This window comes from Dendrobates tinctorius, unplaced genomic scaffold (assembly GCF_039654945.1).
Source record: "Dendrobates tinctorius isolate UK_male_01 unplaced genomic scaffold, ASM3965494v1 ptg000232l, whole genome shotgun sequence".
NCBI lineage: Eukaryota > Metazoa > Chordata > Amphibia > Anura > Dendrobatidae > Dendrobates > Dendrobates tinctorius.
The window spans coordinates 7,067,755-7,356,112 of NW_027361899.1; the positions used below are offsets into that span (position 1 = coordinate 7,067,755).

The 288,358-nt window shown below is 48.9% G+C and overlaps 2 protein-coding genes across 2 annotated transcripts; both read right to left on the minus strand.

Annotated features, from left to right (window-relative positions):
* Positions 1 to 19,294: 19,294 nt before the first annotated feature.
* Positions 19,295 to 34,120, minus strand: KCNK16 (potassium two pore domain channel subfamily K member 16). Its single transcript, XM_073556293.1, has 5 exons — positions 32,906 to 34,120; positions 27,476 to 27,590; positions 26,709 to 26,875; positions 26,463 to 26,628; positions 19,295 to 21,446 (listed from the first exon to the last, which is right to left on the minus strand). Exons 1-5 carry the CDS (start codon positions 33,116 to 33,118, stop codon positions 21,229 to 21,231), a joined length of 879 nt encoding a protein of 292 aa, XP_073412394.1. The 5' UTR covers positions 33,119 to 34,120; the 3' UTR covers positions 19,295 to 21,228.
* A 3,116-nt stretch (positions 34,121 to 37,236) lies between these two features.
* KIF6 (kinesin family member 6) lies at positions 37,237 to 208,840 on the minus strand. Its single transcript, XM_073556291.1, has 22 exons — positions 208,637 to 208,840; positions 201,878 to 201,987; positions 198,244 to 198,318; positions 187,929 to 188,076; positions 187,742 to 187,851; positions 180,368 to 180,497; positions 163,051 to 163,257; positions 156,500 to 156,643; positions 156,185 to 156,271; positions 155,844 to 155,947; positions 153,925 to 154,030; positions 148,931 to 149,072; positions 140,362 to 140,529; positions 111,129 to 111,231; positions 109,428 to 109,483; positions 61,413 to 61,463; positions 58,187 to 58,271; positions 55,280 to 55,415; positions 52,249 to 52,307; positions 48,923 to 48,994; positions 46,625 to 46,731; positions 37,237 to 37,967 (listed from the first exon to the last, which is right to left on the minus strand). The coding sequence occupies exons 1-22, from the start codon at positions 208,694 to 208,696 to the stop codon at positions 37,951 to 37,953; spliced, it is 2,277 nt and encodes a 758-aa protein (XP_073412392.1). The 5' UTR covers positions 208,697 to 208,840; the 3' UTR covers positions 37,237 to 37,950.
* Between the last annotated feature and the right edge of the window lie 79,518 nt (positions 208,841 to 288,358).

Here is a 288,358-nt window from a genome sequence, read left to right on the forward strand (position 1 = left end):
TGATGAGTCATAGGACTGGAAAGGTTCCATACTCTATTCTTGCACAGGAGCTCCATCTGTCTGTGTCCGCTCCTAATCTGCAATATTCATTAATATTAGTTAGAATTGGTTTTAGAATCATAGAATCGCAGAGTTGGAAGGGACCTCCGGGGTCATCATGTCCAACCCCCTGCTCAATGTAGGAGTCACTAAACCATCTCAGACAGATGTCTGTCCAGCCTCTGTTTGAAGACTTCCATTGCAGGAGAACTCACCACCTCTTGTGGCAGCCTGTTCCACTCATTGATCTCCCTCACTGTCAAATAGTTTTTCCTAAGATCTAATCAGTATCTTCTCCCTTTCGGTTTCATTCCATTACTTCTCGTGTTTCCATGTGCAAATGAGAATGATGATAATCTCTCAACACTGTGACAGCCCTTCACATATTTGTAGACAGCTATTAAGGCTACTTTCACACATCAGGTTTTCGGCGTCAGGCGCGATCCGGCGTCATGCCGGAGCGCCAGATCCGGCAAATATTTCATAAAACCGGATGTGACGGATCTGTTTTTCTGCCGGATCCGTCTTGTTCTTGACAGACAAAACCGGATCCGTCTCATCCGGTTCATCCATTTTTCGATCCGTTTTTCGACGGATTACGCCGGATCCGGTTTTTAAAAACACCCCTTGTGGCCTTCCGAACGGGATTGGCTACTGGAAAACTATATATAGCATGTTCCTACAGCCCTTCTTTGACAGGTTGTAGAGGAGAAAGTGCAGGTTGGAGAGAAGAGCAAGTTACTGGCGAAGATGGATGTTGTGATTGGAAATATTTTGAAGAATTTGGCGGATTTTACAGCGGAGGCGAATCGTTTGAGGGTGATTGTTCTGGAGAAGGAGAGAGCGAGACAGCAGCGCATCAGGCATCGTAGACGACGTTTGTGGATCCACCCCATCACAGCCAAGAGAATGACGCGTGGGGTCTATTCTACACTCTGCATGGACCTTCGACGAAACCCGGATAAATTTTTTGGATATGTTAGGATGAAAATGGAGAATTTTGATTACTTGGTGGAGCGCATTGCACACCTCATAAGAAAAGCGGACACCTATTGCCGCTACTCTGTTTCACCCGCAGAGCGTCTGATGGTGACTTTAAGGTAAGCCACATTTATTGGAGGTGCTCGCATCAGAGCACACTTTCACTGCAATCTTGTTGGTGGTAGTTTGTATCTCCAAGTGTTATAGCTGAGTTTTGGTATGTAATGCTGTGATTTAAAACTAATTTATTGTTTTTTAATTCCCCACAGATTTCTTGCAACTGGAGAATCCCTTTCGTCACTGCATTTCCAGTACAGACTCGGGATTTCCACCATATCTGGAATTGTGAAGTACACATGCCGTGCACTGTGGGACTCCTTAGCTGAAGAGTTTTTACCAGAGCCCACAACAGAGAGGTGGATTGAAATTTCAGAAAAGTTTCTACAGATATGTCAGTTTCCAAACTGCTTGGGCGCTGTGGACGGGAAACATATCCGCATTGTAAAGCCAGCCGGATCGGGATCGGAATATTTCAATTACAAGAAATATTTCTCAATTGTCCTCATGGCCATCGCTGACGCGGAATACAAATTTATTGCGGTTGATATTGGGGCCTATGGCCGCTCCAATGACTCTCAAGTTTTCAAACTGTCTGCCATGGGGCGTAAACTGTATGGAATCACCTTCCAGTTCCCACCCCCTAGACCGCTGCCGCAAACATCTGGTCCACCTATGCCATTTGTCTGTGTAGGGGATGAAGCCTTCCAGCTGTCAGAACACCTTTTGAAACCGTACTCTAGCAGAGGATTGACAAGAACAAAACGCATTTTTAATTACCGCCTCACAAGAGCAAGAAGAATGGTTGAATGTACCTTTGGTATTCTGACAGCCAAATGGTGGGTCCTATTGACTGCGATCAACCTCAAGACAGAAACTGTGGACGAGGTGATCAAAGCGTGCGTGGTACTCCACAATTTTGTTATCTGCAAGGAACCCATTTCCATTGAGGACACCTCTGAAGAAACCACCTTGCAAGATTACCATGACATTACCACTAGAAGTTCTGTGACGGTTTCAGTAATGAGGGACAATTTTCCACTATACTTTATGTCACCTCAAGGCAGAGTACACTGGCAGGATGACAGAGTGTGAAAGATTTGTGCCCAACCAAACTTGTGTACCTTCTGGACCAACAGTATATACCTTTGCCAACCAAAGTTGGCTATCTTGTCATGGTCTCTATTTTTAGCTTTAGGCCACAGGTGTGTACCTGGTTGTGTTTTATGCAAAGTATTTCACCTTTTAACAAAAGTTGTGTACATTGTTAGGAAATCACCAACAATAAACACAACTTTTTAGGTGAAATACTTTGCTTCCAACACAACCAGGAACACAACTGTGGCAAAAAGCTAAAATTTACCCACAGTTATATACCTAGTTTTGAATACCATTTCACCTTTTAAATACCCTGTATTTAACCTTTTTAGCCGCAGAAAGAAATGACAGACAACCAGTGTAAAATAATTTAACTTTTATTGAAAAATGTTTTTTTTAGTAAACTGTTTTTAAATTTTAATAAACTTTTTTAATAAAGCTTTGAAACTATAAAACTGAAACCATAAAACTGGTCATTTTTATTTAAATACACACATTATAAATCTGTGTAGTGTGTGGTGGAAATACTGCTGTAGGGGCTGCGGGACACTTCGACACTGGGAGTGTGGAGAGAGGACTGGGATCGTGGTGGGGAAGGAACAGTTAGAGGTGAAGGTGTGGAAAAAGCTACAGAATGGGTGGACATGTGGGAGGCAGAAGAGGTGATGGGCGGTGGAGTGGAGGGTTGGGCAGGGACTGTAGGAGCAGATGATATTGATGGCAAGTTGTATGGGGAAGGAGTTTGGTACGGGGAAGGAGTTTGGTATGGAGCAGGTTGCTGGAAGTGAGGAGATATCTGGTACGGGGCAGGTTGCTGGTACTGGGGAGGTTGCTGGTACTGGGGAGGTTGCTGGTACTGGGGAGGTTGCTGGTACTGGGGAGGTTGCTGGTGCTGGGGAGGTTGCTGGTGCTGGGGAGGTGGATGGTGCTGGGGAGGTGGATGGTATGTAATAGGAGGGGGAGGATGGAAAGTGGCTGGAGGGGGTGCAGATGTAATAGGAGGGGGAGGATGGAAAGTGGCTGGAGGGGGTGCAGGTGGAGGAACTACTGTGGTGGGAGGAGGAGATTGGGAGGTAACGTGCTGGAGAGCACCGTGGCATGAATGCATTACATGCATCTGCTGGGTAGGAGATAGCGTTTCCATGCGCTCCACAACAGACCTGAAAAAGGTGTGGTTTGGCGAAGATCTTGCTTCTGAATGCATGGTTTGCAGAAGTGTCTTCACCTCCAGAATGCTGGAGTTGATCTGCTGAAAGCCTGCGGAGATTTGCTCTGACAAGACTTTTAGACAGTTCTGGAAAGATGCATTCAGATGCAAGAACTCTGGCGCATAAGTCTTTTCCTGACCCCTCTGCTGCTGCCGCCCAGTACCCGCAGGTGTACTAGAGGTGGCAGGGGCAGAAGGGTGGGGTAAAGGGAAAGCGATCTCCTCACCAGCAGCTTCATGTAATGTAGGCGGCCACGATGCTCCTGTGCTGGTGGATGGGACAGATGGGTCGAATGTGTGGGAAGGTGCAGATGTACCGGGGCGGTCGGAGTGTCCCTCGGTGCCGGTCTCCTCAGGGATCGCCTCAGAAGGGTCCAATCGTGCAGGCTCCCGAGTGCTGCTCACCGTGCTGTGGAATAAAGAGAAAAAAAAACAATTAAAATAGTGACATGGTATGGCCCTGGCTGAAAAAAAAAAGTTACATAGAAACTTTTTTTTGTCACATGTGGTGTGTAATATTTACCTTCTGGTGAGCAATGTTTCCCGGAGGAACGACAGGGCTTGTGCGTACTTGTACTTACTCCTGCGTCCTCCAGATCCACTCGGGGCCCGCATCTCTTTATTGAACTCCTTCTTGAAACGATCCCTCACAGACCGCCACCGATTCACAATTCTGTTCCCTGAAACGAGAAAGGACAAAGTGGTTAGTATACAACATCAGTGTTTCCCAAACTCCAGTCCTCATGGTCCCCAGGGTTCATGTTTTCAGGATTTCCATAGTAAATAGAAATCCTGAACACATGATCCGTGGGGACCACGAGGACTGGAGTTCGGGAAACACTGGTTTACATCAAGCAACCGGTACTGTATATACTTACGCTCTGTAATCTGGGCCCGAACATCGAGGTCCTCCCAGCGGCCCACAAGGAGCGAACAGATTTCCTCCCAGAGTCATCGGGTAACGATCAGGTCAGCATGGCGGCGGTCAGCCATATTCCAGAGCGGCTCCCTTTCTCTGACAAGATCGATGAGGTGGTCCACATCGAGTCCTCCATCCTCACCGTCAGAGTCGGGAGCACGCTGTGAAGGCTGTTAAAGAAAAAGACAAAAATAACATAATTAGCCTCCACAAAAGAAATGAAATAAAAAGTGCAAAAAAACAAAGCAAAAATATTTATACTTACACGCTGGTGACCGCCGCGTTGCTGTCGCCGACGACCCTGGGAGGCACTGCGAGGACCTCTTGGCCGAGCACCAGATTGGGAAGACTAGAGAAGAAAACAAAAAATGTTATGTCTTTGGATGTAGGCATTTGTTTGCTGTGTGTGGTCTGCAGAACATTGTTTTCTATGTGTTGTGTGTAGTGTGATGTTGTGTTTCTGCGTTTGATGCAAAAAACTTACCAATTGTGAGCCCACTCCAAGTGTCTGTCCACCCCTTCCTTCTTCTTCTGGGAGCTCCTCTTCATCTTGTGAATCCTGTTTTGAAATAAAAGGCAATGAATAGACATATATTACAGAGAAGATGGATTTTGGAAATAAAAACTTTCCGTCAAACACTGACGATGCGAGGGAGGGCTCCCAGAAGAAGATGTGCTGTCCTATTGATGGCCACACTCCATGGCTGTGGGTATTGCTGCTGCTGTTGCTGCTGCCAGTGATGCCATTTCTGCTGCTGCTGCTGCATCTCTTGGGCGGCTGTTGAATAAAGAGAAACAAAGGGCCAATGAATATCTTGATATTCCATGGCCCTAGTTTGGAGGAATGGGGGATTTGATAATTACCGCCTCTCATCTGCTGCTGGCCTCCCCTCCTCAGCATGTTCCATTTGCTGCTCCATTTGGGGTGGTGGTGGTGCTGATGGTGCTGCAGATGTCTGCTGCCTTCTCCTGCTCCTGGTTGCTGTCTTGGGTGGCATGTTGGGTGTGGCTGTGGGTCCCACTGTCTTGCTTTTATATATATGTCTTGTGGGCAGAGCTACTGAGCATGCTCAGACCAAAAAAACCGGATCCGGCGCATTGCGGCGCTCATAGGCTTTCATTGTGTGAAAAAGCCGGACGCGCCGGATCCGGCGTGTCCGGCTTTTTCGCCAGAGACAAAAAACGTTACAGTAGCCGTTTTTTCCAGACGCCGGATTGAGACACATTGCCGGATCCGGCGAAAACCGGATGAAACGCATGGCCATCCGGCGCGATCCGGCGCAAATGCAAGTCAATGGGGGGGAAACCGGATCCGGCATTGCATTTCGCCGGATCCGGTTTTTGTCAAAAGCGCCGGATCGCGCCTGACGGCGAAAACCTGATGTGTAAAAGAGGCCTTAGTCTCCTCTTAGCCTTCTTTTTTGCAAGCTAAACATACCCAGATCCTTTAACCGTTCCTCATAGGACATACTTTGCAGTCTGCTCACACTCCTGGTAGCTCTTCTCTGAACTTGCTCCAATTTTTCAATGTCTTTTTTAAAATTCGGTTCCCAGAACTGGACACAGTATTCCAGATGAGGTCTGACCAAAGAGGAGTAGAGGGGGATAATGACTTCACGTGATCTAGACTGTATGCTTCTCTTAATAGATCCTAGAACTGTGTTCACCTTTTTTGCTGCTGCATCACATTGTTGACTCATGTGCAGTCTGTGTTCTATTAGTATACCCAAGTCTTTTCCACACGTGCTGTTGCTTAGTTCTATTCCTCCCATTCTGTAGATTACTTCAATTATTTTAGGCAGGTGTTAAATGTAAAGAAAACTATTCAGTTGCTGCCTGGAAACCATCAACAAAGCCTGAAAGTTCTTGTTGACTGATCTAATTATTTTCATCATGTGTCTCTTATTTGTTCTTACAAGGTATCATGGTGTCCTGATAAAAGTCTGAATAGCTCATCTATCTACCAGCCATGGTCCAGCTCCTAAGGTCAATTATATGTCAGAGTCTGCACTGAGCATAAAAAGTTTTAGAGCTTCAGCACAAGACACTAATGTGTCTGTCCCCTTCGGAAAACATGCAACAATCATAGAATCATAGAATGGTAGAGTTGGAAGGGACCTCCTGCGCCATCTGGTCCAACCCCCTGCTCAAAGCTGGATTCGCTAAATCATCCCAGACAGATGTCTGTCCAGCCTCTGCTTGAAGACTTCCATTGAAGGAGAACTCACCACCTCTCGTGGCAGCCTGTTCCACAAATTAAGAAGCTTTCAAAAATACAAGTGTTAATATTATGTTTTATCAGATAATGAATAAAATGCAAAGTGAATAAATGTAATAGAATATGTATACAATATGCTGTATGTTTTCTCATGCATTTTTTCCTGTGTCTGTAGAATGGTTTATTCTTGAATTGAGATCTAGGTTCCTCTGTAGATTTGTGCTCAGCTGCTCGCTGATGGAGAAGTGGCAGCGTGGGATCTGCAAGTTGTCGGTTTTCAGTTGACTGATATTTAAGTTGTTGCAGCGGAAGTAAAACCACAAGGAACTGACGTGTAACCCAACGACACGTCTCCTCTCCTGTACTCATTGATATAGCCACATGGCACCTTGGAGATGGCTTACAAGGAGGACACTCTTGTCATACATTCGCCTATATGGTTTTTGGAAGATTCCATTAAATTGTATCAACTAGAGATGATTGAAACTTTTGAAGTTCAAATTTACCAGGTGCAACCAGCGTTTACCTAAACTTCAATTTGCCGCAAATCACATTACTGCAAAATCTCGAATTGCTCTGAAAAAACATGTAACACACTCAGGTTCCCTAAGTCTGTATCCAATCCCTAAAATAAACACAAATACAGCCATAGTAATGTCATAGTAATGTCAACGCCTCCACATCACTCACACTCCTCACCCCAGCCACAGACATGGTGGAGGAGTGGTCCTTCTCCTTTCTACTAACTGTACCTTTAACCCAATCTCACCTCTTCCCTCCTTTATCCTCCCCTCCTTTGAAGTTCACTCTGTCTGCATCTATTCTCCCTCCAACTGGCCGTCATATACCAACCTCCAGGCCCCACCACTGCCTTCATTGACCAATTCTCTACCTGGCTTCTTCACTTTCTTTACACTGACACCCCCAATATCATCATGGGTGACTACAATATCCCCATTGTCACCCATCAGTCAGCAGCCTCCAAACTCCTGTCCCTTACTTCATCTTTTGGACTTACTCAGTGGTCCTCCTCAGCCACCCACACAGATGGACACACATTAGACCTGGTCTTCACCGGTCTCTGTTCCCTACCTAACTTCACAACCTCCCCTCTCCCTCTATCTGACCACCACCTACTCACTTTCTCATCCCTGTCCTCCTTTCCTGTCACCAATGTCCAGCAACATGCGCACCCCCGCCGAAACCTTGCACACCTAGATACCCACATGCTCTCTGACTCTATTCTACCACTGGCATCCATATCTTCACTCCATGACACAGACCATGCCACTAGTTTCTACAATGCCACTCTCGCATCAGCTATTGACACGGTCGCCCCTGTCATGCATAACAGAGTGCGACGAATCAACAGACAACCCTGACACAATAACACCACTAAAAAGCTCCGCCAAGTGTCCAGGGCTGCAGAGCGGCGCTGGAAAAAAACAAATTCGCAAGACGACTTCACCGCATTCAAACAGGCAACACTCGCTATCAAATCTGCCCTCACCTCTGCTAAACAGGTCTACTTCACAACCCTCGTATCTTCCCTATCCTACAACCCCAAACAGTTATACAAAACTATTAACTCCCTCCTCCACCCACAACTGCCCCCTCCAACCTCCCTCATCTCTGCCGAGGATTTTGCCACACACTTCAAAAATAAGATCGACCAAACACGGCAAGTCTTCAACACTCAACCACCACAACCACTTGGTATACCAGACCAAAGCCCAAACCCCATAACCTCCCTCTCCAACATCACTGAAGGGGAGCTTAATCGTCTCCTCTGCAAATCGCACCTCACAACTTGTGCACTTGACCTCATCCCACCTCCTCCCCAACCTCACCACACTTATTCCATCCCTAACCCATCTCTTCAACCTATCACTAACGTCCGGTACCTTCCCTTCTGCTTTCAAACATGCCACAATCACGCCTATCCTTAAAAAAACAACCCTCAACCCAACCGCTATGTCCTGCTATCGCCCAATATCGCTGCTCCCATTCGCTTCCAAACTCCCGGAGCAGCACGTCCACGCTGAACTTTCCTCCAACCTATCATCTAACTTGCTCTTTGACAATCTACAATCTGGTTTCCGCCCCCATCACTCCACTGAGACGGCCCTGACCAAAATTACTAACGACCTACTTACACCCAAATCAAATGGACAATACTCTATACTCCTGCTTCTAGACCTGTCCGCTGCCTTCGACACAGTTGTCCACTGCCTCCTACTACAGATCCTCTCCTCCTTTGGCATCAAAGACCTCACCCTACCCTGGATCTCCTCATACCTTTCCAACCGCACATTCAGCGTCTCCCACTCCCACACCACCTCCTCATCCCACCCTCTCTCTGTTGGAGTCCTCCAAGGCTCTGTTCTAGGACCCCTACTCTTCTTAATCTATACACTTGGTCTGGGGCAACTCATAAAGTCCCACGGATTCCAGTACCACCTTTATGCTGATGACACTCAGATCTACCTCTCTGGCCCAGACATCACCTCTCTGCTGTCCAGAATCCCGGAGTGTCTATCAGCCATATCCTCCCGCTTCCTGTGCGGTTTGAAGGACAGGGCAGAGTCAAGGGTTACTCCGAGGCACCGAACTTCGGGTACTGGGGGAAAGCATGATGTCATTTATTGTGATAGGTCAGGTAAGGAAGATCTGTGAGATGGGGGAAAAATGATGAGTTCAGATTTGTCCACATTGAGTTTAATGTAGTTTAATGTCCAGCACCATGGAATCAATGGTGCTATAGAAACAAATAGCAAAAATATTATTAATAATAATAATAATAATGTGAGCCAGAGAAACAGATACAGTCCTGTTCATGGTTATTGGCACCCCTTCAGTTTTTTCATAGACTGTACAATATCTTCAGACAGTGTTGGACTGGGTTGCCGAGGGCCTACCAGTATCATTGACTTTGGGGGCCACTTTTCACCTGCATAAAAATATTACACGACCCTGGTCCACAAGTTTACCTATATCTCTATATAATAATAAGCTGGGTAGTTTGGTTAATGAGTGAGATGCTGCTTTTTTTCTGTACAGAGAGAATCAAGTGAATTATGACAAGTACTGCAGATAAGATTGGGGGCCCAGATCTGCGCAGGGAACCACCAGGGGATTCCCCTGTTACCCTATGGGCCAGGCTGAGCCTGTCTTCAGAAATAAATGCCAATGTACCAACCAAAGTTATATCCTCAGTACACAGCCAAACCAGATCTCACACTTTGCACTGATGAGGGGCAGTACCCTGAAACAGTGTCTGTAAAAGGAGATTCTGGTTTTGGCATTTACCCTAAGTCATTTGACAAGGCTCGTTAAAGGGTAAAAAATCGACTTTTAGAATCGAGTTCTAGTCCTCTTCCTCTCTGAAGAGACAATTTGCATTGTTTTTCAACTTACATGTTCAAATTTCAAAGAAGAAACAGAATAAACTGCAAGTGCGGCAATAAAGGCGCCCCCTAATTAATAGCAGGCTGCACACCCTGTGGCATTGATGACAGCCTCCAAACGTTTCTTGTAGCCACCCGCTTCGATCCGAGTGCCGGGTATTGACGTGCAAGACTCGTCCAAGTTTCTCGCATGTGAGTATGAGCCCTTAGAATAAATCTCTGGCTATAAAAAAAACGGGTAAAATGTGTGGATAACAAAAAATGACAAGCTGCAGTAGTGCAGATGTTATCTGAATCCCTCAGTGGTGCAGCCTCAGGCCTGTAATTGGGAGATTAGATAATAACCTGGAGCATTCTGACGGAATGTGAAGTCTCAGGAATTTGGTGTTTACTGCGGAGGATTCTGGAGAGCTGCATCCTCTTATCTCCACTTTTCCGCAGGCGTCTATGTCACAGTACAAGCTTCTCTTCTGTTCTGTAAACTGTGTATCCCGCTAAAATATACAACAGGTGGTCCGTTATTGGGGGCTAATGTGCAGGAATACACGTAGATGTGCACGGTAATCTGGGACCGGAACTGTGCTGACATCCGCACATGCCTCGCTAACACGCCATGGGGTAAAGGAGAATATACTCACCAGCATCCATCATATCCCTGGTGTCCTGAGGGACAGTAAGATCTACTGGATTATTAATATTAATGTCTAGTGAGATAATAATAATAATAATAATAATAATAATAATAATAATACTGTCACAGATGGATTAATAATACAATATCCCTGGCAATTAGTAGGTTAATTATATCCCTGGTATCTGATGGGTTTATAATATAATTTGTCCAATATGTTACTAGTAATATCCCTGATGTGTAACAGATTAATGATAATATTCCTGGTGTCTAGTGGGTTAATATTAATAATAATACACAGGTGACCAGTGGGCTACTAATAGCGTCTCTATTGTCTAGTAGTTATTAGTAACACCCTGGTGTCTAGTAGGTAAAAGAAGCCCCCCATGAAGTTTCCCCCTGTGTATATGTGCTTGTTGTGGAGACACAGCACTGTGTTTTAATTAACAAGATGACTAATTTTAGCAAACCAAGAAGAATAGACTGTTACCTGTATGTTGACTTTTGAATTTGTGTTGGTCAAGAAAACAGACTTTTGCTTGTGTAAGCCTGTAATATTGATGTTTCATATCATACATTGTGCTCTTATCCTTAACGACTAGTGATGTTTGCTGATATGCTATTTAGGTATTGTCCAGGCCAGCTAGTTTGTTAACGTTGAAAACAGAGGAAAAACTATGCAAATAGATTAAATAATCAAGAAGCGCTACTTGATCTCATCTCCATACATGCCCTTTATGTTAATAATGAATGAAGGACACTTGTTAAGTATAAAAAGAGGTGACATACCTCTATAGAGCGCCTCAGAGACACTGAGAGGCAGACCTCTCAGGCAAGACATCAAAACATCCAAACAACCAGAGACAAGGCAGCAGCCAATACATCATGGCTCTGTCATGAGGGACACAGATCTATCATTCTACAGGAAACAACCTAGGGTTCCTTGGCCCTGGTTGGAGGAATAGAGATCTGCTATATTGACCATCGCTGAACCATGGATGCGTTTGGAGAAAGCCAGGATTGGAACCCACCGGTCGCCTGGCTCCATGGAGATGTTCGGAGAAGCCAGGTTGTGACCCTTGGGTCAACTGGCCTTGTACCTGAATGGGCTGTCTTCTTCCTACGCTTGTCGTTACCTCCTATCTAACGTGCCATAGGTGGGGTAGTCAGCCTTGGAAGCCCTGAAGTAACAGTTGCCAATAACTCGGCGAGTCAGCGGACTCTAATGTGCACCATCTTGGGGTACTGTGCTGGGACTGTTCTATGTGTTATCTGCCCGTTTTGTGGTTCAATAAATTTTTGCCACACTGTGTTACCCTCACCCTGTGTTGTCTGAGTAGCGTTATGCCCACGTTAACGGGAGAGTGGGTGTTCGGCGGCACGATCCCTGGTCTATGAGGTTCTGGCTAGCGGACCTGGGCGCCCGCCGACCCCCCGTGTCTCCACACATGTAATGTAGTGTGATTAATACACTGATTGCCATCTTCTCCGATGTCCAGCACTGTTCTCCTCTTTGTCTCAGTGATGTCACCGCTCAGCAGACGCTCTCGATGCTCCATGTGTGAGCCAGAGGTCTCTTTTATGTAAGCCTATGGAGTCTTGTGCTGATGCTCCACAGACAGACATTGTGAAAGCTGCTTCTGAGTCCTGCAGAGCGCAGTGCTTGGTGGGTAAATAATTATATTCCTGGTATCCTGTACCCCAAGTGCCAGCGTCATTATCCTGTACCCCGAGTGTCAGTGTCATTATCCTGTACCCCAAGTGCCAGCGTCATTATCCTGTACCCCAAGTGTCAGCATCATTATCCTGTACCCCAAGTGTCAGTGTCATTATCCTGTACCCCAAGTGTCAGCATCATTATCCTGTACCCCGAGTGTCAGCGTCATTATCCTGTACCCCAAGTGCCAGCGTCATTATCCTGTACCCCGAGTGTCAGCGTCATTATCCTGTACCCCAAGTGTCAGCATCATTATCCTGTACCCCAAGTGTCAGTGTCATTATCCTGTACCCCAAGTGTCAGTGTCATTATCCTGCACCCCGAGTATCAGTGTCATTATCCTGTACCCCAAGTGCCAGCGTCATTATCCTGTACCCCAAGTGTCAGCATCATTATCCTGTACCCCAAGTGTCAGTGTCATTATCCTGTACCCCAAGTGTCAGTGTCATTATCCTGTACCCCGAGTGTCAGCGTCATTATCCTGTACCCCGAGTGTCAGTATCATTATCCTGTACCCCAGTGTCAGAGTCATTATCCTGTACCCCGAGTGTCAGTGTCATTATCCTGTACCCCAAGTGCCAGCGTCATTATCCTGTACCCCAAGTGTCAGCATCATTATCCTGTACCCCAAGTGTCAGTGTCATTATCCTGTACCCCAAGTGTCAGTGTCATTATCCTGTACCCCAAGTGTCAGCGTCATTATCCTGTACCCCCAGTGTCAGCGTCATTATCCTGTACCCTGAGTGTCAGTGTCATTATCCTGTACCCCGAGTGTCAGTGTCATTATCCTGTACCCCGAGTGTCAGTGTCATTATCCTGTACCCCAAGTGCCAGCGTCATTATCCTGTACCCCGAGTGTCATTGTCATTATCCTGTACCCCAAGTGCCAGCGTCATTATCCTGTACCCCGAGTGTCAGCATCATTATCCTGCACTCTGAGTGTCAGTGTCATTATCCTGCACCCCAAGTATCAGTATCATTATCCTGCACCCCGAGTGCCAGTGTCATTATCCTGCACCCCGAGTGTCAGTGTCATTATCCTGTACCCCGAGTGTCAGTGTCATTATCCTGTACTCTGAGTGTCAGTATCATTATCCTGCACCCCGAGTGCCAGTGTCATTATCCTGCACCCCGAGTGTCAGTGTCATTATCCTGTACCCCGAGTGTCAGTGTCATTATCCTGTACTCTGAGTGTCAGTATCATTATCCTGCACCCCGAGTGTCAGTATCATTATCCTGTACCCCGAGTGTCAGTGTCATTATCCTGTACCCCAAGTGTCAGCATCATTATCCTGCAATCTGAGTGTCAGCATCATTATCCTTTACCCCGAGTGTCAGTGTCATTATCCTGTACCCCGAGTGTCAGTTTCATTATCCTGTACCCCAAGTGCCAGCGTCATTATCCTGTACCCCGAATGTCAGTGTCATTGTCCTGTACCCCAAGTGTCAGCATTATTATCCTCTACCCCGAGTGTCAGTGTCATTATCCTATACCCCGAGTGTCAGTGTCATTATCCTGTACCCCAAGTGTCAGCATCATTATCCTGCACTCTGAGTGTCAGTGTCATTATCCTGTACCCCAAGTGCCAGCGTCATTATCCTGTACCCCGAATGTCAGTGTCATTATCCTGTACCCCGAGTGTCAGTGCCATTATCCTGCACCCCGAGTGTCAGCGTCATTATCCTGTACCCCGAGTGTCAGCGTCATTATCCTGTACCCCGAGTGTCATTGTCATTATCCTGTACCCCAAGTGCCAGCGTCATTATCCTGTACCCCGAGTGTCATTGTCATTATCCTGTACCCCAAGTGCCAGCGTCATTATCCTGTACCCCAATTGTCAGTGTCATTATCCTGTACCCCGAGTGTCAGCATCATTATCCTGCACTCTGAGTGTCAGTGTCATTATCCTGCACCCCGAGTATCAGTATCATTATCCTGCACCCCGAGTGTCAGTGTCATTATCCTGTACCCCAAGTGCCAGCGTCATTATCCTGTACCCCAAGTGCCAGCGTCATTATCCTGTACCCCGAGTGTCAGTATCATTATCCTGCACCCCGAGTGTCAGTATCATTATCCTGCACTCTGAGTGCCAGTGTCATTATCCTGCACCCCGAGTGTCAGTATCATTATCCTGCACTCTGAGTGCCAGTGTCATTATCCTGCACCCCGAGTGTCAGTGTCATTATCCTGTACCCCGAGTGTCAGTGTCATTATCCTGTACCCCAAGTGTCAGCATCATTATCCTGCAATCTGAGTGTCAGCATCATTATCCTTTACCCCGAGTGTCAGTGTCATTATCCTGTACCCCGAGTGTCAGTATCATTATCCTGTACCCCAAGTGCCAGCGTCATTATCCTGTACCCCAAGTGCCAGCGTCATTATCCTGTACCCCGAATGTCAGTGTCATTGTCCTGTACCCCAAGTGTCAGCATTATTATCCTCTACCCCGAGTGTCAGTGTCATTATCCTATACCCCGAGTGTCAGTGTCATTATCCTGTACCCCAAGTGTCAGTGTCATTATCCTGCACTCTGAGTGTCAGTGTCATTATCCTGCACTCTGAGTGTCAGTGTCATTATCCTTTACCCCGAGTGTCAGTGTCATTATCCTGTACCCCAAGTGCCAGCGTCATTATCCTGTACCCCGAATGTCAGTGTCATTATCCTGTACCCCGAGTGTCAGTGCCATTATCCTGTACTCCGAGTGTCACTGTCATTATTCTGTACCCCCAGTGTCAGTGTCATTATCCTGCACCCCGAGTGTCAGTGCCATTATCCTGTACTCCGAGTGTCAGTGTCATTATCCTGTACCCCGAGTGTCAGTGTCATTATCCTGTACCCCGAATGTCAGTGTCATTGTCCTGTACCCCAAGTGTCAGCATCATTATCCTCTACCCCGAGTGTCAGTGTCATTATCCTGCACCCCGAGTGTCAGTGTCATTATCCTGTACCCCAAGTGTCAGCATCATTATCCTGCACTCTGAGTGTCAGCATCATTATCCTGTACCCCAAGTGTCAGCATCATTATCCTGTACCCCGAGTGTCAGCGTCATTATCCTGCACCCCGAGTGTCAGTGTCATTATCCTGTACTCCGAGTGTCAGTGTCATTATCCTGTACCCCGAGTGTCAGTGTCATTATCCTGTACTCCGAGTGTCAGTGTCATTATCCTGTACCCCGAGTGTCAGTGTCAGTATCCTGTACTCCGAGTGTCAGTGTCATTATCCTGCACCCCGAGTGTCAGTGTCATTATCCTGTACCCCGAGTGTCAGTGTCATTATCCTGTACTCCGAGTGTCAGTGTCATTATCCTGTACCCCGAGTGTCAGTGTCATTATCCTGCACCCCGAGTGTCAGTGTCATTATCCTGCACCCCGAGTGTCAGTGTCATTATCCTGTACTCCGAGTGTCAGTGTCATTATCCTGTACCCCGAGTGTCAGTGTCATTATCCTGTACTCCGAGTGTCAGTGTCATTATCCTGCACCCCGAGTGTCAGTGTCATTATCCTGTACCCCAAGTGTCAGCATCATTATCCTGCACTCTGAGTGTCAGCATCATTATCCTGTACCCCAAGTGTCAGCATCATTATCCTGTACCCCGAGTGTCAGTGTCATTATCCTGCACCCCGAGTGTCAGTGTCATTATCCTGTACTCCGAGTGTCAGTGTCATTATCCTGTACCCCGAGTGTCAGTGTCATTATCCTGTACTCCGAGTGTCAGTGTCATTATCCTGTACCCCGAGTGTCAGTGTCATTATCCTGTACCCCGAATGTCAGTGTCATTGTCCTGTACCCCAAGTGTCAGCATCATTATCCTCTACCCCGAGTGTCAGTGTCATTATCCTGCACCCCGAGTGTCAGTGTCATTATCCTGTACCCCAAGTGTCAGCATCATTATCCTGCACTCTGAGTGTCAGCATCATTATCCTGTACCCCAAGTGTCAGCATCATTATCCTGTACCCCGAGTGTCAGTGTCATTATCCTGCACCCCGAGTGTCAGTGTCATTATCCTGTACCCCAAGTGTCAGTGTCATTATCCTCTACCCCGAGTGTCAGTGTCATTATCCTGCACCCCGAGTGTCAGTGTCATTATCCTGCACCCCAAGTGTCAGTGTCATTATCCTTTACCCCAAGTGTCAGTGTCATTATCCTGTACCCCAAGTGCCAGTGTCATTATCATGTACTCCGAGTGTCAGCGTCATTATCCTGAACCCCGAGTGTCACTATTATTAGGTGAGGTGCGGCTGTCTGCTCTTGGGGTACCTGAGTCGTCTGCCTTCACGTCCTTTGGGGGTACCCGAGTCACCTGGTGTCGCCTTTTCTCGGGGTACCTGAGTCGCCTGCCGTCATGTCCTCTCAGAGTACTCGAGTCGCCTTGCTTCGCCTCCTCGCGGGCTACCTGAGTCGTCCGGCTTCACCTCCTCACGGGGTACTTGAATTGCCCGGCGTTGCCTCCTTTTGTGGTACCTGAGTCACCTGATGTTGCCTCCTCTTGGCGTACCTGAGTCGTCCGGCGTCGCATCCTCTCGGGGCACCTGAGTCATCCAGCTTTGCCTCCTCTCGGAGTACCTGAGTCGCCCGGCTTCGCCTCCTCCTGGGAAACCTGAGTTGCCCAGTGTCACCTCCTCTCGTGGTACCTGAGTTGCCTGACGTCGCCTCATCTTGGGGTACATGAATTGCCCAGCGCCGCCTCCTCTTGGGGTACCTAAGTCCCCAGCATCACCTCCTCTCGGGGTACCTGAGTCGCCCAGCTTCACCTCCTCCCGGGGTACCGGAAACGCCCAGTGTTGCCTCCTCTCGGGGTACCTGAGTCGCTCAGTATCACCTCCTCTTGGGGTACCTGAGTCGCCCAGTGTCGCTTCTTCTCGGGGTACCTGAGTTGTCCGGCATTGCCTCCTCTTGGGTTACCTGAGTTGCCCGGCATCACCTCCTCTTGGGTTACCTGAGTAGACCGGCATTGCCTCCTCTTGGTGTACCTGAGTTGCTCAACTTCGCCTCCTCTCGGGTTACCTGAGTCACCTGGTGTCGCCTCCTCTCTGGGTACCTGACTCGCCAGGCTTCGTCTCCTCTCGGGTTACCTGAGTCACCTGGTGTCGCCTCCTCTCTGGGTACCTGAGTCGCCCAGCATTGCCTCTTCTCAGGGTACCTGAGTCGCCCGGCGTTACCTCCTCTCGGGGTACCTCAGTCACCCGGCATTGCCTCCTATCGGGGGGGTAGCTGAGTTGCCCGGCATCACCTCCTCTTGGGTTACCTGAGTAGCCCAGCTTTGCCTCCTCTCGGTGTACCTGAGTCGCCCAGCTTCGCCTACTCTCGGGTTACCTGTGTCATCTGGTGTCACCGCCTCTCTGAGTACCTGAGTCGCCCAGCGTTGCCTCTTCTCAGGGTACCTGAGTCGCCCGGCGTTGCCTCCTCTCGGGGTACCTCAGTCACCCGGTGTTGCCTCCTCTCGGGATACCTGACTTGCCCGGCATCACCTCCTCTCGGGGTACCTGTGTCGCCCGATGTCGCCTCCTCTCGGGGTACCTGACTTGCCCGGCATCACCTCCTCTCAGGGTACCTGTGTTGCCCGATGTCACCTTCTCTCAGGGTACCTGACTTGCCCGGCATCACCTCCTCTCGGGGTACCTGTGTTGCCCTATGTCGCCTCCTCTCGGGGTACCTGAGTCGCCCGGCGTTGCCTCCTTTCCGGGTGCCTGAGTCGCTCGGCGTTGCCTCCTCTCGGGGTACCTGAGTCGCCCGGTGTCGTCTTCTCTCGGGGTACCTGAGTCGCCCCGTGTCATCTTCTCTTGGGGTACCTGAGTCGCCCCGTGTCGTATTCTCTCGGGGTACCTGAGTCGCCCCGTGTCGTCTTCTCTCGGGGTACCTGAGTCTCCCCGTTTCGTCTTCTCTCGGGGTACCTGAGTCTCCCCGTTTCGTCTTCTCTCGGGGTACCTGAGTCTCCCCGTTTAGTCTTCTCTCGGGGTACCTGAGTCGCCCCGTGTCGTCTTCTCCCGGGGTACCTGAGTCGCCCCGTGTCGTCTTCTCTCGGGGTACCTGAGTCGCCCCGTGTCGTCTTCTCTCGGGGTACCTGAGTCGCTCGGTGTTGCCTCCTCTCAGGGTACCTGAGTCGCCCCGTGTCGTCTTCTCTCGGGGTACCTGAGTCACCCCGTGTCGTCTTCTCTCAGGGTACCTGAGTCGCCCCGTGTCGTCTTCACTCGGGGTACCTGAGTCGCCCCATTTCGTCTTCTCTCGGGGTACCTGAGTCGCCCCGTTTCGTCTTCTCTCGGGGTACCTGAGTCGCCCAGTGTCGTCTTCTCTCGGGGTACCTGAGTCGCCTGGCGTCTTCTTCTCTCTGGGTCATCTTATTAATGGTGCGGGGGCGTTGGGTGCAGGAAGTATACTTACAGTGAATATGCTCAGAGACAAATATTGCGCTGCGGACATGATGGATGCAGTAATATTTGCTTCCCTCTTATCTGGCAGCAGATTGCTTTACCTTTCTATTTAGCTGCGGCTGCCTCTGTTTAACCTCTTCCCTCCCGCCCCGCTCAGGTAACAGGTGGCACGAGGTTTATTATAAGAGTTTATTGGTCTCTACAGATCTATAGACAGGGAGCGAGACCCCCGCATCATCACCGCTCTATGGCGGTCTCTTCACAGTCACTCAGATCATATGGTGTTGGTTCTGCGGCTTTCTATGTTGCGTTCGTCACCATTTTCTCTGCTTGTTGTCAGTGAATGGATCTACTCTCCATTCTATGCGAGGGCTGAATGTCTAATACTTCTCACAGCTGAGGGTTTGTTACAGTCCTCTGTGAACTCCTCTGTCCTGAGACCTTGTTACAATGGCTGACAACCCTATGGCATGGGGTCCTGCGCACACAGCAGCGGGGGCGTTACAATGTATCGGTGCAGACGAGCTTGTGCTGCTGATGTTGGGATCACAGAGGATTGTGCATTGATACACTGTAACAAACCCTCAGCTGTGAGTCCCTGAATATAACGAGTGATGGCTTCTCTCGTCTGACAGTAAAGTATCAGCATTTCTGTATCTGTATTATTAGAATTTATTTTTTAGGATTTTATCTAGAATCGGGGGCTTTTATGTCCTCAGCTGGAGCAGCGCCCTCCGGAGGACGGACCTACCCTGAAAGCCGTCATCTGATAAAATCATTGTGGGCTCCGAGGGTCCGCTGATCCCTAATATTGCTGGTTTCTCCCCCTTAGACACATCTCCACCTTCCAGAGCGCCCCATAGGCTCATATTATAGTCACAGATCTACAGGCGCCTCAGGGGCATCATGGGTGGGCGTCACTGTGACCTCTTGTTGAGCGTTCCTCTGATGACGGCGTCCCTTTAAGAGATGATTGCCCAATATCTGGTCTATTAATGTCATTCGGGGCCGCAATCTTTAAGCCCTTAGTCACCATCCACAGCCCAAGAGCGGGAGGCAGAATATGCAGAGGGGTCTTCTGCTCGTCCCATTGGTGTGATGATAGGTGATGTAGTCCGCTGGGGGTGGGCACATGTTCATCCACCATACACAGCGACAAAGACTCCGCATCCATCTGTATGGTGTGATGTCATCGAGTATGGCGCAGTGATGATGTCATCGAGTATGGCGCAGTGATGATGTCATCGAGTATGGCGCAGTGATGATGTCATCGAATATGGCACAGTGATAATGTCATCGAGTATGGCGCAGTGATGATGTCATTGAATATGGTACAGTGATGATGTCATCGAGTATGGCACAGTGATGATGTCATCGAATATGGCACAGTGATGGTGTCATCGAATATGGCGCAGTGATGATGTCATCGAATATGGCACAGTGATGGTGTCATCGAGTATGGCACAGTGATGGTGTCATCAAGTATGGCGCAGTGATGATGTCATCGAATATGGCGCAGTGATGGTGTCATCAAGTATGGCGCAGTGATGATGTCATCGAATATGGCGCAGTGATGGTGTCATCGAGTATGGCGCAGTGATGGTGTCATCGAGTATGGCGCAGTGATGATGTCATTGAATATGGCGCAGTGATGATGTCATCGAGTATGGCGCAGTGATGGTGTCATCGAGTATGGCGCAGTGATGGTGTCATTGAATATGGCGCAGTGATGATGTCATCGAGTATGGCGCAGTGATGGTGTCATCGAGTATGGCGCAGTGATGATGTCATTGAATATGGCGCAGTGATGATGTCATCGAGTATGGCGCAGTGATGGTGTCATCGAGTATGGCGCAGTGATGGTGTCATCGAGTATGGCGCAGTGATGGTGTAGAGTATGGCGCAGTGATGGTGTCATCGAGTATGGCGCAGTGATGGTGTCATCGAGTATGGCGCAGTGATGATGTCATTGAATATGGCGCAGTGATGATGTCATCGAGTATGGCGCAGTGATGGTGTAGACTGTAGAGTATGGCGCAGTGATGGTGTCATCGAGTATGGCGCAGTGATGGTGTCATCGAGTATGGCGCAGTGATGGTGTAGACTGTAGAGTATGGCGCAGTGATGGTGTCATCGAGTATGGCGCAGTGATGGTGTCATCGAGAATGGCGCAGTGATGGTGTCATCGAGTATGGCGCAGTGATGGTGTCATCAAGTATGGCGCAGTGATGGTGTCATCGAGAATGGCGCAGTGATGATGTCATCGAATATGGCGCAGTGATGATGTCATCGAATATGGCGCAGTGATGGTGTCATCGAGTATGGCACAGTGATGATGTCATCGAGTATGGTGCAGTGATGATGTCATCGAGTATGGCGCAGTGACTATGTCTTCAAAAATGGAACAGTGATGAGGTCATCAAATACTGCGCAGTGATGATGTCATTGAAAATGGCGCATTGATGACGTCATGGAATTTGGCGCAGTGATGATGTCATCGCTGGGCAGTCCTTTCCATGCCCCAGGCTGGTTCTGTACGTGGAGATCTGGTCCTGAGCTTCCATATTTGTCCTCAAGAGATCCTAGATCTCGACCCTTCGCTGGGCGCTCCGCTCCTCCGTCTTCTGCACGGCCGCTTCCTCTGCCATGACGTGAGTTTTGTGCATCCTCAGGTGGATCAACTTCTCCACCATCCCCGCTGCCAGATTGAAGACCATGGCGAGCCACGCCAAGCCGAAGATGATCCACAGCGCTGCCAGGCTCCGGTAGATGGAGATGTAGTGCTTGTTGGGATCGGTCCCTGGGAACAGCGGGAAAACGGCATTAATAAAAATATTCATCATCACACAGATTATATCAACACATCGTGCATAAGAAATCATGTCCTGTACTCCAGTCACATCAAAAGCTGCATCTCTAACTGAATAATTTGGGAATAAATACTTATCATGTCCGGTGCTCCAGTCACATCCAAACCTGCATCCATAACACTGATTTGTGGTATAAATCCTTGTTATCATGACTTACACTCCAGTTACATCTAGCAATGATTTGTAGTATGAATACTTTACATTATGTCTTGTTCTCCTCCAGTCACAGCCAAAGCTGCGAGCGGTAACTAGGGACTAGAAAGAACTATAGACAAGCAGGAACTAGGGACGATAGAGAACTAGAGATGAGCGGGAACTTGAACGAGCGGGAACTAGGGACAAGAGAATTAGAGACTAGCTGAAACTAGGAACGGGCGGGAATTAGAGACGAGCGGGAAGTAGGGATGAACGAGAACTAGAGACGAGTGGGAACTACGGACGAACTAGAGACGAGCAGCAACTAGGGATAAGCATCAACTAGGGACGAACAGGAACTAGAGGTGAGCTGGAACTAGGGACAAGGGGAAGGAGGGACGAGCAGGAACTAGGGACGGGCAAGAACTAGGGACGAGAGGGAAGTAGGGACGAATGAGAACTAGAGACAGGTGGGAACTAGGGACAAGCGGGAACTAGAGACGGGTGGGAACTAGGGACAAGCGGGAACTAGGGACGAGCAGGAAATAGGGACGAACGGGAATTGGGGACGAGCGGGAACTAGGGACTAGAGAGAACTGGAGACGAGCGGGAACTAGGGACGATAGAGAGCTAGAGACGAGTGGAAAACTAGGGACGAGTGGGAACTAGGGACAAATTGAAAGTAGAGACAAGTGGGAACTAGGGACGAGAGAGAACTAAAGACAAGAGGGAACAAGGGACAAGGGGGGACTAGGGACGAGTGGGAATTAGGGACAAGTGGGAACTAGGGATGAACGAGAACTAGAGACAAGTGGAAACTAGGGACAAGCGGGAACTAGGGACGAGTTGGAAATAGAGACAAGCGGGAACTAGAGACGAGTGGGAACTAGGGATGAACGGGAAAGAGAGACGAGCGGCAACTAGGGACAAGCGGGAACTAGAGACGAGTGGGAACTAGGGATGAACGGGAAAGAGAGACGAGCGGCAACTAGGGACAAGCGGGAACTAGGGACGAGTGGGAACTAGGGATGAACGGGAAAGAGAGACGAGCGGCAACTAGGGAGAAGCGGGAACTAGGGACGAGAGGGAACGAAACTAGAGGAAACCAGTAACCGGGGACGAGTGTTACCGTGGAAGTTCAGGTTCTTCGGGTTTAGTTCAAAATTCAGTCCAGGTACCAGAACTGTATTCGAACCCCATAAAAATCAACGGGGAGCCGAACTCTGGAGCTGGAAAATCTCTCTCACTCCCTTGATATCTGGTATGAACCCTGATCTTTGCAGTTCATGCAGGGAGCCTCCAAGAAATCAAGACAGTCCACATCAAAGTGAGATATCTGTATTTATGACGGATACAGCACCAAGATACAACTCGTCACAGGGGACAAATCATTTATTCAACTATGGAGAGAATCCTATAGCAATTTAATATCTCCTAATAATTCATCCTTAAAATGAAGCGCAGGCGCAACATGAAAACACGCGCCTGAATCCATGACAGCAATGCTAATATCCAAGAAGTATCATTTCTCCTTGCGGAGAATGACATGCTAAGCATGTCGAGGTGAGGAGACTTAAAGCCGCAATGCTCCTCTGGGAAATATGCTAATAATGCAAATTGTCTCTTCAGAGAGGAAGAGGACTAGAACTCTAGTGCCACCTATTGGAGGTAGCAATCCTAAAAGTCAATATTGACCCTTTAAGGAGCCTAGTTACATGACTTAGGATAAAAGCCTCACCTTGACATGCTTAGCATGTCATTCTCCGCAAGGAGAAATGATACTTCTTGGATATCGGTCAGACGCCTCTCTCACAGCCAAACCAGATCTCCCACTTTGCACTGATGAGGGGCAGTACCCCGAAACACAGTGTCTGCAAATGGAGATTCTGGCTTGGCTTTTATCCTAAGTCATGTAACAAGGCTCGTTAAAGGGTCAACATTGACTTTTAGGATTGCTACCTCCAATAGGTGGCACTAGAGTTCTAGTCCTCTTCCTCTCTGAAGAGATAATTTGCATAATTAGCAATGCTAATAACACAGATGACTCCAGTGAAGTCACAAGTGAACAAAGGCGGAGAGAAGGACATCTCCTGGTATAAATGGTGGAAAATATCCTACAATGTGAGGTCAGTCTCACAGCAGCCGTTAGTTACAAGACTGTAAGTTATAGAAAGAGACAGAATTACATGCAATGGAATACATACAGTGTAAAAGTTTTGGCGCCCCTGGTCAAAATTACTGTTATTGTGAACAGTTAACCAAGCTGAAATTGAAATGATCTCTAAATGGCCTAAAATTAAGGGTGTCTGCTTTCTTTTGGGGCATCTGTTTTTTTTAGGGGTATCTGCTTTTTTAGGGGCATCTGCCTTCTTTCAAGGGTGTCTACTTTCTTTTGGGAATGTTTGTCTTCTTTTGGGGGCACCTGATTCCTTTAAGGGTGTCTGCTTACTTTAGGGGTGTCTGCTTTTTTTAGGGGTGTCTGCTTTCTTTTAGGGGAGTCTGCTTTGTTTAGGGGCGTCTGCTTTCTTTAGGGGTGTCTGATTTCTTTTAGGAGCGTCTCCTTTCTTTAGGGGCGTCTGCTTTCTTTAGGGGTGTCTGCTTTCTTTTAGGGGCGTCTGCTTTCTTTAGGGGTGTCTGCTTTCTTTAGGGGCGTCTGCTTTCTTTTAGGGGCGTCTGCTTTGTTTAGGGGTGTCTGCTTTCTTTATGGTCATCTGCTTTGTTTAGGCGCGTCTGCTTTCTTTAGGGGTGTCTGCTCTCTTTAGGTGTGTCTGCTTTCTTTTAGGAGCATCTTTTTTCTTTTAGGAGTGTCTGCTTTCTTTAGGGGTGTCTGCTTTCTTTTAGGAGTGTCTTTTTTCTTTTAGGGGAGTCTGCTTTGTTTAGGGGCATCTGCTTTCTTTAGGGGTGTCTGCTTTCTTTAGGGGTGTCTGCTCTCTTTAGGTGTGTCTGCTTTCTTTTAGGAGCATCTTTTTTCTTTTAGGAGTGTCTCCTTTCTTTAGGAGCGTCTCCTTTCTTTAGGGGCGTCTGCTTTCTTTAGGGGTGTCTGATTTCTTTTAGGAGCGTCTCCTTTCTTTAGGGGGCGTCTGCTTTCTTTAGGGGTGTCTGCTTTCTTTTAGGGGCGTCTGCTTTCTTTAGGGGTGTCTGCTTTCTTTAGGGGCGTCTGCTTTGTTTAGGGGTGTCTGCTTTCTTTATGGTCATCTGCTTTGTTTAGGCGCGTCTGCTTTCTTTAGGGGTGTCTGCTCTCTTTAGGTGTGTCTGCTTTCTTTTAGGAGCATCTTTTTTCTTTTAGGAGTGTCTGCTTTCTTTAGGGGTGTCTGCTTTCTTTTAGGAGTGTCTTTTTTCTTTTAGGGGAGTCTGCTTTGTTTAGGGGCATCTGCTTTCTTTAGGGGTGTCTGCTTTCTTTAGGGGTGTCTGCTTTCTTTTAGGAGCGTCTCTTTTTTTAGGAGTGTCTGCTTTCTTTAGGGGCGTCTGCTTTGTTTAGGGGTCTCTGCTTTCTTTAGGGGTGTCTGCTTTGTTTAGGCGCGTCTGCTTTCTTTAGGGGTGTCTGCTCTCTTTAGGTATGTCTGCTTTCTTTTAGGAGCGTCTGCTTTCTTTTAGGGGTGCCTGCTTTCTTTAGGTGTGTCTGCTTTCTTTAGGGGTGCCTGCTTTCTTTAGGGGTGCCTGCTTTCTTTAGGGGTGTCTGCTTTCTTTTTGGGGATGCCTGCTCTCTTTATGGGCGTCTGCTTTGTTTAGGAGTGTTTGCTTTCTTTTAGGAGTGTCTTCTTTCTTTAGGGGTGTCTGCTTTCTTTAGGGGTGCCTGCTTTCTTTTGGGGGTGTCTGCTTTCTTTAGGGGTGTCTGCTTTCTTTTGGGGGTGTCTGCTTTTTTTAGGGGTGTCTGCTTTCTTTTAGGAGTGTCTTCTTTCTTTTAGGGGTGTCTGCTTTCTTTAGGGGTGCCTGCTTTCTTTAGGTGTGTCTTCTTTCTTTTAGGGGTGTCTGCTTTCTTTAGGGGTGCATGCTTTCTTTAGGGGTGCCTGCTTTCTTTAGGGGTGTCTCCTTTCTTTAGGTATGTCTGCTTTCTTTAGGGGTGTCTGCTTTCTTTTGGGGGTGTCTACTTTCTTTTAGGAGTGTCTTCTTTCTTTTAGGGGTGTCTGCTTTCTTTAGGGGGTGCCTGCTTTCTTTAGGGGTCTCTGCTTTCTTTAGGGGTCTCTGCTTTCTTTAGGGGTGTCTGCTTTCTTTAGGGGGGCCTGCTTTCTTTATGGTCGCCTGCTTTGTTTAGGGGTGCCTGCTTTCTTTAGGGGTCTCTGCTTTCTTTAGGGGTGCCTGCTTTCTTTTAGGGGTGCCCGCTTCCCTTGATGAAGGGTTTGCTGTATCCGTCCTGCTTTATTCTATTTGCTTTTTTTTTTTTACATCGCCCATAATGGATATCCAGCAGCACACTTATGGAGAGCAGAAGTCTTTTTGTTTGCGGCATATCACACCACGTCACTGCGGTATCGGTAATGTATACGGTACTATCAGTAATGCAGCCTGGATACTTCTCACATAACTATAAATGTGGCTATAAATCAGATACAGAATCATTGAAAAAGAGCGATCCACAACTGATCTATAGAGATGAATGAATTCTCTAAGGATCTTTATTACTTGTATCGAATATCACCAAAAGCTAATCACAAGCGGAGCGCTCCGGAAAAGAAAAGTAAGACGTCCCCTGAAAATAAGCCATCATTGGGAGCAAATAACAATATTAGAGGCCGTGCTATTTTCGGGGAGGCACGGTACTGGCCTTGGTGTAGTTCTCAGTGAATCCGCCCCGGGAACGTTCAGATATTTACCCAACACATAATCTCCGAATCCGATGGTGCTGAGCGTGATGAAGGCGAAGTAGAAGCCCTCGCCGTAGCTCCAGCCCTCCACGTAGCTGAAGATCATGGGGGGGAAGACGAGGAAGAGCAGCGAGCCGGTGGTGAGGAACAGGCCGACGATCATCACCTTCATCACCTGCGGGGCAGAAACATGTGGTCACTATGGCCCCCGGTGGGCTGCGATCCCCATAGAGCGCTGTACACACGGGCAGTTACCCCCGAGCCGTCCGGATCCTGCGTGCACCTGCCCAGGGCGATGACATGGGCGTTCAAGCCTTTACCAATCTGGTTGAGAAACGCCACATTAAGGGGGATACCAAAGAGCGCGTAGAAGACACAGAACACCTGACCGGCCACCGTGCTCGGGTACAAGTTACCGTAACCTGGAGGGAAACAGGGCCAGGTAATTAATGGCTCAATGAGAACAACTTTCCTCTCCTTTATTAATAGGTCTATTAACTTCTCTTATTGTCGCAATTTATCCCAATTATCATAATGCAAATGTTCTCTGGAAACCACCAACAAGCAGGTTGGCTGCTGACAGATCTTATTATTGCTTTGTTTCATTCCTATTATAGCTTGTTGGTTATTTATGGGTTAAATAACCAATCAGGGCCAAGGCTTAATAAAGATCCATGAGAATCTGCCTGCTGATGGTTTCCACCGAGTAATGTCATCGTCAAACAACACCGGCAAGTCCTATAGATCCCTGAGTCACACAAATGGTTAAAAAAAATTACAATTTACCAAAAACACAGTGTGACAACCTTTACGGAGACGGGTGCAGACACCGGACATTTCCAGTCCTCGTGGCGGCAGAATTGATACCCACTTTGGGACTTTTATGTAGTTTTGGAGACATGTTGCCCCCACAGTGACCCCTGTGGTGCATTTTGGGTAAACGGAGCTTATGGCTACATTTATTGTGTTCCTGCCCTTTAAATGACTACCAGGGAGGAACCATCAGTAACCGGCGGAGTTACCTATTGTAGTGATGACAGTCCCAGCAAAGAAGAAGGAATTGCTGAAGTCCCAGTTGCTGGGGTTGGTGGCGTTCCCTTTGGGGTTCAGCCCCTTGTCCCAGGCTTCCATGATGATCTGTAAATGGGAAGAGAGAAGTCACAGCTGGAGAGCCGTCCCTTTAAATAATGCAGGAATCAACTAGATCTGGATGAGCAACTGGATCGCAGTGGGCTTCATAGCCGGGGTGAATGACCTGTGGACGGAAGGCTGCGCAGCCCCCTGAACAGGACCACCACTGCATCATCACATGAGGTTATGTTTGTAGATTAGATGGTCAGCGCTGATGACCCTACGTACATATAATATGGTGGGCTGTACTTGGGGGGCTCCATATCCCACCGTCGCCACTTTACCCTCGTCCGGTGCCATTGCTCCCAGTGCTACTCTCAGCAGGTCGTGTCCTCCATCTCTCCCTCAGGACCATCATTTTTGGACTCTCCACTTTCTCGGCATTTCAGACTTTGGTGGTCTCACCGTGCGCTTACTAGATACATTGTGGCTCAGTATTATCTCTGGTGGTCTTAAGTGACGAAGGGGTTAATAATATCACTACATATCTACCACCCCTGGAGGGCTACGGTTCCCTGCATGGTTCAGCGGGGCGCACCGTGTTGGTCTTGGGCAGCTCGGTGAGTCAATGTGGTCATCCGGCTTTATTTAGAGAGCTGCAGACTTCTAGTAGTCGCAGGTCAGTTTTTCTTCTGGGAAACATCCCTTATAGGTAATAAGTGCAATCGCTCGGTTAACAATTACTTAGGAAGCCTGTCAAACTCATAACAATGGGTCCCTAAATCCCCCCAGGTCGCCCTCTGAGCAGCTCTTGATTTCGGGGTGTTGTGCTCGGGCCCATTGTGTTTATTCCGGTCTGAAATCTTATTTGCCTTTGATGTTTACAGGTTCGTTGCCACCTCAGTCCCTGCTGGCGCCCGGCCGGCCCTGCTGGCACCCATTATTAATGTTATCTCAATGACCTTTGTGAAGATCCTGCAGGGAAAAGTCTCATAAAGGGGCCGAGACGCCGCAAACACGAAGAGGGTTCAATCTATCAGACTCTCTTTTATTATAAAGTATGACAACACGACTGCCACAAAGCATCACAGGCATCAGAAGATGGCGGCCTGTCGAGGGGGAAGAGACAGCGATGGAAGAAGGGTCAGCAGAAGAGGGAACGCATATGACGATACAGCGACGCGAGACGCAACGTGAGACTGTCCGGACGAGAATGTTCCACATGAAATTGTCCATGGCGGGAACATCCGGGAGACAATCAGGGTGCAAGTGTTCATGTGAGAATGTTCTGTGTGAGAATGATGTGTGTGGGAGGTCATAGGGAAAAGATGTATGAGAATGCTCTATGTGAGAATGTCCGAGTAACAATGCTCTGTGTGAGAATGTCCGAGTAACAATGCTCTGTGTGAGAATGTCCGAGTATCAATGCTCTGTGTGAGAATGTCCGAGTAACAATGCTCTGTGTGAGAATGTCCGAGTGACAATGCTCGGTGTGAGAATGTCCGAGTGACAATGCTCGGTGTGAGAATGTCCGAGTAACAATGCTCTGTGTGAGAATGTCCGAGTGACAATGCTCGGTGTGAGAATGTCCGAGTGACAATGCTCTGTGTGATAATGTCCGAGTGACAGTGCCCTGTGTGATAATGTCCGAGTAACAGTGCCCTGTGTGATAATGTCCGAGTAACAGTGCTCTGTGTGATAATGTCCGAGTAACAGTGCTCTGTGTGAGAATGTCCGAGTAACAATGCTCTGTGTGATAATGTACGAGTAACAATGCTCTGTGTGATAATGTCCGAGTATCAATGCTCTGTGTGAGAATGTCCGAGTATCAATGCTCTGTGTGAGAATGTCCGAGTAACAATGCTCTGTGTGAGAATGTCCGAGTAACAATGCTCTGTGTGATAATGTCCGAGTAACAATGCTCTGTGTGATAATGTCCGAGTAACAATGCTGTGTGAGAATGTCCGAGTAACAATGCTCTGTGTGAGAATGTCCGAGTAACAATGCTCTGTGTGAGAATGTCCGAGTAACAATGCTCTCTGTGAGAATGTCCGAGTAACAATGCTCTGTGTGATAATGTCCGAGTAACAATGCTCTGTGTGATAATGTCCGAGTAACAATGCTGTGTGAGAATGTCCGAGTAACAATGCTCTGTGTGAGAATGTCCGAGTAACAATGCTCTGTGTGAGAATGTCCGAGGAAACAATGCTCTGTGTGATAATATCCGAGTAACAATGCCCTGTGTGAGAATGTCCGAGTAACAATGCTCTGTGTGAGAATGTCCGAGTATCAATGCTCTGCGTGAGAATGTCCGAGTAACAATGCTCTGCGTGATAATATCCGAGTAACAATGCTCTGTGTGATAATGTCCGAGTAACAATGCTCTGTGTGAGAATGTCAGAGTAACAATGCTCTGTGTGAGAATGTCAGAGTAACAATGCTCTGTGTGAGAATGTCCGAGTAACAATGCTCTGTGTGAGAATGTCCGAGTAACAATGCTCTGTGTGAGAATGTCCGAGTAACAATGCTCTGTGTGAGAATGTCCGAGTAACAATGCTCTGTGTGAGAATGTCCGAGGAAACAATGCTCTGTGTGATAATATCCGAGTAACAATGCCCTGTGTGAGAATGTCCGAGTAACAATGCTCTGTGTGAGAATGTCCGAGTATCAATGCTCTGCGTGAGAATGTCCGAGTAACAATGCTCTGCGTGATAATATCCGAGTAACAATGCTCTGTGTGATAATGTCCGAGTAACAATGCTCTGTGTGATAATGTCCGAGTAACAATGCTCTGTGTGAGAATGTCAGAGTAACAATGCTCTGTGTGAGAATGTCCGAGTAACAATGCTCTGTGTGAGAATGTCCGAGTAACAATGCTCTGTGTGAGAATGTCCGAGTGACAATGCTCTGTGTGATAATGTCCGAGTGACAATGCTCTGTGTGAGAGTGTCCGAGTAACAATGCTCTGTGTGAGAATGTCCGAGTAACAATGCTCTGTGTGATAATATCCGAGTAACAATGCTCTGTGTGAGAATGTCGGAGTAACAATGCTCTGTGTGAGAATGTCGGAGTAACAATGCTCTGTGTGAGAATGTCCGAGTAACAATGCTCTGTGTGAGAATGTCCGAGTAACAATGCTCTGTGTGAGAATGTCCGAGTAACAATGCTCTGTGTGAGAATGTCCGAGTAACAATGCTCTGTGTGAGAATGTCCGAGTAACCATGCTCTGTGTGAGAATGTCCGAGTAACAATGCTCTGTGTGAGAATGTCCGAGTAACCATGCTCTGTGTGATAATGTCGGAGTAACAATGCTCTGTGTGAGAATGTCGGAGTAACAATGCTCTGTGTGATAATGTCTAGGTAAATGGATATGAGAGCGAACACTGACATCTGAGTGAGAATATGTGAGACTGAGTGGGAATGTTCTGAGAGTGTGCGGGCGAGGATGACGGGGTTAGTGTGTCCAGGTAAGAAGATTCGGTGTGATAATCTGCAGACTGTGAAAGTTTTGCAGGAAACAGAGTTTTGATAAAAATATAACTTATGAAAGGTTCAAGGGGAGCAAGAAATTAAAGGGGGTGGATAATCGCAGCCTACAGGGGGTGATACATATATGATAGATGGGGTCTCATCCATTATGGAAATAGCGGTGTTTTAGTCCCAAGTCTAAACAGAGCGGTGGTCCCGTATGAGCACCACCACGCCACTCATGATCCGTGGGATTGATGGAGATATTACAGTGCAGCGCTCTGCTGTCTCCCTCAGTCCCCAGTGACATTGTTGCTCCTCACCAGTTGTGGAATCAAGGACAGATACATTTGGCCGTGGTAGAATAAGCCTGTTGTATAACAGAATCTTGTCTGTATGGAGCTTGTGCACAAGGCACAGGCATGGGGGGCAGATAAAGTCCTTCCCCAGCTGTTTCCAAGAAGGTTTCACCCATTGGACTGCAGATAGTGAGAGGAGAAGTATCACTTTCATGAAGCTCCAGACTCATCTTCTGCTTCTGTAACTTCTAGATGCAGCTTAGACATTTCACTATATAGTACAGCGCCACCGTGTGTGCAAAAGCACACCAAAGCACCTCCCACATGCCATGTAGAGGACACAGCATGTGAAAGAAGGTACACTGATCACATGAGACCAAAGTAGAACTTTTGGGGCTAATTGAAAAATGCTATGTGTGGCGGAAAACTAACACATCACCTTGAAAACACCATCCCCACTGTCACGCATGGTGGTGGCAGCATCATGCTGTGGGGAGGCTTTTCTTCAGCAGAGGCATGCAGCTTGTAAAAGTTGATGGGAAGATGGATGGAGCTAAATAAGGGGCAATCCTGGAGGAAAACCTGTTAGAGGCTGCAGAAGACTTGAGACTGGGGAGTAGGTTCACCTTCCAGCAGGACAATGACCTTAAACATCCTGCCAAAGCTACAATGGAGGGTTTTGATCAGAGGATATTCATGTGTGTGAGCAACCAGTCACAATCCAAACCTAAACACCATTGAGAATCTGTGACAAGACGTGAAAATTGCTGATCACAGACGTCTCTATCCAATGTGACTGAGATAAAGCTATTTTGCTAAGAAGCTGCAAAAATTTCAGCTTCTAGATGTGCAAAGCTGGAGAGACAGACCCCAAAAGACTGCAGCAGGAATTTCAGCGAAAGGTGGTCCTGCAAAGTATTGGCTCATGGGGGCTGAATACAAATACGCTTCACAATTTTGAGGTTTATATTTTGAAGATATTTAGAAGACCTCGTATTATTTCCTTTACTCTTCACAAATACTTGCTACTTAGTGTTAGTGAATCGCATGAAATCCCAATAAATAGATTTAAGCTTGTGGGTGTAACGTGGAAAAGTTCACAGGGTAAAGTTCACAGGGTATGAATACTAGTTCAAGTCACTGTAGCTGTTCATTGCCTTCTGTGACTTTTTACATGAACTTAATTCATGGCAGGAGGGGGGGGGGGAATCTAATAAATATTTAATATAATGGTGTGCGGAACTATTGGCACCCATTACTAAGACTCGCCCGGATCAAAACAAAGCTTGAAGAAAACCTGCTGCTGTCTGCGAGAGAACAGACACTTGGAAGATTTTGTTTCCAGCAGGACAATTACCTCCAATGTAAAACCAAAACTTAGTCCACCAAAGTTTAAGGTCCTGAAGCAGCCAAATCATTGTCTGGTCCTCAATCCAACCGAGAATTTACGGCTGGAATTTACAATACTGTTCTCCCTGCAACCTGATCCGAGAATGGGAAGAACTTCTGTGCCCTGATGTATAGAGCTGATAAAGGCCTATCTACAAAGAAAGATGGACCGAGCGGTCAGTCGTAGAACATTCACAGACCATGCTGCTGCTGTAGTCATCATACCTGTACGAATTGTTCAATGGCTTCAGCATCTAGGCAGCTGTAGTTCTGGAGGAACCCCAACTTGGCAAGCTGGAACTTGTCTCTGGAGTTGGCCTCGGACGGTTTCTCCAGCTGCTGGAACATCATAGCTCCCATAAACAGGTACATGAAATATCCCAAGGACAAGGCGACCGCCAGCATGGTCTGCCGGCTGCACCAAAAGAGCTGGGCCATGGCTGCAGACTATTCACCACCACCAGTAGAGTAGATCATAAGCTAGAGAACCATCCTTCAAGGGATCTCCTCAGAAATGAAGACAATTCCTCATCTGAGCATGAAGAGAAGTCCTGGAGATTATCCGCTACCTCCTCATCCCAGGGTTCCTCTTTAAAAGTTGTCGTGAAACCCAAAAACCTCCTTCGAGATGTTCTCGAAGGTCTCGCCATGAAAAGTTGGGACCATGTCTAGTGTCGGCTACCCCCGAAGATGCACCAGATGCAGGCCGGTGTCCTCTTCTGTTTGCCTAGATTCACAAGTGTCCTGCTGATAATGGGGAGAATCATCTGCCCAAGGAGATAACAGACCTCCTACAGCACCACTCAGCTGATCGCCAGGAAGGAACCTGGTTAATTTTTAGCTACTAAAAGTCATGGCATATAGATCATCGTAGGTAAGGGTTGTCACTGGGAGTAAGTAATGCACATTCAATAGATAAAGGGGGGAGCATACACGCTCAGGCGACATTTTGGTTTCTGAATATAACTATTTCTGTGTGAGTGTAAGACATGTCTGTTTGGCCAGAATTAAGGAGTAGAGTTGGCACTGAAGATAACAAAAACTTGTATGGAATAAGTATATTTCTTAACAGCACTCCATATGGTCAGGAGGGGAATTGCAAACTTAAATTCATTGTTTTTAACGCAACTATTAATAATTACAATTCAAAGATTTTCAGAGCCAACTCTAAACAAAGCTCCCATTAGAATGATTAAGATTTTGTTATGATTTTTGTTTTGTCCTGGATCTGTCACTGGAGAATGCAAATATATACGTTTTGCACATAGGTATAAGAGTCGGTGAAATCCACAGCTAGAAGGAAGCCATTGTTATCATATTAATTCTGGAAAAGCAAATACCTTGGCAAAATATGAGAGGCTGAACATTAATGCAATGCAGCCTTGGTTTTCCCAGCATAAACTAAAGCCACCACTTTTATCTGGCCTATTACCGCAGTCCATCAGCCTGTATGTAAGTCACCAGCATGGCGCAAAAAATACCTTCTAGAAGTCTCCTGCACCATATGCTAATCAGCACAGTCTGGTCCGATGGGCGTCGGTGGTCTGCGCCTTCTCTATTGGCAGAATTGATGTCCTACATCATCCACAAATCCCTGTGAATCTTGCACATGCGCAGTTGAAGCATTTGCACACTTATTAGGGCAGAGCAAAGTACAATAATGCACATATCTGTGCAGGAACACAGAGTAATGTAGAAGGCAGAAGACATGTCTAGGAGGAGGAGCACAGCGTAATGTAGAAGGCAGAAGACATGTCTAGGAGGAGGAGGAGCACAGAGTAATGTAGAAGGCAGAAGACATGTCTAGGAGGAGGAGCACAGCGTAATGTAGAAGGCAGAAGACATGTCCAGGAGGAGGAGCACAGCGTAATGTAGAAGGCAGAGGCCAGGTCTAGGAGGAGCACAGAGTAATGTAGAAGGCAGAGGCCAGGTCTAGGAGGAGCACAGCGTAATGTAGAAGGCAGAGGCCAGGTCTAGGAGGAGCACAGAGTAATGTAGAAGGCAGAGGCCAGGTCTAGGAGGAGCACAGAGTAATGTAGAAGGCAGAGGCCAGGTCTAGGAGGAGCACAGAGTAATGTAGAAGGCAGAGGACAGGTCTAGGAGGAGCACAGCGTAATGTAGAAGGCAGAGGCCAGGTCTAGGAGGAGGAGGAGCACAGAGTAATGTAGAAGGCAGAGGACAGGTCTAGGAGGAGCACAGAGTAATGTAGAAGGCAGAGGCCAGGTCTAGGAGGAGCACAGCGTAATGTAGAAGGCAGAGGCCAGGTCTAGGAGGAGCACAGAGTAATGTAGAAGGCAGAGGCCAGGTCTAGGAGGAGCACAGAGTAATGTAGAAGGCAGAGGCCAGGTCTAGGAGGAACACAGCGTAATGTAGAAGGCAGAGGCCAGGTCTAGGAGGAGGAGCACAGAGTAATGTAGAAGGCAGAGGCCAGGTCTAGGAGGAGCACAGAGTAATGTAGAAGGCAGAGGCCAGGTCTAGGAGGAGCACAGAGTAATGTAGAAGGCAGAGGCCAGGTCTAGGAGGAGCACAGAGTAATGTAGAAGGCAGAGGCCAGGTCTAGGAGGAGAAACACAGAGTAATGCAGAAGGCAGGTCTAGGAAAAGAAGCACTGAGTAATGTAGAAAGCACAAGACATGTCTAGGAGGAGGACAGAGTAATGTAGAAGGTAGAAGACAGGTCTAGGAGGAGGACAGAGTAATGTAGAAGGTAGAGGACAGGTCTAGGAGGAGGAGCACAGAGTAATGTAGAAAGCAGAGGACAGGTCTAGGAGGAGGATGGCAGAGTAATGTAGAAGGCAGAGGACAGGTCTACAAGGAGGAGCACAGAGTAATGTAGAAGGCAGAGGCCAGGTCTAGGAGGAGCACAGCGTAATGTAGAAGGCAGAGGCCAGGTCTAGGAGGAGCACAGAGTAATGTAGAAGGCAGAGGCCAGGTCTAGGAGGAGCACAGAGTAATGTAGAAGGCAGAGGCCAGGTCTAGGAGGAGGAGCACAGAGTAATGCAGAAGGCAGGTCTAGGAAAAGAAGCACTGAGTAATGTAGAAAGCAGAAGACATGTCTAGGAGGAGGACAGAGTAATGTAGAAGGTAGAAGACAGGTCTAGGAGGAGGACAGAGTAATGTAGAAGGTAGAGGACAGGTCTAGGAGGAGGAGCACAGAGTAATGTAGAAAGCAGAGGACAGGTCTAGGAGGAGGATGGCAGAGTAATGTAGAAGGCAGAGGACAGGTCTACAAGGAGGAGCACAGAGTAATGTAGAAGATAGAGGACAGGCTTGGAGGAGCACAGAGTAATATGGAAGGCAAAATACAGGTCTAGGAGGACAAATGTGGAGGGCAGAGAAAAGGTCTAACAGGAGAAGCATAGAGTAATGGAGAAGGCAGAGGACAGGTCTAGGAGTAGGGGCACATAGTAATGTTGAAGGAAGAGGACAGGACTAGAAGGAGGCGCACCGGGTAATGTGAAGATAAAGGACAGGTCTAGGAGGAGGAGCACAGAGTAATGTAGAAGGCAGAGGACAGGTCCAGGAGGAAGAGCACAGAGTAATGTAGAAGGCAGAGGACCGGCCTGGAGGAGCACAGAGTAATGTGGAAGGCAGAGAACAGGTCTAGGAGGAGCATATAGTAATGCAGAAGGCAGAGGACAGGTCTAGGAGGAGCAAAGATTAATGTAGAAGGTAGAAGACAGGTCCAGGAGGAGGAGCACAAAGTAATGTAGAAGGTAGATGACAGGTCTAGAAGGAGGAGCACAGAGTAATATAGAAGGCAGAGGACAGGTCCAGGAGGAGGAGCACAAAGTAATGTAGAAGGTAGAAGACAGGTCTAGGAGGAGGACAGAGTAATGTAGAAGGCAGAGGACAGGTCTAGGAGGCGAAGCACACAGTAATGTAGAAGGCAGAGGACAGGTCTAGAAGGAGGAGCACAGAGTAATGTAGAAGGCAGAGGACAGGTCTAGAAGGAAGAGCACAGAGTAATATAGAAGGCAGAGGACAGGTCCAGGAGGAGGAGCACAAAATAATGTAGAAGGTAGAAGACAGGTCTAGGAGGAGAACAGAGTAATGTAAAGGTAAAGGACATATGTAGGAGGAGCAGAGAGCAATGTCCTGAGACTGTGGCAGATACCAGATCATTATTTACTTTGGTTGCGGAGGTTTCAGTAGCGTTTAGTGGGCTGGAAGCCGGATCATAGCCAATATAAAAGTGAGCTGGATGAGAGATGGGATTATAGCTGCCATGGAGGCCGGCTATGATGGTTGCAGGTATAAAGTAAGAAGAGATGATGCCAGAGTCTGGCGACACTTGGAAGGAATAAGGTAATGTAAGAGCACATATGTGCACATGTATCCATTATCCAATATGCATTAACGGAGGCCGCAGTTAAGCCAATGCAGCTGGAGACAATCTGCAATCACGAGGCGATGTGAACAGGTTTTTTTAGTTGAAAAAAAATCAATGTGTTCTCCAGATAAAGCCGAGTAGATCTCGCGCTCGGCTTCTTGCACTGCTGGTGAAGTGACGATAAACTGGTGGAGGCCGCACAAGTCACAGCGAAAGCAGACGCAGACGGATCCATAAAGTTTATTACAATCTGCAGTAAAAAAAAAAGGACAAAGTAAAGAAAATACAAGGAGGCAAAATGTGCTGAAAATGGCAGAAAAGACGGCGACACTCGGGACAAGGGGACAGCACCAATTATCTGGAGCGGAAAACCAGCGATGGACGATGAGATGTACGAGCAGATGTCGGGATTACGGGGGCCATCTAGCCACGCTCTCCCCCAGCGATCCGGCGCTGAACCTCCGCCCCGCGCTCGCTCTTACCTAACATGCCGATACTTATCCTGACTGCCAGAATATGACATCAGGATCTAAATCCTCCGGGGATTCTGAGTCTCCAGGTGAACCGCCGAGGTTCGGCAGTAATAAGAATGGCTGAATCTTGTGATTTCGGGAGGGAGCGGCTTCAGGATCTTCTCACCCTCGCAGTTTTCTTTTAGTGCTCTGGACGGTTTCATATAAGTCATTATACCGTCATTTCCAGAACTTGATTCCTTAAGAATAAACCTGGTTCAGTCCTCCACCGGGACCGACCAATCCTCCACCAGCACCACCGGGTCCTCCACCAGCACCGCCAGATCCTCCGCTGGCACCGCCCGATCCTCCACCGGCACCGCCCGATCACTCCTCATCTCACCCCACGGCCCTGCACTGGCTCTTTGCTGGGGGGTGACAACTCGCTGATGGTCTGTCGTATGGTGGAACACAGGTGATGAGAAGTCACTGGTGGCTGGAGCCTATGGATGACAATGACACAAGGGTTAATGGTGGCATAAACCACAATCTTCTCACACCCAGTACGCCAGGTGTCCACGGTTGGTTAAGGAATCCTATTATACCGCCACAGCACTGTTCCCACATCACAGGTCCATGCTGCTTTATACAACTAGTCAAGTAAATAAAGGTCATATGATAAAATGTAGCAGCAGGATTGTGATTGCAGCTCTGGAAGTGATTAATGTATAATATCTCATGTAACAGCAGGATTGTGATTGCAGCTCTGGAAGTGACTAATGTGTAATATCTCATGTAACAGCAGGATTGTGATTGCAGCTCTGGAAGTGACTGATGTGTAATATCTCATGTAACAGCAGGATTGTGATTGCAGCTCTGGAAGTGACTGATGTGTAATATCTCATGTAACAGCAGGTTTGTGATTGCAGCTCTGGAAGTGACTGATGTGTAATTTCTCATGTAACAGCAGGATTATGATTGCAGCTCTGGAAGTGACTGATGTGTAATATGTAATGTAACAGCAGGATTGTGATTGCAGCTCTGGAAGTGACTGATGTGTAATATCTCATGTAACAGCAGGATTGTGAATGCAGCTCTGGAAGTGACTGATGTGACTGGAGTATAACACAAAGTAACCATGTAATTGTAGCTGCAGCACTGGATGTGACTAGAGTCTTAGACCTAGTGCAATGGCCGGATTGTGTGATGTTTTCCTATGGAGCAGTGGAAAAACACTTTGCATGGGTCAGCGGGATGAGCGGAGCCTTCAGAATAATCAGCGGTACAATGATAAATGCGCGGTATTAACGAGGGGGATGACTCGTCATCAGAGTAATGAGCCGGAGAACACAGGTGGCGGCTCTACCCCCGGCCGCTGCCATCTCCTCTCCTGGACATAATGTATCAGCTACACTGTGACCACGAGGCGCCGCAGCAGCCGACCGGCAGGTAGTCAGCGCAATAGTCGGCGCGGTTTTCACGTTGGCACCGTTCATTCACATTATAACGGCACAATATCTGGAGTGGACGCTGGAGCACAGACGAGGGTGTATCATCCTCTTCAATGGATATGAAGCCTTAGATGTTTTTCATTACCGAAACATTAATTCCCTAATGGTTGAATGAAACAGCAGGAGGCGCGGAGTTATCGGCTGTAGGAGGTCTAAGGGGAAACGTCGCTCCCTGTCTACAGGAACCCCGTAGATGAGAGGTCTCAAACACACGGCTCGCAGGCATCGGGGCGCCCTGTGACGATCGCCGCCCAGTAGAGGGGCTGCCGATGCCAGCGCTTCATTTGACCTGAATGTGCCACCTTGGACGGCGGAGCAGAGACCAGCGCTCTGCACCACAATACCAATACCAGTCACCGGCCAATCAGAGGCTGGCAGCCAACGTCGGTGTGCCGGCGTGGGCTGTGCATGACGCCACTGCCATGCGCTGTTGCGGCTGTGCAGGAGGCAGAGGTCACTGTTCGCCATGGAGTCGAGGTCAGGTCAGAAGGATTTTTTTATATGTACGTATGTATGTGAAGAGAAGCAACACTGGGATATTTGCTACATGAAGGTGACCAGGATAGAAGCAATGTTACAAGAAGGGAACCAGGATGGGGACATTACTAGATGAAGGTGACCAGGATATGAACATTGCTACAAGAAAGTGACCAGGATGGGGACATTATTACATGAAGGTGACCAAGATGGGGACATTGTTACATGAAAGTGACCAAGATGGGGACATTGCTACATGAAGGTGACCAAGATGGGGACATTGTTACATGAAAGTGACCAAGATGGGGACATTGCTACAAGAAGGAGACCAGGATAGGAACATTGCTACAAGAAAGTGACCAGGATGGGGACAGTGCTACAAGAAGGAGACCAGGATAGGAACATTGCTACAAGAAAGTGACCAGGATGGGGACATTGTTACATGAAGGTGACCAAGATGGGGACATTGTTACATGAAGGTGACCAGGATGGGGACATTACTACAAGAAGGAGACCAGGATGGGGACATTACTACAAGAAGGGGACCAGGATGAGGACATTGCTTCAAGAAGGTGACCAGGATGGGGACATTCATACAGGGTGATGACCAGGATGGGGACATTGTTACAAGAAGGTGACAAGTAGTGATGAGCGAATTTGTTCGGAAAACGATCGCCAACCATAGTTTGGGCACAAAAATGTCACATTCGCATTCGTGATTGGAAACACGAGTAAAATTTTATAAAATCAGTAAAAATTAGTAACATTCGGTAAAAGTGTGGGAACATATTTGAGTGGGCTGTGTATGACGCCACTGCCATGCGCTGTTCCGGCTGCGCAGGAGGAAGAGGTCACTGTTCGCCGAGGAGGGGAGGTCAGGTGCAAAGGATTTTTTTATGTGTATGTGAAGAGAAGGAACATTGGGATATTTGCTACATGAAGGTGACCAGGATGGGGACATTGCTACAAGAAGGAGAACAGGAGGGGGACATTGCAACAAGAAGGTGACCAGGATGGGGACATTGCTACAAGGGGAACAGGATGGGGACATTGTTACATGAAGGTGACCAAGATGGGGACATTGCTACAAGAAGGGAAACAGGATGGGGACATTGTTACATGAAGGTGACCAAGATGGGGACATTGTTACATGAAGGTGACCAAGATGGGGACATTGCTACAAGAAGGTGACCAGGATGGGGACATTGCTACAAGAAGGTGACCAGGATGGGGACATTGTTACATGAAGGTGACCAGGATGGGGACATTGTTACATGAAGGTGACCAGGATGGGGACATTACTACAAGAAGGGGAACAGGATGGTGACATTGTTACATGAAGGTGACCAAGATGGGGACATTGTTACATGAAGGTGACCAAGATGGGGACATTGCTACAATAAGGGGACCAGGATGGGGACATTGTTACATGAAGGTGACCAAGATGGGGACATTGCTACAAGAAGGGGAACAGGATGGGGACATTGTTACATGAAGGTGACCAAGATGGGGACATTGCTACAAGAAGGTGACCAGGATGGGGACATTGCTACAAGAAGGGGACCAGGATGGGGACATTACTACAAGAAGGGGACCAGGATGGGGACATTGTTACATGAAGGTGACCAGAATGGGGACATTACTACAAGAAGGTGACCAGAATGGGGACATTACTACAAGAAGGTGACCAGGATGGGGACATTATTACAAGAAGGTGACCAGGATGGGGACATTGCTACAAGAAGGGGACCAGGATGGGGACATTACTACAAGAAGGGGACCAGGATGGGGACATTGTTACATGAAGGTGACCAGAATGGGGACATTACTACAAGAAGGTGACCAGAATGGGGACATTACTACAAGAAGGTGACCAGGATGGGGACATTATTTCAAGAAGGGGACCAGGATGGGGACATTACTACAAGAAGGGGACCAGGATGGGGACATTGTTACATGAAGGTGACCAGAATGGGGACATTACTACAAGAAGGTGACCAGGATGGGGACATTATTACAAGAAGGGGACCAGGATGGGGACATTGTTACATGAAGGTGACCAAGATGGGGACATTGTTACATGAAGGGGACCAGGATGGGGACATTACTACAAGAAGGGGACCAGGATGGGGACATTGCTACAAGAAGGGGAACAGGATGGGGACATTCATATAGGGTGATGACCAGGATAGGGGTATGTGAAGGTGACAAGTAGTGATGAGCAAATTTGTTCGGAAAACGATCGCCAAACATAAATTCGGCACAAATATGTCACATTCGCATTCGTAATTGGAAACACAAGTAAAATATTATAAAATCAGTAAAAATCGGTAACATTCGGTAAAAGTGCGGGAACATATTTGTGTTGCCACAAAAATATTTACAGCACTTTAGCAACGATAATGGTGGTGCATGATGAGCGTTTGTCACGTGTCTGATGAGGGGGGGGGTTTGCAGAGCTCAGACGCGCGGCGTTCTTGTAACCACAGCAGACATTTTTTCCCCTAACTTTATGTGCGCACATTGCGGCTAGCCAATCAGGGCGCAGGAAACACCCACAATGTCCTGACACATCGGCTTGTGTCACTGGCTGCTGATGCCACATGTCCCTCTGAATATAAATAGTGGACATCTCGTTGTAGCGCCATTTGTACACAGATACAGCCCAGAGAGGCTGCTCCTGACGCTGCCACTGTTAGCAGCTAGATTTCAGCTAGTTAGCTAGGCGGCTGTATATCAGTCAGATAGTGGAGCTAGCTAGTGTCCAGTGTGGCTGTAAAATTTACCTTCCGGAATTGTTTTTTTTTGGCCATTAGTGAGGTCCACAGTCAGCAGGCACATGTCCTACAAGTGTGCTGTGCGCGGCTTCTATAGTGCTCCCTGCACGAGTATAGCACTCTGAATATCATATCAGTAAATGTGATGCAGCCCGCCGTATCCCACATTGTCATGTTGTGGCGCTGATATGAACCTGTCTGCAGACCTCAAGCACATTAAAATATTTTTTTTTCTGTTGATAAATGTGACACAGCCCGCTATATCGCTATATCCAACCGCTTCATTTTTTTCATTTAGTGGCGTTGAAATTGTTCTGTGTGCAGAGCTGTTCCACATTAAAATTAATTAATTTTATTTTTTTTTTTTACAAACGTGATCCAGCAGCCGAGACCTGAGTGTGAATTGTTTTCAGCCTATCTTCTAGATTATCTGCTTCTTTGGCAGCCTCCAAACTCCTGTCCCTTACTTCATCCTTTGGACTTACTCAGTGGTCCTCCTCAGCCACCCACACAGATGGACACACATTAGACCTGGTCTTCACCCATCTCTGCTCCCTAACTTCACCACCTCCCCTCTCCCTGTATCTGACCACCATCTACTCACTTTCTCATCCCTGTCCTCTCCTGACACCCACGTCCAGCAACACGCGCACCCCCGCAGAAACTTGGCACATCTAGACACTCGCATGCTCTCTGACTCTGTCCTACCACTGTCCTCCATATCTTCACTCCACGATACAGACACTGACACTAGTTTCTACAATACCACTCTTGCATTGGCTATCGACTCGGTCACCCCTGTCATGCATAACAGAGTGCGATGATCCAATAGACAACCCTGACACAATAACACCACTAAAACGCTTCGGCAAGCATCCAGAATTGCTGAACGGCGCTGGAAGAAAACGCATTCCCAAGACGACTTCACTGCACTCAAACAAGCAACACTCACATTCAAATCTGCCCTCACCTCTGCTAAACAGGCCTACTTCACATCCCTTGTATCTTCCCTATCCCACAACCCCAAACAGTTGTTCAATACTGTTAACTCCCTCCTCCGCCCATCACTGCCCCCTCCAACTTCCCTAACCTCCGCTGAGGACTTCGCCACACACTTCAAAAACAAGATATACCAAACACGGCAAGTCTTTATTATTCAACCACCACAACCCCTTTGTATACCAGACCAATGCCCAAACCCCATAACCTCCATATCCAACATCACTTAAGTGGAGCTTGCTCATCTCTTCAAATCACACCTCATTACTAGTGCGCTTGACCCCATCCCATCCCACCTCCTCCCCAACCTCACCACTATTCTTATCCCATCTCTAACCCATCTCTTCAACCTATCACTAACGTCAGGAACCTTCCCTTCTGCTTTCAAACATACCACAATCACACCTATCCTCAAAAAGCCAACCCTCGACCCAACCGCTATGTCCAGCTATCACCCAATATCGCTGCTCCCATTCGCTTCCAAACTCCCGGAGCAGCACGTCCACGCTGAACTTTCCTCCAACCTCTCATCTATCTTGCTCTTTGACAATCTACAATCTGGTTTCCGCCCCCATCACTCCACTGAGACAGCCCTGACCAAAATTACTAACAACCTACTTACAGCCAAAGCAAACGGACAATACTCTATACTCCTGCTTCTAGGCCTGTCCGCCGCCTTCAACTACAGATCCTCTCTTCCTTTGGTGTCAAAGACCTCGCCCTGTCCTGGATCTCCTCATACCTCTCCAACCGCACATTCAGCGTCTCCCACTCCCACACCACCTCCTCATCCCACCCTCTCTCTGTTGGAGTCCCCCAAGGCTCTGTCCTAGGACCCCTTCTCTTCTCAATAGCCTTGGCCTGGGACAACTCAAAGTCCTACGGATTCCAGTACCACCTTTATGCTGATGATACTTTGATCTACCTCTCTGGCCCAGATGTGACCTCTCTGCTGTCCAGAATCCCAGAGTGTCTATCAGCCATATCCTCCTTCTCCTCTCGCTTCCTCAAGCTCAGTGTGGACTAATCTGACCTCATCATCTTTCCTCCATCTCATATACCTTAGCAAAATTAGGATTATTTAGTCTAGAAAAAAGACGACTGAGGGGCGATCTAATAACTATGTAGAAGTATATAAGGGGACAATACAAATATCTCTCCGAGGATCTGTTTATACCAAGGAAGGTGATGGTCACAAGGGGGCATTCTCTGCGTCTGGAGGAGAAAAGGTTTTTCCACCAACATAGAAGAGGATTCTTTACTGTTAGGGCAGTGAGAATCTGGAATTCCTTGTCTGAGGAGGTGGTGATGGCGAACTCAGTCAAGGGGTTCAAGAGAGGCCTGGATGTCTTCCTGGAGCGTCACAATATTGTATCTTACAGTGATTGTTAGGTTATTTAGAAGGACGCAGAGCTGGGGATTTATTCTGACAGAATTTTATAGGCTGAACTGGATGGACTAATGTCTTTTTTCGGCCTTACTAACTATGTTACTATGTTACCTGACCTATCACAATAAATTAAATCACACTTTCCCCTGTCCTGGAAATCCGCTGCTTCAGAGTAACCCTTGACTCTGCCCTGTCCTTCAAACCGCACATCCAAGCTCTTTCTGCCTCCTGTCGCCTCCAGCTCAAAAATATTTCCAGGATCCGTCCTTTCCTCAACCCTCAAACTACTAAAATGCTTGTGCATGCCCTCATCATCTCCCACCTCGACTACTGCAACATCCTCTTCTGTGGCCTACCTTCTAACACTCTCGCATCCCTCCAGTCCGTCCTTAACTCTGCTGCCCGACTATCTCCTTGCTACTCCTCCGCTTCTCCTCTTTTCAAATCCCTTCACTGGCTCCCAATTTCCCAGCGTATCCAGTTTAAACTACTAACACGGACCTACAAAGTCATCCATAACCTGTCTCCTCCGTATATTTCCGAACTAATCTCCCGATATCTTCCCTCACGTAATCTCCGGTCCTCCCAAGACCTCGTTCTCTCCACCACACTTATTCGCTCCTCACCCAATCGCCTCCAAGATTTCTCCCGAATATCCCCATCCTCTGGAATTCTTTGCCCCAACACGTTTGACTATCAACCACCCTCGGAACCTTCAGACGGAACCTGAGAACCCATCACCCAAGCTGCTGCAACCCCCCAACCTACTGTCTCCTTCCCCACCATCCTGTAGCATGTCAGCCCGCAAGGGCAGGGTCCTCTCTCCCCTCTATATCAGTCTGTCATTGTTAGTTTGTTTACTGTAAATTATATCTGTAATTTGTATGTGACCCCTTCTCATGTGCAGCACCATGGAACCAATGGCGCTATATAAATAAATAATAAATTGAGATTCTGGTTTGGATTTTATCCTAAGTTATTTGACATTTGGCATTACTGGGTTGATAGTGACTCTTATGATTGCTACTGCCAAGAGTGGCGCTAGAGTCCCTGTCCTTTTCCTCTCTGAAGTGGCAATTTGCACGGTTGTATGAAGACACCCTGCAATCCCCGACTGCCTCTCGTGGCAAATATGTGACACAACAGAGGCCAGGGTTAACATGAATGTGTATTATAAGACCAGACTCCTGAGATTCATTTCTTACCACGTTTATGGCACAGCGCTGTTTATCTGATACAGAGCTACAAGTCTGTATCTAGACTAAGCGTTCAGTACAACCAAACCACCAGAGGGCGCTGCTGTAATAGCATCTATACTAAGTTTTCAGCATAACCAGGCCACCAGAGGGCGCTGCTGTAATAGCATCTATACTAAGTTTTCAGCATAACCAGGCCACCAGGGGGCGCTGCTTGAATGTAATCCTTTACATACAGACATAGGACACAGGGATGTGCATGTGGAAGATTCATGTCCGTATTGTACAGTAACGTAGAAGTTCGCGCAGGTCACATGACCACGCAGCGCTATTAGCCCATTTCTCACACATGGGAGATCAGCAGGGCCTGGGTGCTCCCTGTGTTTACATGGCAGCCGCTCCTGATAAGCTGTGAGATCATCCGCACTATGGACACCATATGCTGCCCGCGCTCTTGGAAAGATCGGATGAGGCGAGCCTGACATGAAAATAAGGCGACTCCTCGTGTGCTCAGTCCTCCCAAATACAGATCTAGCCAACCATGTCACGACCTACGAGTCTGGGGTGAGGCCAGGAATGGCGCCATGTCATGACTTACTGGTACACAAATGAGCCCTCTGGGATATAGCTAATTTACATGATTTTCCCAGGAAGCATTGCCTGTAAGACCCCACACGAGCTGATCCCCCGCACCAGCCACTTGCTGATGCATCTGCTCTGCAGCGGGAGGATCGCGGCCAGTAGTCCTAAACCCGTCACCTCCATAAACCAGATTAGGAAAACTAGGGGTGACCTGAATATCGCCATCACCTGTTCTGTTCAGCAGGTTCTGCCGCGCTCTGACAAAGGCGAAAATATCAGCATCCACCTGGCTGTCGCCGGTGAGAGGGATGGAAGTGTCTGCGCCCCGGGAAGCTCTGGAATGACAAGCAATGTAATAAGGGTTCATTTACATATGGAAAATGTTACACCTGCATGTATTGCTTTATGGTAATCTCACTATCCGGCTTAATATTATGTCAGAGCAAAAACGATGGACAGAATAAATTAATAATGTAATTATTGTAGCTGAAGTTCAGTGTTTCTGAAGATTAGTGGCTGTATAAATCTGCATGTAGTGAGCTCCCTCTAGTGGTGGCTGTATAATCTGTATGTAGTGAGCTCCCTCTAGCGGTGACTGTATAAATCTGCATGTAGTGAGCTCCCTCTAGAGATGGCTGTATAAATCTGTATGTAGTGAGCTCCCCCTAGTGGTGACTGTATAAATCTGTATGTAGTGCGCTCCCTCTAGTGGTGACTGTATAAATCTGTATGTAGTGAGCTCCCTCTAGTGGTGACTGTATAAATCTGTATGTAGTGAGCTCCCTCTAGAGGTGGCTGTATAAATCTGTATGTAGTGAGCTCCCCCTAGTGGTGACTGTATAAATCTGTATGTAGTGCGCTCCCTCTAGTGGTGGCTGTATACATCTGTATGTAGTGAGCTCCTCCTAGTGGTGGCTGTATAAATCTGTATGTAGTGAGCTCCCTCTAGTGGTGGCTGTATAAATCTGTATGTAGAGAGCTCCCTCTAGTGGTGACTGAGTAAATCTGTATGTAGTGAGCTCCCTCTAGTGGTGGCTGTATAAATCTGTATATAGCAAGCTCCCCCTAGTGGTGGCTGTATAAATCTGTATGTAGAGAGCTCCCTCTAGTGGTGGCTGTATAAATCTGTACGTAGTGAGCTCCCTCTAGTGATGGCTGTATAAATCTGTATGTAGAGAGCTCCCTCTAGTGGTGGCTGTATAAATCTGTATGTAGTGAGCTCCCTCTAGTAGTGACTGTGTAAATCTGTATGTAGTGAGCTCCCTCTAGTGGTGACTGTATAAATCTGTATGTAGTGAGCTCCCTCTAGTGGTGGCTGTATAAATCTGTATGTAGCGAGCTCCCTCTAGTGGTGGCTGTATAAATCTGTATGCATTGAGCTCCCCCTAGTGGTGGCTGTATAAATCTGTATATAGTAAGCTCCCCCTAGTGGTGGCTGTATAAATCTGTATGTAGAGAGCTCCCTCTAGTGGTGGCTGTATAAATCTGTATGTAGTGAGCTCCCTCTAGAGGTGGCTGTATAAATCTGTATGTAGAGAGCTCCCTCTAGTGATGGCTGTATAAATCTGTATGTAGAGAGCTCCCTCTAGTGATGGCTGTATAATTCTGTGTGTAGTGAGCTCCCTCTAGTGGTGGCTGTATAAATCTGTATGTAGTGAGCTCCCTCTAGTGTTGACTGTATAAATCTGTATGTAGTGAGCTCCCTCTAGTGGTAGCTGTATAAATCTGTATGCATTGAGCTCCCCCTAGTGGTGGCTGTATAAATCTGTACATAGTGAGCCCCCCCCATCGGAGGCTGTATAAATTTGTATGTAGTGAGCTCCACCTAGTGGTGGCTGTATAAATCTGTACATAGTGAGCTCCCCCTAGTGGTGGCTGTATAAATCTGTATGTAGTGAGCTCCCTCTAGTGGTGGCTGTATAAATCTGTACATAGTGAGCCCCCCCATCGGAGGCTGTATAAATCTGTATGCAGTGAGCTCCCCTAGCGAAGGCTGTATAAACTTGTATGTAATGAGCTCCCTCTGGTGGTGGCTATATAATCTGTACGTAGTGAGCTCCCTCTAGTGGTGGCTGTATAATCTGTATGTAGTGAGCTCCCTCTAGTGGTGACTGAATAAATCTGTGTGTAGTGAGCTCCCTCTAGTGGTGGCTGTATAAATCTGTATGTAGTGAGCTCCCTCTAGTGATGACTGTATAAATCCGTATGTAGTGAGCGCCCCCTAGTGATGGCTGTATAAATCTGTATGTAGTCAGCTCCCCCTAGTGGTGGCTGTATAAATCTGTATGTAGTGAGCGCCCCCTTGTGGTGGCTGTATAAATCTGTATGTAGTGAGCTCCCTCTAGTGGTGACTGTATAAATCTGTATGTAGTAAGCGCCCCCTAGTGGTGGCTGTATAAATCTGTATGTAGTGAGCGCCCCCTAGTGGTGGCTGTATAAGTCTGTATGTAGTGAGCGCCCCTGAGTGGTGACTGTATAAAGCCGTACACCTGCACAGTGTCAGAGCGGCAGTGCAGTCTGATTTACCTGTGACTGGATGTCGGCCTCTGTAATCCTCTCAGGGGGTTGCTGTCGGCTGGATCAGCGTTATCTGGGATACTGCAGGAGAGAAGTCAGAAGAGCCAGTGATAAAATAATAATGTGTCCCTCTTCACTAGGGATTCCCCCCTAATATACCCCGTGATCACCAATAGACTCCAGTTCAGCAGGACCTGCATTACTGCCATTATCCACAAGGTGGCAGGGGAGATCCATTCTAGTGTATGGCGGGTTACAGGGCCGGTGGAAATTAGCATTATTCTTCATTGTTGTATGTCATCTGTCTGCAGATGTAGATGGGGGCAGAGTTGTGGGTCTGGGGGTCTTTTACTGTCTTTTTTTAGTTAGTCCTGACCTCTAATTTTCCAGCGGCTCCGGCTCATTTAGCGCTTACATCAGTGCACTGCAGTGCTCCTCTGCCAAGCTGTTAGATATAAGTGTCTGCAAATTTCACCAGGCAGAAAGCAGAACTGTGAATGCAGCTCTGGATGTGACTGGAGTATTAGAACTATCAATGCATCTATGAATGTGACTGGAATAAATTATGAATGCAGCACTGGATGTGACTGGAGAATAAAAGAATTATTAATGCAGCTATAATTGTGAGGAAGATACGATGTAACACAGGATCAGTACCAGCGAGGCTCAGATGTACAGCTCTGGATGTGAATGGAGTATAAGAACGCAGCTGGATGTGACTATAGTTAATGATTTATGAATGCAGCTCTGGAGGTGAGGAGCACATGACATGATGTAAGAGAGGATTGGGACGGAATGCAGCTCTGCATCCAGCAGCACAGAGGTCAGACCTGGGAGTCTATGAATGAGGCTGATACATGAGGTCTGCGCACAACAGATCGCCCGCAGCTGGATTATACGGATATGGTGTAAGGACGCTATGAAATGTCAGATAATTAACGCTGCGGCGGGGAGCGAGCAGTAACACTTCCCAGGCTCCGCTGACGGCCTGCTGAGAACGTCCTGCTGCCATAATGGAAGCAGCAGATTAGTGAGACCTGAAACGAGCTGTGTTTGCCCTTTTTTCTGCTGCATCACACTGTTGACTCATGTGCAGCCTGTGATCTACTAGTATACCCAAGTCTTTTTCACACGTGCTGTTACTTGGTTCTATTACTCCCATTCTGTAGATGCAATTTTCATTTTTCTTGCCCAGATGAAGAATATTGTATTTCTCCCTGTTAAATACCTTTCTATTAGTGGCTGCCCATTGTTCAAGCTTATCTAGAGCTTTCTGAATCCTTTCTGTCTTCTCTAGTGTTAACTATCCTTCCAAGCTTTGCGTCCTCTGCAAATTTGATCAGTTTACCTTCAGTTCCCTTATCTAGATCACTTATAAAAACGTTGAACAACACTGGGGCCAGGACAGAGCCTTGTGGTACCCCACTTGTAACAATGGGATCAGGATAGAGCCTTGTGGTCCCCTCTTGAAACACTCTTCTAGTTAGATGTGCAACCATTTATTACCACTCTTTGAGTACGATCACTGAGCCAGTTATGATTCCACCTCACCGTAGCCTTGTCAATCCCATACTTGGTCATTTTTCCAATAAGGATAGTATAAAAACCTTTATGAAAGTCAAGATATACTATATCTACAGCATTTCCCTGATCCACCCAGTCAGTGATTCCATCAAACAAAGAAATGATATGAGTCTGGCATGACTAGTTTGCTACGAGCCCATGCTGGCTCTAGTTAATTACTGTCTTCATATCCAAGTACTTACATACATGCGGTTTAATAATTTGTTCACAGATCTTTCCTGATATAGAAGTAAGGCTCACTGGCCTGTAATTTCCTGGCTCTGTCTTCTTTCCTTTTTTTTGAAGATAGGGACAATATTTGCCCTTCTCTAATCTTCTTGGCAATCTCCTGTTCTCCATGATTTTTCAAAGATTCTGGCTAGTGGTTCTGCAATTTCCTCTGCTAACTTATTCAGTACCCTAGGATGTAATTCATCTGGACCAGGAGATGTAAATTCATGAAAATTAGCTCAGTGTTCCCTCACCATCTCTCTGTTTATGGATAATGTGGATTCTTTTATTACTTCAATGGCATTGTGAAGATCAGTTGATGTTACATTTGCTTTCTTAGAGAACACACATGCAAAATAGGAAATTAGAAGTGTGGCCTTCTCAACATCATTTCTGACCCCTTCACCCTATACATCCTATAGCATCTTTGACTTTTCTTTTGCTTTTGACATTCCGTCAAAATCCTTATTTATTACTTTTGGTCTCCCTTACAAGCCTCACTTCATCACTGGCTTTAGCTCTTCTCACTCTTGCCCTGCATTCCCTGCAGACAGCATTATATTCTTCTCTAGTTATGCCCCTCTTCCATTTGATAAAAGAAAACCCCCCAGTAATAAGCAACTAATGGAGTCAGCGAGACAGTGCTGCTGCCAGGAAATCTCTGCAGCCTTTGTTAGTCGCTTATCCTCCCATGTAATAGAAACAAGAAAAGACCCAAAAACATAATGTTTGTGAATAGTATCGCAATATTCATAAAAAATCAATATAAAAACCACTCCAAAAAGACATTAGAAAAGGAGGACGGTTGGTTTAAATGGTTAAAAAACTTCTGACTCCACACGAAGCAAGGCGGATTGTGACCTTGGGCACAATACTCCTAAGGGTGTAAATGAATACCCTAGTTTTGTGTGCCTTAACAACAGCCACGCTCCCACGCATGCGTGACTTTGACTTGATCACGCCAGGTGCCTTTGGTGTGACACAGGTGGCGTTTCGTGTAGGTGCTGCACCAATCCCATTGGATGGCCGCGGATCACTTTGTACCCTTGTGTCTGTTGCAGGGGAAATATAAAGGTCCTGTTAGATACCATAATTACTCATTTCCCTTGAGAAAGCAAGTGAATTATAAACGAAACGCGCGTCGGGGTGTCTCTGTTACTCCTTGGAAACAGTCCTGGTTTTTCTGACCTGTGGATAAGATGGCGTCTCAGTATTTATTGTGTCGTTTATATTGATGACGTGGATAACATTTTACCATTGTGACATCACTATTGAGGGATTCATGATTTGCCCAAAGCCTATACTTACATACCTTTTGTATATATACACATCTGTTTGTCTTTTTCCACCATGTATTTAAATATGATTGTCATTTTTGTAATAATAAAACATACTTTTTAACCATTTAAACTCTAACCATCCTCCTTTTCTAATAATCCTCCCGTATAATGCGAAATCCAGAAATAACTTCACATGAATTCACCCGACACAATAAGAAGAAAAACGGTGACTGACATTCTGCAAGATATACGGGGATGTACCTGAGCGGCCGCTGCGAGAGCGATGGTGGAGGAACACGCACATCAGACTCCGAGCGATCCTGTAAGATAAAGCAAGGAAACAGACAAGACTTATTGTTAGTGATCACTGAGGATACTGCCTGTCCATCACTAGAGATCAGCGGTGACATCACAGAGAATGCCTCCTATCCATCACTAGAGATCAGCGGTGACATCACTGAGAATGCCTACTATCCATCACCAGAGATCAGCGGTGACATCACTGAGAATGCCTCCTATCCATCACTAGAGATCAGCGGTGACATCACTGAGAATGTCTCCTATCCATCACTAGAGATCAGCGGTGACATCACTGAGAATGTCTCCTGTTATGGATGAGTCACCGAAGGAGGAAAAAACAAAAATAATAGCTAAGTCCAGAAAACCAGAGAAGTTGGCAGCTATCGGATTGCAGACCCCTGAACCTATCCACAACAACTAGCAGTAGCCGTGGGGGGTTCCTACGGTGCCCTAGACCCCTCGAACACAGCCGGAGAACTAAAATAGCCTAAAGACAGAAAGGGGAAATCTACACTGCCCCAGAGCAGACCCCAAAGCAATAGGCAGCCCCCAACATATAATGACTGTGAAGCAAGATGAAAAACACTAACACAGATAGAAAGATAGGTTGAGCAAATGATGGGGCCCAAGCTAACTAAATAGGACAGGATAGAAAAGCTGCTGTCTGCAATCCGCAAAAACCCTATCCAAAAATGTACCAACAGACTGATAGCAGAAACAGGCCCTGAAGTCGCTAGGCTTCAAAAGACTATATCAGCACTCAGGTATATTCTGAAGACAAAGCCAGAGATCAACAGATCAGAGACAAAAATGGAATTCAGCTCACACCCGGCCGGGGATGGCTGAACTCCAAAAAAACAAGGCAAACAAAACCAGAACTAAAGTGTACAAAAGGCAGAGCAAAACTTAGCTTTGAGAAGCAAAAATCAGACTGGTCTCCAAGAATCCAGCAGGAAAATCACCCGCAAGGCAGCAGGGCGTCAGCTGCCTTATATCCAGTCATCAGTTCCTGTGACCCAGTCATCATCTACCTGCTCAGCTGTTTGGTAATCAGCCTCACTACCTTCCTTCGCCAGAAGAGGGAGTTCATCAGACCTCACTGGTGAAGGGAAAAATGAACTCACAACAGTCTCCTATCCATCACTAGAGATCAGCGGTGACATCACTGAGAATGCCTCCTATCCATCACTAGAGATCAGAGGTGACATCACTGAGAATGCCTCCTATCCATCACCAGAGATCAGCGGCGACATCACTGAGAATGTCTCCTATCCATCACTAGAGATCAGAGGTGACATCACTGAGAATGCCTCCTATCCATCACTAGAGATCAGCGGTGACATCACTGAGAATGCCTCCTATCCATCACTAGAGATCAGCGGTGACATCACAGAGAATTCCTCCTATCCATCACTAGAGATCAGCGGTGACATCACTGAGAATGCCTCCTATCCATCACTAGAGATCAGCGGTGACATCACTGAGAATGCCTCCTATCCACCACTAGAGATCAGAGGTGACATCACTGAGAATGTCTCCTATCCATCACCAGAGATCAGCGGTGACATCACTGAGAATGCCTCCTATCTATCACTAGAGATCAGCGGTAACATCACTGAGAATGCCTCCTATCCATCACTAGAGATCAGAGGTGACATCACTGAGAATGTCTCCTATCCATCACTAGAGATCAGAGGTGACATCACTGAGAATGCCTCCTATCCATCACTAGAGATCAGCGGTGACATCACTGAGAATGTCTCAACGATCACTAGAGATCAGCGGTGACATCACTGAGAATGTCTCCTATCCATCACTAGAGATCAGTGGTGACATCACTGAGAATGCCTCAAATCCATCACCAGAGATCAGGGGTGACAACACTGAGAATGTCTCCTATCCATCACCAGAGATCAGAGGTGACATCACTGAGAATGTCTCCTATCCATCACCAGAGATCAGCGGTGACATCACTGAGAATGTCTCCTATCCATCATCTGAGATCAGTGGTGACATCACTGAGAATGCCTCCTATTCATCAGTAGAGATCAGTGGTGACATCACTGAGAATGCCTCCTATCCATCACTAGAGATCAGCGGTGACATCACTGAGAATGCCTCCTATCCATCATCAGAGATCAGTGGTGACATCACTGAGAAGGTCTCCTATCCATCATGAGATCAGTGGTGACATCACTGAGAATGTCTCCTATCCATCATCAGAGATCAGTGGTGACATCACTGAGAATGTCTCCTATCCATCACCAGAGATCAGAGGTGACATCACTGAGAATGTCTCCTATCCATCACCAGAGATCAGAGGTGACATCACTGAGAATGTCTCCTATCCATCACCAGAGATCAGAGGTGACATCACTGAGAATGTCTCCTATCCATCATCAGAGATCAGTGGTGACATCACTGAGAATGTCTCCTATCCATCACTAGAGATCAGCGGTGACATCACTGAGAATGCCTCCTATCCATCACCAGAGGTGACATCACTGAGAATGCCTCCTATCCATCATCAGAGATCAGTGGTGACATCACTGAGAATGCCTCCTATCCAGCATCAGAGATCAGTGGTGACATCACTGAGAATGCCTCCTATCCATCACTAGAGATCAGCGGTGACATCACTGAGAATGCCTCCTATCCATCACCAGAGGTGACATCACTGAGAATGCCTCCTATCCATCACTAGAAATCAGCGGTGACATCACTGAGAATGTCTCCTATCCATCACTAGAGATCAGCAGTGACATCACTGAGAATGTCTCCTATCCATCAACAGAGATCAGAGGTGACATCACTGAGAATGCCTCCTATCCATCACTAGAGATCAGCGGTGACATCACTGAGAATACCTCCTATCCATCACCAGAGATCAGAGGTGACATCACTGAGAATGCCTCCTATCCATCACCAGAGATCAGAGGTGACATCACTGAGAATGCCGCTTATCCCCCTGAGGGAACAGGAGAGGTTATACCTGTAGATCTGCGGTCTCCTGACTCCACCAGTCCTCGAACTCTTTCTGCAGTCGGACTTTCGCTTTCTCCAGTAGAAGCTGCAGATGTTCTATCTCCGTCTTGAGACTTTTGAGCTGATGGAAGAGCGTCTTATACCTGTATATTATGGGGACACTTAGTATCATGGCTTCGTCATATCACTGAGCTGTATACAGTAATGATGGGGGTTGTAGTACTGGGGCAGCAGGTGTACTATCTGTACAGTACGGGGATATGTTTTCCTTGTTTTATTGCAATGTGCACATTGTAGATTCAGACTGAAAGAAGGAAAACCACAAAGGAAAGAAGGACGTGCAAAACAACCCAGAGGATGTGTTACTCCTTAGAATACCCCTGGTGCCCCACTGTTGCTCTTGTGACGGTGTTACACCCCTCATCTTCTCGCTGCAGCTTCACCAGGTGGTCAGCTGGACGTTTCCAGCAGTCGTGAAGGATTTCTCAGCAGTCTGAGCTCGTCGCTGCTATGCCTTCACTCTGTGTCCATCTCATCCCAAATCATCTCCATTGGGTTGAGGTCGGTGATTGCGGTGGGTGGTCCTCGGAGACAGCTTTCATCACCCTTTTTCTTGGTCACATCGTCCTTACATCTTGTAATATAATGTACTGTAAGGCATGATTTTGTTGGAATCTTCTAGATTCCTCCATTCTATGAGAAAATCAGCCTGTCACAAGCTTGCAGCATCCTCCTTGCCCCCTCCTCTTTTTGTCCACAGCTTACACACACACACAGACCAGTGCCCCCCTGCTTGCTGCTCTGTGCTTGCATTTGGTAACAAGACACAGATCGTTTCCTGTGGAGAAAAGAATGTTAATTAAGCTGAGTGGAAAAATGTCTTTGTTTGGAAGCCATGAGGCCAATCTAGCTATGAGTAACATTAAAAGAAGCCTAGCGTGCACTTCGCTCGTGCCAGAGATATAATAATCACATTTCTGTGATATGAGTGGACTCGGCTTCGCTACGGTGGCTCTTGTTAAGTTCTTGGACCTCCAGAAACTGAGATATGGATTGCTCCCAAATGGAGTGTCCTATCTAGTGCATGTCTGATGTTGTTTTACTGGATTCCATAAACTACAACCAATTAGACCCTCGGTGAGTTTATGCGAGCTTTTCTCATCTAGATATAGTTATTATAAGTTTTTAGATAAATTGCAACTTAGAGAGTAGGGGGGTTGGACCTCACCAGACCGCCCATTTCGTGAGGTCACAGACCCAAAGGGATAAGGTATTCCCTCCCTAAATTCATTCAGTTTGAGCTGCACATGCCATGCTAGAAAGATCTGCCGATGTCTTGGGATGTCCGGCTGTGGCCCATACCCCGAGCCACATGGTTTGCCTAATACCAACTAAGCACATGTAAGTGTTACCCTTTGTTTTAATCCTTGTTATTTTTTTATATATTTGCATTGTACATATTTAATGTCTCAATTTATAGCAACTTTTATCTGTGTAATCACTGCCCACATTTTGGGAATAAAGGATAAAATCTATCAGTCTGCCTTCATGCTCTAAGAAACGAACTATGCGCCTTTGTTAGATAATCGCTACTAATTTGGGGGGTTTGCCACGGACCCTCTTAATTAACTCTTTAAGTGAATCGTGGCTGGTGGCAGCGTGGTGTGTGCGGTTGGTTAGGCTAGTTGGCAGTCCGGAAGGGTCTTATATGCTGAATAAGGGGGGCTGCGGCCACAGCATTGATAATTCTCTTACTGCAGTAGTCTAATTGCCCGTGCACAACAAGCAGCCCATCCGGCGACTAATTATCCTAGGTGCAGTTCCCTGACTGACCTGAGGGTAAGGGGGGCGCCGGAGAGCTGCGAGTTCCAAAGTGGAACGGAGAAAGTGGGATATACATAAATCCCCGCAGTTCTCGGAAGGTTGTTAGCAGTGCTGAGGCATCCAAAATACCCCCCTGCGAAAAATTGTTAGAGCAAGATTAGCTTGCTGTATATTTTTGTCACATGGTGCCGGTGGTTGGATAACTAGGATAAGCCCCCACTGTGCCTGTGATAGCCGTGTGCCGGCAGTGCGTCGCGTCCATCCGTCCGCTGACATACCGGTGTCAGTGGTGGGATCGTGACATATTGGTGGCACAGGCTGTCCGTTCGTCACAATTTGGTGGCAGCGGTGGGATCGTCACACATCTCTTGAGGTTTTGGGTCACCGTCCCGTTGTCACACAAATAATGGTCCCACTTATTGCAGACTTGAGCGGTCAATGATGAACAGTGTGGGGCTGTGCTGGATAATGTGCCAGGAATGTAGACTAAATGACCACCAGCAGAGAAACCCCCACCATCACAGCTTCCTCCCATGCTTCACGGAGAGCACCACTCACGGAGAAAACCATCCGCCCACACCTTCTGGAGTCTTGTACCAAAATCAAATGTCTGGTCCTTATGTTCCTCAGTCCATACAAGTTTCTTCTTGTTTACGGTCCTCAGTAGTTCCACTATCCACTCCTGTTGCTTGATGTCTGTGCACCATTTATGAGGGATGTTACCCGAGGTGATGTCAGTTTCTGATTCCTGAGGCTGGTGACTCTGATGAACTTATCCTCTGCAGCAGAGGTCAGTCTTGGTCTTCCTTTTCAGTTTCACCATAGTGATTATCATTAATGCATATCTTCAAAGTTCCAGCAATTTTCTGGATGACTGATGGTTACGTCAGTCTGAATCTACAATGTGCACATTCTAATAAGGAAAATCAGTGCATGATCAGGGGGTCAGAGGATGTGAGCGGTACTGTACATATAGTTGGCTGTGTATGCTACCCCTTCCCACCTCATATATGCCCTTTATCACTCCCTACTTATTCCGCAGCTGGTGTCTTGTTTTGGCCCGTCTTCCCTCTCACCCCCACCGGCGTACCGCTTCTTTTCCGCTTCCATCTGATCCCGGAGCTCTTCCTCTGCTGGATCCATCTTATCTGCTTCATCGTAGCTGCTCGAAACACCTAGGGGACGTTTGGGAGCTAATAAACGTTTGGCGCGAGAATTTTCATCTTGGCAGATGGACATAATCTAGTTATAGAATGCAGTGACTGCAGGGGGCAGCCAGAATAGGAGAGCGGCCGTGGGAGACAGGGGAATGGGCCGTGCGAGAGCAGCAGCACATAACGCAGCGGGGTTCTCCATGGGTAGAAGGGTCGGACGCTTGCTACTTGTGTGTCCTATTATATGGGGGTTATATGACTGTCAGGGGAATCTGTGGAGACAATGAGATTGTCTGCTGTGTGGACACTGTGGCTGTATTCTTAGGGGGCACTGAGCCTTTTCCAGGGGTGGGTATTGTGGTTGTTTCCCTTGAGGGCACTGTGGCCATTCTACTAGTTGGCATGGTTACAGCTTCCTGGGGGAACACTCTGTCCGTTCTATTAGGGGGCACTGTGGCAGCTCTATTAGGGGGCATTCTTGTCATTCTATTAGGGGGCAGTTCTATTAGGGGGCTCTGTGGCCGTTCTATTAGGGGGCACTGTGGCCATTCTATTAGGGGGCACTGTGGCCGGTCTATTAAGGGGCTCTGTAGCCTTTCTATTAGGGGGCATTGTGGCCGGTCTATTAGGGGGCTCAGTGGCCGGTCTATTAGGGGGCTCAGTGGCCGCTCTATTAGAGGGCTCTGTGGCCGATCTATTAGAGGGCTCTGTGGCAGTTCCATTAGGGGGCTCTGTGGCAGTTCCATTAGGGGCTCTGTGGCCGGTCTATTAGGGGGCTCTGTGGCCGGTCTATTAGGGGGCTCTGTGGCCGGTCTATTAGGGGGCTCTGTGGCCGGTCTATTAGGGGGCTCTGTGGCCGGTCTATTAGGGGGCTCTGTGGCCGGTCTATTAGGGGGCTCTGTGGCCGGTCTATTAGGGGGCTCTGTGGCCGGTCTATTAGGGGGCTCTGTGGCCGGTCTATTAGGGGGCTCTGTGGCCGGTCTATTAGGGGGCTCTGTGGCCGGTCTATTAGGGGGCTCTGTGGCCGGTCTATTAGGGGGCTCTGTGGCCGGTCTATTAGGGGGCTCTGTGGCCGGTCTATTAGGGGGCTCTGTGGCCGGTCTATTAGGGGGCTCTGTGGCCGGTCTATTAGGGGGCTCTGTGGCCGGTCTATTAGGGGGCTCTGTGGCCGGTCTATTAGGGGGCTCTGTGGCCGGTCTATTAGGGGGCTCTGTGGCCGGTCTATTAGGGGGCTTTTTGGCCGGTCTATTAGGGGGCTCTGTGGTCGGCCTATTAGGGGGCTCTGTGGCCGGTCTATTAGGGGGCTCTGTGGCAGTTCCCTTAGAGGGCTCTATGGCCGGTCTATTAGGGGGCTCTGTGGCCGGTTTACTAGGGGGCTCTGTGGCAGTTCCATTAGGGGGCTCTGTGGCCGGTCCATTAGGGGGCTCTGTGGCCGGTCCATTAGGGGGCTCTGTGGCCGGTCCATTAGGGGGCTCTGTGGCCGGTCCATTAGGGGGCTCTGTGGCCGGTCCATTAGGGGGCTCTGTGGCCGGTCCATTAGGGGGCTCTGTGGCCGGTCCATTAGGGGGCTCTGTGGCCGGTCCATTAGGGGGCTCTGTGGCCAGTCTATTAGGGGGCTCTGTGGCAGTTCCCTTAGAGGGCTCTATGGCCGGTCTATTAGGGGGCTCTGTGGCCGGTTTACTAGGGGGCTCTGTGGCAGTTCCATTAGGGGGCTCTGTGGCCGGTCCATTAGGGGGCTCTGTGGCCGGTCCATTAGGGGGCTCTGTGGCCGGTCCATTAGGGGGCTCTGTGGCCGGTCCATTAGGGGGCTCTGTGGCCGGTCCATTAGGGGGCTCTGTGGCCGGTCCATTAGGGGGCTCTGTGGCCGGTCCATTAGGGGGCTCTGTGGCCGGTCCATTAGGGGGCTCTGTGGCCGGTCCATTAGGGGGCTCTGTGGCCGGTCCATTAGGGGGCTCTGTGGCCAGTCTATTAGGGGGCTCTGTGGCCAGTCTATTAGGGGGCTCTGTGGCCAGTCTATTAGGGGGCTCTGTGGCCGGTCCATTAGGGGGCTCTGTGGCCAGTCTATTAGGGGGCTCTGTGGCCAGTCTATTAGGGGGCTCTGTGGCCAGTCTATTAGGGGGCTCTGTGGCCGGTCCATTAGGGGGCTCTGTGGCCAGTCTATTAGGGGGCTCTGTGGCCGGTCCATTAGGGGGCTCTGTGGCCAGTCTATTAGGGGGCTCTGTGGCCAGTCTATTAGGGGGCTCTGTGGCCAGTCTATTAGGGGGCTCTGTGGCCAGTCTATTAGGGGGCTCTGTGGCCGGTCTAATAGGGGGCTCTGAGGCCGGTCTATTAGGGGGCTCTGTGGCCGGTCTATTAGGGGGCTCTGTGGCCGGTCCATTAGGGGGCTCTGTGGCCAGTCTATTAGGGGGCTCTGTGGCCAGTCTATTAGGGGGCTCTGTGGCCAGTCTATTAGGGGGCTCTGTGGCCAGTCTATTAGGGGGCTCTGTGGCCGGTCTATTAGGGGGCTCTGTGGCCGGTCTATTAGGGGGCTCTGTGGCCGGTCTATTAGGGGGCTCTGTGGCCGGTCTATTAGGGGGCTCTGTGGCCGGTCTATTAGGGGGCTCTGTGGCCGGTCTATTAGGGGGCTCTGTGGCCGGTCTATTAGGGGGCTCTGTGGCCGGTCTATTAGGGGGCTCTGTGGCCGGTCTATTAGGGGGCTCTGTGGCCGGTCTATTAGGGGGCTCTGTGGCCGGTTTATTAGGGGGCTCTGTGGCTGGTTTATTAAGGGGCTCTGTGGCAGTTCCATTAGAGGGCTCTGGGGCTGGTCTATTAGAGGGCTCTGTGGCAGTTCCATTAGAGGACTCTGTGGCCGGTCTATTAGGGGGCTCTGTGGGGCTCATAACCTACAAGGTGATTTTTGCGCCTCCTGCAGGTGGAGGGAGGTACTGATTATCCTTGCTGGCATATTACGTCTTATTGACAAAGTTTCCTGGGAATAAAAGTATATAACTCTCCTTAAGAAGAAAAACATGCCGTCTCCCAAGTTATATGGGTCGGATATTGTCTTCAGGGTATCTGTCTATAGGGGGCACTAGTGAGGCAGTTTCTTCCTTCAGGATGAGAGATGATTTACATACTGCAGAACAGGTGGCTGCACTTGGTGTCCTGGATGGCGGCGCTTACCTTGTGCCGCCTGCTGCATCCTCCGCTGCTCCACGGCTGCCTTCAGATGATCTGTCCATGGAAACAGGGAAGAAATCAGTTTCGCTGTCAGTGAGACGCCCCCCGATCTCTGCTCCACTGACAAGCTGATATGTCGCATTCAGTCATTTCTTAGTTCTATCTAATGGGAAGTGGATGACAACCAGTAGAGCAGACGCACCGCTGCCCGGGGATGTCATCAACCGCATCATCTATGTATAAACCGACAAGATAAAAAAACAATATATCTTTCTTATAAAAATACCTTTATTCAAATACGGTAACAAATAGTAACACAAAGCACGTGTTCTCTGTGTACAATAATTAAAAAATAATAATAATAAATAATAATAATAACAACGACTAAATATATAATAAAATATCAGAGACACAGCAGGCCAGCAATGATCAATCAGGGATGGATATATATATATATATATATATATATATATATATATATATATATATATATATATATATATATATATAAATAAATAAATTTGGTATATAGCCTATAAAAACTCCTCTCTTAAAAAATGTGTGAACAATTAATGAATAATAATGATAATGAAAAATATTGAATTAATAATAACACCCTAAAAAAGCACAATATAACCTAATCACAAAGTATGCATAATCATAAAATCATCAAATGTGGCCTTAATAAAGAAAAGTGCAAGGTGCAAAAACATTCAATGTGAATAATACATATGTTAACAAAAATAATAATAATGAATAAAGTGCAAGTTGCAATATTGCAATAATATATCAATGTGATGGCAATATATATATATAACTCTAACAGAATATATGACTCTTTAACAGAGAAAAAAGCCCCAAGTGCAATATGCAAAAAAACAACAATAGTGTAACCATAAAAAGTGCCAATGTGCATACAAATTAGGGAGCAATATAAACGAGGAGGAAAATGAGAGGGGTATATACCTAAACACGGCCTGCCGGTCACAGAGAAACACAGCCCCGACGCGCGTTTCGGAGTTAATCCTTCGTCAGGGGGTGGTCTCTGATCTGAACCGGATGCCTTAAATATATATCAGTTAATTATGAACCAAGATCGAGCCTATTGCGGCGCGCGCCGCCATGGTAACCCGGACATAAATCCCGCCCACCACGTCATATGACCGGCAACCAAGAACTAACCGCCATTCCCTAGTCACAGACGCAGGAGCGAGAAGTCCAAGATCCTGGCTGCGCCTGCGCACAGGTCCGCCCGTATCCATACCCATCAGATCCAATGCGAGAGGGAGAGGATTCAGCGGCGCATGCGTTGACGGTCGGACAAGGAGTGCGAATGTACGTGCGCAGTCCACAATGTGTTACCATGGACACGCGACGCAGACACACAACCAATGTCACCAGCAGCGCACGCGCACCCCCTAAACCCAGACACATGAGCAAAACATAAGTGAATCCTATTCCATATAAATTAACATGTGGAGACTATAACAAAAGGAGGGGGATAGATATGAATGGCTTGAGAGTATAATTGCCACAATTACTATATAAATATATATATATATACATACATATAATATGCCCCCATAATACAATGAGTAATAAAGATGCTGACATAATAATGAAGAAATAAGGAGAATACATAAATGATAATTAATAATAAATAATAATAATGAAAAATAAAGAATAATAAATAATAAATATAAAAATAATAAATAAAGAAAATACTATTAAATAATAAAATTAAAATACATAATAAATAATACAAAGTCTCCATCTTTTTCTTTTTTCATTCCAGGTATTTATATAGAAGAATTGTTGACGTGTCAATCCATGAATCCTCACAGTGAAGAATCTCACTCAATCAACTCACAGGATTTAAGGGTACAAGTAGGTCTAAATAGAAATTAAAAATGCAAATGTTAAAAGTATAAAATAAAAATAAAATAATCAAAAAACAGGTTCAGAGAGAAAGCCGTTCACAACACATAATTATAAAAAATAATTATAAAAAAGAGGCAAAACTCAGATTTTCATTGAGTCCTAGGGGCGATACTGTTTTAAGGCTCCAAATCCATTTTGCTTCCAGACGAGCCAATGGAATGCTAATTTTGCCGCCCCTAATATTGGGTTTTATCATATCAATGCCGATTACTCGTAAGAGATCGGCATTGCAATTATGATACATCTTAAAATGTTTCGGTATAGTTTTTAACATGTCCAAGTCCTCTATTTCTTTTGCAGCAATGATCCCCAAAACATGTTCCCGAACTCTCACTTTCAATTGTCGTGTTGTCAATCTGACATGAATCAGGGAGCATGGACAAGTAGCATAATAAACTACCGCTTTTGATGTACATGTTATTGTATGTGTAAACTTGTGTATATTAGACCCATCTGAGTTGGAGAATGTATCTGCCCGATCAATATCAGGACATGCCACGCATCTGCCGCATGGCTTACATCCCCAAGATGATTTAGACATTGATAAATATGTTGACGGGACTGGACCTGAAACATAGTGGCTTTTAACTAATTTATCTCCCAAATTCACTGATCTTCTATATGTCACACTTGGTCTTGCTCCAATATATTTCGATAAGATAGGATCAGTATTTAATATAGGCCAAGATTTCTTTAAACAATTAACCATGGCAACACTGACATCCAAAAAATCAATTACATCTTTATTGGCTTGATAAGTAAGATATATATTTAGAGAATTTGAATTAAGATTGGATACAAATTGTTTAAGTGTTTCCATTGATCCCTGCCAGATCAAAAAAATGTCATCAATGTACCGCGCCCAGTAGAGGACACGGTCAGGTGATCTGACAGGAAAAGGTCCCTCTCCCACAGCCCCAGGAATAAATTAGCATAAGCTGGCGCAAAAGATGCACCCATAGCTGTGCCCTGGAGCTGCAGGTAGAAGGACCCCTTAAAAAGAAAAAAATTGTGTGACAGTGTGAAGGACAGTAATTGTTCTACAAATTGACTCATGCACATAGACATTGTTGAGGAACTCAAATAAAACTTGGTGGCTTTAACACCATCCGAGTGACGTATATTTGTATACAGTGATTCAACGTATCCCCATCATTGTCATGTGATAAATTTTTCCGCCATTTGTATATTCTTCCTGAATTGAAATCCCTTTGATCTCTGCTGAGTTTGTTACTCTGATTTACTTGTATATCCTTTATCCACTTGTCAATGTATTTATCCAATTGTAAGCTCATTGATTGATACCCTAGCAAGAGTAACTTAAACAAGGAAGAAAGGATTGGTCTCCAAAAACTTCAAGAATTGAATGATGTTGTTTTTAAACCAGCGGATAAGGGTGGGAATGTGGTGGTTTGGCCTAAGACCCTATATGAGACGGAAGCATTTCGGGAGTTAAAAAATGGTACGTGTTATAAGAAGTTGACATTTAATCCATTGAGTAAATTTCAAGCAGAACTCCAGATTATTCTTGAAAAAGCTAGAGATAATGGGGTCATATCCAAAGAATTGTTTACAGCCCTCCGAATAGATGAACCATCCATTCCCACCCTTTATTTGCTACCCAAAATCCATAAAAACCAATCTATACCTCCGGGGAGACCAATAATTTCTGGGTGTGGGAATTATATGGAAAATATTAATAAATTCGTTGATTCCAAATTACAGCCATTGGTGGAATCTCTACCATCTTTCATTAAGGATACAAATGATTTTCTAAAACAAGCGGATGGACTACACATTGGAGAAGATACATTGTTTGTGACTTGTGACGTTGAGTCACTGTATACAAATATACGTCACTCGGATGGTGTTAAAGCCACCAAGTTTTATTTGAGTTCCTCAACAATGTCTATGTGCATGAGTCAATTTGTAGAACAATTACTGTCCTTCACACTGTCACACAATTTTTTTCTTTTTATGGGGTTCTTCTACCTGCAGTTCCAGGGCACAGCTATGGGTGCATCTTTTGCGCCAGCTTATGCTAATTTATTCCTGGGGCTGTGGGGGAGGGACCTCTTCCTGTCAGATCACCTGTCATCAATGGACCGTGTCCTCTTCTGGGCGCGGTACATTGATGACTTTTTTTGATCTGGCAGGGATTAATGGAAACACTTAAACAATTTGTATACAATCTTAATTCAAATTCTCTAAATATACATCTTACTTATCAAGCCAATAAAGATGTAATTGATTTTTTGGATGTCAGTGTTCGAAGAGATAGAGAGAATTGTGTACAGACTGACTTATTCCGCAAATCCACTGCAGTAAATTCATATCTTCATGCAACTTCGGCACATCCCCCAGCCCTAATAAGGTCGATTCCTATCGGCCACTTCCTGTGATTACGGAGGATTTGTTCCAGCGAAGAAGACTTTAAGAAACAGGCTGAGGACCTCAAACTCAGATTTTTATAACGTGGTTATAGTAATAGATCTATTAAAAGAGCTTTTAAGGCTGGTTTCACATTTGCGTTTTTTAGCGCTGGAAAAAAACGCATACGTGCGCATGCGATTTTTCCCCTATATTTAACATGGGTGCGCATACCTGCGCACTTGTAAGCGCATGTATGCGATTTTCATGCGCTGCGTTTTTTTGGGGTGTGCGTTGGTATTTTCCAGACGCTGCATGTTGCATTTTTTGGCCCTTGAAAAAATCGCATGCGCACGTATGCGCACGTTTTGCGCTAAAAATGGCCATTATAGCCTATGGATGCGCATACGTGCGCACTGGCATGCGCAGGTATGCGCTTTTTTAGCGCAGCGTTTTTTGGGTGGTGTCCACTTTTTATCCTAGTTAGAATCTTCTAAAGTCCAAAAAAAAAGGCTATATAAAGGAGGTGCCTGCCAAAACTCTGCCACTACTACACTAGACAGATTGAAGAGCAGACATTCAACCAAGAACCCATTATATCAGCGAAGAATGTGAGTATATTACATTATATGCCTGTCCTTTTAAATTATGTATGTACTAATGATTTTTATTATTTTTACATGCAGTATGTCTTCAGAATCGGAGTATTCCCCATCGCGGCAGGAATTGGCGCAAGCAGACCGTGAGGTGATTATTTTCGTGCATCTGGTAAGTATATCTGCTGCTTCTCCAAATCTCTTACGTTTTTTTCAACTTTCAGACATCGTCATCATCATCTGCGGACGGGAATAGTGAGGGCGAACAGCAGGAGCAGCGAAGCCAATTCCCGGTGGTTATACGTAATGTAAGTATCAAATGATTTGTAATGTTTTTTTTTTTTTTTTATCTTCTATTTTTACTCTTTTTTTTGTTTCTTTTTTTGTAACTTTTTAGTCAATTTAAATTTGATTATTCTAATGAATGTGTTTTGTCTAGGTTCCACAACGGGATGAAGACGTCTACCTGGATAATGAGCAGCTCATCAGCCTGGTCCAGGAGCGTTCGCCGTTGTGGGACAGCCGTGACCGGCTGTACAAGGACAATGTGGTGACACGGCGGCTATGGAATGAGGTGGCCGCAGCGTTGATGGATGGCTGGGACAGCGCCACAGCATCCGCCAAAAAGGCGTTTAGTGAGTATTTCCCTGCTCTGTATTGTGCCGCAGTGACTGTTGTCCTTGACGGCACTGTTGGGTTTCGTGCTAGGCGTATTCTAGCAGGAAACCCAACAGTGTCATCGTGGTCTACAGTGACTGCTTTGAGTATTGTATTGCTACATTGTGCCGCAGTGACTGTTGTCCTTGACGGCACTGTTGGGTTTCGTGCTAGGCGTATTCTAGCAGGAAACCCAACAGTGTCATCGTGGTCTACAGTGACTGCTTTGAGTATTGTATTGCTACATTGTGCCGCAGTGACTGTTGTCCTTGACGGCACTGTTGGGTTTCGTGCTAGGCGTATTCTAGCAGGAAACCCAACAGTGTCATCGTGGTCTACAGTGACTGCTTTGAGTATTGTATTGCTACATTGTGCCGCAGTGACTGTTGTCCTTGACGGCACTGTTGGGTTTCGTGCTAGGCGTATTCTAGCAGGAAACCCAACAGTGTCATCGTGGTCTACAGTGACTGCTTTGAGTATTGTATTGCTACATTGTGCCGCAGTGACTGTTGTCCTTGACGGCACTGTTGGGTTTCGTGCTAGGCGTATTCTAGCAGGAAACCCAACAGTGTCATCGGGGTCTACAGTGACTGCTTTGAGTATTGTATTGCTACATTGTGCCGCAGTGACTGTTGTCCTTGACGGCACTGTTGGGTTTCGTGCTAGGTGTATTCTAGCAGGAAACCCAACAGTGTCATCGGGGTGTACAGTGACTGCTTTGAGTATTGTATTGCTAAATTGTGAAGCAGTGACTGTTGTCCTTGACGGCACTGTTGGGTTTCGTGCTAGGCGTATTCTAGCAGGAAACCCAACAGTGTCATCGTGGTCTACAGTGACTGCTTTGAGTATTGTATTGCTACATTGTGCCGCAGTGACTGTTGTCCTTGACGGCACTGTTGGGTTTCGTGCTAGGCGTATTCTAGCAGGAAACCCAACAGTGTCATCGTGGTCTACAGTGACTGCTTTGAGTATTGTATTGCTACATTGTGCCGCAGTGACTGTTGTCCTTGACGGCACTGTTGGGTTTCGTGCTAGGTGTATTCTAGCAGGAAACCCAACAGTGTCATCGGGGTGTACAGTGACTGCTTTGAGTATTGTATTGCTAAATTGTGAAGCAGTGACTGTTGTCCTTGACGGCACTGTTGGGTTTCGTGCTAGGCGTATTCTAGCAGGAAACCCAACAGTGTCATCGTGGTCTACAGTGACTGCTTTGAGTATTGTATTGCTACATTGTGCCGCAGTGACTGTTGTCCTTGACGGCACTGTTGGGTTTCGTGCTAGGCGTATTCTAGCAGGAAACCCAACAGTGTCATCGTGGTCTACAGTGACTGCTTTGAGTATTGTATTGCTACATTGTGCCGCAGTGACTGTTGTCCTTGACGGCACTGTTGGGTTTCGTGCTAGGCGTATTCTAGCAGGAAACCCAACAGTGTCATCGTGGTCTACAGTGACTGCTTTGAGTATTGTATTGCTACATTGTGCCGCAGTGACTGTTGTCCTTGACGGCACTGTTGGGTTTCGTGCTAGGTGTATTCTAGCAGGAAACCCAACAGTGTCATCGGGGTGTACAGTGACTGCTTTGAGTATTGTATTGCTAAATTGTGAAGCAGTGACTGTTGTACTTGACGGCACTGTTTTTTTTTATCAACAGTGGACAAAGTCCGAACACGTTGGCGTTCGATCAAGGACCGCTTCAACAGTGATGTTCGTGCTGAGGGCCAGGTTCGCAGTGGATCTGCGTCAAGGACCAGAACTAGATACCGTCACTATCACGCGTTGCAGTTCCTAAGACCGGTCCTTGCCACAAGATCGTAAGTATTATACATTTTGGGTTTTTATTTTTATTAATCTGTGTTTTTCTAATCCACAGCTGATGCTTCTTGTAAAGGCATGGTAGTAATGATTTTCCTTTCTTCCACAGCACCTGGAGCAGCACCCTGCAACCTGGCCCTGGAGCGGTCCTTCCTCGGACGTCCTCTGACCCGTCCCAGCCATCCGACAGCCAGGAAGCACCTTGCAGGTCCCACACACACACAGCTGGTGACCAGGAAGCTGGGCCATCAGGTGTTCCCCTGTCCCAGGTCTCTGCCACTGGTTATGCGGGCACTACCCGCCAGCGGCAGAGGGCCTTGGACAGGAATGTCTTGCCCGAGTTTATGCATTTGAGCGAGACATTTAATTCCAGCCTCAAGTCACTGTCCGACAGAGTTGAAAGCGGTTTTGCACTGATGGAACGTGGTTTTAACCACTTTGAACACCGCTTCAATTCTGTAGAACAGCGCCTTGACCGTCTGGAGGCCGACCTCAACAGACCAGCACACCATTTTTTTAGCAAGATTGAAAAGGGCATGGCGGAACACCTTAGTCCTGATCAACAGCTGAATGTGCTGCAGGCCTGCAACAATGCTTTCTTGCAGGCTATGCAGCATAATCGGTACGGTCAGCAGTCAGTGGTGTCCTTTCCACCTGTGCCACCATTGACTCGCTTCACCTCACTACCGACTTGTGCTGCATACCACTGCACGGACACCTCTCTTCAAAGGCTGGACACCCACCGTTACACCACCACAAGTCTGAGTGCAGCTGGTCACTTCACCGACACCACCATGGCAAGCGCTGCTCCTGTCTGGAGCACCACCGCCAATCCCATGCATGCGTGGAGCTCAGCCACCACTAGGCAAACATGGAACAGCCCTGCCGCTACAACAACATGTAGTAGCCCTGCCACCACCACTCTGCAAACCTGGGCCATCACTGCCGCCACCAGTCCTCCTGCAAGGACGAGCACTGACCAAGAAGAGCAGCATCAGCCACCTCAGCAGCAGCAGCCAACTCAGCAGCCGCCACCTCAGCAGCAGCAGCCACCTCAGCAGCAGCCGCCACCTCAGCAGCAGCAGCAACCACCTCAGCAGCAGCCGCCACCTCAGCAGCAGCAGCAACCACCTCAGCAGCAGCAACCACCTCAGCAGCAGCTGCCACCTCAGCAGCAGCCGCCACCTCAGCAGCAGCCGCAACCTCTGCAGCAGCAGCCGCCACCTCAGCAGCAGCAGCCATACCAGCAGACGGGGGACCTACATTCCATATTTGCCCCTACTTCAAGGCGAAATCAATCAAGGCGGGCATTGGGCCAAAGTCGGTCCAGGCACACAAGCCTACGGCGACATGCCATTACAACTAATGTAACTGAACAGATTTCCTCTCCTACAAGTGTTCCAAGTTTAATTCCCTTAACTGGACTACCTTCCCCCACAAGTTTTGTTGCCCCTTCCCCTCAAACACCGTCTTCAACTGCAAGTGTTGCATATTCCCTGCACACCCCCAAATTGAAACCATCTGCCCCCAAACGCCGTAAAAAATAATTTTTAAATTTTTTTTTTGTGATAAAAAATAAATTTACATTTGTGGTTCACCATTAATAAGTTTCATTAATGTTGTTTGCGCCGCTCACACACACTGATGGGTAAATACATGTTAAAAACCAACCCAAGGGCTAGTATAGTCATATGTGAAATAACATGGACTAGTATAGTCATTCAAAGGCCTAGTGTAATAACTCTAGTTTTACCAAATAGAATCTGGTTTCATGAAAAACAAATTGTTGAAACTTGTCTAAAAAATAAAGTTTCTTTCTAGTTTCACCACTTTGTTTTTGGTGAAACAAGATGCTAGTTGTTTAAAATGCTAGTTGTTAAAAATCGAGTTATTACAGTAGGCCTTGGTATGACTATACTAGGCCGTGGTATTTCACATATACTACTAGCCCCAAGGCCTAGTATACTCATATTTGAAATACCACGGCCTAGTATAGTCATTCCAAGGCCTAGTGTAATAACTCTAGTTTTACCAAATAGAATCTGGTTTCATGAAAAACAAACTGTTGAAACTTGTCTAAAAAATAAGTTTCTTTCTAGTTTCACCAGTTTGTTTTTGGTGAAACAAGATGCTAGTTGTTAAAAATCGAGTTATTACAGTAGGCCTTGGTATGACTATACTAGGCCGTGGTATTTCACATATACTACTAGCCCCAAGGCCTAGTATACTCATATTTGAAATACCACGGCCTAGTATAGTCATTCCAAGGCCTAGTGTAATAACTCTAGTTTTACAAAATAGAATCTGGTTTCATGAAAAACAAACTGTTGAAACTTGTCTAAAAAATAAGTTTCTTTCTAGTTTCACCAGTTTGTTTTTGGTGAAACAAGATGCTAGTTGTTAAAAATCGAGTTATTACAGTAGGCCTTGGTATGACTATACTAGGCCGTGGTATTTCACATATACTACTAGCCCCAAGGCCTAGTATACTCATATTTGAAATACCACGGCCTAGTATAGTCATTCCAAGGCCTAGTGTAATAACTCTAGTTTTACAAAATAGAATCTGGTTTCATGAAAAACAAACTGTTGAAACTTGTCTAAAAAATAAGTTTCTTTCTAGTTTCACCAGTTTGTTTTTGGTGAAACAAGATGCTAGTTGTTAAAAATCGAGTTATTACAGTAGGCCTTGGTATGACTATACTAGGCCGTGGTATTTCACATATACTACTAGCCCCAAGGCCTAGTATACTCATATTTGAAATACCACGGCCTAGTATAGTCATTCCAAGGCCTAGTGTAATAACTCTAGTTTTACAAAATAGAATCTGGTTTCATGAAAAACAAACTGTTGAAACTTGTCTAAAAAATAAGTTTCTTTCTAGTTTCACCAGTTTGTTTTTGGTGAAATAAGATGCTATTTAAAAATCGAGTTATTACAGTAGGCCTTGGTATGACTATACTAGGCCGTGGTATTTCACATATTACTATACTACTAGCCCCAAGGCCTAGTATACTCATATTTGAAATACCACGGCCTAGTATAGTCATTCAAAGGCCTAGTGTAATAACTTTTAATGGAGCAGATTACATTCATCCACTCAATGCTGACTTGTATTCCCCATGGACTTTCATTGGGGTTGGGTTTTGAGGGTTGTGTTTTGAGAAAATCACATACTTTGTTTTAAACTATTTGCACAATTTTATCTTGAAAAAAAATGGTTTCCTGATTCATGGCCTGCAGCTTTGCTCATTCCAATATATTTAACGCAGACTAGCAATGCTGCATTTTAACTCGTATGTGTATTTACCTGCCCAGGTGTGTGAACATAACAAAATTCAGTTATACATGGGAAGTTTTTTAATTAATCGGAGTTTAAAAAATATAGTGCACTCAGTAATGGTATCAAATAAGGATTTTTATTACCATAAACAACAACATTACACCATTTCATCTTGCCAGTGCACCCGTCCTACATCAGAAATAAAGTAGGCCGCAAATTTGTCCCTCATTTGGCCAACTTCAACGGATGACCTGAGAGTGTGCTGAGTGAATTCAGGCAATGGGTTAGGAGCATCATCGTCCAGTTCAAAGGTCGGGTGCTCTTTAGCCATCACAAAGTTATGTAGAACCACACAGGCCTTCACCACCTCATCGACTGTTTCAAGTTTAAGATTAATGGCCGTGCCCAGAATTCGCCATCTGGAAACAAGAATCCCAAAAGCACACTCGACAGTTCTTCTGGCCCTGGTCAGCCTGTAATTAAAAATTTTTTTGGTGTGGTCCAAGTCCCGGCTGGAGTAGGGTTTCAGTAAGTTTCCGCACATTTGAAAAGCCTCATCGCCAACCATTACAAAGGGCAGTGGCGGAGCTTCGGTGTGAGGAAGAGGCCGTGGCATAGGGAAATTAAATTGGTTGCCATACAACCTCCGGCCCATGTCTGAGTTTTTAAAAGCCTGCGAGTCATTACCACGGCCAAATGCTCCAATGTCCACTGCTACAAACATACATCCGGCATCCGCAATTGCAATGAGTACTATTGAAAAGTACTTTTTGTAATTATAGTACTCAGATCCCGTTCTTTGGGGTTTGATGATCCGTATGTGTTTCCCATCAACAGCTCCCAAACAGTTGGGAAAATTGCATACTGTCCAGAATTTGTCAGCAATTTCCATCCACTTTTCAGCGGTGGGCAGGGGCATAAATTCTGGGCAAAGAACATTCCAGAGAGCCCGGCAGGTGTCAGCAACAATTCCAGACAAGGTAGAGATTCCAATACGGTACTGGAAGTGTAGTGAGGATAGGGTTTCTCCAGTCGCCAGGAATCTGTGAACAGACAAAGAAGTAAAATTAATATTTATGTATATTATTTTTAAAAACTATAAAAAAAATATTAGTACATTCACGAAAACTAATTACCCAAGGTTTTGAATACTAAATTTACAAAAAAAAACATCAGACCACACCCCTTTGTTTTTAAAACATACCGTAATGTCACCAGTAGCCGTTCCTCAGGAGGAATCGCACGACGGAGCTGTGTGTCCTGTCTCCGGATGGATTGTTGGACACGAGCAAGCAAATCCATGAAACTTTCGTGGGACATCCGGATATAATCAGTAAATTTCTCCGGGTTTGCACGTAGCTCGCTGTAGAGGGTGTGGTATGCCCCACGGCTCTCCCGGAGTTCAACAATCGGATGTATCCACATACGCCGCCGTCTTCGCTGCATCTCTCTCTTCCTTTGTTCATGGCAAGCAACTGCATACGCCTGAGCCATCGCGATGTCCAAATCCAAGTTGAAGTGAAAACTCTTCCAGCGCAGATCCATGGTCACGAGAAGAATCAAGCAAATGTGAAGAATACTGTAGACAGGGTGTATATATATTAACATACCACACCCACAATGAAGTCCCATTGGTCTTGTGTGTTGTTGAATGGTTGTTTTTTCTTTTTTGTGGGGTTTTTCCAAAATCTGTAAAAAAACGCAAACGCACAAAAAACGCATACAAACGCGCAAAAACGCTGCGTTTTTTTCCTGCATGCGCATTAAAATGCTGGAAAAAAACGCAGCGTTTGTATGCATTTGTATGCGTTTTTTTAATGCGTTTTTTTGCGGGAAAAACGCGCTGCAAAAAAAAGCAAGTGTGAAACTAGCCTAAGCGGGTGAAAAATACTTCACGGCATGAAGCGCTGTATTCGGTAAAACCACCCGAAACAGAGAAAATAGTGAGGTTTATCACCCAATACCACGGTCAGACGGATGCCATGGTTAATTGTTTAAAGAAATCTTGGCCTATATTAACAATTAGTTAAAAGCCACTATGTTTCAGGTCCAGTCCCGTCAACATTTTTATCAATGTCTAAATCATCTTGGGGATGTAAGCCATGCGGCAGATGCGTGGCATGTCCTAATATTGATCGGGCAGATACATTCTCCAACTCAGATGGGTCTAATATACACAAGATTACACTTACAATAACATGTACATCAAAAGCGGTAGTTTATTTTGCTACTTGTCCGTGCTCCCTGATTTATGTCGGATTGACAACACGACAATTGAAAGTGAGAGTTCGGGAACATGTTTTGGGGATCATTGCTGCAAAAGAAATAGAGGACTTGGACATGTTAAAAACTATACCAAAACATTTTAAGATGTATCATAATTGCAATGCCGATCTCTTACGAGTAATCGGCATTGATATGATAAAACCCAATATTAGGGGCGGCAAAATTAGCATTCCATTGGCTCGTCTGGAAGCAAAATGGATTTGGAGCCTTAAAACAGTATCGCCCCTAGGACTCAATGAAAATCTGAGTTTTGCCTCTTTTTTATAATTATTTTTTATAATTATGTGTTGTGAACGGCTTTCTCTCTGAACCTGCTTTTTGATTATTTTATTTTTATTTTATACTTTTAACATTTGCATTTTTAATTTCTATTTAGACCTACTTGTACCCTTAAATCCTGTGAGTTGATTGAGTGAGATTCTTCACTGTGAGGATTCATGGATTGACACGTCAACAATTCTTCTATATAAATACCTGGAATGAAAAAAGAAAAAGATGGAGACTTTGTATTATTTATTATGTATTTTAATTTTATTATTTATTTAATAGTATTTTCTTTAGTTATTATTTTTTTATTTATTATTTTTTATATATATTATTTATTATTCTTTTTTTTATATATTATTAATTTTTTTTATCATTATTTATTATTAATTATTATTATTTATGTATTTTCCTTATTTCTTCATTATTATGTCAGCATCTTTATTACTCATTGTATTATGGGGGCATATTATATGTATGTATATATATATATATATATATATATATATATATATATTTATATAGTAATTGTGGCAATTATACTCTCAAGCCATTCATATCTATCCCCCTCCTTTTGTTATCGTCTCCACATGTTAATTTATATGGAATAGGATTCACTTATGTTTTGCTCATGTGTCTGGGTTTAGGGGGTGCGCGTGCGCTGCTGGTGACATTGGTTGTGTGTCTGCGTCGCATGTCCATGGTAACACATTGTGGACTGCACACGTACATTCGCACTCCTTGTCCGACCGTCAGCGCATGCGCCGCTGAATCCTCTCCCCCTCACATTGGATCTGATGGGTATGGATACGGGCGGACCCGTGCGCGTGCGCAGCCAGGATCTTGGACTTCTCGCTCCTGCGTCTGTGACTAGGCAACGGCGGTTAGTCCTGGGTTGCCGATCATATGACGTGGTGGGCAGGATTTATGTCTGGGTTACCATGGCGGCGCACGCCGCTATAGGCTCGATCTCGGTTCATAATTAACTGATATATAGTTAAGGCATCCGGTTCAGATCAGAGACCACCCCCTGACGAAGGATTAACTCCGAAACGCGCGTCGGGGCTGTGTTTCTGTGTGACCGGCAGGCCGTGTTTAGGTATATACCCCTCTCATTTTCCTCCTCTGTTATATTGCTCCCTAATTTGTATGCACATTGGCACTTTTTATGGTTACACTATTGTTGTTTTTTTGCATATTGCACTTGGGGCTTTTTTCTCTGTTAAAGAGTTATATATATTGCCATCACATTGATATATTATTGCAATATTGCACCTTGCACTTTATTCATTATTATTATTTTTGTTAAAATATGTATTATTCACATTGAATGTTTTTGCACCTTGCACCTTTCTTTATTAAGGCCACATTTGATGATTTTATGATTATGCATACTTTGTGATTAGGTTATACTGTGCTTTTTTAGGGTGTTATTATTAATTCAATATTTTTCATTATTATTATTATTATTATTCATTAATTGTTCACACATTTTTTAAGAGAGGAGTTTTTATAGGCTATATACCACATTTATTTATTTATATATATCCCTGATTGATCATTGCTGGCCTGCTGTGTCTCTGATATATTATTATATATTTAGTTATTATTATTTTTTAATTATTTTACACAGAGAACACGTGCTTTGTGTTACTATTTGTTACCGTATTTGAATAAAGGTATTTTTATAAGAAAGATATATTGTTTTTTTATTATTTATTTGTATCTTTTATATTTATCATAATCTATGGTACTTCTTATATTGACCACAAATTCGAATTTCCTCTTGTCGGTTTTTTCTAAGTTTTCGAATGGTCTACCATTCCTTTAGCTGCTGAATATATCATATATAATATGGAATATAATTATTAGAATATTTATAGACTATATTTTGGATTTAGTTTTGAGAGATATATACAGATATTGCTAAATTCAGGTTGTTTCGATATTTTTATCATCTATGTATATAGTGACCATCTCAGAGGGAGCGATCTTGGCGATCACAATGGTTGTCACCCATTTGTTCCAGGAACCAACACAATAATGTAATGAAAAAAAATCCCAGCTTAGTCCCATTCACTCCAATGGAGCGGAGCTGCAGTGCCAGACACAGCCATGTAAACAGGTGGCGCTGTCTTTATTATAACTTATACAACCCTATAAATTCCTCCACTATAAAGAGATATTACAATACGGGGCCCAAATGGACATATCCATAAGACTCTGGCAATAATGTGGAGGGACAGGGAAGGGTTAAACACTGACACACCAGCAGGCCCCCAGGTGTCAGCTCCAGGTGACGAGGCTTCTGGACAGCAGTGATTGGGTATCTGGATTAACATCCAGAAAAGCAGAAACGAGGAGCAGCGGCTTCAAGCTGAGGGACTCAAGGTCTGTGACACCGCAAGAAAGGACCTGGAGACTATAGGAAGTGACTTCTAAGACCTGGGAAGGAACTGGGAGCGCAGGTCGTCTTCTCATCCATCCTCCCAGTGGATGGACATGGACCAAGGAGATGGAACCGGATTCTACAGGTTAACAACTGGCTACGTCGATGGTGCCGTGAGGAACATTTTGGGTTTCCTGACCATGTAGTGAATTACCTGTATGATAGACTTCTTGCTAGAAGTGGGTTGCATCTCACAAAAACACATATTTGGTAGATGCCTTGGTACACTCATCAGGAGAGCGTTAAACTAGAGCAATATGGGATGGGAAATATACGGCCAGGAAGAAATATGCAGCTAATGAATTCTTTTGAGAAACTAATATTAGAAGTGGAAAGAAAGAACAAAAACAACAAACTCTGAATGAAAATAGAGGATCAAGAGAAACAGACTACAAACTAAAATATGTCTATGCAAATGCAGAAGAGAGATATGATGTCATAGACATCACTGAAATTTGGTGGGATGATACACATAATTGGAATACAAACCTTGAAGGCTACAACTTATTTACTAAAAACAGAATTAACAAGAAGGGAGGAGGTGTTGCATTGTATGTTAGGAAAATGTATATCTTTTCAGAGATCCAAGCTTCAGAGACTGGTAGCTCTGCAGAAACTGTTTCAAGGAGAAAAGAACAGAAAGGACAGACTTTAAGTTTGGAGTTCAGAAAGGCAGATTTTAATGGACTCGGAAAGAGGGTAGGAAAGATCCAATAGCTGGATGTTCTTAAGGACAGAAATGTCCAAGAAGGATGTGAGATTTTGCTAAATGAAATTCTCACTGCACAATCGGTAACAATCCCAAAAAGAAGGAAGAATTGGAAGCATTTAAAGAGACTAGGATGGATGAACACAGAACTTAATCACTTTTTAAAAAGGAAAAAAGAGATGGGTAACAATGGGTAACAAATAGAAAGAGAGCACATACAGTTAGGTCCATATATCGCTGGGCAGAGACAACATTTTTTAATTTTGGTTCTAGACATTACCACTATGAATTTTAAACAAAACACGTCAGATGCAGTTGAAGTTCAGACTTTCAGCTTTCATTTGACGGTATCCACATTAAAATTGGATGAAGGGTTTAGGAGTTTCAGCTCCTTAACATTTGCCACCCTGTTTTTAAAGGAACAAAAAGTAATTGGACAGATTAAATAATTGTAAATAAAATGTTCATTTCTAGTACTTGGTTGAAAACCCTTTGTTGGTAATGACTGCCTGAAGTCTTGAACTCATGGACATCACCAGACGATGTGTTTCCTCCTTTTTGATGCTCTGCCAGGCCTTCACTGCGGTGGTTTTCAGTTGCTGTTTGTTTGTGGGCGTTTCTGTCTGAAGTTTAGTCTTTAACAAGTGAAATGCATGCTCAATTGGGCTGAGGTCAGGTGACTGACTTGGCCATTCAAGAATATTCCACTTCTTTGCTTTAATAAACTCCTGGGATGCTTTGGCTTTATGTTTTGGGTCATTGTCCATCTGTAGTAGGAAACGAGGACCAATCAGTTTGGCTGCATTTGGCTGGATCTGAGCACACAGTATGGCTCTGAATACCTCAGAATTCATTCGGCTGCTTCTGTCCTGTGTCACATCATCAATAAACACTAGTGACCCAGTGCCACTGGCAGCCATGCATGCCCAAGCCATCACACTGCCTCCGCCGTGCTTTACAGATGATGTGGTATGCTTTGGATCATGAGCTGTACCATGCCTTCGCCATAGTTTTCTCTTTCCATCATTCTGGTAGAGGTTGATCTTGGTTTCATCTGTCCAAAGAATGTTCTTCCAGAACTGTGCTGGCTTTTTTAGATGTTTTTTTTTAGCAAAGTCCAGTCTAGCCTTTTGATTCTTGATGCTTATGAGTGGCTTGCACCGTGCAGTGACCCCTCTGTAGTTACTGTCATGCAGTCTTCTCTTTATGGTAGATTTGGATATTGATACGCCTACCTCCTGGAGAGTGTTGGTCACTTGGTTGGCTGTTGTGAAGAGGTTTCTCTTCACCATGGAGACTATTCTGCGATCATCCACCACTGTTGTCTTCCGTGGGCGCCCAGGTCTTTTTACATTGATGAGTTCACCAGTGTTTTCTTTCTTTCTCAGGATGTACCAAACTGTAGATTTTGCCACTCCTAATGTTGTAGCAATTTCTCGGATGGGTTTTTTCTGTTTTTGCAGCTTAAGGACGGCTTGGAGAGCATAGAGAGCTCCTTTGACCGCATGTTTCCTTCACAGCAAAACCTTCCAAATGCAAGCACCACAACTCAAATCAACTCCAGGCCTTTTATCTGCTTAATTGAGAATGACATAACGAAGGGATTGCCCACACCTGTCCATGAAATAGCCTTGGAGTCAATTGTCCAATTACTTTTGGTCCCTTTAAAAACAGGGTGGCACATGTTAAGGAGCTGAAACTCCTAAACCCTTCACCCAATTTTAATGTGGATACCCTCAAATGAAAGCTGAAAGTCTGAACTTCAACTGCATCTGAACTGTTTTGTTTAAAATTCATTGTGGTAATGTCTAGAACCAAAACGAGAAAAATGTTGTCTCTGTCCAAATATATATGAATCTAACTGTATCTAAAGAAGAATATAATGCTGTCTGCAGGGATTGCAGGGCAAATGATAGAAGAGATAAAGCCAACAATTAAGTAAGGCTTGTAAGGGAGATCAAAAGCAGCAAAAAAAGGACTTGGGGGTATGTCAAAAGCAAAAGAAATGTCAATGATGCTATAGGACTTTTACAGGATGAAAAGGGTGAAGTGGTAAAAAATGATGTTGAGAAGGCCGAACTATTAAAATCCAATTTTGCATCTGTTTTCTCTAAGAAAGCAAATGTAACATCAACTGATTTTCACGTTGCAATCAAAGGAAAAAAAAAAGAATCCACACTATCCATTAACAGAGAGATGGTGAGGGAACACTAAGCTAATTTACATGAATTTACATCTCCTGTTCCAGATGAATTACATCCTAGGGGACTGAAAGAGTTAGAAAAAATTGAAGAACCACTAGCCAGAATCTTTGAAAAATCCTGGAGAACAGGAAAAGTCCCAGAAGATTGGAGGACAAATGTTGTCCCTATCTTCAAAAAAAGGAAACAAGACGGAACGAGGAAATTACAGGCCAGTGAGCCTTACTTCTATACCAGGAAAGATCTGTGAACAAATTATTAAACTGCATGTATGTAAGTACTTGGATAAGAATACAGTAATAAGATAAGCTATAGAAGCTTGAACAATGGGCAGCAACTAATAGAATGATATTTAACAGGAAGAAATGCAAGATTCTACATCTGGGCAAGAAAAAAGAAAATTACATCTACAGAATGGGAGGAATAGAACTAAGTAACAGCACGTGTGAAAAAGACTTGGGTATATTAATAGATCACAGTCTGCACATGAGTCATCAGTGTGATGCAGCAGCAAAAAAGGTAAACAGAGTTCTAAGATGTATTAGGAGAAGCATAGAGTCTTGTTTACATGACGTAATTCTCCCCCTCTACTCCTCCTTGGTCATGTGTTATCTGAATACTAGGTCCAGTTCTGGGCTCCACATTTTAAAAAAGACACTGAAAACCTGGAGCAAGTTCAGAGAAGAGCGACCAGGATGGTGAGCAGACTGCAAAGTTTGTCCTATGAGAAACAGTTAAAGGATCCGGGAATGTTTAGCTGCAAAAAAGAAGGCTAAGAGGAGACTTAATAGCTGTCTATAAATATCTCAAGGGCTGTCACATTGTAGAAGGATCATTAGTATTGTCATTTGCACATGGAAACATGAGAAGCAATGGAATGAAACTGAAAGGGAGAAGATATAGATAAGAAAAAAAGTTCTCCTTCAATGGAAATCTTCAATCAGAGGCTGGACAGACATCTGTCTGTGATGGTTTAGTGACTCCTGTATTGGGCAGGGGGTTGGACACGAGGACCCTGGAGGTCCCTTCCAACTCTAACATTTTAAGATTTTATGACTTACACAGCTGCAATAGTGAGGAGACAGCACGGAGCAATGATGGAGGTGGTAGTGATGTGGTATTTATATAGGATCCTGACCTGAGATGCAGAATCAGTAGTGATCGCACACCCGGAGCACCACAGGACCGGCATCTGCTCATCCAGGGATACTGGTGCACAGGTTACCCCAGAGTAAGTGATATTAATAGAGGCGCTGCCTGGGGCAAGGTCCTTTTAAATTCCTCTGAGTGGTTTGGTGCATAACACTATTATATACAAAGTATTCGCCAATATTGGCCCCACGGCGGCTATTACATAGGGAAGAAAGAAGTAGTAGTGTATGCAAATAGAGCAACCAGACTAACAAGGTAATACAAGCAGGGATAAAGGAAAACGTAAATCAAAGAAATATGCTCTCACAAACAACAGAGGGAAACATCGGGGAGTGAAGGATGGGAAAAATCTAAGTAGGAGAAGGGGAGGATTTGCACACAATCAAAACCTAGCAACAGTTTTTAGATAATTCCACCAAACGCCTTCTGAAACAACAAACAACCAACTCCTGAACCATGCAGCAATGAAGCTAACTCTGGCATTTCCTGATTGTCAGACTCCAGTTCATATAGGAGAGGGGAATGTCCGGCTCTGAACAGCTGAGAGCCTTAATGCAGGAAAGCTTCCAGGAGCGCTCATCTGAGCATATTAACCCCTGCACTGCTAGAAGAAACTTGCACCGCTTAATATGAAGGTGAAGTGCTTCTAATCAGTGCAAGAGTATTAGAAATCAGATAGCGTGGTCTTCTGGCACCTCCCTGTTGCACTGTATTGGCTTTATACGCACAGAATCAGTTTAATACGCACAGTATCAGCTTTATGCTATGTTCACACGTTCAGTATTTGGTCAGTATTTTGCATCAGTATTTCTAAACTAAAACCAGGAGTTGGTGATAAATACAGAAGTGGTGACGTGCTTCTATTATTCTTTTCCTTTGATTGTTTCTCTCATGGTTTTGCCTTACAAATACTAATGTGAAATACTGACCAAATACTGAATGTGTGAACGTGACCTTATACACATAGTATCAGTTTTTGCTTTCTCACCGCTCCTCCCCCTTCTCACTTTTCACCGTCCTCCTACATTATTCGCTTTTCTACTTTCAGTAACTTTCTGACTGTAATTTTATAGTAAGATAATATTTTTCCACGATTCCTTCCTGCAGCCGCAGCGCTGAGCGGATGATTGATGGGAGGATTTGATGGGTGAACCCCGGCCAAGTGCGGAGTGTGCCAGCAGATCCGCCTCACACCCGCCGGCCCCGGAGTGCAGCTTCCACAGTCCTCACTTATCATTTGGATCACATCCAAGGAAAAAAATCTCTCTACATCTTTAGATGATAAAGGAATTTAAATGGCGGATTTAGTGGCGCTGATGTGAATCTGGATTTAGAACTGCTGCGAATCGAGACACTAAACACAGGGTTGTCAAAACTGATAGAAATGTAATAGAGGTAGATTCACGCCGAAAATAAAACAAATGATGAACAAGGAAAGGTAAACACAAAGAAACGGCGGGTTTACTAGCAGTACTCAACAAGACAACTGTACAAACAAGGTCAAATGGTCAATAACGGCATCAGGTATTGCAACTGGAGAGAGAAGCCAGCACTGCTCCATGGGAGTGATTCAGAAACGCTTCAGGTACAGTTTGCATTTAATGTGGTCTTGCTTTTAATACATTTAGGAGGCCGTAATGGCACAGCAAATATAAAAAACGTAGAGTAGGACTGCCCCATATGAGATTGCCTTGGCATGGCAGGGTGGCTCAAAGAATTGATCAATTTTTTGCTAAATGTCTCTCCTATCTCTCCTCCTTCTCCCTCCAGACCCTTCTGTCCTCCTCCTGCATATTATCCTGGCAGCAGATTATTTCCCAGAGAACAAAGTTCTCAGCAAGTGGAATTCCAACATAGCAGATCTTTATCTCCCAAAGCACTTTCCTCCTCCCCAAAATCATGTCTTGCGAGTCAGTATGCAGGTGCGTATACACATTAGACTGTCAGCCAGTTTGGTTGACTTTAGGCTGATGTGCATGTGATCGTAAGTAACGCTCTGATCTTAGGTGGGGGGACGATTCGAGGACTGGACGACCAGTCGCACAATTCCCTTGTTAGCAGCTCACCCATGTCAGGTTGTCAGACATGGAACGTGAGCTCGGCCATGGACCAGCCATTACTGCAAGAAAACACTCGGCCATGGACCGGCCATTACTGTAAGAAACCACTCGGCCATGGACCGGCCATTACTGCAAGAAAACACTCGGCCATGGACCGGCCATTACTGTAAGAAAACACTCGGCCATGGACCGGCCATTACTGCAAGAAAACACTCGGCCATGGACCGGCCATTACTGCAAGAAAACACTCGGCCATGGACCGGCCATTACTGCAAGAAAACACTCGGCCATGGACCGGCCATTACTGTAAGAAAACACTCGGCCATGGACCGGCCATTACTGCAAGAAAACACTCGGCCATGGACCGGCCATTACTGTAAGAAACCACTCGGCCATGGACCGGCCATTACTGCAAGAAAACACTCGGCCGTGGACCGGCCATTACTGCAAGAAAACACTCGGCCACGGACCGGCCATTACTGCAAGAAAACACTCGGCCACGGACCGGCCATTACTGCAGGGAAACACTCGGCCATGGACTGGCCATTACTGCAGGGAAACACTTGGCCACGGACCGGCCATTACTGCAGGGAAACACTCGGCCACGGACCGGCCATTACTGCAGGGAAACACTTGGTCACGGACCGGCCATTACTGCAGGGAAACACTTGGCCACGGACCGGCCATTACTGCAAGAATGGTGGGGGGACGATTAGAGGACTGGACGACCAGTCGCACAATTCCCTTGTTAGCAGCTCACCCATGTCAGGTTGTCAGACATGGAACGTGAGCTCGGCCATGGACCAGCCATTACTGTAAGAAAACACTCGGCCAAGGACCGGCCATTACTGTAAGAAAACACTCGGCCATGGACCGGCCACTATTGCAAGAAAACACTCGGCCGTGGACCTGCCATTGCTGCAAGAAAACACTCGGCCGTGGACCGGCCATTACTGCAGGGATACACTCGGCCACGGACCGGCCATTACTGCAGGGAAACACTTGGCCATGGACCAGTCATTATTGCAGGGAAACACTCGGCCATGGACCGGCCATTACTGCAAGAAAACACTCGGCCGTGGACCGGCCATTACTGCAGGGAAACACTCGGCCGTGGACCGGCCATTACTGCAAGAAATCACTCGGCCGTGGACCGGCCATTACTGCAGGGAAACACTCGGCCGTGGACCGGCCATTACTGCAGGGAAACACTCGGTCGTGGACCGGCCATTACTGCAGGGAAACACTCGGTCGTGGACCGGCCATTACTGCAGGGAAAAACTCGGTCGTGGACCGGCCATTACTGCAGGGAAAAACTCGGTCGTGGACCGGCCATTACTGCAGGGAAACACTCGGCCTCGGACCGGCCATTACTGCAGGGGCAAGGAAACACTCAGGCCAAGGACCAGGCATTACTGCAGGGAAACACTCGGCCATGGACCGGCCATTACTGCAGGGAAACACTCAGCCATGGACCGGCCATTACTGCAGGGAAACACTCGTCCGTGGACCAGTCATTATTGCAGGGAAACACTCGGCCATGGACCGGCCATTACTGCAGGGAAACACTCGGCCATGGACCGGCCATTACTGCAGGGAAACACTTGGCCTCGGACCGGCCATTACTGCAGGGAAACACTCGGCCGTGGACCGGCCATTACTGCAAGAAAACACTCGGCCGTGGACCGGCCATTACTGCAAGAAAACATTCGGCCGTGGACCGGCCATTACTGCAGGGAAACACTCGGCCATGGACCGGCCATTACTGCAAGAAAACACTCGGCCGTGGACCGGCCATTACTGCAGGGAAACACTCGGCCGTGGACCGGCCATTACTGCAGGGAAACACTCGGCCGTGGACCGGCCATTACTGCAGGGAAACACTCGGCCTCGGACAGGCCATTACTGCAGGGAAACACTCGGGCATGGACCGGCCATTACTGCAGGGAAACACTCGGCCGTGGACCGGCCATTACTGCAGGGAAACACTCGGCCATGGACCGGCCATTACTGCAAGAAAACACTCGGCCGTGGACCGGCCATTACTGCAGGGAAACACTCGGCCGTGGACCGGCCATTACTGCAGGGAAACACTCGGCCGTGGACCGGCCATTACTGCAGGGAAACACTCGGCCGTGGACCGGCCATTACTGCAGGGAAACACTCGGCCTCGGACAGGCCATTACTGCAGCGAAACACTCGGCCTCGGACAGGCCATTACTGCAGGGAAATCAACTGGAAATGTTCAGCAGTAAAACTAACGATCTGATATAAAAACACCACAAGCTCGTAAAATGCTTGTGTCCTGGCCAGGGCTTTTCCTGGACTCAATGCAGGAATGCAGAGCTGCCACCGACACTTCCAGTCTTCACATGATCTTAGGAGCAACCAGGCCATGAATCTAGAAGACACCTTAGTCAGAACAAACAGATGTAACAGAGCCGATGCTGCACACGACATCACAGTAACATTTCCTGTGATTAATGGCTCGTCGGCCATTGGGGCTGAATACACCATGTATCCTGGCTCCAGCACCAAACTACTTACGGTTATTGCCCTGACAACACCCGAGCAGCTTCAGTAACTTTCAAGGCCTAGACAAGACCATAAATTCTAGCCTGTAGTGAAAAGGCTGGAGATGCCGTGCAACTAAAGATGAAGACCATATGGTGGCTGGCAAGAAGCAGAGCAGCCATATTAAATCTTATCATGTCTCTCTGTATACTTGGAGCTCCCCCTAGTGGTGACTGCAGACAGGATCTTATCATGTATCTCTGTATACAGGGAGCTCCCCCTAGTGGTGGCTGCAGACAGGATCTTATCATGTATCTCTGTATACAGGAAGCGCCCCCTAGTGGTGACTGCAGACAGGATCTTATCATGTATCTCTGTATACAGGGAGCTCCCCCTAGTGGTGGCTGCAGACAGGATCTTATCATGTATCTCTGTATACAGGGAGCTCCCCCTAGTGGTGGCTCCAGACAGGATCTTATCATGTATCTCTGTATACAGGGAGCTCCCCCTAGTGGTGGCTCCAGACAGAATATTCTCATGTATCTCTGCATACAGGAAGCGCCCCCTAGTGGTGACTGCAGACAGAATCTTATCATGTATCTCTGTATACAGGGAGCTCCCCCTAGTGGTGGCTGCAGACAGGATCTTATCATGTATCTCTGTGCAGGGAGGTCCCCCTAGTGGTGGCTGCAGACAGGATCTTATCATGTATCTCTGTATACAGGGAGCTCCCCCTAGTGGTGGCTGCAGACAGGATCTTATCATGTATCTTTGATTTCCCCTATATAAATCTAAGATACATATTAAAACGGATAATGGTCAGTATAATAACTATGACAGTGCTCTCAATATGCATGTCTAAGGTGTTACATACGACTCCAGGTGACATCTAGGACATCATCAGTGCTGTTACATAGGACTGCGGGTTACATCTCCACTATCCGTACGTTATCTTTGTGTTGGAGGGGTCTAGGGGCCGGGCGAGACATGGCGCATCGCTCCCTCCTGACGGATGGTTCTCATCAATACATAACTATTCCAGGAATGGATCCTCTATGATGAATTGGTTATAGTTTCCATCAGTAAATGAGAACATTCGTGATTGCGATGTGTCTGGGGGGGGGGACGTTGGCCCTCTGATGCGGGCATCGCGTCCAAGAAACTATGCACCTCCGGACAGGACTATTTCCATGTGTGCTACAGAAGATAAATGATGCCAGGTCCCAGGGGAATGAAATCTGGGAGCTGCTAGTTCCTTGCTGAACTTCTAGGAGCTCTGGCCTGTAGAGGAGCGGGGTTCGACAAGCCTCGGCTGCTGCAGAACATCGCTGTATTATGTCGTAGTCAGGTTGTACATTGTTGCCTTTCAGGTAGTGTCTTTTTGTCTTTGTACTTCTGGACTGTTATTAAATAACACCTGATCATCACCTGCTTGTACGCGGCTTTCTGGCTCTTGTAGTGCGCCACTCTCCGCGACCTCCTCACTTTTTGTCTTGTTTTTATGATTTTTTGGTTTCAATAAAATGTAATATTTTATAGATCTTTATGGCGACACAATTGCTTCCATTTTTGGGGATATTTGATTCACTCAGAAGCGTCATAGTAGACCGGTTGGTTCTGGGTACTTATCATTAAAATGGAGATCAACAGAGAAGAGCTGCTTAAAGGGATTGTCCAAGATTAGGAAAACATGGCTACATTCTGAAACAGCAGCACTACGACCACAGGTTGTGCGCGGTACAGCAGCTCCATTCATGTCACCAGCAGCGGTCATGGTGGGAATTACGGCTGAATTATAACAAACATTTGGCTTCATGGAAGTGCAGTGATGTGAGACCCCGGGGCATCAGCGGAGGTGGGAAATAGGGTGAACGAGCCCCACCGTTTAGATACCATGTTCTCTAGGTAACACAGTGTAGGGAAGGTGACCTGACGGACGGACGGACTAGTCAGAGTGAAGAAGGAAAGGTTTGCACAGTTTAGACAGGTGTCAGTTACTACAGTGGGGAAACAGCTAGGAAAGTGTAGTGGACGTGCAGTACCTTGGGTTGACCATTAGATGGCAGGGAGGAGTGTGAGCAAAGGACTTGACAGCAGCTTAGGGCTTTAGAAACCGTTGGTCATGGGGGGCGGAGTTACAGTGACAGGGGACCGGGAGAGCTATAAATACTGAGGGAGGGTTCCAGAAGGTTCCAGTCCCCAGGGGGAGCTCCAGTGACAGGAGGACTGCGACAGTCTGTGCGCTGTGAGGAGAATCTAAACCAGGGGGACTGAGGAGAGAGAACGTCAGGGGGGTGGTCCTGACAGGAAGGACCGCAGAAGGGACGAGGCACTGGGTGTGAGACACCGTATTTGTCACGACGACTGATCAGTGGAAGCGCTGTTGGTTTACGGGCCTTAGGCGGCCACAGTGACGGACCTGTCAGGAGCGTCGAAGAGTGAAGAGGGGACGGTGTGTGCATACACGTCCCCAGTACAGAGTAAGCGGCCCTGGAAACAGAGGGCCGTGAGGTAAAGAAAGTGCGGTGTGCTCTGAGGCCGTCAGACGGACGGCAAGTGAAATAAACTTGGACCTGTTGCACCCAGAATCTGCCTCCATCGTGTCTCTGTACGTCTCTGCGCGGTATAACGAGGGATCACCCCCCCAGCTCGGCCCACACCTCTACATTTGGCGTAGTCGGCAGGATCGCTGCCGCTAATACATCATCTTCTGCGGCAGGCCTGCCTTAAAGGATGGAGAAGGACTTGGACTGTGCTGCTTGGATTATAAATACCTGTGGATTACAACTGGCTTACCTGTGGATTACAAATTGGGAGCGCTGTGGTGACTCAGTGGTGCTGACAGAAGATCCGGGGCGGCATCAGGTGCTGCGCAAGATGGCGGCATTACTACAGCGCAGGGGAGAGGTCCGAGTGTTTGCAGTCATGTTGAATGGACTGGGGCCCCCTCCAACGTACCCCCGTGGACAGCAGTATGTGCCCGGAGGCCGACGCTCCCATGTACTGGACCCTGGCAGATGGGTGGAAAGGCCTGCCGACGCCCCACCCAGCAGGAGGAGTGGCACAGAAGAAAAACTTGGCTGCGGCTGTCTGACGCCATTCGATTGCTGCCCAACGGACGGTATGAGATGCTGCGGGTGTCGGGGCATCGGCCACCTAGAATGGCAATGGCGGCGAGAGATGGAGCTGCACCAGAAGTCATCTTCAGAACCACGGGCGGGCAGTGGGATGCTGAGCCGGGGAGCGGAGCCAGCGAGAACGGCTGCCACCAATACCAGCAGAGGACTTCTCAGCGGAGCCCCCGAGTCCGGAGGGAAGGCCCGCAGGACAGTGGAGCAAGGAACGGAGGCTGCGGGGGAAACCGCGTGATGATGGGACGGAGGCCGCAGCGCCGGGGAAGGTGAGAGTACCCCCGGCCCTACCAGTGCCTCCGCAAGCGGCCCCCACCATTCTGCTGCAGCACGCGGCCCCCTGCGCACCGGAAGGCCTAGTTACCACGGGCCCCGTGGTGTATGCGGAGCTGAGCGAGGCCCCCGCTCATGTCCCCGAACTACCCCGCCCGGAGTCACCAGTGCAGAGCTCACCCAAAGAAGACGCTGCTGCGCTTTCCCTGCTAATAGCCGCTGCATCGTTGAAATCGGCCGTTACTCCGGCTCCGTTGGAAGTAGTGGATGCGGCCTGTCCTGAGGCTGCGGTTATGCCGCTGCTGGAGTCGGCTGCGGCCGACTTAGCGGGCCCTGTGATTCCAGCCCCTGAGGACCCGGTTGTCCCCATTTGCCACCTGACCCCAGCGGCTGCTGGACCACAGAAATCTTCGGCCGTTTCTGTCTTGCGGTCTTTATCAGCGGAGTCCCGCCCACCGGACTCCAGGGCCGTGCTGTTCCTTCCGTGTGGGTAGCGGAGGTGATCAGGAAGAAGAAGGCCCGGGAGCAGGAAGTGTGGAACCTGCTCCACACTCAAGGAGAGGCCGGCATGGAAAAGAAGAGGAATTGAATGGACACCCTCAGGATCCCCGGGGGCTCCACGGCTGTGGGGTCCCTCACTACTAGCCACTGCGTAGTGAAGTAGACTGTCGAGAGTTCGGTGCACTGTAGTGCAGGTTCTGGAGAACAGTTCTAGTTTAAAAAAAAAAATGTTTGATGTGCTGAATTTGTTTTTAGTATGTTCCTCTTACAGGATGTTATTTGCTGATTTGAAACTTGACAGAACGGGGATACGGAGAAGTGGAGGAGTGTTCAGGTCCAAGGAAGGGGGGAGAAAGAAGACATGCAATGTTATGTTGGTTTTAAAATGAGCAAAAGAAAACGAAAAAAAAATATAAAAATGGGTACTTGTGCTATTATAAAGTTGTTTAATGTATAATATGCCAAAGTAAAATGCAACAGGTCCGGGTAAGGGAAGGTCTGCGGGACCAAAGGAAAGTGTGAGATCCGGTAGGGATCTAAGAGCTGAGGAGGTCTGGGAGACCGGGACGCCGACCATGACATGTTATTGAAAGAAAGGAAAATGAGTTGGAAGACGTGAGGAAGACAGCCGTCCTAGGTCAGGTCCCCAACACCACGGACACCCCTGAAGGAGGAAGGCGGGAGCTGGTAATGATCTGGAAGGTAAGAGACCTCGATCATGGCGTAGCGAATAGTGGAAGGTGACAGTAGGGGAGAGTAGGGAAAGGTACACGACATAGAGAGAATATGGGTGTACCTAGCCCAATTTGAAAGACGTTGTCATGTGGCGTGCGCGCTGGTGAGTAGCAGTAGGCTGCTCAGAGCATAGTGCTCCCAGTATGGTTCGGCCCCCGCAGATAGTGGGTATGGCTCAACAGCTGGTCTGACAACAGAATGTAGGTGTAGCTTCAGAACGACGAAGACAGGGATGACGATTGTCGAGGACAACAATGGACAAAGGAAGGGGGAATGTAGGGAAGGTGACCTGACGGACGGACTAGTCAGAGTGAAGAAGGAAAGGTTTGCACAGTGTAGGTAGGTGTCAGTTATTACAGTGGGGAAACAGCTAGGAAAGTGTAGTGGACGTGCAGTACCTTGGGTTGACCATTAGATGGCAGGGAGGAGTGTGAGCAAAGGACTTGACAGCAGCTTAGGGCTTTAGAAACCTTTGGTCATGGGGGCGGGGTTACAGTGACAGGGGACCGGGAGAGCTATAAATACTGAGGGAGGGTTCCAGAAGGTTCCAGTCCCCAGGGGGAGCTCCAGTGACAGGAGGACTGCAACAGTCTGTGCGCTGTGAGGAGAATCTAAACCAGGGGGACTGAGGAGAGAGAACGTCAGGGGGGTGGTCCTGACAGGAAGGACCGCAGAAGGGACGAGACATTGGGTGTGAGACACCATATTTGACACGACGACTGATCAGTGGAAGCGCTGTTGGTTTACGGGCCTAAGGCGGCCACAGTGACGGACCTGTCAGGAGCGTCGACGAGTGAAGAGGGGACGGTGTACGCACACGCGACCCCAGTACAGAGTAAGCGGCCCTGGAAACAGAGGGCCGTGAGGTAAAGAAAGTGCGGTGTGCTCTGAGGCCGTCAGACGGACGGCAAGTGAAATAAACTTGGACCTGTTGCACCCAGAATCTGCCTCCATCTTGTCTCTGTTTCGTCTCTGCGCGGTAAGAAGAGGAACCACCCCCCCAGCTCGGCCCACTGACTCTACATTACCCAGCAGGAGGAGTGGCACAGAAGAAAAGCTTGGCTGTAGCTGTCTGGCGCCATTCGATTGCTGCCCAACGGACGGTATGAGACGCTGCGGGTGTCGGGGCATCGGCCACCTGGAGTGGCAATGGAGGCTGTGCCAGAAGTTGCCCCCAGAGCCACGGGTGAGCAGCGGAATACTGAGCTGGGGAGCGGAGCCTGAGCGGAGTCATCGAGAGCGGCCGCCACCAATACCAGCAGAGGACTTCGCAGTGGAGCCCCCGAGTCCGGAGGAAAGGCCCGCCGGACAGTGGAGCAAGGAACGGAGGCTGCGGGGGCCACCACGTGATGATGGGACGGAGGATGCAGCGCCGGGGAAGGTGAGAGTACCCCCGGCCCTATCAGTGCCTCCGCAGGCGGCCCCCACCATTCTGCTGCAGCAGGCGGCCCCCTGCGCACCGGAAGGCCTAGTTACCACGGGCACCGTGGTGTATGCGGAACTGAGTGAGGCCCCCGCTCAAGTCCCCAGGGGGAGCTCCAGTGACAGGAGGACTGCGACAGTCTGTGCGCTGTGAGGAGAATCTAAACCAGGGGGACTGAAGAGAGAGAACGTCAGGGGGGTGGTCCTGATAGGAAGAACCGCAGAAGGGACGAGGCACTGGGTGTGAGACACCGTATTTGTCACGACGACTGATCAGTGGAAGCGCTGTTGGTTTATGGGCCTAAGGCGGCCACAGTGACGGACCTGTCAGGAGCGTCGACGAGTGAGGAGGGGACGATGTGTGCATACACGTCCCCAGTGTAACGTGCGGTGTGTAAGAAGTGGCCCTGGAAGCAGAGGGCCATGAGGTAAAGGAAATGCGGTGTGCTTCTGAGGCCGTCAGGCGGACGGCAAGTGAGAAATAAACTTGGACTTGTTGCACCCAGAATCTGCCTCCATCGTGTCTGTTTTTATCTCTGCGCGGTAAGAAGAGGGACCACCCCCCCAGCTCGGCCCACCGACCCTACACAGGGTCACACAGACCCTTGGTCACACAGACCCCTCTGTCACACAGACTCCTGGTAGTCCAAGGTGGCTGCAAACTCCTGCGCTTCTTTTTGACGCCAAATCGAGACAAGCCATTTTTAACAAAGCACTTTTCCGCTCCAGATCCGCTGGTTAACAGCCAGCAATCCACAGTCCATTTGTTTTTTTTTTTTTTATAATCCACAAGGGCAAAAAGCAACTTGGGTCCCTTGGCTCTGCTGGCGCAGGCTTGCCGCTGAAGATGTTGTATTGGTGGCAATTGATCCTGCCGACTAAGCCAAATGTAGGGGTGGCGAGGAGGGACAGGACAGGCAGGGCCCAGGCAAAAATTTGGTGGTGGTGCTGCTGATAGGCGGGGAAGGTGTGCTGTGCTTAGGTGGTGCTGATCCAACAGGCTTGGGGGGGTGACCCACTTCTTGACGCAGACAGACTGGAGACTGAGACAGGAAAGCGTATTCAACAAGTCCGTATTTTATTCACCAACTCCTTTATCAACCTCCGCAGACCATGACAGGACTTTTGTGAACTGTTTCTCACACAGACCCGGGTACCTTTACTTGTTCTGTGTGTCACCGTCGTGCAGTCCCCTGTGGTTCTCTTCGCTGTGGCTGCCCTAGGCACCTTCACCACAGCGCTTCACCACCCAGAGTACACCGTTGTTCTCACCCTCAGGGTGTCACTGTCTGCTGCCACCGTCTATTGGGTCACCCCCCGTGACCGTCTTTACTGTCAGGCTCTCTCTGAGGGTCCTCTGCTGCCTCTCTCCTAACAGCAGACCCTCCTTTCTTGTGAGCTCCCCTGGCTGACTGAAGCTTCTAGAAGCTTACCTCAGTCTTTAAACTCACAGCCTAGGTAGCCCCGCCCACTGTCACCTGACAGTCACCTCTGACCAATGAGAGTGACCTTGACCTCTGGCAGTTACATAACTTCTCTCATGGCAGTTATATAACGACCCCTTTCAAGCTCCCCACTGCCCTCTAATGGTCACTCAATATGGCACTCTCTTTCTTGATCTGAGTGCCTCTGTCAGGTCAACCTCCCACAGGCCGCAGCCGGTTCTAACACTGGCATAACCGTGGCCGCAGGGTAGGCCGCATCCAAAACTTCTAACGGAGCCGGAGTAACGGCCGGTTCCAACAAGGCAGCTGCTCTTGGCAAGGGGAGCGCAGCAGCGTCTTCTTCGGATGAACGCCGCACTGGTAGCTCCGGGTAGGGTATCTCAGGGACCTGAGCGGGGGCCTCGCTCAGTTCCGCATACACCACGGGGCCCGTGGTAACTAGGCCTTCCGGTGCGCAGGGGGCCGCGTGCTGCAGCAGAATGGTGGGGGCCGCCGTTTAGATGCTATGTTCTCTAGGTAACACAGCATCTAAGGGGTTAAGCAGGTGTGATCCGAGCGACAGCGGATGCCGGCAGCATGCCACAGTCGGTGCCGCACCGTATGGCACTAGAGACCTGATGTACCAGGCTGGCGGTGTGAATCTTGGCCTCCATGTGGCGCGGCACTGGCGCCCATCCTTCCTTTACATGGCGCGGCTCCGCGTGCGCTCATGCGTGTCATTTCCTGTAATATTCCTTTTTTCCGTGTCTCTGCAGCTATTTCGGGCGCAGAATGCAGATATTCCAAAACAAACACATCTGAAATCTATTTTCGACCTCTGATTGCCAAATTAGCGAGCCAAGGAATTAATGGCAGCGGACGGAAGAATTTCCAGCCATCTTGGAATGATGAGGCCAGAATTCACGGTGTTGGCCCTTTAAAGCCGCTCTGTGTTATTATAGAGTCACCCCAGTGGGTCAGATGGAGACTGGTCGTCCCCCCGGGCCGAGGGCCACAGGGGCCACACAATCACTGCTGCGTGTGATACCAGAGGGCTCGGGGGGAGGACGGACGCAGCAGATCACTGAGAAAGGTGCAGAAAACACCACGTCCGGGCAAATAAGCCCCCAAGCTCCTGCGCTCCCACCACAGACAGCGCCCCCTGCCAAACCATCAGCCTCAGCGCAATCTCTGCCGCCAGAACCCAGACCGGAGTCCTGAACCACTGCAGGGGCGGGAAAGGTACAAAACAGTCACAAAAGGGAAGGCCGTGCAATATCATGTCTCATACTCCAGTCACATCCAAAGCTTCACTCCGACCCTGGAAACAAACTGCAGCTTTATGGCATTCTAAAAAAGTCACCTGCCTTACCAGCAAAGGATTCTGGGAGATACCAGCTCTGAAGCTGAAAAACTGAGCAGAACTCAGGATCAGTAATGTAATGTATGTACATAGTGACTGCACCAGCAGAATAGTGAGTGCAGCTCTGGAGTATAAAACAGGAGGTAACTCAGGATCAGTAATGTATGTACACAGTGACTGCACCAGCAGAATAGTGAGTGCAGCTCTGGAGTATAATACAGGCTGTAACTCAGGATCAGTAATGTATGTACACAGTGACTGCACCAGCAGAATAGTGAGTGCAGCTCTGGAGTATAATACAGGAGGTAACTCAGGATCAGTAATGTAATGTATGTACACAGAGACTGTACCAGCAGAATAGTGAGTGCAGCTCTGGAGTATAATACAGGATGTAACTCAGGATCAGTAATGTAATGTATGTATACATTGACTGCACTAGCAGAATACTGAGTGCAGCTCTGGGGTATAATACAGGATGCAACTCAGGATCAGTAATGTAATGTATGTATACATTGACTGCACCAGCAGAATACTGAGTGGCAGCTCTGGGGTATAATACAGGATGCAACTCAGGATCAGTAATGTAATATATGTACACAGAGACTGCACCAGCAGAATAGTGAGTGCAGCTCTGGAGTATAATACAGGATGTAACTCAGGGTCAGTAATGTAATGTATGTACACAGTGACTGCACCCGCAGAATAGTGAGTGCAGCTCTGAAGTATAATACAGGAGGTAACTCAGAATCAGTAATGTAATGTATGTATACATTGACTGCACCAGAAGAATACTGAGTGCAGCTCTGGGGTATAATACAGGATGTAACTCAGGATCAGTAATGTAATGTATGTACACAGTGACTGCACCAGCAGAATAGTGAGTGCAGCTCTGGAGTATAATACAGGATGTAACTCAGGATCAGTAATGTAATGTATGTACACAGTGACTGTACCAGCAGAATAGTGAGTGCAGCTCTGGGGTATACTACAGGATGTAACTCAGGATCAGTAATGTAATGTATGTACACAGTGACTGCACCAGCAGAATAGTGAGTGCAGCTCTGGGGTATAATACAGGAGGTAACTCAGGATCAGTAATGTAATATATGTACACAGTGACTGCACCACCAGAATAGTGAGTGCAGCTCTGGGGTATAATACAGGAGGTAACTCAGGATCAGTAATGTAATGTATGTACACAGTGACTGCACCAGCAGAATAGTGAGCGCAGCTCTGGGGTATAATGCAGGATGTAACTCAGGATCAGTAATGTAATGTAGGTACACAGTGACTGCACCAGCAGAATAGTGAGTGCAGCTCTGGGGTATAATACAGGAGGTAACTCAGGATCAGTAATGTAATGTATGTACACAGTGACTGCACCAGCAGAATAGTGAGTGCAGCTCTGGAGTATAATACAGGATGCATACTCAGCTCTGCTGTTCTGTGTTTTTTATCTTTTACATTAAGACCTGCATTATTGGATTTGTTTTCAATACTCCACTAACAAAGATTAGCATGATATTCAACCTCCAGGAGGTTCAGGATGAACACTACCACATCACAACAGAGACTGCACCCAGAGTGAATATACTGTATTCCTAACCATCCACTTACAGATGATGGCAGAGCTTCTTGGTTGTGGTTCCCGGGGTGGAGGGAGGACGTCCTGCTTGGTAACCTCCGAACCACCCTCGATCGCTCCCAGGCTCAAATCATCCGTGATTTGACTTTTGGTGCAGCTGTGCACACAGAGAAAACATCACACATCTCTTTCCTAATGTTTCCCAATATCAGGGGTCTCGTATTTTTCTCTGAAATCATCAGACCAAAAAGCGCAGGAATCGTCCCAACAGAAACCGCGTCGGCCCAGACGCTTCACTGTGAAGAGCTACAGAGGGTGCCTCAGAGAACAGAGGCGCGGTGATGGCTCCGCGGGACGCACAACGTTTATGGCCTGTGTCCACACTGCTGACGAGGAAAAGAAAAAAGGAGCGAACGGGAAGCCGGGCATTCCTGAGGAGCGCTCGCCATAACTGGAGGAGCAGCTGTGCAGACCGGAGATATTTAATATTAATCCTATGCAATTTACAGCAAATTGCGGAATTTCACCATCCACAAAGGAGTACGGTCCAGATAAGGGGGAGAGAGGATCTATAACCAACCGCAGACGTAAATCTCTGCTCCTCTGTACATATATGCAGAGGGCACCAGAAATACAAACTAGGACAGAGAATAAGTCACTGCACCATCAAGACTGTCCTCTACATATGAAGAGAAATCCATCCATCCTGTCTGCAGCCACCACTAGGGGGAGCTCCCTGTATACAGAGATACAAGATAAGATCCTGTCTGCAGTCACCACTTGGGGGAGCTCCCTGTATATAGAGATACATGATAAGATCCTGTCTGCAGTCACCACTAGGGGGAGCTCCCTGTATACAGAGATACATGATAAGATTCTGTCTCCAGTCACCACTAGGGGGAGCTCCCTGTATACAGAGATACATGATAAGATCCTGTCTGCAGCCACCACTAGGGGGAGTTCCCTGTATACAGAGATACATGATAAGATCCTGTCTGCAGCCACCACTAGGGGGAGTTCCCTGTACACAGAGATACATGATAAGATCCTGTCTGCAGCCACCAATAGGGGAACTCCCTGTATACAGAGATACAAGATAAGATCCTGTCTGCAGTCACCACTAGGGGGAGCTCCCTGTATACAGAGATACATGATAAGATCCTGTCTGCAGCCACCACTAGGGGGAGTTCCCTGTATACAGAGATACATGATAAGAGTCTGTCTGCAGTCACCACTAGGGGGAGCTCCCTGTATACAGAGATACAAGATAATATCCTGTCTGCAGTCACCACTAGGGGGAGCTCCCTGTATACAGAGATACATGATAAGAGTCTGTCTGCAGTCACCACTAGGGGGAGCTCCCTGTATACAGAGATACATGATAAGAGTCTGTCTGCAGTCACCACAAGGGGGAGCTCCCTGTATACAGAGATACAAGATAATATCCTGTCTGCAGTCACCACTAGGGGGAGCTCCCTGTATACAGAGATACATGATAAGATTCTGTCTGCAGTCACCACTAGGGGGAGCTCCCTGTATACAGAGATACAAGATAATATCCTGTCTGCAGTCACCACTAGGGGGAGCTCCCTGTATACAGAGATACATGATAAGAGTCTGTCTGCAGTTACCACTAGGGGGAGCTCCCTGTATACAGAGATACATGATAAGAGTCTGTCTGCAGTCACCACTAGGGGGAGCTCCCTGTATAAAGAGATACATGATAAGATTCTGTCTGCAGTCAACACTAGGGGGAGCTCCCTGTATACAGAGATACATGATAAGATCCTGTCTGCAGTCAACACTAGGGGGAGCTCCCTGTATACAGAGATACATGATAAGATCCTGTCTGCAGTCAACACTAGGGGGAGCTCCCTGTATACAGAGATACATGATAAGATCCTGTCTGCAGCCACCACTAGGGGGAGTTCCCTGTATACAGAGATACATGATAAGAGTCTGTCTGCAGTCACCACTAGGGGGAGCTCCCTGTATACAGAGATACAAGATAATATCCTGTCTGCAGTCAACACTAGGGGGAGCTCCCTGTATACAGAGATACATGATAAGATCCTGTCTGCAGTCAACACTAGGGGGAGCTCCCTGTATACAGAGATACATGATAAGATCCTGTCTGCAGTCAACACTAGGGGGAGCTCCCTGTATACAGAGATACATGATAAGATCCTGTCTGCAGTCAACACTAGGGGGAGCTCCCTGTATACAGAGATACATGATAAGATCCTGTCTGCAGTCAACACTAGGGGGAGCTCCCTGCAAATGTTTTGATCAGTGAGATGAAGCACAGTCAGGATATTGTAGCAGAATATAAAGCCTCTTGGTTTTGCTGGAAGTCACTGACTCCTTGGGAAACAGATCTTTAATGTATCGGGAATGATTTACAGATAATGTGAGAAGGGAAATATTAAAGCTGCCCTGATGTTATCAGAGATAATGATGGACGTCCTGCGAGGCACATAGCGGGACAGAAGAGTCCATAGGATTGGGGGGGACAGAAGAGCCTGGAGTATGGGGGAGGCAGAAGAATGGGTGTTATCATAGATAAGTCAATACATAGAGGTGATCAGCGCCCCTCCAGCACCACAGGGCGGCGCTGCAGAGCATTCTCCCCCTACATCTGCACTGACTTTGCTTACTCACTGTCTATAAATGATGGTGCCGCACAGACATCAGGGAATGACCTCAGACAAACCCCACGTGTCAGAGTGTGCTGAAGCCCCCTACGAGAGGGGTGGTCCGTCACTACATATAATGAGGACATACCAGGGGTGCACCGTCCCCTGTATCAGAGCACACACAAGGCAGATCTGATGACCGGGACTCTAGGACTGCTGGCTGATTGCCCAACGCTGAGCGATCCCATCTCCAGACGACCGTATTATCAAGTGGAATCAAACACATCAGATCGCACTCGGCCCAGTATTGTTCTATGGGGCGGTGCAGACATCGGCCGGAAGAATCGCTGCACGTCCGAGTCTGATCTGATATTTGTATTGTAGTCGGCCATGGAAGTCAGTGAGTGCGGGGAAAGTGCGGAAGAGCGTGAGCGCAGACTAAGAGCGTGAGCGCAGTCTAAGAGCGTGAGCGCAGACTAAGAGCGTGAGCGCAGACTAAGAGCGTGAGCGCAGACTAAGAGCGTGAGCGCAGTCTAAGAGCGTGAGCGCAGACTAAGAGCGTGAGCGCAGACTAAGAGCGTGAGCGCAGTCTAAGAGCGTGAGCGCAGACTAAGAGCGTGAGCGCAGACTAAGAGCGTGAGCGCAGACTAAGAGCGTGAGCGCAGTCTAAGAGCGTGAGCGCAGACTAAGAGCGTGAGCGCAGTCTAAGAGCGTGAGCGCAGACTAAGAGCGTGAGCGCAGACTAAGAGCGTGAGCGCAGACTAAGAGCGTGAGCGCAGACTAAGAGCGTGAGCGCAGACTAAGAGCGTGAGCGCAGTCTAAGAGCGTGAGCGCAGACTAAGAGCGTGAGCGCAGACTAAGAGCGTGAGCGCAGACTAAGAGCGTGAGCGCAGTCTAAGAGCGTGAGCGCAGACTAAGAGCGTGAGCGCAGACTAAGAGCGTGAGCGCAGACTAAGAGCGTAAGCGCAGTCTAAGAGCGTGAGCGCAGTGTAAGAGCGTGAGCAAAGTGTAAGAGCGTGAGCGCAGTCTAAGAACGTGAGCGCAGACTAAGAGCGTGAGCGCAGACTAAGAGCGTGAGCGCAGACTAAGAGCGTGAGCGCAGACTAAGAGCGTGAGAGCAGTCTAAGAGCGTGAGCGCAGTCTAAGAGCGTGAGCGCAGACTAAGAGCGTGAGCGCAGTCTAAGAGCGTGAGCGCAATCTAAGAGCGTGAGCGCAGACTAAGAGCGTGAGCGCAGTCTAAGAGCGTGAGCGCAGTCTAAGAGCGTGAGCGCAGTCTAAGAGCGTGAGCGCAGACTAAGAGCGTGAGCGCAGACTAAGAGCGTGAGCGCAGACTAAGAGCGTGAGCGCAGTCTAAGAGCGTGAGCGCAATCTAAGAGCGTGAGAAGGCGCAGGCCCGGAGACGGCAGAGGCCTGGAGACGGCGGAGGCCCAGAGACTGTTGAGGTCCAGAGAAGGCGGAGGCCTGGAGACGGTGGAGGCCCAGAGAGAGCGGTGGACCACAGACAGTGGAGGCCCAGAGACTGCAGAGGCCCAGATACGGTGGAGGTCCGGAGAAGGCGCAGGCCCGGAGACGGCGGAGGCCCAGAGACGGCGGAGGCCCAGAGACGGCGGAGGCCCAGAGACGGCGGAGGCCCAGAGACGGTTGAGGCCCAGAGAAGGCGGAGGCCTGGAGACGGTGGAGGCCCAGAGAGAGCGGTGGACCACAGACAGTGGAGGCCCAGAGACGGCAGAGGCCTGGAGACGGAGGAGGCCCAGAGACAGCGGAGGCCAGGAGACGGCGGAGGACTGCAGCCTGCAAGTGAGTGTGATGCACTCCACACCTGACAACACAGAGACTGGGACACCATTTTCCTGTCAAATGCTAGGGTTACAAAGCAGCAGCTCGGCCATTCCACACCGAGGAGAGGATGGAGAACAAAATGTCTTCACCTTCTTCATTCTGTCAGTGCACGAGAAATGGCTGCACTCAGATGTCATCCGAGTGCGGTCCGATGATTTCCACACACTCATCGAGACTTGTGCTCCACGTTACACCGCAGGCTCCTGGTGCACCAGTTGTCAGGTTGTCAGTGGATGAGCGGCTCAGCGACCGCTAATATCCTCTGTCTACACTCACATGACGACGTCTCCTGTTTCCCATTAGCAGACGCTCGCAGCCTCAGACATGGAGCGGACACTGATTATCCCACGTGGCTCCTTGTGGTTTTTCCTTATGCGGCATTTAATGGATAAACTCACCGGATTCTTGTCACTAAGGGGGAGACGTCCCCGGCTCATTATAACATATAATAGTCACATCGCAGAACTGCAAAAGGGGAAAACGGCGGAACCCGAGGAGTGTGTAACAATGGCCGGCCTGCGGCTGTTACCGATGTACGCAGCTCCTGCCGGAGGTCATGGCGGCTCCTGATGGAGGTCACGGTGGCTCCTGAATTAGGTCACGACGGCTGAATACCACACACAGCCTGTGGACAGGAATGGCGCTGTTACAGAAGGCGTCGTGCTCCTCCCCGCTGTGGTGAGGCTATACCCCTGTGAGCCCAGCTGTGGACCGTTCATCCCCTGACCCCCGTGATGAGGCTGCACCCCCGTGTGCCTGACTGCGAACCATTCATCCCCTGACCCCCGTGATGAGGCTGCACCCCCATGGGCCCGGCTGCGGACCATTCATCCCCTGACTGCTGTGATGAGGCTGCACTCCCGTGGGTCCGGCTGCGGACTGTCCATCCCCTGACCGCTGTGATGAGGCTGCACCCCCGTGGGTCCGGCTGCGGACCGTCCATCCCCTGACCGCTGTGATGAGGCTGCACCCCCGTGGGTCCGACTGTGGACCGTCCATCCCCTGACCCCTGTGATGAGGCTGCACCCCCGTGGGTCCGGCTGCGGACCGTCCATCCACTGACTGCTGTGATGGGGCTGCACCCCCCGTGGGTCCGGCTGCGGACTGACCATCCCCTGACCCCTGTGATGAGGCTGCACCCCCGTGGGTCCGGCTGCGGACTGACCATCCCCTGACCCCTGTGATGAGGCTGCACCCCCGTGGGTCCGGCTGCGGACCGTCCATCCCCTGATCCCTGTGATGAGGCTGCACCCCCGTGGGTCCGGCTGTGGACCGTCCATCCCCTGACCCCTGTGATGAGGCTGCACCCCCGTGGGTCCGGCTGCGGACTGACCATCCCCTGACCCCTGTGATGAGGCTGCACCCCCGTGGGTCCGGCTGCGGACTGACCATCCCCTGACCGCTGTGATGAGGCTGCACCCCCGTGGGTCCGGCTGCGGACAGTCCATCCCCTGACCCCTGTGATGAGGCTGCACCCCCGTGGGCCCAGTTATGGACCGTCCATCCCCTGACCCCTGTGATGAGGCTGCACCCCCGTGGGTCCGGCTGCGGACTGACCATCCCGACCGCTGTGATGAGGCTGCACCCCCGTGGGTCCGGCTGTGGACTGTCCATCCCCTGACCCGTGATGAGGATGCACCCCCGAGGGTCCGGCTGCGGACCGTCCATCCCCTGACCCCTGTGATGAGGCTGCACCCCCGTGGGTCCGGCTGCGGACCGTCCATCCCCTGACCCCTGTGATGAGGCTGCACCCCCGTGGGCCCAGTTGTGGACCGTCCATCCCCTGACCCCTGTGATGAGGCTGCACCCCCATGGGTCCGGCTGCGGACTGTCCATCCCCTGACCGCTGTGATGAGGCTGCACCCCTGTGGGTCCGGCTGCGGACCGTCCATCCCCTGACCCCTGTGATGAGGCTGCACCCCCGTGGGCCCAGTTGTGGACCGTCCATCCCCTGACCCCTGTGATGAGGCTGCACCCCCGTGGGTCCGGCTGCGGACTGTCCATCCCCTGACCGCTGTGATGAGGCTGCACCCCCGTGTGCCCGACTGCGGACCGTCCATCCCCTGACCGCTGTGATGAGGCTGCACCCCCGTGGGTCCGGCTGCGGACTGTCCATCCCCTGACCCCTGTGATGAGGCTGCACCCCCGTGGGTGCGGCTGCGGACCGTCCATCCCCTGACCGCTGTGATGAGGCTGCACCCCCGTGGGTGCGGCTGCGGACCGTCCATCCCCTGACCCCTGTGATGAGGCTGCACCCCCGTGGGTCCGGCTGCGGACCGTCCATCCCCTGCCCCCTGTGATGAGGCTGCACCCCCGTGGGCCCAGTTGTGGACCGTCCATCCCGACCCCTGTGATGAGGCTGCACCCACGTGGGTCCGGCTGCGGACCGTCCATCCCCTGACCGCTGTGATGAGGCTGCACCCCCGTGTGCCCGACTGCGGACCGTCCATCCCCTGACCGCTGTGATGAGGCTGCACCCCCGTGGGTCCGGCTGCGGACTGTCCATCCCCTGACCCCTGTGATGAGGCTGCACCCCCGTGGGTCCGGCTGCGGACTGTCCATCCCCTGACCCGTGATGAGGCTGCACCCCCGTGGGTCCGGCTGCAGACTGTCCATCCCCTGACCCCTGTGATGAGGCTGCACCCCCGTGGGTCCAGCTGCGGACCGTCCATCCCCTGACCGCTGTGATGAGGCTGCACCCCCATGGGTCCGGCTGCGGACCGTCCATCCCCTGACCCCTGTGATGAGGCTGCACCCCCGTGAGTCCGGCTGCGGACCGTCCATTCCCTGACCCCTGTGATGAGGCTGCACCCCCGTGGGTCCGGCTGCGGTCCGTCCATCCCGACTGCTGTGATGAGGCTGCACCCCCGTGGGTCCGGCTGCGGACCGTCCATCCCCTGACCCCTGTGATGAGGCTGCACCCCTGTGGGTCCGGCTGCGGACCGTCCATCCCCTGACCCCTGTGATGAGGCTGCACCCCCGTGGGTCCGGCTGCGGACTGTCCATCCCCTGACCCCTGTGATGAGGCTGCACCCCCGTGGGTCCAGCTGCGGACCGTCCATCCCCTGACCCCTGTGATGAGGCTGCACCCCCGTGGGTCCGGCTGCGGACCGTCCATCCCCTGACCCCTGTGATGAGGCTGCACCCCCGTGGGTCCGGCTGTGGACCGTCCATCCCCTGACCCCTGTGATGAGGCTGCACCCCCGTGGGTCCGGCTGTGGACCGTCTATCCCCTGACCGCTGTGATGGGGCTGCACCCCCATGGGTCCGGCTGCGGACCGTCCATCCCCTGACCGCTGTGATGAGGCTGCACCCCCGTGGGTCCGGCTGCGGACCGTCCATCCCCTGACCGCTGTGATGAGGCTGCACCCCCGTGGGTCCGGCTGCGGACCGTCCATCCCCTGACCCCTGTGATGAGGCTGCACCCCCGTGGGTCCGCCTGCGGTCCGTCCATCCCGACTGCTGTGATGAGGCTGCACCCCCGTGGGTCCGGCTGCGGACCGTCCATCCCCTGACCCCTGTGATGAGGCTGCACCCCTGTGGGTCCGGCTGCGGACCGTCCATCCCCTGCCCCCTGTGATGAGGCTGCACCCCCGTGGGCCCAGTTGTGGACCGTCCATCCCCTGACCCCTGTGATGAGGCTGCACCCCCGTGGGTCCAGCTGCGGACCGTCCATCCCCTGACCCCTGTGATGAGGCTGCACCCCCGTGGGTCCGGCTGCGGACCGTCCATCCCCTGACCGCTGTGATGAGGCTGCACCCCCGTGGGTCCGGCTGCGGACTGTCCATCCCCTGACCCCTGTGATGAGGCTGCACCCCCGTGAGTCCGGCTGCGGACTGTCCATCCCCTGACCCGTGATGAGGCTGCACCCCCGTGTGTCCGGCTGCAGACTGTCCATCCCCTGACCCCTGTGATGAGGCTGCACCCCCGTGGGTCCAGCTGCGGACCGTCCATCCCCTGACCGCTGTGATGAGGCTGCACCCCCATGGGTCCGGCTGCGGACCGTCCATCCCCTGACCCCTGTGATGAGGCTGCACCCCCGTGAGTCCGGCTGCGGACCGTCCATCCCCTGACCCCTGTGATGAGGCTGCACCCCCGTGGGTCCAGCTGCGGACCGTCCATCCCCTGACCCCTGTGATGAGGCTGCACCCCCGTGGGTCCGGCTGCGGACCGTCCATCCCCTGACCCCTGTGATGAGGCTGCACCCCCGTGGGTCCGGCTGTGGACCGTCCATCCCCTGACCCCTGTGATGAGGCTGCACCCCCGTGGGTCCGGCTGTGGACCGTCCATCCCCTGACCGCTGTGATGGGGCTGCACCCCCGTGGGTCCAGCTGCGGACCGTCCATCCCCTGACCGCTGTGATGGGGCTGCACCCCCGTGGGTCCGGCTATGGACGTCTATCCCCTGACCCCTGTGATGGGGCTGCACCCCCGTGGGTCCGGCTGCGGACCGTTCATCCCCTGACCGCTGTGATGGGGCTGCACCCCCGTGGGTCCGGCTGTGGACCGTTCATCCCCTGACCCCTGTGATGGGGCTGCACCCCCGTGGGTCCGGCTGCGGACCGTTCATCCCCTGACCCCTGTGATGGGGCTGCACCCCCGTGGGTCCGGCTGCGGACCGTCCATCCCCTGACCGCTGTGATGGGGCTGCACCCCCGTGGGTCCGGCTGTGGACCGTCCATCCCCTGACCGCTGTGATGGGGCTGCACCCCCGTGGGTCCAGCTGCGGACCGTCCATCCCCTGACCGCTGTGATGGGGCTGCACCCCCGTGGGTCCGGCTGCGGACCGTTCATCCCCTGAATGGCAGAAAAAACGTCTGGACTGAATTTACACTGAATCAATCAGCAAAAATGTTAACGAGGAGAAGAATGCGCTGCACATAATGCCGCCACAACCGTCCTGCTGATTTTCCCAGAATAGATACAGAATTCTCTGCTCGTGTGTAAAGACGTCTGACGGCGCTGACACAAACCGCGGTTACAGCGGACGCCGTGAATCACCCGCTCAGATTATGGAGGTATGCCCTGAGGTGAAGCGGACGCTCGCGGGGGTCATGCATAACTCGGGGTCCTGTACAAGAAGAAAGGAGATCACGTTTCCATCAAATCTCTCCCAATACAAGAACCTGCGTAATCCTTAAAGGAGACCTGTCATTTTAGGCCACTGCTGACTCCACAGAGGAGGCCGACGATCACTGTCCGATGAGCCGCTCTATCGCGAGGTCTTACATCTTCACTGCTCAGGATTTTACTGATTTTATGCAAAATCTTACGTGATCACTTGAGAAACAAGGAAGGGTCAGCACGGTGGCTCAGTGGTTAGCACAGCAGCGCTGGGGTCCTGGGTTCAAATCCCACCAAGGACAACATCTGCAAGGAGTTTGTATGTTCTCCCCGTGTTTGCGTGGGTTTCCTCTGGGTTCTCTGGTTTCCTCCCACATTTCAAAGACGTATACTGATAGGGAATGTAGATTGTGAGCCCCATTGGGGACAGTGATGATAATGTGTGCAAACTGTAAAGCGCTGCGGAATATGTTAGGCTATATAACAATAGAGATTATTATTATGGGTTGTCCTGCACTGGTCAGTAGAGGGCGCTGCTCATATGGAGGCCATCAGCCACTTGCTAGATCTTGGGATCTGTCCCATTAATTCGGCTAAGTAGCATGCTCAAGCCTGCTGATGCCAAACATGCATAGACAGGGTCCAGGACTGCTGATGAGAATACGCACCAAAACCCGGACAGTCAAATGCCAGTGTTATTGGCTTATAGTCACCGCCAGGAGGCGCCCAGGAGCTACACACACCACAGTGTGCACGGAGCTCCCTCTAGTGGAGGCTACAGGCATCCACAATATTATCACACAACTACATGCAAACAGGAGATCTGGGCACAGACACTGAGCTCCAAACCCTAAAAAAAAAAAGTCAAACAAATTAATCAGCCGAGAGTTTATAGTTTATAAGGAATAAATGGTGTTCAGGAATAAACATTCACCCCGTGGCTCCAATCCACACGATAAACAAATGAATAAAATCAACAAATGTGACCCTGAAGCCGACAGCTCACACCACAAACAGCAGAGCAAACATGGGCTTATATGGGGACGCAGAGTGAGCCGCTGCCAGACCACTCTGTCACCTCTCTAATCAGACTTCTCTGCCCTCCTCCTCCTCCACACTCCCCTGTCCATCTTCTGCCTCCTCCACACTCCCCTGTCCGTCCTCCTCCTCCACACTCCCTTGTCCCTTCTCCACCTCCTCCAGACTCCTCTGTCTCGCTTCCCCATCACACCCGCTCCATACTTATTTGTCGCTCCTCCTCCTCCAGACCCCTGTCAGTCCTCCTCAACAGTCCTGTTGCTCGTCCTCCTCCAGACTTCTCTGCCCCCCTCCTCCATGCTCCTCTGTCCCGTCATCCTCCTCCAGACTCCTCTGTCCTCCGCCATCCCTCTCCTCCAGACTCCTGTCCTCCTCTGTCGCTCCTCCTCCTCCAGACTCCTGTCGCTCCTCCTCCTCCGGACCCCTCTGTCGCTCATCTTCTTCCACATTCATCTGTCCTCCGTCATCCCCCTCCTGACTCCTATCCTCCTCTGCCCCCCTCCTCAAGACTCCTCTGTCCCTCCTCCAGACTCCTGTCCTCCTCCGTCCCCCTCCTCCGGCTCCTGTGTCCCCTGTCCCCCTCCTCCAGACTCCTCTGTCCCCCACCATCCCCCTCCTCCAGACTCCTGTCCTCCTCCAGGTTCCTGTGTCCCCTGTCCCCCTTCTCCAGACTCATCTGACCCCCGCCATCCCCCTCCTCCAGACTCCTATCCTCCTCTGTCCCCCACCATCCCCCTCCTCCTGACTCCTGTCCTCCTCCAGGTTCCTGTGTCCCCTGTCCCCCTCCTCCTGACTCCTGTCCTCCTCCAGGTTCCGGTGTCCCCTGTCCCCCTTCTCCAGACTCCTCTGACCCCCGCCATCCCCCCTCCTCCAGACTCCTGTCCTCCTCTGTCCCCCTCCTCCAGGATGGACAATGAGGCGGTTACACCGGCCTGTCCGTTCACCGTGGCCTGAGCACTGCTGTGTCCCGGCTGCAGTTCTTCGGGGGAGAAGTTGGCTACTTCCTGCCTCTTTGATGGCACACTGGACTACACTTCCCATCATCCCATGTTTATAAGACTAAAGCCCAGTAACTTAACAGGCAATATATGAAGGTGAGGACTGAGTGGAGGGGAAGGGCTGAGTGGAGGTGAAGGGCGGTTCTACATCTGTGGAGCTTCTGTGTTACCGGATGACGCTGAAATCTGCCCCATGAGAGCCAATATGGCCGCACATATGTGACAGCACTAGGCCCCTCATACCACAAGCCCTTTAATTATGGCTCACATTTATTTCACACTGGTGTCATGAAGCTCCAGACGTAGCACTTAATCCGCGCAATATGGGAAGTGATCCCGGGCCGAGCGCTGCACCCAGGCCCCTGAAGATGGCGCTCCTGGACGGAGATCTGTCACTGCTCAGTCTGCACGCGGTGATCACACAGGGTCCATATATCACGGCGTATCAGACGGGGCGAGCGCCGAGCGGCCATCTCCGAACACAAAGTCTAATTTATTGGGATGTAATTGGATAAACAAGGCTCGCACACAATCGCTGGCACCGGGCGTGGTGACTAATGCACAGGGACGCCAGCTGGCCGCACCAAGGAACATTCTTCCTTTCATCACATGAGAACTCCCAGATTCAGCACAATCGTCTCCATTTTTATATGGAAGGAGGAAAATGTTGCACTTTAAATACGTTTTTTCCCTTTCAGAGCTAAATTAATTAATCCATCTGCACGTCTATAGAAAGAAGGATAACTCCCGGCAGACACCACAAACACAGCCCAGAAGCCAGCCATGAACGCCACAGGACAATGGTCCGTGACATCATGAGAGAGGATCTGCAGGGCCGGTCTCTGTGCTACGTGCATCATCAGAACACCAAAGCCTACGGGGCAACAAGAGCCGCTCATCTCCCTCCCTGGCAGCCGCTCTTCTCCCCTCCCCCCTGGCAGCCGCTCTTCTCCCCTCCCCTCTGGCAGCCGCTCTTCTCCCCTCCCCTCTGGCAGCCGCTCTTCTCCCCTCCCCTCTGGCAGCCGCTCTACTCCCCTCCCCTCTGGCAGCCGCTCTACTCCCCTCCCCTCTGGCAGCCGCTCTACTCCCCTCCCCTCTGGCAGCCGCTCTACTCCCCTCCCCTCTGGCAGCCGCTCTTTTCCCCTCCCCTCTGGCAGCCGCTCTTCTCTCCTCACCTCTGGCAGCCGCTCTTCTCTCCTCCCCTCTGGCAGCCGCTCTTCTCCTTCTCTCTGACAGACGCTCTTCTCCACCCTCTAGCAGCTACTCTTCTCCCCTCCCCTCTGACAGATGGTCTTCTCCACCCTCTGGCAGCCACTCTTCTCCCCTCCGGCAGCCACTCTTCTCCTTCCCTCTGACAGACGCTCTTCTCCACCCTCTGGCAGCTACTCTTCTCCCCTCTCCTCTGACAGATGCTCTTCTCCACTCTCTGGCAGCCCCTGTAGAGACTCTAAGTCTGCACTATCACACAGCGCTGTGGCAATGGACGGACCTCGCCCTTTCCCTATGGAGCAGGTAAGTAATGGCCTCCACATACACCAGGAGGCTCAGGATGATCACATATATAGGTGCTGGAGTAGGCTGCCCCTACAGGAAGTCACCGAGCTTCGCACACGCTGAATGCATCTGCCCCAACCCGCAGAGACACAGTGAATCTCCCCGGTCTGACACTGGTCAGATATCGGGGTACGGCCGTACTGTACCCCCCATGTACTCACTGATGCGCTGCCTCACGTCATTCATGTCTTTTCCCAGAGATTTGGCTTCAGCGAATCTACAAAGAGAGAAGAAGAACGAAGGGTCAGGATGTGCGAGAGCGGGGGGGCCGGGCGGCAGCGAGAATGTCGCCATCTATGCCGGAGCGATGCAAAGACGGACCCTCTGGTTCAGACTGGAAGGTGGGCGCAGCTCAGAGGACCCGCCATGGTCATTAGTGACGTGCGCAGGCATTGTAGAGGGATAACGCTGATGGACTTTATGAACCTTTTTGATGAATTTGGAGGAAGTCAATTTTTTTTTTTTTCTCTTTTTGAGTCTTTTTTTTTTTTTAATTTATTTATTTTATTTAATTATTTAGAGGAAATCGTTATCTAACCCATTCAATAAGATGAATAATCTGTCAAAAAAAAAAGACCAAAACAAGAATATCGCTTCTGTATCAGGCTACGAGAACACGACTGCACAAAACTTTTGTGACGTTTCGAAAAATACCAAAGGATCAAAGATAAAAACAGCAAAAAAAAAAAAAAAACTACGAGAAATGAAAACCAGCGCAGACCTCGCAGTTCACTTAGGAGCCGTCAGACCTTGGAGAAAGTTTCTAATCTTATCGCTCTGCACCAGATCCCCAGACAGCGGCCGCTGCCGCCACGACAAAACCCCCTAAAAGTGGGGTCCGACGTGGCGGTGCGGGCCTGGTATGCGGCCACAGCCAGTCCTCCAGATAATGAGTGTTGAAGTCATGAGTCAGGCTTCGGACCCCCACAGCCTCCCCGGCGCCCCCGGGGCTCATCCTCCTGGGATTCGGCGCAGTGATCATGAGTCAGCAGCTCTGTGGCCCTCTATGGGGAGACACGACCGTCAGTCATCACCGGATCTGCAGCTTCCTCTAATCACTTCCATCCAGCGAGTCCGAGAACGTCCTGACGCAAGGACAGGCGGCCACAGGCAGCAGCACCTCAGCCGGAGGGGAAAACGGGCAGCACAGGGGCAGGAGAGCTGCACACTGCCCAATACTGCAAATGGGGAAAGTGCCATCACTCCAAACACATCCAAAGCTGCATCGACAATGTTTTCCTTGGATGGTGTTTTATATGCAGTCGGACAAACGACCTAACATGAGGCAACTTAGGAAACGAGCAGGAAGGTAACGGCACCGGTAACTGGTGTGGACACAAGAAACCAGACAGTGAGCCGGGAGCACAACATACATCACAGTGCACGGCGCTCCGGCCACAGGACACAGGCAGTACGGCGAGAGCAGCTCTGGATGTGACTAGAGCCTGATGCTCGCCGGCACTCGATATCACGCTGGATCTGCTCTGTTCACACTCGCTTACTAGGTTATAAAAAGGGTCTCAGTAGTTGGACCCTGAAAAATTACCAATGAGAGAACGCTTTGTGCAACTTTCGGGCCCTGCTCCCGTGTGTAATACTGCAGTCATTCTCCCGCTGCGCTTGTTCTGCAGAACACTGCACCAAAAGAGGCATTAGCAATCCCCTACAAGCACTAATAGGAAGGCAAAGGGGGAGCGAGGTCTCATGGAATCAGATCCACTTTGCAAGAACGTTAGAAAAGATGCAGTGTTAGCGCTAAGTGTGAACACAGCCCGAACGCACAGAGGCTGGATAGTAACATGTGCACGTGTCCCCCCCTCCCACGGGCACAGATGGGCCGGACCCCCAGATCCTACACCCACCTCTGCTTCAGCAGCGCCTTGTTGTCTTCGATGCCGATCCTGTCCGGATAATCCCGCTTGAAAATTTCAAAAGCTTCTTGGCGGCCGAGAGACATCTGCTCTCCTGTGGAGGAAAAGAGGATGAAAAGGACGTCCACATGTTACCGCACTCCTGCTCCCATGTACAAGAATACAACTACTATAATACTGCTCCTATGTACCAGAATATAACTAATATAATACTGCTCCTATGTACAAGAATATAACTACTATAATACTGCCCTATGTACAAGAATATAACTACTATAATACTGCTCCTATGTACAAGAATATAACTACTATAATACTGCCTCCTATGTACAAGAATAAAACTACTATAATACTGCCCCTATGTACAAGAATATAACTACTATAATACTGCCCTATGTACAAGAATATAACTACTATAATACTGCTCCTATGTACAACAATATAACTACTATAATACTGCATCCTATGTACAAGAATATAACTACTATAATACTGCCCTATGTACAAGAATATAACTACTATAATACTGCTCCTATGTACAAGAATATAACTACTATAATACTGCCTCATATGTACAAGAATAAAACTACTATAATACTGCCTCCTATGTACAAGAATATAACTACTATAATACTGCCCTATGTACAAGAATATAACTACTATAATACTGCTCCTATGTACAAGAATATAACTACTATAATACTGCCTCCTATGTACAAGAATATAACTACTATAATACTGCCCTATGTACAAGAATATAACTACTATAATACTGCTCCTATGTACAAGAATATAACTACTATAATACTGCCCCTATGTACAAGAATATAACTACTATAATACTGCCCCCTATGTACAAGAATATAACTACTATAATACTGCCCCCTATGTACAAGAATATAACTACTATAATACTGCCCCTATGTACAAGAATATAACTACTATAATACTGCCCCTATGTACAAGAATATAACTACTATAATACTGCCTCCTATGTACAAGAATATAACTACTATAATACTGCCTCTATGTACAAGAATATAACTACTATAATACTGCTCCTACGTACAAGAATATAGCTACTATAATACTGCCACTATGTATAAGAATATAACTACTATAATACTGCCCCCTATGTACAAGAATATAACTACTATAATACTGCTCCTATGTACAAGAATATAACTACTATAATGCTGCTCCTATGTACAAGAATAGAACTACTATAATACTGATCCCTATGTACAAGAATATAACTACTATAACACTGCCCCTATGTACAAGAATATAACTACTATAATACTGCCCCCTATGTACAAGAATATAACTACGATAATACTGCTCTTACGTACAAGAATATAACTACTGTAATACTGCTCCTACGTACAAGAATATAACTACTATAATACTGCCCCCTATGTACAAGAATATAACTACAATAATACTGCTCCTACGTACAAGAATATTACTACTATAATACTGATCCCTATGTACAAGAATATAACTACTATAATACTGCTCCTATGTACAAGAATATAACTACTATAATACTGCTCCTACGTACAAGAATATAACTACTGTAATACTGCTCCTACGTACAAGAATATAACTACTATAATACTGCCCCCTATGTACAAGAATATAACTACTATAATACTGCCCCCTATGTACAAGAATATAACTACTATAATACTACCCCTATGTACAAGAATATAACTACTATAATACTGCCCCTATGTACAAGAATATAACTACTATAATACTGCCCCTATGTACAAGAATATAACTACTATAATACTGCCCCTATGTGCAAGAATATAACTACTATAATACTGCCTCCTATGTTCAAGAATATAACTACTATAATACTGCCCCTATGTGCAAGAATATAACTACTATAATACTGCCTCCTATGTACAAGAATATAACTACTATAATACTGCTCCTATGTAGAAGAATATAACTACTATAATACTGCTCCCTATTTACAAGAATATAACTACTATAATACTGCTCCTATGTACCAGAATATAACTAATATAATACTGATCCTGTGTACAAGAATATAACTGCTATAATACTGCCCCTATGTACAAGAATATAACTACTATAATACTGCCCCTATGTACAAGAATATAACTACTATAATACTGCTCCTACGTACAAGAATATAACTACTGTAATACTGCTCCTACGTACAAGAATATAACTACTATAATACTGCCCCCTATGTACAAGAATATAACTACTATAATACTGCCCCTATGTACAAGAATATACTGTAACTACTATAATACTGATCCCTATGTACAAGAATATAACTACTATAATACTGATCCCTATGTACAAGAATATAACTACTATAACACTGCCCCTATGTACAAGAATATAACTACTATAATACTGCCTCTATGTACAAGAATATAACTACTATAATACTGCCTCTATGTACAAGAATATAACTACTATAATACTGCTCCTACGTACAAGAATATAACTACTGTAATACTGCTCCTACGTACAAGAATATAACTACTATAATACGGCTCCTATGTACAAGAATATAACTACTATAATACTGCCCCTATGTACAAGAATATAACTACTATAATACTGCCCCTAGGTACAAGACTATAACTACTATAATACTGCCCGCTATGTACAAGAATATAACTACTATAATACTGCTCCTATGTACAAGACTATAACTACTATAATACTGCTCCCTATGTACAAGAATATAACTACTATAATACTGCTCCTATGTACAAGAATATAACTACTACAATACTGCCCCTAGGTACAAGACTATAACTACTATAATACTGCCCGCTATGTACAAGAATATAAACTACTATAATACTGCTCCTATGTACAAGACTATAACTACAATACTGCCCGCTATGTACAAGAATATAACTACTATAATACTGCTCCCTATGTACAAGAATATAACTACTATAATACTGCTCCTATGTACAAGAATATAACTACTATAATACTGCCCCTAGGTACAAGAATATAACTACTATAATACTGCCCATATGTACAAGAATATAACTACTATAATACTGCCCTATGTACAAGAATATAACTACTATAATACTGCCTCCTAGCTGTGAGGTTGTGTGTTTGTAGCTCTCCTGATGTCTGGAGCAAGCCCAGGGGGAGGCCACCCTGGGCGGGGTAACTCCCCAAGCAAGGCCAGGCTTCCAGGCCTACACTTGGAAGTAACACTCAAGTTGTGTCTAAGCCGGATGCAAGTCCCAAAGTTGTTTCTGAGGGAAAGAAAGCTCAGAATGGAAGTAGCAGCAGCAGCAGCAAGAAAGGTGAAGCTGTGAAAGTGCAAAAAGTAACGGAACAAGTAAAAGCCATGGCTGTGGGTAAGAAAGTTCCAGTTAAGCAGTCGGCCAGCCAAGGCAAGCAGAGTGAAGGACAACTAGGAGAAATCCAGAAGAAATCTACTGGTGAGAAGCTGAATGGAGGAAAGCAGCCTGCAGCTCAGGAGGTGCCATCACCATCTTCAGGTGTGCAGCTGACTCCCAGCAGACAGAGGAGAACCTCACTGGAGAGACAGACGCTCCAGGAGAACCTGCAGCAGAAGCATGTGGTGGCCAGCATGGCGAGCTCTGGGCGCACAAGGTCGCAGTCAGGTGGCAGCAGTAAAAGTGCTGTGGAGCCTGGAACCACGAAACCAGCGGTGGTGAAAGTTAAGGAGACGTCTGGTTTCAAGCATCCAGGGACATTGCTGAAAGCAGGATCCCAGGAGGAGACGCCATGTGCACCTGAGCTTCAGGTCGTAGAGGAGATCCCAGGACTGGTCAAGAGGCTCGGTGAGTTACAGCAGCACAAAGACTTGCTGCAGAAACAGATAGACATGGGCTATAAGGTAAAGGCTGCTAATCCTGGTGGGGATCACACCTTTTGTGATCAGACTCTGAACATGCTTGGCATACAGCTGGCAAAAGTGGTGAGGGACATGGACTGTGTCCTAGAGAAGATGGGGCCCCTGGCAGAGACTTATAGGAACCAGGGACTGTTTATGTCACACAAGCAGGACTCTGCAGGTTCCAGCTCAGACATTGTCCCAGGTGAGCCCCAGAAGCCGGTGCGGCCAGTGCTGCAGCCTGCAAGTTTCTGCTTCCAAAAGGGTCAAATACTGCAGCTGCAGCAGCCTGCGGCAGATCCCAAGCAGCAGCATGTTATGCAGATTCCAGCAGGTGTACCACAAGTCTCAGAATGCCCAGCACAGCAGCCTCCAGCAGATTCCAAGCAGCAGCATGGACTGCACTTTCCAGCAGAGGGACTACAAGTCCCAGAATGCCAAGCACAACAGTTGGGCAGTGGACATGTGCCGGTCATTACTGATGGTGCCCAGCAGGGCTCTGATGCTGGGGATAACCGCACTGTATCTGGGGGGTCGGGGGCTTGGGGGAGCACAGTATCTTTGGTGGACGCTGCACAGTCTGATAATGACATTGATGCTGATGATAACAATGTGCATGATAATGTCTGTGATTTCCCACCTTTAATTTCAAGCACACAAGGTGTAGCTGCCCCTCCTGCTGCAGACCTTCACCCCGTCAGTCAACCCAATGTGACCCCGCACGGTCCCCCCAGTAATGCCTGGAGTCGTGGTGCTCCGTCCTTTACCTCTGGTACCAATTATACAGGCCAGGCGTTTAAACGGAGAAACGTCGTGCGTTTCCGGCACAGAGGTGCCAAGGAGGATCTGCCAGACAGGAGGTTTGTCGTCAGGGAGCTCTTGTGCCACCAGATGGGGTTTGTGCCAGTCAGCATCCTGGCAGTGATTAATCTTCCAGACAGGCAGGGCTATGATGTCAGCTTTAAGCTCATGTCTGACCTGGACAGATTCTGGTCTAGTTTCCCCAAGTTTAGAGACACGGAGGGCTGGAGTAAGTTCAGCTTTATTCCTATCTCTAAGCCAGATACTGTCACCGTAAATGTCATCTTCTGGAATGAGTCTGTTTCCCCACAGGACATTGTGGTGTGGCTCCGGAGGCATTGTGACCTCACCAAAAGCAGAGACAGTGATGGTATCTGGACGGGAGGGTGGCGGGTTTTGGTGAAACTGCGCCAATGCAATAACATCACGGCCCATTTACCCAACTCCTTCTTTATTGGGAGGGAGAGGGGTGTGTGTTTCTATCTTGGGCAGCCTCGTAAGTGCTTTAAATGTGGCAAGGCAGGTCACCTGGCAAATACCTGTACTGTGGTGAAGTGCAGCCTGTGTGGGGAGGTCGGCCATCTAGCTGCAGACTGCCAGAACATCAGGTGCAACCTCTGTGGGAAGATCGGTCACCCTCACAGGGACTGTCCAGACGCCTGGCACAATATCTGTAAGGACTTTCCTGACGAGGACTTGGTGGCAGGGGCAGAGATTCTGGAGGAGGCAGCTTTACTGTCAGGGGAAATACTGACCAGACCAGAGGTCCACCAGGGGTCTACTCAGCTAACACCAGAGCAGCAGGGTTCAGAGAGAGAACAGGGGAGTATGGAGGTTGTACCTCAGGGGCAGCGGTCACAAGAAGGCATTACTTCAGTGCTACCATCTGTGTCTGAAGAGTATAGCAATAATCAGAAAAGGAAGAAAAAGGACAAGGCCTCCCGTAAACCTGAGGGATACGACACTGGCCAAGGAGCCGGGAAGAAATTCCAGAGTTCTGCAGGTGTAATGGTCGTATCTAACAGGTTTGATGTTCTGTCTGAGTCTAACGGCGATTATGAAGATGACCTTAAGAGAATTGACGCAGAGTGTGATAGGGACATAGAGGATTGTCCTCCGCCAAAGCGGAAGCCCTTACCTGAGGGCACTCAGGAAGAGTCTGAGATGCAGACCGGTGGTGAACAGAATAACTCCGACTCAGATCTGTGACGCTGTCAACCAGATAATGTCCAAACTCAGATAGGGAAAATCATTAGGAGAAATTAGGAAATGTTAAGATAGAGAAGGATGAGTCACTGGGTAGGAACATGATGAGCTCTGTTTGTAAAGTGTTTTTTTTTTTTTTTCTCTCCTCAAACTAGGAGTATGGACTCTAAGTTAATTTGATATGTATAAACTGGATATGTAATGAATGTATGTACAATCCTAGTGAATTCAGTTTTGTATTATTGGAGGAATGTTATTTGTATTTGTTTTGTTCTTACAATAAAAATTGCCCCTATGTACAAGAATATTACTACTATAATACTGCCCCCTATGTACAAGAATATAACTACTATAATACTGCCCCTATGTACAAGAATATAACTACTATAATACTGCCCCCTATGTACAAGAATATAACTACTATAATACTGCCCCCTATGTACAAGAATATAACTACTATAATACTGCCCCTATGTACAAGAATATAACTACTATAATACTGTTCCTATGTACAAGAATATAACTACTATAATACTGCTCCTATGTACAAGAATATAACTACTATAATACTGCCCCTATGTACAAGAATATAACTACTATAATACTGCCCCTATGTACAAGAATATAACTACTATAATACTGCCCCTATGTACAAGAATATAACTACTATAATACTGCTCCTATGTACAAGAATATAACTACTATAATACTGCCCCTATGTACAGGAATATAACTACTATAATACTGCCCCTATGTACAAGAATATAACTAATATAATACTGCTCCTACGTACAAGAATATAACTACTATAATACTGCTCCTATGTACAAGAATATAACTAATATAATACTGCCCTCTATGTACAAGAATATAACTACTATAATACTGCCCCTATGTACAAGAATATAACTACTATAATACTGCTCCTACGTACAAGAATATAACTACTATAATACTGCTCCTATGTACAAGAATATAACTAATATAATACTGCCCTCTATGTACAAGAATATAACTACTATAATACTGCCCCTATGTACAAGAATATAACTACTATAATACTGCTCCTATGTACAAGAATATAACTACTATAATACTGACCCCTATGTACAAGAATATAACTAATATAATACTGCCCTCTATGTACAAGAATATAACTACTATAATACTGCTCCTATGTACAAGAATATAACTACTATAATACTGACCCCTATGTACAAGAATATAACTACTATAATACTGCCCCCTATGTACAAGAATATAACTACTATAATACTGCTCCTATGTACAAGAATATAACTACTATAATACTGCCCCCTATGTACAGGAATATAACTACTATAATACTGCTTCTATGTACAAGAATATAACTACTATAATACTGCCCCCTATGTACAGGAATATAACTACTATAATACTGCTCCTATGTACAAGAATATAACTACTATAATACTGCCCCTATGTACAAGAATATAACTACTATAATACTGCTCCTATGTACAAGAATATAACTACTATAATGTGGATGTGATGATACAGGGTAAGTTCCCTTCCTCAACCCTCACTCTACTAAAATGCTTGTGCATGCCCTCATCATCTCCCGTCTCGACTACTACAACATCCTTTTCTGTGGCCTCCCTGCTAACACCCTCGCACCTCTCCAGTCCATCCTTAACTCTGCCGCCCGACTAATTCATCTCTCTCCTCGCTACTCCTCCGCTTCTCCCCTCTGCAAATCTCTTCACTGGCTTCCATTCCCTCAGCGTATCCAGTTCAAATTACTAATTCTGACCTACAAGGCCATCTACAACCTGTCTCCCCCATATGTCTCTGAACTAATCTCCTGATACCTTCCTTCACGTAATCTCCGGTCCTCTCAAGACCTCCTTCTCTCCTCGACACTTATTCGCTCCTCACCCAACCGCCTCCAAGACTTCTCCCGAATATCCCCCATCCTCTGGAATTCTTTGCCCCAACATGTCTGACTATCAACCACGTTCGGATCCTTCAGACGGAACCTGAAAACCCATCTCTTCAGGAAAGCCTACAGCCTGCAATGATCCTTGCTGCCCCCTCAGCATCACTGGAGCTACCGACTCAACCAACACCGGAACTGCTGTAACCCCCCCCGACCTACTGTCTCCTTCCCCACCATCTTGTAGCATGTAAGCCCAAATGGGCAGGGTCCTCTCTCCCCTCTGTATCAGTCTGTCATTGTTAGTTTGTTTACTGTGATATCTGTACTTTGTATGTAACCCCTTCTCATGGACAGCACCATGGAACCAATAGCGCTATATAAATAAATAATAATAATAATAATAATAATAATAATAAAGTTCTATGTGTCGGTACTTGTTTTCTGGATACTTGCACAGTATTTCCGTATGAGCTGGAGAAAGTGAGCAATGCTGTAATGAGGGGGTAGACACACAGGCACAGGGCACGGTGTCAGCCTGGTATAAGCTTGGCAGAGGCTGGGTGTGATGGATACAAGTCAAAGCCACAGAAGCTTTTACCAGACCCACCCAGCTCAGCCACCACACCTAAACAAATATGAGAGGCGCGCTGCCTGCGGTGCCAGAGATCACACATTCTGCTCACTGTATCTGCGGACAAACAGGATGCACATCACAGACCGCATTACCCCGCGTGCTCTTGGGATGGACGCAGTGGAGGTCACGTGGCACGCGCTCAGCTCGCGTAAAGCCTCAGATGAGTGGGGCGAGGTGCAAGTAAACGGAGAATATGAACAGAATAACACTGAATTCCAAAAATCCCAGAGCCGCCGTCCACAGCTCCACCGATCGGGATCTGCACGACTCAGGAATAGAACGCTGGAGGCACAGTAAAGACTGACACAGACTGAACATAAACAGATATAAAGAAAAACAGATTTCTATTTGCTAAGGATGCCTTCCTTCATGGGGACCAAAAATGTTAGTGAAACATTGAAGACCTCTTGGCCTCCTGTATTGCGGGGGCCCCCAGCATCACCGTGCGGCAGCATCCCGACAATGTCCTGGCATCACATGTAACCACAGCCGTTACGCCATATCCCACAGTAGGACGTGTGCCCAACAGCGAAGCGGAGGACCGGAGGAGGGATGAGCCAAAATATGAAGGGGAAGAGTCTTGAGGAGATCATTTGCATATTCCCAGTGCCTTCTGGGATAAGTGAAGAGTCTCCGCGAGCTCAACGATCACTGGGTTTTGGCCGTTGCAGCTGAAAAGAGGAAATCGGAAAACCAGGGGAAGAGTCTTGAGGAGATCATTTGCATATTCCCAGTGCCTTCTGGGATAAGTGAAGAGTCTCCGCGAGCTCAACGATCACTGGGTTTTGGCCGTTGCAGCTGAAAAGAGGAAATCGGAAAACCAGGGGAAGAGTCTTGAGGAGATCATTTGCATATTCCCAGTGCCTTCTGGGATAAGTGAAGAGTCTCCGCGAGCTCAACGATCACTGGGTTTTGGCCGTTGCAGCTGAAAAGAGGAAATCGGAAAACCAGGGGAAGAGTCTTGAGGAGATCATTTGCATATTCCCAGTGCCTTCTGGGATAAGTGAAGAGTCTCCGCGAGCTCAACGATCACTGGGTTTTGGCCGTTGCAGCTGAAAAGAGGAAATCGGAAAACCAGGGGAAGAGTCTTGAGGAGATCATTTGCATATTCCCAGTGCCTTCTGGGATAAGTGAAGAGTCTCCGCGAGCTCAACGATCACTGGGTTTTGGCCGTTGCAGCTGAAAAGAGGAAATCGGAAAAACCGCGCGCCTATTGGCGCGCGAATTTGGGCTCATCTTTCATCGTTTTTAAGAAATCTCAAGATGGAAGAGGCCAGGAGCCATTTGGTGAGCTGCATTTCTTGCTACATGTTCACAGATTTACCAGTGGAAAAGCCAAACTTCACATGCCACAAATGCAAGCTTGTGTCCCTGTTGGAGGAAAAGTTGCAAAATCTCGAAGAGAGGTTAGCTACGTTGAAGATCATTAAGGAAGGTGAAGAGTTCTTGGACAGAGCAGAATTATCTCTTCATGTTACAGAAAGAGAAGAAATTCGAAGTGCACCTGAAGAAACAGAGGAATGGAGACATGTGACCCAGAGAAGCAGGAGGATCAGGAGGCAGTCAGCACCCATACTGCTCAGAAACCAGTACCAGGCTCTCACGCAGGAAAACAATGAAGAAATACATCAGGATAAGACTTTGCCCACAAACAGCAACCTTTTACGCCTTCAGAGTCCTCCTGGATGGAGAAAGAAAAATGTTGTGAAGAAGAAACGGAGAGTGGTGGTCATGGGGGATTCCCTGTTGAGAGGAACAGAGGCCGCTATCTGCAGACCGGATATAACTTCAAGAGAAATGTGCTGTCTTCCAGGTGCAAAAATTAAAGATGTGTCTGACAGGATATCAGGACTCTTCAGACCTACAGATGACTACCCATTCCTGCTACTACATGTGGGGACAAATGACACTGCAAGAAACGACCTGAAAACCATCTGCAGAGACTTTGAAGACTTAGGCAAGAAAGTGAAAGAACTGGGAGCGCAGGTGGTCTTCTCTTCCATCCTCCCAGTGGATGGCCATGGAACAAGGAAGTGGAATAAGATTCTGCAGGTGAACAACTGGCTACGTCGATGGTGCCGTCAGCAACGATTTGGATTTCTGGATCACGGAGTGAACTACTTATACGATGGACTACTTGCTAGAGATGGGGTGCACCTTACGAAGACTGGAAAGCATGTATTTGGAAGTCGCCTTGCTACACTTGTAAGGAGAGCTTTAAACTAGAACAACATGGGAAGGGAAGCAAAAGACCAGAAAAAGCCATACACCTGACAAATGCTATTGAGAACTCTGCTATTAGAAGTGGAAAGGAAGAACAAAGACGAAAGAATCTAATTAATAAAAATATTGGAGAAAGAGAAACCAATCACAAACTAAAATGTTTCTATACTAATGCACAAAGCATGGGCAACAAACAAGGAGAATTGGAACTACTAACGCAGGAAAAGAAATATGATGTCATTGGAATCACTGAAACTTGGTGGGACAATACACATGATTGGAATACAAGACTAGAAGGATACAACTTATTTGCAAGAAACAGACTTGATAAACGAGGAGGGGGTGTCGCATTGTATGTTAGAAACGCGTATATCTGCACAGAGATTGAAGCTTCAGAGACTGGGAGTTCTGTGGAAACTGTTTGGGTAAGAATACAAGGACAGAACAATGGAAAGGACACCATTGTAGGCATTTACTACAGGCCGCCTGTGCAAGCTGAAGATATGGATGAACTCTTTATGCATCAAATGGCCAAGTTCTCCAAAAAATATGACATAGTTGTCATGGGAGATTTCAACTATCCAGACATTTGTTGGGAATCTCTTTCAGGCAAAACTAACAGGTCAAGGAAATTCTTATCCTCTCTTGCTGACAACTTTATCTTCCAAAAGGTAAGGGAGAAAACAAGGGGAACTGCTACCTTGGATCTAATCCTTATAAACAGGGAGGAAATGGTTGAGGAGGTAAAAGTGGCTGGGACCCTAGGAGGTAGCGACCATGCTATTTTAGAATTTTGGATAACTAGAGGCGGAAGACCTGTGAAGACTCAGACGTCAAGGTTAGATTTCAGAAAGGCAGATTTTAAGGGATTCAGAAAGAGAATTGGAGGGATCCAATGGCTGGATATCCTTAAAGACAAAAATGTCCAGGAAGGATGGGAAATCTTGAAAAATGAAATTCTCAAAGCACAGTTGTTAACAATTCCGAAAAGAGGGAAGAATAGGAAGCAGTTAAGGAAACCAGGATGGATGAACACAGAACTTAAGCACATGCTAAAAAGGAAGAAAAAAATGTTTATAAAATGGAAAGAGGGAGGCATATCTAAAGAAGAATATAATGCTGTCTGCAGAACCTGCAGGGCACAAATCAGATTATCTAAAGCTGAAAATGAATTGAGGCTTGCAAGAGATGTCAAAAGCAATAATAAAGGATTTTGGGGATATGTCAAAAGTAAAAGAAAAGTCAAAGATGCTATAGGATTTTTACAGGATGAAAATGATGAAATGGTAAGACAGGATGTTGAGAAGGCTGAACTTTTAAATTCCTATTTTGCATCTGTTTTCTCTCAGAAAGGAAATGTAACATCAACTGTTATTCACTGTCCTATTAAGGGAATAGAAGAATCCAGGATATCTATAAACAGAAAGATAGTGAGGAAATACTTAGCTAGCCTAAATGAATTCAAGTCTCCAGGTCCAGATGAATTACACCCCAGAGTACTGAAGGAGATAGCAGAAGAAATTTTTGAACCCCTCTCTATAATCTTTGAAAATTCTTGGAGAACAGGAGAAGTGCCAGAAGACTGGAGAAGAGCAAATGTTGTTCCTATCTTCAAAAAGGGGAAGAAGGTGGACCCAGGTAACTATAGGCCGGGGAGTCTGACTTCTATACCAGGAAAGATCTTTGAACAAATTATTAAACAACATGTATGTCAATACCTGGATAAGAATGAAGTGATTAAACAGAGTCAGCATGGGTTTGTAACTAATAAGTCATGTCAGACTAACTTAATTTCCTTCTATGACGGTATCACTGATTGGGTGGATCAAGGAAATGCTGTAGATATAGTATATCTTGACTTCAGCAAAGCATTTGACAAAGTCTCTCATACAATCCTTATTGAAAAAATGATTAAGTATGGAATGGACAAGGCAACTGTTAGGTGGATTCATAACTGGCTTAGTGATCGGACCCAAAGAGTGGTCGTAAATGGCTGCACATCCAGTTGGAAGAATGTCTCAAGTGGGGTACCACAGGGCTCTGTCCTGGGCCCTGTATTGCTCAACATCTTTATCAACGATTTAGATGAAGGAATTGAGGGTAAACTGATTAAATTTGCTGATGACACAAAGCTAGGAGGGATAGCTAATACTAGAGAAGAGAGAGAGAGGATTCAAAAAGATTTAAATAGACTGGAGAAGTGGGCAGCAACTAACAGAATGGTTTTTAACAGGGAGAAATGCAAAGTACTACATCTGGGCAATAAAAATGGAGAAAGCATATATAGAATGGGAGGAATAGGGCTAAGTGACAGCACATGTGAAAAAGACTTGGGTATACTAATAGATCACAGACTGAATATGAGTCAACAGTGTGATGCAGCAGCAAAAAAGGCAAATGCAATTCTAGGATGTATTAACAGAAGCATACAGTCTAGATCACGTGAAGTCATTATTTCCCTCTACTCCTCTTTGGTCAGACCTCATCTGGAATATTGTGTCCAATTTTGGGCACCGCATTTTAAAAAAGACATCAACAAACTGGAGCAAGTTCAGAAAAGAGCGACCAGAATGGTGACCGGTCTGCAAACCCTGTCTTATGAGGAAAGGTTGCAGGATTTGGGAATGTTTAGTTTGCAAAAGAGAAGACTGAGAGGAGACTTAATAGCTGTCTACAAATATCTAAAGGGCTGTCACATTGTAGAAGGATCAACTTTATTCTCATTTGCACAAGGAAAGACTAGAAGCAATGGGATGAAACTGAATGGGAGGAGACACAGATTAGATATTAGAAAAAACTTTTTGACAGTTAGAGTGATCAATGAGTGGAACAGGCTGCCACGAGAAGTGGTGAGTTCTCCTTCAATGGAAGTCTTCAAACAGAGGCTGGACAGACATCTGACTGGGATGATTTAGCGAATCCTGCTTTGAGCAGGGGGTTGGACCAGATGGCCCAGGAGGTCCCTTCCAACTCTACGATTCTATGATTCTATGATTCTAAGTATCACTAAAATAACAATAATCTCATCTCCGACCTGTGCAGAATATGTAATATCCAACGTATCAGAGAGGAACGGAAAGGGGACCGGATACAATGCAAGAGCACCAAACCATAGACAACCGAAAATTGGCGTACAGGTCCACGGTGTCATCTCTTCTCCTGTGCCCAGGTCCACGGTGTCATCTCTTCTCCTGTGCCCAGATCCACGCTGTCATCTCTTCTCCTGTACACAAGTCCACGGTGTCATCTCTTCTCCTGTGCCCAGGTCCACGGTGTCATCTCAACTCCTGTGCCCAGGTCCACGGTGTCATCTCAACTCCTGTGCCCAGGTCCACGGTGTCATCTCAACTCCTATGCCCAGGTCCACGGTGTCATCTCTTCTCCTGTGCACAGGTCCACGGTGTCATCTCTTCTCCTGTGCACAGGTCCACGGTGTCATCTCTTCTCCTGTGCCCAGGTCCACGGTGTCATCTCTTCTCCTGTGCCCAGGTCCACGGTGTCATCTCTTCTCCTGTGCCCAGGTCCACGGTGTCATCTCTTCTCCTGTGCCCAGGTCCACGGTGTCATCTCTTCTCCTGTGCCCAGGTCCACGGTGTCATCTCTTCTCCTGTGCCCAGGTCCACGGTGTCATCTCTTCTCCTGTGCCCAGGTCCACGGTGTCATCTCTTCTCCTGTGCCCAGGTCCACGGTGTCATCTCTACTCCTGTGCCCAGGTCCACGGTGTCATCTCTACTCCTGTGCCCAGGTCCACGGTGTCATCTCAACTCCTGTGCCCAGGTCCACGGTGTCATCTCAACTCCTGTGCCCAGGTCCACGGTGTCATCTCAACTCCTGTGCACAGGTCCACGGTGTCATCTCAACTCCTGTGCACAGGTCCACGGTGTCATCTCAACTCCTTTGCACAGGTCCACGGTGTCATCTCTTCTCCTGTGCACAGGTCCACGGTGTCATCTCTTCTCCTGTGCACAGGTCCACGGTGTCATCTCTTCTCCTGTGCCCAGGTCCACGGTGTCATCTCTTCTCCTGTGCCCAGGTCCACGGTGTCATCTCTTCTCCTGTGCCCAGGTCCACGGTGTCATCTCTTCTCCTGTGCCCAGGTCCACGGTGTCATCTCTTCTCCTGTGCACAGGTCCACGGTGTCATCTCAACTCCTTTGCACAGGTCCACGGTGTCATCTCTTCTCCTGTGCACAGGTCCACGGTGTCATCTCAACTCCTGTGCACAGGTCCACGGTGTCATCTCAACTCCTGTGCACAGGTCCACGCTGTCATCTCAACTCCTGTGCACAGGTCCACGCTGTCATCTCAACTCCTGTGCACAGGTCCACGCTGTCATCTCAACTCCTGTGCACAGGTCCACGCTGTCATCTCTTCTCCTGTGCCCAGATCCACGCTGTCATCTCTTCTCCTGTACACAAGTCCACGGTGTCATCTCTTCTCCTGTGCCCAGGTCCACGGTGTCATCTCAACTCCTGTGCACAGGTCCACGGTGTCATCTCAACTCCTGTGCCCAGGTCCACGGTGTCATCTCTTCTCCTGTGCCCAGGTCCACGGTGTCATCTCTTCTCCTGTGCACAGGTCCACGGTGTCATCTCTTCTCCTGTGCCCAGGTCCACGGTGTCATCTCAACTCCTGTGCACAGGTCCACGGTGTCATCTCAACTCCTGTGCACAGGTCCACGGTGTCATCTCAACTCCTGTGCACAGGTCCACGGTGTCATCTCAACTCCTGTGCACAGGTCCACGGTGTCATCTCTTCTCCTGTGCACAGGTCCACGGTGTCATCTCTTCTCCTGTGCATAGGTCCATGGTGTCATCTCTTCTCCTGTGCATAGGTCCATGGTGTCATCTGTTCTGTGCACAGGTCCATGGTGTCATCTGTTCTGTGCACAGGTCCATGGTGTCATCTGTTCTGTGCACAGGTCCATGGTGTCATCTGATTTTCTGTGCACAGGTCCATGGTGTCATGTGTAATCTGTTCTGTGCACAAGTCCGTGGTATCATGGTGTCATCTGTTCTGTGCACAAGTCCGTGGCATCATGGTGTCATGATGTCATTTTTTCTGTGCACAGGTCCATGTTGTCATCTGATCTTCTGTGCAGGTCTATGTTGCCATCTGACCTTCCGTGCACAGGTTCATGGTGTCATCTGATCTTCTGTGCACAGGTCCATGGTGTCATCTGATCTTCTGTGCACAGGTCCATGGTGTCAGCTGTTCTGTGCACAGGTCCATGGTGTCTTCTGATCTTCTGTGCACAGGTCCGTGGCATCCTGGAGTCATCTGTTCTGTGCACAGATCCATGTCGTCATCTGACCTTCTGGGCACAGGTCCATGGTGTCATCTGTTCTGTGCACAGGTCCATGGTGTCATCTGATCTTCTGTGCACAGGTCCATGGTGTCATCTGATCTTCTGTGCACAGGTCCATGGTGTCATGATGTCATTTTTTCTGTGCACAGGTCCATGGTGTCTTCTGATCTTCTGTGCACAGGTCCGTGGCATCCTGGAGTCATCTGTTCTGTGCACAGATCCATGTCGTCATCTGACCTTCTGGGCACAGGTCCATGGTGTCATCTGTTCTGTGCACAGGTCCATGTTGTCATCTGATCTTCTGTGCACAGGTCCATGGTGTCATCTGATCTTCTGTGCACAGGTCCATGGTGTCATGATGTCATTTTTTCTGTGCACAGGTCCATGGTGTCATCTGATCTTCTGTGCACAGGTCCATGGTGTGATCTGACCTTCTGTGCACAGGTCTGTGGTGTCATCTGATCTTCTGTGCACAGGTCCATGGTGTCATCTGATCTTCTGTGCACAGGTCCGTGGTGTCATCTGATCTTCTGTGCACAGGTCAATTGATTCATTGGCTTTTGGCCTTCCCATTACAAATGAATTACTTAGAAGTAAAACACATAGTCCTCTCAGCGGCATGGAGGTTTCTCTTCAGGGATCTGAAAAGGTTAAAAAGAATCTAGGTTTCTTGGCAAAATGCGGATTTCTGCTTCTATATTCAGCGTTTGGAAACGGCTTTGCTGGAATTTTAGACTGAAGTTTTAGGCTTGGTTCCCCTCCTGCTTGCCAATTTTACATTGTTTTCACTACCTATTGACAACATGAACCAGTTCATCCATCTCTTTGGACTCCATATTAGCTCCTCAATTCAATCTACAACACTCCGATCACACCCAAACAGCGATCAGCAGACGTGTAAAGGCAGCTCTGGTTGTGACTGGAGTACAGAGCCTAAAGAATTGCCTCTCTAGCGGAAAGTCTCGATATATTCCGCTCCTTAGAAGTTTCTTCTTGTTATCCAGTCTGCACGGCACATCTGCGCTCTGCCTTCTGCTTGGATTGATGAGTACAGCAGCTCTCGAGCATCCAGTGCATCTGCTTTCTGAATGAGCCTCATCGCTCCGGCGGGGTCTTGTGGGACAGTTTAGTGGATTCTGAATTGAGGTCATTTGCTTGGACGCTCATCTCGTAAATCGGCCTTACTAACTGGGATATAAAAACATCAATGGGATCGGTACTCGAGGCGCGCCGGGCAATGAGGTAATGACGAGTCCGTGTCCAAGACAATTCCCTGCACCTGCTCATTTTGGAATGAACCGTATGGAGAAGACCTGTCCAGGCCACATCCAACCCGAGCCCAGGACTGTAAGGACTCCAATATCTGAATGAACAAGAGGAATCTGGACGGGAAGACGAGAATCTCACATTGAGAGATTCATGATGGGACGACTCTGGGATCCATATCTGAACAGGTAATTGGGTGTGAAGAGATGCCTCCTGGATAAGTATTCAGGATCCTCCATTGTGTAAAGCGAAGCCGCTCACTAGTTTAGCATTTACTTTCCACTGCCCTTTGGCTGCGCATGTGGCTGATGGTCATGTTAGGACACATTCAGACAAAATATTTGGGACACGGAACAATCTGACAAGTTTTTTAATTTCAAAGTTTTTTGTTTCCTGAAGAGCATTTTAAAGCTTATTTTCACACTGTTTTGTCGTTTTTTTGACTTGACAGTGTCAAGTTTGTAGAGGATTCCACAAAAGAAAGGGCCTCAACGAAGTGACCCATCGATTCTTTTTTTCAGTGGTGAGAGCGTTCAAACCAGAAGAAGTGCCAGGGATTCTGGCAGGAAGAAGACGGTTCACAGGGTTCCGCTCAGGTAGACTACTAACATGGCTGTTGGACCAGGGTCCTGATAAATCAATTAGCTCATTTCCAGATCCTACCCATTCTGGCTCCTGTTCATTGCGATTTTCAGCTCTCGTTTTGATTCCCAACACTGATTCTGGACTGTGCCTAGATTTCTTAATTGTTCTACTCCCAGTTCTGACCTCTGGCCAATTCCTGACTACTGTCCTGAAGAAGAAGACAGTCATTTACTATTCTGGGGACCATGACCTTGGAATGTCACCTAGACAGTCCTTGCCTCCTTGAAAGGACTAAAGGTGAAAAATGAGAACATTCTTCAGACTCTGCACCTCAGTAAGCACCAAACTAATGGTGGCTTATGAAATCCATTCCTCTTGCGCGTAAACTAAAAGAAAATTCAAACCATTCAACTTCCGAAAGCCCAGCTTCCACTCTAGAAGAGCAGATGACCTGCAGAACTGAGCCACCAGACTCTGGACCCCAAGGATCACCTTACCTAGGATTTCAGGCACAGGAATTACCACAGGGAATTTAGAGTCTTCTCTGTCCACAGTCAGAGCTGTAAATCTGATTATATATAGTGTGAAACATCTTTAGGCTGTGTGCACACGCTGCGGATTTTGCTGCGTTTCCGCAGCGGTTTTGGCCGCTGCGGACTCGCAGCAGTTTTTGCTGCGGTGTACAGTACCATGATTCCCTATGGGAATCAAAAACCGCAGTGCAGACGGTGCGGAATTTTCCGCGCGGATTATCTGCGGTTTTCAATCCGCAGAAAGAATTGACATGTCAATTCTTTCTGCGGATTCTCCTGCGGTTTGCCATCTCCTCCATTGAGGAGATGAAAAACCGCAGGGCAAAACCGCAGAGCAATCCGCAGGTAAAACCGCAGGTCTTTTGACCTGCGGTTTCACCTGCGGATTTTACAAAATCCGCGCGGATGAATCCGCACATAATCCGCAGCGTGTGCACACAGCCTCAGGAGTCTCATATCTGGTGCCAAACGAGGAAACTTGAGTTATCAGAACTGAGACAAAGAGGGAAAAAGTTCAAACATCCCAGATCTGGCAGAGGCCTTCACATTGTTACTGGAAGGTGAAACATTAAAGTGATGGGGCTCCCAGGGGCAATGGACGTCAGGTGGTGGAATCATCTGATGGATAAACGATGAGATTGTAACTCAATGCTCAAACGATGTCAGACAAGAGTTTATACAGGACGAGTATTGTGAATGTGTGAATAGTGATCAATACATCGGGGGCCGCGCCGTGTGGTCACACACACAGATACACATTTAGGACTTGTATTTCCACTCCTCTGTTTTGCCGGTCTAATCATTGAAGAAGCAAACAATCCCCAGGTCCATGACAATCTTCTAAAGATGAAGGAACTTTAAGATCACCTGCACGATGTAATGATGAATAGACGTTTGTGGACGCATTGCTCAGCCGCTCATCCCATTCACATCACACAATTATCGTGCATGATGGGCTGTTACTGATAGAATCTGATGGATTATCGGGGGGTGAAAATGTCCCCTAAAAAGATGCGTCCGGGAAAAGTCTTAGAACTCCACGTTTTACGTACACACGCTCGGCCATCTACATGATGTACACGAAGCATCAGACAAGGCAGGTTTTTCTATTAAGTCTCCACACACATAAATAAGCCTTGTAGATAAACCGGTCAGTGATAGTCAGACAGGCCACATTTACTAACCTCTGTATACCGGGGTGAGGGGGGCTCCTAATCTGTGCAGACCCCGTTATCCAGTGGGTCATCGTGCCTTGTATTTTCATCATTAGTGTCCGGTACATGTAATCGCCTTTCTATAAGTACAACCCTTGTATAATACTACACGATCTGTGTAGTCACTGGCATTCTATGGGATGTTTTATGCACCCATCTAATTAACCTTTAGCCATTTTTGGACGCTTATACTTGTTTGCACAATCCTCTGGCCCTATATCATTAGGTATATTACAGCATATGGGAAATACGGATACTTAACCCTCGTACATGTTTCTCTATATAACCCCTGCTGGAAATACTGATCTATATGGATTAACTGTTGTTTACCTGGGTTAGGATTAGCATCGCCCCTACTGGACACTTTGCTGTAATTGTTTTAGTGCCATTTTTCTTACTTGTAATTTAATAATTTACAAACAGGTTTATTTTTTATATTATATGGTTCTCTTCTTTCGGCTGCCCATTTACATGAGTCCAAAGTTGGCTGTATACTGGGAACAGTCAACATGACCCACCGTATATTGGGAACTGCTAACAAGACCTGCCGTATACCGTAAACACCCCAGAAGACCGGGTGTATACCAGGAACACCTCAAAGACGTGCCGTATACTGGGAAAAGCCAACACCTGCCATATACCGGGAATAGACGGCAACAACCATGCTATACCGGGAAAAGCCCAGAAGTCCTGTCATATACCGAGAACACCCCACAAGACCTACCTTATAGCAGCAAAACTCAAAAAGACATGACAAATACCAAGAACACCTTACGATAACCGCTGTATACCGGGAGCAACCCAAAAGACCTGCCGTATACTGGGAACACACCACAAGACCTGCCATATATGGGGAACAGCCGAAAAGACCGGCTATATACCGGAAACACCCCACAAGACCTGCCGTATACCAGGAACACCCCACAAGACCTGTCATATACCAGGAACACCCCACAAGACCCGCCGTATATGGAGAACAGCCGAAAAGACCTGCCGTATACCGGGAATACCCCACAAGACCTGCCATATACCAGGAACACCCCACAAGACCTGCCGTATACTGTGAACACCCCACAAGACCTGCCGTATACCGTGAACACCCAAGACCTGCCATATACCGGGAACACCCTACAAGACCTGCCGTATACTGGGAACACCCCACAAGACCTGCCATATACTGGGAACACCCCACAAGACCTACCTTATAGCGGTAACACCCAAAAAGACATGACACATACAGGGAACACCTCACAAGACCCTCCGTATACCGGGAACAGCTGAAAAGACCCATGGTACACCAGGGACACCCAGCAAGAAATGACACATACCAGGAACACTCCAAAAGACCTATTGTATACTGGGAACAGCCAACAAACCCACCGTACACCAGGAACACCTCACAAGGCCTGCTGTATACCAGCCGACAATACCCACCATATACTTGGAATGTTCAGCTAAAAGATGTGCCGTATACCGTCACCACCCAATAAGACCCGCTGTACACGGGGAACACCTCTCAAGACCAGCCGTAACCAGAGAAAACCCTAGAAGACACTCCATATACCATCAACACCCCAGAAGACCTGCTTTATATGGGGAACACCCCGCAAGACCTGCCGTATATCAAGAACAGCCAACAAGACTTGTTATATACTGTGAACACCCCAGAAGTCACACCGTATACCATCAACACCCCAGAAGACCCGCTGTATGTAGGGAACACCCCTCAAGACCTGCCGTATACTGAGAAAAACCAAAAGACCTGCCATATACCGTGAACAGCCAACCAAACCCACCAAATACTGGGAACAGCTGACAAGATCTGCCGTATACAGGCAACACCCCACAAGACCTGCTGTGTACCAGGAACAGCTGTCAACACCCACCGCATACTGGGAACACCATTGACATGCAGTTCCGGAGATGACCAAGTCAGACTGACATCATAATTTGGCTCTCCCTCACATTCGCTCTTTTTCCTGCTTCCAACACAAGAATCCGTCTCTTCCTTTCTTCACAGACACAAAAATCTTCATAGTACAAAGTGTTAGGTAAATCTGAAATCCTCCAGAAAGTCTGTGTGTGACCAGGAGCAGACACTGATGGAGGATCACGAGACAACGCTGCGTCACTGAGAGTGCACGGTGGGATGACGCCCTCAGTCACAGAGGATTTCACCGGAGGATTGAGAGCAGGGCTCGGCCGATGCTGCCATGTTCATTGTTAGACTAAAATGCAACCAGACATTGGTGAGAGGTCCAGCGGCCGGGGCGTGGGGGGGGCGCTGGCCTGAAGTTCTCCATCAACTCCCCGCAGAGCTGTGAATTCAGCTTCACGTCGTATTACAGAAGAGGAGCGCAGAGGACAAGACGGCGCCAAAGTCACGTGCAATAAACAGAGGAAGGTGACGCGGAAAGAAGACACTTCCAGAAAATAGCACGAAAATGAATGTTTCCTCGTGGTATAATGTAACATCCTGAGCTCTTAAAGGGATCCATGCCAAAGAGGAAAGACTTTAGTAAAAATAAATGTTGGGGGGCAAAGTAAAGATCCATGCCCAAGACCCTCTCCACACACCATGATCAACCAGTCGGACACTGGGCAGGTTGGGACCGATTCCCACCAGTTTGGAGTAAATACCTCCCGATCAGTGACCTTATGATCAGGGACCAACGTATCAATCGATCTTCGCTCTTTTCAAGTGATCTTGTGGTTGAGTTTTCTGAATTCTAAAAAAGTGACAAAAATCTGGTGCAGTTCTCCTCCAGTCTCCCCTGCAGTTAACAAAAGTATTTTTTAAGACATTTGGCAAAATGTGCAACTTTGGCAGCTAAAAAGTGTCAAAAAATAGCCAAAAAACAAAGGAAGACAATTTTGGACTTTGCGCAAAATTCAAGAATTTTCTGTCACCATTTTTATAAGATTGGTGCAAAAAAAGTCAGAGAAGACTGCAAAACAAATAAAGAAAAACGGCTTAAAAACAAAACGTGAATGATAAATCGGGCCCATAGCTGTCTGTCTGAGCTCTTCTGATGGGGCTACCACGGCCCCGCTGTACACGGGCACCGCTGGCATCACCACGCATGCGTTAGAAACCTCCGGACTATCAGACGAGGAGTAAAACGAGAAGTAGTGGAGCCGGTAAGATTACTGTGGGATTAGAGCGACTTCAATCCCAACTCTGCAGCCCCAGATAAGAAAGTCCACTCATGCATCTGTGGCCGGGAATGATAAGGGGTGCTGTTCATGAAGCAGAGAGATCAGGATGAGCAGAGCCATGAACATTACTCCAGAAAAATTTGAATGAAGAAACCACAAGTGATGTGTACTGACAATGTCGGCACGACTTCAATACTCCAGTCACATCCAGAGCTGCATTGTGCGATCTATTAGATTAATTCCCACATACAGATGGAGAAAAATACGGTAGCTACAAAAGATAAAATACTATAAAGACAAAAGGAAAAAAAAATTACATGTATATATTACAGAAAGGCTCGGTGTAATTGCTGCATTAAACCTGATGATGTTTAGAAATAAAGTGACGACATCATCAGAAAATTCCACACCGAATCCACGATAAATCGCCTAAGCCATGAAACACACCAGAAATAAAACCGCAGCGTCACTATTGTGTCCGAATCTGTACATCACGTGTCATCAACTGAAGAGGATTCTGATAGAGAATAAGAGACAAAGAGCAAAAAACCCGACACAAGACTAAGAAAAAGATCCATCCTGTGTCATCACGGCCGTCACCACACAACACAACTAATAAAATCTAACTATACATACACCATACATACACTAAGCAAAGAGCGATAAAAGCAATAATGGTCAATATATAAGTAACAACAGTCACTGGTGACTGAATAATACTGCCCCCAATGTACAAGAATATAACTACTATAATACTGCCCCTATGTACAAGAATATAACTACTATAATACTGCCCCTATGTACAAGAATATAACTATTATAATACTGCCCCTATGTACAAGAATATAACTACTATAATACTGCTCCTATGTACAAGAATATAACTACTATAATACTGCCTCCTATGTACAAGAATATAACTACTATAATACTGATCCCTATGTACAAGAATATAACTACTATAATACTGCCCCTATGTACAAGAATATAACTACTATAATACTGCCCCTATGTGCAAGAATATCTACTATAATACTGCTCCTATATACAAGAATATAAATGCTATAATACTGTCCCTATGTACAAGAATATAACTACTATAATACTGCTCCTATGTACAAGAATATAACTACTATAATACTGCCCCTTATGTACAAGAATATAACTACTATAATACTGCTGAATATAACTACTATAATACTGCCCCTATATACAAGAATATAATTACTGTAATACTGCCCCTATGTACAAGAATATAATTACTGTAATACTGCCCCTATGTACAAGAATATAATTACTGTAATACTGCCCCTATGTACAAGAATATAATTACTGTAATACTGTCCCTATGTACAAGAATATAACTACAATAATACTGCTCCTATGTACAAGAATATCAATACTATAATACTGCCCCTATGTGCAAGAATATCTACTATAATACTGCTCCTATATACAAGAATATAAATGCTATAATACTGTCCCTATGTACAAGAATATAACTACTATAATACTGCTCCTATGTACAAGAATATAACTACTATAATACTGCTCCTATGTACAAGAATATAACTACTATAATACTGCCCCTTATGTACAAGAATATAACTACTATAATACTGCTGAATATAACTACTATAATACTGCCCCTATATACAAGAATATAATTACTGTAATACTGCCCCTATGTACAAGAATATAATTACTGTAATACTGCCCCTATGTACAAGAATATAATTACTGTAATACTGCCCCTATGTACAAGAATATAGCTACTATAATACTGCTCCCTATGTACAAGAATATAACTACTATAATACTGCTCCTATGTACAGGAATATAACTACTATAATACTGCCCCTATGTGCAAGAATATAACTACTGTAATACTGCCCCCTATGTACAAGAATATAACTACTATAATACTGCCCCCTATGTACAAGAAAATAACTACTATAATACTGCCCCTATGTACAAGAATATAGCTACTATAATACTGCTCCCTATGTACAAGAATATAACTACTATAATACTGCTCCTATTTACAAGAATATAACTACTTTAATACTGCCCCTATGTACAAGAATATAACTACTTTAATACTGCCACTATGCACAAGAATATAACTACTATAATACTGCTCCCTATGTACAAGAATATTACTACTATAATACTGCTCCTATGTACAAGAATATAACTACTATAATACTGCTCCTATACACAAGAATATAACTACTATTATACTGCTCCCTATGCACAAGAATATAACTACTATAATACTGCTCCCTATGTACAAGAATATAACTACTATAATACTGCCCCTATGCACAAGAATATAACTACTATAATACTGCCGCCTATGTACAAGAATATAACTACTATAATACTGCTCCTATGCACAAGAATATAACTACTATAATACTGCTCCCTATGTACAAGAATATAACTACTATAATACTGCTCCCTATGTACAAGAATATAACTACTATAATACTGCTCCCTATGTACAAGAATATAACTACTATTATACTGCTCCTATGTACAAGAATATAACTACTATAATACTGCCCCTATGTGCAAGAATATAACTACTATAATACTGCTCCTATGTACAAGACTATAACAACTATAATACTGCTCCCTATGTACAAAAATATAACTACTATTATACTGCTCCCTATGTACAAGAATATAACTACTATAATACTGCCCCATGTACAAGAATAGAACTACTATAATACTGCCCCCTATGCACAAGAATATAACTACTATAATACTTCCCCTATGTACAAGAATATAACTATTATAATACTGCTCCTATGTACAAGAATATAACTACTATAATACTGCCCCCTATGCACAAGAATATAACTACTATAATACTTCTCCCTATGTACAAGAATATAACTACTATAATACTGCTCCTATGTACAAGAATATAACTACTAAAATACTGCTCCTATGTACAAGACTATAACTACTATAATACTGCTCCCTATGTACAAAAATATAACTACTATTATACTGCTCCCTATGTACAAGAATATAACTATTATAATACTGCCCCATGTACAAGAATATAACTACTATAATACTGCTCCTGTGTACAAGAATATAACTACTAAAATACTGCTCCTATGTACAAGACTATAACTACTAAAATACTGCTCCTATGTACAAGACTATAACTACTATAATACTGCTCCCTATGTACAAAAATATAACTACTATTATACTGCTCCCTATGTACAAGAATATAACTACTATAATACTGCTCCCTATGCACAAGAATATAACTACTATAAGACTGCTCCTATGTACAAGAATATAACTACTAAAATACTGCTCCTATGTACAAGACTATAACTACTATAATACTGCTCCCTATGTACAAAAATATAACTACTATTATACTGCTCCCTATGTACAAGAATATAACTACTATAATACTGCTCCCTATGCACAAGAATATAACTACTATAAGACTGCTCCTATGTACAAGAATATAACTACTATAATACTGCTCCTATGTACAAGAATATAACTACTATAATACTGCTCCTATGCACAAGAATATAACTACTATAATACTGCTCCCTATGTACAAGAATATAACTACTATAAAACTGCTCCCTATGTACAAGAATATAACTACTATAATACTGCTCCTATGTACAAGAATATAGCTACTATAATACTGCTCCTATGCACAAGAATATAACTACTATAATACTGCTCCCTATGTACAAGAATATAACTACTATAATACTTCCCCTATGTACAAGAATATAACTACAGTAATACTGCCCCTATGTACAAGAATATAACTACTATAATACTGCTGAATATAACTACTATAATACTGCCCCTATATACAAGAATATAATTACTGTAATACTGCCCCTATGTACAAGAATATAATTACTGTAATACTGCCCCTATGTACAAGAATATAATTACTGTAATACTGCCCCTATGTACAAGAATATAGCTACTATAATACTGCTCCCTATGTACAAGAATATAACTACTATAATACTGCTCCTATGTACAGGAATATAACTACTATAATACTGCCCCTATGTGCAAGAATATAACTACTGTAATACTGCCCCCTATGTACAAGAATATAACTACTATAATACTGCTCCCTATGTACAAGAATATATCTACTATAATACTGCTCCCTATGTACAAGAATATAACTACTATAATACTGCTCCTATGTACAAGAATATAACTACTATAATACTGCCCCTATATGCAAGAATATAACTACTGTAATACTGCCCCCTATGTACTAGAATATAACTACTATAATACTGCCCCCTATGTACAAGAATATAACTACTATAATACTGCCCCTATGTACAAGAATATAGCTACTATAATACTGCTCCCTATGTACAAGAATATAACTACAATAATACTGCTCCTATGTACAAGAATATAACTACTATAATACTGCCCCTATGTGCAAGAATATAACTACTGTAATACTGCTCCTATGCACAAGAATATAACTACTATAATACTGCCCCCATGTACAAGAATATAACTACTATAATACTGCTCCTATGTACAAGAATATAACTACTATAATACTGCTCCTATGCACAAGAATATAACTACTATTATACTGCTCCCTATGCACAAGAATATAACTACTATAATACTGCCCCCTATGCACAAGAATATAACTACTATAATACTGCCCCCTATGTACAAGAATATAACTACTATAATACTGCTCCTATGCACAAGAATATAACTACTATAATACTGCTCCCTATGTACAAGAATATAACTACTATTATACTGCTCCTATGTACAAGAATATAACTACTATAATACTGCTCCCTATGTACAAGAATATAACTACTATAATACTTCCCCTATGTACAAGAATATAACTACTATTATACTGCCCCCTATGTACAAGAATATAACTACTATAATACTGCTGCTATGCACAAGAATATAACTACTATAATACTGCTCCCTATGTACAAGAATATAACTACTATAATACTTCCCCTATGTACAAGAATATAACTACTATTATACTGCTCCTATGTACAAGAATATAACTACTATTATACTGCTCCTATGTACAAGAATATAACTACTATAATACTGCCCCTATATGCAAGAATATAACTACTATAATACTGCTCCTATGTACAAGACTATAACTACTATAATACTGCTCCCTATGTACAAAAATATAACTACTATTATACTGCTCCCTATGTACAAGAATATAACTATTATAATACTGCTCCTATGTACAAGAATATAACTACTATAATACTGCCCCTATGCACAAGAATATACTGTAACTACTATAATACTTCTCCCTATGTACAAGAATATAACTACTATAATACTGCTCCTATGCACAAGAATATAACTACTATAATACTGCTCCTATGTACAAGACTATAACTACTATAATACTGCTCCCTATGTACAAAAATATAACTACTATAATACTGCCCCATGTACAAGAATATAACTACTATAATACTGCTCCTATGTACAAGAATATAACTACTATAATACTGCTCCCTATGCACAAGAATATAACTACTATAATACTGCTCCTATGTACAAGAATATAACTACTATAATACTGCTCCCTATGCACAAGAATATAACTACTATAATACTGCTCCTATGTACAAGAATATAACTACTATAATACTGCTCCTATGTACAAGAATATAACTACTATAATACTGCTCCCTATGTACAAGAATATAACTACTATAATACTGCTCCCTATGTACAAGAATATAACTACTATAATACTGCTCCTATGTACAAGAATATAGCTACTATAATACTGCCCCATGTACAAGAATATAACTACTATAATACTTCCCCTATGTACAAGAATATAACTACTATAATACTGCTCCAATGTACAAGAATATAACTACTATAATACTGCTCCCTATGTACAAGAATATAACTACTATAATACTGCTCCCTATGTACAAGAATATAACTACTATAATACTGCTCCTATGTACAAGAATATAGCTACTATAATACTGCCCCATGTACAAGAATATAACTACTATAATACTTCCCCTATGTACAAGAATATAGCTACTATAATACTGCTCCTATGCACAAGAATATAACTACTATAATACTGCTCCCTATGTACAAGAATATAACTACTATAATACTTCCCCTATGTACAAGAATATAACTACTATAATACTGCTCCTATGTACAAGAATATAACTACTATAACACTGCTCCTATGTACCAGAATATAATTACTATAATACTGCCCCCTATGTACAGGAATATAACCACTATAATACTGCCCCTATGTACAAGTATATAACTACTATAATACTGCCCCTATGTACAAGAATATAACTACTATAATACTGCCTTCTAATGTTGGATTTTTGTAGATCGCTTCTAAATAATATGTAAGACTCAATTTACATCTTGGCATATATCATGCACCTGTCTTCCTGAGGAGGGCGTAGTTCCGGTTATCTGGAGGTGGTGTGGGGGCTCCTGAGGACTGCAGACCCCTGTTTGCGGAGCTTTCTTCCACATTGGTTCCTGTGTTGGACATTGCAGCGTCCCGATTCCTCATCTTCTCCTTCTTTAGCATACTGACCAGAATATCTGGAGATCAATTATAAGAAAAGAGAAACAGACAATGGGGCGGATTCATGCGAGGACATCGCTACCAGGCCAAGTCCAGACAGACACGTCAGGCGACACATCTGGAGTAGGGTGGCCCCACAGTCTCCGTACATATTTTATATGGCAGTACTATTGCTGGACTGTTCTTTCCAATGTCTTTGCTCCTCTCCTGCTCTGACACACGTGAGTATATAGAAGACACTGTTACATATACGTTGTAGAGATGAACCCACGGGAGACGTTGGGAGACGGATGTTCCCCATGGCAAGAGGCTTGTACTACAGCAATGCAGGTAATCGCTTCACAAAAAGGCAATTATGATGAAGATTATACAGCATGAATATTGTATAAAAAGAGAGCTCTAGTCCAGTAGGGGACGCTCCCGAGCATCAAATAGTGTCCTGCTGACAAATCCAGGGATGGAAATAGAGATCCTTCTGCTGGTCAAGTTATAGGGACCCAATACAAAACTTGTCCGCAGTTCCTCCACACATACCGCTAGTATCTTGGACACATGGTGGACACAACGTACGGTACACCGCAGCCTCCGTCCATGGGAGGTTACGGCACCAATACAGACTATTACATGACCAGCAGGTCCAGAGGTGCCAGAGTGGACGAGCTCTCACCGCACTCAGCGGGAGACATATATTAGGGGGGGGACACTTGTATAAACCTTACATATCCATCCTTACATGGACACAGCACGCCAACTGCTCAAATAATACCGCACTGGCCGATCTGGGTCCATATGTAAAGAAGTGGCTTACCAGGTCAGGAGGTCCTCTCAGCCTTAGAGAGTGGGCACAGGGACCCCGGGCGTTGATGCAGCAAGCAGGATGGCACGTGGGCAGTGAGGACTTGGACACACAGGAACCTCAAATAAGTCAAGGGAGAAAATCTAATTGATCCACTTCAGGTAACCTGTAAAACCCAATGTGGAGCACAGCAGAGGGCAGCGGATCCAGAGGAAGGAAGCGGAGCCTGGGATGGGAGTGTAACAGACATAATAGCTCCTAGTACAGAATATTAGAGCGACAGACGGTGTGCAGCACTGGTGTCCGCCAGCTAATTTACTGATATCTAGTGAATAAGAGGAGCACTCGGCATTAGTATACGGGCGCCCGCTGGACTGGAGGATCCAAGGAGTCAATGTAGAGAACCAGCTGCACTCAGCAATATGATAGAAATGAGCCTTATTCTTACTGCAAAATCAATTCACCGCAGTGCTGACAATAGCGATAGGTAAAGCGATCAGCTGCGCTTCACCCCAGGTAGATGTGGTGCATCACGCTGTCAGGGCTGCCGGCAGTCGCGGGGCATCTGTGTGTAATCTACGACGCCAGGAGGAGCGTAGTGTGAGCGCTGCTAGCACTGGACATAGCGATGGTTGAAATAAGACCTTGACTAGGTCGAAACGTAAGTACGGTAATCGCCTTACCTGTCGCTACTGCCAACACCGCTGTGGATTAATTTTGCTGTAAAAATAAGGATCGTTTGTAACATTTGTCAGTGCGGCTGATTGTCAACAGTGAATGCAGTGAGACAGTGACCCGGATCGCAGCCGGGAATACGGAAATAATGTCCAGCGCCGGTGGCAGGTGCACCCCTGTAAGGTCCACAGGGTCTATTGTGGCTGCCCACGTCGCTGGCTCTGGTCTGTGTTAGCTTCACACAGCCAGGAATACGTCCACAGCACCTTCAACTCTGCTGCATGTGAAAACCCAAACACAAAACTGAGAAGTCCAAACCTTTACTGCAGGTTTAAAGGAAAACCATGGCCATGGGCCAATCGTGACCTGAGCGGAGGGAGAGATCTGTCCCACTACTTTCCTAAAGATCTCACCAAACATAAAAGCCCACGTCAGGTTTTCCTAAACTGACCAGGTCCGATAACTTGACCAGAATACACTAACGGTACTTTTATTCTGCATGGCAACCGCATCTTGTAATTACAACGCTCCCCAGAGGTTCTAAGCACATTCTGGGGGCACATAACGGCCCTCGTATACGATTCCGAAATGGATGTGTAGGAGGAAAGGACCTGGGAGAAAGGAAAAAAGTGCAAAAAAAAAAAAAAAAAAAAAATCAAGGAAAGTGAAAAAAGAGGATAAAAAAAAGAATAAAGGGAAAAGTGCAAAAGTGATAAAAAGTACATATGAATGTCACTACAAAAAAAATGATAAATGGGTGAAAAAATGTGAAAATCGTAAATGTGAAGCTCCAGCGGGATTTAAGGCATCCAGGGAATCTGACCGTCCTATTGCTGCAGGATAATCATCACTGGGTGAACTCTGGTCTCAGACGAAGACGAGCGTGAAGGATTGGAAAAATCATCACGAAGATTCTGAGCCGGACCTTAGCTCCAGATCACTCAACAGATAACTGATAAGTATGAAAAAGAGAAAAAGACCATCCAAAAGGAAAAACCGCTCCTTCACCCTCAATAAGATGGATAAAGCAGAAGGATAAAGTGGAAGCACACAGGAAGTAGTCTTCTCTAAGGACATCACTGCTAAGCATCCAGCCTCTTACTCCGGGGGTCAGAGACTAAAGGGGCCTTTACACATAGCGATATCGCTATGTGTGATACTTACCTCCGACTGGCTCCCCCGCTGTCTGTCGCTGATCGCGCGAGATCGTGCAGCTCCATTTCTCGTCGGGCGCTTCCTGCTGGCGCCGATAAGCGACGCGTGGACGGAGGACGTCAGGATCGCCGCGTCTGAAAGTTAAGTAACGACCGCTGCTGCGTCGCTACATCGCTGGTGAGATCTGCCTGTGTGGCAGCTCACTAGCGACCATTTAGCGATGCACCAGCGATCCTGACCGCGTCATATCGTTGTCGGGATCGCTGGTGCATCGCTAAATGTAACGGGGCCTTAAGTGATTTTTTAACAGAAGCAAGTGATCACGTGAAGAGAGCATACACCCGAAAAAGGAGGACTAAAACTTTGGGACACATTTCACAACAGTTGCACCAAGCAAAAACCACAGATTATCAACCTGTCGACACTGCTGATCATCTGTCCTGGCTCCAGGCCCGGCCTGCTCACCCTGACCTAGCGATCCAACTGACCAAGTGAGCCATACGACACATGCTTTGACTGAGGATGACAGGATGGTCCTGCAGAGGCGGCTTACCTCACCAGCCATGAAAACTCTTCACAAGTTTAGTTTGATAAAGGATTTGTCATCGTTTGTGTAGCAGATTGATTTTCCAGCTTCTTCACTCCGTTAGTACAAGACGAGAGCCACGGGTATCGATATTTTCTAAAGTTAATAATAGAAAATGACACTTCGACAGGTCAGCTACATTTTACAGCACAACTGGATTGAGTCATAGTGCTGATTCTCGTGGTGAAAAGTAAATTTCTTGCTAAGTGGCAAAAGTCAAAGAAACTGGTCAAAAAACTGAGCGAAGTTATCTATAAAGTCACCAGCCAGGGAGAAGAAAACCCAATCAGGTTTATCATGTCATCCTGCTCAAGCCATGGCGTGATAGGGAACCGGTGGAAGCACCATGCCAGGAGGCTATTCCCGGAGGCCAATGTCGAGGTGGTACAGACACTCTCCTCAGCCCAGAAACAACAGTGCAGAGAACTCCTCCAGCAAAAACGAGATCTTTGTTCAGAGTTGCTGGGATGCACTGAAACTGTGGAGCACGAAGTTGACAGAACTGAATGTGCAGATAAATCTTAAGCCATGACGAATTTCTGAAGCCGTCCCCGACATGATAAGAAGGAAGAAAAATTTTGCGCTGAGGCGTCGTCAAAGAGCAGTCCCATTGTCCTTGTGCCAAAACCAAATGGAGAATAGTGGTTTTGTAATGATTACTGTAAGCTGAATGAGGTGTCCAAGTTTGATGAGTATCTGATGTCCTGGGTCGATGAGCTCATTGAGAGGTTGGGGTCAGCGAGATACATCACCGCCCTTGACCTAACAAAAAGGTACTGGCAAATGACCCAAATGTCCAAAGACAAGACGGCCTTCTCTATAACTGATGAGTGTTTCCAATACACCAGGATGCTTTTTGGTCTGCAAGGAGCCCCATCCACCTTCCAGAGGGCCATCGACCGGGTCCTAATTCTTCACAAGAAATACAACACAACTTACCTAAATGATATTGTGATTTCCAGCCCGTATTGGGAAAGTCATCTGTAGAAGGTCCAGGTGGTACTGAACGCACCCATGAAGGCGAGGTTCGCGACATGGGGAAGGTGGACAAATACCGAGGCTATATCGTTGATATGGGCAAAATCAAGCCACAGGAGAAAAAAGTGGAGGCGATCAAAAAATTTGCCGCAACTAGTCTCCAAAAAACAAGTTCTGGCGTTTCTGGAAATTGTGGGATACTACAGGCGGCTCATCTAGAATTTCGCCATGAGAGCAGCACACTTCACCAAAGTCCTTAAAAGCACAAAGTCATCTATGGACAAGTGACTTCCGAAGCAGAGACAGCTTTCCAGGAGTTGAGGCTAGTCCTCTGTAAACAGCCGGTCTTGGTCGTACCAGTCTTCACGAAGGAGTTCGTGGTTTAGATGCATGCTTCAGAAATAGGGTAAGGGAGAAGAGTTGACTCAAGAAATAAATGGGGAAAATACCCAATCCTATAACTAAGTAGGAAACTTTCCTCCAGTGAGAAAAATTATGACATTGTGGAAAAAGAATGCTTGGCCATCAAAAGGGCTATTGACACTTTGAAGTACTACCTGCTAGGTCAAAAGTTCAGGCTAGTGTCAGATCCCTGAGATGGATAAGGGGAAAGAACCGGAAGGTCTGGTGATTAGATTGTTCCTGGCACTCCAGGACATCAGCTTCCATGCACTTCTGCTTAATTGTAAACATGGATAAATTACTGTGTCCCCTATATGTGCCATGTCAGGGCCAACTTTCTAGTCTGATATATTGCACTTTGCGACTGCGCATGTTATGTCCAAAATACAGGGTGGGCCATTTATATGGATGCACCTAAATGGGAATGGTTGGTGATATCAACTGTCTGTTTGTGGCACATTAGTATATGGGAGGGGGGAAACTTTTCAAGATGGGTGGTGACCATGGCGGCCATTTTGAAATCGGCCATATTGGATCCAACTTTATTTTTTCCAATGGGAAGAGGGTCATGTGACACATCAAACTTATTGAGAATTTCACAAGAAAAACTATGGTGTGCTTGGTTTTAATGTAACTTTATTCTTTCATGAGTTATTTACAAGTTTATGACCACTTATAAAATGTGTTCAAAGTGCTGCCCATTATGTTGGATTGTCGATGCGACCCTCTTCTCCCACTCTTGACACACTGATAGCAACACCGCAGAAGAAATGCTAGCACAGGCTTCCAGTATCCCTTGTTACAGATGCTGCCCATCTCGTATCTTCACAGCATAGACAATTGCCTCCAGATGACCCCAAAGATAAAAGGCTAAGAGGGTCAGATCGGGGAGACCTTGGTGGCCATTCAACTGGCCCATGACGACCAATCCACTTTCCAGGAAACTGTTCCGGTAGGAATGCTCGGACCTGACACCCATAATTGATGGTATGGTGTGGTATATGGGGTACAAAGATAGTGGGCCCATTCTACATCAATGGAAACCTCAATGCCACCGGATATCTGACATTGCTCCATGATGATGTGTTGCCCTCTTTATGCACTGAAGATGGCACGTTCCCTGAGTTTCTCCTGCAAGATGGTGCACCACCACATTATGGGTGTCAGGTCCGAGCATTCCTACAAGGAATCTGACCCCCTTAGGGCCTCGTCACACGTATCAATGTCCCAGAGATCCCACCAACGATCCGACGTGGATGGGATCGCTTGGACATAGTTAGCTGATTGCTGGTGCGCTGTCACATAGATAGACCCTCCAGCGATCAGGACCAGTGAGCAAGCTGGTTTCCTATGTAAACAGCGGGTATCTAAGAGCCGCACGGCTCTTAGATACCCGGTTTACACTGGAAACCAGCTCCCAGCGTCGCAGCTCTCTCGCTGCCACACGCAGCTATGCGTGCTGGCCAGCGGGAGATGTTGTGAGTTCATTTTCTGGTCCACCAGTTGTGAGTTCTCCTGCCAGGCTCCCTCTGGTGGTAACAGCAGGTAGTGAGGCTGATTTAATCAGTGGAGATCTGTCACCTGATAAGGAGGATGATGATTGGACCTCAGGAATCTCAGACTGGATTTAAGACAGCCGACGCCCTATTCTGGTGCTGGTGATTCCTTCTGGCTTGTCAGGTCTTGGTTTTCAGCTCTGTTCCAGTCATCTAAAGCTAAGTTTTTCTGCTAATGTTCACACTTGATTTTGTTGGTCTATTCAGTTTTTTGTGTGGTCAGCCAGCCCCGGCTGTGCTGTGCTGAATTTCCACTCTTATTTACCTGTATTTGCCAATTTGCTTTTTGTCCCTTATTAGATTGGCCTCTTTTTGCTCTGTCTCAGAATATTTCAGAGTGCTGATATAGTGGGAGAAGTCTAGTGACTTCAGGGTTAATTTTGCTATCAGAAGTGTTGGACATTATTTTTGTAGGGTTCTTTGCAGATTGCAGACAGTGTCTTTCCTTTGCTATCCTTTCTAGTTAGTTTGGGCCCCATCGTTTGCTCAGCCTATTTTCCTGCCTGTGTTTGTGCTTTCATCTTGTTTCACCGTCAATACATGTGGGGGGCTGTCTTTCCTTTGGGGTCTGCTCTGGGGCAATTAGTTTTCCCCTTTTCTTGCTTCAGGCTTATGTAGTCCTCCGGCTGTGACGAAGTGTCTAGGAACATCGTAGGTACGCTCCACGGCTGCTGCTAGTTGTGTGGTAAGATCAGGGATCTGCAATCTGCATAGTTACCAACCTCTCTGGTTTTCTGTGACTTAGCTTGTTTTGCTTTTTTTCTCCTCGGTGACCCATTCATAACAGGGAGACCAACGATCAAAAAACGGCCCAGGATGATCCTGCACGATCAGCGATACCCGGCAGGTCGCTGATCCATGCCACACACAGCGATGTCGCTGGCGAGATCGCTGTGGCGTCACAAAATCAACGATCTCGCTGGCCATATCGCTGTGTGTGATGGGGCCTTTAGACTAGCATTTCTTCTGCTGTGTTGCTATCAGTGTGTCAAGAGTTGTAAATAACTCATGAAAGAATAAAGTTACATTAAAACCAAGCACACCATAGGTTTTCTTGTGAAATTCTCAATAAGTTTGATGTGTCACATGACCCTCTTCCTATTGGAAAAAATAAAGTTGGATCCAAAATGGAAGACTTCAAAATGGCCACCATGGTCACCACCCATCTTGAAAAGTTTCCCCCCTCCCATATACTTACGTGCCACAAACAGGACGTTGATATCACTGACCATTCCCATTTTATTTAGGTGTATCCATAAAAATGGCCCACCCTGTTCATTACAAACCCGACATAGGATCTGAGCGGCGCAGCCGTCTGCCTGTTATAGGATGGCGAATATTCATCACACACAAGGTGGTAATACGTAATGTGCACACGGTGACTATATATGGCAGGATGGATGCGTCACCCGCTGCTCCGCCTATGGTCTCTCCTATACTCAGTCACATCTTCCTTATCTTCGGCACAGTTCTCGCCATGGCTCGCCTGGCTTTCAATTTGTGGTAATGAATGGACAGTGAGGATCTTCAGCCTGAGGCCCGGGATACATATCATAACGTGTGCACCAATCGCCATACAGCAAAGGCTCGGCATACATATCACAACGTGTGTACCGATTGCCATACGGTGGAGGCTCGGAATACATATTGTTACATGTGCACCAATCACCATAGTCGAGGCTTGGGATACATATCGTAACTAGAGATAGGTGAACCAGAACAGTAAAGTTCGGCGTCTATACCTAACACCTACTTTTAAGGCATGGACACCGAACACGGACTTCACCATGAAGTCCGTGTTACTGTACGGGTTCAGCCCCGAACACCAGGCGTTTGTCATGATGTCAATCGTTACCGCCGGTCAGACAGCCGCAGTTCCCATGCTGTCATTTGACACTTGAGCCCGCAGCTGTGATCGGAGGTATAAAGTTTACCTCTGGTCACTGGTGTCGGCTGATGGGACTACTGCTCCCAGCAGCCGCCTGCTCCAGCTAATACCAGCGAGAGCAGGTAACCTTAATATCCAGAAGGGGCCTGGTCTGCAGGGGCACAGCTGGCCTTATGCGGCATTACCCGGATGAGCGCGGCTCGCTCCATGATCTATGATTGCTCTTCTGCCCTCGTTCACACTCGCTCACACATCGGAGGCTCTCCCTGCACTTTATTGTTCAGATTTGGATCCCTATATCAGAAGCAGCGGGCGCAGGGCCTCCACACCCGCGGGGATCTTGGCGCTGTGTCAGTGGCGCTCGCTGAGCTGGTAAGGATACTGATTTCGCTGTCTCGTTGCTGCAGAAGATCTCGGAGCTTCTTCACCTCCTCAGGACGAGTGGAGGATGTGGCGGGTCTTTCCATGGCTTTTTCTAGCGAGCTCGCTGTGCCGTCTGATGGCTTCTTTCCATGCAGAACTCTCTGACGAGACAATAAAATACAAAAGATGATTATTAGGCGACATGACTAATGGCACATTATCGGTCACACACTGCTGCCGCAGGACGGGCGCTATCCACACGTTGTATCACTGCTGCTGAGGCCGACTGACCAACATGTGTCACAGGGAGTCTAAAAGGAGCGAGAAAGATGGAGGAGTCTGGGTTTCTTGATTCCAGGAGGACGTTACCCCCTGACTGCACTGTGCCCCCCTGTACAGACGGTGGAGGATAATGTTATGGGCTGTTATCAGGGGGCGGCCTTGGACCATCAGCTCCAGTGATGGGAAATCTTCATCTTCAGCACAAGACATTGTGGACAATTTTAGCTTCAGCTTTGTGGGAACAGTTCGGGGAAGACCCTTATCTGTGCCCCATGACTGTACCCAGTGCACAAAGTCCATAGAGACATGGAGGGGGGAACATGAGCGGCCGCACAGAGCCCCATACTGACATGGGGGAGAGAACATGAGCGGCCACACAGAGCACCATACAGACATGGAGGGGAAGAACAGGAGCGGCCACACAGAGCCCCATACAGACATGGAGGGGAGAACATGAGTGGCTGCACAGAGCCCCATACAGACATGGAGGGGAAGAACATGAGCGGCCGCACAGAGCCCCATACAGACATGGAGGGGGAGAACATGAGTGGCCGCACAGAGCCCCATACAGACATGGAGGGGAAGAACATGAGCAGCCGCACAGAGCCCCATACAGACATGGAGGGGAGAACATGAGCGGCCGCACAGAGCCCCATACAGACATGGAGGGGAGAACATGAGCGGCCGCACAGAGCCCCATATAGAGATGGAGGGGAGAACATGAGCGGCCGCATAGAGCCCCATACAGACATGGAGGGGAGAACATGAGCGGCCGCACAGATCCCCATACAGACATGGAGGGGAGAACATGAGCGGCCGCACAGAGCCCCATATAGAGATGGAGGGGAGAACATGAGCGGCCGCATAGAGCCCCATACAGATATGGAGGGGAGAACATGAGCGGCGGCCACACAGAGCCCCATGCAGACATGGAGGGGAGAACATGAGCGGCTGCACAGAGCCCCATACAGATATGGAGGGGAGAACATGAGCGGCGGCCACACAGAGCCCCATACAGACACGGAGGGGGGAGAACATGAGCGGCCGCACAGAGCCCCATACAGATATGGAGGGGAGAACATGAGCGGCGGCCACACTGAGCCCCATACAGACACGGAGGGGGGAGAACATGAGCGGCCGCATAGAGCCCCATACAGATATGGAGGGGAGAACATGAGCGGCGGCCACACAGAGCCCCATGCAGACATGGAGGGGGGAGAACATGAGCGGCCGCACAGAGCCCCATACAGATATGGAGGGGAGAACATGAGCGGCGGCCACACAGAGCCCCATACAGACACGGAGGGGGGAGAACATGAGCGGCCGCACAGAGCCCCATAAAGACATGGAGGGGAGAACATGAGCGGCCGCACAGAGCCCCATACAGACACGGAGGGGGGAGAACATGAGCAGCCGCACAGAGCCCAATAAAGACATGGGGGGAGAACATGAGCGGCCGCACAGACCCCCATACAGACATGGAGGGGAGAACATGAGCGGCCGCACAGACCCCCATACAGACACGGAGGGGGGAGAACATGAGCAGCCGCACAGAGCCCAATAAAGACATGGGGGGAGAACATGAGCGGCCGCACAGAGCCCCATACAGACATGGAGGGGAGAACATGAGCGGCCACACAGAGCCCCATACAGACACGGAGGGGGGAGAACATGAGCAGCCGCACAGAGCCCAATAAAGACATGGGGGGAGAACATGAGCAGCCGCACAGAGCCCAATAAAGACATGGGGGGAGAACATGAGCGGCCGCACAGACCTCCATACAGACATGGGGGGAGAACATGAGCGGCCGCACAGAGCCCCATACAGATATGGAGGGGAGAACATGAACGGCCGCACAGAGCTCGGACCCCAGCCCCAATTAACACCAATAATGGAGATTGTGAGCCCAATCTCCCGCCAACATCAGCGCCTGACCCAACAAATGCTCTTCTGGATGAAAGGGCTAAAATTCTCACAGACGTCTCCAAAATCTTGTAGAAATCCTTCCCAAAATAGCAAGAGCTGTTAAATCTGTAGAAGAGAAACTCCATATTAATATCTATGGATGTAGATGAGGACAGAGAAGCCCCCGGAGGTGGATGTGTGGGGGGCACATAATTTCCTAAATATTAATGTCTATGGATGTAGATGAGGACAGAGAAGCCCCCAGAGGTGGATGTGGGGGGCACATACTTTCCCCATATTAATGTCTATGGATTTACATGAGGACAGAGAAGCCCCCGGAGGTGGATGTGGGGGGCACATACTTTCTCCATATTAATATCTATGGATGTAGATGAGGACAGAGAAGCCCCCGGAGGTGGATGTGTGGGGGGGCACATACTTTCCTCCATATTAATGTCTATGGATGTAGATGAGGACAGAGAAGCCCCTGGAGGTGGATGTGGGGGGTACATACTTTCCCCATATTAATGTCTATGGATGTAGATGAGGACAGAGAAGCTCACGGAGGAGGATGTGGGGGGCACATACTTTCTCCATATTAATGTCTATGGATGTAGATGAGGACAGTGAAGCCCCCGGAGGTGGATGTGGGGGGCACATACTTTCTCCATATTAATGTCTATGGATGTAGATGAGAACAGAGAAGCCCCCGGAGAAGGATGTGGGGGGCACATACTTTCTCCATATTAATGTCTACGGATGTAGATCAGAACAGAGAAGCCCCCGGAGGTGGATGTGGGCAGTATGCGGGTTCCCTATAATGTCTCTGGGTCTGTACTCCAGTGTGCACACAGCAGTATACAATTTCCCTGTAATGTCTGGGGTTGTGTACACCAGTGTGCAGCAGTATACGGGTTCCCAATAATAACAACTCGGGGTCTGTACACCAGTGTGCACACAGCAGTATAAGGGTTCCCTATGATGTCTCGGGGTCTGTACACCAGTGTACACATAGCAGTATACGAGTTCCCTGTAATGGCTCGGGGTCTGTACACCAGTGTGCACACAGCAGTATAAGGGTTCCCTATAATGTCTCGGGGTCTGTACACCAGTGTACACACAGCAGTATACGGGTTCCCTGTAATGTCTCGGGGTCTGTACACCAGTGTGCACACAGCAGTATAAGGGTTCCCTGTAATGTCTCGGGGTCTGTACACCAGTGTACACACAGCAGTATACGGGTTCCCTGTAATGTCTCGGGGTCTGTACACGAATGTGCACACAGCAGTATAAGGGTTCTCTATAATGTCTCGGGGTCTGTACACCAGTGTACACACAGCAGTATACGGGTTCCCTGTAATGTCTCGGGGTCTGTACACGAATGTGCACACAGCAGTATAAGGGTTCTCTATAATGTCTCGGGGTCTGTACACCAGTGTACACACAGCAGTATACGGGTTCCCTGTAATGTCTCGGGGTCTGTACACGAATGTGCACACAGCAGTATAAGGGTTCCCTATAATGTCTCGGGGTCTGTACACCAGTATACACACAGCAGTATAAGGGTTCCCTATAATGTCTCGGGGTCTGTACACCAGTATACACACAGCAGTATAAGGGTTCCCTATAATGTCTCGGGGTCTGTACACCAGTGTGCACACAGCAGCATACGGGTTCCCTATAATGTCTCGGGGTCTGTACACCAGTGTACACACAGCAGTATACGGGTTCCCTATAATGTCTCGGGGTCTGTACATCAATGTGCACACAGCAGTATAAGGGTTCCCTATAATGTCTCGGGGTCTGTACACCAGTGTACACACAGCAGTATACGGGTTCTCTATAATGTCTCGGGGTCTGTACATCAGTGTGCACACAGCAGTATACGGGTTCCCTGTAATGGATCAGGGTATGTAAACCAGTGTGCACACAGTAGTATTCAAGTTCCCTATAATGTCTCGGGGTCTGTACATCAATGTGCACACAGGTAGTATAAGGGTTCCCTATAATGTCTCGGGGCCTGTACACCAGTGTACACACAGCAGTATACGGGTTCTCTATAATGTCTCGGGGTCTGTACATCAGTGTGCACACAGCAGTATACGGGTTCCCTGTAATGGATCGGGGTATGTACACCAGTGTGCACACAGTAGTATTCAAGTTCCCTGTAATGTCTGGGGGTCTGTACACCAGTGTTCACACAGCAGTATACGGGTTCCCAATAATAACTCGGGGGCTGTACACTAGTGTGCACACAGCAGTATAAGGGTTCCCGGTAATATCTGAGGATGTGTACACTAGTGTGCACACAGCAGTATACGGGTTCCCTATAATGTCTCGGGGTCCATACACCAGTGTGCACACAGCAGTATAAGGGTTCCCTATAATGTCTCGGGGTCTGTACACGAGTGTGCACACAGCAGTATACGGGTTCCCTATAATGTCTCGGGGTCATACACCAGTGTGCACACAGCAGTATACGGGTTCCCTGTAATGTCTTGGGGTCAATACACCAGTGTGCACACAGTTATACGAGAGCGGAGACCCATTGCACTGTGTATGGAGTGATGAGTGAGGGGCTTTCACGACCCGGATCTCCACCATTCTGCAGTATGTCTAGGGGGCTATAACCTATTGCATTTAAAAGCGGGCGACACTTAGAGGGATTGTTCATGCACAATCCTGTCACCTATCCGTCAGATAAGAAGAGAATTATGATCGCTGGCGTTTGGCTGCTGAGACCCCTACAAATCCCGAGCACAGAGCAGGTGTGTTGTGTGCGGCCCCTCTCCCCCTGCACAGAAGAGCTCGCTATGCTGCGGTACCTTAAAAAAAGTGAAACTATACTGGATCCTCCGCATGTCGGCCCCCACGTCCAGGCTACTTTCAGGGTCCCTGTCATCCAAGAAATCGTGGAGCTGCTCCTCCAGCCTGGAAGAAAAAGAAAGATGAAGAAGAATTCATAATTGAATGCACACAGGAGAACGCAGGGCTCAATGTACACCCTCCGTGTGCCGCCATACAGGCTCCATGTACACCCTCTGTGTGCCGCCATATAGGCTCCATGTACACCCTCCGTGTGCCGCCATACAGGCTCCATGTACACCCTCCGTGTGCCGCCATACAGGCTCCATGTACACCCTCCGTGTGCCGCCATACAGGCTCCATGTACACCCTCCGTGTGCCGCCATACAGGCTCCATGTACACCCTCCGTGTGCCGCCATACAGGCTCCATGTACACCCTCTGTGTGCCGCCATACAGGCTCCATGTACACCCTCCGTGTGCCGCCATACAGGCTCCATGTACACCCTCCGTGTGCCGCCATACAGGCTCCATGTACACCCTCCGTGTGCCGCCATACAGGCTCCATGTACACCCTCCGTGCGCCGCCATACAGGCTCAATGTACACCCTCCGTGTGCCGCCATACAGGCTCCATGTACACCCTCCGTGTGCCGCCATACAGGCTCCATGTACAACCTCCGTGTGCCGCCATACAGGCTCCATGTACACCCTCCGTGTGCCGCCATACAGGCTCCATGTACACCCTCCGTGTGCCGCCATACAGGCTCAATGTACACCCTCCGTGTGCCGCCATACAGGCTCCATGTACACCCTCCGTGTGCCGCCATACAGGCTCCATGTACAACCTCCGTGTGCCGCCATACAGGCTCCATGTACACCCTCCGTGTGCCGCCATACAGGCTCCATGTACAACCTCCGTGTGCCGCCATACAGGCTCCATGTACAACCTCCGTGTGCCGCCATACAGGCTCCATGTACACCCTCCGTGTGCCGCCATACAGGCTCCATGTACACCCTCCGTGTGCCGCCATACAGGCTCCATGTACACCCTCCGTGTGCCGCCATACAGGCTCCATGTACACCCTCCGTGTGCCGCCATACAGGCTCCATGTACAACCTCCATGTGCCGCCATACAGGCTCCATGTACAACCTCCATGTGCCGCCATACAGGCTCAGCAGTCAGTATCACACAGGAGAGGATTAGATACACAGCTCAGCAGTCAGTATCACACAGGAGAGGATTAGATACACGGCTCAGCAGACAGTATCACACAGGAAAGGATTAGATACGCGGCTCAGCAGTCGGTATCACACAGGAGAGGATTAGATACACGGTTCAGCAGACAGTATCACACAGGATAGGATTAGATACACAGCTCAGCAGTCAGTATCACACGGGATAGGATTAGATACACGGCTCAGCAGACAGGCAGTCAGTATCACACAGGATAGGATTAGATACATGGCTCAGCAGACAGTATCACACAGGATAGGATTAGATACATGGCCTAGCAGACAGTATCACACAGGATAGGATTAGATACACGGCTCAGCAGACAGGCAGTCAGTATCACACAGGATAGGATTAGATACATGGCTCAGCAGACAGTATCACACAGGATAGGATTAGATACACAGCTCAGCAGTCAGTATCACACAGGATAGGATTAGATACACGGCTCAGCAGACAGTATCACCCAGGATAGGATTAGATATACGGCTCAGCAGTCAGTATCACACAGGATAGGATTAGATACACGGCTCAGCAGTCAGTATCACACAGGATAGGATTAGATACACGGCTCAGCAGTCAGTATCACACAGGATAGGATTAGATACACGGCTCAGCAGTCAGTATCACACAGGATAGGATTAGATACACGGCTCATCAGTCAGCATCACACAGGGACAGGATTAGAACATGTGGGGTGCGTTACCTCTGCATCTCGTCGGGGGTCAGCTCCGTCGTCCTCTCTTCTCCAGTGATCAGGGCGATCTCATCTTTCAGTTCTTGAATTTGCTTCCTTAGACGCACGATTATCTGAGAAACATGAAGAAGAAAGAATCAGTGGCTGAGCGGGAATCACTGTACGCTCACCATGTGTGTGGCCACAGCAGCACAGAGTGTTTCAGGAGCTTGTACACTGATCTAGTGGGAGGCTGTATACCTTCAATAGCTGCTCTCCCGTGTGCCCCCACACCAGCTATGAAGCAGGCAGGATTCCCCGCAGCACAGAGTATTTCAGCAGAGTAGAATGCAGCCTCGGAATATTCTTACCAGCTGAGGGTCGATCTCCTCGTTGAGTACAGCTTCATTCCTGATAAGAGCGACTCTTTGTGCAAAGCGACAGGTGGAGATGGATTCCTGCGGCAGATCACAGACATTAGATGAACGGACGAGATTCTTACAAGATTTTATTACAATCTGATTCTCCTTCCGGAGACAATGTCTGTAAATCATCTCCTACCAGCTACATTATCAGCATCACTGGGGGCCACACGCTGCCTGCAGATCAACACACTATAATACCGATATGCAATAACGATGGCGTCCGGACGCAGAGACTGAACCGCATGCCGCTCATACACCTACATCAATGTTCCTCTTCTCTAAGGACAGGGTGGCGATCATGGTGGTCATACAGTTCCCCCCGAGGCTGTCCCGCAGCACCGACGTCATCATGGAGTTTCTGTACGGTATATGGGAGCGATTCTTCTCAGCCAGCGCAATGATCACCTGGGAAAGCGACAGCAGTTATATACTGATCCTACATCAACACTGACCGTATACTACGTGTATAGTATATAAAGTGTGTACGGGGCAGTCACTGTGTACATACATTACATTACTGATCCTGAGTTACATCCTATATTATACTCCAGAGCTGCACTCACTATTCTGCTGGTGCAGTCACTGTGTACATACATTACATTACTGATCCTGAGTTACATCCTGTATTATACTCCAGAGCTGCACTCACTATTCTGCTGGTGCAGTCACTGTGTACATACATTACATTACTGATCCTGAGTTACCTCATGTATTATACCCCAGAGCTGCAATCACTATTCTGCTGGTGCAGTCACTGTGCACATACATTACTGATCCTGAGTTACCTCATGTATTATACCCCAGAGCTGCACTCACTATTCTGCTGGTGCAGTCACTGTGCACATACATTACTGATCCTGAGTTACCTCATGTATTATACCCCAGAGCTGCACTCACTATTCTGCTGGTGCAGTCACTGTGCACATACATTACTGATCCTGAGTTACCTCCTGTATTATACCCCAGAGCTGCACTCACTATTCTGCTGGTGCAGTCACTGTGCACATACATTACATTACTGATCCTGAGTTACATCCTGTATTATACTCCAGAGCTGCACTCACTATTCTGCTGGTGCAGTCACTGTGCACATACATTACATTACTGATCCTGAGTTACCTCCTGTATTATACCCCAGAGCTGCACTCACTATTCTGCTGGTGCAGTCACTGTGTACATACATTACATTACTGATCCTGAGTTACATCCTGTATTATACTCCAGAGCTGCACTCACTATTCTGCTGGTGCAGTCACTGTGTACATATATTACATTACTGATCCTGAGTTACATCCTGCATTATACCCAGAGCTGCACTCACTATTCTGCTGGTGCAGTCACTGTGTACATACATTACATTACTGATCCTGAGTTACATCCTGTATTATACTTCAGAGCTGCACTCACTATTCTGCTGGTGCAGTCACTGTGTACATACATTCCTGATCCTGAGTTACATCCTGTATTATACTCCAGAGCTGCACTCACTATTCTGCTGGTGCAGTCACTGTGTACATACATTACATTACTGATCCTGAGTTACATCCTGTATTATACTCCAGAGCTGCACTCACTATTCTGCTGGTGCAGTCACTGTGTACATACATTCCTGATCCTGAGTTACCTCCTGTATTATACCCCAGAGCTGCACTCACTATTCTGCTGGTGCAGTCACTGTGTACATGCATTACATTACTGATCCTGAGTTACATCCTGTATTATACTCCAGAGCTGCACTCACTATTCTGCTGGTGCAGTCACTGTGTACATACATTACATTACTGATCCTGAGTTACCTCCTGTATTATACCCCAGAGCTGCACTCACTATTCTGCTGGTGCAGTCACTGTGTACATACATTACATTACTGATCCTGAGTTACATCCTGTATTATACTCCAGAGCTGCACTCACTATTCTGCTGGTGCAGTCACTGTGTACATATATTACATTACTGATCCTGAGTTACATCCTGCATTATACCCCAGAGCTGCACTCACTATTCTGCTGGTGCAGTCACTGTGTACATACATTACATTACTGATCCTGAGTTACATCCTGTATTATACTCCAGAGCTGCACTCACTATTCTGCTGGTGCAGTCACTGTGTACATACATTCCTGATCCTGAGTTACATCCTGTATTATACTCCAGAGCTGCACTCACTATTCTGCTGGTGCAGTCACTGTGTACATACATTACATTACTGATCCTGAGTTACATCCTGTATTATATCCCAGAGCTGCACTCACTATTCTGCTGGTGCAGTCACTGTGCACATACATTACATTACTGATCCTGAGTTACCTCCTGTATTATACCCCAGAGCTGCACTCACTATTCTGCTGGTGCAGTCACTGTGTACATACATTACATTACTGATCCTGAGTTACATCCTGTATTATACTCCAGAGCTGCACTCACTATTCTGCTGGTGCAGTCACTGTGTACATATATTACATTACTGATCCTGAGTTACATCCTGTATTATACCCAAGAGCTGCACTCACTATTCTGCTGGTGCAGTCACTGTGTACATGCATTACATTACTGATCCTGAGTTACATCCTGTATTCTACTCCAGAGCTGCACTCACTATTCTGCTGGTGCAGTCTCTGTGTACATACATTACATTACTGATCCTGAGTTACCTCCTGTATTATACCCCAGAGCTGCAATCACTATTCTGCTGGTGCAGTCACTGTGTACATACATTGCATTACTGATCCTGAGTTACATCCTGTATTATACTCCAGAGCTGCACTCACTATTCTGCTGGTGCAGTCTCTGTGTACATACATTACATTACTGATTCTGAGTTACATCCTGCATTATACCCCAGAGCTGCACTCACTATTCTGCTGGTGCGGTCACTGTGTACATACATTACATTACTGATCCTGAGTTACATCCTGTATTATTCTCCAGAGCTGCACTCACTATTCTGCTGGTGCAGTCTCTGTGTACATACATTACATTACTGATTCTGAGTTACATCCTGCATTATACCCCAGAGCTGCACTCACTATTCTGCTGGTGCGGTCACTGTGTACATACATTACATTACTGATCCTGAGTTACATCCTGTATTATACTCCAGAGCTGCACTCACTATTCTGCTGGTGCAGTCTCTGTGTACATACATTACATTACTGATTCTGAGTTACATCCTGCATTATACTCCAGAGCTGCACTCACTATTCTGCTGGTGGAGTCACTGTGTACATACATTACATTACTGATTCTGAGTTACATCCTGTATTATTCTCCAGAGCTGCACTCACTATTCTGCTGGTGCAGTCACTGTGTACATACATTACATTCCTGATCCTGAGTTACATCCTGCATTATACCCCAGAGCTGCACTCACTATTCTGCTGGTGCAGTCACTGTGTACATACATTACATTACTGATCCTGAGTTACATCCTGTATTATACTCCAGAGCTGCACTCACTATTCTGCTGGTGCAGTCACTGTGTACATACATTCCTGATCCTGAGTTACATCCTGTATTATACTCCAGAGCTGCACTCACTATTCTGCTGGTGCAGTCACTGTGTACATACATTACATTACTGATCCTGAGTTACATCCTGTATTATATCCCAGAGCTGCATTCACTATTCTGCTGGTGCAGTCACTGTGTACATACATTACATTACTGATCCTGAGTTACATCCTGTATTATACTCCAGAGCTGCACTCACTATTCTGCTGGTGCAGTCACTGTGCACATACATTACATTACTGATCCTGAGTTACCTCCTGTATTATACCCCAGAGCTGCACTCACTATTCTGCTGGTGCAGTCACTGTGTACATACATTACATTACTGATCCTGAGTTACATCCTGTATTATACTACAGAGCTGCACTCACTATTCTGCTGGTGCAGTCACTGTGTACATATATTACATTACTGATCCTGAGTTACATCCTGTATTATACCCAAGAGCTGCACTCACTATTCTGCTGGTGCAGTCACTGTGTACATGCATTACATTACTGATCCTGAGTTACATCCTGTATTCTACTCCAGAGCTGCACTCACTATTCTGCTGGTGCAGTCTCTGTGTACATACATTACATTACTGATCCTGAGTTACCTCCTGTATTATACCCCAGAGCTACAATCACTATTCTGCTGGTGCAGTCACTGTGTACATACATTGCATTACTGATCCTGAGTTACATCCTGTATTATACTCCAGAGCTGCACTCACTATTCTGCTGGTGCAGTCTCTGTGTACATACATTACATTACTGATTCTGAGTTACATCCTGCATTATACCCCAGAGCTGCACTCACTATTCTGCTGGTGCAGTCACTGTGTACATACATTACATTACTGATTCTGAGTTACATCCTCCATTATACCCCAGAGCTGCACTCACTATTCTGCTGGTGCGGTCACTGTGTACATACATTACATTACTGATCCTGAGTTACATCCTGTATTATACTCCAGAGCTGCACTCACTATTCTGCTGGTGCAGTCTCTGTGTACATACATTACATTACTGATTCTGAGTTACATCCTGCATTATACTCCAGAGCTGCACTCACTATTCTGCTGGTGCAGTCACTGTGTACATACATTACATTACTGATCCTGAGTTACATCCTGTATTATACTCCAGAGCTGCACTCACTATTCTGCTGGTGCAGTCACTGTGTACATACATTACATTCCTGATCCTGAGTTACATCCTGTATTATACTCCAGAGCTGCACTCACTATTCTGCTGGTGCAGTCACTGTGTACATACATTACTGATCCTGAGTTACATCCTGTATTATACCCCAGAGCTGCACTCACTGTTCTGCTGGTGCAGTCACTGTGTACATACATTACATTACTGATTCTGAGTTACATCCTGTATTATACTCCAGAGCTGCACTCACTATTCTGCTGGTGCAGTCTCAGTGTACATACATTACATTACTGATTCTGAGTTACATCCTGCATTATACTCCAGAGCTGCACTCACTATTCTGCTGGTGCAGTCACTGTGTACATACATTACATTACTGATTCTGAGTTACATCCTGTATTATTCTACAGAGCTGCACTCACTATTCTGCTGGTGCAGTCACTGTGTACATACATTACATTACTGATTCTGAGTTACATCCTGCATTATACTCCAGAGCTGCACTCACTATTCTGCTGGTGCAGTCACTGTGTACATACATTACATTACTGATTCTGAGTTACATCCTGTATTATTCTCCAGAGCTGCACTCACTATTCTGCTGGTGCAGTCACTGTGTACATACATTACATTCCTGATCCTGAGTTACATCCTGTATTATACCCCAGAGCTGCACTCACTGTTCTGCTGGTGCAGTCACTGTGTACATACATTACTGATCCTGAGTTACATCCTGTATTATACTCCAGAGCTGCACTCACTATTCTGCTGGTGCAGTCACTGTGTACATACATTACATTACTGATCTTGAGTTACATCCTGTATTATACTCCAGAGCTGCACTCACTATTCTGCTGGTGCAGTCACTGTGTACGCACATTACATTACTGATCCTGAGTTACATCCTGTATTATACTCCAGAGCTGCACTCACTATTCTGCTGGTGCAGATGATGAAGATGCCCAGGTCTTAGTCCCCTCTTCTACACACAGCTCAGGACAGATGAGCCCCTTGTGTAGATGTTGGGGTCTCAGCGCCCCTGAGGTCATGAGAAGGGTGCGGCCGCCTCTGCTTTCCATGTAGCGCTGGTTTGTGTCTCTGCGGTGTGAGTGATGATCCAGAGCAGAGTCCTGAGGTCAGATATGACCCTGTGATACATAAAGTAAACTCTCCGGCCTCACCCTGCGCGCCGAGTCCTCGTCTTCTGCTCTTTATCTGTCTCCGCTCATAGAGCCGCCATTGTTCCCGGATATGTGGGTGTTCCGCGTACACACAATCCCGGCCGCTCAGCCACAGATCGGAGCCCGTCAGGCTTTGTTCACACGTGGCAATATCAGCGACACTGCTGACATCTCGTGCCCGCTCTGCTTTCCTTTTCCCGCCGTCGCCCTGCAGTGGTTTTCCTGAATGCAGCGTGTGATGTGCGTGATGCCTGCCAACACTCAGGTGTATGGTGGAGAAAAATCTACAAAAAAAAGAGCGCCAGGCGGAGCCGAGCCCCCCGCGTAAGGGGAGTCAGGAGAGAGCTCGTCAGCCAAACTATGGCTCATCCGACAGGTACCTAATGTGAACGAGGGCTTAAAGCCTGCAAGGTATCGACTTGTAAGTGTTGTTTAAAGGAACGGTCCAGCGCTTAGGTGATCAGTACCAGGATGGTGGGGGCCAATATCAGGCACCCCCCGCAGATCCTGCACCCGCCAGCAGTGCAGAAATGGAGTAGCACAGCGCCATACACAGTGCAGTGGTCACTCCCAGGTACTGCAGCTCCACATTCACTTTAATACATGGTATCCGGAGATTTGTTGCACCAGGTAACGCTGCCGTGGGGTGCTGGGATGTCAGACCCCACAGATTAGATATCCCAAGGAGAGGTCATGAATGCCTTACACCTGATCTACCCAATACATGCAACATCTGTGGAGATCTCTGTTCTGAAGACTAGAGACATGATCAGTGGTGGGGGGCATTACTGTAGGATACAAACCACAGCTGCTGCAGAACCACTTTGATGGAAGATTGCAGACATTTCTGTCTGTGACTGATTACAATATGCTCGTTGCAGTAGCTGGGACTTGTAGTGCCCTGTTCCGGCCTGTAATGTCAGTGCCGTTCTCTCCCACAATCCGGTCATGGGTTGGTGCAGCGCCCACGCACCTGCTCCAGGTAATGCAGGGACAGGTTGATGTATTTGGCCTCGGTCAGAAGTTGCCCCCCGACTCCGGTCTTGGCCACACGCTCAGATCCCGCCAGGTCCACCAGGTGCAGCTTGGAGCGGCGGACAGTAGCGGAGCCGGGCTCTTTGCTGGAGATGTGGATGGTGAAGATACAGTGCGAGCGGGTGGACGCCTGGTTCATCGGAGTCTAGAAAGGCAGAAAGAGGAAAAAATCAGTGTAAAAACATCAGCAATTGACTCTGACAAGCGCTCTACTTGCTGTCAGTTACTGGGGACTTTGTCATTTCCCTCCTGAGCCGGAAATTCTCAGACTTATTCTATGAATTGGAGATACACTGTGACAACTACCAGGACGGATGTCACTCGCCGAGCATTGTCTGGATACACTGTGACAACTACCAGGACGGATGTTACTCGCCGAGCATTGTCTGGATACACTGTGACAACTACCAGGACGGATGTCACTCTCCGAGCATTGCCTGGATACACTGTGACAACTACCAGGACGGATGTCACTCGCCGAGCATTGCCTGGATACATTGTGACAGCTACCAGGACGGATGTCACTCTCCGAGCATTGCCTGGATACACTGTGACAACTACCAGGACGGATGTCACTCGCCGAGCATTGTCTGGATACACTGTGACAACTACCAGGACGGATGTCACTCGCCGAGCATTGCCTGGATACATTGTGACAGCTACCAGGACGGATGTCACTCGCCGAGCATTGCCTGGATACACTGTGACAACTACCAGGACGGATGTCACTCGCCGAGCATTGTCTGGATACACTGTGACAACTACCAGGACGGATGTCACTCGCCGAGCATTGCCTGGATACATTGTGACAGCTACCAGGACGGATGTCACTCGCCGAGCATTGCCTGGATACATTGTGACAGCTACCAGGACGGATGTCACTCGCCGAGCATTGCCTGGATACATTGTGACAGCTACCAGGACGGATGTCACTCGCCGAGCATTGTCTGGATACACTGTGACAACTACCAGGACGGATGTCACTCGCCGAGCATTGTCTGGATACACTGTGACAACTACCAGGACGGATGTCACTCTCCGAGCATTGCCTGGATACACTGTGACAACTACCAGGACGAATGTCACTCGCCGAGCATTGCCTGGATACACTGTGACAACTACCAGGACGGATGTCACTCGCCGAGCATTGCCTGGATACATTGTGACAGCTACCAGGACGGATGTCACTCGCCGAGCATTGCCTGGATACATTGTGACAGCTACCAGGACGGACGTCACTCGCCGAGCATTGCCTGGATACATTGTGACAGCTACCAGGACGGATGTCACTCGCCGAGCATTGCCTGGATACATTGTGACAGCTACCAGGACGGACGTCACTCGCCGAGCATTGCCTGGATACATTGTGACAGCTACCAGGACGGATGTCACTCGCCGAGCATTGTCTGGATACACTGTGACAACTACCAGGACGGACGTCACTCGCCGAGCATTGCCTGGATACACTGTGACAACTACCAGGACGGATGTCACTCGCCGAGCATTGCCTGGATACATTGTGACAGCTACCAGGATGGATGTCACTCGCCGAGCATTGTCTGGATACACTGTGACAGCTACCAGGACGGATGTCACTCGCCGAGCATTGTCTGGATACACTGTGACAGCTACCAGGACGGATGTCACTCGCCGAGCATTGCCTGGATACATTGTGACAGCTACCAGGACGGATGTCACTCGCCGAGCATTGCCTGGATACACTGTGACAACTACCAGGACGGATGTCACTCGCCGAGCATTGCCTGGATACACTGTGACAACTACCAGGACGAATGTCACTCGCCGAGCATTGCCTGGATACATTGTGACAACTACCAGGACGGATGTCACTCACCGAGCATTGTCTGGATACATTGTGACAGCTACCAGGACGGATGTCACTCGCCGAGCATTGTCTGGATACACTGTGACAACTACAAGGACGGATGTCACTCGCCGAGCATTGTCTGGATACACTGTGACAACTACCAGGACGGATGTCACTCGCCGAGCATTGCCTGGATACACTGTGACAACTACCAGGACGGATGTCACTCGCCGAGTATTGCCTGGATACATTGTGACAACTACCAGGACGGATGTCACTCGCCGAGCATTGTCTGGATACACTGTGACAACTACAAGGACGGATGTCACTCGCCGAGCATTGCCTGGATACATTGTGACAACTACCAGGACGGATGTCACTCGCACGAGCATTGTCTGGATACACTGTGACAACTACAAGGACGGATGTCACTCGCCGAGCATTGCCTGGATACACTGTGACAACTACAAGGACGGATGTCACTCGCACGAGCATTGTCTGGATACATTGTGACAACTACCAGGACGGATGTCACTCGCCGAGCATTGTCTGGATACACTGTGACAACTACAAGGACGGATGTCACTCGCCGAGCATTGCCTGGATACATTGTGACAACTACCAGGACGGATGTCACTCGCACGAGCATTGTCTGGATACACTGTGACAACTACAAGGACGGATGTCACTCGCCGAGCATTGCCTGGATACATTGTGACAACTACCAGGACGGATGTCACTCGCACGAGCATTGTCTGGATACACTGTGACAACTACAAGGACGGATGTCACTCGCCGAGCATTGCCTGGATACATTGTGACAACTACAAGGACGGATGTCACTCGCCGAGCATTGTCTGGATACACTGTGACAACTACCAGGACGGATGTCACTCGCCGAGCATTGCCTGGATACATTGTGACAACTACCAGGACGGATGTCACTCACTGAGCATTGTCTGGATACACTGTGACAACTACAAGGACGGATGTCACTCGCCGAGCATTGTCTGGATACACTGTGACAACTACCAGGACGGACGTCACTCGCCAAGCATTGCCTGGATACATTGTGACAACTACCAGGACGGATGTCACTCGCGGAGCATTGCCTGGATACATTGTGACAACTACCAGGACGGATGTCACTCGCGGAGCATTGTCTGGATACACTGTGACAACTACCAGGACGGATGTCACTCGCCGAGCATTGCCTGGATACACTGTGACAACTACCAGGACGGATGTCACTCGCGAAGCATTGTCTGGATACACTGTGACAACTACCAGGACGGATGTCACTCACCGAGCATTGCCTGGATACACTGTGACAACTACCAGGACGGATGTCACTCGCGGAGCATTGTCTGGATACACTGTGACAACTACCAGGACGGATGTCACTCGCCGAGCATTGTCTGGATACACTGTGACAACTACCAGGACGGACGTCACTCGCGGAGCATTGCCTGGATACATTGTGACAACTACCAGGACGGATGTCACTCGCCGAGCATTGCCTGGATACATTGTGACAACTACCAGGACGGATGTCACTCGCCGAGCATTGTCTGGATACACTGTGACAACTACCAGGACGGACGTCACTCGCGGAGCATTGCCTGGATACATTGTGACAACTACCAGGACGGATGTCACTCGCCGAGCATTGCCTGGATACATTGTGACAAGCCCTCAGCTGTGCATTATGGAAACCACTGTGTTCACTGACAGCAAGCGGTGATCCTCCAGACGCAGACACGTTGAGCCGTCACTCGCAGGCCTCTGTTTTGGCTGACCAGACAGGAGGGGACGTACAGACGGTGGCGCAGGACAGCGCAGATTTATAGGCGGAGGTCGGAGGTTTGGTAAATGTTCCCGGCAGTAAAGTGGAACGTGGTAAATATTTAGAGACAGAAGGGGCTTCTTTATAAACATTTACGCTCAGGGGGGGTGCGGACGTCAGGCTTCATGGACTTGGTCCAGACCAAGCGTCAGGACCATCGGGGAACGTTCGCTCCCCAGTAACATAATGTCAGAAGCGATGTCAGTCAGGACCGCAGTGACCATGTGACCAGCGGAGGGAACATAGCGCCCCCCAGAAAAGAGGACGATTTATTATCTACATCCCCCAATGTCATCATTACACAAAATGGTAAAAGAGGCGATGTGTCAGTAGCAGCGCGGAGTGTTTAAGGAGTGAAGTGTGTTGACCTTGTGTAGGGCAGCGTCGTCCACTTGTGGTATTAGTGTGGCCATCACTGTCTGAGGAGGACGGAGGTGGCCACGGATTGAGAACGACATAGCAGAAGAGGAGCCTTCATCAGCACAGAGTATTTCAGGACAGGGATGCGAGGATCCGCTCCAACCCTGTGACAGGGCAGGGCCATGGAGGAGAACCTGTAAGAGTCAGTATTACCCCGCAGCACATAGGCTTTCAGCAGAGGCGTATTCTCAGACGGTTTGATTACATGACTTATGAGGAACATAAATCTGAGTAGCTGAGACCGGGGTCTGCGTGTGTGCCGCCCTCCAGCCCAGCAGGACTGTGGCCAGCAGAGGTTATTATGATGGCGACCTCCGCTCCGGAGATCAACATGTGTTTCATTACTGCATAATCTGAGGAAATGATGAGAGGAGGATGATATCCTGCGGAGTTATTGGCCGGGGTCTCCTCCGCAGCGCGGTTCACTCCACGTACATGGGAACGGGCTGCCGCTTGGGGGCTTCACATTTGGTAGACATTACGCTGTAGATGGACAACGCTTGTCCGCTAACGCTGCGGCGAGAAACCTGCTGCGGCCGACAACACGGCGTCCTCCGCTGGCAGGGAAATTCCATCCCGCAGAAGATCCTTGATGATCATCCCAGGATTCTGAGCCTTGGAAAAAGGGAACAGTCAGCGGAGCAGACGGCATGTGAGTTACGAGGCCGCGGCGGTGGTGTCAGCGGTGCTGGCACATGTTCACTATTAAACAGCAGAAGAGAAAACCCACTTCAAATAGTGATGAGTCCGCCAGTGGGAAGACAATGCTCTGATGTCTTACACAAGCCCCGATGTGCTCCACATACATTGTGCCGGTGAGAAGAACAACGCTCTGATCTTTTAGACAAGCCCCGATGTGCTCCACATACATTGTGCCGGTGAGAAGAACAACGCTCTGATCTTTTAGACAAGCCTCGATGTGCTCCCCATACATTGTGCCGGCGGGAAGGACAATGCTTTAATGTCTTACACAAGCCCTGATGTGCTCCCCATACATTGTGCCGGCGGGAAGACAATGCTCTGATCTCTTACACAAGCCTCGATGTGCTCCACATATATTGTGCTGGCGAGAAGGACAATGCTCTGATCTCTTACACAAGCCTCGATGTGCTCTCCATACATTGTGCCAGCGAGAAGGACAATGCTCTGATCTCTTACACAAGCCTCGATGTGCTCCACATATATTGTGCTGGCGAGAAGGACAATGCTCTGATCTCTTACACAAGCCTCGATGTGCTCTCCATACATTGTGCCAGCGAGAAGGACAATGCTCTGATCTTTTACACAAGCCTCGATGTGCTCCCCATACATTGTGCCAGCGAGAAGGACAATGCTCTGATCTTTTACACAAGCCTCTATGTGCTCCCCATACATTGTGCCGGCGAGAAGGACAATGCTTTGATGTCTTACACAAGCCTCGATGTGCTCCCCTGTTATGAATGAGTCACCGAGGAGGAAAAAACAAAAACAAGCTAAGCCACAGAAAACCAGAAAGGTTGGTAACTAAGCGGATTGCAGACCCCTGATCCTATCCACACAACTAGCAGTAGCCGTGGAGCGTACCTACGATGATCCTAGACGCCTCGTCACAGCCGGAGAACTAAATAAGCCTAAAGCAAGAAAAGGGTAAATCTAAACTGCCCCAGAGCAGACCCCAAAGCAATAGACAGCCCCCAAACATGCATTGTCGGTGAGACAAGATGAAAACACAAACACAGAAAAATAGGCTGAGCAAACGATGGGGCCCACACTAACTAGAAAGGACAGGAAAGGAAAGATGCTGTCTGCAATCACGTACAAAACCCTGCCAAAAAATGTCCAACACTTTCTGATAACAAAAACCCTGCTAGACTTCAATTCCCTATATCAGCACTCTGGTATATTCTGAAGACAGAGCAAAAAGAGACCAATCTGATCAGGGACAAAAAGCAAACTGGCATAAACAGAGACATAAGAATGGAAATTCAGCACAGCCCCAGCAGGGTCTGGCTGACCACAAAAACTGAGTAAACCAGACCAAATCTCATGTGAAAGAATAGCAGAGCACACTTAGCTTGAGAAGGCAGGAACAGAACTGGAAACCAGAACCTCAAGGTAGGACAAAATCACCAGCACAAAATTAGGGAGTCGGCTGTCTTAAACCCAGTCAGAGACTCCTGATGTCCACTCACAGTCCTCCTCCTCAGGTGGCAAGTCTCTGCCATTTAGATCAGCTTCATTACCTACTGTCACCACTAGAGGGAGCCCGGATGGAGAACTCACGACTCCTCTGTCAACACAGCCAGCTCCACCACCCTCACCAGAAGCCAGAGGTAAACCAGAAAATGAGTTCACAACACTCCCCATACATTGTGCCAGCGAGAAGGACAACGCTCTGATCTCTTACACAAGCCTCGATGTGCTCCCCATACATTGTGCCGGCGAGAAGGACAACGCTCTGATCTCTTACACAAGCCTCGATGTGCTCCCCATACATTGTGCCGGCGAGAAGGACAACGCTCTGATCTCTTACACAAGCCTCGATGTGCTCCCCAAACATTGGGCTGGCGAGAAGGACAACGTTCTGATCTCTTACACAAGCCTCGATGTGTTCCCAATACATTGTGCCGGTGGGAGGACAACGCTCTGATCTCTTACACAAGCCTCGATGTGCTCCCCATACATTGTGCCGGCGAGAAGGACAACGCTCTGATCTCTTACACAATCCTCACTGTGCTCCACATACATTGTGCCGGTGAGAAGCCAGACATCACTCTTATCTCTTACATGAGCCCCCCATGTGCTCCCCATACATTGTTCTGGCCACGGGAATGTACCCAACGGAGATATCGTCAGCCGTAGGGCCAGAGAGTGAACGTTCCCGAGCACAAACATACAGGGAAACTCCCACAGAAGGTTTTCCCATCACACAATAGGTGACAACAAGCAGTTTGCTAGAGGGGTCCGAATCTTGGGACCCCCTCCAACCACCAGAACACAGCTGGCAGAAAAAGCCAAGCCCAGCACATTTCCTCTGACAGAGAATGAATGGAGCGAACATGTGTAGACCCCTGTTATGAATGGGTCACCGAGGAGAAAAAAGCAAAACAAGCTAAGTCACGGAAAACCAGAGAGGTTGGTAACTATGCAGATTGCAGATCCCTGATCCTACCACACAACTAGCAGTAGCCGTGGAGCGTACCTACGATGTTCCTAGACGCTTCATCACAGCCGGAGGACTAAATAAGCCTGAAGCATGAAAAGGGGAAAACAAACTGCCCCAGAACAGACCCCAAAGGAATAGATAACCCCCACACATGTATTGACGGTGAAACAAGATGAAGGCACAAACACAGGCAGGAAAATAGGCTGAGCAAACGATGGGGCCCAAACTAACTAGAAAGGAAAAAGAAAGGAAAGACACTGTCTGCAACCTGCAAAAAACCCTACAAAAATAATGTCCAACACTTCTGATAGCAAAATTAACCCTGAAGTCACTAGACTTCTCCCAGTATATCAGAACTCTGAAATATTCTGAGACAGAGCAAAAAGAGACCAAACTAGTAAGGGACAAAAAGCAAATTGGCAAAATACTGATAAATAAGAGTGGAAATTCAGCAAAGCCCCCAGCCGGGGCTGGCTGACCACACAAAAAAATGAATAGACCAACAAGATCAAGTGTGAACATTAGCAGAAAAACTTAGCTTTAGGTGACTGGAACAGAGCTGAAAACCAAGAGCTGACAAGCCAGAAGGAATCACCAGCAACTGAACAGGGCGTAGGCTGTCTTAAATCCAATCTGAGACTCCTGAGGTCCAATCGTCATCCTCATTCTCAGGTGGCAGATCTCCACCGATCAAATCAGCCTCACTACCTCCTGTTACCACCAGAGGGAGTCTGGAAGGAGAACTCACAACTGGTGAACCAGAGAATGAACTCACAACAGTACCCCCCCCCCTTGAGGAGGGGTCACCGAACCCTCATCCACGCCACCTGGCCGATCAGGATGGGCCCGGTGAAAAGCACGAACCAATCTATTGGCATGAATGAATATCGGAGTGTTGTGAGTTCATTTTCCCCTTCGTCACTGAGGTCTGGTGAACTCCCTATTCTGGTAAAGGAAGGTAATGAGCCTGATTATCAGGCACCTGAGCCTAATGAGGATGACTGGCTGAGTGGAGTCACGGACTGGATATAAGGCTGCCGACGCCCTTCTGCCCTGTGGGTGATTTCTCTGTGGACTTCTAGGAAACCAGTCTGATTCCTGCTCCTCTAAAGCTAAGTTTTCTGCTTTGCCTTTTAGCATTTGTGTTTTGTTTATGTTTGCCTTGCTTTTCTGGATTCTGCCATTCCCTGCTGGGGTGAGCTGATTCTCCTTTTGCCGGTTGCTCTGTCTTCAGAATATTCCTGAGTACTGACATAGTCTTTTTGAAGCCTAGCGTCTTCAGGGCCTTTTTCACTGTCAGTCTGTTGGCTCTTATTTTCATAGGGTTTTTCACGGATTGCAGACAGCAGCCTTCCTGTCCTTTCCTATCTAGTTAGCTTGGGCCCCATCTTTGCTCAGTCTATCTTTCTGTCTGTGTTGTGTTCTTTCTCCTTGCTTCACCATCATTATATGTGGGGGGCTGCCTTTTGCTTTGGGGTCTGCTCTGGGGCAGTTTAGATTTCCCTTTCTGTCTTTAGGCTATTTAATTCTCCGGCTGTGATCGAGGGGTCTAGAGCATCGTAGGAACCCCCCACGGCTACTGCTAGTTGTGTTGATAGGTTCAGGGGTCTGCAATCCGATAGCTGCCAACCTCTCTGGTTTTCTGGACTTAGCTAGCATTTCTGTTTTTGCCTCCTACGGTGACTCAATCATAACATCGGAGGCAGAGACCCAAGAATTATCCTCCTGACCATAACCCTTCCATTTGACCAAATACTGGAGTCTCCGTCTAACCAAACGAGAATCCAATATTTTCTCTACCTCATATTCCACATTGCCTTCAACCAACACAGGGTCAGGAGGTGCTGCCATAGGAACCACTGGCTCAACAAACCTCATCAACAGAGATTTGTGAAATACGTTATGGATCTAGAACGTAACTGGAAGAGCCAATCGAAAAGAAACAGGATTAAGAATTTCCTAAATCTTATAAGGACCAATAAATCTTGGCTTAAATTTACGAGATGCAACCTTCATAGGAATATTCTTAGACGACAACCAAACCATATCACCCACTTTAAACCGGGGACCAATGGTCCTATGCCGGTTGGAAAAACGCTGGGCCTATTCCTGAGAGAGTGACAACTTATCCACCACTTGGTCCCATACCTGCTGCATTCTCTTAACCACAGTGTCCACACCTGGGCAGGACGAAAATTCCACTTGCCCTGAAGAGAATCGAGGATGAAACCCAAAATTACAGAAAAAGGGTGACATCAGAGTGGCAGAACTAGCTCTATTGTTCAGTGCGAATTCGGGCCAAGGGCAAAAATGAGACCCAGTCATCCTGATCAGCAGATATAAAACATCTCAAATAAGACTGCAAGGTCTGGTTTGCTCTCTCAGTCTGTCCACTGGTCTGGGGATGAAACGCGGAGGAGAAGGATAACTGAATTCCCAGATTGGAACAAAAGGCTTTCCAGAATCTGGAAACAAACTGGACTCCTCTGTCAGACAAAATGTTCTCAGGAATCCCATGTAACCGAACCACCTGTTGTAAAAACAAGGGCACCAACTCAGCGGAAGATGGCAACTTTGGGAGTGGTACAAGATGGACCATCTTCGAAAATCTATCACAAATCATCCAGATAGCAGTCATTCTCAGAGAGACAGGAAGATCAGAAATAAAATCCATTGAGATATGGGTCCATGGCCTCTTGGGCACTGGCAAGGGCATCAGCAACCCACTAGAATGGGAACAGGGTTTAGACCAAGAACAAGACCCACAGGACTGTACAAAATTCCTGACTACACGAGATAAGGCAGGCCACCAAAAGGACCGACTCACCAAATCTCTGGTACCAAAAATACCTGGATGACCAGCCAATGCGGAGCAATGAATTTCAGACATCACTCTCTTTCTCCACTGGTCAGGAACATACAATTTACCCATAGGGCAACGCTCAGGTTTATCCTCCTGAAATTCCTCCAGAGCGCGTCTCAAATCGGGCGAAATGGCAGAAAGAACTACCCCCTCACCTAGGATGGTAGTAGGCTCGGTCACACTAAGAGAATCGGCAAAGAAACTCCTAGAAATGGCGTCTGCCTTAACATTCTTACTGCCCGGAAGAAAAGAGACCACAAAATTAAAACGCGTGAAAAACAAGGCCCATCTAGCCTGTCTAGGATTCAAGCGTTTGGCCGACTCCAGATAAATCAAATTCTTGTGATCGGTGAGGACCACAACTTGATATCTCCCTCCAACCAATGTCTCCACTCCTCAAATGCCCATTACATGGCCAACAATTCCCGATTCCCCACGTCATAGTTGCGTTCAGATGGGGAGAACTTTCGAGAAAAAAAGGCACAGGGATTCATTTTAGAAGTCACAGGGTCTTTTTGGGACAAAACAGCTCCTGCACCAATCTCAGAAGCATCTACCTCCACCTGAAATGGAAGTGAGACATCAGGTTGTCGTAAAACTGGAGCTGAAGTAAATCTCCGCTTAAGCTCCTGAAATGCTGAGACAGCCTCAGGAGATCAATTCAGCACATCAGCTCCCTTCTTGGTCAGATCAGTCAGTGGTTTGACAATACCAGAAAAATGACCTATAAATTTACAATAGAAATTAGCAAAACCCAAAAACTTCTGGAGAGCCTTCAAAGAAGTAGGCTGAACCCAATCATAAATGGCCTGTACCTTGGCCGGGTCCATTTCAATAGTCGAAGGAGACAAGATAAATCCCAAAAATGAAATCCTCTGTACACCAAAGAGGCATTTCAATCCCTTAACAAACAGGGAATTCTCCCTCAAAATCCGGAACACAGTCCGGACGTGTTCCACATGAGAATCCCAATCACTAGAAAAGATCAAAATATCATCCAGATAGATGATCAAAAACTTATCCACAAAGTCCCGGAAAATATCATTCATAAAGGACAGGAAGACAGAAGGGGCATTAGTGAGCCCAAAAGGCATCACCAGGTACTCAAAATGTCCCTCCGGAGTATTAAACACCGTCTTCCATTCATCCCCGTGCTTGATGCGAAAAAGATTATACGCCCCCCTGAGGTCAAGCTTAGTAAACAGCATGCACTCTTAACTCTGGAGAATAAATCAGACATCAGTGGTAACGGGTACTGATATTTAACCATCATCTTGTTAAGGGAACGATAATCAATACACGGTCTTAATGAACCATCTTTCTTGGCCACAAAAAAAAAAACAAAAAAAAAACAGCACCTAATGGTGACGAGGATGGTCTAATATGACCCTTCTCCAACGACTCCTTAATATAGGACCGCATAGCATCATGTTCGGGTACTGATAAGTTGAAAAGCCGACCCTTGGGAAATTTACACCCAGGCATCAACTCAATTGCACAGTCATAACTCCTATGAGGAGGCAAAGACACAGACTTGCTCTCACTAAATACATCAGAAAAATCAGCCAGATAATCAGGAATATCATGCGACTGAGGAGAGGTGGTGAAAACAGGAGCGTCCCTAAGAACACACTGACAACCCCAACTCACCACAGACCCAGATTTCCAATCCAAAACTGGGTTATGAGTTTGCAACCAAGGAAAACCCAGAACAATAGTATCATGCAGATTATGCAGCACCAAAAATTTTCAATTTTCTTGGTGGTCTGGGGCAACTCGCATCATCACCTGGGTCCAAAACTGAGGTTTATTCTCCGCCAAAGGTGTGGCATCAATACCCCTCAAAGGAATAGGCGTCCGCAGAGGCGTCATGGACAAACCACAACGTTTAGCAAAGTCCAAATCCATCAGATTCAACGCTGCTCCTGAATCCACAAAAGCCTTCGTGGAAAACGTGGACAAGGAGCAGATTAGAGTAATTGCTAAAAGGAACTTACCGTATTTTTCGGACTATAAGACGCACCGGACCATAAGACGCACCCCAATTTTAAGAAGGAAAATAGGGAAAAAAATAATAATGTGTCAAATGGGGGTCCGTCTTACAGTTCAAATTCAGCTTACCTGGGAAGGGATCCGGCACAGGTGGAGGAGTGGTCACAGAGGTCATTCAGTGCTCCAGGCTGGTGCGGTGGTGGCGGCTCTGTGCTGGGGCAGGTGGGCTATGCTGGGGCAGCTGGGCTGTGCTGGGGCAGCTGGGCTGTGCTGGGCTGGGGCAGCTGTCCTGGGGCAGGTGGGCTGTGCTGGGGCAAGTGGGCTGTGCTGGGGCAAGTGGGCTGTGCTGGGGCAAGTGGGCTGGGGCAGGTGGGCTGTCCTGGGCTGGGGCAGCTGTCCTGGGGCAGGTGGGCTGTGCTGGGGCAGCTGTCCTGGGGCAGGTGGGCTGTGCTGGGGCAAGTGAGCTGGGGTAGGTGGGCTGTGCTGGGGCAGCTGTCCTGGGGCAGGTGGGCTGTGCTGGGGCAAGAGGGCTGGGGCAGGGGGGCTGTGCTGGGCTGGGGAAGCTGGGGCAAGTGGGCTGTACTGGGCTGGGGCAAGTGGGCTGTGCTGGGCGTGGCGGCGGGCTGTGCTCCGATGCAGGGGCGGCGGCTGCGCCGGCATTTCCTTGCAGCCCGGAGGCCCCCACACATCCGTTGCTGGCTGCCGCCATGTTGCGGTGGCCTCCAGGAACATGGACGCCGGGAAGATGGCCGCCGGTCCGGGGACGGCTCATGCGCAGGTTCAGATCTCGTCCCGAGATGTCGGGAGACGAGATTCAAATCTCGGCAACGAGATCTCGTCCCCCGAGATCTGAACCCGCGCATGTGCAGTCTCCGGACCGGCGGCCATCTTCCCGGCGTCCATATTCCCAGAGGCCACCGCAACATGGCGGCAGCCAGCAACGGATGTGCGGGGGCCTCCGGGCTGCAAGGAAATGCCGGCGGAGCCGCCGCCCCTGCACCAGAGCACAGCCCCCTGCCACCACCGCACCGCAGAGCCCCGCCCGCTGCCACCACCGCACCGCCCCGCGGCACCTGCACCAGCCATGATTGGAGGTTAGTATATTGCGACCATAAGATGCACCCCCCACTTTCCCGAAAAAGTTTTGGGGGAAAAAAGTGCGCCTTATGGTCGGAAAAATACGGTAGGTTGTATACTGCCCACAGCAAATGTGTGTGCAAAACGTTTCTCTCGTTTAGGGCATACAGAAATAGTATGAGAGACGTCTCCACAGAAAAAACACAGCTTACTACGCCTTCTAAACTCCTGATGTTGCGCCCTAGACAAAACTCTATCACATTGCATAGGTTCAGACGTTTGTTCAAAAGGTGGCAATGCCTCTCGTGTAGTTTTACGTTCACGTAAACGCCGATCAACTTGAATGGCTAATGACATAGAATCATCCAGACCAGAGGGAACAGGAAATCCCACCATAACATCTTTTACGGTCTCTGATAAACCTTTCCAAAAGAGAGCTGCCAATGCACTATCATTCCATGTAGTAAGGACCGCCCACTTTCGGAATTTTTGACACTGTAAGGCTATGTGCATACGTTGCGGATTCAGCTGCGGGTTTTTCCACGCGGAAACGCAGGTAAAACCGCAGGTAAAGTGACCTGCGGTTTGGTCTGCGGTTTTGCCCTGTGGTTTTACACCTCTACTATGTTAAAGGTGTGAAACCGCTGCAGAAACCGCCCAAACAATTGACATGCTGAGGTTTGTAAACCGAAGCAAAACCGCGCAGAAAAAACCGCAGCGTGAGCACAGCGTTTTTGAAAACCCATAGGCTTTCATTGTACTGTACCATGTCAGCGGAACTGTTGCGTTTCCGCCGGGCCAAAACCGCTGCGGAAACGCAGCAGAATCCGCAACGTGTGCACATAGCCTAACTCTGCAGAATCCTGACCCTGGTTTAATGCCAACAGGGTTCTCTCAGCTTGATCAACAGCATTAGGTTCATCATACAACAACCCCAAGGCCTGAAAAAATGCATCCACATTAGTCAGAATAGGATTTTCATGTGTCAGAGAATAAGCCCAATCCTGGGGATCGCCGCGCAGCAAGGAGATGACAATTTTAACCTGCTGCACAGAGCTCCCCGATGAGTTAGGCTTCAAGGCCAGAAATAATTTACAATTATTCTTAAAAATCAGAAATTTAGACCGATCCCCAGAAAACACATCAGGAGTAGGGATCTTAGGTTCAGCAGCATGTGACTGAATGAGGTAGGTGGAAATTCCCTGCACTTCAGCAGCCAGCTGCTCCACACGATCAGACAATTGCTTAATCTCCATTAGGAAAAAAATCCTCCTACAGCCCCAGAGAAAAAGAGGAAAAAATATAAAAAAAAAAAATTCTGACACTGTTTTTCTTTTTTAAACAACTTTTTCCTGCTTTTGAGTACCCTAGAATCTGCGGTATGGCTGGTGATTCTGTTATGAATGGGTCACCGAGGAGAAAAAAGCAAAACAAGCTAAGTCACAGAAAACCAGAGAGGTTGGTAACTATGCAGATTGCAGATCCCTGATCCTACCACACAACTAGCAGTAGCCGTGAAGCGTACCTACGATGTTCCTAGACGCTTCATCACAGCCGGAGGACTAAATAAGCCTGAAGCATGAAAAGGTGAAAACAAACTGCCCCAGAACAGACCCCAAAGGAATAGAAAGCCCCCACACATGTAGTGACGGTGAAACAAGATGAAGGCACAAACACAGGCAGGAAAATAGGCTGAGCAAACGATGGGGCCCAAACTAACTAGAAAGGAAAGGAAAGACACTGTCTGCAGCCTGCAAAAAACCCTACAAAAATAATGTCCAACACTTCTGATAGCAAAATTAACCCTGAAGTCACTAGACTTCTCCCAGTATATGAGAACTCTGAAATATTCTGAGACAGAGCAAAAAGAGACCAACCTAGTAAGGTACAAAAAGCAAATTGGCAAAATACTGATAAATAAGAGTGGAAATTCAGCACAGCCCCCAGCCGGGGCTGGCTGACCACACAAAAAACTGAATAGACCAACAACATCAAATGTGAACATTAGCAGAAAAACTTAGCTTTAGATGACTGGAACAGAGCTGAAAACCAAGAGCTGACAAGCCAGGAGGAATCACCAGCAACTGAATAGGGCGTCGGCTGTCTTAAATCCAATCTGAGACTCCTGAGGTCCAATCGTCATCCTCATTCTCAGGTGGCAGATCTCCACCAATCAAATCAGCCTCACTACCTCCTGTTACCACCAGAGGGAGTCTGGAAGGAGAACTCACAACTGGTGAACCAGAGAATGAACTCACAACAGACCCCAGACCCTACACATTCTGGGGTCACACTGAACTGCACGTTATCGTTTATACTTTGGATAGGGGGAGACTTTAATAATAATAGGAACAACCAAATCATTCGGCATTTGATAATTTAACTTCTTCCGTCGGGGCTTACACCAACTGCTGGAGTAAGATGCCGCACAGAGGTGCACAGGACGGCCGCCAGAAACTGGAGACGTATCAGCTGCAGCATTGACAGAAATTTCTACCGTAAATTATAATATTTCTGCCGGACTCCAGAGCAGCGCGCCTGACGCCACCCAGGACGAAAAACTATCGGAATGTTAGTGCAAGTATTGCAGTGGTCACAATGTGCGACGTTCCTATTGTACACTGATGGATGTGTGGGGCCGCAGGTCACATTTTGGCGCACACTGTAAAAATACAGAGAAACTGATGGTTACGTGAGGCCGTTGTCCGTGCAGAGCGGTGACGCTCCCTGCAGTTTGTGAGGCCCAGTAAATATTCACACATTAACACGAGAAACAGGAAGATGGACCCTACAGACCCCGAATGACATCACGGGTTATACTCAAGTCACACCCAAAGCTGCACTCACAATACACTGTCCTAAGGATGAATGCAGTGTGTGAAGAATACGATGGGGCAGGCAGTACAGGGTGAAATAACGATTAGCGCCCCCCATGGTCTCCAGCGGGCAGAGGTCAATCCACCTCTCTCACTTTTACACCAAACCTTCCAAACCCCCACGTGTTAATAATCAGGGGATGCCGGTTTATGGGAAAAGTCTGCTCTTAGGGTTGGAAGGGGAAACTGCTCATTCAATGATGACGGGTGCACCACACAGAAGTGATGATGGTCAGCGATGCCAGCTGAGTGTATTATCAGGGGGCCCCAGATGTGATAACAGCTCCATCAGCCCGTACAGCACCTGACGCGTTTTATTCCTTTCTTCCCAGCCATAAACACCGGTGAGACGCAGGTAAATCCAACCCTGATCTGATGTCACACAGATGACGGATTCACCCTGCTAGACTATACCAGGAGGAAGGTGGCATCTTCCTCACCTCCCTCCATCCTCGTGTTCCTCTTATATGTCTGCATGGTCTCTTTTAATGTTCACAGACATTTTCGGCAGGGAGGAGGGGGATGCAGCTGCAGCTTTTCTTAGTGTCAGAGGCAGAGAGCGGCTACAGAAATGAGGAGAAGCAGCAGGAGACTGCACATTGGAGCGCGCAGGATCTGTTCTCATCTGTTAGTTATGGAGACGATATTTAAAATGTAACTGGATCCAAAACAGATACAAAATGTAACTGGATCCAAAACAGATACAAAATGGAAAGTTTCTGTATTTGAATTGATTTGTCTTTAAAAAAAAAAAAAAAAAAAAACCTGTTTAAAAATGACCATCTGCGTTTCCATTTTGCTTCCATGTTTTCTAGAAGTCTCTGAACGACTCTTGTGTTCTGGGCATGTGCAGCGCTAACAGAACAGGTGCCCACCCGCTATCAGCCGCTCCCATAGACTTCAACGTGAAACGTCACGGATTCTGTTACTATCAATTTTTTTTCTGGAAGGACAGGAGCTGTGCAGATGGTTTTGTAACAAACGGCGCCTAGAAGGAAGGCAAATGGAAGACGTTTTACGCCACTTGCTCTCCCTTTCTAATGAATGGATCTAAAGATTGGATTATATCTGCTGTAGAAGGGGACAGAATGCGAGACCCCAAATCTGCAGGTCTGGCAGCTCCCTGTTCCCGGCTGTCTGCAGAGATGGACATACACCTATAGGGGCCTATACTGGGCGCGTCCGGCCTTGTGGGGCCCCCGGCTCACCTCGGCTATCATGCGGTTGGTGTCCCCGAGGAACAGCAGGTTGAGGGCTTCCTCCTCGGTGGTGGCCTGCTGCATGGACAGGTTCTTCAGATGAATGTTTTGGTCCGGATCCTCCATGATGGTCACCTTCCTGGACACAAATCAGAAGATATTAGTATTTTGGATGCTGATCTTCATGTACGTCTATGCTACATTGGAATATTTGGTGGGTATATTGAGGGGCATCCCCCCCCCTTGGACCCCAATGACAGCCACAGACCATGCCATAAATGTCTGATTGAGGTGCGTCCCACCCATGTGGAGAATTTTTTCAGAAATGGATACAAAACCGCCATCATCAGAGCTACGAGAGGGGGAATTAAATGGGCACTGCCTTTAGGCGTTTCTGACCTGGCTGCTCCAGTCTCCCCCCTACAGATCACAGCACACCGTCTGCGTCCCTCCGAGTAAATAGCTGCAGACGAGGAATATAAATATCGGCGGCCGCGCCATCTGTTTTGTGGCACGGTGGTGGAGACTGGCATCACATTTCTAAGTAAACAGTTACTGGGCCAATTGTCGAGGGCGGCAGTCATTTCCTACACAGACAAGCCTATTTTTGTTTGCCTCGTGGTCGGGGCGGTGAGAGCGCTAATCAGCGGATCTAGCGGTCGTATTTAGCGGCAGGTGGTTGGTTTCCAAATATTTTTTACATGTGAGAAGTCCTGACAGTCTCTATGCCTATAGGAGGAGAACAAATATTTCTGACCTACTCTGTGCTGCTGGGGACCCTGCTCCCGGGCGGTCTCCACCAGTTATATGCAGCCCTGTCCTCACCAACCACCACTGGCAGCAGCTGGAACTGTGCGCTGCAATCAGACGTCCCCGATCCATCTCGCCCCCAATATCATTCCCCAAGCTTAAGACGGCACTAAGGAGCCCACATGTGACCGTTGTCTTATGAACGTTTGCAGAGAACAATCACCTCAGTTGAAATTGTTCACTTTGATCATATTAATGGATGAGCCCGATCTGACTTTGCTGTTAAAATAGTAAAACACCTTAGAGAAGACCTTGTCCTACATTCAGACAGGACCTCCTTCTACAATCAGTGAGGAGAGGACCCCCTTCTTACAGTCAGTGAGGAGAGGACCCCTTCTTACAGTCAGACAGGAGAAGACCCCCTAATACAGTCAGTGAGGAGAGGACCACCTCCTACTGTCAGTGAGGAGAGGACCCCTTCCTACAGTCAGACAGGAGAGGACCCCCTTCTTACAGTCAGTGAGGAGAGGACCCCCTTCTTACAGTCAGTGAGGAGAGGACCCCCTTCTTACAGTCAGTGAGGAGAGGACCCCCTTCTTACAGTCAGACAGGAGAAGACTCCTTCCTACAGTCAGTGAGAAGACCCCTTCCTACAGTCAACGATGAGAGTACCCCTTCCTACAGTCAGACAGGAGCGGAACCCTTCCTACAGTCAGTGAGGAGAGGACCCCTTCCTACAGTCAGACAGGAGAGGACCCCCTTCCTACAGTCAGTGAGGAGAGGACCCCTTCCTACAGTCAGTGAGGAGAGGACCCCCTTCCTACAGTCAGACAGAAGACCCCCTTCCTACAGTCAGACAGAAGAGGATCCCGTCCTATAGCCAGACAGGAGAGAACCCCCTTCTTACAGTCAGACAGGAGAGAACCCCCTTCTTACAGTCAGACAGGAGAGGACCCCTTCTTACAGTCAGACAGGAGAGGACCCCCTTCCTATGGTCAGACAGGAGAGGAAACCCTTCCTACAGTCAGACAGGAGAGGACACCCTTTCTACAGTCAGGAGAGGACCCCTTCTTCCAGTCAGACAGGAGAGGACCCCTTCCTACAGTCAGACAGGAGAGGATCCCTTCTTACAGTCAGACAGGAGGAGAGGACCCCTTCTTACAGTCAGACAGGAGGGAACCCCCTTTTTAGTCAGACAGGAGGAGACCCATTCTTCCAGTCAGACAGGAGAGGACCCCCTTCCTACAGTCAGACAGGAGAGGACCCATTCTTACAGTCAGACAACAGAGGACCCCTTCTTACAGTCAGACAACAGAGGACCCCTTCTTACAGTCAGACAACAGAGGACCCCTTCTTACAGTCAGACAACAGAGGACCCCTTCTTACAGTCAGACAGGAGAGGACCCCCTTCCTATGGTCAGACAGGAGAGGAAACCCTTCCTACAGTCAGACAGGAGAGGACACCCTTTCTACAGTCAGGAGAGGACCCCTTCTTCCAGTCAGACAGGAGAGGACCCCTTCCTACAGTCAGACAGGAGGAGAGGACCCCTTCTTACAGTCAGACAGGAGGGAACCCCCTTCTTAGTCAGACAGGAGGAGACCCATTCTTCCAGTCAGACAGGAGAGGACCCCCTTCCTACAGTCAGACAGGAGAGGACCCCTTCCTACAGTCAGACAGGAGAGGATCCCTTCTTACAGTCAGACAGGAGGAGAGGACCCCTTCTTACAGTCAGACAGGAGGGAACCCCCTTTTTAGTCAGACAGGAGGAGACCCATTCTTCCAGTCAGACAACAGAGGACCCCCTTCCTACAGTCAGACAGGAGAGGACCCATTCTTACAGTGAGACAGGAGAGGACCCCTTTCCTACACAGTCAGACAGAAGAAGACCCCCTTCTTACAGAGAGACAGAAGAGGACCCCCTTCTTACAGTGAGACAGGAGAGGACCCCTTTCCTACAGTCAGACAGGAGAAGACCCCCTTCTTACAGAGAGACAGGAGAAGACCCCCTTCTTACAGTCAGACAGGAGAGGACCCCTTCTAATAGACAGGAGAAGACCCCCTTCCTACAGTCAGACAGGAGAGGACCCCTTCTTACAGACAGGAGAGGACCCATTCTTACAGTCAGACAACAGAGGACCCCTTCTTACAGTCAGACAGGAGAGGACCCCCTTCCTACAGTCAGACAGGAGAGGACCCCTTCTTACAGTCAGACAGGAGGGAACCCCCTTCTTAGTCAGACAGGAGACCCATTCTTCCAGTCAGACAGGAGAGGACCCCCTTCCTACAGTCAGACAGGAGAGGACCCCTTCTTACAGTGAGACAGAAGAGGACCCCCTTCTTACAGTGAGACAGGAGAGGACCCCTTCTAATAGACAGGAGAAGACCCCCTTCCTACAGTCAGACAGGAGAGGACCCCTTCTTACAGTCAGACAGGAGAGGACCCCTTCTAATAGACAGGAGAGGACCCCCTTCTTACAGTCAGACAGGAGAGGACCCTTTCTTACAGACAGGAGAGGACCCCCTTTCTACAGTCAGACAGGAGAAGACCCCCTTCTTACAGTCAGACAGGAGAGGACCCCTTCTTACAGTCAGACAGGAGAGGACCCCCTTCCTATGGTCAGACAGGAGAGGACACCCTTTCTACAGTCAGGAGAGGACCCCTTCTTCCAGTCAGACAGGAGAGGACCCCTTCCTACAGTCAGACAGGAGAGGATCCCTTCTTACAGTCAGACAGGAGGAGAGGACCCCTTCTTACAGTCAGACAGGAGGGAACCCCCTTTTTAGTCAGACAGGAGGAGACCCATTCTTCCAGTCAGACAGGAGAGGACCCCCTTCCTACAGTCAGACAGGAGAGGACCCATTCTTACAGTCAGACAACAGAGGACCCCTTCTTACAGTCAGACAGGAGCGGACCCCTTCTTACAGCGAGACAGGAGAGGACCCCTTTCCTACAGTCAGACAGGAGAAGACCCCCTTCTTACAGTGAGACAGGAGAGGACCCCTTCTAATAGACAGGAGAAGACCCCCTTCCTACAGTCAGACAGGAGAGGACCCCTTCTTACAGACAGGAGAGGACCCATTCTTACAGTCAGACAACAGAGGACCCCTTCTTACAGACAGGAGAGGACCCCCTTCCTACAGTCAGACAGGAGAGGACCCCTTCTTACAGTCAGACAGGAGGGAACCCCCTTCTTAGTCAGACAGGAGGAGACCCATTCTTCCAGTCAGACAGGAGAGGACCCCCTTCCTACAGTCAGACAGGAGAAGACCCCTTCTTACAGTGAGACAGAAGAGGACCCCCTTCTTACAGTGAGACAGGAGAGGACCCCCTCTAATAGACAGGAGAAGACCCCCTTCCTACAGTCAGACAGGAGAGGACCCCTTCTTACAGTCAGACAGGAGAGGACCCCTTCTAATAGACAGGAGAGGACCCCCTTCTTACAGTCAGACAGGAGAGGACCCTTTCTTACAGACAGGAGAGGACCCCCTTTCTACAGTCAGACAGGAGAAGACCCCCTTCCTACAGTCAGACAGGAGAGGACCCCCTTCCTACAGTGAGACAGGAGAGGACCCCCTTCTTACAGTGAGACAGGAGAGGACCCTTTCTTACAGTCAGACAGGAGAAGACCCCCTCTTACAGTCAGACAGGAGAGGACCCCTTCTAATAGACAGGAGAAGACCCCTTCTTACAGTCAGACAGGAGAGGACCCCTTCTAATAGACAGGAGAGGACCCCCTTCTTACAGTCAGACAGGAGAGGACCCTTTCTTACAGACAGGAGAGGACCCCCTTTCTACAGTCAGACAGGAGAAGACCCCCTTCCTACAGTCAGACAGGAGAGGACCCCCTTCCTACAGTCAGACAGGAGAGGACCCCCTTCTTACAGTGAGACAGGAGAGGACCCTTTCTTACAGTCAGACAGGAGAAGACCCCCTCTTACAGTCAGACAGGAGAGGACCCCTTCTTACAGTGAGACAGGAGAGGACCCCTTTCCTACAGTCAGACAGGAGAAGACCCCCTTCTTACAGAGAGACAGAAGAGGACCCCCTTCTTACAGTGAGACAGGAGAGGACCCCTTTCCTACAGTCAGACAGGAGAAGACCCCCTTCTTACAGTGAGACAGGAGAGGACCCCTTCTTACAGACAGGAGAGGACCCATTCTTACAGTCAGACAACAGAGGACCCCTTCTTACAGTCAGACAGGAGAGGACCCCCTTCCTACAGTCAGACAGGAGAGGACCCCTTCTTACAGTCAGACAGGAGGGAACCCCCTTCTTAGTCAGACAGGAGGAGACCCATTCTTCCAGTCAGACAGGAGAGGACCCCCTTCCTACAGTCAGACAGGAGAGGACCCCTTCTTACAGTGAGACAGAAGAGGACCCCCTTCTTACAGTGAGACAGGAGAGGACCCCTTCTAAGACAGGAGAAGACCCCCTTCCTACAGTCAGACAGGAGAGGACCCCTTCTTACAGTCAGACAGGAGAGGACCCCTTCTAATAGACAGGAGAGGACCCCCTTCTTACAGTCAGACAGGAGAGGACCCCTTCTTACAGTCAGACAGGAGAGGACCCTTTCTTACAGACAGGAGAGGACCCCCTTTCTACAGTCAGACAGGAGAAGACCCCCTTCCTACAGTCAGACAGGAGAGGACCCCCTTCTTACAGTGAGACAGGAGAGGACCCTTTCTTACAGTCAGACAGGAGAAGACCCCCTCTTACAGTCAGACAGGAGAGGACCCCCTTCCTACAGTCAGACAGGAGAGGACCCCCTCTTACAGTCAGACAGAAGACCCCCTTCCTACAGTCAGACAGGAGAAGACCCCCTCTTACAGTCAGACAGGAGAGGACCCCCTTCCTACAGTCAGACAGAAGACCCCCTTCCTACAGACAGGAGAGGACCCCCTCTTACAGTCAGACAGAAGACCCCCTTCCTACAGTCAGACAGGAGAAGACCCCCTCTTACAGTCAGACAGAAGAGGACCCCCTTCCTACAGTCAGACAGAAGACCCCCTCTTACAGTCAGACAGGAGAAGACCCCCTTCCTACAGTCAGACAGGAGAAGACCCCCTTCCTACAGTCAGACAGGAGAAGACCCCCTTCCTACAGTCAGACAGGAGAGGACCCCCTTCCTACAGTCAGACAGGAGAAGACCCCCTTCCTACAGTCAGACAGGAGAGGACCCCCTTCCTACAGTCAGACAGGAGAAGACCCCCTTCCTACAGTCAGACAGGAGAAGACCCCCTTCCTACAGTCAGACAGGAGAGGACCCCCTTCCTACAGTCAGACAGGAGAAGACCCCCTTCCTACAGTCAGACAGGAGAAGACCCCCTTCCTACAGTCAGACAGGAGAAGACCCCCTTCCTACAGTCAGACAGGAGAGGACCCCCTTCCTACAGTCAGACAGGAGAAGACCCCCTTCCTACAGTCAGACAGGAGAGGACCCCCTTCCTACAGTCAGACAGGAGAGGGCCTTTTGAAGTGTTTCTATTGTCAGAACCCTGAATGTGCGATGACGACACGAGACCGGTGACAAGTAAATAAATACGTACGATTCTGGTCCATTCATTTACATAACGTGACGATTAAAGAATTTACAGGAATGGATGTTTTTTTCCCCAAAATAGCGATGTTCTAACCAGCAGAAAAGCATCTAAAGCCAAGCATTGATAAATATAGGACGGCTGTCTGTAATTTACCGGTAACAGGATACTGCGTGAAGGCAGAAATCAGCGAGAGCTTCAGGATATTCTGAAAGTCATCCGTGCTTTTTAAAGACCAGACTCTGGCCCATTCCCATTAGTTATGGCGATAGTGTGCTGGGAACACTGGTTGTCATGTACACTGTACAGAACGGCCTAGAACAGGTGCGGGGTCGGCTCAGGGGTACCGCGGACCCTAAAGGTTTATTCAGATGTCGTGATCTGGTGATTTTAGTCGCAGTGTTTCATAACTCAGCAATAACACTGCAATATGAAATCATGGAGAAAGCCTGCGATGTACAAATAAACTGTGAGGGCGATACGGGGGGGGGGTCTCCTCTCTAGACCAGAGGACCCTTCCCACTGAACAATCATCTGGCAGTGGACCCTTCCCAGCGACCAGTCATCCATCAATGGATCAGTCCCAGTGACCAATCATTCATCAATGGATCAGTCCCAACGACCAATCACCCAGGAGAAATCTGTAACAATTGTTAATCATTTAACTGCCATTGCTGCTGAGTGGCTGCGTCTGCGTGGGGAGCTGCGTCTGCAAGGGGAGCCGCGTCTGCGTGGGGAGCCGCGTCTGCGTGGGGAGCTGCGTCTGCGTGGGGAGCTGCGCCTGTGGGTGTCTCTCCCTGTGCAGTATTGTGCCAGCAGTGGCCACCACACAGCAGTACTCTTGATAGAGTAGGGACCCACTTCAGAGGTCGCTGTGACGTGGCAGGGGGCTTATGGACTTTGATCAATATGATAATTAAGAAGTCTGTGTTCCGTTTTGAGACATTCCGCTTCTCTACAGTAGCTCAATGTATAACATTTGGACGTGTGGTCCATGACTTCTTTTCCTACACTTATGGTTTGCGCCCTGTAAACTCATACACCTGCATTATACCAAGATGCGATCACCAGATCACTAGTCTTCTCTGACTTACGGGAGGTCTTCCAGCTTGGAGGCTTCATGTTTTGGGTCCAGCAGATCGTAGCCGCACTCGTTGTATATCTCCAGGTAGGAGATGAGCACTGTGTAGACTTTACTGCCAGCCTGGAGAAAATATACAGCTAGATGTATTACACCTGTGCGGACACAAAGTAGTAATGTTACTGGAGACCATATCCCACCTTCTGCAGAGCCTCGAATATGAAGGACAAGGTCCTGGGGATGATCCCTCGGTCGCTGTAACGCTCGGCTCCTCCAGTGATGGTGAAGGTCTTACCACTGCCGGTTTGTCCGTAGGCAAATATGGTGCCATTGTAGCCGGTGAGCACGCTGTCAGAAGAGAGGAAGCAGCACATGTACCCCATTATCAGAATACTAGAAGCTCGGTCTCCATCGCCAATAACATCATGTTAGGAGACCACATGCAGTGTATATGCCGGGAAAAGCTCCCAGTGCAAACGCCAAACATATCCATAGGGCACAAACAAAAGGTTTTAACCTATTTGGTTGCAGTATACAATAGAGTACTGGTCAACAGTTTGGACACCCCTGTCCATTCAATGGATTTCCTTGTTCTTACTGGAATGTGCACATTGTAGATTCAGACAGAAGGCGGTAAAACCACAAAGGACACAAACAGATGGACACTTGTCAATCACTTGTGAACAAATCAGAAATGGTAGATGTTTTCTTCTACCCCGTTACTCAGATGACAGCGTTACGCCCCATCGGTAGCTTCATCAGGCACCACCTGCAATGGCTTCCAGTAGTCATGAGGGATTTCCTGGAGGCACTGAGTGCTTTGTCCGCTGCTTTACCTTCACGCTAAATCCAACTCATCCCAAATAATCTCCATCGGGTTGAAGTCAATGATTGTGGCAGCCATATCCTCTGACGCAGCCTCCATCCCGCTCTTGTTCAGTAACATCTCCCTTACGTTGCCTGGAGGCCATTGATGTGTTAGAACACAGATGATGCTCCGGAGCACAAACCAGACTGGACAGCGGTGGCTGCAGAGCGCTGTGGGGCGTGCTAGGTAATGTGCCTTGTATTTGGAGGAAATCACCACCAGTGTCCCCAGCAGAGACCGCCCCACCACCATCAGTGCTCATCCTCATACAGATGTCCACTAATCTAATGTCCAGTCTTTGTGTTACTCGGTCTAAACAAGTCTCTTCTTGTTTGCAGTCCTCAGTAGTTGCTTCTCTGCAGCAATTTGACCACTAAGTTCTTGTTTCTTGAAGTCTCCTCTGGAAGCTGATGTGGACATGTCTGCTACTTGATATCTGTGTATCATTTACCAGGGCTGTTATCTAAGGTGCTGTCAATTTGTGGTATCTAAGGTTGGCAACTCTGATGAACTTATCCTCTGCAGCAGAAGTCATGTTTAGTCTTCATGGGGCGGTCCTCATGACAGCCAATTTCATTATAACAATTGTTGGTTTTCATAACTGTACTTAAAGATCTTCAAGGTTCTAGCAATTTTCCAGATTTGCTGACCTTCATGTCTCCCAGTAATAATGGACTGCGGATTCTCTGTACTTGGTGGTGCACTCCTTGCCATATTCTGGGCTTAGAACAGTTGTGGAATAGGCTCAGCACTATACGGACACTGCCCCTGCAAAAAACCCAGATGGTCACAGACACTTGGTGAAGGCCGGCGATTCCACAAATGAACTGTTAATTAGGTGACCTGATAACTGGAGCCATTCCAGATAATGACCTGATGAAGCTGCGGAGCGAACGAGGAATATAAGGTGAAACAGATGGTCTGGTTTGTTTCTAACACGTTTTTTACCACTTCCTTCCGTATGTGGGCATCCTGTATAGTTCTGCTGCCTTCAGTCCGAATTTACAATGAGCATCTGCCAACAAAAACAAGACAAATATATATACATATACAAGGCAGAACTCAGAACAAGTGTTGTCATGAGGACAGCAATGTTTCGTCAGGCCCGTTACCCCAGTATAAAACATTTCAGAAGCCAACGGCAGGAGTCTTCATCCTCTCAGCAGAGTCCACCACCCAGAGCGCCCTACGAAGGAACACGGGGCGAACGCTGCATATGTCACAGGATAGATTCAGAAATGTGACTAAATGCAACGTGTTCTCAGCCCATATGTAATATACAAGTTATACACGAGAGATGACAGAAGCGGCTCCGGGGTCACCGGGTCCATCCTAGCGGGAACATAGCAGAGGAGATATAAGGATGGGAATATACAGATCACTGCCCCCATGGTCAACACTAAAGCACATCACTGATGAAAAAGGGAGATTGTACGGATGTCCCCCCCCGTTTATTAATGACAGAAATAACTTGAATCTGACAAAAGTAATAAATCAAAAATCTATGAAAATGAACAAATGAAAGTCAGACATTGCTTTTCAACCATGCTGCCACAGAATTAAAAAAAAAAAAAAATAATAGTCATGAAATTAACTTTCCTCGTCAGAGGATGACCTGCCCGGCCGTCACTGGCAGGTGTCGGGCGTCATTAGCAGGTGTCGGGCACCGGACCGTCATTAGCAGGGGTCGGGCACCGGATCGTCATCAGCAGGTGTCGGGCACCGGACCGTCATCAGCAGGTGTCGGGCACCGGACCGTCATCAGCAGGTGTCGGGCACCGGACCGTCATCAGCAGGTGTCGGGCACCGGACCGTCATCAGCAGGTGTCGGGCACCGGACCGTCATCAGCAGGTGTCGGGCACCGGACCGTCATTAGCAGGTGTCGGGCAACGGACTGTCATTAGCAGGTGTTGGGCGTCATTAGCAGGTGTCGGGCACCGGACAGTCATTAGCAGGTGTCGGGCACCGGACAGTCATTAGCAGGTGTCGGGCACCGGACTGTCATTAGCAGGTGTCGGGCACCGGACAGTCATTAGCAGGTGTCGGGCACCGGACAGTCATTAGCAGGTGTCGGGCACCGGACAGTCATTAGCAGGTGTCGGGCACCGGACAGTCATTAGCAGGTGTCGGGCACCGGACAGTCATTAGCAGGTGTCGGGCACCGGACTGTCATTAGCAGGTGTCGGGCACCGGACTGTCATTAGCAGGTGTCGGGCGTCATTAGCAGGTGTCGGGCGTCATTAGCAGGTGTCGGGCGTCATTAGCAGGTGTCGGGCGTCATTAGCAGGTGTCGGGCGTCATTAGCAGGTGTCAGGCACCAGACCGTCATTAGCAGGTGTCGGGCGTCATTAGCAGGTGTCGGGCACCGGACTGTCATTAGCAGGTGTCGGGCGTCATTAGCAGGTGTCGGGCGTCATTAGCAGGTGTCGGGCGTCATTAGCAGGTGTCAGGCACCCATCCTACTCATATGAACAGGACAAATTGACAATAACTACCAATTGCGCTCTGGTCGGTGGGTTAAGACACGACCTCCTGTGACCGCTCACTTTCCAACGTGGTGTCGGACCACCTCCTGAATTTCAGGTGACTAAAACGTAGTTTCCCATATTGATTTAAATCCAATGACTTCGGCTCCGGAGTGTAATGGATCCAATATACCGGGATCCACTACACCACCGAGGCTGCACAGCAGAGCTAGACGTGCGCAGAATCCCAGAGTGTAACGGATCCGATATACCGGGATCCACTACACCACTGTGGCTGCACAGCAGAGCTAATCATGCACAGAATCCCAGAGTGTAACGGATCCGATATACCGGGATCCACTACACCACCGAGGCTGCACAGCAGAGCTAGACGTGCACAGAATCCCAGAGTGTAACGGATCCGATATACCGGGATCCACTACACCACTGTGGCTGCACAGGAGAGCTAGTCGTGCACAGAATCCCAGAGTGTAACGGATCCGATATACCGGGATCCACTACACCACCGAGGCTGCACAGCAGAGCTAATCATGCACAGAATCCCAGAGTGTAACGGATCCGATATACCGGGATCCACTACACCACTGTGGCTGCACAGGAGAGCTAGTCGTGCACAGAATCCCAGAGTGTAACGGATCCGATATACCGGGATCCACTACACCACCGAGGCTGCACAACAGAGCTAATCATGCACAGAATCCCAGAGTGTAACGGATCCGATATACCGGGATCCACTACACCACTGTGGCTGCACAGGAGAGCTAGTCGTGCACAGAATCCCAGAGTGTAATGGATCCGATATACCGGGATCCACTACACCACCGAGGCTGCACAGCAGAGCTAGACGTGCACAGAATCCCAGAGTGTAACGGATCCGATATACCGGGATCCACTACACCACCGAGGCTGCACAGCAGAGCTAGTCGTGCGCAGAATCCCAGAGTGTAACGGATCCGATATACCGGGATCCACTACACCACCGAGGCTGCACAGGAGAGCTAGACGTGCGCAGAATCCCGGCCTTGGATGGAAATTTGGGATCTGAAGTCAGAGGCAACAGGACACCAGCAGAATTACGGAGAAAAAGAAGATGTGCAGGAAGCAGGCGGATTTCTGAGTGCGATGGTCCCTTCTTCCCTCCGCTCACGAGACAACGTGGAACAGTACAGCAGCCAGACAGGGAACCACCTGGTGTGAATTTAGGGCTGTGCTGCAATGCATTACCGTCCTGGACCCTTATATTGCAACATAAAAAATAATTGCGCCTTTTGTGTGGAGACGCTCCTCGAAGTTGGTCCAAGACACCGGCGTCTGAGAAGCTGCTGTGACAATGGCTGAAAGCGCGCAGCTTGTTTGGATCACGGAAAATTTCCATTTGTGATCGCCAGAGCCGAGATCCAAAAGCTGGGAGTCGTGCAAAGTCCCCCCCGTACCCGGCTCCATTAGACAGGACAAATATGCCGGACCCCGACTAATAAAGAGAAGAAAAGGAAGGCGAGAAAACACTGACAGATCTGTGGCAGCGCCGACAACGCAGGGCAGCGCACCAAGGAATCCGCGCGCGCGGGCCAGCGCTCCGTGGATGAAGCGTGACACATTCACCAGATATTAATAGGAAAAGCTCCGAAGACGTCCGGTTTCCGGGATTTAGTAGGGACGTGCGGGGGATTTGCAGCATGGAGGCTGTATAAATAGGGCCGCGTCACAAGTGGAAATTCTCCTGCTTTATTTATACAGAGGCGCTGTGGACATAATGAATCATCCCGCCATAGCGTCCATGTTACCACGGGGCGTGCTGACCCAATTAACCCATTACTGCCGCGGCCCTGGCAGGATGACCCGGGGATCAGAGGTAACCACTTAGGTGCTGGGACGGTATCACCGCTGCCATAGACTCTCCAGGTGATTGACACTGCACAACTGAAAAGTCTAACACATCTCTGCTTGCTGTCACTGAATGGATGAAAACTGATTGGATACTTCGGACAGCTGAGGGTTTGTTACACTGACATGTAAACTAAGTAATCTCAGGAGCTGAGCACATCCGCAGCACAAATCTCTCTACGGTCAGAGACAGGTTAATCACCGACGGCTCCTGCCTGGATCATCACTTTGGGCCCAGGAAAGGTATCCAACGGGGGCCAAGGGCAATGACCGTCAACACACCAGCCTGGGCCGCCAGTAGACGGATCTTTGGGCGGCTCTCTGTAAGCCGATATTATTTTGGGGTCATCTATAGTTATGGCATTAGTATCTCCACATCCGAGCACGTTGGGCATCGTGGTGGGCACAGAATTAGGATCGACAGCAAGAGGAAAATTGGATTGGAGGAAGTGTCATGGCGGTCTGGGCTGGATGAAGACAATAAACAAAGAGAACACCCCAACATGTCATTGCAGAGTGCCCTGCTGATGATCGGGGATGGATACTCGTACAGGTACTTGTTAAATCTCTGCAGAAAGAGGATATTAAACTCCTAAAAAACACAAACCTACCCCCTACAGGACCAAATTGGTGCCAATTAAATGTCAATACCCTTCCATAACAACAGTAGACCTCCGCCACTGGAAGGTTCCCTACCCCTTCTCCATATTATGAATATGCCTTTAAGAGCCGATCTTCTGCTTCCATTTTTAGCATTATGTGACCTCAAAAAATAAGACGTCTTCATCCCCGCGCCTCTGCAACGCAGCTAGTGAGGAAAAGAGGCCAGAGACGTTGTGTCCTGGTGAGCGGCTGGTTACACGGCAGCTGGGGTGCGTCACAACACAGCTGTGTGCACAACGGACAAGGAACAACCAGAGCGCCGCACGGATGTCAGCGCAGGCCAGGAACCAGGGTCCTCCACACCACAGGTGATGGGGCACGGGGGATCACAGTGCGGGGCGCCGGGGCACGGGGGATCACAGTGCGGGGCGCCGGGGTCACGGGGGATCACAGTGCGGGGCGCCGGGGCACGGGGGATCACAGTGCGGGGCGCCGGGGCACGGGGGATCACAGTGCGGGGCGCCGGGACACGGGGGATCACAGTGCGGGGCGCCGGGACACGGGGGATCACTGTGCGGGGCGCCTGGACACGGGGGATCACTGTGCGGGGCGCCTGGACACGGGGGATCACTGTGCGGGGCGCCTGGACACGGGGGATCACTGTGCGGGGCGCCTGGACACGGGGGATCACTGTGCGGGGCGCCTGGACACGGGGGATCACTGTGCGGGGCGCCTGGACACGGGGGATCACAGTGCGGGGCGCCTGGACACGGGGGATCACAGTGCGGGGCGCCTGGACACGGGGGATCACAGTGCGGGGCGCCTGGACACGGGGGATCACAGTGCGGGGCGACGGGACACGGAGATCACAGTGCGGGGCGACGGGACACGGAGATCACAGTGCGGGGCGACGGGACACGGAGATCACAGTGCGGGGTGCCGAGGCACGGGGGATCAGTGCGGGGTGCCTCGGCACGGGGGATCACAGTGCAGGGAGATGGGACACGGGGATCACAGTGCGGGGTGACGAGGCACGGGGATCACAGTGCGGGGTGCCGAGGCACGGGGGATCACAGTGCGGGGTGCCGAGGCACGGGGGATCACAGTGCAGGGAGATGGGACACGGGGATCACAGTGCGGGGTGACGAGGCACGGGGATCACAGTGCGGGGTGCCGAGGCACGGGGGATCACAGTGCGGGGTGATGGGACACGGGGATCACAGTGCGGGGTGACGAGGCACGGGGATCACAGTGCGGGGTGACGAGGCACGGGGATCACAGTGCGGGGTGACGAGGCACGGGGATCACAGTGCAGGGAGATGGGACACGGGGATCACAGTGCGGGGTGACGGGACACGGGGATCACAATGTGGGGAATGACACCAAGGGCAGAAGCTGCTGCATCGGGGAGGGGGGCATGCCCAGCATGGTGCGGGTGCAAGAAGTGAACACCATGTTCAGAGGTTTAATGATGGCAGCAACAATGAGGTAGCTTATAGAAATACCCAAGAGCGGTGTTACCATGTGCCATATCTACAAAAACAGACAAAGCCTCCGTCCGCCATCATCTCAATGTTCATGCTGGTACGGTCTGTAGCCAGAAAAAAGTGCGTCCAGATCACCAAGTGTCACTAGTGGTCCACCATACGTCACATATATATTGGCAGCTTCCATCCCGCAATATACAACTGGCAAAGGGAGGAGCGACATTACACATCGTTCAGCCCTTAAAGAGATTGAAGAGCTGCGCCCCGAGGATGAGGAGGAGCGTGGTAACGTGCGACGCTTCCATACATCCTCAGCTTTAGGACACCAGCGATTCACATTTCACAAACGCGCCGATTCTGGCCGCTCAGCGCAAGATCTGATCCAAGAATCCGGGTCACGTCACAGAGAAGAGAAAACAATGTTCTTCTACAGAAAACAGTAACTCTGATCCTTGCACAAGACTTGAATCCCGTCCTGGACGGATAAGAGCAGCTAAACAGCCTGAAAAAACACCAGGAGGGCCGACGCCGGGAGTGACACGACCTGCTACCCCCCCCCCCCCCCGGTAATTCCAGCTGGTGGTACACGAACACCGGACCCTTTCCTTAGCTGATAATTCATACCCATCATCAGAGGAGATGGCCGATGTCAGGGGTCGGCAGCCCTTGATATTCCAGCTGGGGTGGAACTACAACTCCCACAATGTCTGGGGCTGTAGTTTCGCGATAGCTGAAGAGCTGCAGGTTGCTCATCTCTGAATGTAAGAACTTCCCTGAGTGGAGGGGACATGTCCAGGTGACAGGGTTTCTAGACCCACCTGTACCTGGAGGATTCGACTACTGATAAGCCAAACACGAGCCAGCCATGACATGGTACAAGAACGTCTGCAGCTCTCTCCGGCTACTTCATTGCTACAGCCGGGAGTCGATCGTCATCACCGCAGTCGTCTGGCACTGTCGACGTGAGAACGACACAGCTGTTGACAGATAAGCCCCATGTGCCCGTCCTGGGCGCTCGTCAGGCCTTTCGTGCGGCGTACTCTCACTTTGATCATTTTCCGCCTCTTGTTTGCCTATCGAGGTACGATCCAGATGCCCCATTAAAACGTCTCCGGGCCGGTTGGTACGTGAGATTTGGCTGCTCCTCACCGGCCTTGTGCTTTTCATCATGCTCTTTACTTTATCTCGGACACACTTGTGATAGGCGGCGCACGTTGGTGCAGAAACTCGACTCGTGCTGCAGCGACTTGTGCTACTTCTAATAGGACGCGCTTGTTCTGGGTTTATTGGAACAGGCAGAGCGTCCGTGTAACGCCAGGATAATATAAGTCCTGTCTGCGAGATCCACTCTGAAGGACATTCTGCAGCACAGGGGTCACTCCTGCTCCCTAAAGAACAGAGCGGAAGCAGAGGGGTCCTACCCTGGGTCAATTAGGACTTCTGAGGAATTATCCTCCAACGTAGGGGACCAATTTTTGTTTTTTTTTTATGTCCATGACACGGCACCAACAGGAGGGTGTAACGGCCTCCATAGGAGCAGGAAACATGGAGAAACAAAATAAAAGCGGTCTCCGTCCCTCCGGGTACAGAGGACACCGAAGAATAAGCACAAAACAGCCAGTGTCAAAAGCTAAGAGGCAGGACTGTTACCGGTAAGGTAATTAGCATCGAGTCCCAACACCTCAATAATGACCATGATAGGAGGAATGACAGATACACGTTACCGCTGCCTAAAAATCCTTATGGCATCGAGCAAATCATGATTGAAGAAAGTCGCCAGATGAGCCAGGAAGCCCCCGACAATCCTGATCCGCACAGCGCTCAATGCTGGGGCAGATATTAGATTTTGTACGGGGTCCCATAATTTCCAGCACAGTCTGAGGAGCAGTCACCAGTTCAGCCAGGAAGCCCCGGTCAATCCTGATCCACACAGCGCTGGATGGTTAGGGTCAATGCTGGATTTTGTATGGGGCCCCATTATTTCCAACAGTCTGCAGAGCAGTCACCAGATGAGCCGGACAATCCTGATCCGCACAGCGCTGGATGGTTAGGGTCAATGCTGGATTTTGTATGGGGCCCCGTTATTTCCAGCACAGTCTGCGGAGCAGTCACCAGATCAGCCAGGAAGCCCCAGACAATCCTGATCCGCACAGAGCTGGATGCTTAGGGTCAATGCTGGATTTTGAATGGGGCCCCGTTATTTCCAGCACAGTCTGAGGAGCAGTTACCAGATGAGCCGGACAATCCTGATCCGCACAGCGCTGGATGCTTAGGGCCGGTGTTGGATTGTGTACGGGGTCCCGTTATTTCCAGCACAGTCTGATGAGCAGATACCAGATGAGCCGGACAATCCTGATCCGCACAGCGCTGGATGCTTGGGGCCGGTGTTGGACTGTGCACGGGGTCCCGTTATTTCCAGCACGGTCTGAGGAGCAGATACCAGATGAGCCGGACAATCCTGATCCGCACAGCGCTGGATGCTTGGGGCCGGTGTTGGATTTTGCACGGGGTCCCGTTATTTCCAGCACAGTCTGAGGAGCAGTTACTAGATGAGCCGGACAATCCTGATCCGCACAGCGCTGGATGCTTGGGGCCGGTGTTGGATTTTGCACGGGGTCCCGTTATTTCCAGCACAGTCTGCGGAGCAGTTACCAGATGAGCCGGACAATCCTGATCTGCACAACGCTGGATGCTTGGGGCCGGTGTTGGATTTTGTACGGGGCCCCGTTATTTCCAGCATAGTCTGCGGAGCAGTTACCAGATGAGCCGGACAATCCTGATCTGCACAACGCTGGATGCTTGGGGCCGGTGTTGGATTTTGCACGGGGTCCCGTTATTTCCAGCATAGTCTGCGGAGCAGTTACCAGATGAGCCGGACAATCCTGATCCGCACAGCGCTGGATGCTTGGGGCCGGTGTTGGATTTTGCACGGGGTCCCGTTATTTCCAGCATAGTCTGCGGAGCAGTTACCAGATGAGCCGGACAATCCTGATACGCACAGCGCTGGATGCTTGGGGCCAGTGTTGGATTGTAAACAGGGTCCCGTTATTTCCAGCACAGTCTGCGGAGCAGTCACCAGATCAGCCAGGAAGCCCCGTACAATCCTGACCAGCACAGCGCTGGATGCTTGATTTTGTATGGGGTCCGTTATTATTTCCAGCACTGACAGCGGAGCAGTCACCTTACCTTTCTGCTACTGGTTTTGCGAGACGTTCAAATATGGCTTCCTGCTTTGTTTCTTGGTCGAAAGTCTCCTGAAACCTGCAAAATATCCAAGAATTAGGAACTTTTAGCACCTCTGAGTGTGAAACAGAGCTCGATTCATAACCCCAATATTTCTACAGCGATCCCCCCCAGCTCATAAACCATACACAGAATTAAACAAAGCCCCCCAGTGTTCTGCCGAAGCGCCGGCTTGTGCTATTATCAGTAAATTGATGGCTGAGATTAGTTCTGGGTAGTAAAAATCCACTGAAAAACATATCAATGTGGCATTTATATTGTTGGAGGGCCGATCCGCGCAGAGCCAGGTGCAGAGACGGCCCCTACTGCAGGGTGTACACAGCGTCTGATGGAGCAGGCCGAGGAAATGAAACACATGGCTGGGGGGTAGAATCCCACCACGTGCCTGAATATAAGCGGAGGGGGCGCTAGCTCAGGACATCACAAATTCACATAAGTGGAAAGTCCACAGATCTCAGCGCAAACACTGACAGACTGCAAGGAGGCCCAGGGAAACCGCGGGGGCCAAAGCTGCCCAGGGGAATGCTCGGAGGTTCAAGGGTGCCATGTTCCTGGAGTGGTGAATGAACTCATGGATAAATCCCTGGTGGTCTAGGTGGGGTGGGGGGTTGAATGCATTTATAGAGAGAAATCTGGTGGCTTACAGAGGGGTATACAGTGGCATGTAAAAGTTTGGGCACCCCTGGTCAAAATTACTGTTATTGTGACCAGTTAAGCAAGTTGAAGATGGAATGATCTCTAAAAGGGCTAAAGTTAAAGATGACACATTTTCTCTGTATTTTAGGCCAAAAAAATTATATATTGTCATTTTAAAAATTACAATAAGGAAAATAGGCCAATGCAAAAGTTTGGGCACCCTGCATAGTTAGTACCTAGTAGCACTCCCTTTTAAAAATATCACAGCTTGTAAACGCTTTTAGTAGCCAGCCAAGAGTCTTTCAATTCTTGTTTGATGGATTTTCCTTCATTCTTCCTTGGAAAATTCTTCCATTTCTGTGAGATTCCTGGGTCGTCTTGCATGCACTGCTATTTTGAGGGCTAGCCACAGATTATCAATGATGATCGAATCAGGGGACTGTGAGGGCCATTGAAAAACCTCCAGCTATCGCCTTTTGAGGTCGTCTATTGTTGATTTTGATGTGTGTGATCATTATCCATTTGTAGAAGCCATCCTGTTTTCAAATTCAGCTTTTTTACACATGGTGTTATGTTTGCATCAAGAATTTGTTGAAATTTCATTGAATCCATTCTTCCCTCTACCTGTGAAATGTTCCCTGTGCCATTGTCTGCAACACAACTCCATGATTGATCCATCCCTATGTTTAATGGTTGGAGAGATGTTCTTTTCCTGAAATTCTATGCAATTTTTTCTCTGCACATACCTTTGATCATTGCGACCAAAGAGTTTTATTTTAACTTCAACGATTCACAGGACTTGTTTCTAAAATGCATTGGGCTTGTTTAGATGTTCTTTTGCATATCTCTGATGCTGAATTTTATGGTGAGGGTGCAGGAGAGGTTTTCTTCTGATGACTCTTCCATGAAAGCCATATTTGATAAGGTGTCTCTGAACAGTAGAACAATTACCACAACGCCAGAATCTGCTAAATCTTTCTGAAGGTCTTTTGCAGTCAAGTGGGGGTTCTAATATGCCTTTCTAGCAATCCTACAAGCAGCTCTCTCTGAAATTTTGCTTGGCCTTCCAGACCTTATCTTGACCTCCACTGTTCCTGTAAACTGCTATTTCTGAATTACATATTGAACTGAGGAAAGGACAACTTGAAACCGCTTTGCTATCTTCTTATAGCCTTCTCCTGCTTTGGTTGCCTCCACCATTTTCATTTTCAGAGTGCTAGGCAGCTGCTTAAAAGAACCCATGGTGGCTGTTTTTTCGCACAAGGTTAGAGGAGGCTACGTGTTTCTAAACCTGTGGAATCTGCATCAGCTGGCCTTTCCTAACATTGAGGGTGAACAAGTCATAACCCTTACAGGCTAATTAAGGTCTGAAACCTTGGTCAAAGTTATCTGAGCACACAAATCTCCAAAGGTGCCCAAACTTTAGCATCGGACCATTTTTCTTTTTGTAATTTTTAAAATGTGAAAAAAATTACAATGTGTATTACTTTTTAGCCTAAAATACAAAACAAATGTATAATCTTTAACTTTAGGCCTTTTAGAGATCATTTTATCTTCAACTTGCTTAAGGCTGAGTTCACACGTGGCTTTTTTTCGCGTTTCCGCGGCGGTTTTGCCGCGAAAAATAAGCATCCCATGCATTCTTATGGGATTCCGCAATGCTGTGCTAATGCTGCGGTTTTTACCGCGGCGGAATCGCTTCGCGGTAAAAACCGCAGCATGCTCATTAATTTTGCGGAATCGCGGCGATCCCGCACCCATAGGAATGCATTGTTCCGCTTACTTCCCACATGTGGCTGTGCACACCATGCGGAAAGTAAGCAGAACAATTGCGGATGGTACCCACGGTCCGGAGGAAAGGAGACTGTCCTCCGGGCTTTGGGTACCATATCCCTGTAAAAAATAGAATTTAAAATAAAAAATATTGTTATTCTCACCTACCGGCGTCCCGCGCAGCCTTCCCGCCTCTCTCCACACTCTCGTTCCCAGTAATCCTTTGCGAAAATGCCCGCGATGGCATCCGTTCTCGCGGGATCGCGAAGTCTCGCGGTCATTGGCGTGACGTCATTGCGAATTACAGCGAGACATCGCGATCCCGCGAGAACTGACGTCATCACGGGCATTTTCGCAAAGGATTACTGGGAACGGGAGCGTGGAGAGAGGCGGGAAGGCTGCGCGGGACGTCGGAAGGTGAGAATAACACTATTTTTTTTTTACATTCTATCTTTTACTACTGATGCTGCATAGGCGGCCTCAGTAGTAAAAAGTTGGTCACACTTGTCAAACACTATGTTTGACGAGTGTGACCAACCTGTCAATCAGTTCTCCAAGCGATGCTACAGATCTCTTGGAAAACGCTAGCATTTTGCAAGCTAAATACGCTTGCAAAATGCTAGTTTTTCCGCGGGAAAATCGCTGGAATTTAAAATGCGATTTTGCCGCGGAATGGAATTCCGGAATTCTCGCGGTAATTTCCGCGAGAGTTCCGGTACGTGTGAACTTAGCCTAACTGTTCACAATAACAGTAATTTTGACCAGGGGTGCCTAAACTTTTGCATGCCACTGTAGATTCATGGAGATATTCATGATAGCTTGGGGGTAGCAAATATATATTCATATGGAGATATCCCTGTCTAAGATGGTGCACAGACTTAAGGAGATATCCCTGGTGGTCTAGTATGGTTCATAGAATCATGAAGATATCCCTGGTGGTCTAGCTCGGTGTACAGACTCATGAAGATAATAAACCTGGTGGTCTAGGGTTGTGAACACAATTAAGGGGATATCACTAATGACATGAGATAGTGCATAGACTTGTGGAGACGATCCTGGTGGTCTCGGTTGGAAAATGTCCACATTCCTATGTATTGCGTCTGGTGACTGGTCTCTCTATTATAACAGGCCATAAATTAACTCTTTAAATAACGTAAACAGATCGTACCGGAACTTATAACTCTCCCGCTTATTATTGACAAACCCGTCCGCCAGATCCCGGGGGACGATGATCTCCAGCGATGAAGCTGCCGATTCTTCATTATTAACCGAGTAGATCTATACAGAGAGGACAAAGAGGAGGTCAGCAGAGACTAATCCAGAGAGGACACAGAGGAGGACAGCAGAGACTAATCCAGAGAGGACACAGAGAAGAGGTCAGCAGAGACTAATACAGAGAGAACACAGAGAGGAGGAGAGCAGAGACTAATACAGAGAGGACACAGAGGAGAGGAGAGCAGAGACTAATACAGAGAGGACACAGAGGAGGAGAGCAGAGACTAATACAGAGAGGACACAGAGGAGGAGAGCAGAGACTAATACAGAGAGGACACAGAGGAGGAGAGCAGAGACTAATACAGAGAGGACACAGAGGAGGTCAGCAGAGACTAATCCAGAGAGGACACAGAGGAGGTCAGCAGAGACTAATCCAGAGAGGACACAGAGAGGAGAGCAGAGACTAATCCAGAGAGGACACAGAGGAGGTCAGCAGAGACTAATCCAGAGAGGACACAGAGAGGAGAAGAGCAGAGACTAATACAGAGAGGACACAGAGGAGGAGAGCAGAGACTAATACAGAGAGGACACAGAGGAGGTCAGCAGAGACTAATCCAGAGAGGACACAGAGGAGGACAGCAGAGACTAATCCAGAGAGGACACAGAGGAGGACAGCAGAGACTAATCCAGAGAGGACACAGAGAGGAGAGCAGAGACTAATCCAGAGAGGACACAGAGAGGAGGAGAGCAGAGACTAATACAGAGAGGACACAGAGAGGAGAGCAGAGACTAATACAGAGAGGACACAGAGAGGAGGTCAGCAGAGACTAATCCAGAGAGGACACAGAGAGGAGGTCAGCAGAGACTAATACAGAGAGGACACAGAGGAGGTCAGCAGAGACTAATACGGAGAGGAGGTCAGCAGAGACTAATACGGAGAGGACACAGAGAGGTCAGCAGAAAATAGAATGCTTATGTGCTATGATAACTCTTAGACTCAGGTATCGGTAAGCACTATGTATGCTGGGCTCAGGCACCAGCGATCACCATGTAGGGGAGGCTCAGGCACCAGCAATCACAATGTAGGGTGGGCTCAGGCACCAGCAATCACAATGTAGGGTGGGCTCAGGCACCAGCAATCACCATGTAGGGTGGGCTCAGGCACCAGCAATCACCATGTAGGGTGGGCTCAGGCACCAGCGATCACAATGTAGGGTGGGCTCAGGCACCAGCGATCACCATGTAGGGTGGGCTCAGGCACCAGCGATCACCATGTAGGGTGGGCTCAGGCACCAGCGATCACCATGTAGGGTGGGCTCAGGCACCAGCGATCACCATGTAGGGTGGGCTCAGGCACCAGCGATCACCATGTAGGGTGGGCTCAGGCACCAGCGATCACCATGTAGAGTGGGCTCAGGCACCAGCGATCACCATGTAGAGTGGGCTCAGGCACCAGCGATCACCATGTAGAGTGGGCTCAGGCACCAGCGATCGCCATGTAGGGTGAGCTCAGGCACCAGCGATCACCATGTAGGGTGGGCTCAGGCACCAGCGATCACCATGTAGGGTGGGCTCAGGCACCAGCGATCACCATGTAGGGTGGGCTCAGGCACCAGCGATCACCATGTAGGGTGGGCTCAGGCACCAGCGATCACCATGTAGGGTGGGCTCAGGCACCAGCGATCACCATGTAGGGTGGGCTCAGGCACCAGCGATCACCATGTAGGGTGGGCTCAGGCACCAGCGATCACCATGTAGGGTGGGCTCAGGCACCAGCGATCACCATGTAGGGTGGGCTCAGGCACCAGCGATCACCATGTAGGGTGGGCTCAGGCACCAGCGATCACCATGTAGGGTGGGCTCAGGCACCAGCGATCACCATGTAGGGTGGGCTCAGGCACCAGCGATCACCAAGTAGGGTGGGCTCAGGCACCAGCATTCACAATGTAGGGTGGGCTCAGGCACCAGCGATCACCATGTAGGGTGGGCTCAGGCACCAGCGATCACCATGTAGAGTGGGCTCAGGCACCAGCGATCACCATGTAGAGTGAGCTCAGGCACCAGCGATCACCATGTAGGGTGGGCTCAGGCGCCAGCGATCGCCATGTAGGGTGGGCTCAGGCACCAGCGATCGCCATGTAGGGTGGGCTCAGGAACCAGCGATCACCATGTAGGGTGGGCTCAGGCACCAGCGATCACCATGTAGGGTGGGCTCAGGCACCAGCGATCACCATGTAGGGTGGGCTCCAGGGCTGTGGCGTCGGTAAGCCAACCTTCTGACTCCACCTTTGACTCCACAGCACTGGTCACATGAAGTGCAGCACAGAGTCATCTCAACTATAAAATGGACTGACTGCGACTCCTAACATATATGATACATTGGGTGCAGGATGTGCTGTAAACGTTTCCAGAATAATTTGGGAAAGTTATGAAATGTCCAATAAATGTCAGTTGTGTTCCTGATCTCAGGATCTCAGCGTTAAGCGGAGATGAACCTGTGCTGCACTTTATGTCCATGCTCAGCAGTGACTGGGGCTGTGGAGTCAGAGTCAGGGAAATTGAGGAGTCAGTCGGTGGTTTGGCATACCAACTTCACAGTCCTGCACACACCCTCTCCCCCAAATCTATCGTTGCCCCATAATCTTTATTTTTTTTCTTTATATTTTTTTTATATAGCGCTAACATATTCCGCAGCGCTTTACAGTTTGCGCACACACATTATCATCACTGTCCCCGATGGGGCTCACAATCTAAATGATCTATGGTCACACACTTACTCACCCCGATCTTTTGTCCCTCCCATGAATGGTCACACCCCCTGACCATGATATATGCAACCCCATTTATGGTCACACTCCCTCTCCCGATCTATGACCCCCCATCTATAGTCACACTCCATCCCCGAACTATGAACCCCCCCCCCCCCCCATCTGTGGTCACACTCCCTCCCCCGATATATGACCCCCCCATCTATGGTCACACTCCCTCTCCCGATCTATGACCCCCCCCATCTATGGTCACACTCCCTCCCCCCTTTTATAGTCACACTCCATCCCCGAACTATGACCCCCCCCATCTATGGTCACACTCCCTCCCCCGATCTATGACCCCCCATCTATGGTCACACTCCCTCTTCCCGTTCTATGCCCCCATCTATGGTCACACTCCCTCCCCCCATCTATGACCCCCCAATCTATGGTTACACTCCCTCCCCCAATCTATGGCCCCCCCATCTATGGTTACACTCCCTCCCCCGATCTATGACCCCCCCATCTATGGTCACACTCCCTCTTCCCGTTCTATGCCCCCATCCCTATGATCCCTTCCATTCCCCCCACCCCCAGATCTATGGACTCTTCCCCCGATCTATGTCTCCCCCATTTATGGTTACCCCCCCCTCCCCTCCATGGTCCCTTCCTCTCCCCCCACAACCCCCGAACTATGGCTCCTGCCTACTTTTATCCCAATTTTATTATTTTTATGGTCATTTTTCTAGTCAGTGATCAGAGCCGTCGGCGTCTCCCGATCCCCTCTGCTCTCGCCCCGGCCCCTCTCCTCCGCTCTCACCCCGTCCCGTTACCCTCCCCCCTCCTCCGCTCTCACCCCGTCCCGTTACCCTCCCCCCTCCTCCGCTCTCACCCCGTCCCGTTACCCCCCCTCCTCCGCTCTCACCCCGTCCCGTTACCCCCCCTCCTCCGCTCTCACCCCGTCCCGTTACCGCCCCCTCCTCCGCTCTCACCCCGTCCCGTTACCCCCCTCCTCCGCTCTCACCCCGTCCCGTTACCGCCCCCTCCTCCGCTCTCACCCCGTCCCGTTACCCCCCTCCTCCGCTCTCACCCCGTCCCGTTACCGCCCCCTCCTCCGCTCTCACCCCGTCCCGTTACCCCCTCCTCCGCTCTCACTCTCTCACCCCGTCCCCCCCTCCCCCGCTCTCACCCCGTCCCGTTACCCCCCTCACTCTCTCACCCCGTCCCCCCCTCCTCCCCCGCTCTCAACCCGTCCCCCCTCCTCCCCCGCTCTCACCCCGTCCCCCCTCCTCCTCCGCTCTCACCCCGTCCCCCCCTCCTCCCCCTCTCTCACCCCGTCCCCCCCTCCTCCCCCGCTCTCACCCCGTCCCCCCCTCCTCCCCCGCTCTCACCCCGTCCCCCCTCCTCCTCCGCTCTCACCCCGTCCCCCCCTCCTCCTCCGCTCTCACCCCGTCCCCCCCTCCTCCTCCGCTCTCACCCCGTCCCCCCCGCTCTCACCCCCTCCTCCTCCGCTCTCACCCCATCCCCCCTTCTCCCCCGCTCTCACCCCGTCCGTCCCCCCTCCTCCTCCGCTCTCACCCCGTCCCCCCCTCCTCCCCCGCTCTCACCCCGTCCCCCCCTCCTCCCCCGCTCTCACCCCGTCCCCCCCTCCTCCCCCGCTCTCACCTCGAGCGCCCCTTCCAGCCCCGCTCTCACCCCGTCCCCCCTCCTCCTCCGCTCTCACCCAGTCCCGTTACCCCCCCTCACTCTCTCACCCCGTCCCCCCCCTCCTCCCCCGCTCTCACCCTGTGTCCCCCCCTCCTCCCCCGCTCTCACCCCGTCCCGTTACCCCCCCGTCACTCTCTCACCCCGTCCCCCCCTCCTCCCCCGCTCTCACCCCATCCCGTTACCCCCCTCACTCTCACCCCGTCCCCCCTCCTCCTCCGCTCTCACCCCGTCCCCCCCTCACTCTCTCACCCCGTCCCCCCCTCCTCTTCTCTCACCCCGTCTCGTCCCCCCCTCCTCCTCCGCTCTCACCCCGTCCCCCCCTCCTCTTCTCTCACCCCGTCCCCCCCTCCTCTTCTCTCACCCCGTCCCCCCTCCTCTTCTCTCACCCCGTCCCCCCTCCTCTTCTCTCACCCCGTCCCCCCCTCCTCTTCTCTCACCCCGTCCCCCCCCTCCTCTTCTCTCACCCCGTCCCGTCCCCCCCCTCCTGTTCTCTCACTCCGTCCCGTCCCCCCCTCCTCCTCTGCTCTCACCCCGTCCCCCCCTCCTCCGCTCTCACCCCGACCCGTTACCCCCCCCTTACTCTCTCACCCCGTCCCCCCCTCCTCCCCCGCTCTCACCCCGTCCCCCCCTCCTCCTCCGCTCTCACCCCGTCCCGTTACCCCCCCTCACTCTCTCACCCCGTGTCCCCCCCTCCTCCCCCGCTCTCACCCCGTCCCCCCCTCCTCCTCCGCTCTCACCCCGTCCCCCCCTCCTCCTCCGCTCTCACCCCGTCCCCCCCTCCTCCTCCGCTCTCACCCCGTCCCCCCCCTCCTCCCCCGCTCTCACCCCGTGTCCCCCCTCTCACCCCGTCCCCCCCTCCTCCGCTCACGCCCCGTCCCCCCCTCCGCCTCTCTCACCCCGGCCCCCCCCTCCGCCTCTCTCACCCCGGCCCCCCTCCTCTCTCACCCCGTCCCCCCCTCCGCCTCTCTCACCCCGGCCCCCACCTCCGCCTCTCTCACCCCGGCCCCCACCTCCGCCTCTCTCACCCCGGCCCCCCCTCCTCTCTCACCCCGGCCCCCCCTCCTCTCTCACCCCTTCCCCCCTCTCTCACCCCGGCCCCCCTCTCTCACCCCTTCCCCCCTCTCTCACCCCTTCCCCCCTCTCTCACCCCGTCCCCTCCTCCGCTCTCACCCCTTCCCCCCTCTCTCACCCCGTCCCCTCCTCCGCTCTCACCCCGGCCCCCACCTCCTCTTCTCTCACCCCGTCCCCTCCTCCGCTCTCACCCCTTCCCCCCTCTCTCACCCCGTCCCCTCCTCCGCTCTCACCCCGTCCCCCCTCTCTCACCCCTTCCCCCCTCTCTCACCCCGGCCCCCCTCTCTCACCCCGGCCCCCACCTCCTCTTCTCTCACCCCGTCCCCTCCTCCGCTCTCACCCCGTCCCCCCTCTCTCACCCCGGCCCCCACCTCCTCTTCTCTCACCCCGTCCCCTCCTCCGCTCTCACCCCGGCCCCCCTCTCTCACCCCGGCCCCCACCTCCTCTTCTCTCACCCCGTCCCCTCCTCCGCTCTCACCCCGTCCCCCCTCTCTCACCCCGGCCCCCACCTCCTCTTCTCTCACCCCGTCCCCTCCTCCGCTCTCACCCCGGCCCCCCTCTCTCACCCCGGCCCCCACCTCCTCTTCTCTCACCCCGTCCCCTCCTCCGCTCTCACCCCGTCCCCCCTCTCTCACCCCGGCCCCCACCTCCTCTTCTCTCACCCCGTCCCCTCCTCCGCTCTCACCCCGTCCCCCCTCTCTCACCCCGGCCCCCACCTCCTCTTCTCTCACCCCGTCCCCTCCTCCGCTCTCACCCCGGCCCCCCTCTCTCACCCCGGCCCCCACCTCCTCTTCTCTCACCCCGTCCCCTCCTCCGCTCTCACCCCGTCCCCCCTCTCTCACCCCGGCCCCCACCTCCTCTTCTCTCACCCCGTCCCCTCCTCCGCTCTCACCCCGTCCCCCCTCTCTCACCCCGGCCCCCACCTCCTCTTCTCTCACCCCGTCCCCTCCTCCGCTCTCACCCCGGCCCCCCTCTCTCACCCCGGCCCCCCTCTCTCACCCCGGCCCCCACCTCCTCTTCTCTCACCCCGGCCCCCACCTCCTCTTCTCTCACCCCGGCCCCCACCTCCTCTTCTCTCACCCCGTCCCCTCCTCCGCTCTCACCCCGTCCCCCCTCTCTCACCCCGGCCCCCACCTCCTCTTCTCTCACCCCGGCCCCCCTCTCTCACCCCGGCCCCCCTCTCTCACCCCGGCCGGCCTCCTGCTCGGCTTCACCCGCGCGTAGATCTGGATCGTCTGCTTCACCATGTTCACGGCTCCGCTCCTCACAGACAGGTGCGGGCACCCTAGCAACTGTTGCTAGGAACACTACCCAGAATGCTTCGCGGTCCACGCCGGCATCTCATTGGCTGCATTGTTTGGTAGGCGGGATTTAGAGAAGACCTGCACAGTCACATGACCATCCCCCTGTGATAACTGGACAGTCACGTGACTGCGCTCTCTGCAGCCGTTGGAGTTATTTATAGTTCCTGTCGCTATTATTAGTAACGTTCTATTTACATTGATGTGATACATTGTAACAGCTGCGTCACCATGGAGACCATTGTCCTCACACCTGACAGCAGCATTATTATACGTTATAAGTAGTGGCCTCATAATTGCTCATCTCATTATTATGAAAATCATCCATTATTATAATTAAAATCTTTTATTGATGGAATTCTAATTAATGGTATCTTATTATCACAATGATTGTGACTTCGGGGGTCACTTATTTCTCCTTCATTTCCTATGAGCCGTCCTTATTGATGGCCAGGATTTATTTCTGTATTTACAGCTGAGTATCCATTTATTGACCCTTTTTTCAAATGTTACTTTTACAGGAATCATAATTAATGGCAGAGCGGTGTGTTGTGGTCTTCGTACTTTGGATTTTCATAGCTGAGGGTTACAATGGAATCTTGTATAAACAATCATCAAACCCTTCAGGAATACAACAAAACCAAATAAGTGTGTCAGCACATAATTTGATACATGTGCAATGTGTAAGGGTATGTGCAAACGGTGTTGAATCAGAATTTTCCCTGCAGTTTTTGCTAAATCCGCAGGTAAAATGACCTGCGTTTTACCTGCGGATTTAGTGAAGATTTAGGCTGCGTGCACATGCTGCAGATTTTTCCACGCAGATTTGTAGGTAAAACTGCAGGTAAAGTGACCTGCGGTTTTCATGCGGGTTTGCCAGCGGTTTTCCCCTGCAGATTGACACCTGGACAATGGAACAGGTGTCAAACCGCTGCGGAATCCGCAGAAAGAATTAACATGATGCAGATTTAAAACCACAGCAAAACCGCACGGAAAAATACGCAGCATGTGCACTGCGGATTTCAAATTCCACTGGCTAACATTGTACTGTACACTGTCTTCGGAACTGCTAAGGATCCGCAGGGCCAAATCCGCTGCGGATCTGCAGCAGAATCCGCAGCATGTGCACATACCCTTAGTGCAGATTTTTACTGCAGATTTACTGCAGTTTTTGTGTGGATTTCCCCTGCAGTTTTACACCTGAGGATTTCTATAATGGAGCAGGTGTAAAACTGCTGAAGAACTGCATAAAAGAAGTGACATGCTGCAGTTTTAAATCCGCACCATATCTGCTTGGAAAAATCTGCAGCGTGTGCACAGTGTTTTTTGTTTTACATAGCCTTAACTGGTACTATACATCACTTGCAGAACTGCAGCAGAATCCGCACCGTGAGCACATTAGAGTGATCTAATTCATGTGTTTATTAAATAAATTTTGCATTTCATTTGGAAATCGCGGCCCCAAGTCTGGAGGAACAGTGGAGAGGCCACAATCCAAGGTGCTGGAGGTCTAGGGTGAAGGCTCCACAATCAGTGATGGTTTGGGGAGCCATGTCATCTGCTGGTGTAGGTCCACTGTGTTTTATCAGGACCAAATTCAGCGCAGCCGTCTACCAGGACATTAAGGGTGTGTGCACACGCTGTGGATTCTGCTGCGATTCCGCAGCGGTTTTGGCCGCTGCGGTTCCGCAGCAGTTTTTGCTGCGGTGTACAGTACCATAATATCCTATGGGAATAAAAAACCGTAGTGCAGACGGTGCGGATTTTTCCGCGCGGTTTTTCTGCGGATTCCGCTGCGGTTTGCCATCTCCTCCATTGAGAAGATGAAAAACCGCAGGGCAAAACCGCAGAGCAATCCGCAGGTAAAACCGCAGGTCTTTTGACCTGCAGATTTACCTGCGGATTTTACAAAATCTGCACGGCCAAATCCGCACTGCAATCCGCAGCGTGTGCACACGCTGCGGATTCTGCTGCGTATCCGCAGCGGTTTTGGCCCTGCGGATCCGCAACAGTTTCTGCTGCGGTGTACAGTACCATAATATCCTATGCGAAATGGAAACCACAGTGCAGACGCTACGGATTTTTCCACGTGGATTTGCTACGGATTCCGCTACCGTTTACCATCTCCTCCATTATAGAGGTGATAAACCGCAGGGCAAAACTGCAGGCTAATCCGCAAATAAACCGCAGGTCTTTTGACCTGCGGATTTACCTGTGGATTTTGCAAAATCCGTGTGGATCAATCCGCAGCAGAATCTGCAGCGTGTGCACACACCGTTAGAGCTCTTCATGCTTCCCTCTACCGACAAGCTTTTTGGAGATGGAAATGTCTTTCTCCAGCAGGACTTGGCAACTGTCCACACTGCCAAAAGTACCAATACCTGGTGTACAAACAACATTATCACTGGGCTTGATTGGCAGCAAACTCGCCTGACCTTAACCCCATAGAGAATCCATGGAGTATTGTCAAGAGGAAGATGAGAGAGCAAATCCAATAATGCAGAAGAGCTGAAGTCTGCTATTATATAATAATAAATAATAATGAATTTTATTTCTATAGCACCGACATATTCCGCAGCACTTTACATTTCAGAGGGGACTTGTACAGACAATAGACATTACAGCATAACAATAATCACATAGATCATAACAGATACCAAGAGGAATGAGGGCCCTGCTCACAAGCTTACAGTCTATAAGGAAAGAGGGAGACACGAAAGGTGGGTGGTATCAGTTGCCCTGATTGTATGGACCAGCCATAATGTTAAGTGTGTAACAGTACAGACACAGAGGGCTAATGGATGCATAAAGTATGTGGGAACATGATGCGGGGAACCTGGTTATGGTAAAACTTTTGGCTGTGCCACACAGGGATAGATTAGGTTAATGTGTTGAGGCGATAGGCCAATCTGAATAAATGCGTTATCAGGGCACGCTAATCGTATTGACCTGGGAAGTGCATTCCAAAGAATTGGCGCAGCATGTGTAAAGTCTTGGAGACGGGAGTGGGAGGTTCTGATTATTGAGGATGTTAACCTCAGGTCATCAGCAGAATGGAGGGCGCGGGTAGGGTGGTATACTGAAACAAGGGAGGAGATGTAGGGTGGTGCTGAGCCATGAAGAGCTTTGTGGGTGAGGGTAATAAGTTTGTACTGGATTCTGGAGTGGATGGGTAACCGGTGTAATGACTGGCACAAGGTAGAGGCATCGGTGTAACGATTGGTGAGGAATATGATCCTGGCTGCAGCATTCAAGACAGATTGGAGAGGGGAGAGTTTGGTAAGAGGGAGACCGATTAGAAGAGAGTTACAATAGTTGAGACGAGAATGAATAAGACAAACAGTAAGAGTTTTTGCGGAGTCAAAAGTAAGAAAAGGTCGAATTCTAGAAATGTTTTTGAGGTGCAGATGACAAGAGCGAGCCAGTGATCGAATGTGGGGGGCAAAGGAAAGCTCGGAATCAAGTATGACCCCAAGACAGCGGGCATGTTGCTGGGGAGTAATAGGGGAACCACACACAGAAATGGCAATGTCGGGTATAGGTGCATTAGTAGAGGGAGGAAACACAAGGAGTTCAGTCTTTGACAGGTTCAGTTTCAGATATAGTGAGGACATGATGTTAGACACAGCGTTTAGATAATTGTCGGTGTTTTCTAGAAAGGCTGGCATGATGTCAGGAGAAGAAGCGTATAATTGGGTGTCATCAGCATAGAGATGGTACTGGAAACCAAATTTACTGATTGTATGACCAATAGGGGCAGTGTACAAGGAGAAGAGGAGGGGGGCCTAGAACTGATCCTTGAGGGACCCCAACAGTAAGGGGAAGGTAAGAGGAGGAGGAACTGGCAAAAGATACAGTAAAGGAGCGGTCAGAGAGATAGGAGGAGAACCAGGAGAGAGCGGTGTCCTTGAGGCCAATGGAGCGGAGCATAGTGAGGAGGAGCTGGTGATCCACAGTGTCAAATGCTGCAGAGAGATCCAGGAGAATTAGCATGGAGTAGTGACCATTAGATTTAGCTGTTAGTAGATCATTAGAGACTTTATTGAGGGCAGTTTCAGTAGAGTGTAAAGAGCGGAAACCGGATTGGAGAGGGTCGAGAAGAGAGTTGTCAAAGAGATAGCGGATAAGAAGAGAGTGGACCAGGTGTTCCAGGAGTTTAGAGATGAAGGGAAGAGTAGAGACTGGTCTATAGTTAGCGGCACAGTTTTGGTCGAGGGATGGTTTTTTAAGTAGTGGACGTATGATGGCATGCTTAAATGAGGAGGGAAAGATACCAGAAGAGAGAGAGGTTAAATATTTTAGTTAGGTGAGGGTTGACAGCAGGGGAAAGGGACTGGAGGAGATGTGACGGAAATGGGTCACTGATGCAAGTGGTTGGGCGAGAAGATGCAAGGAGCCTGCTTACTTCTTCTTCTGTGACTGGTTCAAAATCAGAGAGTGAGCTAGATGCAGTGGGGGAGGGAGGACTGTGCATGGTATGAGGTGATTGGGAGATAATTTCCTGTCGAATCTGGTCAATTTTTTCTTTGAAGTAATTGGCCAGATCGTCAGCTCGGAGCTCCGTGGTTGGGGCCTGTACTCTTGGGTTGAGTAGAGAATGAAAAGTGTCAAAGAGACGTTTCGGGTTATTGGACAGTGAGGTGATGAGGGTGTTGAAATAGGTTTGTTTGGAGAGGTGAAGGGCAGTGTTGTATGTTCTAAGCATAAACTTATAATGGATGAAATCTTCTTGTAGATTGGATTTTCTCCACAGACGTTCGGCGCATCTGGAGCACCGCTGCAGGAAACGTGTTAGCCGGGTGTGCCAGGGTTGTTGCCGTCTGTGTTGTGGTGTTCTATTTATAGGGGGTGCAAATTCATCCTGGGCACGTTGAAGTGTTTCATTGTAATGCTTCAATGCAGAATCAGGACAGGAGAGGGAGGAGATAGGGGCCAATGAAGACTGCAAGTTCTTCATAAGTTTCTGGGTGTTAATGGCCTGTATGTTTCTATAAGTATGGACAGTGGGGGTGACCTGAGCAGCCTGGCAGTTCTTGATAGAGAATGAAAGATGATTGTGGTCAGAGAGTGCTTGCTGGGCTTCCATAACCCCTCAGCATTGCCACAGACTGATTGCCTCCATGCCACGCCGCATTGATGCAGTAATTGTTTCCAAAGGAGCCCCAACCAAGTATTGAGGGCATTTACTGAATATATATTTCAGTAGGACAACATTTTGGATTTTAAACTAATTTTTTCAAGCCGGTGTTATAAAGTATTCTAATTTACTTTACTAATTATTTTGATCACACTTTGATCACAGTTTGTTCAGCGTGTGGTCTGAGTGTTATCAGTTTTTCTCGTACGTGGATATCATCGAAGTGCGGTCCGATTTTTTTCACAGACCCATAGACTTGCCTTGCCGATTTTGATAAGATCTTGTGATCAAAATCAGATATATCTCCACAATTTTCCATTGACCAAAAATCCCGGATGAGTGGTATCCATGAAAAATATGGATAACATGTGTTCCTAAAAATCAGGCTTTGTAACGAGGCCTTACTGTGTAATTTACACCAGTTGTTGGCATAAACTGCACAACTTAGAAGTTGCAAAAAGTTTACACATAATTTTCTGACATTTAAACATTTCTAGATGCACCATATTTCTAACAAGGAGTTTTACTTTTATTAAGTTTGGAGCAAGTATTTCAACTCTCTTTTCCCAGTCTTGGTAAGCGTGGGCCAAAATCAGAAAGATCCAGGACTGTTCTGTGCAGTTGCTTGATCCTGTAAATCTGAGTATCATCAGACGCTTCTGTATCTTCCACTATTACAAACGAATTGTCTGTAGATAATGAGCCCCTGATGGAGGAACAGGCAGAGCGGGGAAACAGAGGATGCTGAGAAGTCAAACTGGAGTCATCACAAATAAACAGGAAGCAATTTTACTAAAAATAGCTGCAGCCAAGTGCTGGGAAAATAGCAGCAATATTTAACTATCCAGTACTGTCACCAGCAGATGTCACTGACAGCAAACCATCAGGACCAGAAAATCAGGGAACATGATAAAGCAGGGAGCAAGCCTAGAAGATACAGTACAGGATGCACAGAACACGACCAGCCAGGAAACAAGAGAGAGCACTTGGGACCTGTACAGATACTGGGCTGGTTGCCGGATCATACAGCGTTAATTGAAAACCATTAATTAATATAATAGTGGCTGGACCACACATGACGGCACGTCCTGCATACTGTGTCCCCCTAATTTCCTTAAAGGTTCCTCACTTATTGTAAAGTGCTGTCAAATATGTTGGCGCAATAGTAATAAAATTAAATCTGTAATGTCACTGCTGATCCCTACTGATGGATAGGAGGCATTCTCAGTGATGTCACCGCTGATCCCTACTGATGGATAGGAGGCATTCTCAGTGATGTCACCTCTGATCTCTGGTGATGGATAGGAGACATTCTCAGTGATGTCACCTCTGATCTCTGGTGATGGATAGGAGGCATTCTCAGTGATGTCACCTCTGATCTCTGGTGATGGATAGGAGGCATTCTCAGTGATGTCACTGCTGATCTCTAGTGATGGATAGGAGACATTCTCAGTGATGTCACCGCTGATCTCTGGTGATGGAAAGGAGGCATTCTCAGTGATGTCACTGCTGATCTCTAGTGATGGATAAGAGACATTCTCAGTGATGTCACTGTCGATTTCTAGTGATGGATAGGAGGCATTCTCAGTGTTGTCACTGCTGATCTCTAGTGATGGATAGGAGGCATTCTCAGTGATGTCACTGATGATCTCTGGTGATGGATAGGATGCATTCTCAGTGATGTCACTGCTGATCTCTGGTGATGGATAGGAGACATTCTCAGTGATGTCACTGCTGATCTCTACTGATGGATAGGAGACATTCTCAGTGATGTCACCTCTGATCTCTAGTGATGGATAGGAGGCATTCTCAGTGTTGTCACTGCTGATCTCTAGTGATGGATAAGAGACATTCTCAGTGATGTCACTGCTGATCTCTAGTGATGGATAGGAGACATTCTCAGTAATGTCACTGCTGATCTCTAGTGATGGATAGGAGGCATTCTCAGTGATGTCACTGCTGATCTCTAGTGATGGATAGGAGACATTCTCAGTGATGTCACCTCTGATCTCTAGTGATGGATAGGAGGCATTCTCAGTGTTGTCACTGCTGATCTCTAGTGATGGATAAGAGACATTCTCAGTGTTGTCACCTCTGATCTCTAGTGATGGATAGGAGGCATTCTCAGTGATGTCACCGCTGATCTCTAGTGATGGATAGGAGGCATTCTCAGTGTTGTCACTGCTGATCTCTAGTGATGGATAGGAGGCATTCTCAGTGATGTCACTGCTGATCTCTAGTGATGGATAGGAGGCATTCTCAGTGATGTCACTGCTGATCTCTGGTGATGGATAGGAGACATTCTCAGTGATGTCACTGCTGATCTCTAGTGATGGATAGGAGGCCTTCTCAGTGATGTCACTGCTGATATCTACTGATGGATAGGAGACATTCTCAGTGATGTCACTGCTGATCTCTAGTGATGGATAGGAGGCATTCTCAGTGATGTCACTGCTGATCTCTAGTGATGGATAGGAGGCATTCTCAGTGATGTCACCTCTGATCTCTGGTGATGGATAGGAGACATTCTCAGTGATGTCACTGCTGATCTCTTGTGATGGATAGGAGGCATTCTCAGTGATGTCACTGCTGATCTCTGGTGATGGATAGGAGACATTCTCAGTGATGTCACTGCTGATCTCTAGTGATGGATAGGAGGCATTCTCAGTGATGTCACTGCTGATCTCTAGTGATGGATAGGAGGCATTCTCAGTGATGTCACCGCTGATCTCTAGTGATGGATAGAAGACATTCTCAGTGATGTCACCTCTGATCTCTGGTGATGGATAGGAGACATTCTCAGTGATGTCACCTCTGATCTCTGGTGATGGATAGGAGACATTCTCAGTGATGTCACCTCTGATCTCTAGTGATGGATAGGAGGCATTCTCAGTGATGTCACCGCTGATCTCTAGTGATGGATAGGAGGCCTTCTCCGTGATGTCACAGCTGATCTCTAGTGATGGATAGGAGGCATTCTCCGTGATGTCACCTCTGATCTCTAGTGATGGATAGGAGGCCTTCTCCGTGATGTCACTGCTGATCTCTAGTGATGGATAGGAGGCATTCTCAGTGATGTCACTGCTGATCTCTAGTGATGGATAGGAGGCATTCTCAGTGATGTCACCGCTGATCTCTAGTGATGGATAGAAGACATTCTCAGTGATGTCACCTCTGATCTCTGGTGATGGATAGGAGACATTCTCAGTGATGTCACCTCTGATCTCTGGTGATGGATAGGAGACATTCTCAGTGATGTCACCTCTGATCTCTAGTGATGGATAGGAGGCATTCTCAGTGATGTCACCGCTGATCTCTAGTGATGGATAGGAGGCCTTCTCCGTGATGTCACAGCTGATCTCTAGTGATGGATAGGAGGCATTCTCCGTGATGTCACCTCTGATCTCTAGTGATGGATAGGAGGCCTTCTCCGTGATGTCACTGCTGATCTCTAGTGATGGATAGGAGGCATTCTCAGTGATGTCACTGCTGATCTCTAGTGATGGATAGGAGGCATTCTCAGTGATGTCACCGCTGATCTCTGGTGATGGATAGGAGACATTCTCAGTGATGTCACTGCTGATCTCTAGTGATGGATAGGAGGCCTTCTCAGTGATGTCACTGCTGATCTCTAGTGATGGATAGGAGGCATTCTCAGTGATGTCACCGCTGATCTCTGGTGATGGATAGGAGACATTCTCAGTGATGTCACTGCTGATCTCTAGTGATGGATAGGAGGCCTACTCAGTGATGTCACTGCTGATCTCTAGTGATGGATAGGAGGCATTCTCAGTGATGTCACCTCTGATCTCTAGTGATGGATAGGAGGCATTCTCAGTGATGTCACCTCTGATCTCTAATGATGGATAGGAGGCATTCTCAGTGATGTCAATGCTGATCTCTTGTGATGGATAAGAGACATTCTCAGTGATGTCACTGCTGATCTCTAGTGATGGATAAGAGACATTCTCAGTGTTGTCACTGCTGATCTCTGGTGATGGATAGGAGGCCTTCTCAGTGATGTCACCGCTGATCTCTAGTGATGGATAGGAGGCATTCTCAGTGATGTCACCACTGATCTCTAGGGATGGATAGGAGACATTCTCAGTGTTGTCACTGCTGATCTCTAGTGATGGATAGGAGGCATTCTCAGTGATGTCACCTCTGATCTCTGGTGATGGATAGGAGGCATTCTCAGTGATGTCACCTCTGATCTCTAGTGATGGATAGGAGGCATTCTCAGTGATGTCACCGCTGATCTCTAGTGATGGATAGGAGGCATTCTCCGTGATGTCACCTCTGATCTCTAGTGATGGATAGGAGGCCTTCTCCGTGATGTCACAGCTGATCTCTAGTGATGGATAGGAGGCATTCTCCGTGATGTCCCCTCTGATCTCTAGTGATGGATAGGAGGCCTTCTCCGTGATGTCACTGCTGATCTCTAGTGATGGATAGGAGGCATTCTCAGTGAGGTCACCGCTGATCTCTAGTGATGGATAAGAGACATTCTCAGTGATGTCACTGCTGATCTCTAGTGATGGATAGGAGACATTCTCAGTGATGTCACTGCTGATCTCTAGTGATGGATAGGAGGCCTTCTCAGTGATGTCACCTCTGATCTCTGGTGATGGATAGGAGGCATTCTAAGTGATGTCACTGCTGATCTCTAGTGATGGATAAGAGACATTCTCAGTGATGACACTGCTGGTCTCTAGTGATGGATAGGAGACATTCTCAGTGTTGTCACTGCTGATCTCTAGTGATGGATAGGAGGCCTTCTCAGTGATGTCACCTCTGATCTCTGGTGATGGATAGGAGGCATTCTCAGTGATGTCACTGCTGATCTCTAGTGATGGATAAGAGACATTCTCAGTGATGACACTGCTGGTCTCTAGTTATGGATAGGAGACATTCTCAGTGTTGTCACTGCTGGTCTCTAGTTATGGATAGGAGACATTCTCAGTGATGTCACTGCTGATCTCTAGTGATGGATAAGAGACATTCTCAGTGATGTCACTGCTGATCTCTAGTGATGGATAACAGACATTCTCAGTGATGTCACTGCTGGTCTCTAGTGATGGATAGGAGGAATTCTCAGTGATATCACCGCTGATCTCTAGTGATGGATAGGAGACATTCTCAGTGATGTCTCTGCTGATCTCTAGTGATGGATAAGAGACATTCTCAGTGATGTCACTGCTGATCTCTAGTGATGGATAGGAGACATTCTCAGTGATGTCACCTATGATCTCTAGTGATGGATAGGAGGCTGTAATGGTGTGATATGTTATGTGGATATCATTTTTTGTATATTCCTATTTTTAACAATTCCAGTTATTTTCATAGTGTTTTTCTTATTACATTGTAAGTCTACAGCCTCACTGTATCTGTCTCTTGATGACCCCCTGTAGTGCATTAATCCCTAAGGCCCTTTGTTCTCCTCTGGGAGGCTTGGAAACTGCCCCAACTGGTTTGACTACCCCTGGACAAGGAAAGGGGTGGGGAGAACAGCAGCCGGACAAGTGAGTTCCGGTCTGGACAGGATCGTGCACAGACTGCACTTCAGAGAGAGAAGGACCCATTTTATCCTCTGGTGCTAGAGTTTTGGAATCTCGTTCCCTGGACATTTTATCCTGATACTGGACTGCATTCTTATTCTGGACTATCTTATCCTTTGTGTGGTGGAATGAATATGGACCTTTTCGTATTTTTGCCTGAATAAAGGTCTTGGAATTGTTCAGTCTTCGCTTGCTCTGTTGATTGTGTGATACCAGAGTAGGACCCCGTGACAACTGGTGGCAGCAGTGGGATCAACAGAGCGTAACCGAATGGAGAACCACCCACAGAGTGAGTACAGAAATTGGACTGTATGCAGTTTACGGGAGAGAGCCAGAGACCTGGGCCTGGACTACCAGGGACTGACTAAAGAGGCCTTAATCGATCTACTGGTGGGCGCTAGCCCGGCCACCTCCTCCCAGATGTCTGAAGGACGAGCACTGGAGCCAGGGATCCCCTTCCAGAAAAGCCAGTGGTTGGTGTGGTACGAAGAAGAGATGGCGGTTCTGGGCCCCGGCATCTCTCAGGAGTACAAGGAGGAGGCTGCCCGCCGGGCACAGCGGAGACAGGAAACAATGGAGCTTGAATAAGGGAGTAACGCAATGTGGAGTGTAACCCCAACAATCCGGGAGCCTGTACGGATCACCCGGACAGAGTTTAAGCCATTTGATGAGGCTTCTGGAGATGTGGAGGGGTTCTTCAAAGACTTTGAGCAGCAGTGTGCTGTGATGGAGGTGCCCCACTCTAGCTGGATGCGTTTGTTAGTGGGGCTCCTGAACGGAAGCTTGGCGGAGGCTTACCGAACCATTGATGCACTGCGGAACCGGGATTATAACATTGTAAAGCGGACTATCCTGGATTACCATGCTATCACCCCAGACTCATATAGGGCCAAGTTCCGAGACCTCCCATGCACCACGGGAGGATCGTTTAGGATGTATGCACATAAGATGTCCGAGGCATGTCGGAGATGGCTGGAAGCAGAAAACACCTTTACTGTGGAAGATGTTATACAGGCGTTCCTTACAGAACAATTTCTTGCCAAGTGCCCTGCAGAGGTACAGGAATGGGTCCGGGAGCGCACGCCGTGTACCGTGGATAGAGCTGCAGCCCTGGCCGATGAAGTCCTTACTATCCGGCCGCAATGGAGGAGGCTTCTGGACAATGAACCACGGCCTGCTCCCGCGCCCCGTCCCCCTCCAATTATATCTGCCCTTCCACCTAGTCGCAAGCCGATGACAATCACGCCTCACAATCCTGGGCCCCAACAGTTCCGACCACGACCTGGGGGTATCACAGAGAGGAGGTGTTATGGGTGGGGGCAACCTGGACATTTGCAGTCTGGCTGTCCCTCCAGGATTCGGAGGGAGCCCCACGCAGCCCCACCTCGTCCAGTGCATCTTGTACACTCCACCACACCTGAGGAAGAGCTACCACCACCCCCACCAGAGTGGACCACCGACCACGGCACCATAGATACCCCTCCTGGAGTGTACGGACTCCGGCCTCTGTCCTTTAGCTACTCAGAGCAACGGCAACGCCATTTGCAGGATGTCTTTATTGATGGATACAAAGTGTCAGGATTTAGAGACACGGGGGCATTCTTGACTATCGCTGACCCCCGTGTGGTTCGACCCGAGGCAATTTACCAGGGTCCGGGAATTCCCATTGTCCTGGCGGGGGGTGCCCGCAAATATATACAGCGAGCTTCTAGGCGTTTGGATTATGGTTGTGGAGAAAAACTGTGTTGGATTGGAGTTATGGGAGGACTTCCTGCAGATATCCTCCTTGGGAACGACATTGGGGAGTTGCAGTGCCAATTTGTGGGAGCAGTCACCCGACTACAGGCTCTTCAAGCACTACGTCATCCGGACCCCATCGGGGAGCAACCACCACGAACCGCATCAGAGTCAGTAAGCAATACTTTCGCTGCTACGACATTGGGAGAGTCTTGGGACAGAGAGGAGTTTAGGAGAGAAATAGAGGGTGACACTATCTTAGCAGCCCTTAGGTGAAAAGCAGAAACTGGGCACATGGGAGATAATGGGGATGGCTTCGCTCGAGAAAACGGACTGTATTATCGTGTAACAAAGGGCAGTGACCAGGGCAACCCTGACGCAACGACCAGGCAACTCATTGTCCGTCAGAAGTACAGGGCACAGATACTTCAACTGGCCCATGACATCCCCTTGGCTGGGCATCAAGGGAGAAAAAGGACTGAAAAGAGACTCACCAAAAGTTTTTACTGGCCGGGCGTCTCGCAGTCGGTAGCCCATTATTGCCGCACCTGCGATGTGTGCCAGCGAATGCGGCATCCAGGAGCTCGACATCAGGTACCCCTGCAATCGCTGCCCATAATTGAGGAACCATTTCAACATGTAGCTGTCGACATCATAGGTCCTCTGGCCCACCCCAGCAGGTCAGGGAAAAAATATATCCTGACCGTGGTGGACTATGCCACTAGGTATCCTGAAGCTGTGGCCCTGTCCAGTATTACAGCAGGAAAGGTAGCCGAGGCCCCCAACGGGCTATGTGAACGCTTTAATGGAACCCTAAAAAATATGCTGAGGGCTTTTGTTGATGTTGAGAAAGACTGGGAAAAGTACCTGCCACATCTCCTCTTCGCCTATCGGGAGGTTCCCCAAGAGTCCACAGGGTTCTCTCCCTTCGAACTACTGTTTAGCCAGAAGGTCCGTGGGCCTCTCACTCTTCTGAAAGAACATTTGGAGGGAGACATCTCAGATACTGGAATGCCCATCGTTCCCTATGTTCTAGAGCTCAGAGACCGTCTCGCCCAGCTAGCTACCTTAGCTAAAGAACATCAGCGAATGGCCCAGTCCAGACAAAAAACCTGGTATGACCGTCATGCCAGGACCCGGGAATTTATGGAAGGTCAGCAATTGCTCATGATTACTACTTCCCCTGCCAACAAGCTTCAAGCAGTGTGGGAAGGCCCTTATCAGGTTGTCAAGAAAATTAATGACACTAACTATGTTATTGCCCTGGACTCTAGTGGTCGACGACAGAAAACCGTCCACATTAACATGCTGAAAGACTACCACGACCGATCTCTGCCTGTTCTAGCTGTCTGCCACCCCCCTAGTGATACCGCCGCCGACGAGTATCTCCCAGATCTCCTCCAGGTTGCCCAAGCGGGAGGATCACTGGAACAAGTGCCCCTGGGCTTCCATTTATCGGATATACAAAAGGACGATATTGTCGCCGTACTAAGGCCGAGGGCTGCTGCTTTCTCCTCAAAGCCGGGGAAGACTACTCTCACCAGCCACCATGTGGAAACCCCCGGACATCGCCCCATCCAGCACGCTGCCTACCGGGTTCCAGAGGCTGTTCAAGGCATGATAAAGAACGAACTGGAGGAGATGAAACAACTGGGAGTTATTCAGCCATCTCACAGTTCTTGGGCCTCTCCTGTCGTCCTGGTCCCCAAGAAGGATGGTACAACATGATTCTGCGTTGATTACAGACGACTAAATTATGCCACCAAGAGTGATGCTTATCCCATGCCCAGGATTGATGATCTATTGGATCGTCTGGCCAGTGCCCAATTTGTGACCACGTTAGACTTGAGCAAGGGGTACTGACAGATACCCCTAACGGAGGACGCTCGGGAGCGCTCAGCCTTCATTACTCCATTTGGGCTTTAGGAGTTCCTGGGAATGCCCTTTGGGATGAAAACTGCCCCCGCTACTTTCCAGAGACTGGTGGATCGACTGTTACAACAATGTCAGGACTTTGCCTGTTCTTACTTAGACGACATCGCCATTTTTAGCACAACCTGGGAGGAACATCTTAAACACTTGGGCATAGTGCTGGACTGTACCGTTACTGCAGGACTGACCATTCGCCCTGATAAGTGCCAAATAGGGATGGCTGAGGTGCAGTACCTCGGGCATAGAGTAGGGGGTGGGACACCAAGGCCTGAGCCTGCCAAGGTGGAAGCCATTAGCAACTGGTGTAGACCCCAGACTAAAAAGCAGGTACTTGCATTTTTAGGAACTGCTGGTTACTATCGCAAATTTATTTCTAACTTCAGCACCTTGGCCAAGCCCCTAACCGACCTGACCCGCAAGAACATGCCTAGGTATGTGACGTAGACGACGGCATGTGAGGATGCCTTTTCAGCGTTAAAGACTGCCCTCGTCACTGCTCCTGTCTTGGCTGCCCCGAATTATAAACGCAGGTTCCTCGTGCAGACAGATGCATCCACCTTTGGGATTGGGGCAGTACTTAGCCAAGTGAACGCCGCCGGAGAAGAACATCCTGTTGCTTTTGCCAGTCGGAAACTACTGGATCGGGAAGTTGCCTATGCCACTATTGAAAAGGAGTGCCTTGCCATCGTATGGGCACTAAAAAAATTGCAGCCATACTTGTATGGCAGAGACTTTACGATTGTTACAGACCACAACCCCCTCACATGGCTGAATCGCGTATCAGGGAACAATGGAAGATTGCTGCGGTGGAGCTTGTCCTTACAACCCTACAGCTTCTCCATCCAATACAAGTGGGGAAACCAACACCAGAACGCCGATGGACTGTCTCGACAAGAAGAACCATAGGCTCCTCAGGCCGACCTACCCCTGCCACTGTACAAGGAGCAATAAATAACTGAGCGATGTGGACTAAAGTTAGCAGGCCAGAGGTCTGTGTAGACCTCATGGCGTGCTCACTTATTATGGGGGGGGGTTGTGATGGTGTGATATGATATGTGGATATCATTTTTTGTATATTCCTATTTTTAACAATTCCAGTTTTTTTCATAGTGTTTTTCTTATTACATTGTAAGTCTACAGCCTCACTGTTTCTGTCTCTTGATGACCCCCTGTAGTGCATTAATCCCTAAGGCCCTTTGTTCTCCTCTGGGAGGCTTGGAAACTGCCCCAACTGGTTTGACTGCCCCGGACAAGGAAGGGGGTGGGGAGAACAGCAGCTGGACAAGTGAGTTCCGGTCTGGACAGGATCGTGCACAGACAGCACTTCAGAGAGAGAAGGACCCATTTTATCCTCTGGTGCTAGAGTTTTGGAATCTCGTTCCCTGGACATTTTATCCTGATACTGGACTGCATTCTTTGTGTGGTGGAATGAATATGGACCTTTTCGTATTTTTGCCTGAATAAAGGTCTTGGAATTGTTCACTATTCGCTTGCTCTGTTGATTGTGTGATACCAGAGAAGGACCCCGTGACAGAGACCTTCTCAGTGATGTCACTGCTGATCTCTAGTGATGGATAGGAGGCCTTCTCAGTGATGTCACGTCTGATCTCTGGTGATGGATAGGAGGCCTTCTCAGTGATGTCACTTCTGATCTCTAGTGATGGATAGGAGACATTCTCAGTGATGTCACCGCTGATCTCTGGTGATGGATAGGAGGCATTCTCAGTGATGTCACCTCTGATCTCTGGTGATGGATAGGAGACATTCTCAGTGATGTCACCGCTGATCTCTAGTGATGGATAGGAGACATTCTCAGTGATGTCACCGCTGATCTCTGGTGATGGATAGGAGGCATTCTCAGTGATGTCACCTCTGATCTCTAGTGATGGATAGGAGACATTATCAGTGATGTCACCTTTGATCTCTTGTGATGGATAGGAGGCATTCTCCGTGATGTTACCTCTGATCTCTAGTGATGGATAGGAGACATTCTCCGTGATGTTACCTCTGATCTCTAGTGATGGATAGGAGGCATTCTCAGTGATGTCACCTCTGATCTCTCTAGGGATGGATAGGAGGCATTCTCAGTGTTGTCACTGCTGATCTCTAGTGATGGATAGGAGGCATTCTCGGTGTTGTCACTGCTGATCTCTAGTGATGGATAGGAGGCATTCTCCGTGATGTCATCTCTGATCTCTAGGGATGGATAGGAGGCATTCTCAGTGATGTCACCTCTGATCTCTAGGGATGGATAGGAGGCATTCTCAGTGATGTCACCTCTGATCTCTAGTGATGGATAGGAGGCATTCTCAGTGATGTCACCTCTGATCTCTAGTGATGGATAGGAGGCATTCTCAGTGATTTCACCGCTGATCTCTAGGGATGGATAGACGGCATTACTAGCATCTCTCTTTTCTGCTGCATACTTGTGACCTTCCGTAATGAAGAAATAGTGTTTCCGTGATCTTTACTTGCATTCTTCTGTTTCTCTGTGTTTTGCTCCTCATTGCTCAGTAACCCGGGATCTCAGTCCAGGACTCGCAGCCAGATCACTTCCTATCCCTTCCATAAACCTGGTGTGACAGTTCTACACAACAATCACTTCCAGTCCTGAGTCCGGTATCACACCCTGAGCCGCTGATTGCTTCCATACTCGGACTGTGCCGGTTAGCAGCCTCACGGTCTCTTCCTGACCCTGAATGTCTTTGGACTGTGGCCCACTTGGATACAACGGCTGCTGATGGGAACGGCTTTCCATGAGGTCACCCGGCAACTTAACTTCTAAATAAATGTCCAAACAGTCAGATATTCAGCCTCTCGCCTCATCTCCTCCTGGCCGACCCTCCACTTCAGTCGATTGGATGTCATTCTGGTATCTGCTCCTTATCGGCCATCTAGAACAGAAAGTGATCCCCCCAGAAGACACTTACTATAGGCAATGGTGCATGACGCAAGAGGTGGTGAACTATGCACCCATCTGGTCATCCATAAGAAACAGTTAATGACCCGGCCATTAGAGCAATAATCTTTTCTTTTATGTAAAAAATGGAGGTTGTTCAGACTTTTATGTTATGCTAGTCTGCCGGGACAACCCACTTCAGGAGAAGTCGGAATTTCCACTTACTTTGTGTAACCATTTAGATGCCACATTCACTACTGACCGCGGCAGACAGGATCTTATCATGTATCTCTGCATACAGGGAGCTCCCCCTAGTGGTGGCTGCAGACAGGATCTTATCATGTATCTCTGTAAACAGGGAACTCCTCCTAGTGGTGCTGCAGGCAGGATCTTATCATGTATCTCTGTATACAGGGAGCTCCTCCTAGTGGTGACTGCAGGCAGGATCTTATCATGTATCTCTGTATACAGGGAGCTCCCCCTAGTGGTGACTGCAGGCAGGATCTTATCATGTATCTCTGTATACAGGGAGCTCCCCCTAGTTGTGACTGCAGACAGGAAATTATAATATCTCTTTATACAGGGAGCTCGCCCTAGTGGTGGCTGCAGACAGGATCTTATCATGTATCTCTGTATACAGGGAGCTCCCCCTAGTGGTGGCTGCAGACAGGATCTTATCATGAATCTCTGTATACAGGGAGCTCCCCATAGTGGTGGTTGCAGACAGGATCTTATCATGTATCTCTGTATACAGGGAGCACCCCCTAGTGGTGACTGTAGACAGGATCTTATCATGTATCTCTGTATACAGGGAGCTACCCCTAGTGGTGGCTGCAGACAGGATCTTATCATGAATCTCTGTATATAGGGAGCTCCCCCTAGTGGTGGCTGCAGACAGGATCTTATCATGAATCTCTGTATATAGGGAGCTCCCCCTAGTGGTGGTTGCAGACAGAATCTTATCATGTATCTCTGTATACAGGGAGTTCCCCCTAGTGGTGACTGTAGACAGGATCTTATCATGTATCTTTGCATACAAGGAGCTCCCCCTAGTGGTGACTGCAGACAGAATCTTATCATATATCTCTGTATACAGGGAGCTCCCCCTAGTGGTGACTGCAGGCAGGATCTTATTATGTATCTCTGTATACAGGAAGCTCCCCCTACTGTTGGCTGCAGACAGGATCTTATCATGAATCTCTGTATACAGGGAGCTCCCCCTAGTGGTGGTTGCAGACAGAATCTTATCATGTATCTCTGTATACAGGGAGCTCCCCCTAGTGGTGGATGCAGACAGGATCTTATCATGTATCTCTGTATACAGGGAGCTCCCCCTAGTGGTGACTGCAAACAGGATCTTATCATGTATCTCTGTATACAGGAAGCTCTCCCTAGTGGTGGCTGCAGACAGGATCTTATCATGAATCTCTGTAAACAGGGAGCTCGCCCTAGTGGTGGCTGCAGACAGGATCTTATCATGTATCTCTGTATACAGGGAGCTCCCCCTACTGGTGGCTGCAGACAGGATCTTATCATGAATCTCTGTATACAGGGAGCTCCCCCTAGTGGTGGTTGCAGACAGAATCTTATCATGTATCTCTGTATACAGGGAGCTCCCCCTAGTGGTGGCTGCCGACAGGATCTTATCATGTATCTCTGTATACAGGGAGCTCCCCCTAGTAGTGACTGCAAACAGGATCTTATCATGTATCTCTGTATACAGGAAGCTCTCCCTAGTGGTGGCTGCAGACAGGATCTTATCATGTATCTCTTTATACAGGGAGCTCCCCCTAGTGGTGACTGCAAACAGGATCTTATCATGTATCTCTGTATACAGGAAGCTCTCCCTAGTGGTGGCTGCAGACAGGATCTTATCATGAATCTCTGTATACAGGGAGCTCGCCCTAGTGGTGGCTGCAGACAGGATCTTATCATGTATCTCTGTATACAGGGAGCTCCCCCTACTGGTGGCTGCAGACAGGATCTTATCATGAATCTCTGTATACAGGGAGCTCCCCCTAGTGGTGGTTGCAGACAGAATCTTATCATGTATCTCTGTATACAGGGAGCTCCCCCTAGTGGTGGCTGCAGACAGGATCTTATCATGTATCTCTGCATACAGGGAGCTCCCCCTAGTAGTGACTGCAAACAGGATCTTATCATGTATCTCTGTATACAGGAAGCTCTCCCTAGTGGTGGCTGCAGACAGGATCTTATCATGTATCTCAGTATACAGGGAGCTCCCCCTAGTGGTGGCTGCAGACAGGATCTTATCATGAATCTCTGTATACAGGGAGCTCCCTCTAGTGGTGGCTGCAGACAGGATCTTATCATGTATCTCTGTATACAGGGAGCTCCCCCTAGTGGTGACTGCAGACAGGAAATTATCATGAATCTCTGTATACAGGGAGCACCCCCTGTGAGGATTCCCAAGGGTGAACCCACTGGACCGCGGCAAGCGAACCTCCCCTGGGCGAGCGGACCAGGTGGACCACCCCCTATACAGGGAGCGTTTGGGACAGGCCCAGGGGAAACTACTCACCACGGCAGCTGGTACCCGCGGACGGAGGTGCACAGTAGAGGGTGCAGCGGGCAGGCGGAAGGATGAGCAGGACTGGAACCGGCAGGACTGGAGGCCAGGAACGGAGGCTGAAGGATACAGGCAGGCAAGGCTGGAACGGCAAGACACGGGTCAGACGCAGGGCACAGGCTGAACACGGAGACGAGATGGCGGGCACTGGGAGGAACACAAGGAATGGTTAGACAGGAAGCACGAGGAAAGGGTAAGAGCAGCAGGGAAAAAGGCAGGCAGGCTGGAGCCAGAGTCACAGAGAGAGGAAGTGACGATCAGGCGGTGAGCTGGAGGAAGAGGCTGCCTCTTATAGAGGCAGGAGTTACCGGGTCAGGTCAGCAGGGTCAGGAGGGCGGGGAGAAGGCCTGGCTTGGCCTGTAGTGGGACCTGGAGCGCAGGGTGCGCATGCGCCCCGGGCCGAACGCCGGGACAGAGCGCGGGGTGGAGGACAGGCGTGCAGGTGAGCGCGCGCCCGCCACGGGAGCACGCCGGAGGCGGCGGGCGCACCCAGCGCGGGGAGAGGCGGCAGCAGGAGCCGAGGACGCGGCGGGAGCGGCGAGTGTGGAGCCGGCGGTGAGCGTGACAGTACCCCCCCTTTTACGCCCCATCTTCCCACGGCCGGAAAGAAACTTAGCTAAAATCTGGGGAGCTTGAATGTTCTCCCGGGGTTCCCAGGATCTCTCCTCAGGGCCAAAACCTTTCCAGTCAATTAAAAAGAAAGTTTTACCTCTAGATCGTTTCATAGCAAGAATTTCCTTAACCTCAAAGACATCCTGTGCGGAAACGGGCGCGGGAGCGCTGCCAGTAGAAGCATGAAACTGGTTGAGTATGACCGGTTTTAAGAGGGAAACGTGAAACGAATTAGGAATCCGCAGTGAAGCGGGGAGTTTCAGCTTGTAGGCAACGTCATTGATACGGGCTAGAACCTCAAAGGGACCGATGTAGCGGGGACCCAGTTTGTAGGAGGGAATTTTGAGCCGAACAAATTTTGAGGATAGCCAAACTTTATCCCCAGGGTGGTACAGCGGAGAATCTAGGCGTTTCTTATCGGCGTGCTTCTTGAACCCGTCTCGTGCTCGCTTAAGTGCGGTTTTAGTCTCCTGCCAGACCCTGGAGAACTCCTTGGTCAGAAGATCGGCCGCCGGCACACCCGAGGTCGGGAGTACCGGCAGAGGCATACCAGGATGTTGACCGTAGACCGTAAAGAAAGGCGACTTGGCGGAGGATTCGCTGGTATGGTTGTTGAAAGCGAATTCGGCCCAAGGAAGCAAGTTGGACCAATTGTCTTGATGGCCGTTGGAAAAATGTCGGAGGTATGCTACGAGGATCTGGTTCGTGCGTTCCGCTTGACCGTTGGACTGAGGGTGATAAGCGGAGGAAAAGTCCAACGTTACCTCCATCAGCTTGCATAGAGCCCTCCAGAAACGCGAGGTAAACTGAACCCCTCTGTCCGAGACAATGTGCTTGGGGAAGCCATGAATCCGGAAGACATGAGATATAAAAATTCTCGCCAGGTCAGGAGCGGAAGGAAGACCGGGCAGAGGGATGAAGTGGGCCATCTTGGAGAAGCGGTCCACGACCACCAGAATGACCGTGTGACCTGAGGAACGCGGTAGATCCGTAATAAAATCCATCGCGATATGCTGCCACGGAGCCGAGGGAACCGGAAGTGGATGCAGAAAACCGGAGGGTGGCTGACGTGGGACCTTGTTCTTGGCACACGATGGGCAGGAGAGGATGAAACTTCGGACATCTTGAGACAAAGAAGGCCACCAATAAAAACGAGAGATGAGGGAGAATGTTTTCTTGAGGCCGGTATGACCCGCTAACTTGGTAGCATGACCCCAATGTAGAACTCGCCTCCTGTCATCATCTTGGACAAAAGTCTTGCCGGGGGGCACGGAAGTCAGGTTAACAGGCGCGACTACGATGAGCTTGCTTGGCTCCACAATGTGTGAAAGCTCCTCCTCGTTGTTGGTGACCAGAAAGGATCGAGACAGGGCATCCGCTTTGAGATTCTTTTCACCCGGACGGAAATGGAGCTCAAAATCGAACCGGTTAAAGAATTATGACCATCGAGCCTGCCGGGGATTAAGCCTTTGTGCTGATTGAATGTAGGCTAGATTCTTGTGGTCAGTGAAGATGTGGAGTGGGTGTACCGCTCCTTCCAGAAGATGCCGCCACTCTTCCAAGGCTAACTTAATGGCAAGCAGCTCTCTGTCCCCGATGGTATAGTTTCTCTCCGCAGGGGAGAAAGTCTTGGAGAAGAAGCCGCAGGACACCAAGCGACCGGAAGGAGATCTCTGGGAGAGAACCGCACCGGCTCCGGTGGCAGAAGCGTCTACCTCTAGGGTGAATGGTTTGTTCGCCTCTGGACGATGTAGCACCGGGGCTGTGGCAAAGGCTTGCCTCAAGGTTCGGAAGGCGTTCTCGGCCTCAGGAGGCCAGTGGTGAGGATCGGCTCCCTTTCGGATCAGAGCAGAGATGGGAGCAGTCAGAGAGGAAAAGTGCGGAATAAACTGCCGGTAATAGTTGGCGAAACCCAGGAACCGTTCGATAGCCTTAATTCCCTGAGGACGCGGCCAGTTGAGTACCGCAGACACTTTTCCCGGATCCATGCGCAAGCCAGAATCGGAAATGATATAACCCAAGAACGGCAGAGACGACTGTTCGAAGGTGCATTTTTCCAGCTTGGCGTAGAGACGATGTGTTCTCAACCGAAGTAAAACTTGACGCACGTCTTTTCGATGTGAGGACAAATCAGGAGAAAACACCAGAATGTCGTCCAAGTAAACCACCACGCAGGAGTAAAGAAGATCTCGGAAAATGTCATTGACAAATTCTTGGAACACTGCGGGGGCATTGCATAGGACGAAGGGCATAACGAGGTATTCATAATGGCCGTCACGAGTGTTGAAGGCGGTCTTCCATTCGTCACCGGAGCGGATCCGGACCAGATTGTAGGCCCCTCGAAGATCCAATTTAGTGAAGATCCGTGCACCCCGTAGACGGTCAAATAACTCCGGGATGAGGGGCAGAGGATATTTATTCTTGATGGTGATAACGTTGAGCCCTCTATAATCAATACAGGGACGCAGGGACCCGTCCTTCTTCTTGACAAAAAAGAACCCAGCGCCTGCAGGAGAGGAAGACTTACGAATAAAGCCTTTGGCCAAGTTTTCCTGAACGTATTCGGACATGGCCTGGGTCTCGGAGGGAGACAGCGGGTAGATGCGACCACGAGGCGGCGTAGAACCGGGGAGCAGATCGATGGGGCAGTCATATGGACGATGCGGGGGCAGGACCTCTGCTTCCTTCTTGTCGAAGACATCCAAAAAGGCCCAGTAGGCGGAGGGTAATTCGGTAGACATCGACGTAGGATGTGGAAATTTCGGCGGCTGTACAGGGAGTAAGCACTTATCTTGACAAAGTCGACCCCATCGCAGAACGTCACCAGAGCGCCAATCCAGGATAGGCTCGTGGGTCCTTAGCCAGGGAAGTCCCAGAAGGATGGCATGGGACAAAGAAGGCAGCACATAGAATACTATCTTCTCCCGGTGTAAGGCTCCGACCTGAAGCTCCACCTCTTCGGTAACCTGAGTAACGGACTCCCGCAGGGGTTGACCGTCGACCGAAGCAATCTGCCGAGGGGTCTCCAGGGATCTGACAGGAATTCCAAGTCTCCTAACCGCCTCAAGTTGGATGAAGTTACCGGCCGCCCCAGAATCTATATAGGCCCATTCAGAAAAACGTTTAGAATCCAGGTGCAAAAGGACAGATAGGGTCAAGGGTAGAGAGGAGTCAAAATTACCTAGGAAGACCTCTCTTACCTGTCCTAGGCGGAGGCGTTTCCCGGACGAGTGGGGCAGGCACGAAGAAAGTGGGACGCACTCCCACAGTAGAAACAGAGCCCCTGTTCGACCCTCTCTCTCCGACGCTCCTCCACCGGTTTGAGGCGATCCACTTGCATGGGTTCCGGTAGCGGGAGCGTGGAGGCTGGAGTCGAGCGGGCTCGAGGTGGACTCCGAGTGGCCGGAGGAGCGCGGAGAGGTCTCCTGTCCCTAGCGAGCTCTCGGGAACGTTCTTGAAAGCGGAGGTCGATGCGGGTGGCCAAAGAGATTAAATCCTCCAAGGAGGTAGGGGTATCCCGCCCCGCCAGCTCGTCCTTGATCCGCCCCGAAAGGCCCCGCCAAAAGGCTCCCACCAAGGCCTCATTGTTCCAACCCAACTCTGAGGACAGGGTGCGAAACCGAATGGCGTACTGACCTACTGAAAGCGTGCCCTGATGCAGATTGAACAGTGCCTCGGTAGCGGAGGCAAGGCGACCGGGTTCATCAAACACCTTACGAAAGGTGTCTAGAAAAAAGGAAAGTTGAGTGACCACGGGATCGTCTCTCTCCCAGAGGGGGTTAACCCACGCTAGAGCCTCTCCTTCTAAGTGGGACACGATGAAGGCCACCTTGGCACGGTCAGTGGGGTACTGATGTGGCAGCAACTCAAAATGTAGCTGGCATTGATTTAAAAACCCTCTACACATCTTGGGGTTGCCACTATAACGCGGGGGTTTAGCCAGCCGAGGGGAGGGGAGCGGAACCGCAGGCTGTGCCGGGGCTGCGGCCGCGGTCTGGAGGGCCAGCAGGCGGTTGTCCACCGAGGCCATGTAGTTCAGGATATGAGCCTGAGTGTCGCGCTGCTGGGCTAGCTCCTGTTGGAGGCCGGCGATCTGGGTGGTACTCCCTGGATCCGAGGCCTGTAGTGACGAGAGACGAGACTCCATGGATTTGAGGAACGACATGATCCTCGCTTGATTTTCCCGCAGGAACAGAAGTTCCTTTTGGGTCGGGGTAGAAGTACCAGCGGGGTCCATGGCCTGATCGTTCTGTGAGGATTCCCAAGGGTGAACCCACTGGACCGCGGCAAGCGAACCTCCCCTGGGCGAGCGGACCAGGTGGACCACCCCCTATACAGGGAGCGTTTGGGACAGGCCCAGGGGAAACTACTCACCACGGCAGCTGGTACCCGAGGACGGAGGTGCACAGTAGAGGGTGCAGCGGGCAGGCGGAAGGATGAGCAGGACTGGAACCAGCAGGACTAGAGGCCAGGAACGGAGGCTGAAGGATACAGGCAGGCAAGGCTGGAACAGAAGTTCCTTTTGGGTCGGGGTAGAAGTACCAGCGGGGTCCATGGCCTGATCGTTCTGTGAGGATTCCCAAGGGTGAACCCACTGGACCGCGGCAAGCGAACCTCCCCTGGGCGAGCGGACCAGGTGGACCACCCCCTATACAGGGAGCGTTTGGGACAGGCCCAGGGGAAACTACTCACCACGGCAGCTGGTACCCGAGGACGGAGGTGCACAGTAGAGGGTGCAGCGGGCAGGCGGAAGGATGAGCAGGACTGGAACCAGCAGGACTAGAGGCCAGGAACGGAGGCTGAAGGATACAGGCAGGCAAGGCTGGAACGGCAAGACACGGGTCAGACGCAGGGCACAGGCTGAACACGGAGACGAGATGGCGGGCACTGGGAGGAACACAAGGAACGGTTAGACAGGAAGCACGAGGAAAGGGTAAGAGCAGCAGGGAAAAAGGCAGGCAGGCTGGAGCCAGAGTCACAGAGAGAGGAAGTGACGATCAGGCGGTGAGCTGGAGGAAGAGGCTGCCTCTTATAGAGGCAGGAGTTACCGGGTCAGGTCAGCAGGGTCAGGAGGGCGGGGAGAAGGCCTGGCTTGGCCTGTAGTGGGACCTGGAGCGCAGGGTGCGCATGCGCCCCGGGCCGAACGCCGGGACAGAGCGCGGGGTGGAGGACAGGCGTGCAGGTGAGCGCGCGCCCGCCACGGGAGCACGCCGGAGGCGGCGGGCGCACCCAGCGCGGGGAGAGGCGGCAGCAGGAGCCGAGGACGCGGCGGGAGCGGCGAGTGTGGAGCCGGCGGTGAGCGTGACACCCCCTAGTGGTGGCTGCAGACAGGATCTTATCATGTATCTCTGTATACAGGATCTTATCATGCATCTCTGTATACAGGGAGCTCCCCCTAGTGGTGACTGCAGACAGGTTCTTATCATGTTTCTCTGTATACAGGGAGCTCCCCCTAGTGGTGGCTGCAGACAGGATCTTATCATGTATCTCTGCATACAGGGAGCTCCCCCTAGTGGTGGCTGCAGACAGGATCTTATCATGTATCTCTGTATACAGGGAGCTCCCCCTAGTGGTGACTGCAGACAGGTTCTTATCATGTTTCTCTGTATACAGGGAGCTCCCCCTAGTGGTGGCTGCAGACAGGATCTTATCATGTATCTCTGCATACAGGGAGCTCCCCCTAGTGGTGGCTGCAGACAGGATCTTATCATGTATCTCTGTATACAGGGAGCTCCCCCTAGTGGTGACTGCAGACAGGATCTTATCATGTATCTCTGTATACAGGGAGCTCCCCCTAGTGGTGACTGCAGACAGGATCTTATCATACATCTCTGTATACAGGGAGCTCCCCCTAGTGGTGGTGACTGCAGACAGAATCTTATCATGCATCTCTGTATACAGGGAGCTCCCCCTAGTGGTGGCTGCAGACAGGAGCTTATCATGTATCTCTGTATACAGGGAGCTTCCCCAAGTGGTGACTGCAGACAGGATCTTATCATGTATCTTTATATAGGGAACTCCCCCTAGTGGTGGCTGCAGGTTGAGCAGTTTTTTTTTATTTGTCCCTATGAGGTGGATTTGGAGCTCTGCTTTGGAAAAGCTCAAATACTTGCTATGATCATCAGTTGTGTTCTTATTCTTTATCTACTAGAAGTCTATGGGCAACGCAGCTGTCTTACTAAAGTTATGTTCACACGTTGCGTTTTTGCTGAGTTTTTTTTATGAAAATTAAAGGTATAAGCAAAAGCTATGAGATTTCAGAAATCTCATGTACACACATTGTTTTCTTTCCTGACTGAATTGAAAAACTGCTGTATTTTTTTCACACTGCAGCATGTCACTTCTTTCAGCGTTTTTGCAGCGTTTTTCACCCATAGAAAGCAATGAGTAAGTGCAAAAGTGCAGGTATCAGGTTTTGCGGCGTTTTTGGTGCTGAAAACTCAGGAACAACAGGCACTAAACTGTATCAGCATGAAAAATGCAGCAAAAAAATGAATCTGCTTCTTTACTGCCAAGAGAGCAGGTTTTGCCTGCAGAAAAAAAAAGCAATGTGTGAACAAAGCCTAAGACGGAGGAGTCCAGATATCCAAGACTGTCTTCAGAGGAGGCTTTATGATTTCACTTACTATATAAATAACGTTGAATTCTGGAATAAATGCGGCCGGCGCTGATTGCCGATGCCCTCAGTGGATCTTGCAGAACTATGAGTTTCACGAAACAATCACTGACCTCAGGGAGACCAGTCAAAGAAAACACTGCGGCAGCCGGCAAAGGCGCTCACTCAGTGAAATCCTAGGTGCAATGCTCCATGGGAAATACGAATATGCAAATAAAGTCCGTGGAGCCTCATTTAAGAGTCTCAAACACGGGACTAGACAGATCTTCCTCCAGGGAAGGACCCAGCCAAGGGGTGACTCCTTTCGGAAACCACCATATTAAGAGGCCCCGTGTTTGAGACTCTTAAATGAGGCTCCACGGACATTATTTGCATAGAACTATGAGTTTGGGATGCTACTTGTTACGGAGCGGACACTGCTGGACACAGTAGTAAGAACTCGATCATCACTTACCAGAACATAACACTAATAAATCTCTCTGCCAACTGTGCAGCCGCTGCTACATATGGCCGACAGGTGTTGGAAAAATGGCATCAGGAGCAACATCCAGAGCTGAGGCCCATGTACAGCAGCGCAGAGGCCCATGTACAGCAGCGCAGAGGCCCATGTACAGCAGCGCAGAGACCCATGTACAGCAGCGCAGAGACCCATGTACAGCAGCGCAGAGACCCATGTACAGCAGCGCAGAGACCCATGTACAGCAGCGCAGAGCCCGATGTACAGCAGCGCAGAGACCCATGTACAGCAGCGCAGAGACCCATGTACAGCAGCGCAGAGGCCCATGTACAGCAGCGCAGAGACCCATGTACAGCAACGCAGAGGCCCATGTACAGCAGCGCAGAGACCCATGTACAGCAGCGCAGAGACCCATGTACAGCAGCGCAGAGGCCCGTGTACAGCAGCGCAGAGACCCATGTACAGCAGCGCAGAGGCCCATGTACAGCAGCGCAGAGACCCATGTACAGCAGCGCAGAGGCCCGTGTACAGCAGCGCAGAGATCCATGTACAGCAGCGCAGAGACCCATGTACAGCAGCGCAGAGGCCCGTGTACAGCAGCGCAGAGATCCATGTACAGCAGCGCAGAGACCCATGTACAGCAGCGCAGAGACCCATGTACAGCAGCGCAGAGACCCATGTACAGCAGCGCAGAGATCCATGTACAGCAGCGCAGAGACCCATGTACAGCAGCGCAGAGACCCATGTACAGCAGCGCAGAGATCCATGTACAGCAGCGCAGAGACCCATGTACAGCAGCGCAGAGATCCATGTACAGCAGCGCAGAGACCCATTTACAGCAGCGCAGAGGCCCATGTACAGCAGCGCAGAGACCCATGTACAGCAGCGCAGAGGCCCATGTACAGCAGCGCAGAGACCCATGTACAGCAGCGCAGAGACCCATGTACAGCAGCGCAGAGACCCATGTACAGCAGCGCAGAGATCCATGTACAGCAGCGCAGAGACCCATGTACAGCAGCGCAGAGATCCATGTACAGCAGCGCAGAGACCCATGTACAGCAGCGCAGAGACCCATGTACAGCAGCGCAGAGATCCATGTACAGCAGCGCAGAGACCCATGTACAGCAGCGCAGAGACCCATGTACAGCAGCGCAGAGACCCATGTACAGCAGCGCAGAGGCCCGTGTACAGCAGCGCAGAGATCCATATACAGCAGCGCAGAGACCCATGTACAGCAGCGCAGAGACCCATGTACAGCAGCGCAGAGGCCCGTGTACAGCAGCGCAGAGACCCATGTACAGCAGCGCAGAGGCCCATGTACAGCAGCGCAGAGACCCATGTACAGCAGCGCAGAGGCCCGTGTACAGCAGCGCAGAGATCCATGTACAGCAGCGCAGAGACCCATGTACAGCAGCGCAGAGACCCATGTACAGCAGCGCAGAGACCCATGTACAGCAGCGCAGAGATCCATGTACAGCAGCGCAGAGACCCATGTACAGCAGCGCAGAGACCCATGTACAGCAGCGCAGAGGCCCATGTACAGCAGCGCAGAGACCCATGTACAGCAGCGCAGAGGCCCATGTACAGCAGCGCAGAGATCCATGTACAGCAGCGCAGAGACCCATGTACAGCAGCGCAGAGATCCATGTACAGCAGCGCAGAGACCCATGTACAGCAGCGCAGAGACCCATGTACAGCAGCGCAGAGGCCCATGTACAGCAGCGCAGAGACCCATGTACAGCAGCGCAGAGGCCCATGTACAGCAGCGCAGAGACCCATGTACAGCAGCGCAGAGACCCATGTACAGCAGCGCAGAGATCCATGTACAGCAGCGCAGAGACCCATGTACAGCAGCGCAGAGACCCATGTACAGCAGCGCAGAGGCCCGTGTACAGCAGCGCAGAGATCCATGTACAGCAGCGCAGAGACCCATGTACAGCAGCGCAGAGGCCCGTGTACAGCAGCGCAGAGATCCATGTACAGCAGCGCAGAGACCCATGTACAGCAGCGCAGAGACCCATGTACAGCAGCGCAGAGACCCATGTACAGCAGCGCAGAGGCCCTTGTACAGCAGCGCAGAGATCCATATACAGCAGCGCAGAGACCCATGTACTGCAGCGCAGAGACCCATGTACAGCAGCACAGAGACCCATGTACAGCAGCGCAGAGACCCATGTACAGCAGCGCAGAGCCCGATGTACAGCAGCGCAGAGACCCATGTACAGCAGCGCAGAGACCCATGTACAGCAGCGCAGAGACCCATGTACAGCAGCGCAGAGATCCATGTACAGCAGCGCAGAGACCCATGTACAGCAGCGCAGAGACCCATGTACAGCAGCGCAGAGGCCCGTGTACAGCAGCGCAGAGATCCATGTACAGCAGCGCAGAGACCCATGTACAGCAGCGCAGAGGCCCGTGTACAGCAGCGCAGAGATCCGTGTACAGCAGCGCAGAGACCCGTGTACAGCAGCGCAGAGACCCATGTACAGCAGCGCAGAGGCCCATGTACAGCAGCGCAGAGACCCATGTACAGCAGCGCAGAGACCCATGTACAGCAGCGCAGAGACCCATGTACAGCAGCGCAGAGGCCCGTGTACAGCAGCGCAGAGATCCATGTACAGCAGCGCAGAGACCCATGTACAGCAGCGCAGAGACCCATGTACAGCAGCGCAGAGACCCATGTACAGCAGCGCAGAGACCCATGTACAGCAGCGCAGAGGCCCATGTACAGCAGCGCAGAGACCCATGTACAGCAGCGCAGAGGCCCGTGTACAGCAGCGCAGAGATCCATATACAGCAGCGCAGAGACCCATGTACTGCAGCGCAGAGACCCATGTACAGCAGCGCAGAGACCCATGTACAGCAGCGCAGAGACCCATGTACAGCAGCGCAGAGCCCGATGTACAGCAGCGCAGAGACCCATGTACAGCAGCGCAGAGACCCATGTACAGCAGCGCAGAGACCCATGTACAGCAGCGCAGTCATTGCAGTGAAGGAGCGAGACGTGGCAGGACCCTGGACCTTGGGTACGGCACCTAACCTTCTGTGCAGTTGGATCACCCCTCACACCCAGGGCAGCGGGGTACCCGGTACCGGGCCGGTTTCAGGGGGAATGTGTCACAGCAGCAGTGACCCGGTCCGTGGCCCTGGGCTCCCAATATCAATGGCGGTGATGTTAATGGTGTTAAAGTTTATTTGAATAGTTCGTGATGCCACCTGTGGTGTTTGGCAAGGGAGATGGTAAGCCAACGCTGCATGCAGATCCGCTGGGACTGATGGTGTGGTGCAGCAAAGATGGTGTAGCTCCCCACAGGTGGAGCTGTAGTCCCAGGGCAGTGTAGGTGCAATGGATGAGGAGAGGCGCAGAATGGTATAGATGCTGGTACCCAGATGTAGCGGTGCTGAAGGTGTTAGCGACGAGTGAATGGAGGACACCAGGGCTTGTAGTTTCAAAGCTTTACTCACAGTTCATGGTACACACTGGTGCCCGCCTCTGTGCCGTGTCCTCCGGGGTAGAGACTCAATCAACCTCCCGGGCAAGTCAGGGTTCTCCTCTCCAACACTCCGCCAACATGTACCTTTCCTGAACGACTCCTCTATTGCGCCTTTTAATGTGAAGAGTTCCAGTACCGTAGTTCTCTGGAATTCCTCCTGTCAGATGTTCCTAGAACCTTACTTGTATGACAGACAGCTGTAGCCTCTATCGGGGCCTCCTCTCAGAGTCCTGGTTCGCAAATCGGTTGCTGTTGTGTCCCAAGTCTTGGATGGGAGTAGTGCATTTACAGCCAACTACTCCACCGGTGTCTGCTGCAGAACCATAAGTGTCCATACAACCTCGGGGACCGGGCCCCGGCCTTGCGCTGAGAACCTATAGGCAGGGTTCCTCTTCCAACCCATAACTCCTCTCTGTTCTCCTACTCCTTCATTCCGCGCTGTTCCTTCTCCCTCTTATGGAAGTTGAGATTGCAGGTCTACGTCTTTCTCCTTCTCTTCTCTTTCCTGTGCCAGCTGGCTCAGATCACTGAGGCAGCTGCAGCACTCTTTCTAAACTGAACTCAAACTGAACTCAAAACTAACTTCAGAACTGAACTCCTCTCGCCTGACCTCCTGTCAGACTGACCTACTATCCTCAACTTTCCCTCTCTTTTATACTAACTCCACCCACCTCCCAGCATACGTCGTGTTACGAAGCAGGGTTCCACGAAGGGTGCTCTGCTACCCCCAGCCTGAAGCTGCTAGGTGGACCTACTGAACTATCCTGTGTGTGGGATGCAGGTGTTGGAGTGTAGAAAGGAGTTCCCAAGTCACCTAGGCGGTGGGGCACTACACCTTAGGAGGAGGTGCAGTACCTCTGTGGCCACTGAGCCTCAGGGGCGCCACACAGTCATGTTCATATGCCATTTACCAGCTGGACCCTGTGACCCGAGAATAAATCCAATCATCTGATTGTCTTCAGTGATGCTCAGTAATAATAGAACAGTCTGAGAGATAAAAGGAAGCCGTGACCCAGCCGCAGGTCATGTGCTGCTCGCTTGTGTTCCCCTCTGATGTACTGTACGTGCTAATGGGTGAAAAACGCCCAGATGTATGTAAACTGCCGCAGTCCGGTCCGATGGGCGGGGCTTATTCACCTGCTCCCTCCTGTCTTGCTCTACACCAGAAGAAATGCATAGAGCAAAACAGGGAGGGGGGAGCAGGTGAATAAGCCCCGCCCATCGGACCGGACCGCGGCAGTTTACATACATCTGAACCAATATAAAAAAGGTATTTATGCATGAAAGGTGCGGGGTCAGGGGGAAGCAAAAGTACTAAGGGAATCCTTATGTGACACACAATTGAATGATATCATTATATGATATCTCAAAAAAGGGGTGACAGATTCCCTTTAAGGAAGCTGAAGATGAAATTATCTACAAAAGGCCTAAAGCTAAACATAACACACGTCCATTGGATATTCTGTAATATATATACAGTATATATAGAGAGAGAGAGACATATATAGTCTGTTATGGTTTTGGCTTGTTCCCTATCCTCGTTAGGTGATGCACATTTCGGAGCGTTATAAATTCCCGGCCTCCTCTAACCTTGTGCCAGAAGACAGCAGCCGTGGGATCATCTAAGCAGCCGCCGATCAGTCTGAGAATGAAAATGGTGGAGGCCACAAACCAGGAAAAGGCTATAAGAAGAGAGCAAAGTTTGTTCACATTGCCTTTTCCTCAGTTCGAAATGTGATTAAGAAATGGCCGTTACCAACACTATATATTTAGAGAGAGGACATCGAAATCGAGTACCATAAATTCCCCTTAAAAATCTGTCTTTAATATCAAATGTTAAAATTACTCATATTCACACAAAACAAAAAACAGTGAGTAAAACACGATGTTTCCCCAATCTGGGGATCCAGTGATAGTGATGGTAAGACTGACTCTGTGAGGTCTGACCGTAGGATCTTACCGTAGCGTCCATCCCTGCCTGAGCCTCGGAGGTTGGCACCCTAGGGTCACGACAATGACGCCCCCCACTCTTCTTCTGCTCTCCGTAATAATCCCGCACCTGTCGGCTAATGGAGAACAGCATTTTCAAAATATAGGAAGAGATAACATAATAACCAAAAAACAAAAGACCCCAAAACCAGTCTACTACTCCAAATCTGACAGACTAGAACTTGATAATTGGAGATTTTAGTTAAATACCATCTTGCTGAAAAAAACCCAATAACCTTCCTTCTAGATAGGCACAGTCTCACAAGTTGTCATCAGATAGACCACATTTTCACAGCATAATCAGTCATTTCTGGTATTCATTGTCCATATACTGTGCTTCTCACAAAATGATCATGGTATACTGTATATAATAGATTAATGGTAGGGGTCTTACCCTATTACTGACTCCTACCTTACAGCGGAGTTTAGCACCCTCCCAGGAAGAGTGGAGGTCAAGATAAGGTCTAGAAGACCAAGCAAAATGTCAGTGAGAGCTGCTCGTAGGACCGCTAGCGAGGCAAATCAGAACCTCTGTGTTGTGAGTTCATTCTCTGGTTCACCAGTTGTGAGTTCTCCTTCCAGACTCCCTCTGGTGGTAACAGGAGGTAGAGAGGCTGATTTAATCGGTGGAGATCTGCCACCTGAGAATGAGGATGACGATTGGATCTCAGGAGTCTCAGATTGGATTTAAGACAGTCGATGCCCTAGTCAGATGCTGGTGATTCCTTCTGGCTTGTCAGCTCTTGGTTTTCAGCTCTGTTCCAGTCATCTAAAGCTAAGCTGTTCTGCTAATGTTCACACTTGATTTTGTTCGTTTATTCAGTTTTTTGTGTGGTCAGCCAGCCCTTGCTGGGGGCTGTGCTGAATTTCCACTCTTATTTATCAGTATTTTGCCAACTTGCTTTTTGTCCCTTACTAGTTTGGCCTCTTTTTGCTCTGTCTCAGAATATTTCAGAGTGCTAATATAGTGGGAGAAGTCTAGTGACTTCAGGGTTAATTTTGCTATCAGAGGTGTTGGACATTATTTTTGTAGGTTTTTTTGCAGGTTGCAGACAGTGTCTCTCATTTCCATTCCTGTCTAGTTAGCTTGGGCGCCATCATTTGCTCAGCCTATTTTCCTGCCTGTGTTTGTGCCTTCATCTTGTTTCACCGTCAATACATGTGTGGGGGCTGTCTTTCCTTTGGGGTCTGCTCTGGGGCAGTTAGTTTTCCCTTTTCTTGCTTTAGGCTTATGTAGTCCTCCGGCCGTGACGAGGCGTCTAGGAACATCGTAGGTACGCTCCACGGCTACTGCTAGTTTTGTGGTAGGATCAGGGATCTGCAATCTGCATAGGTACCAACCTCTCTGGTTTTCTGTGACTTGGCTTGTTTTGCCTTTTTCTCCTCGGTGACCCATTCATAACAGAATCACCAGCCGTACCGCCGATTCTAGGGTACTCAAAAGCAGGAAAAAGTTGTTAAAAAAAGTGTCAGAATTTTTTTTTTTTTTTATATTTTTTCCTCTTTTTTCTCTGGGGCCGTAGGAGGATTTTTTTTCTCTTTTTCTTAATGGAGATTAAGCAATTGTCTGATCGAGTGGAGCAGCTCGCTGCTGAAGTGCAGGGAATTTCCACCTACCTCATTCAGTCACATGCTGCTGAACCTAAGATCCTTACTCCTGATGTTTTTTTCTGGGGATCGGTCTAAATTTCTGAATTTTAAGAATAATTGTAAATTATTTCTGGCCTTGAAGCCTAACTCACTGGGGAGCTCTATGCAGCAGGTTAAAATTGTCATCTCCTTGCTGCGCGGCGATCCCCAAGATTGGGCTTTTTCTCTGACACCTGAAAATCCTATTCTGACTAATGTGGATGCATTTTTTCAAGCCTTGGGGTTGTTGTATGATGAACCTAATGCTGTTGATCAAGGTGAGAGAACCCTGCTGGCATTAAACCAGGGTCAGGATTCTGCAGAGTTATACTGTCAAAAATTCCGAAAGTGGGCGGTTCTTACTACATGGAATGATAGTGCATTGGCAGCTCTCTTTCGGAAGGGTTTATCAGAGACCATAAAAGATGTTATGGTGGGATTTCCTGTTCCCTCTGGTCTGGATGATTGTATGTCATTAGCCATTCAAGTTGATCGGCGTTTACGTGAACGTAAAACTACATGGGAGGTGCTGCCACCTTTTGAACAAACGTCTGAACCTATGCAATGTGATGGGGTTTTGTCTAGGGCGCAACGTGAGCAGTTTAGAAGGTGAAATAAGCTGTGATTGTTTTTCTGTGGAGATGCCTCTCATACTATTTCTGATGCCCAAAATGAAAGAAACGTTTTGCACACACATTTGCTGTGGGCAGTGTACAACCTAAGTTTCTTTTGGCAATTACGCTGATCAGCTCTTTATCCACGTTTTCCACGAAGGCTTTTGTGGGTTCAGGAGCAGCTCTGAATCTGATGGATTTGGACTTTGCTAAACGTTGTGGCTAGTCCATGATGCCTCTGCGGACGCCTATTCCTTTGAGGGGTATTGATGCTACTCCTTTGGCGGAGAATAAACCTCAGTTTTGGACCCAGGTGATGATGCGGGTCGCCCCAGACCACCAAGAAAATGGTACATTTTTGGTGTTGCATAATTTGCATGATACTATTGTTCTGGGTTTCCCCTGGCTGCAAACTCATAACCCAGTTTTGGATTGGAAATCTGGGTCTGTGGTGAGTTGGGGTTGTCAGTGTGTTCTTAGGGACGCTCCTGTTTTCTCCACCTCTCCTCAGTCTCATGATATTCCTGATTATCTGGCCGATTTCTCTGATGTATTTAGTGAGAGTAAGTCTGCGTCTTTGCCTCCTCATAGGAGTTATGACTGTGCAATTGAGTTGATGCCTGGGTGTAAGTTTGTTAAGGGATCGAAATGCCTCTTTGGTGTACAGAGGATTTCATTTTTGGGACTTATCTTATCTCCATCGACTATTGAAATGGACCCGGCCAAGGTACAGGCCATTTATGATTGGGTTCAGCCTACTTCTTTGAAGGCTCTCCAGAAGTTTTTGGGTTTTGCTAATTTCTATCGTAAATTTATAGGTAATTTTTCTAGTATTGTCAAACCACTGACTGATCTGACCAAGAAGGGCGCTGATGTGCTGAATTGGTCTCCTGAGGCTGTCTCAGCATTTCAGGAGCTTAAGCAGAGATTTACTTCAGCTCCAGTTTTACGGCAACCTGATGTCTCACTTCCATTTCAGGTGGAGGTAGATGCTTCTGAGATTGGTACAGGAGCTGTTTTGTCCCCAAAAGACCCTGTGACTTCTAAGATGAATCCCTGTGCCTTCTTTTCTCGAAAGTTCTCCCCATCTGAACGCAACTATGACGTGCGGAATCGGGAATTGTTAGCCATGAAATGGGCATTTAAGGAGTGGAGACATTGGTTGGAGGGAGCTAGACATCAAGTTGTGGTCCTCACCGATCACAAGAATTTGATTTATCTGGAGTCGGCCAAACGCTTGAATCCTAGACAGGCTAGATGGGCCTTGTTTTTCACGCGTTTTAATTTTGTGGTCTCTTTTCTTCCGGGCACTAAGAATGTTAAGGCAGACGCCCTTTGTAGGAGTTTTGTTTGCAGATTCTCTTAGTGTGACCGAGCCTACTACCATCCTAGGTGAGGGGGTAGTTCTTCAGGGCCGGACTGGGACTAAAATTCAGCCCTGGCATTTGAAGTTACACAGGCCCACTAGTCACATGGTGACTATATAATATCTTTGTACAGTTGTAGTTTACAAGAAGTGAGAGGAGATTAACACGACTATATAACATGTAGTCACAGCTGTGCCCAGTATTTCAGCTCAGTCCTATTTATTGCTTTTAGGTACAGTACTCCTCCCAAATCTCTGTCCCCTTTTGTATGCATGATTACAGAATTCCTGGCAGAACTGCTCTCTATTGGGCAACCAGACCCCCTGGTCATAGCCGCCCCTATCATACCTCCCAACTTTTGAAGAAGGGAAAGACGGACAAAGACTGCGGCGCGCGCAGCGCGCGGCTGCAAATTTTGGCCACGCCCAACCACACCCATTTCACAACTAGTCACACCCATGTCCACACCTAATGGCACCCATTTAGCACTGCTGATCACACTGACTGGTACTGAGGGCACAGTGGCTGGCATTATGGGCACACTGACTGGCACTAAGGAAGAGAGAAAACAGAGAGAGAGAGAAAAAAGAAAACAGAGAGAGCGTGAAAGAAAGGGGAAAGAAAGAAAGAACAGTGAGAGACAAAGAAAGAACAGTGAGAGACAGAGAAAGAACAGAGAGAGAAAGAAAGAGGGGAAAGAAAGAAAGAAAGAACAGAGAGAGACAGAGAAAGAACAGAGAGAGACAGAGAAAGAACAGAGAGAGAAAGAAAGAAGTAAAGAAAAGAAAGAACAGAGAGAAAGAGAGGAAAGAAAAAGAAAGAAAGAGGGGAAGAAAGAACAGAGAGAGAAAAAAGAAAGATTAGAGAGAGAAAGAAAGAACAGAGAGAGAATGAAAGAACAGAGAAAGAAAAAGAGAGAAAGAAATAAAGAAAGATTCTACAAAGATACTATAGCAGCCCGGCTCCCATTGTAGTGCCCACCTGAGCCTCCCGGTGCAGGACATATCATGATCCGCTCACATGGCCGGCATCCCCGATTCCAAGGCGATCCTGCTGTCTGCGCTGTCGGAGGAGGACACGGTGATGGATCTGAAGCATTCCTGGTTCCGTCACAATCTCCTCAAGAAATTATCTAATTTCCGGTCAGCTTCCAGCACATCACTTCAGGTGGAACGTCATGTGTGTGTTTTAAAATGCTCCTCGGGGCTCCGCCGTGTACTCCTGTGTCCGTGGGAAAAGCCCGCCTTGTATGCTTTGTACACACTTGGCTTCGCTCCGTACATCCCGTACACATATGGCTCCATTCCCTACACACACGGTTCCACTCCGTCCACCTTGTACACGCGTGGCTCCTCTCCGTACACCTCGTACACGCGCGGCTCCGCTCTGTCCACCTCGTACACACGGCTCCTCTCCGTACACCTCATACACGCGCGGCTCCTCTCCGTACACCTCGTACACACGCGGCTCCTCTCCGTACACCTCGTACACACGCGGCTCCGCTCCGTACACCTCGTACACACGCGGCTCCGCTCCGTACACCTCGTACACGCGCGGCTCCTCTCCGTACACCTCGTACACACGGCTCCGCTCCGTACACCTCATACACACGGCTCCTCTCCGTACACCTCGTACACACGGCTCCGCTCCGTACACCTCGTACATGCGCGGCTCCGCTCCGTACACCTCGTACACGCGCGGCTCCGCTCTGTACACCTCGTACACGCGCGGCTCCTCTCTGTACACCTCGTACACGCGCGGCTCCTCTCCGTACACCTCGTACACGCGCGGCTCCTCTCCGTACACCTCGTACACACGGCTCCGCTCCGTACACCTCATACACACATGGCTCCTCTCCGTACACCTCGTACACACGGCTCCGCTCCGTACACCTCGTACATGCGCGGCTCCGCTCCGTACACCTCGTACACGCGCGGCTCCGCTCCGTACACCTCGTACACGCGCGGCTCCTCTCCGTACACCTCGTACACGCGCGGCTCCTCTCCGTACACCTCGTACACGCGCGGCTCCTCTCCGTACACCTCGTACACACTGCTCCGCTCCGTACACGCGTGGCTCTGCTCCGTACACCTCATACACACGGCTCCGCTCCGTACACCTCGTACACACATGGCTCCGCTCCGTACACCTCGTACACACACGGCTCCGCTCCGTACACCTCGTACACACGGCTCTGCTCCGTACATCTCATACACACACAGCTCTGCTACATCCACACTGTAAATCCTGACCCCACACATACTTACCTCAACCAGCACCATGACAACAGCAAAGCAGAGTCTTGCAGACGGTAGAGGCAAGGCTGAGCGCACAGGACCTGTGATGAGGTCACAGGAGGGGCGGAGTCAGGGGTGATATGATCGGGGGTCTGGACAAAGGCTCCTGATCATGTGACCCCCTGACTCCTCCCCTCCTGTGACCTCATCACAGGTCCTGCGAACAGAGCGAGCAGGCAAGCGAGTGCGACGCTGTGAGTGGCTGCGGGGGGTCTCATGCTACGGCGAGGATGGGGTGCGAGGGGGGGTCGTGGCGGTTTATCTCCCTGCAGTGCGGGAGGAACTTGAATCTATCACCGCCATGCCCGCAGAGGGCCGGCGGCAGGAGCAACAGTGGCCGCTGCGGCCGGCAAGCGGCCAGATGATCGGGCGCTGCCGCCCGCGGCCCACATGACAGCGGCCCAGCGGGAAAATGCCCGGTTGGTTATATTGCCAATCCGGGCCTGTAGTTCTTTCTGCCATTTCGCCCAATTTGAGACGCTCCCTGGATAAATTTCAGAAGGATAAACCTGAGTGTTGCCCTATGGGAAAATTGTATGTTTCTGACCAGTGGAGAAAGAGAGTGATGTCTGAAATTCATTGCTCCGCATTGGCTGGTCATCCAGGTATTTTTGGTACCAGAGATTTGGTGAGTCGGTCGTTTTGGTGGCCTGCCTTATCTCGTGACGTCAGGAATTTTGTACAGTCCTGTGGGACTTGTTCTCGGTCTAAACCCTGTTCTCGTTCTGGTGGGTTGCTGATGCCCTTGCCGGTGCCCAAGAGGCCATGGACCCATATCTCAATGGATTTTATTTCTGATCTTCCTGTCTCTCAGAGAATGACTGTTATCTGGGTGATTTGTGATAGATTTTTGAAGATGGTCCATCTTGTACCACTCCCAAAGTTGCCATCTTCCGCTGACATGGTGCCCTTGTTTTTACAACAGGTGGTTCGGTTACATGGGATTCCTGAGAATATTGTGTCCGACAGAGGAGTCCAGTTTGTTTCCAGATTCTGGAAAGCCTTTTGTTCCAATCTGGGAAATCAGTTATCCTTCTCCTCCGCGTTTCATCCCCAGACCAATGGACAGACTGAGAGAACAAACCAGACCTTGGAGTCTTATTTGAGATGTTTTATCTCTGCTGATCAGGATGATTGGGTCTCATTTTTGCCCTTGGCCGAATTCGCACTGAACAATAGAGCTAGTTCTGCCACTTTGATGTCACCCTTTTTCTGTAATTTTGGGTTTCATCCTCGATTCTCTTCAGGGCAAGTGGAATCTTCATCCTGCCCAGGTGTGGACACTGTGGATGAGAGAATGCAGCAGATATGAGACCAAGTGGTGGATAAGTTGTGACTCTCTCAGGAAAAGGCCCAGCGATTTTCCAACCGGCATAGGACCATTGGTCCCCGGTTAAAAGTGGGTGATATGGTTTGGTTGTCGTCTAAGAATATTCCTATGAAGGTTGCATCTCCTAAATTTAAGCCAAGATTTATTGGTCCTTATAAGATTTTGGAAATTCTTAATCCTGTTTCGTTTCGATTGGCTCTTCCAGTTACATTCAAGATCCATAACGTATTTCACAAATCTCTGTTGAAGAGGTTTGTTGAGCCAGTGGTTCCTATGGCAGCACCTCCTGACCCTGTGTTGGTTGAAGGCAATGTGGAATATGAGGTAGAGAAAATATTGGATTCTCGCTTGGTTAGACGGAGACTCCAGTATTTGGTCAAATGGAAGGGTTATGGTCAGGAGGATAATTCTTGGGTCTCTGCCTCCGATATTCATGCCAATAGATTGGTTCATGCTTTTCACCGGGCCCATCCTGATCGGCCTGGTGGCGTGGATGAGGATTCGGTGACCCCTCCTCAAGGGGGGGTACTGTTGAGAGTTCATTCTCTGGTTCACCAGTTGTGAGTTCTCCTTCCAGACTCCCTCTGGTGGTAACAGGAGGTAGAGAGGCTGACTTGATCGGTGGAGATCTGCCACCTGAGAATGAGGATGACAATTGGATCTCAGGAGTCTCAGATTGGATTTAAGACAGCCGACGCCCTATTCAGTTGCTGGTGATTCCTTCTGGCTTGTCAGCTCTTGGTTTTCAGTTCTGTTCCAGCCATCTAAAGCTAAGTTTTTCTGCTAATGTTCACACTTGATTTTGTTGGTTTATTCCGTTTTTTGGTGTGGTCAGCCAGCCCCTGCTGGAGGCTGTGCTGTATTTCCACTCTTATTTATCAGTATTTTGCCAATTTGCTTTTTGTCCCTTATTAGATTGGCCTCTTTTTACTCTGTCTCAGAATATTTCAGAGTACTGATATAGTGGGAGAAGTCTAGTGACTTCAGGGTTAATTTTGCTATCAGAAGTGTTGGACATTATTTTTGTAGGGTTTTTTGCAGGTTGCAGACAGTGCCTTTCCTTTCCTTTCCTTTCTAGTTAGTTTGGGCCCCATCGTTTGCTCAGCCTATTTTCCTGCCTGTTTGTGCTTTCATCTTATTTCACCATCAATACATGTGTGGGGGCTATCTATTCATTTGGGGTCTGCTCTGGGGCATTTAGTTTTCCCCTTTTCATGCATCCGGCTTATTTAGTCCTCCGGCTGTGACGAAGCGTCTAGGAACATCGTAGGTACGCTCCACGGCTGCTGCTAGTTGTGTGATAGGATCAGGGATCTGCAATCTGCATAGTTACCAACCTCTCTGGTTTTCTGTGACTTAGCTTGTTTTGCTTTTTTCTCCTCGGTGACCCATTCATAACAGGTCACTGATGCAAGTGGTTGGGCGAGAAGATGCAAGAAGCCTTCTTCTGTGACTGGTTCAAAATCAGAGAGTGAGCTAGATGCAGTGGGGGAGGGAGGACAGTGCATGGGATGAGGTGATTGGGAGATAATTTCCTGTCGGATCTGGTCAATTTTTTCTTTGAAGTAATTGGCCAGATCGTCAGCTCGGAGCTCCGTGGTTGGGGCCTGCACTCTTGGGTTGAGTAGAGAATGAAAAGTGTCAAAGAGACGTTTCGGGTTATTGGACAGTGCGGTGATGAGGGTGTTGAAATAGGTTTGTTTGGGAGGTGAAGGACAGTGTTGTATGTTCGAAGCATAAACTTATAATGGATGAAATCTTCGTGTAGATTGGATTTTCTCCACAGACGTTCGGCGCACCTGGAGCACCGCTGCAGGAAACGTGTTTGCAGGGTGTGCCAGGGTTGTCGCCGTCTGTTTTGTGGTGTTCTATTTATAGCGGGTGCATATTCATCCAGGGCACTTTGAAGTGTTTCATTGTAATGCTTCAATGCAGAATCAGGACATGAGAGGGAGGAGATAGGGGCCAACGAAGACTGCAAGTTCTTCGTAAGTTTCTGGATGTTAATGGCCTGAATGTTTCTATAAGTCTGGACAGTGGGGGTGACCTGAGCAGCCTGGCAGTTCTTGATAGAGAATGAAAGAAGATTGTGGTCAGAGAGCAGGAGAGGGGAGTTTGCGAAATCATCCACTGCACAAAGCCGAGAGAAGATCAAGTCGAGGGAGTTTCTGTCTTCATGCGTTGGAGAATTAGTAAGCTGCGAAAGGCCAAATGAGGAGGTTAGAGATAAAAGGTGAGTAGCAGATGGGGAGAGGGGAAGAGCAATGGGGATGTTTAAATCTCCCATGATGAGGGTAGGGATGTCACAGGAGAGAAAATGTGGAAGCCAAGTGGCAAAATGATCCAGGAACTGATGGGAGGGGCCGGGAGGACGATACACCACCGCCACTCGCATGGAGAAGGGGGTGTAGAGTCTGACGGCATGGACCTCAAAAGAAGGAAAGGCAAGTGAGGGTAGTTGAGGGATAACCTGAAAGGTACATTTTGGTGATAGGAGCAGACCAACACCTCCACCTGCTCTATTGATCTTGGGGTATGAGAGAAGTGTAGTCCCCCGTATGAAAGAGCAGCGGCAGCGGTAGTGTCTGACTACTGGATCCAGGTTTCAGTAAGAGCCAGGAGGTTAAGAGAATTAGAAAGGAAAAAGTCATGGATGAAGGAGAGTTTGTTACACACTAAGCAAAAATTCCAAAGTGCACAATTAAGAGAGACAGGAGGCATGCAGGGAATATTAATAAGATTAGAGGGGTTTCTGAGTGTAGCAGTTGGGGGGTTTGACTTTCTATAACATGGAGGACCAGGGTTGGGAGCAATGTCTCCTGCGACTAGGAGAAGGAGGATAGAAAGAGTGAGCAGATAGTTAAGTGATTTGTGAGAGCGTCTCTTATGTTGAATGGGAGGACTGATGTTACGGAATGTTCTTAGGATGGCAAAATAAAGAGAGTAACCCGGAGTGGAACCTCTGGGTCACGGCTCCAGAGCCCCTGCAGGCGAGCTGGACCAGGTGGAGCCACCCCCTATACAGGGAGTGTTAGGGGCAGGCCCACAAGGGAAGGAACCGTGACAGTCGGAGCCAAAGGGGCGACTGGGTGAGCACCAGGGGAACTAGGGTGGAGAGTCAGCGGAGCAGCAGTACGGGAGACAGCGAAGGAGCCAGAGAAACGCAGAGACTTGGAGGGTTCGGAGCTGGTAGTGGCTGGAGGCTGCAAGAGAGAAAAGGGGTAAGAGAGTACACGGACAAGAGGGTCACAGGAGAGCAAGCACACAGAAAGGACGGCAGGGACAAAGAGAGGTGAAGGCACCAGAGACAAGGGGGAACCAGGACCGCCGGGATGGCGAACACAGAGAGAGACAGCAGAAACTCTAACTAAGCAATGCAAAGGGAATATGCAGGGCCTGAGAGCGTACTGAGCGCTGGCCAAAAGGACAGCGACCCGGGAACGATACACAGGCGTCTTACCTGGGGAGACGCCGGCCAGAAATAGACGATGGGCGGCGCCATGTTGGGGGCGGAGCCACCGCGTCACATGGTGTCGTCAGAGCGCCGGCCACAGGAGCGTGGGAGCGACGTCGGGGAGGCCGGAGGTCAGGAGCGGGGACGCACCGGGGAGCGGGTGCGCGCCGGGAGGTGCGCACAGGACCTTGCAGGTGAGTATCGGTGGCGGGCGTGACAGTACCCCCTCCTCTACTCCCTCCCCTCCTAAGGTTGTCGAAAAATCGTTTCATGATCAGAGGTGCATTAATGTTTTCTCGAGGTTCCCAGGGCCTCTCCTCAGGACCGAAACCCCTCCAATCGACCAAAAACAAAGTTCGACCTCTAACAGCTTTTGTGGCGAGTATATCCTTAACCTCAAAGGTATTATCAGAACTGCTGGGTTGGAAATCTTGAGAAGCAGTTGAGTGGTAGTGATTAAATACCGCAGGCTTGAGGAGGGATAAATGAAAAACATTAGGAATTCTTAGCGAGGCAGGCAATTTTAATTTGTAGGCCACGTCATTGACGCGCTTTAGGATTTCAAAAGGACCGATGAAACGTGGGCCCAACTTATAGGAAGGGACCTTTAGTCTGATATACCGTGAGGATAGCCAGACCCTCTCCCCGGGGGAGTACGGAGGAGCATCCAAACGTCTCTTATCGGCATAATCCTTCATTTTGCGACTGGCTCTCTCAAGGGCCTCCCTGGTGTCCCTCCAAATCTGGGAGAAATCTACCGACACAGCATCCGCCGCCGGTACACCCGAGGTGGGGGAAACGGGAAGGGGGATGCCGGGATGTTGTCCAAAAACCACAAAAAAGGGAGACTTGGTAGAGGCTTCACTGGGATGATTATTGTACGCGAATTCAGCCCACGGAAGAAGAGAAACCCAGTCATCCTGGTGCGCGTTGGAAAAATACCGGAGGTAGGAAGTCAGGACTTGATTGACCCATTCCACTTGTCCGTTTGACTGGGGATGATAGGCTGATGAAAAATCCAGAGTTATCCTCATCAATCCGCAGAGAGCTCGCCAAAATCGAGAGGTGAATTGGACTCCTCTGTCCGAGACAACGTGCTGAGGAAAGCCATGGAAACGGAAGACGTGGAGCAAGAAAATCTTCGCCAACTCGGGGGCAGAAGGCAGACCAGACAATGGAACAAAGTGAGCCATCCTAGAAAACCGATCCACGACCACTAAGATAACCGTACATCTCGAGGATAGTGGCAGATCGGTGATGAAGTCCATAGCTATGTGGGTCCATGGAGTCGTGGGTATGGGTAATGGGTGTAGGATCCCATAGGGCCGGGATCGAGGGACCTTGTTCCTGGCACACGAAGGACAGGAAGCGATGAAGTCCAAGAAGTCTTGGCGAAGCGATGGCCACCAATAGTGACGGGAGACGAGATAGAGAGTCTTCCTCACTCCAGCGTGTCCCGAAAATTTAGATGAGTGCCCCCAGCGTAAGACCCTAGCCTTGTCCCCATCTTGAACAAAGGTCTTGCCGGGTGGTGGAGAAAGTACGCTTAGGGGAGCCACAGTGATAATCTTAGCTGGATTGTTGATGTGCGCTGGACCATCCTCATTGTCCACAGGCGAAAAGGAACGAGACAGGGCATCAGCCTTGACGTTCTTATTCCCTGGCCGGAAGTGGAGCTGAAAATCAAAGCGCCCGAAGAACAAAGACCATCTAGCTTGACGTGGGTTGAGTCTTTGGGCGGTCTGAACATAAGCCAAATTCTTATGATCCGTGAATATGGTAAACGGATGGACAGCTCCTTCAAGAAGATGGCACCACTCTTCGAGGGCGAGTTTAATGGCCAGTAGTTCTCTGTCTCCGATGGAGTAATTACGTTCTGGGGCGGAGAAGACCTTGGAGAAGAACCCACATGTGACCACGCGTCCAGAGGAGGTTTTTTGCTGAAGGACAGCTCCTGCTCCCACAGACGAGGCATCAACCTCCAGGAGGAATGGCCTATTGGCATCTGGACGGTGGAGTACCGGAGACTTAGTGAATTCCTGCTTTAAATCTTTAAAAGCGGCTTCAGCATCCAGCGGCCAAGTGTGGGGATTAACCCCTTTGCGAGTGAGAGCCGAGATAGGCTTGGCTAAGGAAGAAAAATGCGGAATGAATTGCCTGTAAAAATTGGCGAAGCCCAAAAAACGCTGGATTGCCTTAACTCCTTGGGGACGCGGCCACTTGAGAACGGCAGAGACCTTTTCAGGATCCATCTCCAGGCCAGTACTCGAAACAATGTAGCCAAGGAACGGCAGAGAGGCCTGCTCAAAGAGGCATTTCTCCAATTTAGCAAATAGGTAATTCTCCCTGAGACGATGTAGAACTTGACGGACATCTCGGTGGTGGGTAGACAAGTCGGGAGAGAAAACCAAGATGTCGTCCAGATAGACCACTACACAGACATAGAGGAGATCTCGAAAGATGTCATTGACAAGTTCTTGGAACACCGCAGGAGCGTTGCAAAGTCCAAATGGCATTACTAAGTACTCGTAATGCCCGTCCCGTGTGTTGAATGCGGTCTTCCATTCATCCCCGGACCGTATACAAACAAGATTGTAGGCTCCTTGCAGGTCTAGCTTGGTGAAGACTCGTGCTCCTCTCAAGCGATCGAAGAGTTCAGGAATTAATGGAAGCGGGTACTTGTTTTTCACCGTGATGCGGTTAAGGCCCCGATAATCAATACACGGACGAAGAGTCCCGTCCTTCTTCACAAAAAAGAAACCTGCTCCAGCAGGCGAGGATGATTTTCGAATGAAGCCTTTGGCTAGGTTCTCTTGGATGTACTCCGACATAGCCTGCGTCTCGGCTAAAGAGAGAGGAAAAATTCTGCCGCGGGGAGGAGTGGCACCAGGAATGAGCTCGATAGGGCAGTCATAAGGTCGGTGAGGTGGAAGAACCTCAGCTTCTCTCTTGTTGAAGACATCCGCGTAGGCCCTATTTGCGGGCGGCAAACTAGAGGGACCAGGGAGGAGACGGGGAACACCCACGGGATGCACCGGCTGCAGACACCGAGACCGACAAGAGTCCCCCCAGCACAAAACATTGCCGTTACGCCAATCTAAAGTGGGTTCATGAAGTCGCAACCAGGGAAGACCAAGGAGAATAGGATGAGAGATACCGGCTAAAACAAAAAACGAGATTTTCTCCTTGTGCAAGGCGCCAATCTGAAGCTCGATCTCGTGCGTAACTAGCTTAACGGTCTCTTGCAAGGGATTACCGTCTACAGATGCAAGGACTTGGGGGCTCTCAAGGGCCTTCACAGGCACCGAAAATTTGGAAACTACATCGAGTCTAATAAAATTCCCAGCGGCGCCCGAATCCACGTAGGCTGCCAAGGAGACCCGCTTGCCACCCACATGCAATAGGACAGAAAGAGAAAGGGGTTGAGAGGAATCATGCACACCTAGGGAGGCCTCTCTTACCTGACCTAGGCGGAGAAGTTTTCCGGACGATCCGGACAGGTACGGAGCAAATGAGACCCACTACCGCAATAGAAACATAGGCCGTGAGAACTTCTCTCCTTGCGTCGCTGTTCGGAGAGCTTCAAGCGATCCACTTGCATAGGCTCGGGTCCTGATTCAGAGGGAAAAACCCTAGACCGAGGACTGGGTGGTCTGCGAGGAGATGGCAGCGGGTGCGCGAGTCTTCTCTCACGAGCCCGTTCCTGGAAACGCAGATCGACTCGGGTTGCCAAAGAGATTAGATCCTCAAGAGCCGTGGGAGTGTCGTGGCCTGCCAACTCATCCTTTATACGACCCGAAAGCCCCCTCCAAAACGCTCCCACCAATGCCTCGTTGTTCCAGCTCAAATCGGACGACAGAGTCCGGAATTGAATGGCATATTGCCCCATGGTTAGGGATCCCTGGCATAAGCTGAACAGAGACTCAGTAGTGGAGGCGAGACGACCTGGCTCGTCGAATACGCAACGAAAAGTGTCCAAAAAATTTGACAGGTGGGCAACCAGGGGGTCATCACGCTCCCAGAGGGGGGTTTACCCATGCCAAAGCGTCCCCCTCGAGGTGGGAGATTATGAAGGCCACTTTAGACCGTGGGGTATGCCTGAGGCTGCAACTCGAAGTGGAGGCGACATTGGTTCAGGAAACCTCGGCATAGTTTAGCGTCGCCGTTATAGCGGGGTGGTTTGGCCAACCGCGGTAGGGGATGAGGACCAGTAACTGGAGGAGGAGCAGCCGCGACTGCCTGGAGCGAGAGTAAGCGGCCATCAACCGAAGCCATGTAGCTGAGGATGTGACTTTGTGCATCCCGCTGCTGCGCTAACTCTTGCTGTAAGCCGGCCAGCTGGGCCGCATTACCAGGATCAGAGGTTTGGAGGGCGGAGAGGCGCGCGTCCATCGATTTCATAAAGGACATTATGCGCGTTTGATTCTCTCGTAAAAAAATTAACTCCTTCTGAGTAGCCGTGACTCCAGCGAGGTCCATGGCCTGTGTATCTGTTACGGAATGTGCTTAGGATGGCAAAATAAAGAGAGTAACCCAGAATGGACCCTCTGGGTCACGGCCCCAGAGCCCCTGCGGGCGAGCTGGACCAGGTGGAGCCACCCCCTATACAGGGAGTGTTAGGGGCAGGCCCACAAGGGATGGAACCGTGACAGCCGGAGCCAAAGGGGAGACTGGGTGAGCACCAGGGGAACTAGGGTGGAGAGTCAGCGGAGCAGCGGTACGGGAGACAGCGGAAGGAGCCAGAGAAACGCAGAGACTTGGAGGGTTCGGAGCTGGTAGTGGCTGGAGGCTGCAAGAGAGAAAAGGGGTAAGAGAGTACACGGACAAGAGGGTCACAGGAGAGCAATCACACAGAAAGGACAAAGAGAGGTGAAGGCACCAGAGGCGAGGGGGAACCAGGACCGCCGGGATGGCGAACACAGAGAGAGACAGCAGAAACACTAACTAAGCAATGCAAAGGGAATATGCAGGGTCTGAGAGCGTACTGAGCGCTGGCCAAAAGGACAGCGACCCGGGAACGATACACAGGCGTCATACCTGGGTAGCCAGAAATAGACGATGGGCGGCGCCATGTTGGGGGCGGAGCCACCGCGTCACATGGTGTCATCAGAGCGCCGGCCACAGGAGGGTGGGAGCGACGTCGGGGAGGCCGGAGGTCAGGAGCGGGGACACGCTGGGGAGCGGGTGCACGCCAGGAGGTGCGCACAGGACCTTGCAGGTGAGTATCGGTGGCGGGCGTGACAACTGACTGGATCTGTGCAATTTAACAATGTGAAAAGAGCGTGAGTGCTATACATAGGAGAGGAAAGAAGCGAGGGGCCGATATGGATGGAGTGTAGAGAGTTAATGCCAGGGCGGTAGATGTGTGTGAATGCAGCGGCCAGGATATAAATTACACAAATGCATATGGTATATATTTGTTTTACTCCAAATGTACAGGGAGTAGATGTATATAAATGTCTTACCTGTCTAACTGCCATGTTATAACTGCCAGTACTTTGATAAACTGTACTTCGATAAAGTGTGCATAAATGCCCCCTAATTGACGTTCCTCGCGGCTCTTTCACTGTGACTGCCCTAGGCCTACCACCACAGCACTTCACCCGTCCGAGTCCGTCCGTCTGGTACCCCCGGGCCTTCTCTGTCCTGCGGCTCCCCTGTCAGGGCCACCCTCCTGGCTGTCTTCCTCCTCAGTCGCTTCTGGAGCTTCTTCTCTGTCCGTCTCTCCCTTCAGTCTTCTCCTCTCCTGAGCTCCTCTCCCAGGACTGGCTTCTTCTGGAACTCTCTACCCCTTCTTATATTCCCTCTCTCTGGGAATTTCTCTCTAGAGCTCCTGTAACTCCACCCCCATGACTCTGCGGTTTGTAGCCTTAAGCTGATGTTAAGCCCTTTCCTCACTGCTCCTTGCTGCCATCTTGTGGTCAAACTACAGTATTACACCGTTACAGTATTACACAGTTTCTGCTGTCCTTGGTCTCCCCCCTAGTGGCCAAACCCAGTACTTCACCATCCTTTACTATCTCTAGCTGTCTCCCACCTTCATATACAGCAGTCCACGTCAAGCACATTGCACATTTACCCTCCTGCTGCAGACAGGTCCATAGGTCAGTCCACTTCCCCTACAGTTATACTGGGGTGTCTGGGGCCCACAGGGGGAATTGACTCTAGGGGCCACCCTACAGCTATATGCAAATACCTGTTAGCCGTTATCCCCGATGTAGTGGAGCATCGACAGTAAAACATTGGCGGCTCCTGCACATCCACTGTGCGCCCCATAACTGGGATGTACTGTTACAGTAGTTTGCATTAATGGTTCTTTGATGAAAACAATTTATCACCGATCCACAGGTTAGAAAGTGATAAATTATTGATCGGTGGAATCCGAGCGTTGGAACCGATCGGAAGAATGAGGAACTTTTATTCATGACAGGACACTTTTATCCCCATTTTAAAATGCAGCGGCAAGTGGGATGTCTGACCACAGCTCCATTCATCGTCTTTGGGGGCTTCCAGAGAAAGCCTAGTGCAGCCCCTTAGGGAATGAATAGATCAGTGGTCGAGTCGTACTTGCCGCTTCATACTAAGGGGATAAGAGTTCACATTCTGCAGATCGGTGCAGGTCCCAGCAGTCAGACCCCCAACAATCTATAGCTTATCACTTATCCTTTGGTCATGGTCACACATTCAGTATCCGGTCAGTATTTTACATCAGTATTTCTAAGTCAAAACCAGGAGTGGAACAACCAGAGGAAAAGTATTACAGAGCCATGTCACCACTTCTGGATTTATCACCCACTCCTGGTTTTGAATTACAAATACTGATGTAAAATACTGACCAAATACGGATCATGTGAACATGGCCTTAGCATAGGTGATTATTTGTTTTCACCGTAGAACCACTGTAAGTGCATATTTCCTACTGTGTAATAGTCACAGGACAGGAAGGGGTTAAACATCTAAGTATTTAATCTCTATTGGAAATCAAAAATTTTCCCCTTGTTGATATCAGAGAGAACAAGTGACCTCCATACACAACACAATCCACTATACCAAGACCAATAATACCACAAAGAAGGAGCAAATACCGCTACACCGTGACCAGACCACATGTTACCACCACATAGTGACCGAATAATACCACATACAAGGGACAAATACCATCACACCGTGACCAGACCACATGTTACCACCACATCGTGACTGAATAATATCATATACAAGGGACATGCTATAATATAGGCGCTGTGGCTCATGCTTCCATATAGCCACTGTGGTTCATGCTATCATATAGGCACTCTGGCTAATTCTATCATATAGGCACTGTGGCTCCTGCTATCATATAGGCACTGTGGCTCCTGCTATCATATAGACACTGTGGCTCCTGCTATCATATAGACACTGTGGCTCCTGCTATCATATAGGCACTGTGGCTCCTGCTATCATATAGGCACTGTGGCTCCTGCTATCATATAGGCACCGTGTCTGGCAAAGCCTGTCCCAATTATGTCACAATGTTCTCGAGATAATGAAGTGCATGTAAAGAGCCAAGTCCAAGTTTTGGAAAGTTTGTAGAAAACAGGGCGTGATAGAGCGAGTCATAAAAATTGAGATATTTACCAGAGAGGTGTGCCAATATTGTGGTGGTAAAAGGAAGTAAAATGTGACAGCTCATAATCAGAGGGCACCATGGGGCAATGCAGACAGAGCTACACCAAGGACAATGGGGCTGGCTCTATCATATAGGCATCATAGCTGGCACTGATGAATATTTACTGATAATACTATGTAGGCATTATGGCTGGCACTGGTATGTTGGCATTGTATGTAGGCATTATGGCTGGCACTGATATGTTGGCACTGTATGTAGGCATTATGGCTGGCACTGGTATGTTGGCACTGTATGTAGACATTATGGCTGGCACTGGTATGTTGGCACTGTATGTAGGCATTATGGCTGGCACTGTATGTAGGCATTATGGTTGGCGCTGGTATGTTGGCACTGTATGTAGGCATTATGGCTGGCACTGGTATGTTGGCACTGTATGTAGGCATTATGGCTGGCACTGTATGTAGGCATTATGGTTTGCGCTGGTATGTTGGCACTGTATGTAGGCATTATGGTTTGCGCTGGTATGTTGGCACTGTATGTAGGCATTATGGCTGGCACTGGTATGTTGGCACTGTATGTAGGCATTATGGCTGGCACTGGTATGTTGGCACTGTATGTAGGCATTATGGCTGGCACTGTATGTAGGCATTATGGTTTGCGCTGGTATGTTGGCACTGTATGTAGGCATTATGGTTTGCGCTGGTATGTTGGCACTGTATGTAGGCATTATGGTTTGCGCTGGTATGTTGGCACTGTATGTAGGCATTATGGCTGGCACTGGTATGTTGGCACTGTATGTAGGCATTATGGCTGGCACTGTATGTAGGCATTATGGCTGGCACTGTATGTAGGCATTATGCTGGCACTGTATGTAGGCATTATGGCTGGCACTGTATGTAGGCATTATGGCTGGCACTGATATGTTGGCACTATATGTAGGCATTATGGCTGGCACTGGTATGTTGGCACTGTATGTAGGCATTATGGCTGGCACTGTATGTAGGCATTATGGCTGGCACTGTATGTAGGCATTATGGCTGGCACTGATATGTTGGCACTATATGTAGGCATTATGGCTGGCACTGGTATGTTGGCACTGTATGTAGGCATTATGGATGGCACTGTATGTAGGCATTATGGCTGGCACTGGTATGTTGGCACTGTATGTAGGCTTTATGGCTGGCACTGATATGTTGGCATTGTATGTAGGCATTATGGCTGGCACTGGTATGTTGGTACTGTATGTAGGCATTATGGTTGGCGCTGGTATGTTGGCACTGTATGTAGGCATTATGGCTGGCACTGGTATGTTGGCACTGTATGTAGGCATTATGGTTGGCACTGGTATGTTGGCACTGTATGTAGGCATTATGGTTGGCGCTGGTATGTTGGCACTGGTATGTTGGCATTATGGCTGGTACTGGTATGTTGGCACTGTATGTAGGCACTGTATGTAGGCATTATGGCTGGCAATGGTATGTAGGCATTATGGCTGGCACTGGTATGTTGGCATTGTATGTAGGCATTACGGCTGGCACTGATATGTTGGCATTATGGCTGGTACTGGTATGTTGGCACTGTATGTAGGCATTATGGCTGGCACTGGTATGCTGGCATTATGGTTGGCGCTGGAATGTTGGCACTGTATGTAGGCATTATGGCTGGCACTGGTATGTTGGCACTGTAAGTAGGCATTATGGCTGGCACTGGTATGTTGGCATTATGGCTGGTACTGGTATGTTGGCACTGTATGTAGGCACTGTATGTAGGCATTATGGCTGGCACTGGTATGTAGGCATTATGGCTGGCACTGGTATGTTGGCACTGTATGTAGGCATTATGGTTGGCGCTGGTATGTTGGCACTGTATGTAGGCATTATGGCTGGTACTGGTATGTTGGCACTGTATGTAGGCACTGTATGTAGGCATTATGGCTGGTACTGGTATGTTGGCACTGTATGTAGGCATTATGGCTGGTACTGGTATGTTGGCACTGTATGTAGGCATTATGGCTGGTACTGGTATGTTGGCACTGTATGTAGGCACTGTATGTAGGCATTATGGCTGGCAATGGTATGTAGGCATTATGGCTGGCACTGGTATGTTGGCATTGTATGTAGGCATTATGGCTGGCACTGGTATGTTGGCATTATGGCTGGTACTGGTATGTTGGCACTGTATGTAGGCACTGTATGTAGGCATTATGGCTGGCACTGGTATGTAGGCATTATGGCTGGCACTGGTATGTTGGCACTGTATGTAGGCATTATGGTTGGCGCTGGTATGTTGGCACTGTATGTAGGCATTACGGCTGGCACTGGTATGTTGACACTGCGGTTTGCACTGTGCCCCCTTGCCATAGAACATGATAGACATGTGTCGGTAGACCCTATGCCCATGTCCTAGGCAGCCTGAACCCTCCCGCCACTCCAGATCCTCTACCACGAACCACATGGCAGTCTCAGAGCACTGCCTGTTCAGCGATAATAATAATAATAATCTTTATTTATAAAGCGCCAACATATTCCGCAGCGCTTTACAGTTTAACAGTTTCAAAACACAAGTCATAAGTAACAACGTTAACAATACAATAAAGCAAAATAAGACGAAATAATCCGCCCCTGCTGGTGAGAGCTTACACTCTACAATGAGGTGGGGGAGATACAGAGGACAGGGGTGTATTTACAATGGTACAATGATGGTCCGGCCATCCTGAGGGAGTGAGGGATGGATGGAGATAGTGAATGGGCTACACACGCACACTTACACAGCGATGGTGAAGTTATAACATAATAATCCATAGCTCATGGCAGAGCGCTGCGCACGATTTATTAGCTCGGCGTCCGCTGCCAGCGCTGCAGACAAAGGCGTAATGACCTCGTTACATGCTCCGGTTTATTACCATATGCCTTGGAGTCCTCGCAAAGGGAAAATCCTTCCAATAAAAAGGGGCAGAGGGAAGGGATGAAGGGATCAGAGGCGCCTGATTTGTAACATTCAGCAGGTTTTTTAGTGCGGCCGTCATTATTTCTTTATCTTTCGTCCTTCGATTAGGAGCGCGTCTCGTAATCTATAGTGGGATCTGATGGGCGACCTCCAGAGCTCCGGCGCTCGTGGCAGTGAACGGCGAGCAGATGCTGGATATTAGCTCTGGCACAGGCCTCACGCTTTTTCCATAATATCTTATTTTTATCTTCTTAGTATGAGACACGTTGTTGTTGTTCCGGAATCTCATCATCTGGTATCGCGCCTGCAGCTCCGGGTCGCCAGGACATCGGCGGCAGCTCCGTGCAGCCCGGCACACAGGGTGATCCCACAAGGACAGAAAAGTTCTGACATTTTCTGGTTGACTTTGTCTTTCAATTCTTCCCTAGTTTTAATGGGAACCTGACACCAGTTTTGTCACATAGCAGCTAAAAATGTCCCTTTACTCAGCGTCTGCGCTGCATTCCCTAAATCCTTATGTAACCCCCTGTTATAACCCCCCTGACTCCCCCTGAATATCAGGATTTAGGGAATGCAGCACACATGCTGAGTGAGATTATATTTTTTGCTGCTATGTGATAAAACTGGTGACAGGTTCCCTTTAAGGTCTCTTCTGAATGAAACTGTTCTTGTGTCCTGCCTCCATTGACCATTTGCTACAATGTGTCCAATTTAATCATTCCACTATCTGATAACCCAACTCTGGCCTGACACATTGTATCAGGATAGCAGCAGCAGCTAATGTGCTGAACTCAGCTCTGGGCTGACATAAACCCTTACTAGAAAGCAGTTACAGCAGGAAGGACAATGTACAGTAGTACGGAGTAGTGCACCTGTGAATCAGCTCTGGAGTGAGATGAAACAATTAGTAGAAAGCAGTTGCAGCATGGAGGACTATATACAGGAGAAGTGAGCAGTGGATCTGTGAATTCAGTACTAGTGTGAGATAAAACAATTACTAGAAAGCAGTTGCAGCATGGAAGACTATATACAGGAGTACTCAGAAGTTCATCTGTGAATACAGCTCTGGAGTGAGATAAAACAATTACGAGAAAGCAGTTGCAGCATGGAGGACATTACACAGTAGCAGTGAGCTGTCTAGCTGCAAATCCATTTGGTTAGATAAAACACTTACTAGAATGCAGCAGCATCTGTCCCCCTCTTTCTCACACTGCTTCTCGTTCCCTTCCCTGTTCCTTTCTAAAGACTCATATGACAGCTGTAATCTGATCTCTCAGTAAGAAAGTGGTCTGTTTTGAGCAGGACATATTTTAGCTGTAATTCAGAGCAAAGTGTCCGGATTTCCTGATGGCATCACCATAAAGTACCCAAGTGACTCACTGGAAAGCATTTAGCTCATGTGCAGAGATGCCGAAGTAGAGGATAGTCTCTGTTATTCCATCCTGATCCGCTTGTTGTGCTGACCTCAGTTCTTCGCTTTTTGTTACTTTTTGCTGCAGTGACATTATCCAGCTTTCTGTTTTATTAGCTGCGCTCCCCGTTATTCCTCCCCGCACTGAGCGGCGCCCTGCTGCCCGGGGTGAACGTGTCAATCATCGGCTCACTTACAGATATTACCCACAATGCTTCGCTTCTCAATACACTGGGTAATAGGGGTCACATCTTCAGAGCCAGGATGTATGATTGACAGCTCCCTACTGAAGGCCCGCAGGCCCATGGTGTCCCCTATCGCGTCCCCCATCGCTGCGGACCGCTGACCTGCAACTCACCGGCAGCAATATAGAATTTGTTAAACTATTTTCCTGCCCTCCTCGGGGCTCGACTAGAAACTGGTCAAACAGATAAATACCCCAAAATCAAGAGAAAATACATGGCCTGGCGTCATCCATTACTCGTCATGTGGCGGAGCTATACCACCTTATTACCCAGCTTTTCTAGAGTCCTGAAAGGATCATCTTGTGTGCTGCTGTAGGTCCCATTATTCTGGTAGCAGTTGTCAGATCCAGAGCAGAAACTCCAGGGCAAGCGGAGAAAGTCCCAAGGCCACGTGGGTGATATATGGAGTCCTCCAGCATCAAAGAAGATGAGGTCTGAGGAGAACTAGAGTCCACAGTGGAAAAAACTCATGGCCTCACAGAGGAAGTCACCACTAGGGCCTAACTACTGCTCCAACTACAGAATCAAAATATTGTGCCTTTCATGTGATGGTGTGCCTCCTGGAAGAGTAACCACCATGATTATGTGCCTCCTGGAGGAGTAACCACCATAATTATGCTCCTCCTGGAAGAGTAACCACCATGATTATGTGCCTCCTGGAAGAGTAACCACCATGATTATGTGCCTCCTGGAAGAGTAACCACCATAATTATGTTCCTCCTGGAAGAGTAACCACCATGATTATGTGCCTCCTGGAAGAGTAACCACCATAATTATGTTCCTCCTGGAAGAGTAACCACCATGATTATGTGCCTCCTGGAAGAGTAACCACCATGATTATGTGCCTCCTGGAAGAGTAACCACCATGATTATGTGCCTCCTGGAAGAGTAACCACCATGATTATGTTCCTCCTGGAAGAGTAACCACCATGATTATGTGTCTCCTGGAAGAGTAACCACCATAATTATGCTCCTCCTGGAAGAGTAACCACCATGATTATGTGCCTCCTGGAAGAGTAACCACCATGATTATGTGCCTCCTGGAAGAGTAACCACCATGATTATGTGCCTCCTGGAAGAGTAACCACCATGATTATGTTCCTCCTGGAAGAGTAACCACCATGATTATGTGCCTCCTGGAAGAGTAACCACCATGATTATGTGCCTCCTGGAAGAGTAACCACCATAATTATGTTCCTCCTGGAAGAGTAACCACCATGATTATGTGCCTCCTGGAAGAGTAACCACCATGATTATGTGCCTCCTGGAAGAGTAACCACCATGATTATGTGCCTCCTGGAAGAGTAACCACCATGATTATGTGCCTCCTGGAAGAGTAACCACCATGATTATGTTCCTCCTGGAAGAGTAACCACCATGATTATGTTCCTCCTGGAAGAGTAACCACCATGATTATGTGCCTCCTGGAAGAGTAACCACCATAATTATGTTCCTCCTGGAAGAGTAACCACCATGATTATGTGCCTCCTGGAAGAGTAACCACCATGATTATGTGCCTCCTGGAAGAGTAACCACCATGATTATGTGCCTCCTGGAAGAGTAACCACCATGATTATGTTCCTCCTGGAAGAGTAACCACCATGATTATGTGTCTCCTGGAGGAGTAACCACCATAATTATGCTCCTCCTGGAAGAGTAACCACCATAATTATGTTCCTCCTGGAAGAGTAACCACCATGATTATGTGCCTCCTGGAAGAGTAACCACCATAATTATGTTCCTCCTGGAAGAGTAACCACCATGATTATGTGTCTCCTGGAAGAGTAACCACCATAATTATGTTCCTCCTGGAAGAGTAACCACCATGATTATGTGTCTCCTGGAAGAGTAACCACCATAATTATGTTCCTCCTGGAAGAGTAACCACCATGATTATGTTCCTCCTGGAAGAGTAACCACCATGATTATGTGCCTCCTGGAAGAGTAACCACCATTCTTACGTATCTCCTGGAAGAGTAACCACCATGCTCGTGCGCCTCCTGGAAGAGAAACCACCATGCTTGAGAGCCTCCTGGAAGTGTAACCACCATAATAATGTGCATGCTGGAAGTGTAACCACAATACTTGTGTATCTCCTGGAAGTGTAGGCACCAAGCTTGTGTGGGAGAAGGAGCCCCCGTCGAGTGTCCGGGCCGGAACCAAGGGGACCATCATTTAGGTTCCGGGGCAGGTTGTTTCCGGGGGACAGAGTTCAGGGCCGGACTGTGGAGACTGACAGATGGGCTGGGGGAGGAGCCGATATAAAAGGGGAGGAGAACGCTAGTCACAGAGAGTCTGCAGAATCGGGAAGGAGCTGGAGACCGTGGGAGTGTGCGAGAGCCAGATCGACATACAGAGGCCAGAGAGGAGGACAGAAGCAAGAGGGACACTTAGGCTATGTGCACACGCTGCGGTTTTTGCTGCAGTTCTGCTGCGGTTTTGGCCGCAGCAGTTCTGCAGACAGTGTACAGTAGCATGTTATCCTATGGGATTTACAATTTGCTGTGCACATGCTGCGGATTTTTAACTGCGGAAAAGCTGCGGTTTTGAATCCGCAGAAAGAAATGACATGTCAATTCTTTTCTGCGGATTCTGCTGCGGTTTGCCATCTCCTCCATTGTAGAGATGATAAACCGCAGGGCAAAACCGCAGGTAAAACCGCAGGTCATTGTACCTGCGGTTTTACCTGCGGTTCCGCAGATAAAAATCCGCAGACCAATCCGCAGCATGTGCACTTAGCCTTACACTGGACAGCAGAGGGACGGCGCCGAGTCGGCCGTCAGCGAACCGCTGCTCCGCTTCAACCCGCGGGCTGCTCGCGGATACCTGCGGCCGCTGCCGCCTCACTCCAACCCGCGCCTGCGGCCTGCCCGTGTTCGCCCGCGGCTGTTGCCGCCACACTCCAGCCCGCAGCTGCGGCCTGCCCGCGGCCGTTGCCGCCTCACTCCAGGCTGTGACCTACCCCAAGCCGCCCGCAGCCGCCCCGCTCCTGACCGCGGCTGCGGCCAGTTCATTGCAGACGGCAGCCACTAGTTCCCCGCTCCAGTCTGTGGCAAGGGCCGGGCCGTCACCCGCCGCGGACCCCTGTTACAGCCGCTGGCTGCGCCGTTGGCTTGCCAATCGCCACCCCGCTTCGCGACCGCCTACCCCCGTCCAGGGATTGCTGCCCATCTGTCCAAGAACTCTTTCGGGGCCTATTGTGCCCCTGCTTCGCCTGAGCGTCGGAACGCTCGAAGACTTCACCAGTTCTTCAGCAGCTGGGCCCAGCGGCTGCTACGCCGAAGAACCATCACCCAGGATGCCGAAGACGTCAGGACGGATAAGTGACATTATATAACTAAGGACCCGTAGTCGGCCATACTGCGGCCCTATAGTGACCGGCCGTTGCTGGGGTAGTCGTGTTCATATATATCCGTGTTTGCTTGTGTTGAGTCCCTGCGAGGACAATCCCTGTTACCTGTTTGGTTGCTTAGACTAGTCACCTGATCTATACTTATAAAAAGTTATTACCAAAAGCATAAAGTCTCGCGTCTCGTCACTGCATCCCGCGTACCTGTCGGTACCACATTTGGCGTAGTCGGCAGGATGCAGTCTCCGAGCACAGACAGCGGCACACCCGACCAAGTCGGGGCCGTAGGTGACGCAGGTAACGGAGGTCCCCGGTCCAGCATTTCTTTAGGGGCTATGCTAAGCAACATGCCACGGTTTTCGGGCTCCAATACCATGCTGTGGAGCTGGACCGAGCGCATGCGAGGGCTCTTCCGCATGCATCCGATGACCCCTGACTTAGAAGCCGAGGTGACTCTCATGGCCTTAGATGGGGAGGCCCGGAATTCAGTAATGTTGAGGCCCCCGGGACACTGTAACACCTTTGCTAGGGTCTTGCGGATTCTGGAAGAGACCCATGGGGATCCAACCAATGTGGGAGAGTTGAGGACCCAGTAGTTCAGTCGAATGCAGGGAGAGGGGGAGACCATCACCCAGTATATGAGTGTCCTCCAAGAGCTATATACGGCCATCGAACGGAAGGACGGTGTAGGGGTAGGACCCATCGACATTACCCTACGTGACCTGTTAGTGACTGGACTCCGAGACCTGTTAATCAAGCAGGCATTGCGGGAGCAGGTCCGGATAAACCCACGTATAGCCTTCTCTGAGGTACAAGTCAGACACGAGTACGAGACCAGGAGCAGGGAATGACGGTCCCCCTGGGAAAGGTCCGGGGCATGGAGGCTTCCGTAAGTGCTGTTGAAGAACCCCAGTGGATCGAAGAGATGAGACAAGAGCTGAAGAACATCAAAGGCGAGTTGGCCGAAGTGAAAAGGAGAACCGAGTCCACAACTGGTCGGCCTGGTTTCAATGCTTAGAGTGGCCGTACCTCGCAATCCCGGTGTTATGAGTGCGGGGTGCCGGGCCACTTCGCACGAGAGCGTCCATGGCGTGGGAGATACCCACGCCAACGGCCATTAAACTAGAGGGCTCCGGGCAGAGGGGACGCCGCTCGGAGCCAGAAGCCACAACGAGGGGTGGTGGAAGTCCCGAAAATCTGGTCGCAAAATGTCCAGTGGTATGGGCAGAGGTCGAGGGCCGTGCTGCACGGTGCCTAGTGGACACGGGGTCGCAAGTGACGACCATGCCGGCAACTTATTTTCAGCAGCATTTCCCTGACGCAGGAAAGCCCCAGTGGGGATCCATGATAAGACTGGTAGCCGCTAACCAACTTCCAGTACCTGTCGCCAGAGTGGTATGGCTACAAATGACGCTGTGTGGTAAATCCCTCGGCCGCCGGGGAGTGGTCCTGACCCAAGGAGAAACTAACCACCATCATTCAGTTATCCTGGGCATGAACGTACTGCGGGACTTTGGCATTCTACTCCTGAATGACCCCACGCAAGAGACCCTGAACCAGTGGGGTTCCCGCACGGCCCAAGGGCAGGTTTTCCAGCAGCTGGTGCGGGAGGCGCGAGTACTCCAGGACTGCCAGGAGGGCGAGGCGCTGGGCAAAGTCATCGCGCCTGCGGCTCCCCCCGCTCGTGCTCCCCCCCGGGCAGACAGTGGTGGCCCTGCCGATCCGCACCCCGATACCATTGGAGGGCGTGGAGATGCAGGTAGAGCCATGCTTCTCAGAACGCCTGCACCCTGGCACACAGGTAGCTCGCTCCCTGGCCACGGTGCGAGAAGGGACCGTCCTGGTGCGCTGCGTTAACCTGGAAGACCAAGATATCGTCTTGAAGCCCCGGGCCGAAGTGGCCAAGTTATTAAGGCCTTTGGAGGCGGTGCTGACAGCCCCGGCGGTCCAGTTAAAGGTGCAACCCGAGGATCCATGGGTAGTAACGATACGAACCATACAGACTGCCGAATCCTCGACCCAGGATAAAGGTCGAACCATCCTGGAAAGAATGCGGGCCGAACTCTCCGGCCTGACGTCAGCCCAGCTTCTCCAGGTAGAAACCCTTCTTGGACAGTATTACGAAGTATTCGCCATACACGAGGATGATTTTGGGTGTACCACGGCCATCACACATGGAATCCCCACGGCAGGAACGGCCCCAATCCGGGAACGATATCGGCAAATCCCTCCACAGCTATATCAGGAGGTGAAAACTCTACTAGTGCAAATGCTCCGGAAAGGGGTCATACAAGAAAGCCAGAGCCCCTGGGCGGCTCCTATCGTGCTGGTACGCAAAAAGGATGGTACCCTCAGGTTCTGTGTGGACTATCGGAAGCTGAACGCCTGCACCATTAAGGACTCGTATCCGCTACCCCGCATAGAAGAGTCTCTGTCCGCCTTGGGAAAAGCAACGTACTTCTCTACTCTAGACCTGGCCAGTGGGTACTGGCAGGTGCCAATGTCGGAGGAAGACAGAGCAAAGATGGCAATTATTCTCCCTGTGGGACTGTTTGAATTCAACCGAATGCCGTTTGGACTGGCCAACGCCCTGGGAACTTTCCAGCGATTGATGGAGAGGTGTCTGGGAGATCTCAACTTTGAAGCCACTCTGATATACCTGGATGATATCATCATCTATTCCGCCACGTTTGAGGACCACCTGCGGCGGTTGGAGCAGGTGCTTGGCCAGCTGCAGAAGTACGGGTTGAACGTAAAGCCCCAGAAATGCCAACTGTTTCGCACCCAGATCGAATATCTGGGGCACGTAGTCTCGGCTGAGGGCGTTCGGCTGTCCCTGGGAAAGGTTGCCGCCATCCAGGGGAGGCCTACCCCCGAGACAGTGAAAGATGTGCGGGCCTTCCTGGGGTTGGCCGGCTATTACCGTCGGTTCGTGAAGAATTTTGCACGCCGAGCCCGAGCTCTGCAGGACCTGCTAAAAGGGGCTCCTGCCAGGACGAATGGACGGAAAATTCAATGGCAGCAACCGCAATAAGACGCGTTTCAAGACCTTAAGGCTGCACTCTCAGGAGCCCCAGTGTTAGAGTATGCAGATTTCTAACAACCGTTCATACTGCACACTGACGGGAGCCTCCAGGGACTAGGGGCTGTGTTGTCACAGTTTCAGGATGGTCGAGAGAAAGTGATGGCCTATGGTAGCCGATCGCTGCGTGACTCCGAGCGTAACCCTGACAATTACAGCTCCTTTAAGCTCGAGCTCCTCGCGGTAGTGTGGGCCATGACGGAGCGGTTCGCAGAGTACCTGGCGGGCCCATCTTGAAAATGCCAAATTGGGAGCCCTGGAGCAACGGTGGGTGGCTCGAATGGCCAAGTTCAATTATAAGATCATCTATAAAAGAGGGACCGAAAATGTACATGCTGACGCCCTCTCCAGAATTTGGCATACAACTCCAGGGAAAAGTCGGGACGACGAATTGGAAGGGGAAGAGACGCCGTTCGCCCTCACCCACGCCGTGATTATAGTGGGCGCACAGGAGGCATCCCATTCAGGACCCTCACGGGGGATGCTGGAGCAACCACAGGACAAATGGATCCAACAGCAGCAGGAAGATGGAGAAATTGGGCTCCTGTGCCGATGGGTGACCACCGGCAAACTGCCCACAGAGACAGACTCTGACTCAGGACATGTTGTTGATGTTGCGCCAATGGGAAAAATTTGCCATCAAGAAAGGGCTATTGTACTGTAAAGCAGTGTCATGGATGACGTCTGCTACAGCTTGGCAGTTGGTCATGCCCGGAGCCCTACTAGCCGAACTGGCTAGGGAAGCCCATGAAAAGGGGGCTCACTTTGGTGCTCAAAAGACTTTGCAATGGTTGCAACAGATCGTTTACCATCCGCGCTTGTACGCTGCCGTGGAAGAAGTTTGCCTGACCTGCCGCCCATGTGAGCTCTTAAACCAACCGCACAACGAGCCCCGGTGCAAACAATAGTGACGTCAGCTCCCCTTGAGCGCCTAACGGTGGACTATTTAACCATAGGTCCCACATACCAGGGGTATGAACATTGTCTCGTGATGGTGGATCATTTTACTAAGCTCGCCGTGGTCACCCCCACCCGAGACCAAACTGCGGAGTCGGCCGCCAATGCAATTTGTAAAAATTTCATCCAAGTATACGACTGACCGCAATGAATACACTCAGACCAGGGAGTGTGCTTCTTAGGAAAAGTCATGGAAGAATTACATCGACTCTATGGTATTGACAAGTCCAGAACTACGCCTTATCATCCTCAGGGAAACGGAGCCTGCGAGCGATTCAATCGGACATTAATCCAAATGTTGCGCACCCTGGAGAGTGACCGAAAGGCCCGCTGGCCTGAGTATGTACCTGAGCTGGTGTGGGTTTATAACAACCGGGTGCACCGGGTGAACGGGTACACCCCCTACACGCTGCTGTTTGGACGAGAAGGCAAAGGAATCACGGAAGTGGAACTAAACCCGGAAGAACCTCAACCTTGGACCGGAGTATCATCATGGGTCCGAAATCACCGGCACAGGCTGCAAACCCTCCACCGAATCGTCCATACAAAACTTCAGGACCTGGAGCACCCGGGGGGAGTACTGCCTCCACCCACTGACTTCCGAACTGGAGATCGAGTATTCATCCTAGATCAGCGGCACCAAAACAAGTTAGACCCACGGTGGGAGGAAAACCCTTAGCGAGTGTTACGCCGAGTAAGCCCCGATGGACCTGTGTATGAAATACAATCTGAGAAGGACGGCGTACCTCTCACTCGTACCGTGCACCGTAATATGTTACGCCCATGTGCATCCACCGACCCCACGCGACCTGAGCCTATCCCTCAGGTCCCCGACCCTCCGCCAATGGTCTGGGACCTAGATGACGAAGAGGACTGCCCAGCCATATCAGCGGGCCCTCCAAGTAGGGACATGGCAGTAGACTCAGTCGGCCCACCAGAGTCGACCGGCCCACCACCCTCCACCACCCCAGAAGGCTCCACCAGTTGAACTTAGACGGTCCGAGCTGTCAACAGCTGGCAAACCCCCTAAACGTTACGAACAGGACCAGTTCGTATGGCGACAAGAACTGTCATCTCCAAAGACCACTACAAGCCGACTAAGGCCCTCGCTAGAGGACTGGCGAGCATACAGGATGGGGGAGTGTGGGAGAAGGGGCCCCCCGTCGAGTGTCCGGGCCGGAACCAAGGGGACCGTCATTTAGGTTCCGGGGCAGGTTGCTTCCGGGGGACAGAGTTCAGGGCCGGACCGTGGAGACTGACAGATGGGCTGGGGGAGGGGCCGATATAAAAGGGGAGGAGAACGCTAGTCACAGTGAGTCAGCAGAATGGGGAAGAAGAAGCTGGAGACCGTGGGAGTGTGCGAGAGCCAGAGCGACGTACAGAGGCCAGAGAGGAGGCCAGAAGCAAGAGGGACACTCACACTGGACAGCAGAGGGACGGCGCTGAGTCGGCCGTCAGCGAACCGATGCTCCGCTTCAACCTGCGGCTGCTGCCGCCTCACTCCAGCCCGCACCTGCGGCCTGCCCGCAGTCACCTGCGGCCGTTGCCGCCTCACTCCAGCCCGCGGCTGCGGCCTACCCCACGCCGCCAGCAGCCGCCCCGCTCCTGACCGCGGCTGCGGCCAGTTCATTGCAGACGGCAGCCACTTGTTCCCCGCTCCAGTCTGTGGCAAGGGCCGTCGCCCGCCGCGGACCCCCTGTTACAGCTGCTGGCTGCGCTGGCGGCTTGCCAATCGCCACCCCACTTCGCGACCGCTTACCCCATCCGGGGATTGCAGCGCATCTGTCCAAGAACTCTTCCGGGGCCTGTTGTGCCCCTGCTTCGCCTGAGCGTCGGAACGCTCGAAGACTTCGCCAGTTCTTCAGCAGCTGGGCCCAGCGGCTGCTACGCTGAAGAACCATCACCCAGGACGCCAAAGACATCAGGACGGATAAGTGACATTATATAACTAGGGACCCGTAGTCGGCCATACCGCGGCCCTATAGTGACCAGCTGTTGCAGGGGTAGTCATGTTCATATATACCCGTGTTTGCTTGTGTTGAGTCCCTGCGAGGACAATCCCTGTTACCTGTTTGGTTGCTTAGACTAGTCACCTGATCTATACTTATAAAAAGTTATTACCAAAAGCATAAAGTCTCGCGTCTCGTCACTGCATCCCTCGTACCTGCCGGTATCACACTTGTGTACCTTCTGGAAGTGTAACCACCATGCTTGTGTGTCTCCTGGAAGTGTAACCACCATGCTTGTGTGTCTCCTGGAAGTGTAACCACCATGCTTGTGTGTCTCCTGGAAGTGTAACCACCATGCTTGTGTGTCTCCTGGAAGTGTAACCACCATGCTTGTGTGTCTCCTGGAAGTGTAACCACCATGCTTGTGTGTCTCCTGGAAGTGTAACCACCCTGCTTCTGCACCTCTTGGTACACTGTTATGGTATCTGGGGTATCGGGGTTACAGTCCTTATTGGAGCTTTGTCACCCACCTTTCCGGACTTGGGTATAACATTTGGGTAGACTTATTATCGTGGTGACATCAGAGGGCGATCCTTCACTGATGGAGACACTGACATTGGGGTTTACATCATGGAAGGTGAAGAATAGATCTTCAGCTCCAAAACAGGTGCAGAACACATTGACGAGGACGCGAAATGCAGAAAATATGAAACTACCCGACATCAAAGCCAGAAAAAGTTATTTTTTTATTTCAGTTATTACTGCAGTGATTTTAATTTGTCAGTGCAGATGCCAAACACAATATCCACCGCAAAAAATGCTTTAATATAAGAGCAAAACATCTGTCCCCACAAAATCAAAGCGTTCTGAGAACAAGCAGTAGGAAATGTGCGCACATGATGGAAAGAAGTCACCTCTGGGGAGGGGCATAGAATGGGGGAGACCTAAAGGGCATGTCCAGCAGGCAACGCGCTACAATAGTGTCCATGTTACATTGTAGAAAGCATTATCTGTACAATCATCTGACATACTGAAAATGATCTGTCCTGCATTATCAAAGAATATCTGACAGCAAGCCTGCTGACTGTTTCCTGGAACAACTAGCAGAATAGTGAGTGCAGCTCTGGAGTATAATGCAGGATGTGACTCAGGATCAGTAATGTAATGTATGTACACAGTGACTGCACCAGCAGAATAGTGAGTGCAGCTCTGGAGTATAATACAGGATGTAACTCAGGATCAGTAATGTAATGTATGTACACAGTGACTGCACCAGCAGAATATTGAGTGCAGCTCTGGGGTATAATACAGGAGGTAACTCAGGATCAGTAATGTAATGTATGTACACAGTGACTGCACCAGCAGAATAGTGAGTGCAGCTCTGGGGTATAATACAGGATGTAACTCAGGATCAGTAATGTAATGTATGTACACAGTGACTGCACCAGCAGAATAGTGAGCGCAGCTCTGGAGTATAATACAGGATATAACTCAGGATCAGTAATGTATGTATACAGTGACTGCACCAGCAGAATATTGAGTGCAGCTCTGGGGTATAATACAGGATATAACTCAGGATTAGTAATGTAATGTATGTACACAGTGACTGCACCAGCAGAATAGTGAGCGCAGCTCTGGAGTATAATACAGGATGTAACTCAGGATCAGTAATGTATGTATACAGTGACTGCACCAGCAGAATAGTGAGTGCAGCACTGGAGTATAATACAGGATATAACTCAGGATCAGTAATGTAATGTATGTACACAGTGACTGCACCAGCAGAACAGTGAGCACAGCTCTGGAGTATAATACAGGATGTAACTCAGGATCAGTAATGTAATGTATGTACACAGTGACTGCACCAGCAGAATAGTGAGTGCAGCTCTGGGGTATAATACAGGATGTAACTCAGGATCAGTAATGTAATGTATGTACACAGTGACTGCACCAGCAGAATTGTGAGTGCAGCTCTGGAGTATAATACAGGATGTAACTCAGGATCAGTAATGTAAAGTATGTACACAGTGACTGCACCAGCAGAATAGTGAGTGCAGCTCTGGGGTACAATACAGGATGTAACTCAGGATCAGTAATGTAATGTATGTACACATTGACTGCACCAGCAGAATAGTGAGTGCAGCTCTGGGGTATAATACAGGATGTAACTCAGGATCAGTAATGTATGTACACAGTGACTGCACCAGCAGAATAGTGAGTGCAGCTCTGGAGTATAATACAGGATGTAACTCAAGATCAGTAATGTAATGTATGTACACAGTGACTGCACCAGCAGAATAGTGAGTGCAGCTCTGGGGTATAATACAGGATGTAACTCAGGATCAGTGATGTAATGTATGTACACAGTGACTGCACCAGCAGAATAGTGAGTGCTGCTCTGGAGTATAATACAGGATGTATCTCAGGATCAGTAATGTAATGTATGTACACAGTGACTGCACCAGCAGAATAGTGAGTGCAGCTCTGGAGTATAATACAGGAGGTAACTCAGGATCAGTAATGTAATGTATGTACACAGTGACTGCACCAGCAGAATAGTGAGTGCAGCTCTGGAGTATAATACAGGATGTAATGTAATAGTGATTGTGGCCAAAGAACTTGTTTCATCCTGTACTGTACAATTCCTATCAATCTCTTGAATTCTCTACATTTGAGAAGCCTCCTCTGGTTTGGAATCTTATTCTAAATCAAAAACACAAGACAACAAAAGTCTGTATAAAATGTTCATAATAATAATAATAATAATAATAATAATGCCATTACATGCTATTGGGAGAATTACACAAATGAAACCACCAATAAACTAATAACATGGGATACAAAGTGCATGTACAGAAGATTAAACTAGTTCGCAAGTAGCTCCTGACCACCGGGTAACATATTATGTGCAGACATCAGCATTAGGAGAGGTAACTATGAAAACTGGACCAATAAAGCTTAGAAGTATAAATATCTGGCCTAATGCTCTATAGTGTAAGTAGTGAACTCCTTATCAGATACTAAACAGTGTCACAAGTAACCGAGCGCTGCGATAGTGTAAAGGTAACAACACCAGCAGTACAACCTAGTACCAATGCATCTCACAGCCTGTGGTGGTACTTTCTGATGCACGTTTCGCTTTGCTTCGTCTCGGGGGAATGTCGCCTATTTATGGAATGTGTCCATTGTTAATGAGAAGTTCTCTATCTAGGAGAGCAGGTGTGAAGAGCGTCTCCTCTCCAACACTCAACCCATTGGATATTGTGAAATGCTTCGTCTCCCCTGTGGTTTCGCTGCAGGGAAGTTAAACATTTCATGTCAAGATTTCCCGCTGATTGCAGCTGATCACTGGCGAGTCTTAGCAGAGCGGATCAGCTTATTGTCACGGGACACTTTAACAAGTAGAAACTTTCTAAAATGGAGCACCCCTTTATGGAGTCCATGAATTCTAGAGTATAAGGGTGTGGATTCTGCTGCGGAATTTTCCACGCAGATTTGTCTAAATCCACAGGTCAAAATTATCTGCGGATTTAGTGCGGATTAGCCTGCGGTTTTCCCCTGCGGTTTGACACCTGTCATGGAGCAGGTGCCAAACCGCTGTGGAATCCGCAAAAAGAGTTGACAGGCTGCGGATTTAAATCCGCAGCAAATCTGTGCAGAAAATTCCGCAAAGTGTGCACTGCGTTTTTCTGTTTACATAGACTAAAATGGTACTGTACACCGCAGCAGAATCCGCAACGTGTGCACACACCCTAAGGGGTGGTATCAGATTAGAACAAAAATCTGCTTTCTTCTAGAAACAGTGCCACACTTGTCCTCAGGTTGTGTGTGGGATTGCAGCTCTAGTAGATCCAGTGGGACTGAGCTGTATTACTGGACTGGTCATGCTTTTCCTGGACAACCCTTTCATTTCCAGTGGTGTTAGGGATATGAACAGAAGCAATGGTCACCAGTTTCCTTCTGTGTCACAGCCCATGACGAGCAGCAGCAGATCTGCAGTGTCCGCTCCTCACAAACAGCTCCGTGTAGCTCAGCTTCCTTGACATCAGACATGGCGGGATTATGGGAAACTACAGATTTGTAGGTTTTCAGCTGAGTTAGGATCACGTGTGGTCCCGGAATGTGTCCGTTACAGGAGCCTTGGTGGTCCTCCATCACTGCCTTCTTTGAAGTTTGCATAAAAGAAAATAATATCAGAAGCTTCAATGTTTATGTATAAGTCACGAGACCCCAAAGTCCTAATCCCGGCCTCAAAGCAGAGGGATCTGCAGCAAATCTCAGGATTGTCCAGAGAGGGTCCGGAATGAGTCTGAGGAGCACAAACAACCAAATCCAGAGACCCTGAACCGAGATTATAATCAAGAGAGAGAAGGGGGCAAAGAGAGACTCTGGAAGGGGGCACGGCCTGCCCTCATGAGGACCTCGCCAGGCAGCCATTACCCTGCAGAAATCGCAGCAGAAAGATACGGCTGCGTTCACACGTTCAGTATTGGGTCAGTATTTTATTTGTAAGCCAAAACCAGGAGTGGGTGATAAATGCAGAAGTGGTGACGAGTTTCCATTATACTTTTCCTCTGAGTGTTCCAATCACGAGTTTCGCTTAAAAATACTGATGTAAAATACTGACCAAATACTGATAGTGTGAACGTGGTCAAAAAGCGAGAATGAGTTGGCTAGGTCCAAGTAAAAGATCTTACTGGTGGATCCTGAGCCGCTGACTGATGATACAGTACCTAGGGCTGCTGGCTGACAGTAATGGGGCTGCTGCCTGACAGTAATGGGGCTGCTGCCTGACAGTACTGGGGCTGCTGTCTGACAGTACTGGGGCTGCTGGCTGAAGGTCCTGAGGCAACTGGCTGAGGGTCCTGGGGCTGCTGGCTGAGGATCCTGGGGCTGCTGGCTGAGGATCCTGGGGCTGCTGGCTGAGGGTCCTGGGCTGCTGGCTGAGGGTCCTGAGGCTGCTAGCTGAGGGTCCTGGGCTGCTGGCTGAGGGTCCTGGGCTGCTGGCTGAGGGTCCTGGGCTGCTGGCTAAGGGTCCTGAGGCAACTAGCTGAGGGTCCTGGGGCTGCTGGCTGAGGATCCTGAGGCTGCTGACTGAGGGTCTTGAGACTGCTGGCTGAAGATCCTGGGCTGCTGGCTGAGGGTCCTGGGGCTGCTGGCTGAGGGTCTTGAGACTTCTGGCTGAGGGTCCTGGGCTGCTGGCTGAGGGTCCTGGGCTGCTGGCTGAGGTCCTGGGCTGCTGGCTGAGGGTCCTGGGCTGCTGGCTGAGGTCCTGAGGCTGCTGGCAGAGGGTCCTGAGGCTGCTGGCTGAGGGTCCTGGGCTGCTGGCTGAGGATCCTGAGTCTGCTGGCTAAGGGTTCGGAGGCTGCTGACTGAGGGTCTTGAGACTGCTGGCTGAAGGTCCTGGGCTGCTGGCTGAGGGTCTTGAGACTGCTGGCTGAGGGTCCTGGGCTGCTGGCTGAGGGTCCTGGGGCTGCTGGCTGAGGTCCTGGGCTGCTGGCTGAGGGTCCTAAGGCTGCTGGCTGAGGGTCCTGGGCTGCTGGCTGAGGATCCTGTGGCTGCTGGCTAAGGGTCCTGAGGCAACTAGCTGAGGGTCCTGGGGCTGCTGGCTGAGGATCATAGGATCCTGAGGCTGCTGGCTAAGGGTCCTGAGGCTGCTGACTGAGGGTCTTGAGACTGCTGGCTGAAGGTCCTGGGCTGCTTGCTGAGGGTCTTGAGACTGCTGGCTGAGGGTCCTGGGCTGCTGGCTGAGGGTCTTGAGACTGCTGGCTGAGGGTCCTGGGCTGCTGGCTTAGGGTCCTGGGCTGCTGGATGTGTAAGAGGAAGGACAAGATCGGGCATATCTCTCGCAGATACCGGGACTGTCACCAATGTTGCAGGGGGAAGACTTTCAGACAAGGACCGACCCTTCCATGTGGCTTCGGTGGGCGGAGCTGGGCTAAAAAGCGCTGTGCGCAGGAAAAGGGTCAGAGTCCAGGCGGGAAAACTAAGCAGACAGTCGGGCGCAGGGTCAGCTGTAAGAGGAGGGTTATGGGCTGAGATGGGGGGCCTGACACTATTGTAGTGGCTCTTATTCTGATGTGAGATTTGAGGCTGTGATGGGTCTGTAGGGTCCCAGCAATATAGACTAACTGTGAAGAGGTTTATGTGGCTATTATGGCGACATTGTGATGGTGCGATTGGGGCACTGTGGCTGTGACGGGGGGCACTGTGGGTCTCTCGGGGACACTGTGGCTGTGATGGGGCACTGACTATGACGGGGGCACTGTGGCCTTACGTAATCTTCGATCCTCCCAAGACCTCCTTCTCTCCTCCACACTTATTCATTCCTCACACAACCGCCTCCAAGATTTCTCCCGAATATCCCCTATCCTCTGGAAATCCATGCCTCAACACGTCCGATTATCCACCACCCTCGGAACCTGAAAACCCATCTTTTCAGGAAAGCTTATGTGGCGCCCCCAGGAGTATGGTCGCCACAGTGGCTTTGCCTTCCTCCAGGGGAGGGTAATGCCAGGCTTGGAGGCAATGATGGGTCTCTCTCGCAGTCAATCTATGCATGCAACACAGTTTCACTCCAGACCAGCAGGGGGAACTCTGAACCGGGATTAAGGGGAGGAGTGCTCTCTGAGGGCCAAGAGGAAGGGTTGGTTAGTTAGTCTGCAGAGGGTGAAGTGTGCAGACGTGTGGAAGGAGCGCTGAGATAGAGCTGAGAGGAAGAGCTCATCTCTGGAGAGAGCGCATGAACTGGAGCCTGGTCTCCACGGTTGTACGGATACTAACGGTCCTGCAACAGACACCAGAGGAGTAGGAGGCTGTAAATGCCCTACCCCCATCTAAGACTTGAGGGCACAACAGCAGCTTGGATAATGAGCCGGGACTTAGGAGAGAGGAGTCCCCGAGATAGGCTACAGCTGTCCGCCGTGCAAGTGAGGTTCTTGAGTACATCTGACAGGAGGAACTTCAGTGTAACTCAGTACTAGGAGTACTTCATTCGAATAAGCGCTAGTAAGGAGACTGCACAACCCATCTGCTGAGAGAGAATCCCTGAGTTGCTTCCAGGCTAGCCTGCTCCAATACCATGTGTAATCAGGACCCTGGACTGCAGTTATCAAGCAAAGGTACAGAAATTGCACCCCGCTGTGTCTTGTCTGCTTCCTACCTTTCCGGCACCGCTACATCCCCGTGCCAAGCACATCTACACTGCCCTGGGTCTATAGCTTCACCTGTGGGGAGCTTTTACATCTTTGCTGCACCCTACCATCAGTACCAGCGGATCTGCATGCAGCGTCGGCTTAACACCTCCTTTGCCGAACACCACAGGTGGCGTCACGAACTATTCATCTAACTACATTCCACCTTTCACATCTTCCTATTACTTGGGCGCCCAGGGCCACGGTCCGGGTCACCGCTACTGTGACACACCCCACTGATACCGGCCCGGTACCGAGTACCCCACGACCCTGGGAGGGCGACCCACTTACAGCCTGCAATAACCATTCTGCCGCCTCACCAGCGCCTGAGCTGCCGCCTTATCACCACCAGAGCTGCTGCACCCCCGACCTTCTGTCTTTTCACCACTATCCCGTAGAATGTAAGTCCGCAAGGACAGGGTCCTCTCCCCTCTGTACCAGTCTGTCATTGTAAATTTGTTGTGGAAACTTTCCGGTCCGGAGTGCTGGCGGCAGCGCCGGGTGTTGATGGAGGGACTCGTATGAGTTTCTTGCATCAAACACAGTAGTGTGATCCCGGCCTACTAACACCGCGCCTCAGAACCCAGCACAGAAACTCAACACACTGCAGAGTACAGCACAGATCCAGTGCAGGCTGCATAGGACTGCGCAGGTTACTACCCAGATCTGCAGAGCACTGTCCAAATCCACAGAACACTGCTCAGATCCGCAGATCACTGCCCAGAGCCGCAGATCACTGCCCAGATCCGCATGTTACTACCAAGATCCGCAGGTAACTACCCAAATCTGCAGATCACTACCCACATCCGCTGATCACTGCCCAGATCTGCAGAACACTGCCCAAATCCGCAGATCACTGCCCAAATCCGCAGATCACTTCCCAGATCCACAGATTACTGCTCAGATCCGCAGAACACTGCCCAAATCCGCAGAGCACTGCTCAGATCTGCAATTCACTTCCCAGATCCGCAGATCACTGCCCAAATCCGCAGATCACTGCCTAAATCCGCAAATCACTGCCCAGATCCGCAGATCACTGCCCACATCCGCAGATCACTGCCCGCATCCGCAGATCACTGCCCGCATCCGCAGATCACTGCCCACATCCGCAGACCCTGCCTGCATCCGCAGATCACTGCCTGCATCCGCATATCACTGGCCACATCCGCAGATCACTGCCTGCATCCGCAGATCACTGCCCGCTTCCGCAGATCACTGCCCACATCCGCAGATCACTGCCCGCTTCCGCAGATCACTGCCCACATCCGCAGATCACTGCCCGCATCCGCAGACCACTGCCCGCATCCGCAGAACACTGCCCACATCCGCAGATCACTGCCCACATCCGCAGATCACTGCCTACATCCGCAGAGCAATGCCCAGATCTGCAGATCACTGCTCAGATCCGCAGATTACTGCCCACATCCGCAGATCACTGCCCTCATCCGCAGATCACTGCTCAGATCCACAGATCACTGCCCACATGTGCAGATCACTGCCCACATCCGCTGGTCACTGCCCAGATCCACTGATCACTGGCTCCCTGAATCCACATCCTGTCTCGGTCTGGTGCTCTGCATGTACGGCACGCAGCGCCACTTCTACCTGTGCGCTGACTGTAGTCTTTGCAGGGGCCGACACTGGCAGCAGACGCCTCTTTGCAGTCCAATAATGTGTCTGTGACAGAAGCCCCCGAGCTGGAAGTGGCCCCCTGACCCCTTGGGCCCATGTGTGGCTGCACAGGTTGCACCAATGATATGTCCGCCCCTGAGTCTTTGTGCCTAGCGGTATTTTCCCTACAACTTATGCTAATTCTGCAGCCACTGACGTATTGGGGCGACACGTTCTCATCTTTTGAGGTCTCCATTCACTGACAGCAAAGATCTAGGAAACGGTTAGAAATGGAAACGCCGAGTGCAGAACTTTCCATTAAGAAATGATTTGTAGAATCAGGCCCATTACCGCGTATAAACAGGGTTGAGCTCTGCTACATCACATCCCATATTCCTCCTGTTACTCTACTGTAGATCCCGTCTTCTGAGCCCGATGAGCGGGAGGATGGACGCAGACCTGGGGGGCTCAGGTGCGGATGGCCCCCTCCGTAACTTCACTGTCCTAGAAATGATTTCCAGTGTCACAAGGACCCGCGAGCTCCTCGGGCCCCCGGGGATCGGCTGCATTAGATCCTTATGTGCTGCCTAATGTAAAACATCCCCTACATGGGATGAAACAAGGCCCAGGCTGGGAAATCCTCGGAGACGGGCCAGACGGGTCTGATTACCCCTCAGCTGTTTCCTCGGCTTGTCCTGCAGATCATGTGCTGTGCAGAACGTCTGCTGGAGGAGACCCTCCCCAGGACGCTGCACTGGCACGGACTGCAATCGGGCCCTGGAGCCTAAGGGGCCCAAACAGTCCCTCTGGCCCACATCAGAAGATCATTACTATTAAAGACTTGCAATAATTGGGGGCCCCATTGGAGCTTCCGCATTGGGGCCAATGAGCTTCAAGTTACACCACTGGACAGGGGGTCTCCAGCTACTGGCCCCCACAGGCCTGTGAAACCGTGTACTGGAGCTCTCAGCTGTATTACAGGGTCACAAATAATCAATGATTTGTGTGACGTTAATTCCAAGGACATGATCCCCCCCCAAAAAAACAAAACAAAACATCTTTATCTTGCAGTTGTATTGTTTGCAAATCACAATGCAGAAGCATCTGGGCTCAGTATGGCAGCACTATCTTTGTATGACGTGGGCTGTATGTTTGATTATTGCCTTCTCACTATGTGGCGGTGTTATGTTGGCTGTGTACGTCATTACTGTTTTGTATCTATTTGGCGATATTATATGCGCATGGTATGATATGCTATGTGAATATCATTTTGTGTATATTTCTATTTCACTGATTTTCATAGTGTTTTTCTTTTTTTTTTTTAGTGTGAACAATCCCAAAACCTTTATTATAGGCAAAATAAGAAGGTCCATAAACAATCCACCACACTGAGGATACAATAGTCCAGAACACAAATGCAGTTCAGTAACAGGATGAATGTCCAAGGAGATGAGAGTCCAATAATCCGGCAGACAGAGGATAAAATGGGTCCATATGCTTCCCTTCTCTCTGACGTGCTGTCTTCACACGATCATCACCACACACGGTCTGACTTGTCCAGCCACTGTCCTCCCCAGCCCCCTCCTTATGTCCAGGGGTAGTTGGCGCATCACAATGGAGCAGGACACTTCGGGTGGAAGAAGTTGGAGGTCCTACTTCGTGAAAGGTTCTACTGGGCTGGCATGAGGACAGCCATTGAGAAGTGGTGCCGAGAATGTGGACCATGCAACCTGCGCAGAAAAGACCGAAACAGCCAGTGAGGCCCATTACAGCCGATCATCACAAAACAGCCGCTTGAACTGGTAGCCTTGGATAACGTGAAGTTAACTCCAAGTAGGAATGGCTACACTTATGCTTTGACCATCGTGGACCATTACTCAAGGTTCTTGGTAGATGTACCTGTTAAAGACCAAACAGCGAAGACAGTGCTCACCGACCAAGGTCCAGCCTTTGAGGCAGAAGTGTTCCAGGAGTTCTGCAACATGTATGGTTGCAAGAAAATCAGAACGACGCCGTACCATCTACAGACAAATGGCATGTGTGAGAAGATGAACCAGGTGGTCATTGACTTATTGAAGACCTTACCTCTGGAAGAACGAAACCAGTGGCCAGAGAAGTCGCCGGATCTGGTAGATCTATATAATCATATACCGGTAAACGCCACAAATTTCACTCCGGCCTATTGGATGAGAGCAAGACCTGGCAAGTTACCCATTGATTTAGACATGGGAGTCTTAACACCTGAGACAACATCACCAGATGCAGACTAGGATACAGAGCGGCAGCAACAATACCGCAAAGTGCAAGAATGTGTGGAGAAAAGTTTGTCCCAAGCAACACAGAGGCAGGAAAGAAATTACAACCAACACGCCCCTGCAGTTCCCTTGACACCAGGAGATCAAGTACTCAAAAGAAAGAGACGTGTTCACAAACTAGATGACCAATGGGAGGCAGAGCCATACACCGTGATACCTTCAGACTTTAATAACACCAAAGTATGTATCATCAGCAAAGACGGAGGAGAAACCTTCGAAGCAGTCTCAAGAGATCATCTAAAGATGTGCCCTGATCAACTGAAGGACAAGAAAGAAGTCCAAGACACTCCACAACCCATAGTAGAGGTGGAAGAAAAGATTCAAACTATACTTGGAGAATTTCCTCGGACGTGGACACAAGTAAATCAGGCAATAGTGGGTTCATGGGACATATTGTCCAAATTGTTCATGAGCACATCTTTTGCTATCCATTTTGTACTGCTGTTATATATTTAATAAAAATTTGTATTTTTCTATATGGAATTTATTGCGTGCTCTTATGTTTCTCCTCCTATTAATTATATGTTTTGAGCTTGCGCTTAGGGTGTTGGAGCTGGGTTGTCCCTTGTCTCCTTATCACCCTTTATTCATGGGACTTCTTTTGCCATTATAGTAGTTATAGTCTTGTACATAGGGGGCAGTATTATAGTAGTTATATTCTTGTACATAGGGGCAGTATTATAGTAGTTATATTCTTGTACATAGGAGCAGTATTATAGTAGTTATATTCCTGTACATAGGGGGCAGTATTATAGTAGTTATATTCTTGTACATAGAGCAGTATTATAGTAGTTATAGTCTTGTATATAGAGGCAGTATTATAGTAGTTATATTCTTGTACATAGGGGGCAGTATTATAGTAGTTATATTCTTGTACATAGGGGGCAGTATTATAGTAGTTATATTCTTGTACATAGGAGCAGTATTATAGTAGTTATATTCTTGTACATAGGGGGCAGTATTATAGTAGTTATATTCTTGTACATAGGGGCAGTATTATAGTAGTTATATTCTTGTACATAGGAGCAGTATTATAGTAGTTATATTCTTGTACATAGGAGCAGTATTATAGTAGTTATATTCTTGTACATAGGAGCAGTATTACAGTAGTTATATTCTTGTACATAGAGGCAGTATTATAGTAGTTATATTCTTGTACATAGGGGCAGTATTATAGTAGTTATATTCTTGTACTGTACATAGGGGCAGTATTATAGTAGTTATATTCTTGTACATAGGAGCAGTATTATAGTAGTTATATTCTTGTACATAGGAGCAGTATTATAGTAGTTATATTCTTGTACATAGGAGCAGTATTATAGTAGTTATATTCTTGTACATAGGGGCAGTATTATAGTAGTTATATTCTTGTACACAGGAGCAGTATTATAGCATTTATATTCTTGTACATAGGGAGCAGTATTACAGTAGTTATATTCTTGTACATAGAGGCAGTATTATAGTAGTTATATTCTTGTACATAGGGACAGTATTATAGTAGTTATAGTCTTGTATATAGGGGCAGTATTATAATAGTTATATTCTTGTACATAGGGGCAGTATTATAGTAGTTATATTCTTGTACATAGGGACAGTATTATAGTAGTTATATTCTTGTACTGTACATAGGAGCAGTATTATAGTAGTTATATTCTTGTACATAGGGGGAAGTATTATACAAGTTATAGTCTTGTATATAGGGGCAGTATTATAGTAGTTATATTCTTGTACATAGGAGCAGTATTATAGTAGTTATATTCTTGTATATAGGGGCAGTATTATAGTAGTTATATTTTTGTATATAGGGGCAGTATTATAGTAGCTATATTCTTGTACATAGGGGGCAGTATTATAGTAGTTATATTCTTGTACATAGGGAGCAGTATTATAGTAGTTATATCCTTGTACATAGGAGCAGTATTATAGTAGTTATATTCTTGTACATAGGGGGCAGTGTTGGGAGTTCATTTTCTGGTCTACCAGTTATGAGTTCTCCTTGCAGGCTCCCTCTGGTGGTAACAGGAGGTAGTGAGGCTGATTTAATCAGTAGAGATCTGCCACCTGATAATGAGGATGACGATTGGACCTCAGGAATCTCAGACTGGATTTAAGACAGCCGACGCCCTTCTCTGGTGCTGGTGATTCCTTCTGGCTTGTCAGGTCTTGGTTCTCAGCTCTGTTCCAGTCAGCTCAAGCTAAGTTTTTCTACTAATGTTCACACTTGATTTTGGTGGTCTATTCAGTTTTTTGTGTGGTCAGCCAGCCCCGGCTGGGGCTGTGCTGAATTTCCACTCTTATTTATCTTTATTTGCCAATTTGCTTTTTGTCCCTTATTGGATTGGCCTCTTTTTGCTCTGTCTCAGAATATTTCAGAGTGCTGATGTAGTGGGAGAAGTCTAGTGACTTCAAGGTTAATTTTGTTATCAGAAGTGTTGGACATTATTTTTGTAGGGTTTTGGGCAGATTGCAGACAGTGTCTTTCCTTTCCTGTCCTTTCTAGTTGGTTTGGGCCCCATCGTTTGCTCAGCCTATTTTCCTGCCTGTGTTTGTGTTTTCATCTTGTTTCACAGTCAGTGCATGTGTGGGGGCTGTCTGTGTTGTGAGTTCATTCTCTGGTTCACCAGTTGTGAGTTCTCCTTCCAGACTCCCTTTGGTGGTAACAGGAGGTAGAGAGGCTGATTTGATCGGTGGAGATCTGCCACCTGAGAATGAGGATGACGATTGGATCTCAGGAGTCTCAGATTGGATTTAAGACAGCCGACGCCCTATTCAGTTGCTGGCGATTCCTTCTGGCTTGTCAGCTCTTGGTTTTCAGCTCTGTTCCAGTCATCTAAAGCTAAGTTTTTCTGTTAATGTTCACACTTGATTTTGTTGGTTTATTCAGTTTTTTGGTGTGGTCAGCCAGCCCCTGCTGGGGGCTGTGCTGAATTTCCACTCTTATTTATCTGTATTTTGCCAATTAGCTTTTTGTCCCTTACTAGTTCGGTCTCTTTTTGCTCTGTCTCAGAATATTTCAGAGTGCTGATATAATGGGAGAAGTCTAGTGACTTCAGGGTTAATTTTGCTATCAGAAGTGTTGAACATGATTTTTGTAGGGTTTTTTGCAGGTTGCAGACAGTGTCTTTCCTTTCCTGTCTAGTTAGTTTGGGCCCCATCATTTGCTCAGCCTATTTTCCTGCCTGTGTTTGTGCCTTCATCTTGTTTCACCGTCAATACATGTGTGTTATGA

Coding starts and splice junctions, on each gene's coding strand:
- KIF6 (XM_073556291.1), bottom strand. CDS start 208,696: ATGGTGAAGCAGACGATCCAGATCTACGCGCGGGTGAAGCCGAGCAGG. Junction 140,530..148,930: donor GCAACGAGACAGCGAAATCA/GTATCCTTACCA, acceptor ATTGATCTCCAG/ATATTCTGGTCAGTATGCTA. Junction 111,232..140,361: donor CGCCCTCCTCAGGAAGACAG/GTGCATGATATA, acceptor TTTCCTCCACAG/GAGAGCAGATGTCTCTCGGC.
- KCNK16 (XM_073556293.1), bottom strand. CDS start 33,118: ATGGCCCAGCTCTTTTGGTGCAGCCGGCAGACCATGCTGGCGGTCGCC. Junction 27,591..32,905: donor CCATTGAACAATTCGTACAG/GTATGATGACTA, acceptor TCCCATTTACAG/ATCATCATGGAAGCCTGGGA. Junction 26,629..26,708: donor AGGATCCGGACGGCTCGGGG/GTAACTGCCCGT, acceptor TCTGCCCCGCAG/GTGATGAAGGTGATGATCGT.